This window comes from Halichoerus grypus, chromosome 15 (assembly GCF_964656455.1).
Source record: "Halichoerus grypus chromosome 15, mHalGry1.hap1.1, whole genome shotgun sequence".
NCBI lineage: Eukaryota > Metazoa > Chordata > Mammalia > Carnivora > Phocidae > Halichoerus > Halichoerus grypus.
In genome coordinates this window covers 30,079,729-30,308,337 of record NC_135726.1, presented here as the reverse complement: position 1 = coordinate 30,308,337, position 228,609 = coordinate 30,079,729, and the positions used below count along the sequence as shown (strand labels likewise).

Below are 228,609 nucleotides of genomic sequence, written 5' to 3'. Positions count from 1 at the left end.
GTTATGCAGACTGTTGTACAAACATTACCCTATTATTGACCATCCCTCCTCACCTTTTCTTTTCCTTCTGATGCCATGGGGTCCTTCGTCCTGTGCCTCTCCCCACCTTTCACTGGGGGTGCTGCGGCCATAAATCTGGAGAGATCACTACCAAGCCTCGTTGGTCACTCACATACGCACACAACAACAAAATTATAGCCACGACAGGTCCGACCTTCTGGTTAACAGATGTTAACTGGCCCAATTCTCAGGCCCAGAAAAGGAAGCTTTTGCATTTAATTGGTCTAAAGAAACCCATTCTGCAACCCAAAGCCACACGTCAGTTATCCTTTCACTGAAACACTAAGCTCTCATAATCTAGAAACATCACCAAATGCTTTCCCACTGTGTGCTTCAGGTACCAGGTGTTACAGCTGCTTTCAGGGGGAGACATAGGGTAGCCTGTGATTACTCCATCTTACCCAAAACTGAAACTCACGTCACTTACTGTTCAACAAATTATCACTCTGCCTTTGTGAGTATGTGGTGCTCAGGTTCTAGAAATGGGGGCGGGGGGGAAGCATGATCACTGTCCACCCTGAAGATTTTGAGACACAGGGAAAGTATTATAATAATGAAATTTTTTCATCGGTGTCATAGGAGAACCATCCCCTCCCCGATGGTGTCAGCAAATATTTATTTACAAACATTTACTTACGATTTATTTACAGGTATTATGGATAACATGTTGAGGTGTTGCTTAGAGAAGGGAGAGATTGTTGATGATCAGGATGATTGGGGGATGCTTCCTGGAGTAGACAGTTGAAAGTTGAAAGTATTAAGGGGAGGCAAGAGGGATGAAAAAGTGCCCAAGGAGGAGAGAGCTTTCAAAGACAGTTATTAAAGAGAAGAGGTCATATGGGTGGTGGGGATATGAGGTTTTATTGGCCATTTCTTGGATAGTTTATGCTACAGTAACAAATAAGCCCTAATACCTTGGTGGGTTACCACCACAAAAGGCTGGTCCTCACCCACAGTTCTGTCTACCACCAACCAGCTGCAGCTCTGCTCCACACTTTCATCCTGGGACAGAAGCTGTCTTGTGGCAGAGGAAGAAGATAGAGTAGAACCATGCCATGACCTTCCAAGTTCCTGCTCGCATAGCTTCCACTCACTTCACTGGTCAAAGCCAGTCAGATGGCCAAGCCTCCTGCCAATGGGGCTGAAGGGATGATCCTCCTGTAGGAAACAGCCTGTATTTTGCAATAATGCAGTCAGTGACACAGGAAGAGTTTGTTGTTGGTGTTGTTGGTGTTTTTTAGGGACTTAGCAAAAGTATCAGACAACCAGTAAAATTGTTTAGCAGAGCAGTGAGTGAGTGTTGGAGAGGTTGGTGAGATAAGATGCTGGGAAGTTGTGGGGGGAGGAGACGGCCAGAGCAGAGAAGCGAGTGGAGTTTCGGAGGCCAGACAGCTGAGTTAGATTTGATGTGGGTGGCTACGTGGAGGATGACATGAAAAACATGGCGGGGTGCTCTGATCTCCAATTTGTGTAAACTCATCTATAGCAGATTCATTAACATTTTGAGTCTATATCCTGTGCCAGTTGAGGTGTGATGTAGACATTTGCATAGGTATATATATATATATATATATATATATTTTTAATTTTAATCCTCATGACAGCTCCCTGAGATAGATCGTATTCTCCTTCTTTTTTAGTTGAAGAAGTGGGCTCACAGAGGTTAAATGACTCGCTTAAGGACACAAAAGTGGTGCACAGGAGCTGAGATGCAAATTGAGGTCTCTTCTTTCCGCTGCATCACTGCAGGGCAAAGAAATAAAAGTGTCATCTTGCTTTAGTACTCACTTGTTATTCCTTATGTCTCCCTAATACCCAACTGTCTGAAAGCGAGGTTAATATGCTACTTTTTCTCCTCAAGCAGAAGTTGTCATGAACATGATGTTTCTATAAGCATCCTTGCATAGTACAACTTTGTAAGTGAGTAAAGAAGAAACGAGTCTTTACTTGAGGTATTTATTATAAAATCCTGTGGCAGAGACACACTAAGTGTTCATGTGCTGTCCCCTGCCCCAACCACGTATTCCTCAATGTGTCTTGCCATTAGGTGACCAGGTCTGGCCAATGGACTCTGAACACACATGTGTCTCTTCCAGGCTGAGACAACTAAGAGCTGGTATGCATCCTCCGTATTCTCCACGCACCTCTCTTGCTGTACTGTGGTGTCCTTCATGGCCGGGAAGCCCAGATACCCTAGGTAGAAGATGGAGGAGGACCATCCGAGCCTCAGAATTTACACGAACAAAGACGTATCTCTGTGGTATAGAGCCGTGAGATGTCAATGTCTACTAGTTACTGCCGGCCAGCCCACCCTGATCGATACAGATCCCTCTGACTTTAAATGACACACGGAAAGGCAGCATATCTGTCTTGCTCATTCTCTGATTGCTGTTGCTGAGTACAGAGCCTGCCACAAGGCATATGTCCAGAAGACATTGGTGGAAGGAAAATGAATGAATCCAAAATGGAGTCTGGTCTCTGTATGCTGTTTAGTTAAGCCACCTACGAATAGTTTTTGGCACTCAGCAGTTTATCAATCTTCCTGAAATATCTTGGCATCATATCGGTTTAAGACTTTACTATATGTTTTTCAATTTCAAATTCCTCCCCCTAACATTCATGGTTCTTATAATCTGACCAGGATTCCTGTGATTTTTACCACCTTATATCTCTCTCTAATGTAAGCCATGTGACATGTGGCCTCTGGTTGTTGGAGTGATATTAAAGAAAATATCTGTATTTCAGCTACACATTTGTCAAAATTTTCCGTGATAATCTTGTACATACAATGGCTGTCTAGGGAATCTTGGTAACAGGAACCAGGAAGACACTGTTGGTTACCTTCTCCAAATTCATTCTCCCTTCTTTTTGTGTAACCCTATCTCTGATGTATATGGTCCCGCCATTCTCCATGTGGCCATATTCACTGAGGGTGGATGCTATTGTGACAGCCCCATTTTCACTGGCTATGATGCATTTTTGGTCCAGGGGGCATGGACAAGGGTGCAGGAGGGTTTCTAAGGAGAGTTTCCTTGCTCTTAAAAACACTCAAAAAGACATAATAATTTCTTCTTCCAGACAATATCATGTCTGGCCATGTTGCACCCATCATGTCAACATGAAGGGATCTAGCCTGAGGTCAGAGCTGACATACTGAGAAGAGAATGGTGAGGCAGAAACATGCAGAGGACATAAATCCTTGACAACGTCATGAGTCTCTGAATTAACCAACCCTAGAGCTCTTTTCCTCCTGATTTCTAGTTATGTGAAACAATACATGTGCTTATCCTTGAATCCAATTAAGCCCAAGTCTTCTGTTTATACAATTAAAAGCACTGAAACCCACTTGAACTTGCTGTATTCGTTTGCCAGGGCTGCCATGCAACAAATATACCACAGACAGGATGCTTAAACACCAGAAATGTATTTTCGCACAGTTCTGCAAGGTAGAAGCCCCAGATCAGGGTGCTAGCAAGTATGGTTTCTCCCAAGACCACCTTCTTGCTGCCTCTTCTCATGGTTGCCCCTCTGGCCTCATGCATCTTGGCTTTCTCTCTCTGTCCTAATCTTTTTGTAAGGACACCCGTACGATTGGGATAGGGGCCACTCCAATAGCCTCATTTTAACTTCAACATCTCCAAATACAGTCACATCCTGAGATCCTGAGGTTAGGGTTTCGACATATGACTTTTGGAGGGAACAAAATTAAAACAGTTGCTCAAGCCAAAAAGGGAGTTAATTTTAAAACTACAGAAAAACTCACAGAATCAAAGTGCAGGTTATGAAGTTAGACACCTCATGGGAACTGGGAAGCCAACAGAGAGCTACTCTCTTCATCTTTTTCCCTCTTTCTGGTTTCATATTTCTGTTTCTCTCAGCATGTTTGCTTTGGTTCTTTCTTTCTCCCTACAGATCAGCCCCGACTCTGCTGCGAGTACACGGCCCATCATGATGCCCCACGATGTTGGCCTCAGCCCCTAAGTCACATGACCCTCCTGTTTAGCTCCCTACAGCTAACAGACTCAGGCTTCATGTTTTATTTCTCTTTTCGTTTTCTCCAAGTTTTCTTTAGATATCACTGACATATAACATTGTGTAAGTTGTATGAGGTACACAATAGCATGATTTGATCTATGTCTATATTGCAAAATGATGACCACAATAAGTTTAGTTGCCATACATCACCTCACATAGTTACAATTTATCTCTTGTGATGAGAACTCTTAAGATCTAATCCCTTATCAAGTCTTTACTAAGCTCTTGAGAGAGAAAATCTGATTGGCCCACTTAGTTCACCCTTGGTCCAACCTAATGCAGCCAGCTACCTAGGGGCTAGCTCTTAGGGTCTATGACTAAGTCAGTTCACCAAGGAGAAGATTTGAATGGGAATGAAATATTTGGCAGCGCTAGTGGAATGAAGAAAATATGGATAAGTTTCTACTACAGTCAGATGGATTTGAAGTAGATTGAACAATCATACACAAAGGGTGTTGATTTATTATTGACAACCCACAGAGAAGCCTTTAGTAACGTCTCACTTTATTCTGCCCTTGATTCTGATTTTTTAAAAGTTTTCCAACATTTTAATAAATAACTTAGATTAGGACATCGAAGACATGCCAACTGAATTTTCAATTGACAAAATGATGGAAACATTCCTTAATATAGTTGGAGACAAAATTCAGACTCAAAATGATCATGAAAGACTAGAAACTCAGGTAGAATGAATAGGATGAAAGTTAGCTCAGATTAGTATTAATTTCCAAATTTGGAGTTCAGTGTTCACCTGCAAAACAATGGTATGGAGTTTTCAAACTGAGCCCTTTTATAAATTGTAGCAGTCTATAAACCTGTGTCTTCTCTTCCCAAGAAGAAAATCCTTTTTAATTAGTTGTATGCTAAAGTTAGTTTGGTTAAGTAAATGTTTTCCTAATTGGAGGGTTCCTATAATTTTGGTTTCCCTTTTATTTGCAGATCAAGTAGATAACAAGACCCAGTAAGTAATTTCAGGTTCCCACAGGTAACTCATCAACCTGGAAAATCCTTGAACTAAGAAACCCCTTCATAATGTAGCTTAACAAGGGGAAACTACTGTAAAATACAGTGTGAGTTTAACTATGATCTCTCTCTCTCTATAGCTGGATATTCTGTAAGCTCAGCTTTCCCAAATTAGGGAACAAAAATAAAGACAAGCTCACTTTCCAGCTGCTGTATCTATTATGCCATTTCTATTTCTTTAATTTTTTGAAATGACCTTATTACTTTCCTCTTATATATGAATATATCCTTATTGAAAACTGAAGTCCAAACATTATAAAAATATGTTGTGTAGAAAATTAAATATTGGGCACCTGGGTGGCTCAGTTGGTTAAGCATCTGCCTTTGGCTCAGGTCATGATCCCAGGGTCCTGGGATCAAGCCCTGCATCGGGCTCCCTGCTCAGCGGAGAGCCTGCTTCTCCCTCTCCCTCTGCCTTTCCCCCTGCTTCTGCTCTCTCTTTCTTTTTGTCAAATAAATAAATAAAATCTTTAAAAAAGAAAAGAAAATGAAATATTGCATGATATGTAACCCATGTAAATAGTTAGGTGACTACTCTTTTCTCAGGTTATATTTCTATGCATATTCTAATAATTTATCAATATTTCATTTTAATGAATATAGGATCACACCCATATTCTTCTTAACTCTCTTTTCTCATGTAACTATATATCCTAGAGCCTATGATGGTAGACTTATTTGCCATATGCCATTTCATCAGCCAAAGACAACTAGAAAAACCAAAGTATTTGATTAGGTTTGAGGCATCAGAGAGCTACTAAGGCCACAAGGACTTGAGGGGCTAAGATTCTTGAGAAAAGGCAAGTACAAAACCGTGAGCTCAGTATTCATCCTGCTTTCCCCCTCAAGGCCTTTATCTGGTTCACAAGCAGTAGCTGAGGACAGAGAAGCTGAGCAATGCTTCTGGCAGTCTTACCAGACTAAGGGGGAAAATGGGAATTCAGAACCCAGTAAAGAGGCCATGATACGCATGCCAGGATTTCCGTTGGCATCCATGAAGGCCGTACTCTAGAAGTGGCTGTGAACCAGAAATAAACCAACCCTCACAAAGGGTGAAGTCCAGTTTTGAATAAACTCAATCTCTGATAGGATTAGGTGATTTGCCTCTACCCTGATTGCCAGAAATAAAAGCAAGTCTTCTTTGTAAGAGAATAAAGTTACCCAGAGCCTCAAATGATCTTAATTGTCTTATATATGTACAACACAGGTTTGAACTGTGTGGGTCCACTTATCTGTGGATTTTTTTTCAATAAATACAGTACAATGTAAATGTATTTTCTCTTCCTTAGGATTTTCTTAATAACATTTTCTTTTCTCTAGCTTATTTTATTATAAGAATACAATATAGAATACATATAACATAAAAATACGTGTTAATTGCCTTTATGTTATCATTAAGGCCCCTGGCCAGTAGTAGGCTGTTAGCACTTACGTTTTGGGGGAGTCAAATGTTATACATGGTGTTTTAACTGCATGGGGTTGGTGCTCCTAACTGCTACTTTGCTCAAAGGTCAACTTATGATACCTGGCACCTAATTCTAAACTAGCAGTCACTTTAGGAAACAAAACTACATGATTGAAAAAATCGTTGAAAGAGGCACATTTAAAGGGTGTCCAGGTATTGAGCTTATTAGACTTGGATTTTAAAATATCCATGATTAATACATTAAAAAATAGTCTTGCAATATGGGGAATTTCAGCAGAAAACCAAAAACTATAAAAAATGAAATGGAAATTCTATCACTGAAAAATCATTGATATTAATAAATCATTAATTTTGACAGTAGCTCAAATCAAATCATTTTGACAGTAGATTAGCCACAGAGAACGGGGAGCTATTTAGAAGAAAACAGCTGAGCTAAAGTGGGGGCCTGGCTGGTTCAGTCAGTGGAGTGTGACACTCTTGATCTTGGGGTTGTGGGTTCGAAACCCACATTGGGTGTAGAATTTACTTAAAAATAAAAATCTTAAAAGAAAAAGAAAAGAAAATACGTGAGCTAAAGCAAAGAGAGAAGGGAAAAAGGATGAATGCAGTTCAGCCTAGTGGTCATATGGATATGGTTTTTCTAGAAAGATATGTAACTGGACTCTCAAAAGAAAAGGAGAGGGGCGCCTGGGTGGCTCAGTCGTTAAGCGTCTGCCTTTGGCTCAGGTCATGATCCCAGGGTCCTGGGATCGAGCCCCACATCGGGCTCCCTGCTCAGCGGGAAGCCTGCTCCTCCCTCTCCCGCTCCCCCTGCTTGTGTTCCCTCTCTCGCTGTGTCTCTCTCTGTCAAATAAATAAATAAAATCTTTAAAAAAAAAAAAAAAAGAAGAAGAGGAGAAAGCAAATGGGGCAGAAAAATACATGAAAAAACAATGGCTGAAAAATTTCCAAAACAAATTAAAGGCTTCAATCCACAGATCCAAGAAGGACTTTGAATCTCAAACAAGATAAATATAAAGGAATAACACTGGTGTGCCTGGGTGGCTCAGTCGGTTAAACATCAGACTCTTGGTTTTGGCTTAGGTCATGATCTCAGGATTGTGAGATTGAGCCCCGCATCAGGCTCCACGCTGAGCACAGAGTCTGCCTGAGATTCTCTCTCCCTCTCCCTCTGCCCCACCCCCTTTGGCCCAACCCCTGCTCATGCTCTCTCTCAACAAAATAAATAAATAAAATCTTAAAAAAAAAAAAAGAAATAATACTTAACACATTATAGTAAAACAAAAAAATCCTGAAAGGAAACATTCTTCCTTTAAAGACATAACAATTAGAATTGCAAATGACTTTTAAATGAAATGATGGAACTCATTATACAATGGAATAATATATTCAAAGTGGAGAAAGAAAATAACCACCAACCTAAAATTTTAAAAAGAAACTCTAAAAACAATGGTACAACATTGCAAAGACATCTACTCTCCCCAAATTTCTGTGCAGAACAAATGCAATACCAATCAAAACTTCAGCAGAATTTTTTTTTTGAAGAAACTCACAAGTTGATTCAAAATATTTATTAAAATGAGGACATCCAAGAATAGCAAGACCATCTTGAAAAAGAACAAGTTGAACAAGCTATACCATCCGGAATAAGCCTTATTATAAAGCTATAGTAATGAATATAGTGTGGTATTAATGCAAGAATAGATTAAAGGAGACCCACACACCTTTGGACATGAATTTTATGAAAAAGATTACACTGTAGAGCAGTGCAAAAGAATGGTCTTTCAGAAAATGGTTCTGAACCCTTAAAATTCATATGAAAAGGGCGTCTGGGTGGCTGAATCAGTTAAGTGTTCGACTTTTGATTCTGACTCAGGTCATGATCTCAGGGATGTGAGATCAAGCCCTGCTGGGTAAGGAGCCTGCTTAAGATTCTCTCTCTCCCTCACGCTCTGCCCCTCCCCACTGAAAAAAAATCATATGAAGAAAAAAAAGAATCTTCGATTATTCCTCATCCTATCCAAAGTGGATTGTAGATGTGCATTTAAAGGTAAAATAATAGAGTTTTCAGAATATAATTTGGCAAATGTCTTAATGCTTTGGGGATAGTCTTTCTTAACATGACATTATAAACACTATAAAAGAAAAGATTGGTACTCTGGACTGCATGAAAATAAAGAAATTGATCTGCATTAGAAGACATCCTTAAGAGAGTTGAAAAGCAAATCACAGAGTGATGAATGAATTTGAAATACTAAAACTAAGAGTCATATCCAGATTATATGTAAATTCCTACAAATGGATAAGAAAAATAATAGGAAAGTGGGAAAAGATTTAAACAGGTACTTCACAAAGAGGGTATCCAAATGGCCAATAAACACATGGAGAAATGTTGAACCTTATTAGTCACTGGGGAAATGCACAGTGAAGCTACAAGTACTTATCATTGCGTATTCAACAGAATAGCAGAAATGAGAAAGACTGTTAATACCCAGTGAGGTGAGGCTAAGGAGCAACTGCAATTCTCATACTGCTGGTAGAATTATCAACTGGTAAAAGCCACTTTAAAAACTCACTGATAGTGCATATAGAATTGGACATGCACATATCCTATGATCCAGGAAGACCACTCAGAGGTATATTCCCAACATAAATGAGTACATACATACACCAAAAATTACATCCAAGAATGTCCATAGTAGCATTATTTGTAATTGCCAACGTTTGGAAACAAAAGAATAGACAAAGTATTGTATATTCATAAAATGAAATACTATACAAAAAGGAAAATATAAACTACTTCTACCTGCAACATCACAGATGAGTTTCACAAACATAACATGAAATGGAAAAATCCAGACCCAAAGAAGTGTATACTGTATGATTCCATTTATATTAAGTTCAAAAAACAGAGAAAACTAATTCATGATGCTAGACATGAAGATAGTTGTTCCCTTTGGGGACAAAGCAAGGGCAGTGACCAGTAGGAAAAACAAGTGGGGCATCTGGGTTGATGGTAGTGTTCTATTTCTTCACCCAGCTGGTGGTTGGGTATTTGACTTTGTGTTAGTCATCAAGCTTTATGCTCATATTTGTGCATTTTTCTGCGAGTATGCTATACTTCAATAATTTTTTATTTTTATTTATTTCTTTAAGATTTTCTAAGTAATTTCTACACCCAACATGGGGCTCAAACTCATAACCCTGAGATCAAGAGATGCATGCTCTACTGACTGAGCCAGCCAGGTGCCCCTTTTATTGTTTTATTTATTTATTTATTTATTTATTTATTTATTTATTTATTTATTTTTAAGTAAGATCTGTACCAAACATGGGGTTTGAACTAATGACCCTGAGATCGGAGAGTTGCATGCTCTACCAACTGAGCCAGCAAGGCACCCCTTTCAATAATTTCTTAAATTCACTCTAAAGCTAGAGGAGTTACCAGAAAAAAATTTGTCCTGGTGCTCTTCCCAGTTCACAGACTTCCACTTCTAATACTTTATCCCATCAAGTTTTAAAGGCGATTCTGATGGGTGCTTCTCCAACCATATACACACATATCAGTGAGAAGCACCGAATTTTAAGAGAAATTCCAGGTTCATAGCCATGACATTCAGGCTCCTCCTTCTGTGATCCTTCTTTGTGCTCTGGTACTTGTAGATTCCCTAATACTACATCACGTAGAATTTATTTATGCTTTTCCCTTTGCCTGGAATATTCATTATCCACACCCTAACCTCTATCCCTCCAATCTAGCTCAGTGATTCTCAAGATACAGTGAGCACAAAAGTTATCTTGGGAGCAACTTAAAATGGTCGGGCCATTTTCATCAGAGAATCTGATTAGATAAGCCCAGTTTCTATATAGTGACAGGCTACCAATGCACAGACAAAGTTGAAAGCCATGGACTTAGGTAAGTGCACTGGCTTCCAAATTTGTCTAAGAATCACTTGGGGCACTTTTTTTTTTTTTTTTTTTAAGATTTCTGGGTCCTTCTCCTGGAGATTCTGGTCTAGCTGGTCTGAAATGGAGCCCAGGAATCCGGATTTTAACAAGTCCTATAGAGTATTCTCATGAACAGGCAATTTTGAATAATAAAAAGTGGGCCTATCCTTTAGGATTTGGCTCAAAGATTACTGCCCCAGGAATGCTTTCCATATTGAATTACCGTCTTAGTATTCTCATAGCATCTTGGGATTCACCTATCATGATAGATATTAAATTTTATCATATATATATTGATATCATGATTACATAGCCATTCTTCCCCATTATTCAAAAGATATTTAGTACATGACTTTATTGCACAAGAGCTTTGTCAGTAATAGTCATGCAACGAATATTTAGTGGTATGAACTGATAAATTAATCCAAAGTGGTGGGTTTGCAATTAAACCCTAAATAATTTATGTGCAATTAAATTTAAACCTGAATAATTTTTGTGCAATTTAATTGAGATTTCTGAAGACCCTACCTTAACCCAAGGAAACCAGGGTGACTTAATATAGCACAAAGACACTAAAAAGTCCTTTCCCTTTCTGTCCTCTTTTAGTCTTTCTGATCATGTCATGGAGGGTCTCAGCTCCATGCTAACATGTCTTTCACACTATCTTACGAGACTGGATTTCCCTTTTTAATGATAAAAGACCTCAAACTTGGACCACTGGCAGACTGTATATTGGTATCTCTTCTCCACGGGTCTCAAGGAAGATGCTACAAGCTCCTAAGGAGGTTTGATGAAGACCATGGACCCTGTATCAAAATAACATTTGTAAATGTACACAATAAAATGCCCAGTTTCACAAAGGAAACAATATGTTGAAATAGAGTTTCATTCGCCATCCCCTTGGCACAAGGCTTATGATCATTGTATTCATATTTACGGTTACTCTCTAATTATAGGAAGTGATATTGGTTTCTATTTATAGTCATGACATACAATGTATAGTTTAAATGTATTTAAATTACAGAGGAGAGATGAATGAGAGAAATATACTAAGTAAATAAGCATAGGAGGTAAGACAAAATCCATGAGAATGATTATGGCATGATTGAGTCAAGAATGCTGACATACCCAAAGAGGTGACATTAGTGGTGGGAATTTCAGGCTGGTGATTTCATCAGACCAGGCTTGGAGCACACCCTACCTATCAGTCAGTCGACATCTACTTACTGAGCAGGCCCACCAAATCCAAGACACTCCTCCAGCTACGGAGATCAGGCAATGAACAAGACAAATAATCTACTCTCAAGGTGTTTCCATTCCAGTGGAAGGATACATACAGCAAGCAGAAAACTACATCTAATAGTAAGATTAACTTTGGATGCTGGTATTGGCCCTGGAGAGTCACTGGAGAGGGGGTGACTTGAGGTACAAGTGGGAATCATGAGGGAGGGAGTCTTGCTTGGCCCCAGGCCTGGTCAGTAAACAACAGGCCTCCACTCCAGCAGTGCCTGGAAAAATGCAGAGGGGCAGGCCGGGATTTCTGGATCATTATGGTGAGGAAAGGAGTAAATGTGTGTTCTCTCTCCGTCCCTCCTCTTGACACCTGGGTAAATGGCTGTTTGCACAGGCACATCACCAAGCCGCTCCCTCAAAGGTAAACAGCTGCTTCCTGCCTTCCCTGCTAGCACAGATTGGGGCCCCGAAACGTTGTGTACCCAGAGGAGAGAGGAGGTGGTCCTCCATTCATGTTTTCATTAATTCATTCAAGCAAGATTTATTGAGAGCCTCTTAAGTACCAGGCACTTTGGTAGATACTGGGAATACAGTAAGGAAAAAAGAACTTCTCCTCTGACCTCTGTCCACTCCCCTTAGAATCCAGCGTTGCCCAAGCTTAGAAGTGCTTCAGAATCCCAAGGCCACCCCACTCATGCTGCAGATGGGAACGTCCAAATCTGGAGAGGGAAAGTGATTTGCCAAAGATGCTAAGCCAGGTCATTGTAGATCTCAAGCTAGTCAGCTCTGAAAACTCCTTTGTCAACTACTTTCAGTTGTGTGCTGCCTCTGAGGTTGTCCATCTCATACAGTATTTGGAATGGACTCTCTTGGTGTGTTCTCCATTACCAAACTCACGGCTTGGAGAGAAACCAGAGGTTCCTTCTAGAAGCACATTGAAATGTGATCCAATTCTAGGTTCTTAAATCACCACCTGGGGTGCCTGGGTGGCTCAATCTGTTAAGCATCTGCCTTCAGCTCAGGTCATGATCTCAGGGTCCTGGGATCGAGCCCCTAGCGTAGGGCTCCCTGCTCAGTGGGGAGTCTGCTTCTCCCTCTCCCTCTGCCCCTGCTCATGCTCTCTCTCTCACTCAGATAAATAAATAAAATCTCTCTTTTATTTATTTATTTTTTAATTTATTTGACAGAGAGAGACTGCAAGAGAGGGAACACAAGCAGGGGGAATGGGAGAGGGAGAAGCAGGCTTCCTGTGGAGCAGGGAGCCCGATGCGGGGCTCTATCCCAGGACCCTGGGATCATGACCTGAGCTGAAGGCAGATGCTTAACGACTGAGCCACCCAGGCACCCTAAATAAAATCTTTAAAAAAAAAAAAAATCACCACATGAACTACTTGGACTAGCTGAATCGGTCTTAACGTTTATTTACCTCATTTTCCAGGGGATGCTCCCCAATTCCAGTTTCCATGTTGCAAGTAGTACAGCCTATAGTCAGGACAAGCATACATTACATTTAACCATACCTTCCATTTTCATAACTCACTGTATTTTCAGTGGTTTCATTCGTTTGTCAAATCAGCGTTTACTGAGTCCCCACTGTGTGCCAGGCCCTGGGGAAGGGGCTGAGATTTAACGGTCAGCCAAAGACAAACATATCTCCGAACTAATCCCTACTTTCATAGTTGAGTCTGAGAGGCAAGCAAGCATCAAATAATTGTATTTATAAATCTAAATTTATCTCCGTAATAGATGCTTTTGCCAGTTCAGGTCCTCCAAGAAGCAGATGCTAGGACAGGACTAATATGCAGACTTATTTGTGAGTGAGAATAGGGAGGGGGCTGGAGAAGACTGGGAGAGCCATCAGATGGTGAAGCAGGTCTGGGGAAGTGAGAGATGGGTAGTCTTGCACCACAGGGTAGTTCCAAGGGAGTCTCGGCTAGGCCAAAGTTATCCATCAGAAGAGTCTCACGTTCTGAAGAATAGACCTGCCTTAGAGTTCCGGCTATGCTCCGTCATGGGCTGGGAGCGGCCTGTGGGAAGTGTGGCCCCAGCAGAGGGGTGGTGGTTGATTCAAGGAAAAGCAGCTGGGGCTGTCAGTCAATTAGACTCCCCTCCGTAAGAGATCTAAGAAGTACATTCTTGTGACCACCACAATTCTACAAAAGAGCGAACTCTGGTCATAATGGTAGATAAATTAGACATACTTGATCTCATCTAGGAGAACAGAGACTCCCTGAGAAATAGTCTGTATTGAGTCAATGAGGTGAGAGTCCAGTGTTCCAGGAGAAGACAGCAAGTACAAAGGCCCTGTGGCAGATGGCAGCATGGGCTAAGAAAAGGCCAACATAGCTGAGTAGAGAGTGAAATGTCCAGCTGAAGAAGTGGCTATTAGTGGGCGGCCACACAAGACCTGTAGGCAAAGGATGCTATTTTAAACACAGGGAAGAGGGTGGAGTGCTCTGCGTGTCCCTGGATTTCCAGGTGGTTTAACTCCAGCAAGACAAGTGGGGGTGGAGGGATGGAGAGGCTCGAGCCTCAATGTCACACACTTTTGTAAGGATTAGAATAGAGGTTACAGACTGGTGGCCCTCATAACAAATATAACCTAAAGACATGTTTCATTTGGCCCAGACACTAGGTTTAAATTTTTTGAATTTCTTGGTCACATTTAAAAGTTGACCAATTCTACACAAAAATCAGGATTACCAGCATCTCTTTAAAAAGTGAATCTAGCAACACCAGGCCCTTTCCTGCCTGCAGACAATTATCTGGTAAAGAGTAGAAGCCGAGGCCTTTTGATACAGAGCCTATTGCATGGTAGTTGATCAAATAATATTTACTGATTAAGTGTAAATGAATGAAAAGTCAGAGACCTGTAGGTCAGCATGGGCTGCGAGAAAGAAACCCCTCTTAGCCTGAAAGACAATGTGATTTAAGACTAAATCCAGGGTACACTGGTAAATATTTAACAACCAACTCTTCGGAGAGGAAAAAAAAAGTCCTGAATTGGACTGTTTCTGAATTTTTGTGCTGCAAATATTCCCAGCACGGCTGATTTCAAGCCACCAACATGCTGTTACTGAGTGTGGAATTGAAGATGCACACAAGCAGGTCTCACGTGATGGTTCAAGCCAGCTCTAGCACACCATGTATGTTAGGCTGGAATTATTACATCCCTGAAATGATGACCTTCTGGAATAGTTCCTGGAACATAGCAGGTACTCAATACCTGTTCATTAAGCCAGGAAGGGTGAAGCCTACAGATGGGAACTCAGTGGAGAACAGGAAAGGATAAGGAGGGGAATAAAGAATTGGGTGCTGGGTCACCTGGGTGGCTGTCAGTTAAGCATCCAACTCTTGATTTCAGCTCAGGTCATGATCTCAGGGGGGTGAGATGGCGCCCCGTGTGGGGCTCCGTGCTGAGTGTGGAGGCTGCTTAAGATTCTCTCTCTCTGCTTCTCCCTCTGCCCCTCCCTCACCTCTCATGCTCACTCTCTCTCAAAAAAAAAAAAAAAAAAAAAAGGTATTGGGTGCTGATTCTGGGACTATGAGCAGGGGAATGCTGTAATTCTTTTGACTATTAACCTCTCAGATTTTTAGATCTTTCATTGGTCAAATGAAGGGGAAGGAAGTTTTGGATGATCTCTCTAAATCCTCTTATAATTCCATGATGTAAATTAGTGATCTGCAATCATTATTAAAAATTACAATCACCTTTTCTTTTTTATTTTTATTTTTTTTCACCTTTTCTTTTTTAAAAAGACTATTTGTCAGGGAGAAAAAGAGAGAAAGCACAAGCAGGGGTGGGGCGGTAAGCAGAGGGAGAAGCAGGCTCCCCACTGAGCAAGAAGCCCAATGTAGGACTCGATCCCAGGACCCCGGGATCATGACCTGAGCTGAAGGTAGATGCTTAACCAACTGAACCACCCAAGCGTCCCCTATAATCACCTTTTCACACAAAATGTCACACATCCCATAAAAGGGATGTACATCTGTTGGGATCTTTGATCCCCTAACTAGTTAGTTTCCCCTGAAGTCCCTGGTCATATCAAATTGGTGACCCCCCAGTGAACCACAATTCCCTATGTCCACACCCTTGTGAAGTCCCTTATCCTTGAATCTTAGCTGAGTCCATAACCTGGTCCAGCCAACAGAATGCAGCAGAGGTGAGGACAGGCCAGTTTCTGGCCTCAGCTCTAAGAAGGCTGGAAACTTCCAGAGCTGCCCAAGTCCAGATCCCCTCCTGGAGAGGACACACAGAGAGGGCATGAGAGCTCATGAGGAAAGAGAGAGACCCTAAGATGGCATGGAATGACAGCAAGAGACCCAGCCATCCCAGGGTGCCTGCCAAGCCCAGCCCCAAAACCACCTGCTAGCTGAATGTATCCATAGGGACAACCACAGGCAAGACCAGGAGTATTGCCCAGGGGAGCCCAGTTCAGATTGTAGCATTGTGAGCAAATGAAACAGTTGCTTCAATGTTTTAGATTATGTTAGGGTCTAGGTGATGTTAAAAAAGCAAAATTACCAGGGCGCCTGGGTGGCTCAGTCTGTTAAGTGGCCAGCTCTTGATTTCAGTTCAGGTCATCATCTTAGGGTATGGCATCAAGCCCCAGGTCAGGCTCTACACTCAGCATGGAGTCTGCTTAAGATTCTCTCCCTCTCCCTCTGCCCCTGCCCCTGCTCACACACTCTCTCTCTAAGAAAAATAAAATCTTTAAAGAAAAAAAAAAAGCAAGATTACCTAACAGCCATTGAAACTGATGCATAACATCGGAAGTTGATGCATACAATGAAGAATTAGCCCCACTATTAACGAAATAGGGCAAGTCTAGGTTTACTGACATGAAATGACCACCAAGATTTACTCTCACATGAGAAAGCAACTTTCAGAAGAGTCTATAGAGTATAGTACAGGATTCCCCCTATACTATAGGAAAATAAGCATGTGTACCTGTGTGAGAGCATGTGTGCATGAACACGTACGTGTGGGTGACTGTTAATGCATAAAATGTTTCTGGAAAGATGCATAAGAAACTAGTAACAGAGTGGTGGACTTAGGACGGGGGAGAAACACTTTCACTATCCATCCTTCTGCACATATTTTTTTTTACCATATTCCCATTTATTACTGATTCAAATCATTGAAATAACATTTTGACAAAAATGAAACACAAAAGTGAGGTCTATTAACATAGTGTTGAAGATAACAAGCTGCAATACACACTATTCTGTTAACGTTGATGATATAAGTCTTTGATTGAATTTTACTTAGAAATAGTATATAAGAACATAGGAAAAAAATTAAAAACCTACCTTTCCAATGCATACCCTTGTCACTCATTCCATCAGAACAGGAGACGTTGATGGGGAACGGGTTCTTATCACAAGAGAGCCCAGGTCAGATTGCCTTGGGTTGGGTCCCCTAGTGCCTCGGGTTGGGTCTCCCAAGAAGCAGATCCAGAGTCAAGGATTTCAGTGAAAATCATTTATTTAGGAGGTAATTCCAAGAAGCACCAAAACAGCAGTGAGGAAGTGAGACAAGAAAGGAAAGGAAATCAATAATACATGGGTCCATGGTTAGCACGGTGGGCAGTTGGGGCTCGGACCCACTGGGGAACTCTTGGGAGACAGGGTAGAACTTGCTTCAGAGTTGTCCCACCCAAAGTGGGAGGAATCAGAGGGATTTACCATCTGCTCTCTGGGGGCATCAGTTCTCCAGCGCATCCAGCCTTCCCTACATGTAGGCTGAGATGCAGGAGAAAGTGCTGGTGGTAGGAAGTTGTCGGCAAATAGAGGAAGTGAGTGCCAAGGGGATACATGCAGGGTGCTGTGAACTTCCGCTCCCTAGAAAGCAAAGCTTGGGGCCAAAGTTTATGTGCTTTATGAGGCAGTGAAGGCGAGAAGCTATACAGGGAAGTGTATTACTTCCAGGCAAGCTGATTGCTTCGTCTTACCGGATGTCTTCTTGGAGACCATGGGAAACTGCCTTGTCTCCACCCCGTCTCTCTGCAAGGAGGAAGGAGGGTGCCTAGTGGGTGTCATGGTGGTCTTGAACCTCAGTGAAAGCAGGAAAGTCCTGGGGCAGGAGATGAGACATGCATAATGTGGGACTGGGGAGAGGAAGTGCCTGATAATCCTGAATCTGGAGGGGCTGCCGCAGGGAGCCCTTTCATGTAGAACTCAGTAGAAGCTGTAGGAAGCTGGCCTCATAATTCTGGAATCAGTCCACGTCCTTGTTGGGGCTGTCCCACTACTGGCAAGGCCAGGCTGGATTTGGGGTGGTACACAATGCCTGTGGTCCAGGAGCCAGTGAGAAAAACTGAGTCAAGTCCAAGGGGAGTGTCCTGGTAAGACGCATCATCTTAGAGTACATCGTACCAAATGGCGCTACTAGAACATAGAAAAGAAAGAGCTAATTACTAAGATCCGCTATCAGTTTTCCAAGAGCAGATCATGTGGTTCCAACCAATTTCCATTTTTGATCAAGGTAATTCACTGACAAGTATTGATCTAAGCAAGGCTTCTGGCCACGTCACTCATTAAATATTCTTGTGGACAACATGTCAAAACACAGATAGGATGACTACACAGTTACAAAGGGATTTGTTACAGATTTCAACCCACCCTACTCATCTGCAATCTGCAAGTCTCTAGAGATATGCCATAAGGTTCTTATCTTTACCCCTGTTGTCTTTAATATTCTTTCTTGTGATGACATGGCAGGATGGCCTAAATAAGGAAGGAACAGTTGATAGGTTTGATGACAGAATAAGGATTCAAATTGTATTGACAGGCCAGGCTGTTAGGTCAAAAACAGCCATATACCAATTTAAGCCATATACCAATCTATTTAACGTAAAAAAAAAAAAAGTCAACTGTGTAAGTATAGGTTCAGGGAGCCGGTTTGACAGTGATTGAGTCAGAAAAGATCAGAGGGTTAATTAACCCAAAGCTCCATACGATCCAACAACGGAACTGTTTTTTTATTTAAAGCAATTTTAGGCACAGTAATAAAGTATTACTTTCAGTTGAAGGGCGGTGATGGTCCTAATAGGTTCTGCGAGGGGCCTATTACATCTGGAGTACCGCGTGCTCAGTTCTGGGTGAAATTATATTCAGGGGGGATTTGGAATGCGTGTCACACAAGGAATGGTTATCAGCACTGGGATATATGAGAACAAAATGATAATATTTTCAGGGAATAATAGTGGCCTCCATCTATTTGAAGAGCATTCTGGTGTAAAAGGGAGTATATCTCGCTATATGTCTTAGCTATTGCCACATTAATGCTTATGACCACATCTATTTACCTCTTGTGTACCTACAGGTGAGCTGGAGTTTGATCTGATGTAGGCTCCTCTGTGCTTGGATCCAGGTCATGATTTGGGCCAGTTTTGTTCCCTGTGTTTCTTTTTCTTTGGGAATCAGTAGGTGCCCCTCGGAACATTTTTCTCACAGCGATTGCAGAGTACAAGAGGGCATTCCCAAATGGACACACACATTGAGAGCCTCTGTTGGCATGACATCCACCAACATCCCAATTGCTCAAATCAAGCCATCTCAAAGTCAAGGGTCAGGAAAATACACTTTATTCACTCTGAGACCATGGGAAGGGACTGAATGTATTAACACTACAGATTAGTAGAACCAATAATTCAACTCAGATCACCCTAGACTAGTAGAGCAAAACAAGGGTCAGTGGGCTATAGTTATAAAAAGATTGATTCTGGTATGATGTAATAAAAAAACGGAATGATCATGGAAACTGTCTAATAATAGATGCCGACTAGTGAAATCTTTGTCCCAGAAGAGGTTAGACAGAGTCCGATGGCTCATTTCCCAGGAGTGGCATAGATGGAATTCCTGTATCACTTAGAAAGTGAGACCCTGAGCCAGTAGCTATCGGTCCACCTCTAACCACCTACAATTTCACGATCCTGTTCTGCCCCACACCATTTTCCCGACTCTGACACCCTAAGGCTATTTTTCTCTGTGCTGTCACCTGGGGAGCTTAATTATATATGGCATATTTGTTTTCCTGAGAGTTTCACATGAGTAATCCTTGACATCCCAACTGCTTTAGAAGCATTTCAATGGTCAGGCTGGGTCTTATGCTTCTCTTTCATCATCTATGGTTACTAGCTCAGTGTTGGGCACCAAGTCCTTAGCATGGCGTTAAACCGCCACCCAACACTCAGTCCGGCCCCACGCCATCATTCTGGCCTCATCTCTTACTTTTCACACCTTGCGATGCGGTCAAGTTACTTGCGCCTCCCATACACAGTCTGTGCTTCTCAGGGCTTTGCTCCACACAATACCATTTTCTCTTAGCCTCATAAGCTCAGAGCCTACTCATCTGCCCAGGCCAAACCAAATGCTACCTTCTCCCAAATGTTTTCACTGATAATCCACCCAGAAAGAAGTCTCTTCCTCTTCTGAATAGTTCAAACACTTATAATGATGCTTAAGGTTTTCATGGGATAGAAGAGTGGTTCTGAACCCTTATTAGGGTGATTTGGGAGTATTTAAAATACCCATAACCAGGTTCCATGCCCAGATAGTCTCATATTATTGATCTGGTAATGGAAACTCCAAGTAGCAGAGGTTTAGGCAATAAAAACATTTAGTTTACTTGACATAGCAAGGTATATGGAAGTAAGTGGTTCCAGGATTGGCACAGCAGTTTAATGATGCCACCAAGAACTTAGGCTCATTCTGTCTCCCTTTGAGAATCTGCCATTCTCAATGTATCAGCAATGTCTCCCCTCATGGCTGCAAGACAGCTACTGTGACTCACATCTTTACACCAGCATACCAAGCAGGAACAAAGCAGGCATGGCAGAAGTGTTCTTCTCACATATTTCTCTTGCCAGAGAAAGAGAGCCTAGAAGTTTCCTGTGGACATTTGCTTACATCTCATGGCTAAAACTGGGACACACACCCATCTGCGGCCTATCACTGGCAAAGGAGAATGGGTTGTCCAGATTGTTTTAGGCTAAGCATGAGCCATTATTGGAGCTAGACTGTCCTGAGCAAAACCTAGGCTCTGAGCTGGGAAACAAGTAAGGAGGAATGGTGAATAAGAAGATCAGCTTGCTCACTAAATTCTATCCCTGAAACTAATCATATAATATATGTGAGCTAAATTGAATTTAAACAAAAAATTAAAAAAAAAAAAAAAAAAAGAATAGCTTGTGTATATAGATGCCCCTATGGGACAGTAAGCTTGCTGAAGGCAGAAACATGACCACACACACAGAATCTTTATGACTCTTCAGAGATGCTCTATAGTCACTTGCCAAATAATGGAAACCTCTCTCTCCAAACCATTGTCTTTAAAGCTATTTTTATCCATTCATAATACATACAGTTCCCATGCCCCACTTATTTTGACTTCTGAAGATGTTCATTTCCCCAGGATCCCCAAATAAAAGTCAAGTTTTTACTGTGGCCTGCAGAGCCCTCAGAGGTGTAGAAACCATCTAAACATGTGCTAACAAGTGAGGTTCCTAGAAAAATGTATTATCTATGAAGGAAACATGGATTAAGCAGAGATTAAGCAAGGATTTTGTCTTTCCTTTTATCAACTACCATGAAGCAGAACGGGGAAGGAGTAGGTCAGACAAGCCAGGGATCAAGTACAAGATCCACCATTTACTGCCTGTGTGACCTTGGGTAAATTATTTAACCTCTCTGAGTCTTGATTTCCTCACATGTAAAACATGACCTTCTCCCAGGGGTGCTCCATAGACCAATACTGATAATACCTGTAAGAACAACCACCATTCTGTGGGGGCCCATTCCATGGTGGGCCCTAGTCTAGGTATTTCCTACACATTATTATTTCTTACTTTCCCCCAAACACAATGAAGTTGGGGCTTGAATTGTTCCTGAGGCTCAGAGAAGTTGAGGGACTTGCCCAAAGTCCCACAGCTAAGGATCGAAGGTTGAGGTGTTTGACTTCAAAGCCAGTTCTGGAGCGTATCAATTGCTCAATATCTCTTGGTTTCCTTTCTCCTTTTGTCCAACTATTTGATTCTATTCTGAAGTCACCAGAATGCTTGTAGGCACTTCTTGCCCTAATCCCATAAAATTCAGCATTCTTCTTCTCTCTTTTTTCTGTTTGGGTCCCAGGTAAATGTTTAGTTTAGTTTTTTTTTTTTTTTAATTTATTTATTTGAGAGAGAGGGAGGGAGGCACACGCATGTGTGCGAGCACAGCGAGGGGCAGAGGGAGAGAGAGAATCTCAAGTAGACTCCTCACTGAGCTCGGAGCCTGACACGGCTCAATTCCAGGACCCTGAGATCATGACCTGAGTCGAAATCAAGACTCACATGCTTAACCAACCAAGCCACTCAGGCACCCCAATGTCTAGTATTTTTTAAGTGCCCCTACATTAAATTTCCTTGTTAATAAATACCACTTTTGGACTGTCCTGCTTTCACATAGGTTCAGAGGAAGCAGGAGAGAGGCAGGGAGACAGACCAACGAACTCCAATATCCTTTTTAGCGTTTATTCCGTCTTTATTTCAAGATGCCATGTCCCTCCCTGAATCCCCACGTCTCAGTCTCTCCTTTCCTGGAGATTATCAGCCTGCTTTCTCTTCCCTTTTCAAATATCCATGGATCTTTGTGCCCCCGGTCACTTGGGCTGTATTACACTGGGCCTCGCTAATGGCACAGTATCCTTTTTCATAATAGGGTATCCAAAATGGCACAGTAGACCTTTGTATGTGGCCAGAATCACCGCATTGATTGTAGATACCATGCACCATTCTATGGGATACCCTCATTTTCTCTTTTCGGGAAGGACTGGTGTCCGCTTTCGTCCTGCCTCTTATGAACCAGGGGCTTCTTTTCTCCAAGTCTTGAGGCTGCTATTTCCCAATCTCTGCCAGTTCCCATTTCTGCCTGATATCTGTTGACCAGGATGCCCCCACCCAGGATGGGGGCGTGGGTGGATGGATGGTTGGTGTTCTCGCCCAAGTCCGTTCTGCATATATTCCTCAAAACCTGTTGGTCTCCTGTCCACCTTCTTTCCTCCGTAAGTAGAGTCCAGTGGACACATCACTCTCTTTCTTCTGGGCTTACATAGTCTCACCTGCTTCTCATACAGGACCCATTCTCATTGCTAAGGCTGACAGAGTCACATCATAGCTTGCATCGGTAGTGACCACAGAACATGCTCTAGAAATTGAAAAAGAATACTATAATAAAAACTGTGATGTAACCTTCTTCTTGAAATATGAGCGTAGCAAAGAAATTTGAGAGGAGAGAGCCTGAAAATAGGTTAATTGCAGTTTGATTGCATATAATAAGAGCTATCAATGATTGAGCCCATAATAATGCCAGGCACTCTCCCAAACATGTTCTATACATTAGAACATTTAATCTATATAACAAGACTCAGAGGAATGTATCATCATCCCAGATTTACAGAGAAAATTAAGGCAAAAACCAGTTAAGTAATTTGCCTAATACCAGGCAGCTAGTAAGTATCAAAGGAGGGATTTGAACCCAGACTTTGGCTGATTTCCAAGTCCACGAGCTTAGCTACTGTTTCTAGGCTTCGCTTGCTTTTTGCTCCATGCACCACCTCTCTGATGTTTCCGTATTTGCTCTCTGGTTAATGTTTACTCCCTCCTCCCTAGTACACCATGTCAAGGGTGTGGCATGGGCTTTTTGCTTCCTGAATGTTCGTTACTCAGTTTAAACTGGCTTTACTCCCTTCCAAAGGAACATTAGAAGTGATAGCCTAAGACGAGTGGGGAATGGAGAGCCAACTGCAGGGCACTATTGGCTACTGTGTAGGATTTTTATTATATCGTTGAAGCTTTTTTGATGGCAAAATGGCCCAAATGTGATCTATCCTTCAGACAACCCCAGAGGACCTATAGGAAACCCCCAAACACCCAGGATGGGTCACTGGGTATAAATGGATTAGGGCCCTGACTCAGAGTGGTGGAGTGAGGGCAGTATTTTGGACCTTTTTTTTCCTATCATGAAATCAGTGCGGTAGAGGGAATGTGGGTTTTGGAGTCAGACCCAGGCTTGTGGGGATGACCTGGGGCAGCATTCTAGACATTTTTGGCCCACCTCAGATTCCTCAGCGGGGAAACAGATACCGATACGCCTTCCTAGGAATATTTTGTGCATTTAGGAGATTTTTGTCTATAAAGCACTCAGCCGATACCTAGCACATTGTAGATGTTCCCAAAACCGAAGCAACATCTCTTCTGAGAGACTTAGCTTGGCTCGGTCTGAGATCCCAAGTGGTCTGTGGTTCCCTCTGAGCCTCGATCCTAAGCCAGTGAGTGAAACTGGACTTGTTCGCTTCTTCGCTGATTCAGTATCCTAACTTGGGAGGTAGAAGTCCTCATCCCGCTCTACCTTTTATACATTCTGGTAAGAATCACTGGGAAATCATGCAGTGTTTTGAATACCTAAAGAGCTGTTAGAAAATTCTTTTGTTTTCAGACTGAAAAGAAAAGAAGGGAGGGAGGGAAGAAAACGAATTTGCAAAGTGGGTAAGATTGGTGTTTGGTACTTTTTGGTTTTTCCTTTCCCTGTCCCTTTATTCTCCCCCCACCAAAAAAGAGGGGGGAGTGTATGAGAGTCTCCCCCAACCCCCTTCCAGAGAGAGAAAGGGAGAGAGAGAAGGAGACCCGTCCCTCCCGTGATCCCTCCATCACGCCAGAGAGAACTGTTTGCTTTGCTCTTATGTCCCCTTGGCTGCAGTTTTCTCATCTGTTGAAATGTGTTTATTTAGTGGCAGCTATCCTGCACACCTGCCAAGTTGTTAGAGTTGTGCAGAAAACGGCTAGTATTCAAAATGAGATGGGAGACTTCCTGGTAGAGGGGAAGGAGCACGGGAGTAAGCAAACCAGGAGTTTGATTCAGCCCTCGACAATAGCAGCATTGTGAGCTGGGCAAGTCACCTCACCTCCCCGCACCTCAGGTTCCTCATCTTGGAACAAGCGAAGCAGAAGCAGGCACCCACGCCTCGTGGGGTCAGAGAATCCATGGGCTTCCACGTGCGAAGGCACCTGGAAAATTGTGTGCTCAGGACACGGGCCATTTCTGCCATGGTCTAAGGTCAGTGTCAGGTTATGCTGGCCTTTTGTTTTGCCTTTCTTTTTTTTTTGTCTTTCTCACACAGTGAAAGCAAGACACGTAAATCCCCTATCCATATGCATTTTTAGGAACCTCAGAGGTGCCTGTGGGTTGTATCTTTTCCCAGCCTCTAACAAACCCAGAAGAGGGTGGGTGTAAGACCAAGTGAGTGTGAGGGGCACCTGGGTGGCTCAGTCGGTTAAGTGTCTGCCTTCGGCTCAGGTCATGATCCCGGGGTCCTGGGATCGAGCCCCACGTCAGGCTCCCTGCTCGGTGGGGAGTCTGCTTCTCCTTCTCCCTCTGCCTGCCACTCCCCCAGCTTGTGCTCTCTCTCTCTGTCAAATAAATAAATAAAATCTTAAAAGAAAAAAAAAAGGCCATGTGAGTGTGAGCTCTGGGTGACAAATGCACACTCCACCTAGAAGAGGCAAAGGAACTCAGTGCTGATAGGAATGTAAGTCCAGTGTAGCCAGATTTGGTTTTTCAAGGAAGGCCAATGATCTTGACTTGTTTTTAAATGTAAAATCTACCATCTTGAAAGTACTGGCTCAAAAATAATTATAAACAATTGTAAATAATTGTCTTTTCAAAAGGGCTGAACCCCTAAACGAGTGCACTTGCCCTGTGTTTACAGTTTGGGGGCTGAAATCTAGAGAGAAGGAGGCTGCTTGGCTGGTCAGCAACCGAAGCGCAGGGCTGGGGCTGCCTGCTTTGGATGCAGCATCTTGCATTCTTTGCTAGCGACAAGCAGATCTCCTGAGTTCCTGGGCACTGTTTATTCTACCACACTGGGCTTCCTTTTCTAGAAAGGAAATAAGAGAAGCAAGAGACAAAGGAAGAAGAAAAGGGGAGAAGGAGCTAGGGAAGGAAAGAGAAGAGAGAAGGAAGATCCTTGATTAGCACCACCTAGTGAGTGCCCAGCATGCCTTTTGGAGGAACACAAGCAAGCACCCCTTCTTCCCACTTGTTCCAGCACCCCACCCCCCATGCACTGTGGGCAGGGTGTGGCTATTGTCCCCGTGCACAGAGCAGAATGCGTGTCACCCCCACAGTCCAACTTGGGGGACATCGTGGTGCTGTGTCGTTAATCTCAGGTACTGGGGGAAAAGTTTAAAAAAAGTATTGGAGGAGTGGCTTCTGGAAGCTGGGCAGGGTTGGCTCCATTCTAGTAGCCCTGCTGGGATGCCAGGTGAAAGGGAAGTCGATTGTAAAGCCCTTTGGATATTATCAAAGGTTATTAAAAAACAGCAAGCACCTTACCCCACCGTGCTGTCTTCGTGATAGGAAGTGGGGTGCCGGGAGGGTCTGTGATTTCCTTCATGACCCTCATTTCCTGCCTGGCCTTGGACGCATCTGCCTTCTCTGAGGCAAGTCAGGGCGTACAACTTTCTTGGATTTGCTTCATTCCTTGCCCGCTCCCTGCTGCCGTGGCCCCAGTCAGAAAGTGCATTATCTTTAAGTCCTGGCTTGGGTGTCTGGGGTTCACGTGCCTCCATCTCAACCCTGACCCTTCCACCATGCAATTTACCTTCTCCGAACCTCACTTTCTTAGCTCTGACATGGGGATAACAATGCATACGACTCGGCCTCAGTGAGACAATCAGGACCAAATAATGAAGGTAAAGCGCTTACCCCAGGATGAGGCACGTGAGATGTAGTCAACAAATGACAGCGATAGTTGGGAGAGCGGTGGTCTCCAGAGCTTCCAGAGTCTAAGCAGAAAGTTGTGAGAGGCGGTCCGGCCCAGCACCCCAAAGGGTAGGCTCTGGTGCCAGCCTGTCTGAGTTTGAATATCCTGACTCTACCACACCGGCAAGCTACTTGACGCCCAGTGCCCCCGTATCCTCATCCGTGAGGTGTGGATCATAGTACCTACCTTGTGGGTTAGTTGTGAAGATTGGTAGAGCTGGCCTCGTGGTGCGCTTTGCATTACATCCACCCTGAGTGCTGAATGGATACTAACTACTATTGTCCACGTGGGCTCCATGGAACACAGATGCGTGAGCTCAGCCTGTCACTAGAGGCAAAGTAGTCCCCCCCTTATATGTGGGGGGATACATTCCAAGACCCCCAAGGGATGCCTGAAACCGAGGATAGTACCAAACCATATATATTCTATGTTTTTTCCTCTACGTCCATGGCTATGACGAACTGTAATTTATAAATCAGGTATAGTAAGAGATCAACAACAACTCATAATAAGGTAGAGTAATTGTAACACCCTCCTGTAATAAAAGTGATGTGATGTGGTTCCTTTCTCCCTTTCAAAATATCTTATGCTATGGAACTCACCCTTCTTCATCTTGGGATGATATGACATGGTAAGATGCTTCTGTGATGAGAAGAGGTGAGGCGAATGACGTAGGCGTCCTGACGTCACGCAGCATTAGGCTACTATTGACCTTCTGCATGTACGTCACATGGAGCGTCACCTGCTTCTGAACCGCGGCTGACCGCAGGTACCTGAAGCCTCAGAAAGCGAGTGCGGGTAAGTGGGGGGTACTGGTGTACAGTCTAGGAAGAGACAGGATACACGTGAGATACTGCACAGAGGGGTGTAGCAGAGGGCTGCCAGGGCCCACCGCATTCTCTCAGGCTTTTCACCTTGTGGCTCATGAGCCTTACAACGGCCCACCTTCCAATTGCTGTCCTCTGCACCTCACCTGAGACCCTTCTCTGGCATCCAGAGCCTGTTCCGCCCATGTGTTCAGCAGGGAACACCTCTCAGAGAATTAATGCCTCCCCCCGCCACCAGCCAAGGAATAACCCTCAACCAGTGATTGATGAGAGCATCTGTATGAATAGCCACCCTGCTCCGTCCACCTCAGTGGGATCACTCTGCGGCGCACATGCTGCTCCTGGAGTTTCCCAACAGGCTTGAGCCCTGCTTGCCCACGGGCTTGATGATACATCATTCATTGATTCTCTTTCTGCCTTGTCCCAATCCCTCATTCCCCTCCTGGGGTTCACTGGGATCATCTCCAAAGAAGTTGCTTGCTCTTCAATCTGATTCCTAGGAGCCAAATTAGGATAGCTACAAACCGAGGAGCCAGTAGTGCTCTGAATATCCCAAAGTGCTCTGATGTCTGATAGGCTGCAGGTGCCAGGAATCCATGGCCGAAACCTGGAGACAGTTCCTTCGCCCTGGTTTCCCACTGTGGCAAACCGCTGTAGGCTTGAAGACCTGATACCTGTACTCCACGAATCCACCTGCCGGTCCTTGTTTGGGAGCAGGCTTCCTTAGCAATGTCCCTGGAGGTTGGGAGCCCTGGGTGGGCTGATGCAAGAAGCTGGGATGGTGTCTCTAGTTTGGGACCACATCCCAGCTGCGGGCATCTCCACGTAAATTTAGCATCTGAACAAGAGGAGGTGCACTCCACGCAGGCAAATTGGAGTTTTCCCTTCTTTTGCTTCTTCTTATTTTTAACAGGGGGAAAATGTAAAAACACTTCAGTCTTTGGCTCCTTTTCTGTAAAAGGATAAAAAAAATTTTTTTAAATAGTAATAATTAGGGGCGGCTGGGTGGCTCAGTTGGTTAAGCATCTGCCTTCAGCTCAGGTCGTGATGCCAGCGTCCTGGGATCAAGCCCCGCATCGGGCTCCCTGCTCCATGGGGAGCCCGCGTCTCCCTCTGTCTGCTGCTCCCCCTGCTTGTGCTCGCTCTCTCGCTGACAAATAAATAAAATCTTTAAAAAAATTGGTAATAATTAGAACAGTAAAGCCAGCTGAGGGAAGTACATCTCGTTCAAATGAGATTATAAGATGCCCTCCCAGACCCGATAAGGAGCTGGTGAGGTGGAAAGGAGAATTTAGAAGTGCTGCTTCTGAACTGGGTAAATTGGCGTGTGAATAAGTCAAGTTCTAGTGCAATTTTCTATGCAAAATAAAAACAAAGAAAGAGAAGGGCGGGGGAACCCACACAAGACACTCAGAGTCAGCGCTGACACTCAAACGTTCACTGGCGAAAATGAATGTATTACAGAGACAAATGTGCCTTCTCCAAAAAGTTGCCCCACACCAGAGGAACACGCTCTTGGTTGTGGCACTTGCCCTCCACATAAAAGCCCAGAGTGTGGGTGGGTGCCCAGGCCCTAGAAAGAGCAAGGAGATTAAAAAGCAGGCTTTCTTTCAAAGAAATTTGATTTTTGTAACAAATCAGGGCCTGGACAGTTTGGAGGAGCACAAAGAACACCCAGAATCCCCTCCTGAGGCTCTTCCAAATCCAACACGGTCATTTCCAACCACTCACAGGTGTTTTTCCTCCCAAAACAAACACAGAAACAAATATTTACAGAGTTATGAAAATTCAACAGAAGTCACCTGGACTCAGGGCTTTCCCACCTGTGCTCAAGATCTCTGGCCTGGGATTATTAACCAAACCAGAATGTCACACCTAGTTTCCACTGTGGGACAGGAAACCCTCAGGCCAGAGAGAATTTGTTCCCAGAAGGTATTCATGAGAATAAATTCTGCATCTTTTCAAGAAAATGTCTGCTGCTCCAAGGGAAGAATAGCTTTCAAAGGAAAATGTCAGTGGCCTTTTCCCCCCACATCTGCCGAAATTTGCAGCCCTGCCCTCAAAGAGCGCATGACCTTTGATGTGATGTGAATCAATCTATTACGTTCATCAACGGCCCAGAGTGCAGGGCTGGCTGTCCCGCTGCCGACCACCTTGAATCATTTCTCATTTGATTGTTTCCGGGAAAGGCCCTTGTTGGCTTTGCCCGAATGTCCCAGACGTGAACGGGTCTCAAAATTAGGAAATGCAGCTGGGGAGTGGTGGCCGTCCACACTCGCTATGTCATCCTTTGGTCTTCTTGGGTGGATCTAAAGGACCAGGCAAGCAAAGACAGTGGATGTGTTATGGGAGGAGGGAAGAAAGGAAAAGAAAGGAAGGGAAGGAGGAATGGAAAAAGTACGGGAACTGGAAGGATGAGAAGGAGCGCAGAAGGAGCAGGAAGGAAGAAAATGGAGAGGAGGAAGGAGGGAGAGAAACAGGAAGGGGGAAAAAGAGAATGAGAGAGACAGAGAGACAGAGAGACTGAGAGACAGACTCAGATCTGCTGCTGACAGACCCTCAATGGTTTCTACCAAGGAGCCAGATAGCCGCTCAGTGAAAAGCTGAGATTAAGCTCACAACATAATTTCCATTATGTTAATGTTGCTTTAAAATATATTGCACAGAGTGCTGCAACAATCAAATTATCAATTATAATGTCTACTCAGAGTAGAAAAGTGTTGCAAACAGAGGGCTGATTACTGCTTCAGTACATCCAATCTGCATACTCATTGTTCAGTACAGGGAAAACAAATTATCTTGTGTTGGCCCCAGTTCAAATTTAATTAAATGAGTGCAAAGCAATTATAATAAAGTACAATAGTGTAGTAATGAAAGGAAAATAACTCATTAACCTATTAATCTTTATTTATGTTCCTCTCAAATAACTATGTAATTTCTTTATCACCGCATCCCATAAGAAGAAGTAGGGTCTCACTGCTTGTGGCCTGGTTTAACAGGTTTTATTTGGTTAAGATGCCTTCACACCAACCATTCATACCAACCTGCCTTAGCTTTGGGGCCACCCCCCACCCTCCCATCAAGCTCCCTGCCCACGCAAAACGGACATGGTCTAGATTTAGTGCTTCTATTCTGGTTGAGAGAGAGCCTGGTACTTGAAGTCTGAAGAGATACCAATAACACAGACTTCACAGTGCCTTCCAGTTGACAATGTTTTCCACATGTATGATCTCATTTAAGTCTTGCGACAACAATGTGGGGTGGTATGATTATTGTCGCTGCTTTATAGATGAGGAAATGGACTTTTCGAATAGATAAGCATTTTGTCCAAGCTTTGAAATTCACCAGAAGTAGATCCAGGATTCTTACTGAAGTCCGTGGCCCCTATATCCTCATTTTTCCCTCCCGTGAAATCTCACTACTCAAAGTATGGTCCAAAGACCAGCAGCTTCGTCATCACCTGAAAGCTCGTCAGAAGTACAGACTCTTGGACCCCACCCTAGACATGAAGAATCAGAATCTGCCTTTTACAAGATCCCTTGGTGATTCTGATGCAGGTAGAAGTTGAAGAAACACCGTCACTGCTGGATACCACCGAGCCTTTCCTAGAGAGACTCAGACAAGTCTCCCCAGGGAGATGCTTTTCTGGAGCTCTCATAGCAACTACTTGAGATGACCTTGAGAGATCAGGGTTCACTCTGGCTTCCACTGGCCTATACCTGAAGATATGGCTGGAGGTAGAGGAGATAGGTGGGACTCTGTAGCCCCACACCTGACCCCCAAACCCTCACCCCTGCCTTTTAGGAATGTTTAGAAGTATGAAGAGGAAAGAGAAAGGAGAAACTGAGGAACTAAGGCAGGAAATAGACATTTGCTAATTTTATTTGTTCCTAAAGATTTTCCATGTGTCATTTCATTTAATCTTCAAAATGTACATTTTGTTTAGATAAGATGACTGAGAACAGGTTTAAGTGATGTGCCCAAAGTCACCTACGTGGCTGGTAAGTGACAGAGAGGAAATTGTGCTTGACTTCAAAGTTTACACTTTCACTGTACTATATTTCCTCAAAAAAAAAAAAAAGAGAGAGAGAGAAAGAGAGAGGCAGATGTAGGAAGGGAAGGAGGAAAGAAGGGAGGAAGGAGGGAAGGAGGGAGGGAGGGAAGGAGGGAGAAGGAGGGACTGGGAGGGGAGGAAGGGGAAGGGAAGAGAACAACATGAGGTAAAAGGGTGGTGTGGTAGTCATCAGTGCTGTTCACAAATATCTCCAAATATCTCTCTGATTTATCAGGAGGATTCTATTTCTTACACCTCAAGAGTAGATAGAGGCCACAGGGATAGTTTTGGCTAACGAATTGCCAGCACAAGTTTCATGTTTCATTTTCAGGTCAGACATTTCATTGCCAATGGACACCTTGTAGAGCTCCCTCTCTCTTCCCTGCCATGGCAACTGGCAATATTCACAAGAGTGGCTACACCCCAGAGTGAGTGAGTGTGCTCGCTGGAGACCCCTGCCAATCTGTGATGGACTCTGTGATGTGAGAAAAAAATAAGTCTTTGGTTTTTGAGCCACTGAAGTCTGAGGTTGTTTGTTACTGCAGCATGACTGAGCCTATCCTGACTGTTACAAGTACTGATCTGGAAGAAAGGGGAGGGAGGGAAATATTTAACACTACAGGGCACTCTCCTCAGTGTACACCACTGCATTTTTTTCACTCAAGACTCACAGGCTTCCTATGACAGAGGTAAGACATGGGCATCATTTCCTACATGGTTATTAATTAACATTTATTTTACAAATAATTTATGAAAGACATAGTAGTTTAAATACCCTGCCCAAGGTAAGCAAGTCGGTAAGTGGCAGCGTTAGGTTTGGAGCACAGGTCACCTGCTGGCTAATCTTTTTTGACACAGGTCATTTCCTTCAAGAAGGAACTAGAGCCCTGTTACCTGACCTGTCCCCCAACTCACGTGCTGTACTCTACTCATACTTCCCTCCCTCCACCACTCAGTAGGAGTCCAAATTACTGGGCAAAAATCAGTCCAAAGGAAAACAGGTCACGCAGTTGCCAGCAGATGACTGCCCTGGGTCTATGCTGGGGGTAGAAAAACCTCACAAGGTGTAGAATGATACCCTCATTGCAGTCAACTACAAGCAACTCCACAGTCCAGTTCTGCTTTGCCTTTCTTATGATCGTTTTGGGTTGTCTGCAGGATAGAAGGGCAAACGTCAGTGATAAAGGGATCGTCCTTTGTAATGTGACCTCAGAAATATTTAGTGCTACTTTAGGTACAGTAAAATCTCTCTTAAATAACCTCTATTGAATCAATTTACCAAAGTAACCAAAGCTTTGCCTTCTACCTATAAAACACACTTCTCATGCCCCCAGTGGGTAGAAAGCTCATGGCAAATGGGTTACTTTCCAGTATGTCCCTGGTCCTGCTCTCCCATCTATTGAGTGCTGTGCCTGCTAGAAGTCCATTCCCAAACTTGGTTAGTTTCTAGTTGTGCTTAGGATTGTGATGTATATTAATGCCTTGTGAGCAGCAAAGGAAAGAGACGTTTCTGTGAAAACTAGATTGTAAGCTTTGGAAACGTTTGATAAAGAAAAGCCACTAAAAAGAGTGTTGGCACATTTATTAAAAATTGAGGAAAATTGTGAAACTGCCCTATATGGAAACTGCCCTCAGAATATTCTCTAAGTCTCTTAAGGTTTCACATTCCATTTTAAAGAACATGAAATTGAAACTCCTAGATAATGCATTGTGAATGAGTTTTATGCAAGAGAGATAATCTAGAATTCTCAGCAATCTGATATAGATATGCAAAAAAAAAAAGCAAAAGAGGTCAAGTCCTACATCAAATGCTTGGGAAAATAATATATATGTTTTGACTTTACAAAGAAGTCAAATATTTAAAGTATGTGTTTTTTTAATCATTCCAAATTTCAACTTTACCTATTTGTCCCAATTGCTTCTGATAAGAGAACTTTCACATTGTTACTCTTCATGTTTGCCATTTGCCCATATACCCTTCATTCCATAGACCTACTATGTTAGTTTTAGGTGTAATTATTTCACATATTCTGTCTTTGGCGAACTTCTTCAACACACATTTATTAAGCAACTGCTATATGCCACACTGGACTGGGGATAGGGCTAGATCCGTGAATGGTAGAGCCTACAGTGGGGAAAACAAACTTTACATACACAGTCACAGAACCATCATTTAATAATAATTGAGATGTGTGGATGGAGAAGGGAAGGTTCACCCTGTCTTCATATAACTCAGAACTGGGAGGGGTTTCCTATTTCTGAAGGGTAAAATAAGTGTTGTTTGAATAAATGATCCAGCAACTTTCCTTCCTTGGATTCAATTTTTAACGCAGGGTCTTTTTTTTTTCCTTCCTGTTTTATTGAGGTAGCATTCACAAATCAAAATTGTGTATATCGTGTACATCAAAACAATTGTATATACCAAAATGACTTGATGTGTTGATAATGTAGTTTCTTTGGGCTGAATGATTGCCGTCCTCCTTCCTTGCCCCAGACTGTGATTCTGTAGTAGCTGGGGCCCCTTCAGATTTGGAGCAAGTTCTCTCACTTACCTCTTTTCTTCTCTGTCCTCAGGTTTGCCCCTGAGGATGCTCTGCACCCTTCTTCAACCTACCCTGTTTCCCAGGAGGCTGATCTTTATGGACCCTATCCACTGCCTCCCTGGCCCTGCACCTTCCAAGTGGATGGGGCCATTTGAGTGTTTGGAGGCAGGCTGCAGGGTTCATAACTATCTCCATATCTGCAGAGTTGCCATGTATTGGTTACATCTCTCTCCAGAAAGTCACAGCTCCTGCCAGGCAGCCTTCTCTATAGAGCTATTCTCTGCATCCAAGATCAGCAAACCAGGCTGAGACAAGTTACGTGGCTAGGTGCAAGAGTTAAGGAAGTTGAGACCCTCAGGTCCATGCATTGTCCCTGCCCTGATGTAACATTTTTCTGTAAAGGGCTGGAGGAAATATTTTAGGGGTTATAGGCCATACAGTCTCCGATGCAACTATTCAACTCTGCCTTTGAACTGTGAAAGCAGTTGGCAGATGATAGGTGTGTTTCGATAAAGCTTTATTTTCATAAACAGGTAGCAGGCCAAATTTGGCCCATGGGCCATAGATTGCCAACATCCACTCAAAGTGAGACAATTGCCCACACTGCTAACTCTGGGGTACAACACTGTCCCTTGTGGCTTCCTTTAACCCTGCTCGCATCTTTGCAAACAATCCCTTTACTAAGCTCCCCTCGAATTATCCAAATTGAGTGTACCATCTGTTTCCTGCTAGGACCCTAATTGATGCACTTGGCTTTGCATTTCTCCAACACAGGCTTTAATTGCAAAGCAACAACAACAACAAAAACAAAACCAACAACAAAAATGGAGATTATGACCAATTACTATGTGGCAGGGATGTGGTGCTTTACATGTATTCATTCATCCCAAATATGATAGAATATTTCACGAGGTTACAATACGCTCTTAAAGTTGGTTGGAGCTGAAATAAATAAACCTTTTTTTTTTTTCTTGGGGCCTGGAGTCTCAATCCTGCTGCCCCACTTGTCCTCTTCTAATGGAATGGAGGTCTGTTCTAATTAAACAAGAAAACACATCTTTTCACAAGGGGAGAACGGAGGGCTTTGTACTCTGTGCCTCAAAGAAAGCATGCTTTAATAAGAATCCTTTTATAATCCCTGCTTTTATTTGTTGCTTCCCAAAGCTTTTGCTGGTAATAAAAGGATTGTAAAGTTGACAAATATAAGCAGGGACAAAGAAGTTTGGGGAGATAATGCCTTAGTGAATGGGCAAGTATTTGAAAGTGTATTGATCCCACAACGTGTAGAAGATGATCGCGAAAAGCCAAGGCTGCCATCAGGGTGATGTTTCTATTACAAAGTAAAAACCCCTCCAGGCAGGACCATCTATTCCTCGTATCATATAGAATTATGCCCAGTGCTGAAGGAGAAAAATAGTTCAGGCCAAAATGTAGGATTTGGTATCTGAAGATCTGGGTTCCGATGTGAATGCATTGCGCTTCTAACCTACTGCATGATTCTATACAACCAGCAAATGGAGCCTCAGCAACTGTGTTGTGTTCTATGATGGCACGTTATGGATGTCTATTCTCATCCTACCATCATCACTTTCACCAGAAGCCCCCATTATTCCTTCTGGCAAGAGCCACCAGTTTTGAGGTTCCAACACGCTCTACTCAAAGGCTTTACACTTTCAGTGGGGCTCCATTCCCGGTGCAAAGACGGAACATGTGGCCAGGCCTGGACCAAACAATGTACTGCATCCCTCTGGCCACAGAGACTGGTTTAGTTATATGCACATGAGCCAGTTAGCCAATAACTTTATCTCGCTGAGAACATCAAGAGACAAAGATTATTTCCTACCCCTTGAATATAGGCTGGTCTTGCGACTTGTTCTGGCCAACGCAATGCAGTGGAAGTGATGGTGTACATTATCACTCTCAGAATCCTGCTGCCATTCAGCAAAGCCTGGGCTAGCCTGTTGGAAGGTGAGAAATGATGTGGAGGACAGTCAAGCATCCTAGCCACCTGCCAGAAGCCCATTCACAACTAACAGCAGATGAATGAGGGAGCCCAGTGGAGACCAGAAGAACCATCCAACTGAGCCCACCTTTAATTGCTGACCCACAGGTTTTGAGCTAAATAAGTTGTTTTAAGCTTCTTTATGTTGAGGTGAGCTCTCATTCCTCAACAACTAATATACACAACCCCATCCCTGGATTTTTCACTTATGTGAATCAGTAATTTATCTTTTTGTTTTGGTCAGTTAGGATTGGGTTTTCCATCATTTGAAATGAAAGGAATCCTAATAGAGTAAAAATGTGACTCCATTCCCCAACCAGATACCATTGTTGGGTGTTGGATGTGGATCCAACAGTGAATAAATGATCAATAAATTCTTAATGATTGTGTAATATCTGGTAGGTCTTCAAATCATATTTTGAAGGGCAAAGGATATATTTGTTCTTGATTCTCCGAAGTCATCTGTATGGGGATCCTGTTTAACTTGGCCTAACTCCTCAGCAGGAATTTGGAAGATAAAAGAATCTTTTCCAACCATCACAATAGGTGAAAACAAGTAAGCTTGAGTACCTAAGATATCCTGAGTATCTAAGAAATCACCTAGAGCCGTCTTCCTCAAGGGAATCTGGAAAAATCTGGGGCTCATTCTATCCTCCTATTCTCCTATGGAAACCTGAAATTGGCATCTTTTTCTTTCTAAGATAAAAGACATGTACTTTTTCTAGGCAAGAAGCCCAGATCTACCTGCCCTTCTCCTCTAGGATTCCATCCATTCATTGCTCTAACTTGCTGCATTATTCCTATAACTTATTTTCTTCTTTTTAAAAAAAAGAAAAAAAAAAAAAAACCTAAATCAGGGACTCCAGAAGAGTCATATTCCACTCCAGTAAAAAGATAGAATATACCTGACCTATGGCAGAGTGGAATCCAGCAACCAGTTTTTACCAACTGTTGACAAAACATCTGAGCGTGTGTGTGTGTATGTGTGTGTGTGTGTGTGTGTGTGTAGGGAGAGAGGGGACACCATTATTTTTATTCCTTAATCAGAGTGAGTTTAATTTTAAGTTCTTAAATGGTTGTTTTTTCTCAAATCCACAGATGAAGGTCAGAAGGAAGAAAACCTTGAGGACTGAACAGAGAAATATACTCAGTGGCCAGAGATAACTTCTGTCAGCTCAGAGGTCAGGCAAGGCCATCTCTGGCTGACATTCACCCTTCTCTCTAATCTCTCCCAGGCCTTGACAGCTCCTAATCTTTCCTTTCTTCCTTCTCACTCCTTTTCACTCATAGGCTCATCTCTTTCCCCAAAAGTTTCAAGGGAAAGGGAAAGACCAAGGTAATGAACGCCACTCATGAGAAAAGGAAGACATGGGTTCAACTGGTCCATCTCCTCCAACTAGACAGCTCACGTGGTGTCTGATAATTGCCAATTGTCAGAATGAGGCCAGAGACCATTCAAACCTTCCTTCCTCGTTAGACTGCAAGTCTGCAGAGTAAACACCATATTGGGAAATTGGATGCCAAAGAGAAGACATTCAGAAGGTAAATACATGAGCAGAGTGGAGGGGGGAGGGGCAGGTAAGCTCTGAGGAGACAGAGAAACGGATGTGTATGAGGGAGAACAGCTGAAGCTACTGGACAGCAAAGTGAAAATGCCTAAGAAGCAATAATGCAAAGTAGGGTGATAAAGTGGAAAGTAGCGAGGCACTTCAATTTATTTCCTGTCACTTGCCCCCTTTCTTGTATTATAAAATGCAAACTCCAGAACATGGTCTTATGACTCTGTGATTGACACCCCCTGTCTCTTCAGCCTCTTCCCTAAAAAGTTTCCCCCTATTCCTAGCTGCACTGGCCTTCTTTAATTTCATCCCACATGCCAGACTTGTTCCTGCCACTGAGTCTTGGCGTTGGCTGTTTTGTCTGTCATGGCAGGCTAGTCCCCATCTGTCAAATCTCAGTTCAAATGTCACCTCCTCTGAGAGGTCATCCTTGATCACCTTCTCCAATATAGACCTGCCACTGCCCATCACCTCCTACCTCACTACTCCAGAATGTTCCCCTTCCTTGTATTTCACAGGAGCTAAAATCATCTCATTCATGTTCCTTCTTTCCTTCTCCTAACTTGGGGTTAGCTCCTTGACGTATAACATTAGGTTTTTATTCGAAATCTTTCTTCTTTTTTAATGTAAGCACTTATTGCAATAAACATCCCTCTTACTAGTGCTTTTGCTGCATCCCATAAGGTTGTTTTTTTTTTTTATTGCTGAAGTTGGAGGGGTCTTTGTTACAGTAGCTAGTCCTACCTACCCTAGCTAATACACCAAGGAAGTCTTGCAGATGTTTTGTAAGGACCAACCAGAAGACACACATATCACAGCTTCTCTGAAATTCCTCTTTCCCATAACTCACTTCTCCTGGGCCTCGGAACATGAATTCCAGTTGCTCCATCCACCAAAGGCCAGAACCATTTTCTCTGTTGGGCACAAAGTCTCCATTCATTAAGGTGCTCTCCAAACACATCCATTCCCTTGTGCTTATTTCCTGGCCTGGAAGAGTGTGAGGAACACAGCACTCCCTGGATTTATATGCTCTATTACCTGTATTAGTGAGCATGCTAGGCGGCAGCCATTCATCATCTACCAGCCCACCGGACAAAATGATTCACTCTAGATTTAAAGGTTGAAGTCGACTGTGTATCGTTTTAACTGGAGGGAAAGACACTTCCATAAAGTGGCAAGAGCTTTATGGCAGAAAGTTGTATTAATGACCCCACTTCAGTGCTTATCAGGAGGAGGTCATATAATCCCTTCCCGGAATTACATGCTGGCCAGTTCAGATAAATAACACAGATCTCCACCATTTATAATCCAAAATGTTAACAATTAATTTCCGAAATCAATCCTGAAAGGGGCTGGAAGCCCAAATAGCTGGGCCCAGGCAGGCCTTGCTTGGTGTATTTCTCATGAGTCAAAATTTAAACCTCAAACTTGTAACGAACTGTTGTCAAGACACAGCTGACTTAGGCAATCAAGATAACATTATTCAGCAATAACGTGGGTGAAACATACTCTAAGTGTGAATTAATAAGTCGGCTGACACCAGGCCCCAGATGTTTCCCACTCTGGCAATATGCCCAAAGTGATGATAAGCAGATTTACATACTTAACTAATATGTTTATTTAAAGGAAATTTCCAAATCCAAAATAACATCCAGATTTCTTATTTGGCTGCAGATCAAAAGACATCCTATCAATAAAGACAGAATCCAGGATAAACCTTTTCAACATCTGCTTAAAACCAAACAACAGATTTGAGGGTTTTGGTAAAACTTAATTGCAGACAAATTTTACTGCCTCTTACATAAATATATATTTTTCTTGTCCCTGGGGTGGTTCTGACCTCATCAATTCTCATGTTCACAATACACGACATTGTTCTTTTAACAGCACCAATAGCTCTGCCTTTATGGGGCCTTACAGTCTCAGGTTTTTCTTCCAGCCTGAAGGATGAACAGACCTTCCCCTTCATCAGGAAAGTGGAGAGAAAGTCAGGGGCAGGAGCAAGAGTTTCAAATGTGGTAGAAAAGAAATATCTGTTTCTCTCCCAACCAGTTAGTGCTTTGTTTTTCCATAATTACTAAAAAGCATTTATTTGGTCTCACTCTCCCTTCATTTTAGAGTGATGCTCCTTTGAGTACCGATGTTTCTCTTTTTGTTGTGGTGGTGGCTGTTGATTCCCCAAGGGAAAGCAGTAACTGGATGAAAGTGTTAATAGATCTCTATGCTTGCAAAGGAGATGACGATGGGATGGGTGTCGGCCATACTAGCTCATATCCCTTCGGTGTGAATGAGTTCACTTTCCTTACGTGTTAACTGCCTGAAGTTGGACCAGGGTTGTTGCGCATTTTTCCTACCCATTGGCCAGGGTTGTAATTGAACTAAGGATGTGCTTCAGAAACTCCCTTTGCCTGGGGATCTGTTTAGTGTCAGAGCCGATATTAGCCGCTTGACCCCGGGGCAGGGAGATTTGGAGAGTCAGAAGTCATCCATCTTTGTTCCCGCTCTGTCCTTTGAACTTAGTCATGTTAAATTTTTGAGTCCAATCTCTTCATAGCCAAGATCAGAAGGATAGGTTGGTGGAAGCATTCAAAGAAATACCAGCTAAAACAGCAGTGAGATACAATTTTCCTCCTCTCAACTGGCAAACATATTTCTAAATACTTCATTTAATTATAGTTCAGATTTTTTCCAATAATAAGTGATACCATAGATAATTATCAAAAGCCTTAAAATCTGTCTAACCTTTGACCCAAAAATTCTACCTCTAGAATGCATCTTAAGAAAATAATTATATGGGTGCCCGGGTGGCTCAGTTGGTTGAGCAGCTGACTCTCGGCTTCAGCTCAGGTCATGATCTCAGGGTCGTGGGATTGAGCTCTGAGTTGGGCTCCATGCTCAGTGCTGAGTCTGCCTGAAGATTCTGTCTCTCCCTTTCCCTCTGCTCCTCCCCCACGCGTGTGTGCTCTCTCAAATAAATAAGTAAATCTTTTTAAAAAAGAAAATAATTATAGATTTGTGCACAGACTTAACTGTAAGACTCCATAGCTCTGCTTATGATAAGAAAAGAAATATCACAAATGACCTAAATATCAAACAATTAAGACCAGCTAATTAAGTGATGGTCCACAATTTATAAAATTATTCAAAATGAAGTAATAAAATAAAACTTAATGACAATGAATGGTGCTTACATTGTGAGTAAAAAAAAAAAACAGCTTGCAAAAAAGTGTGTGTTGGGGGTGCCTGGGTGGCTCAGATGGTTAAGCCTCTGCCTTCGGCTTAGGTCATGATCCCGGGGTCCTGGGATCGAGCCCCGCATCGGGCTCCCTGCTCCGCGGGAAGCCTGCTTCTCCCCCTCCTTCCTGCTCGAGCTCTCTCTCACTATCTCTGTCTCTCTCAAATAAATAAATAAAATATTTAAAAAAAAAAAGTGTGTGTTGTATTTTGCCGTTAGAAGATATATATGTACAAATATGTAATATGTAAATATCTTAATGACATATAACACAATTATGACGGGTATAATCATAGGTGATTATAGTTGTTTGCTTTTTTTACTTATTTTATAATATAAGTGTTCTACCATGAACAACTATTATTTTTATGATTCAAAATTCTAAAACTATTGTGAAGGTTTTAATTTTAAATCAGTTGTCTAGAGGTATAATTTACATACAATTAAATGTATTCATCTTAAGTATTCATTTCAATGAGTTTTGACAAATGTATGTGCCCTGTGTCACTAACAATTTAAGACACAGAACAATTAAAATATAGAATCACTATATAATTTCTACCCTAAAAAGTTCCTTCATGTCCCTTTGTAGTCAGACTCCTTCTACTTCTGGCTCCAAGGCAACTTTCTGTCACTGTTATGGGCTGAACTGTGTCCCTCCCAAAATTCCTATGTTGAAGGCCCAACCCCCTGTACCTCAGAGAATGTGACCATATTGGGAGATAGGGACTTTTGAGAGGCAATTAAGGTAAGATGAGGTCATACAAATGGTCCCTATCCCAATATAACTGTTGTTTTAAGAAGAGGAGATTAGAACACCGACATGCGCAGAAGGAAGACAGAAGGTGGCCATCTACAAGCCAAGGAGAGACGCCTCCAAAGATACCAAACCTGCTGATACCTGGATCTCAGACCTCTAAGCCTCCAGAATGGTGAGAAAATAAATTTCTGTTGTTTAAGCCACCCAGTCTGTGGTAGTTGTATGACCGCCTTAGCAATCCAATACCGACATTTTTTTTTAAAGAGTTTTGTATAATGGAATCATACAGTATGTATGTTTGGCTTCTTTTGCATGGATTCATCCTTGATGTTTTCAAGATTCATCCTTGTTGTGGGTATCTTTAGATTACTCAATTATTTACTCTAATCTGTTGGTGATTCTTTTTTATTGCTGAGTGGTATTTCATTGTTTGGCTATACCACATTTTGTTTATTCATCCATCAGATAATGGGCACTTAGGTTGTTTCCAGCTTTGCACTATTATGAATAAGCTACTATAAAATTCTTGTACAAGTTTTTTTTTTTTTCAAGACATGTTTTCTTGTGCCTTGGGTAAATATCCATGAATGGAATTATGGGATCATGAGAGATGTGAATGTTTGTAAGAAACTTCCAAACTGGTTTCCAAAGTGGTTATACCATTTTACAACCCTGCCAGCAATGGATGGAAATTCTAGTTGCTCCACATCTATTCCAACACTTGGTTTTCCAGTCTTTTAAATTTTAGCCATTCTAATGGATATGTAGTAGTGTGTCATTGTGGTTTAAATTTACATTTCCCTAATGGCTAAGAATGGAAGCATCTTTTAATGTGCTTATTGGTCATTTGCATATTTTATTTCGTGATCTGTCTTTTCAAGTCTATTGTTCACTTTTTATTGGATAATTTGTCTTTTATTATTGAGTTGTAGAAGTTCTTTATATATTCTAGATACAAGTCTCTGTCAGTTACATGAAATGCAACATTTTCTCTCAGCCCGAGGCTTTTCTTTACGTTCTCTTCATACTGTCTTTCAAAGAGCAGAAGTTTTACACTTACTTTGCTCTTGAGAAAAAGAAATGACCGGTGGTGTTTTTGAGAATTCAAGATCATCAAGATAATTTCCATTTCAGCCAGCCTCCAGTTTTCTGACTCAATTTCTATCTGTCTTGTCACGTGGACTTTTCCTCATTAAGTCAACTAACTGGTGCCTACTGGTGGACCTACTGGTGCCTACTGGTGGAAGCTGTGAGCAGAAAAGGCAAACAAGGTGTCAGGAAGCCATAGCAAAAGTAGAAAAAAAGCCTAACCTTCCCTGGCACGTCCTCTGACCTCTAGGAAGGGAAGCGCCATATCTGCTGAAGTACCTTCTAGTACTTTCTAGCTTCAACCTGACAGCAAGCAGTTTCTTTCATTCACAACTAACAAAAGTCCTTTTCAGGTATGATTTGGTGAGTGCTATCGTGCTTCTTTGCCACAAGCAAAACAGAAAAATAGAGATCCTTCAAAATTCTATTAGAAAACAGACCTTTCAGGAAATGCAGAATTAGGCTTTCTGAGCTACAAGGCTAAACCTTTCCTTCACTCCCCTAGAACTGATAGCTTTCATCTGCTCATCTGCAGATGAACCTTATGTACACATATGTCATCACACCTCAAAGTTTTTACCGTGTGTATTTCTTTACATGTCCATCTCTTAGAATCGCACCAGAAGCCCCTTGAGGACATGGTCATGCTTTGTCCTTCTTTGTATGTATAGAGCCTAAAATAGAACTGGCACAGCATAAGAGTTCAACAGATACTACCTGAATTGTTGAATGAATGAATGAATGAATGAATTATTCAAACCCCAAACTCTGAGATGCCTCTCCTAGTTCCATACTCCACCTGATGAAATCTTTCACTCTGGGATCATATCTCAGCTCCATTTCTTGCCCCTGTGTTACTCAAAGTTCTCAGCCTTTGAGCCTCAGTCTCTTCAACTTATTAAAAGAAAATGATGGCTATGATTATGATAATCACCTCATCAGTTTGTGTGGATTAAATGAGCGAACACAAGGTGTGTAACCAGTGTCTGGCTCATGGTAAGCGCTCCGTAAATGTTAGCTCTGATTACTGATAGGCAGCATTTTATGTGACTCATGTCTTATAAAATTACTCTTCATGTTTGCTATGGGTAGAAGGTGATGGTAGTGGTGATGAGGATTATCAAAACTATGGGACTAAGTGTCTTAGGTGAATTATATTTACTAATCTTCACAAGAACCATGAATCACAGGGATTTTATCTATGTTTTATAGCTGTAACTGAAGTGACTGCATGAGGTCACCGAGCTAGTAAGTGATGAAGCTGGGATTCAGACTCAAGCTCATCAGACTCTAAATTCTTTCAACATGGTCACTCTGTCCCTTTGCTCAAGAAGGTGCTCTTTAGAGGAAAGGATGCCTGTCACCGAGGAGGACAGTGTAAGTCACAGGCATGGAGTTGGCAGATTGTTCAGTCTGGAGAAATGGGGCTCAGCCAACTTTGAGGACCACCAGTTCTATCCTTCCCTCCTTTAGATACTATGTCAGGATTAACTTCTGTCATATGTTACACACAACACAAATAACAGTGGCTTAAATGTGATAGAATTTTTTTCTCTTGTGTAAGGAAAGAGCAGAGATGTTTAGTCCAATGCTGGTCTGGTGGGTTCCAATTTGCTCTCCCCCAAAAAGAAGTCAGGAGAAATGCTGTCCTTACTTACAGGGCCTGAAACTCCCTGACCCCATTAAGAGACATCCAGCCCCAACAAGTAGGTCATCCCAGGAACCCTCTTTGTCTGGGTACTTGGGACTCTCCTCCTCCACCCAGTACCAACCTTTTGCTGGCCTGGAGAAAGTGCTCTGTACCCTCAGGTAGCTCCATTAGAGACCAGTTGAGAGCCCCAGCAGCACCAGATACAACAAGCAGATCAAAAGAATGCCACAAAGGCTCTGAAAATTAAATTGCTATTGGACATGTTCATCCTGGGATATTTCAGCTCCACCACTTGCCAAGACCTGTGTGCGGAACCTAAAGAGCCTGCTAAAATAAAGGATATAAATAAGACCCAGCGTCTCCTAACAATAACAGCTAAAAGTCCAGGATACAATAGGAAACCATCATACCAAGAACCAAGAAAATCATGATGTGAATAAGAAAAGACAACCAACACCAGCACTAAGCTGGATCAGGTGCTGGAATGATTTGACCAGGATTTGAAAGCAGCTATTAAAATGCTTCAACAATCAACTACAAGTTTTCTTGAGACAAATTTATTAAAAAAAAACAAAACAGAAAATCTCAGCAAAGCAAAAGAAGTTAAAAAAAAAAAAGAACTGAGTGGAAATTATAGACTGAAAAATACAATAATAGAAATAGAAAGGGCTTATCTCCCAGCTGGGTCAGCACCTTCAAAGAACCCCAGAAGAACCACTCAATGATTTCCAAATTTAAATTCACTATATATTTTTTAGCTACAAGGGAGGCTGGGAAATGTAGTCCTTATGCTGGGCCACCAGGGATGGATTGGAGTTTTGTTTATTGGGTAAAAAATAAGAATAAGTATTGAATTATTAACTACCCATGTCTATCACTGAAACAAATGGCTCATATATGAGAATGAGACCAAGGCTCTGGGAGTTAGTATTGGAATATGGACTTATTATGAATAAGACTAGAGAAATTGTGTGGCTCTTAAGGAGGAGGATGAATTTTTGGTTCGGTCTGGCATGATCCACAGTTACCATGATTCCTAAGAGCTGGCATAAAGACAACTTGATGTGACCTAATGCCACTAACACCTCAACAGGCTCACCTTCTTAGGAAAGGCCACTTAATTACCTGATTAATTTGCTCATCTTAATTAACTTGTCCCTATTGTTGATAACCTTGTATTGATTGCTCTGCTGGTAGTAATTAGAAAAGTGGTAGAGAAGTAAATGGAGAAGCCACAAGGAGGAAAAATAGAGCATACACTCCTGTCTCTCAGGAATCTACGCTCTAGACTTTGAGCTCAACACTTCTGTTTCTCCTTCTGGGTAAATATATTAGAAATGCAAGTCATTTTCTCTGGTAATCATTTCTACCTACTCCACTTCTTAGAGGATCTGCCTTGTCTTTTCCTCAAAGACTCTGCTCACGTACCCCCCACCCCCGCCTTCCTCAACTACAGCTGAGTGGTCAATGGATGAACCCGTAACCTAAGCTGGACCAATAACATTCTATTTTTTTTCAGATTTTTTGAATTGGAGCATAAAGAAATAGTATCAGTTACTGAAACTGTAACATTCCTTAGATTTGGAGGGTGGCCAGGGCAGCACTTTGTGGCAGCCATCTTGGACTTTGTACTCTATCATCAACCCAGAGAGAGCTGGTCAGTCAAGCTCACCTAACCCCTAATGGCTTTACAATTCCTGGTCCCAGTCTCTTGTCCCTTAGCCATACTTCTTACTCTGGGATTTATGTGATACCTTTGATTCTTTTACAAAAGTTATTTTGTACATAAGTTCACTCAATTTGGTTGCCATTTCTTTCAAACCAGTAAGCTCCTAATATAGTAAAACACTCTCATTATTGACCTCTCTCCATTTTAGCCTGAACACCTCTGGTGAAAATGCATATGTAAGGGACCTATGAAAAATCAGTAAAATGGGCATTGCTATCAAAAATGTATAAACTGAGAACAGATTGTTAGTTGGCAGAGACCAGAGGTGGGGAGTGGAAGAAATGAATGAAGGTGGTCAAAATGTACAAACTTCCAGTTATAAGGTAAATAAGTTCTGGGCATGTAACATACAGTGTGGTGACTATAGTTAATGATATTGTGTTGTATATTTGAACATCCCTGAGAGAGTAAATCTGAAAAGTTTGAATCATAAGAAAAATAATTGTAACTATGTGAGGTGATGGATGTTAACTAAACTTACTGTGGTGATCATTTTGCAGTGTATATATATATATATATATATCAAATCATTATGTTATATACCTTAAACTAATACAGTACTATATGTTAATTATATCTCAATAAAACCAGGGGAAAATGTATAAAGTGATAAACTGTTCTGGTTTCCATCAGGCCCAGTGCTCTGCCTAACCCTTTCCTACCCATTAACTCAGGCTCTGACTGCCATTAACATGTCACCATATCCCCACTGACTTCAGTCCTTTGGGACCCTCTAATTCCCATATCCCACCCAGATTCCCAGAACTCTATTGCCTCCCAGAAGTAATCATAGTCAACACTTAGTGCCAGTTATTTTGGCTTGGGGCCATGGCCTTGCAAAGCTGGTATTGAAGTAATGCTCTCCTACCTAATTTGATTGAATTGAGTGTTCCAGTAAGACTGGTGATGCTTTCCTTGCGACAGGGTCCATCCTAATGAGCAAATGCTGCCTCTCTTTCATAGAAGGCTGCAAATGTGGGCTTGTAAAGAAAATCTTTACAATCACTTCTTGGTGGCTCAGAGATCACCCAACATAATTACACATGGGACTATGCTGGGAAATACTAAAATAAACCTAACTTAGAAAGCACATACGCCTTTCATTTACTATTGTGGTGTCAAACTTTGACTATTTCCTCAAACTTTAACTATTTATTGTTTTCCCCAAACTTTGACTATTTATTGAGAATATAATAGAAGTGAAAGAGCCAACACAAATTTAAAGCTGCCTAATCACCAAGACAGAGTCATGACCATCTGGAGTCTCATATTCCCAACATGGTTGTCTATAATCTTCATAAGCACTGCCTGAGTTTGTCCAAGTCACATAAACAAGAACAACTCCAAATTTTGTTGAGAAGAATGAGAGCATCGTTACAAAGAACAACCAGGGTGGAGGAAATTCATATGCTACTTACAACTCTTTGATATCTACCCAGTGCCAAGGGTTTTTACCAGTCCTGATACAGCAGAAATCTAGAAGCTCAATTCTAGAAGACTGAAGACCCTCATCATAGCCTTGAACTTTCACATAAGAAAGAAACTAACTCCTCCTTTGTTACAACAACACCTTTTTGGGTCTCTGTTACTAGGATCTAACCTAATCCTCATGAATACACAAGCTTCTGTGTTGACAAGTACTTGTCTACAACATCATTTATTTATTTATTTAAAGATTTTATTTATTTATTTGACAGAGAGAGACACAGCGAGAGAGGGAACACAAGCAGGGGGGAGTGGGAGAGGGAGAAGCAGGCTTCCCGCCGAGCAGGGAGCCCGATGCGGGACTCGATCCCAGGACCCTGAGATCATGACCTGAGCCAAAGGCAGACGCTTAACGACTGAGCCACCCAGGCACCCCTACAACATCATTTAAATGGCAGCATGGTATTCCAGGATAGGGAAAGACCACAGTTTACTCATCCAGCCTGTTATTGTAGGATGTTTAAGCTATTTCTGACATTTTTCTAGGTTAAACAAGGCATGGTGATCACCCAAGTAATGAAATATCCAGGCACACCCTCAGATACTTCCTTAGGATAAACTGCTAAACTAGTTTGGCTGGGCCCAGCTATACTATTGCATATATTTAAAATTTTTTGAAACTTACTTCCAACATTCTTCTCCAAAGAGGTAGTACCAAATCATGCTTCCACAAAACTTGCAGGAAGTGGTTTATTGATATTCTCAACACATTGATGATGACTACCTTTTTTTAATCTTTGACAATTTGATTTATGCTGGACTTTTGCAACCTGTCCGTGGTAGTGTGTTATCTCTTAGTGATAAGTATCCTCTCCCCATCACCACCACAAACACTACCAGTTTCTCTGCACTAGGGTTAGCAGCCCCACTTATACTCCTATCACCCTCACTTTATTGTGGGGAAGAGAAAAGTTGCAACCATTCATTAATGAAGCTATTCATTCATCTACTATTATTGAGTACCTACTTTGTACCAGCTTTGTGATAGCTGTTGATGGTATAGGGATGGACAAGACTGACAAGATCCCTATCTTCATGGAACAGATTATCCCTGCCACCATTCACAGAGCTGATGGTCTGGGCTCAGGGTCTGCCTCCATCCCAGTACATTGTGGAAGCAGATCTTCTTCTCTCTCCCATGGGCACTCACTCATCAGCCATGGAGATCTTCAAAGACATTTTCTCTTTAATCTGGCTGATCATAATGGGAGATGGTTACCATGGCAACACTATTATGGGCTACTAATGAGTAATTTGGGTGTTAGACATGTCAGAATTGTCCAAATATGCAAGAAAGGAGACTCAGTCTTTACCTCATAGAAGATGAAGTTTCCCTGAGTGCAGTCCCTCAATTGTAGATGGTCTTTTCTCTCTCACAACCAAATGACTTCAACCATATGGACAAGGGTCCACCCTTCAACTCCTACCACCTAACGAGTCTAAGGAGGTCAGAGCTCTGGAATGTTCTAGGAATCACAGAATCTCTAAGGTAGATGAGATAATAGAGGAAATGGAATATAACCCATCTCCTGTCTAGGAATCTCTCCAATGTCCATCTTTCACACACCCTGACTCTATAGTAGTCATCCTCCATTTCTGTGGTTTTCTGGAGCAGATACATAGTGGGACATGACTCAGAGGCCATGATCCAGATGCGGCCAGAATCAGACCCAGGTTTGGGGACTGAAAAGTAATGCCCATATGTTCTGATTTGAAGTAGTGACCTGACAAAGTCTTCAAACAAACTGAGATCTCTGGATTCGTGACCAGATCCCCAGTCAGGTCACGTGGGTTTGTATCTTGCAGATGTTATAGGAAAAAATAATGTATAATTCAAGAGCATTCCAAGTCCAAGAGGATAGTGTGTGTGTGTGACTGTGTACATTTATATGCATGAGTATGTGTTTATGGAGGGGGAGTTTCTTTGGAAACCATCTGGCAAATACAGGTGAATGGCCCTTAGCATATATATGCATGTAAGTCTCCTTCATTTTGCTGCTTTCCATAGAAGGAAAGGAAAAGTGATTGAGCTCTGCAGTTTTCATTGTGAAATTGTTTCCTGATGGAATATAAGCTCTCCAGGAGCAAGGATATTGTCTATCTTGCTCGATACTACCTCCACATAGCCTAGAATGGTGCCTGGCATATAGTAAGTATTCAAAAATTAATGTAAACATACTCATCACATTTCATTCACACAACTACTCTGTGAGGAGACCTCTATTACTCATTTCTTCATTCGACGGCTTTCTTTGAGTGTCTACTATGTGCCTGATATTATGCCAGCCACACACCATAGTTAATCATCTTCCTCCTCCCTGCCAGGTGCCTTTTGGGGCCCAACTGTAACATGGGAAATGAGAATGTGCCCTTGTTAGCAGGTTTTACAGATGCTTGGCATTTTATCTTTCCCTACAAACCCATTTTGGAACAAGGGAGTGGAATAAAGACATTTGATTTATTACTGACAATGTGGATAAATTCAGTCTTCCCCCAACACACACACACACACACACACACACACTCTCACACTCACACAAATGAGATTCAGTGGAAGGGATTTACTTCCAATTACTCTACATTTATGTCTCCCTCTGCTCCCAGGGCAGGCAGGCAGGATCCCACCCAACTCATGCCCACATCTCAATTTTACCACCTCTTCCCTTCCTCACAGAGTCTCAGCTTAGACTGGGCCTCGCCATCCAGAGGACAGGCCTTTCTCATCCCAAGCTGGGGTCTCCAAAGGGGGTTGTACCTCCAGCCAGGAACCAGGTGAGAAAGTCAGAAGTATGCTGGAGGCTCAGTATTCTCAAGGGGAGGTGAGAAGAAGGGGTCCTGAGAGGGTGAAGTCTCTTGCAGCCAGCTCTCTGGTGGTTGGCACCCAGGTTTAATAGAGCTGGCTTTGGGGCCTGGGATCAGGCTCATTGCCATCTCAACAGATGGGCACATGGGTAGATAGCCAACAGATAATGTATGAGCAACAAATGTGTTTGTTGAGGGCCGTTTTTCCAGGCAGAAGCATCAAAACGGGCTCATCCTGAGACTCCACACCTGTGCTCCTCTTCTGTCTAAAAACCTGCTGGAGGCTGAGGTCCCAAACATGGAGGAGGGGCCTGTACGATTGCTAACTCCTGCAGGAGGGAGGAAAGCGTGGCTCCAGGGAGCACAAGGAGAAGGACTCCCCCAGGGGGGCAAAAGAGATGCCAACACCTATTTTCAATGAAGGCAGCTGGAGGGAGTGAGGTCAGACACAAAGAAGATCCCCGTGGGTTTGTCTATATTTCTCCCTCTTACAGCTGAGAAGTTGTGAAAAACCCATTTTATGACACTCACGTAGCCATGGTGAGCTTTGACAAGAAAATGGGGAGTGTGCAAAACATTGACAACTGCCCTGGAATCTTCTCCCTAGGAAATGAGAAATTCTGTCTTCATGAGGTATAAATTATGAATATCATGACTAATGTCCAGAGGTAAGAAATGCACAGCCCATGTGCAGACACTGCTTTTATCCTGTGTTCCTGGAAGACCCCACTAACTGATAACAATGTATTCAGTATTTTCTCATGAATCCAAGGCAGGGCCTCAGATCTTTCTAAAAAATTTAATATCTAATACATTCACAGGGTGCAAAATGTTAAAGTATATACTTGAGAAATCTCCCTCCCACCCCTGACCCCCAGCCACCCAGTTCCCTTCTCCAGACGGGACCAAGGGTGCCGGGACAACATTCTAGCTTTGCGAGGACACGACACAGGAAATGACTTTCCCCGTTCAGAATCTAGCCTTTCAGTTTCAGAGAAGTGGCCCACCAACATTTTTCCAGCTCCAGTCTCGGTCACCCAATGGTCAGCTGGGACAGAGCAGAGGTAGTTCTGTGGCAATGATATAGGTCCCTAATACCAATTTTCAATTAGATGGGTACCTCTGTCCCCACAGTGCTCCAGATGCTCCTGAGTAATGACTGGGCTTCTCAGGGTCTGATGGCCACTGAGCAGGGTCAGCGCCACTCAACAAGCCTTTGCCAACTAGACTTTCTCATGCACTTCTCGAGGCCTGCTCTTGGGCATGAGGGTCAGATGCCAAGCTGGAAAATTTCATTGTGCTATGAATGTTGACAAAGCCTTGAGAAAACAAAAAGCAGAAGTTACAGTGCTTGCCTTGAGCATGGTTCCAAGTCTATGAAGGTCCCACATGTACAGAGTGGAGGGAGAGAGCAGGGTGCCAGGAACTGTGGGTAGGGGATAATGTATCTGTAACAGGAAATGTTCCGGTCATTTCTGAAGCCTATGATGGCATCACTGAAGTTCAGGACCCCTGCATAAGGTCATGTGGCCCTATTGTATTTCACAGCTTATGTTTGGATAGTGTTTCCCACCCCCAGCACAATTTCACAAGGATTCTCCCATTTCCTTTTGCCTCAGCACAATGCTTTAAGGCAGGTAGGTGAGGGAAGTTAAATGTCTTTAGGTTTTGGTGGGTTAAATGACTTGCCCAAAGTCACATGGATAATTAGTGTCATAGCTGGGATCTGAACAAGTTCTCCTAATGCCATGTCCAGACCTCTTGCTACTCACTCAATTGACTAGTGCCTAACCCAAGTTAATTACAGAGTTTGCTAATTACAGATTTTATTGTAAATAGGATCAAATTGAAATGAATTCAGGCTGAACATCCTGGAAGATTCCAGAAAAGTATGAACAAATGTTTGCATGCCCTTGAGAGGATCATCTAACCTCTTAGCTCCTGACTCACCCATTGGAGGCCCCCCAGCCACCTTGTCCCCCATTTGGATTCCAAAACCTCTTCATGTAAATGAGCTATTGAGCCAGTGGGAGAAAAAGTCTGGGCTCCTTGGGGGGTGTATTTTGGAGCACTTGACTGTTTTCTTAAAGCTTGGGGAAGAGTAAGCTGTAATCAATAGTGAAATCTGCCTGAATCTCGGAGGCTCGATGAAGGTGCTTTTGAAACACATCACAGAGCTTGATTTTCTGTTATTTAGTGCCAAAAGTTATTACCTCAGCAGCAGTGCAATGTCTAATTTATACCAAATTGTTAGCTGAAATCTATTAAAGTTTATTAGCACCGCCTCAGAATACAGTAACATCTCACTGGTTCTGCTCGTGTTTAAATTGACCAGCTGGTTTAACTCTATTAGCTTTGAGGCTGAGATAAACTTGAGTCTGCAGAAGCTATCCACGGCACTGGGGGAGAATGAATACAGATGAAGCTTGGGATATTTGGGGTGTTAGCTGCTACCAAATTGCTACAGGCTTCATCACTCTCGATGCAGCCGTGACCCCATTAGTCCATTACCAATGGAATGGAGAGCTGTCCTCAGAATTCAGAAGGTAGTTGTCAGTGTGATGGAGCTTCCAACAGAGAGGGAGGTTGACAGCCCAACACATTGACTTGGAGGAACCCAGATTGTCTGAAAGGAGAAACTGATTTTTCCAGACATTTCCCCATTGCCTGCAAATTCATGACTTCTAGAGGGCACTTCCAGCTGGATGGAGGGACGACAAAAGATCTAACACTGCCAATAGAGAGATGTTCTGACCTTGGGTCCACCTGTCCTCAGGGTCAGGACCTCGAAGAAACCAGACCACACACATATGGAAGCATTTAAGTAGCGGCTGAATGACCCTCTACAATGGTACACAGTGTTTGGTTGCTTTGGACTGCCTGGAGCAGTGCGAATCCTGGCCTTAAAAGTCACCCAGATCTGGTTTGAGGACTGACCTCATTGCTCACTATCTGCACGATCTTAAAAAAGTGACCTAAACATTCCCGGCCCCAGTTTCCTCTTCATAAAATGGCTTTTTGGTGAAGGTCCCAGTGTTGTACGTAAGTGTCCAGCACAGACTTGGTAACACCATAAATATGTAATCAACATTAATTTCTTTCTCTTTACTACTGCTTAGTAGTTTATAGCCATTCAGTTGTAAAATGTATAATTCGGTTAATTATATTTTCATTTTGCTCTATACTTCATCTTGGCTCCCTTATATTCATTATCTTTTTCAAGTCTGGAAGGGACCCAAAATAGTAGGTAGAGCAGGAATTTATAACCCTCTTTGTCACAATAGGAAGTCCTTGATTTAGAGAGGTGAAGAGACCTGCCCAATGTCACACTGTTAATGTACAATGAGGTAGGAAGTTGAGGTTCCTAAGTCCTGCTCCGGCATCCTTTGCACCTTCCCACATGGTCATTATGTGCCAGAGTTCTGTCAGGGAGAGATTCTGCAGAAAAGCCACCAGCACTCCAAACCCCATGCCTACGTCAGGGTCAGAGGCAGCAGAAACGAAATTCTCAATCCCTCAAAAGCACCTAGAACAGAGATCAGCACATAGTAGGTGCTCGTTATGTGTTCCCTAAAGGAATGAGCTGATGAACCAAACTATTCACTCCATCAGGATCTCCAAAATGAACCTGAGGAGAGGGTATACAAGAAGCTATGTTAAAGAAGAGGCAAAGTGGGGAGGTAGTAGAAAGACCTAGGGTTTCCCAAGTAGGTGCCCATGATCGTTCAATAAGCACACCTAAAGTATGCTCTTCTGAATCACAGGCACTCCCCCCATCAGGAGTGGGGGGAGAGAAAGCACCTGGGGTTCTGGGCTGTTAGTGCCCGAGAGGCGAAGCTCTCCACAGAGTATAGTCAGTCCTGACTCCACACATTCTCTACCCAGCTCTTGACACCAAGCCTGCAGCACTTGACCCTCTTTAAGACCCCTTGAACTTGTTCAAGACGCTCTGTGTCCCTGGTACCCTAGCACATGGTCTGACTGCAAAACCGGCTTTTCTGTGGTAAGCAAATGATGTCGAAGAAAGCAGATATGATTAGCTCCACTTCACAGCTAAAAAAAAAAAAAAAAAATGAAGCCCAGAAAAATGACCCCAATGGAAGGCTTTCATTCCTTCAGAAACATTCATTAAATAATTTAATATATACTGTATGCGAGCACTGTCCTAGGTATGGGGGATGCCAGGATCACAAGGCGCACACGGCATCTCTGCCCTCCCAGTGGAGGAAGACAGACCCAAAGAGGAAAGTACACCCACATCGCACAACTGAATTGTGGTGTGAGGAAGTTTAACCAAAGATGGAGACAGAGAACGTTTGTGGGAATTTAATCCAGGCAGTATGATCCAAAAAGATCCACCTGAAATAGCGGGGAGTTAAACTAGGGTCTAAAGGATAATAAGAAACCAGAGAGAGAAAGGGTGACTGGTGGAAGCAGCAAGAATGTTCCACATAGAGAAAAACCCACCTAAAAGCCTGATCTAAAGAGTCGAGGCAGTTTGAAGAACTACAATGAAGTTCTGGGGCTGGGTCATGGGGCATGAGAGGGAGTGAGATGTGGACGGCATTTGAGAGAGAGCAGGATCACATACAGCTTGATAGGTCATGGGTTTTATTTTAAATAAAAGTAGAACCCTGATGGAAGGGCATTAAACAAGGAAATGACATGATTCATTTATAATTTAAGGAGACCACCCTCTGTTGGGTGAAGAGTGGGTGGGAGAGGGACCAAGGATGGAAGCAGGTTGGCAAGTTGGGGTGGTCATTCCTGCTGTGGCAGGAGGTGGTGGTGGCTTTTCTTGGGTTGGTAGAGATGGAGAGATCTGAGAGGAGACTTGGCCAGAATCTAAGCTAGTGAGGGCTACAACTAGAACTAGAGCCCAGGTGTCCTGACTGTCCATTTGGGCTTTTAAAACTGAACACACTCTGATGGTGCATGGGGCATGGGGCAAAGGAAGATGACTGGCAGGGGAGATGGAAAGGTCATTAGGAGAATACATCTAGAACACTGTGTTCAAACCAGAGTCCACAGCCCCTGAGGGTTCCTACATGTTATTCTCTCTAAATGAAATTTTTATTGTCACCTGCAATTCCAAGGACAAGCAAAAAGAAATCAATAGAAGCACATGGTGGGTCATTTGGATGACCACCTTCTAATCAAGTTCAACCACACCAGTTCAGAAAGGACTTTTGCATTTTTTATTAACCACCATGCATGCTCCAAGGACTACTACCTTTGTTCTCTGCAGAAAACAATAGAGAAGGATCCAGTGTATCAATTCACATGAGATGATAAATTCATGCCAAGTGATGAGAAAGAGAGGGAGGGAGTAGTGATGGTCTTTGAGGTCTCCTACCCCAGGAAAACATGCACCAAAGCCCAAAGTATGAAAGGATGACCAAGAGGGGATTCATTTCGGCGAAAGACCACAATCCATCATATTTAATAGTTTTAATTTGAATTTTATTGGATCTGCAGTGATGCTTGTGTTTAATTTCTAATTTGTTTCGGTTTTGTAATTGGCTTAAACCATAAGCACAACATTTTATATCTGATTTTACGTTTATGTATATTAACATTTTAATAAAAATAATTTTTGTCTCATTGGGGTCCATGATGCTTATTTTCCTCTCAAAAGAGTCTACGTCTTACTCAAGTTTGGGAGATCCTTGTCTCAACCAAAGGGAAATCAAGCAAAGGGCGACCCTATTTAGGCTACATGAATTTCCTTTCAAGGTGGGGTGAGGGAGAAGGAGCACCAGGAAGAGGAATTATCTGCCCTTTCTGGTACGTCTCCCAAAAGGGGCAACTCCTAGTCTCCCGAAAATTAGGTTTAAAAGAATGGGTTTAAATGGTGTGAACTTGTTACTGTTATTTCCTTATTACAGCAGTGGGGGGCGGGGGGAGCCGGTTCTCCCTCTTCAGATAAAAAGCAAGTTATTATCCTCACAATCCCTTAAGAAGAAGTCAAGGACCACATTCTATAAAAATTGTGTATATGTAAAGCTAGACCTTGCATTCAATAGAGAGAGCTGTGCATGTTACGGAGAGGCAGGCAGGAGCTGGGACTGCCAGCTCTCATTCTCCCTCTCAGCCTCATGTGAAGTGGGTGATCTCATCGGCCCCTCTTTACATTTGTCTTTTCCTCCTCTTTGTTGCCTCCTCTCTAGTTGAGTTCTCCCGAGATGAGCATGCCTATGATATGGGCAGGCTATGCACGTTGTGTTAGGACTCTAAGAATATGGTAGAGGGCAACATTAGGCGTTGATGAAGGAGAAAAGGTCAGTAACAGGTGTCGTTTTCTGTGTGGCACCCAAAGCATTCAAGGTGACAGTGAGGATCCTGGGGCTCTGGGCGGGATGACTTTTCAAAGAGACACGTATCATCTTTACCCAAGACTTATGCCAATAGAAAATACGACTCCTTAGCTGTCTGCTTAGGCATACGGAAACCCAAGCACCTGAAAAATCGGAGGCTGCTCATCAGAGGAACCCAACCAGGAAAGTGAGGCTGGAAAGAGAGAGCAGAAGAGAGGCAATGTCTTGACGGTGTGTCTTGTTACCCAGCTTCAGGATGGACTCTACTACGCAATTCCAGAGAGAATAAAAGCCAGGTGTGTAGCCCGGGGTTTCGGGTGGGGGGATGGCTCCTCAAACAGATTTCCTTTGCTTTGCTTCATGCATCACCACTGACCTCTATCTTTGCCCATTTGCAAGGCACACAGAGCACCTCCCTGCCCCGTTGCTTTTTAGGTAAGCATTCAACTGCGCTGCACATGGAGAAGAGCCAAAGCGTTTGAGAATTCAGCAGCAGTGACAAACCTGAGTGTTTCCATGCGATGCAAATTGCTTTGGCTTCCACGCTGCTCCTGTCGCTTCAAGTGCTGATGGTAAATAGCCTTCCTTGGGATTACTATCAAGTATTCATTTTAACAACATTAATTTACAACGTGTTATCCCACTTTACATTGTGCTACATGACTTATTCACAGAGCCGGCCCTTTGGTGACTGATATTTATTCATTTGATTCACCGCGCTTGCTTGAGATTTTTAGGTTATTGGGAGCTGGACTGGAAAAAAAGATTGTGTACTGGGTTGTTTGGGCAGGACTCGTTCACGGCTAAAGGCGGCAATGCCTCCTGGAAAATCTGTCTTTCTGGTTGGGTGGTGGAGAGGGAGAAGGCTGCTAGAAAGGGCTGAGTCAAGTCAATTTCCCTGCCTAAGGACTTCCTGAGGCCCGAACACTGAGGAAGCAGCAGCAACAATGCGAATACTATTTATGGTCCTCTGCATTGTTCAAGTCCCTTTCTATCTATTATTCTCCTGATAACCCTGTAGGGTAACTATAACAGACTTCAAGAGTATGGTACCTGGGGACTGACCGCTGGGGTTGAAACTAGGCTTTACCACTTACTAGCCAAGTGACCGTTCTGTGCCTCAACTTCCTCATCCTTAAAATGGGCACAGCCACCAGTAACTACACCAGGTTGTTGGCAAGTAGTCATTACACAAAAACACTTAGAACAGAGTTGGCACATCGATGAGAGTAGTTGATCTGTGGTCCTGTTCTTCCCTCCATCACCTGGCTGGACTGCCTTTCTGGGTGTTGGAGCTCAGGTGTGGCCACATGACTTGCTTTGGCCAATGAAGTGAAAGAGGAAGAATATGCACCACTGCTGAATGGAAGCATGGGGCTGCTAGTGGAAGATGCTGTAATGCCTTTCCCCCTACTGCAGGGACCATGGATGCCTGCACCACGATGGAGCCCCAAGAGCCAAAGTGCTAGAGAAAGGAGATGCAGAGTGGAGGTCCCAGCTGACTAATGATGTAGCATGAGCAAGAAAGAACCCTTTGTGATTATAAGCATTATTTTATTTAACTGAGATGTAACCCAACTTACCTGGCTGACAGAGAAAGTGGTCTATCGATGTTAAGCATCATTATTTTTCTTTTACAGAAGAAGAATCTAAAGCTCAGAGTCATCATCCCAACATCATCATACAACTATGGGATGGAAGCCTAATGAAGCCCTAGGTCTTAAAGTGAATCCTAAGAGGAAGACAATAGAAATAGACTGAGTCCAATTTTCCCAGCACCATTTATTGAAGAGACTGTCTTTTTTCCATTGCATGTTTTTTCCTGCTTTGTCAAAGATTATTTGACCATAGAGTTGAGGGTCCATATCTGGGTTCTCTATTCTGTTCCATTGGTCTGTATGTCTGTTTTTGTGCCAGTACCATGCTGTCTTGGTGATCACAGCTTTGTAATAAAGCTTGAAATCGGGCAACGTGATGCCCCCAGCTTTGTTTTTCTTTTTCAACATCTCCTTGGCGATTTGGGGTCTTTTCTGATTCCATACAAATTTTAGGATTGTTTGTTCCAGCACTTTGAAAAATGTCATTGGAATTTTGATCGGGATGGCATTGAAGGTATAGATTGCTCTGGGTAGCATAGACATTTTAACAATGTTTATTCTCCCGATCCATGAGCATGGAATATTTTTCCATCTTTTTGTGTCTTCTTCAATTTCTTTCATGAGTGTTTTGTAGTTCCTAGAGTATAGATCCTTTACCTCTTTGGTTAGGTTTATTCCGAGGTATCTTATGGTTTTTGGTGCTATTGTAAATGGAATCGTTTCTCTAATTTCTCTTTCTACAGTTGCGCTGTTAGTATATAAGAAAGCAACTGATTTCTGTGCATTGATTTTGTATCCTGCCACATTACTGAATTGCTGGATGAGTTCTAGTAATTTGGGGGTGGAGTCTTTTGGGTTTTCCACATAAAGTATCATGTCGTCTGCGAAAAGAGAGAGTTTGACTTCTTCTTTGCCAATTTGAATACCTTTTATTTCTTTTTGTTGTCTGATTGCTGTTGCTAGGACTTCTATTACTATGTTGAACAACAGTGGTGAGAGTGGGCACCCTTGACGTGTTCCTGATCTTAAGGGAAAGGCTCTCAGCTTTTCCCCATTGAGGATAATATTCGCTGTGGGTTTTTCATAGATGGATTTTATGAGCTTGAGGAATGTTCCCTCTATCCCTATACTCTGGAGAGTTTTAATCAGGAAAGGATGTTGTATTTAGTCAAATGCTTTTTCTGCATCAATTGAGAGGACCATATGGTTCTTCTCCCTCCTCTTATTAATGAAACTCGACCATTCTCTAACACCATTCACAAAGATAAACTCAAAGTGGATGAAAGACCTCAATGTGAGACAGGAATCCATCAAAATCCTAGAGGAGAACATAGGCAGTAACCTCTTTGACATCGGCCACAGCAACTTCTTTCAAGATACATCTCCAAAAGCTAGTGAAACAAAAGCAAAAATGAACTTTTGGGACTTCATCAAGATAAAAAGCTTCTGCACAGCAAAGGAAACAGTAAATAAAACAAAGAGGCAACCCACAGAATGGGAGAAGATATTTGCAAATGACACTACAGATAAAGGGCTGGTATCCAAGATCTATAAAGAACTTCTCAAACTCAACACCCAAAAAACAAATAATCAAGTCAAAAAGTGGGCAGAAGATATGAAAAGACACTTCTCTGAAGAAGACATACAAATGGCTAACAGACACATGAAAAAATGTTCAGCATCATTAGCCATCAGGGAAATCCAAATCAAAACCACACTGAGATACCACCTTACACCAGTTAGAACGGCAAAAATGGACAGGGAAAGAAACAACAAATGTTGGAGAGGTTGTGGAGAAAGGGGGACCCTCTTACACTGTTGGTGGGAATGCAAGTTGGTACAGCCACTTTGGAAAACAGTGTGGAGGTTCCTCAAAAATTTAAAAATAGAGCTACCCTATGACCCAGCAATTGCACTACTGGGTATTTACCCCAAAGACACAGATGTAGTGAAAAGAAGGGCCATATGCACCCCAATGTTCATAGCAGCAATGTCCACAATAGCCAAACTGTGGAAAGAGCTGAGATGCCCTTCAATAGATGAATGGATAAAGAAGATGGGGTCCATATATACAATGGAATATTACTCAGCCATCAGAAAGGATGAATACCCAACTTTTACATCAACATGGATGGGACTGGAGGAGATTATGCTAAGTGAAATAAGTCAAGCAGAGAAAGTCAATTATCATATGGTTTCACTTATTTGTGGAACATAAGGAATAACATGGAGGACATTAGGAGAAGGAAGGGAAAAATGGGCAGGGGGAATTGGAGGGAGAGATGAACCATGAGAGACTATGGACTCTGAGAAACAAACAGGGTTTTAGAGGGGAGGGGGGAGGGGGGTTGGTTAGCCCGATGATGGGTATTAAGGAGGGCACATACTGCATGGAGCACTGGGTGTTATACGAAAACAATGGATCGTGGATCACCACATCAAAAACTAATGATGTACTGTATGGTGACTAACATAACATAATAAAATTAAAAAAAAAAAAAAAGAAATAGACTGAGTCAAGGCATACCAGCTACACAAGTGCCAAGAACAGACTTCACAACTTCCTGGCTGTGCCTCAGTTTGTTCATCAGTAAAATGGGAAAAATAAAATAGTACCTAGCACAGGGGGTTGAGGGAGGATTAAATGAGGTAATACATGTGCAGTGCTCATAGGAGTATCCAGAATATACTAGATGAAAGTAATGTTGGCTATTATTATTACTATTATTAATATTATTAAGGACTAATTATTTTGTAATCTTAATATCACCTGGTCTCATCAGTCTGTGAATATAAGAACTTGTATTTATACAGATATGTAAGTAAATAATAAAGCTAAACCCAACGCTCGTAATTGCCGTCATGCTTGCTGTGTCCTTATCCTGGAATTTAAGTCTGCTATCCACTTGCACCTGGCCAGTTCCTCCTACTATTAAATATCTTCTCTACCTGGAAGACTGCCCTGCTGACTCTCACCCCGGACTGTTATGTGCCCCCACAGAACCTGATACAACACTTTCATTGGATGCATCTGCTTCTTTTTACTATTGTCCACTGTCTTCCCTGCTGGACTGGAAGCTCGTTGAAGGAATCTGTTACATTCACCACACTAGGAGCTCAATATTAATTCATGAGAAGAAATAAACAATAAACAAGTGGATAAATGATATGAGCAGCCATTCACAAAAGAAATGCATTCAGCCAGCAAACATGGGAAATGGTGCTCAGCCTTGCCATGTATTAAAGTGCATAAAAGCAACAGTGAGATATTATTTTCACCTTAAAGATGGGGAAAGAAAACCCAACACTGATAACATTAAGTGCAGGAGAGGCTAGGGAAAATAGAGCAGATTCAAACTCTATCAAAACATTGGTACAATATTTTGGATGATAAATTAACAGTATCTATTACAAAGCTGAAAGTGAGCTAATAATTCTGTTTCTAGGCTTCCATTCCACAGAAGTGTTAGCATGAGTATGTAAAGATATATATTCAAGGATGTTCATTGCACTATTTTTTTGTAACAACAAATAAAATTGAAACAACCTAGAATGCCTGTCCCTGGGTCATTGGTTAAGTGAAATGTGATACTTCTATGCAATGGAATATTACATCATAAGGCCAATTTTTATTGCATGACTCATTAAAGTAGGAACGTGGTCATGTTCACCATTATGACCCCAAGTCTAAGGCAGCACCTAGCACACAGCAGGTGATCAGTAAATATTTGCTGAATAAATGATGCCAATGCTGAATATTTGTAGAATTACAAATATGCCTCAATGAATATTTTCATAATATAGAATTAAGAGAAAAAGATTTCACCATATGGAATAACACCCAATTTTTTGGTTTTTAACTGTATGTACAAAATGATCATAACTGTATATGTGAATAGGTAGATGGATAGGTAGGTAGGTAGATAGATGATAGATAAATGGATAGATAGATAATAGATAGACAGACAGACAGATAGACAGACAGACAGACAGATGGAGGGATCTGTACAGGAATAGCTTTGTCCCAAATTCTTAACAATGCTCTTCTTTGGGAGGTAAGTCTGACAATGGTCGAGTCTGGGGACTTGTTGGGGGGGTGGGAGTTCTTTCCCCCTCACTTTGAATAATTATTTCGTTCCTGATATTATAGGTGATTTTACTTTTTTTTTTGCTACTTTTTTGAATGTGTCATTTAAAAACCTTTTTTCGTATAATAAATGATATTTGCTTGACTGAACAATCCTAAGAGGAAAATTAAGAACTGAGACCTTGCCAAATTCTCACCCACATATTTGCATAGTCCTCAAAGAAAGTCTTCCCCTCAACCCTACCCAACAAAATAAAGAAGTAGGCAGGCACATCAATGGATGCTAATTGATAGAAAGAGGGAGGTTGCCTATACTAGTATTTTTGGGTTGAGGTCAGCTAGGCAAATTACCTATCCCATCAGACTGGATGATGTGGGGGGGAAGAAAGAGGAAGATGCTCCTCTAAAAGTCACCAATTTGTGGAAACTCTGTCAATGGCTCATGTAAATTATGATGTCCCAGGAACCGCTGCAAATTAAGCAGACCTTAATTTGAACCCCAGTTCTAACACAAACTGCACACAGTTTGGGAAAGTTATTTCAATTTTCTGAACTCAGTTCTGTTATTTGGAAAAGGAGAGTAATACATGAATCAGGGTAATTAGCATTTGCTACTGTCATAAGCAAACCCATTTTCAATAGCTGGATACAATCCTAATTTATTTCTCACTCACATAAGATTCAACATTGATGTTCCCAGTTGGGTGGCTGTCCCAGAAATCTCTCAGTCCAGCAGAGTATCTTAAACAGGATCCCACAGAAAGCAGACACCGAGCAAAAGGCTGATGTGCAAGCTCTTTATGGGCACCATAATAGCAGGCAGCAGGGGTGAGAACAAACAGCGTGAAGCAGGTTAGAAGGAGGGGTCAGTACAAGGAAGCCTTGCTAAGCCAGCGACTCGGTAGGGCCACTGAGGGCAATAGGGTGTGTGATCCCACAGACTCTGACAAAGGACATGAAATGCACCTTATGAGTATGTATCTGATAGAAAATTGGTGAGGCATTTGTCTATTGGCTCCCATCCCCATGGATCAAAGGTTTGCCCCAAGGACCTGAAAAGATATTTTTCCAAAGAAGATATACAGCGGGACAACAGGTATGTGAAAAGATGGTCAACGTCACTGGTCACGTTGGAAGTACAAATTAAAACCGCAGTGAGATCATCATCTCACACCTGTTAGAATGGGCATCATCAAAAAGACAAGAAAGCTAACAAATGCTGGTGTGGCTGTGGAGGAAAGGGAACCCTGGGGCACTGTTGGTGGGAATGTGAATTGGTGCAGCCACTGTGAAAAACAGTATGGAGGTTCCTCAAAAAATTAAAAATAAAACTATCATACGATTCAGCAATTCCACTTTTGGGAACCTATCCAAAGGAAAGAAAAACACTAACTCGAAAAGATATCGGCACCTCCATGTTCAGAGTAGCATTGCTTACAACAGCCAGGACATAGAAACAACCTAAGTACAACCTAAGCGCCCATTGATGGATGGATGAATGAATAAAGGAGTTGTGAGAGGGGTGCCTGGGTGGCTCAGTCGTTAAGTGTCTGCCTCCGGCTCAGGTCATGATCCCAGGGTCCTGGGATCGAGCCCCACATCGGGCTCCCTGCTCAGCGGCAGGCCTGCTTCTCCCTCTCCCACTCCCCCTGCTTGTGTACCCTCTCTTGCTGTGTCTCTCTCTGTCAAATAAATAAAATCTTAAAAAAAACCCAAAAAAAACAATAAAGGAGTTGTGAGATACAGGGGTGCCTGGGTGGCTCAGTCAGTTTTATCAGACTCTTGATTTCGGCTCAGGTCATGATATCAGGGTCATGGGATGAAGCCCCATGTCTGGCTCCAAGCTCGGGGCGGAGTCTGCTGAAGATTCTCTCTCTCCTTCTCCCTCTGCCCCTCCCTCCACTTGTGCTATAAATAAGTAAATAAATAAATAAATAAATAAATAAATAAATAAATAAATGAAATCTTAGAAAAAAAGAGTTGTGAGATACACACACACTGGAATATTATTCAGCCTTAAAAATTGAGAAAATCCTACCATTTGTGACAACATGGATGGAACTCGTAGGCATTATACTAAGTGAAATAAGTCAGCTAGAGAAAGACAAATATTGTAGGGTCTCATTTATACATAGAATTTTTTTTAAAAAGCTCCTAGATAAAGAGATCAGACACAGTTACCAGAGGCAGAGGTTGGGGGGGAGGGAGCATTGCAAGAAGGAGGTCAAAGGCACGTATTTCCAATTATAAGATAGATAAGTACTGGGGATGTAATGTACAAGGTGATGGCTATAGGGCTATAGCTTATACTGCTGTGTGATATATGGGAAAGTTGTTAAGGAAGTAGATCCTAAGTGCCCTCATCACAAGCATATTTTTTTCTCTTTTCTTACTATTGTATCTATATGAGAAGATGGGTATTGGCTGCACCTATTGTGATAATCATTTCAGTCTATATGTAAATCAAATTATCATGCTGTACACCTTAAATTTATACAGTGATGTATGGCAATTATTTCTCAATAAAACTGGCAAAAACAAAAGAAACAAACAAAACTTGTCCCAATGAGGCTTTGCACCCCCACACCTCTGAGTTATCCTGTGTCAACCATCCACAAAGAAGCTATGGTATACATAAGAGTTGTAGGCTTGAACCTTTGGGGTGCTGGTCACCACAGCAGTGGCTGGAATAATGTACAGGTGAGACCCTAGAGAATCTGAAGATGTACATCTGAGATGTCTCCTATAGGGAGACATAAGGATTCAGAGGTATGGGCTTCTTCTATATTACAGCTTGAGCATCTTCACACATGGCTAACCATACCATGGAAGAGGATGATAGACAAAAAGATGGAGCCAAGTCCAGAGGTGGTTTATGTCATTTCTGCCTGTGTTCCACTGACCAGATCTGGTTACATGCCCCACCCCACCTCTATCAAAGAGAAGATACGAAATGTAGCCTTTCTGTGAGCTTAAGAGGAATAAAGGAAATAGTTTGGTGAATGTGGAATAGTGTTGCTTCCATTGGCTACCCTGGAAACTTCTCATAGCAGTTGAGTGCTTGGCTGATCATATATGTTCAAGGGACTCGTTGTTCCTGGCACATAGTAGGCAGTTGACAAATGATATCTCTCTTAGCGTTCTGCAAAATGAAAACTCTTAAGTGGCTACAAACGATATTCTTTGGTGAGAGAGCTATAAGATTACCTTGGCTAGCAGAGATTTCACTAAGGAGTGTGATACTTGGTCCTAACTATGTTCAAATAATGGACTCATGGTTACATTCCCGATCCTCCAGGGCTCATGAAATGGAAGCATGACTTAGAGGGTTGCACACCCTCTTGAGACCAGCCCTCTTGTTATTGAGTCAGTCCATTGCTCTTGACCTCTGCATGTGTTCACTGTATCCCATGCTCACTGGGTGTCTCTCTCACCAATTGGGCAATTAATCACTGATCAGAAAATACAACTTTACCCAAGGGATCAGGAAAAGAATATCCACCTTTCTACTCTTTTCCTGGAATTATCTTATCTTGTAGTTTAAACAAGGTAAGGTATCCTTTGCCTCCCTTGGCTTAGAGCTGGAGAAACAGGCAAGAGCTTGGTGTCCTGACTTCCTTTCCTGACCCTTCTGGGCATCCATTCAAAAAATACTGAGCAGGGGCTCTAGGTGGCTCAGTTGGTTAAGCGTCAACTCTTGGTTTCAGCTCAGGTCATGATCTCAGGGTAGTGGGATTGAGCCCGGTGTTAGGCTCCACGCAGAGTGCAGAGTCTGCTTGAGATTCTCTCCCTCCTTCTCTTTCTGCCCTTCCTCCTGCTCTCTCTAAATAAATGAAATCTTAACAACAACAACAAAATCCTGAGCAGCTACAATGTGCTCAGCTCTCTGCTAAGTGCTGGAGACATAGTAGAAACAGGTTAGAAGGTCTTAGTTTTGGCTTAGTGAGAAAGATACTAAATAATACACAGATTAAACCATATTATTAATTGGGGAAGTACTCTTAAGGAACAATGTTGTCTTCCCATGCCTATTCTCCCTTCTTGCTCATCACCAGAGCTCTCTACTTTCTGGCTGGGCATAAAGCCTTTAAGAGACAAGATTGGTTTTCCCAAATTCCCTCGCAGCTAGGTGTGGCCATCTGACTAAATCCTGGCCTATGGAATGTGGGCCAAAGATGTGGGTTGTTCTACTTTCTCTTCCTCCTTTCGGCTGACTGGAAGTCAGATGTGATGGCAGGAACTGCAGCAATATTTTTGGATTCTAAAACCGAGCCATGTTGAAGAAGGAGCCTGGTCCTTCATGATTTTGGAGCTGCCTACCAGCCTTTGATGCTTACACAGACTTTTGCATGAGAAAGAAATAACTACTGTTATTTGGGGATCTCTTTGTGGGAGAAGCAGGACCTATCTTTTGCTAAGATCACCTCATCTGAGAGATGAAAAGAAGCCACATGCATGAAGAGTGCAGGGGAAGGGTGTTGCAGAAAGAGGGAACCTCATAGGCAAGAACTGTGAAGTGAACCCAAAAGAAAATCAAATGGTGCTTAAGGGCAAAACAGCAAGAAGAGGGTGATGTGATGTGAAGTGAAGTAGGCAGGGGACGTCAGAGCATGCGTGGCTTTGTCACAAAATAGGTGCTCATCCTTGGGTCATTGAACCTCTCAGGTCCTCAGTCTCTGTCTCTGTTAAGTGGGACTAGCAGAAACATTTCTTGTTCTCACAGGATTCCTGCAAATACCAAATGATACGTTAAAAGAGCAAAACCAGCACGGGACCTTGGTGCAGAGCAAGGGTATTCCAATCAGGGTCAACCATATTCAAAGCCCGCCTCTGCCACTAATTGAACAACTAGGAGTTAGTTACTAAACTAACTGTATGTGCCTCAGTTTCCCCATCTCTAAAATGGAAGTACTATTAGTATTTACTTCATAGGGTGGTTGAGAGAATTAAATGAGTTAATGTTTCTCAATCACTTAGACTAGGACCTGCCACATACCAATGGCTATATACATGTTTCTTAAAGAAATAAAGGAAAGAAAAGCGTTTTATGACTTCAAAGAATTACACTATCTACATATAACCAGCTCCTGCCTTCGACTGAAACTCTCCAGGGTCACTGACTTTGCCTGTTACTCCTCTCCAACTCCCTAGCACCTATAGAAGTGCCTCCTTTTAAAAGAAATCTCATCAACGGTGACTTTGAAAAAAAGCAAGTCATGCCAAGTGCCTAGGTACAATGACTTCTCTGAATCTCCCTTCCCTCTCCACTGACAGCAATAAGGGTAGCCAGGGGCCCTACTCTGGAAGTCCACTGTAAGAATGAGATGATTTGCAAAAACAAGGGTCCACAAACTTCTCCTGTAAAGGGCCAGATCATAAATATTTTCTGCTCAGTGGGTCTTACAATGTCTGCTGCCACTGCTTAACCCAGCCATTGTCCCCCCAAAGCAGCCACAGATAAGGCGTAAATGCATTGACATGGTCAGGAGCCAATAAAACTCTCCTTATGGACATTGCAGTCTGATTTTCATATAATTTGCATGAGTCATGAAATAGTTTTTGATTATTCTTTTAACCATTAAAATAATGTCAAAACCATTCTGAGCTCACAGGCTGCACAAAAAGAAGTGCTGGATTGGAAATCGTCCGCGGACTCTAGTTTGCTGACCCCTGTCCATAAATATTTGGCACAATGTCTGGCACATAGTAAGTGCTCGGTAGCTGTTGTGAATGTGTTTCTCTCTGAGAGAGCATCAGGCAGTGGATTCCTAGTTCACAAACACCTCAAAACCAGGCCTGGTCTGGGGCTTCACTTTTTCTTCCTGTCCCTCAAGCCTCTGGACTTGACCTAGGTGGGGGCTGGGCTTTGGAGTGGGGGTAGGGGAGGAGGGTTGCCTGAAGTCAATGCCTTGGTTCAACAGCTTCCTAAGTAAGCATCCTGACTGCTTGGACCAAAACCTGCTAGCTTGAAAGGGGCTTTATAAATGAAGAGCCTGTAAAGCAATTCAGAATCTGATTTTGCTGCAAAAGCATGATTTTAACAGATCTGTAGCTGTTCCCAACCTTTTAACACTGTCTCCTGTGAGTCAAGAGATTTTGATCTTGTAACTAAATTGACTCTGCTGCAGGTTGGCCATCCTCCTGGGTAAATTCTCTGACATGCACAGCTTCAGCCCAACCCCCTCTCAAAAGAAGAAAAAAAGGAAGCAAAAGCAAAAAAAAAAACCCCACAACTCTCTTCTGTACCCAGTTATCCCCTATCTCATTTCCTCCAAATTGAAATATTTAAAAAAAAAAATGATAATGAATGTCAGAATCAACTCCCTTTGGCCCTAAACCTAGTGTTCTTTTTTTGGCAGGAGACATTTCTGTTTAATACCAATGCTAATATTTAGAAAAGTGGCAGCAGATTTAAAACAGTTATTTGCATCATTCCAGAGATCTATCGTGTTCCAGGGCCAGACGATCAGTGCGTGGCCATAAGGCCATTCATTTTTGCATTTTTTATTTTATTTTATTTTATTTTATTTTATTTTATTTTTTGAGACAGATAGTTGCAGAATCTAACAAGACATGGTTTCAAAATAAAGAGCTCAAAGAGTAGCTTGGCTGTAGCCAAAGCAAGGGCTCTGGAAGTGCAGGCTTTTCTGGATGGAGCAACATTGCATTCTATAGCGTGAGGCAAGAGGCTGCTGGGCTGTGTTCAGGTGCCAGAATCCCTCCGGGCATGTGCCTGCCCACAAAAGCAGCACTCACGTGTGATGAACACAGCCCTGGGGCTGGTTTTGTTGTGCTGGAAATGTATCTCATCTCCTAAAGTCGAGAACAGAATGTGACCAAGGAATGAATGTGCTCCTCCAGTAACAGGGGAAAGAGAGGTAGGAGGAGGGAAAGAGGAACAGAGGGGAGAAAAGGGAGGAGAGAGGACAAACACAGAAAGAAAAGAGACCAAAGAAGAAAAGGAACCGTGAGTAAGGGCGCGAGGGGCTGGGAGCAAGAGTGAGAAGGTGGGGACCAATATGCAGCGAGGCGCCAAGTCTTGCATCTTTGTGCCTTAAGCATGGGGCATACAGAGAGCAGCCTCCAATAAAATTTGGAAAGAAGAGCTGTCACCAGCAGACTTAGAAAAATATGTGTGTTTTCTTACAAATCCAAAAATCCTAGAGCTCACAGAGAGGGTGTGTGTGTGTGCATGTGCGCGAGCATGCGTTATGCCTGCATAAGAAAGAGAGAATTTTTCTTTTCCTTTGCTTCACCCCCTCATCTCTGTTTTCTCTTACAGAATAAAAGGTTATTCCCCCTGGAGTTCTGGCTGAGAAACTCAGAGTTCCAGAACTTTACAAAGCTCCTCTATTGTCCTGAGAGGAACACTTTTCTGGGATATGAATTGGACAGAGGCTTTGGGCTGGCAAGCAGGGAAAAGGATGGGATGGCAGAGCTCTGGAAGGACATTTTATCCCAATAACTTGTGGCCGTTGATGAGAATCCCTAAGTGTGATATCAAAGCTCAGCCTGTCCTTCCAATTCTTCGCCATCTAGGAACGGGAAATGGAATCAAAGCTAAAAAGCATGCAGGAGATTAAACTGAATTTATTAATCAGAACTTTCTGGTAACCAGTACTTTGGCCCATCTAATAAATAATGGTTTATCATTGTTCTCAGTGAAGATCCCCATGGTACCCAAGATGTTTTGTTGTTGCTGAAAGAGTGCCTTCCAAGTCATAAAAACAAACAAACAAAAAAAACAGAAGTTTTTTTGAGAAGATTTTTGTATAATAATATACAACATTTGTTGAAGGCTTATCTCATTGAATCACCATATTGTACCCCTTACAGGTAAGTCTTATGATTACTCCCATTTTATAAGTGTGGAAACTGAGACAAAGAGAGTAAGAGAACTCGCCTAGAGTTATAGCTAAGAATTGCAAGAACTAAGATTTGAACCCAGGCAGGTCTATATGATAGCAGATTTCTTGTGCTTAATCTCCAAGCTATACTACTTTCTTGTGCAAAAATATATGTTGGCAGGGGAATCAAGATGAAGATAAATAAAATGGAGCCATTCTAAGGGAGCTTAGAGTCATGTCTAAGGATGTTATTCATCCATGTGAATAATTCATGGATGAAGAAAACAGAAGGATTGGAGGTGGTGTTATGCATCCAATCTTGGGGTGCCATTTTGTCTTGAGTTAGGCCAATTCATCATCCCATTCTAGTGGGCTGTATGTGTGTGTGGTAAGTCTCAAGGAAAGCTTCTTAGAGGGGGTTATTTGCAAGCCAGTTTTAACAGGTGAATAGGAGTTTGTGAAATGAACAGGTGATGGGAAAGAGGCTGCAGAAAGAAGGAACAGGATGTTCAGAAGCATGGAGTCATGAACACCATGCATTGTTTCAGAAATCATAAGGAGCTCTAAATGTCTGGAACATAAACTGCAAGATCAGGAGTGGTGATCATTGAGACAGGAGAAATAGCAAGAGTCAGGTCTAAAGGGTTGTGTTTAATACCAAAGAGTTTGAACTTCCTAGGGCCTTCGTGAACCAGCCTTGTTTGGAAACTTCATATACACATCTGTAGTGCAGAATGATATGCCTGGTAAAGAACAAAGTTATTGAGACCCAGCAAAATAAACTTGTAATCATTGTAGGAACATCCAGAAACACAACCTTGACATGGTCAAAGCTTGAGGTCACAAAGAAGATTAGGTTCATGTCACTGTTTTCTGAAGGGTGTCATTTAAAATCAGCAATGCTCTTTTTTCTTCTTATTTCTTCCTATACATGAGCTTTCCCTAAACTGACCATTTGTGATTCCCCTGCTGCACAGACACTTAGGAAGGCATAGATACTATATTTTTTTCAAAGGTAGGGGATGGGGAAGTGATCTGCTCAGTTGCAAGCATTCTGCTTCTTTTAAGAGTCTTCTTTCTACCACAGAGATGGGACATTGACAGCTGTGTTTCTACTCTTTGACCAATCCTATAGGCAAAGGTGATTGGTGTAATATTGAGGTTTATAAAAAGAAATACATATTTGGTCTTTTCCTGTTACTGGCAGAGCTCCTTAAACTCTTGGAATTTCCTGTGATAGGAGCAATAAATGTGTCTCTTGTTATGTTAATGGGGTGACTTTTGGAAAGCACCAAGGGTTGGGGGCCCATTGCCAGGAGAAGCAACCTAGTGATCAGAGGGTTAGAATTTTCAGTCCCATCCCCAACCTCGGGGAGGGGAGAGAGCTGGAGATTGAGTTCAATCACCCATGGTCAGTGATTTAATCAATCATACCAATGTAATGAAACCTCCATAAAAACCCAAAAGGATGAGGTTCTGAGAGCTTCTGGGTTACTGAACTCATGGAAATTCAGGGAGATTTGTGTGCCTGGAGAGGGCATAGAAGCTCCAGGCCCATTCCCCATACCTTGCCCTATGCATCTCTTCCACTTGGCTGTTCCCGAGTTATATTCCTTCATAATAAACTGATAATCTAGTAAGTAAAATGTTTCTTTGAGTTCTGTGAGGTACTCTAGCAAATTAATTGAACCTAAAAAGGGAGTCATGGAAACCTCTGATTTGTAGCTGGTTGGTCAAAAGCACAGGTGACTACTTTGGACTTGCAATCAGCATCTGAAGTAGGAGAGCGATCTTGTAGAACTGAGCCCCCAACCCTTGGAATCTGATGCTACCACGAGGTAGATAGTGTCAGAATTGAGTTGAATTGTAGGACACCTAGCTGGAGAATTCCTTGGATGTGTGGGGAAACCCCTTCCTCCTGCTTTGGAATTGGATGTTAGAAACTTAATTGGACCAAAGAGAAGCACGTGGCTTAAATTACTTTAGACAGATTCTCTACCAGGCCTGTGAAATAGGAATTCAAAGAGAACCAGTTTGTGTGAATGATGGAATATGAAGGACACATTAAAAACTTGGACATCTGGGTGGCCATTTTTTTCTATGGACTGAGAAGCATAGGAACAGGTATATAAAGAGAATTGAGAAGAGGCTCAGAAAGAAGCAGAAATGAGAGAGAAGGAGTACTGCCTGGATCCCCAGCAACTTTACCAGGTTCTAGGATAGCAATTTTGTTCTACAGCCCAACTATATTCCTCCCATGGGTTCCATGAGACATTCATAGTTTTTGGTAAATCCCCCCTCTTTTTTTTTGCTTGAACTCTCTTGAACTGGCTTATGTTACTTAAAACTCCAAATAGTTTTGACAGACCTAAATCCCCACCTGCTAGTGGCCACCAAGAATCATAAAGGAGGAGATAAAAAAAATCTCTTGGTGGCTAGTGGCCACCAAGAATCATAAAGGAGGAGATTAAAAAAATATCAAGTGGTCATATTGCCTAACCAGTATCTACAGAGTGTAAACATACTGAATTTCTGGGACCTTTTCTAAAACGTGGCATGTCAAGGACTCCACAAAGACCTCTTTGATCCATCTGGTGCCAAAGCCATGGCTGAAGTGTATTTGTAACCATGCCTGAAGATACTGGTTTGATCACCATGGATAGCCCTTGTTAGATTGTCTTCCTCTCTTTTACTTCCTCCACCCATGTAGATGTCTTCCTCCCTTCTCTTTCAGTGAACACTTGCACACGCATTACAGTACTTCCCACAGTCAGTCTGGTGCCATCATTCCTTCTATACAGCTCAGTCTTCCCCAGCAGATAGTAGATCACTGACCATGTCTTCTCTCCATTTTGCCCACAGTTTTCCTCACAAAATCTTGAACCTTCAAGCTTCTTAATTAATGCCTTTAAAATGTTTTTAAAGGGAAATTTTCACCAATGAATGACGTCCATGTCTATATATGATTTTCTCAAGCCTTTCTTGAAACCATTTTGAAGGGGAATGGAGTGATTTCTGTAGGTGGGACCTCAGTTTGGAGCCTGCAGCTTTCCCCAACGCCAAGTCGATGTTTAGAGATGTGTCCATGCATTGGAACAAGGGAAAAGAAACAGGGTTGTTTCATCCAGGGTGCAGAGCCCAGGATCTCTAATGGGGGCTGTTAAACTTGCGGCTGTCTCTCCCCTTTGGAGCAGACCACACTTTGTTTCTTTTCCATCACAATGATATAGAGATTCTAGAACTCCCAGAAGGAGAAGCTGACTGAAAGGATTCACTTTCTCCTTACTGTCTTAATAGACAAACAACACATATTTCTCTCTTTTTTAAGTTTATTTATTTATTTATTGAGAATGAGAACGGGGGGAGGGGGAGAGGGAGAGAGAGAATCTCAAGCAGACTTCCCACTGAGCATGGGGCTCAACACAGGACTCGATCCCAGGACCCTGAGATCATGACTTGAGCCGAAATCAAGAGTTGGACACTTAACCAACTGAGCCATCCAGGCGCCCCAACACACATTTCTTTCAAGCCTCAGCCTGAAGGTAGAATCTTCAAGTATCTGAGTGGCTCTGGTCTTCAGAGCCAGAACCAACACCCCCACCCCTGCCACCACTGAGCCACTAGTGCAACAAAGGAAAAGAGGATACTCCTTCTCGTCCGCAGTGAAATCCATTGCCATCTTCAGAATTCAAGGGAAAGGATATTGGTGGAGAAATACCAAGAAATAAGCCAACCAAATTCTTAATCAAATGGGCTCTAAGATTTTAGATGTTTCTCATTTTCTCTTAGTATAGGCATATAACTACCTTACAGGAAATTATTCAGAGACCTCTGACCTATCAAATGATGGTCCTAATTTATTAGTATTCTCTGTTCTTGAAAGAAGGGGAAAAAAAATCATCTCATGGTTTGTGCTAAACTTTCAGATTTCTGCCAGCAACGTTCCAGAGAGTCCTCTACGACAAAACTCTCAACCCAGCTTCTAGAAAATTGTAGAGGATAATCGAAGCCCAGCTTTTTGCATCCTTGTGAAAAGCACAGACAGGGTTCTCAACTCTTTTTCATCCTGGTTAGGATTGGCTCTGTGCTTTGTAGTAGACCTTCCAGAAGCTAGAACCTGTAAGGACACCCTGGGGGCAAGAAGAACCGATAAACATTCTATTTGATGAAGGTTTGTTGGTTTCCTACTGTGTGTTCAACACTTTTCTGGCCACTGTGGGAAAATGGAAGCAACTGTAAGGCAAGAAGCTCAATACTATTGAGACTGTATGTCCGTTGCAGGATTTTCAGTTTACGAAGTGCTTTCGCTTACTTCTCTTAATATTAGCAACATTTTTTTGGAGGTGGCAATTTGATAGATAAGGTACATGAGACTCCAAATCGTTAAGGCACTTGTCCCAAATTTACATGATAAATATATGATGGTGCAATAAAACTAGAACCCTTGGTTTTCTTATCCTTGGTGCGCTAGTCTTTCCATTTTCCCGTGTGTCTGCTGAACACACAAGGGGAAATTAGATGAAGCAAGGCAAGGCCATGCGTGATTGAGTGTTAATGGCTCAATAAATTGCCCAAGAGGATACAGAGGGAAAATATGGCATGAGCCAAAGGGTCATGGAAAGCTTCACGAAGGACAAGTGTCTTGGGTTGGACCATGAAGAACAAAGACAACATTGCCATGAAAGGGATGGAAACAGTGAGTAGAAGAAAGTTTTTCGGGGAGGCTGGGAGTTCTCCAGAGTTTGAGACTTAGAAAAAAATTAAAATGGAAAATGCCAAAACCCATTAAAAAAAAAAAAAGTCTGAGAAATCCAAGCAGAGGCAGTAAAAAACTTCATTCTTTAGTCTCCACCAGACCAGGAGGATAGACGAGAGCCAGAAGAAAGGCTCAAAATTCAGTAAAGTGAATGAGAAGCAAATGAGAAGTAGAAGGAAAAGGCTTGCTCTGCATTAAGGACAGCCAGGATCCTGCAAGCATTCTCCAGAGCTTCAGTCTCTGAGAGGAGAGACCTTCAGAATGCAGAGCTTGGCAACTTCCTCCAGAACTCCATCCTCCAAGACACGCATGATGCAGAGTTGCCCCCAGCTCTACCTTGAGTTCCATGCAGCCTTTACTGTATGGTGATACCAAAAGGATGGGAGGTGATGGCTGAGAAATTAGGTGATCTTTGGCACCAGAGACAGAAGTCTGGCATGGCTCTTGATCTCCTCCCCAGAATTTCCATACTGGCCTCTTCCCTATGTTTAATTCTGTCAGCAACAACTCCAAAATCTCTGGGCCAAGGTGAACTTGGAGAGCCCAGTGCCTCTCATTGGGTTGGTGGAAGAGTCATTCGGCAGGTCTCTTCTCTGTTCCGTCTCTTCTAGAACTGATGACCATGGAACCAAGGGAGCTGTTGAGTTGACCCTGAAAAAGCAGCTGGACCACCTAATTCTGAGCTGCCCAGCTGGAAGAACCCATTTCTGCAGTCTGAGTGGCAAAGAAAAGTCAAGGTCAGTGAAGCAGGCTATCATAGGGCATGCTTTTCCGGGCCTCCCGCGCCTGGCCCACTTCTCCACCATCCACCTGCTTCAGCCACCTCAGGCCCGGTCCTAGCTGCCAGATACTAACTGAGGCTGTTCCTCAAATTGCCAGGAGATTGCTATCCAAACTGTCACCCTCCGATCAGAAAAGAAGGAGTTATGGAAAGTAACTGACAGCACCTGAGCGATCTCTCATTTGGATTAAATCAAGATCTTTAAATATTTATAAAGTTCTGGTATCTAAAATAGTCAGCCTTTGCCTTGTACACAGGCTGTTGAAATATGGGCCTAGTGCATTCTAAACTGAATACTTGTCTGAGCAGTCATATATTTTGTTTGTGTGTGAGAGTGAAACAGTGTGTGTGATTGTATGTGTGTGTATGTTAAAAAACCTATTGCATTATGTTAAATATCCCAAGGGCTCCGTATAGAACATGACTGGAATGAATATAGGACAAGAATAACTTTTTTTCTATCTCATTAGATGGTCTGAGTTTTGAAATCTGCTCTAAAAAGTGTGGTAAAGTGTTCAGTGTTGTAGATTAATGCACTGAATACATTTCTACAGTTCTTGATGTGTTTCATAAAAGGTCCATTTCAAAAGTGTGCTGTATTATAGGTGAACACTCGCAGTAAATAATCTTGTTACAGAAACCTAAGCAATTTTTACGAGGCGTATTTCTGGCTGACTGAACAATTTATTCTCCAGATGTCACATTGTATTTTTCCAATATAAAATGAAACAGTTTTTTTTTTTTTCTTTTAAGGCTGACTGTGCTGCTTTGTCTGAGTCTAGAACAAAGGAGCTCTCCTTAAGGAGGCTGATGTGGTGTTAAAGCCCATCACTTTAAAATTAACACCACACCTGGGAAGAGCAGGCCGCACCATGGCTGGCTTTCCTTTTCAGGAATGATACTTGACAATCAGGCAGGACACTCCCCTGGGCCATCCAGTCAGAGAAAACTCTGGTTTCTTGAAAAGCCAGGGAGAGCGAGAGAAAGGGGTGAGGACAGTGAACAGGAGGGGCGGGAGAGGAGGGGACAATGGGGTCTGGAAAGGAAAAGGAGAGAAGAAAGAAGGAGGGAAGGAGGGCAGAGAAATAGGGGAGGTAGAATGATAAGATGAGATGGAAAAGCAGGTGCAAAGGAGGAGAGAAGACATACTATAGCGAAGGAGAAGACAGGCAGCTAGGACAGATGGCTGGAGGAGATGGGAAATACACAAAGTCTGCTACCACCGAGGGCAGGATTTGCTGAGATTTTTGCAGAACCCTAAGCCCATGAAATACTCTATGAAAAACTAAAAGAGTTCCATGATCAAACAATTTTGGAAAACAATGAATTCTATATACATCCTCTTTCCTTGGAGACTCACAATGCACCTTAGCATATTAAAAGCTTTGAGAAGTCTTGCCACAAAGAAACCTGTTTAAAACTTCATTTAACACATTGTTTCCAAACTTATTTGAAGTCAGAATCTCCCTCTCTCTCTCTTTTTTATTCCCACAAAGCATCTGTGATCAGGTGGTTTGGACACATTGTACTAAAAGTTTCTGACACGTCGATCCTATGTTGTGCCTAGAAGGCTGTGTGGTCTCACACCCTCCATGCCCTTAACATCAACAGGTGCCTGGGTGGTTCAGTCAGTTAAGCATCTGCCTTCAGCTCAGGTCATGATCCCGGAGTCCCTGGATTGAGCCCCACGTTGGGCTCCCTGCTCGGTGGGACATCTGCTTCTCTCTCTCCCTCTGCCCCTCCCCCTCTGTCCGTGCTCTGTCTCTTGCTTTCTCTCTCAAATAAATAAAATCTTAAACAAAAACAAAAACAAAAAAACCACATCAACAGTGTGTGTAAACTGGAACATTCCTTAGAGAGCTCTATAACTATATGACACTCACCCAGAATTGGCCCCGGGAAAGTTATTTCTTAAGTTATTTATTAAGATGGTATCTAATGCTAGCCAAATATATTAGTCAGCTTTGGCTAGGTACGGTCACAGTAACAAACAATCCCCAACATTTCAGTGGCTTACAAAAGTTTATTTCTCACTGGCTCCATATGCCGCTGCAGCAAAGCTGATGCTCTACACTTCTGTTTCTCATATCTTCACAACCCAAGATCCAGGTCTCATGGCGGAAGGAAAAGAGCACCATGAATGATCCATGCAATGCTTTTTATTTATTTTTTTAAAATATTTATTTGTCGGAGAGAGAGAGCACACAAGCAGGGGGAGTGGCAGGCAGAGGGAGAAGCAGGCTCCCTGGCTCCATCCCAGGACCCTGGGATCATGACTCAAGCTGAAGGCAGACACTTAACTGACTGAGCCACCCAGGTGTCCCCATGCAATGCCTTTTAAGGCTTCTGCCCAGAGTATTATACATCACATTCCATTGGCCAAAGCAAGTCACATGGCTAAGCCTGATGTCAAGGGGGCAGGCAGTACACTTCTCCCACAGGGACGCACCGCCAGTCACAGGACGATGTGTAAGGAAAGTAAAAACCTCTTCCAGGGAGGAACACTAAAGCAAGCTACTACACTGAAGTTAGAGGGAAAAGCTATGGCCTGTTGGCATGTCTTTTGGGGGCTCCTTATTATAGGTTCAACCACCTCATAGTCCCAGAACATGAAAAAAAATTAGACAAAGGCAGGAAATGGAGCTGGTGCCAAGGTAGTTGTGTTAGGATATTAATGAATGGGGGCGGGGTCCCACCTTAAGAAAATTCAATGTTTGAAAAGTAGGATGTATATTAGGGTTGAAGTATTCATAAAGGACAAGAAATCTCGGCTTAACCAAAGAATTCCCAGCAAAGGTCCATGGAACAGAGTTGTATTTAGTTCAGAGTGTTAGATTTAACCACATGAAATTGCCATTTTTAAGGATATTTTTAAAGTTACCTATTAGCAGTTTCATTGACCTAATGCAAACATTCCATTTGTGTGCATACTGTCAGAAACCATCATCCATGGTGCCAGAAAGCTTTCATCTGAGTGCCAGTCACGACTAACTGGGAGTGTTGAGAAGGATTCTGAAGCAACATCTAGTCTCAGCAAAAAAAAAGCACCATGATCAACAAGTGCTACCTGCCATGGGATCAGGGCCCTTGGGCTGTGCATTCACCATCCCTGGTCTCCTGCAGTGAAGGATGGGGTACATCCCTCTCTTCACGCCATCAACACACCAGCAGCAGCCCCTACATCTAGGAGGGGTGCCATCCACCTCCCCCAATTCAAAGGATTTCTGCTACAGTGCAAACTGTATCATATTCAAGGAGGCATCATGGACCAACTCAAAATTCCCCCCTCTCCTGGGGGGGAAAAAAAAACACCTTTATGTCTGGGAATTAGAGACAACCTTAAAAAATATTATATGATAGGGCAGAAAGAAGTACCCAGGTGACAGCCATCTTCCCGGAGTCTCCCGCTTGAGCTGTCTTCCAGAGCAAACAGGTTTGCTCCTGCAAATGGAGCAGGGCCTTTGCACTGGCTGTTCCCTCTGCCTAGAGTATCTTCCCCCCGATAGCCACATCTCCTTCTCCCTTACTTTCTTCAGGACTCTGTTCAAATGTTGCCTCTGCAGAGAGGCCTTCCCTGGCCATGCCATACGCAATAGCTACCTCTGTCACTCTCAGATCCGTCCCCCTGCTTGTTTTTTTCTTCAGAGAACTTGCAACCATCTGCCATGATGAATGATAAGAGTGTATGGTAGACACTCAATAAATGATTCTTGAGCGAGTCAATGAATGAATGAAGGAAGAAAATCAGACCAGTAATGTCGTGGGCCAGCACAACTGGGACACCTTAGAGAAACAGCCTTCCTCATATAGATTTATTGCTGAAAATTGAAAAAAAGAAGTTAAGAGAATTCTGACAAACATAGCCTCATCTCCAAGGGAATAGAGTTTAGAAGCGAAGAGAGGAGGGAAGAGAGTTGGGAGGGCATCCTCAGGGGATCTAGCTCACAAGTGAAAAAGAGTATTAACAAAATAAAGAACAGGAGGAACAGAAGCAAAAATCCAAGAAAATGACAGTAGAAAACTTGTTTGGGCAGAGGACTGGAAACTGAAAGAATTTTCTAACACCAGGTGAATTAGTGAAAATGAGTTGTTTTTTGTTTTTGTTTTTTTTGAGATGTATTTATTTGAGAGAGAGCATGTGAGCAGGAGAAGGGGCAGGGGGAGGAGCAGAGGAAGAAGGAGAGGGAGGCAGAGAAGCAGACTCCCCGTTGAGCAGGGAGCCCATCTGAGCAGAAACCAAGCTTCAGAGGCTTAACTGGCTGAACCACCCAGGCGCCCTGAAAATGAGTCTTTTAAAAAACTAGTTAATTTGAGGACTTACTCGAGGAGGTGTGCTAATCACTGGGTTCAGTGTCTTGCACTACATCGTCCCATTTAATCCCCACAACCACGGGGGGGTGGTATCACACCCATTTCACAGATGAATGAATGGAGGCCTAGGAGATCAGGTGAGCAGTCCAAGGTCACACGGACAGCAACTAGACAGGAATCAAGCCTCCACACTCCGGCTATCCTGCACCTATGCCTCTCAGAGAACTTGAAGCACTTGGTAGAGACTGCGGTGAGCACACCACAAGCCCCAGGCACTTAATGAGTGCCTACAATGTTAGCACCCTATAAAATATGCCCCCTCCCCTCAGAGAGCGCTGAGGGCTTTGCATTGATTTTCTAAAGATGGGGACATCTTTCACTGAGCCATCCTCTCTCTCTCTCTTCTTCTCTTAGTCCCTCCCCTGCTCATTGCCATCCTGATAGGCAAGGTCAGGAGGGTAGAATCTGCTCCTGGAGCAAAGCCCAGTGCAGTGGTTAAGCTCCGCCTCCAGAGCCAGGCAGCCTGGGTTTGAATTCTGATTCTGCCACTCATGTGCTGTGTGACTTTTTGCAGGTTAAGTAAACTCTCTGTGCCTCCAATTTCCTTATCTGAAAAAAAAAAATTAATAGCCTCCTCTAGGGTTTGTAGGAGGATTAATTAAGTTGAGACGCACAGAATTCTTAGCATATAGGTACAGAGGAAGCAGTGAGATCGCATTAGCTCTCCCGCCCTGATTGAGCTCTGGCCACAGTGTCTTGCACCCTCCCCTTCACCTCCCAGACCTCTGCCACTGCCGGCATGCGGATGCTGCTCTGTGGATGAGATTCTACCCCCTATTTAACTGGTTTCCAGCCAACTCTGCTTGCCATCCTCTGTAGTGGACCACAGCAAATGCTGTGCAGCCTGGCTCTCTCTCCTTGGGCCTTCTGCACAGTCTCTCCCCCTTCACACCATTTAGTCAATGCCATTAATCAAAATCCTATAGCAGAAAACGCATGCATAAGTCCGACACATTTATTGCTATGGCAACAATTCAGGCACTTGTCCCAGTGTCAAGCTATATCAGTGGAGATAAATTCTATTGTTTTCACAGTGACAGTTTTCTCTGTGTTGGACTTAATCCATGGAAAAATATAGCCTTTCTCCTTATTTAAGAGAGTGAGAGAGAGCTCGAAAGAAAGAGAAAGTGACCTCTGGGTTTCTCACCCCATGCATTCAGAACTGAAACTAAATTTTTTCCTTTCTTTTAAATGAAGGAAGACATTCAGCGATTTGCAGTAGAGTCCTACTGATCAATCCATCAGTGGAATCCCAATAACCAAGAGTCTCCTCTTTGGAAACTGGACTTCTGGGAGGGCCCAAAAGCATCCAGAAAATTTGCAAAATCCTGCTCTGCAGGGTCTTCACTGTCTTAGCCAGCACCAGGGTCTTGCTCTTTGGATGCACTGGGTGAATTCAGCCTGATGCTTCTGCAAACAGTGCTGGTAAACAGAAACGGGTTTGCTCATAATGAACATTTCCTCCTGGTGGATAGCATCTCTCACCCAGAGAAATGGCCTCTTCTGTGCTAGAGATGGATTAAGTGGCAGGGTTTGAGGAGGTGTAGGGGAGGGTGCAAGACACTGTGGCCAAGATGTGCCTCTTAACACATCCTCTCTCCCACCTTCCCCAGCATCTTCATCTGGAGCCTCCTGGCACAGGGGCATTAAAACCTGGCTTCTCTATTATGAGCATTTAGGGGTAGCCTGCACTTTGGGAGGAAGTCAAAACCCCTCTGGCTCCTCTTCTATGCTGTGTCACTTTCCCATCCCTCCTGCTAGCATCGATTGATCCCCAAAGGTCAAATTCAATGAGTCTAGAGGCCTTTTTGAGCATTGGTGTGTGCCCAGCACTCTGCTAGGTGTTGAGTGAAATGTACAAGAAGAAACACTGACCTCACATTGCTGATAGTTTAGCTGGAAACACTAACCAACCTTCCTTCCTTCCTTCCTTCCTTCCTTCCTTCCTTCCTCCCTCCCTCCCTTCCTTCCTTCTTTCCTTCCTTCCTTCCTTCCCTCCTTCCCTCCCTCCCTCCCTCTCTTCCTTCCTTCCTTTCTCCCTTCCTTCCTTCCTTCCCTCCTTCCTTCCTTCCTCCCTTCCTTCCCTCCCTCTCTCCCTCCCTTCCCTCCTTCCCTCCCTCCCTTCCTCCCTTCCTTCCTTCCTTCCCTCCTTCCCTCTCTCCCTCCCTTCCTTCCTTCCTTTCTCCCTTCCTTCCTTCCTTCCTTCCTTCCTTCCCTCCCTCCCTTCCTCCCTTCCTTCTTTCCTTCTCTGCTCTCAACTATTAAAGTGACAAATGCCAGGGGCTTTCTACACAATACCTGTGTATTAGCTTCCTCTTGCTGCTGTAGCAAATTACCGCACAGCACACTTAGTGACTTAAAACAATGCAAGTTTATTCTCTTAGAGTTCTGGAGCTCAGAAATCTGAAATGGGTCTCACTGGGCTAAAAGCAAGGTGTCAACAACACTTCATTCCTTCTGGATGCACTAGGGGAGATGCACAAGGGAATTCCTTGTCTTTTCCAGTTTCTAGTGGCCACCTTTATTCCTGGCTTTTGGCCTCTTGCCCCATCCCCAAAGTCAGTGATGTGTGGCTGAGTCCTCCTTGGAGCACCAGCTCTCTGGTTCACTCCTGCCTCCCTTTTCCATTATTAAAGACCCTGGTGATTACATTGGGCCCACTCAGATAATCCAGGATCATCTCCTTATTTTAAGATCAGCTGATCAGCATCCTTAACTCCACCTGCTGCTTTGATCCCCCTTCATTGCATTATGTAAGATATTCACAGGTTCTAGGGATTAGGATGTGGACATCTTTGGGTGTGGATGCATCATTCTGCCTACCACAATCTGTAAATGTTGAGACTTCCTTGTAGGGTAGGTGTTATTATCTTCAACTTACATGTGAGAAAACTCTGGGTCAGAGAATTAAAGGGACTTCCCCAGAGCCACACAACTAAAGTAATGGTGTCACTAGAGATAGAACACGGGATTCCAAAGACTCCTCCATTCCTTCCGACCTGGACCACAGTACTTCTTTGATTTGTTCACTCAGTAAATAGCAATTGTTGGCCGCCTACTATGTGCATCTCTGCAAGATGCCATTTTGGGGGCAGGGTTAAAACACAAGAAGGGAAGGAAAACAAGGCAATGCCCCTAATAGAAAGATGGGATTGTGAAGAATTAAGTTTGGAGTTGTACTGTCCCTGAGAAGAGGAGACTCAGTAATTCAGGAAGGCTTCCAGGAGGTGGTGGGGCCAGGCTGCATCAAAAGGAGGTACAGGACACTTGTTCCATTCCTTCCAGACTCTTGTGTGTATATGTACCCAACTCTTGTGCTCGGAGTCTTGGGAAGCCCATCCCAGGGCAGGAAGTCTCAATTCTTTCCAAACCTGGCATTCCAAGTTTCTGTTCCAATTTTCATGGAGACCTCAGCAAATTTCCACCAAGGTCATTCCCCTTGAGTTTAGAGTAGAATTTGAGGCTGTGTTCCCTCAATCCTGGGTGCCTGCAGCCATGGTGATAGAGGCAGCTTTATTAGTTAAGCTGAAGACCTGCATTTCCCAGACGGAGGCCTCCTTTACTTTTTCATTTCTACCTTCCCCCTCTCTATCCCACCCTTCCTCCCTCCTCCCTTTCCTTTCTTTTCCTCCCCTCCTTCCTTTTCCTTTTCTCTCTTGTCTTATTTTTTCAAAAGGGAGATTGGAAGAGGGCGCACAAGATGGTATTCTATGTCCTTAGGACTCTCCTGGGAGCCTCCTCCATATGGATGAAGCCTGGGGTTCTCAGCTGGGCATTCCCATTGTGATGGTGACCTCAGGTCTGGTGAGGCCGATGGCCTTTTCGTCCTGACAGTGCAGGAGCAGGAGGCAAGACTACACTGCCCCCTTACTACTGTCCTCGCTGCTGGTTCTGGAATTGCTGGAGGGTAAAGGGCCTGCACTCCTGGGCCCTTGTCCCAGAAATGAACACCACATCACAAAGAGGAACTCCACCTCTGGCTCAATGTGTCAGTGCCAGAAGAGGGTGATGGGTTACAGGAAGGGGCCTTGGTGTCTCTGCAGTGGCATTTCCCAAACCTTGGGAAACCTCCCTCTGTGAATTATGGACGAAATGTGACATTTCCACATTGCGTTTTCAGCACAGTGAGGAAGGCCAAAAGAAGGCCTAGAGAACCTTCGAGAAGAAACCCAGGAGATAGAGGTCTAGAATGAGAGATGGAAGGAAGAGAAAGAAAGAAGAAATGGCAGGCAGTGAAGGTGGGCAAGGACAACTGATCCACAAAGAAAGGAGGGAAGGGTCTGCAGAAATGACAGAATTTCCAGATAGGAAGTGCCTAGAAGAAGCAAGCTGGCAGGAAGGAAGACTTGAAGATGCTCTTCCAGAATTATTTACAGAAGGCTGAGTTGCCATCAATTACCATCTCCAACAATGCCCAGCAGTAGAGATTATGGGGGCATCCTGGCATCCCTTGGTGCCAACACTGGGTGCTCTAAATTGGAAAGAAACCCAAAAGTGATTCGCAGAAGGTTTGAACTGGGGCCACACCAAAACCAGACCAGCTTCAGAGAAACTGCTACAGTTGGGGGCTAATGGGATGGGACTCCCGTGTAGCTCTGAGGGTCTATTTATCTTTTAGCACTCTTGTTTATTTCAGGGCCTGCGTTATAGAGAGCAGAAAGGAAAAACCTCACTCATCATTACACCGAATAAAACACAGTTGCCAAAATCTGCTTGCAGAGTAGGAGGTCTCTATACCCTGGGAGGAAGGGGGCCACAGAGCCTAAGAGGGTCTCTGGGAAAGGCTAGGAAGGGAAAAAGAGAAGTTTGAAATAGACAGATTTTTGCTGCCCCCACAGTACCAAGCAACAGCCCTACAAGGGGCGCCTGGGTGGCACAGTAGGTTAAGCATCCGACTCTTAGTTTCGGCTCAGGTCATGATCTCATGGGTTGTGGGATGGAGCCCCATAATGGGCTCAGCACTCCCTGCTGAGGAGGGAGTCTGCTTGGAGATTCCCTCTGCCCTGCCCGCCACACTTGCATGCTCTCTCTCTCAAATAAATAAATAAATCTTTAAAAAATAATATAAAATGGTGAATTATAAAAAAGGCTTTGCTGTAGGGTGGTTTCCCAGGCTTCAGTTAATTGTGTTCCACCTTTATGGTTTGGGCCAAATCCTTGCACTATGTACAGTGAGCATAGTGAGTTTCTACATACAATGAGTTTCTTCACTATCTTTGATCACCTCCCTGTTTTATTGGCTTATTTACTTTTAACTGACCTTTATTAAGGGGTTAATTTAAATAAAGTTCATTTTATTTAAAAGGGAAATGTGTGTCACCAGTGTAACTGAAAAATGAGTATTACTGACCATAGAGAGAAGCTAAACAAAAAATAAATACACTGGACACAAAAAGAATGTGATTCCATGATAGGTACTTATAGTTCTTCTCGAGGTTCTGTGGCTAAGATCTCAAGGTCTCTGTTGAGAAGGAACTTACTGAGTTGTGTAGAGTTATTTAAGACAAAGCTGCTCCAAATGGAAATTTTCTCCAAGGAGTAATTAAAAAGATGGAAAGCAAACATACAAAAACAACTTTCTCACCACAGGATTCAATGTTGTATCTGTGTGGAACACCTAAAGTAATATCTCAAATGCAAGTGGTAGGTGTCCAGTGTTGGGGGAGATGCTGCTGAAAGATGTTGTCTTAGCACAGGTCCTTGGAGAACAGCTGAGGCAAAGCTCACATGCTAGGGTTTTATTAGAGTGTACAATACCAGGGCACCTGGGTGGCTCAGTCCATTAAGCATCCAACTCTTGGTTTCTGCTCAGGTCATGATCTCACGGGGGTGAGATCAAGTTCTGCGTCGGGCTCCATGCTCAGCACAGAGTCTGTGTGGGACCATCTCCCTCTGCTCCTCCCCCCACTCATGGGCTCTCTCTCTCTCAAATAAATAAATAAAATAAATCTTTAGAGTGTACAATACCAAGGCACCAAGAGTGAGGGAAAAGAAATGTGGGGCAAGGATGGAGGAAAAGCAAATACAAGTGGCAGCATTGCTGAGTTGGCCACGGACTCACAAGAAACACAATCAATATCTTGGTCATGTCTCTAGGACATCCCTGGAAAAACTGTGGAATGACTATAATTGGGAACTGACTTTTGGAAGAAGGAAGAGTGAAGAATTAATTTGCAGACTCCTGGCTATCATTTTTCTCTCACTGGATGGAGTTTGCTTCACAAAGTGTTCAGTCATCAACACTCCTGATGAACCGGCTTTAGTTTTACTTGTCTGAGAGAGCTGGCAGGACCTAGTGTACTTCAGATGCCCGGAGGCAGCCAAGAACAAAGAAAGCAGCTTAGACTAGCACAAAGGTTAGAGACACCTCTGGCCAGGCTGGTTGGTGCGGGTCTTTTGTATGAGGCCAGTCCATGAAGACTGGGAAAGGTGGCAGTTTTGTCTAATGCACAGATATCAACATAGAGAGTCAAGGAAAGCGAAGAAACAGGGAAATGTGTTCCAAGCAAAAGAACAAGATAAATCCTCGGAAATGAACCCTAATGAAGTGAAGTTTATCTGATGGAGTATTCAAAATAGGCATCATAAAGATGAGCACCAAGGTCAGGAGGCCACTTTGCATGAGCAAAGTGAAAACTTCAATAGGTAGAAAATACAGAAAGTACCAAAAAGAAATCAGAGAGCTGAAAAATACAATAAATAACCTGAAATATTCACTAGAGGGATTCCACAATAAATGTGAAGATCTGTGCCCACGGCTCTTCCAACCCTAAGCCCAGTGCACAAGGCGCTCTAGCTCACTGTCAACACAGGATGAATGACCTTCTCTACCTCACCATGAAATGATATAGCATTAATCAGAATTACATCTGCAGCTTATTACTTTGCTTAATAGTGTATTTAATGTGGATTTAATGCTAAAGACCCATGATATAGAAGCAAGAAATTAAGGTAGCAAACCTGTATTTACTCTGTTCCTAGCCTACCATTCTAACCAATATACTGTATTGGTTTAAATTATATTATATTGTATTATATTCACACACACACTTTTTAAATTGTCAAAATGTTCCTGGTCATAATCCAGTCACTTTCACTTTCAATGACATTGAAAAATCACTTTTAGGCAACTTGGCATTATTTTGATAAAAAAAAAAAAATCATATGATTATCTCAATAGAGGCAGAAAAAGTATTTGGCAAAATTCAACATCCCTTCATGATAAATACTCTCAACAAATTAGGTATAGAAGGAATGTACTTCCACAGAATAAAAAATATATAGGACAATCACACAGCTAACCTCATAATCAATGATGAAAAAAGCTGAAATCCTTCCTCTAAGATCAGGAGCAAGACAAGGATGTCCACTCTCAGCACTCCTGTTCAAGATAATGCTGGGAGTCCTAGTCAGAGCAATTAGACAAGAAAAAGAAATAAAAGGCATACAAATCAGAATGAAAAAGTAAAATTGTCTCTGCAGATGACATAATCCTATATATACAAAAACCCTAAAAATTCCACACCAAACTGTTAAACAAATTCAGTAAAGTTGCAGGATATAAAATCAGCATACAAAAATCAGTTGTCGTTCTATATGCTAACAATGAACTATCCAAAAAAGAAATTAAGAAAACAATATAATTTACAATAGCACAAAAAAGAATAAAATGTTTAGGTCAAATAAAAATTTGACCAAGAAGGCAAAAGACCTGTACACTGAAATCTATAAAACATTAATGCATGATTTGAAAAAGGCACAAATAAATGGAAAGATATTTCATATTTATGGATTGTAAGAATTAATATTGTTAAAAATGTTCATAATGCCCGAAGTAATCTGCAGATTCAATGCAATTTCTATAAAAATTCCAATGACATTTTTCACAGAGAAAAAAATCATCTTAAAATTCATATAGAACCATAAAAGGCCGCAAGGAGCCATAGAAATCTTAAGGAAGATGAACAAAGCTGGAGGCATCAACCTCCTGATTTCAAATTATATTACAAATCTATAATAATCAAAACAGTATGGTACTGGCATAGAAACAGATGTAGAGACCAATGGAGAGACTAGAGAGCCCAGAAATATACCCATGTGTATACAGTCAACTAATCTTTGACAAGGGCACCAAGAATACAAAATAGGGAAGGGATAGTCTATTCAATAAACAGTGTTGGGAAAACTGGATATAACATGCAAAAGAATGAAATTGGACCCTTACACTATACACAAAACTCAATTCAGAATGGATTAAAGACTTACATGGAAGACCTGAAACCATAAAACTCTTAGGAGAAAGCACTGGGAGAAAGCTCCTTAATATTGGTCTTGACAATGTTTTTTTGAATATGACACCAAAAGCACAGGCAACAAAAACAAAAATAAACAAGTGGAATTGTATCAAACTAAAAAAATTTCTGCACAGTGAAGAAACAATCAACAAAATGAAAAGGCAACCTACAGAAAGGGAGAAAATATTTGCAAACCATACATCTGATAAGGGGTTAATAACCATTAATATATAAGGAATTCACACAACTCAATAGCAAAAAAAATGCCAAATAACCAGATTTAAAAAGAGGTAAAGGACTTGAATACACATTTCTCCAAAGGGGACATACAAATGATCAACGTGTAAATTAAAAAGTGCTCCACATCACTAATTATCAGGGAAATGCAAATTAAAACCACAGTGAGGCATCACCTCACACCCATTAGGATGGCTACTCTAAAAAAAAAGATAGAAAGTGTTGGTGAGGATATGAAGAAAAGGGAACCAAAGGCACACTGTTGGTGGGTACATAAATCGGCACCGCCATTTTGGAAAATAGTATGAAAATCCCTCAAAAGTTTAAAAAGAGACCTACCATTTGATCTAGCAATCCCACCCCTGGGTATTTATCCAAAGGAATTGAAACCAAGTTCTCAAAGAGATACCTGCACTCTCCTGTTCACTGCAGCATTATTCACAATAACCAAGAGTTGGAAAGAATCTAAATGTCTATGACAACAGATGAATGGATAAAAGAAATGTGGTATATACCTACAATGAAACGTTATTCAGCCTGTCATTTGCAACAACACACATGGAACTGGAAGACATTATGCTAAGTGAAGTAAGCCAGACACAGAAAGAGAATACTGTATCATCTCACCTATATGTGGAATCTAAAAATGTTGGACTCAGAAGCAGAGAGTAGAATGGTCATTACCAGGGATGGGAGAAGAACAGAACAGAGAGGTGACAAAGGACACAAGGTTTCAGTTTATAAGTCTGGAGCTCTACTACATAGCATAGTGCCTATAGTTAAGAATACTGTGCTATATACTTGGAAGTTGCTAAGAGGGTAGATCTTATGTTGTGTTCTTACCACAAATAATGATATTATTAATAATAAGAAGAATAAGAATAATTAAGGCGGGAGGAAACCTTGGGCGATGATGGATATGTTTACGATGTTGATGCTAGGGATATTTTCATGGGTGTATATATGTGCCCAAACTCCCTGAGTTGTATACATTACATATGTACAGCTCTTTAAATGTCAATCATACCTCAATAAAGTAACTTAAAATAGGAAAAAAAACAATTAGGAACAACCAAAGTGAACTATTACATAAGGAAGAAATAAATGTTTATTGTGTTAAACCAATAAATAGAATTAGGGCTATTATCTATGGTAGCCCCTGACATGACCCAAATTAATATCAATTTTGAGCAGCTAGATGATTTCTTTTTGGAAAATTGCTTCTCCCTTGTGTGTCCCCTGGATGGCATGGCAAGTCAGGTGCCATTTTCCATTGTGGAAGCAAAAGGGTCTACCTTTCCTCCCCGCCCCCACGCTCAGTACAGCCAGGGAGCAAAGACAAGACTTAAGCTCAGCTAATCAGATGCTTTGTCCTGGGATAGAGTGAAATAAAGGAAGGTATTTTCATGGTTGGAGGTGGTGGCGGAATTCTGGCCACTCCCGTCCCCTACAAGAGACTTCCTATAAGTCCTATTTTCTTGCCGTCCAGAGTTGCCCTGGTTCCTGTCCCTGCTTGTTCAAACTCAAGGCTCTCAACAATTCTGGGAGCTCCTGATATCCTTCCAATAAATTTTCTCTTCTTGACTTAGTTGGAGTCAGTTTCTGTTGCCTACAATCAAGGAACGCTAACTGATACTATCCCCTCAAAAGAACAAGCATTGAAAATAAAATTTAAAGGAGCCCCAGTTCTGATAAGTACTTTGAAGGTTGGTTCAGGTAAGCAATATCAAAAGCAAATATAGATCTCTTAAAATGTAAATATGCTTTACCTAGATGTCCCTGAGTTTTGCAGGAGTATTGTGGGGGGTCGGGGGGAGGGAGGAAAGAATTAACAGTGTGGTTTTCTTTAAACTGCAATAAACATAAAAACACTATAGTCGAGACAGAGGGACTGTGATTGATTTATTACATTATGGTTCCTTAAAAGTGTTCCATTGTCTTTTTAAAAAACCATCCAGTCATTAAAACAATCTTTATGGATACAGTTTCCAACATTGTTATAAGGGATTCTTGACAGGTCTTCATTTTTAATGGCACTGTTATAAACAGGACCCATAATGATTCTGTTTGGGAGGATGGTTTGGAAGCCAGTGACTAACAGAGCCCAGGCTTCCGTGGTGGCCCCGTGCATGGACCGAGTCTGAAGTTAATTTGTATAGAGGAATTGAGGAATTTTGGTTTTGCAGTGTGATGCTGACAATCCTTCTTAAAGGGGGCTAGAATACCAAACAGGGCTCTGAAATGTGTTTTCCCTTTTAAATCTGAAAGACAAGGAAAAACAACTGAAGTGTCAGATTGTCCTTAAACATCCAACAGGAAGAAATCGTACTTATATGCAATTCAAATTGGAAGGGAAAGATTGTGCCTCAGGCCAACTGAAGGCAAAATGCTGGTTTTCTAATTTGTAGTAAATGGAGATGAGCTCTCAGCTGGGTTGGCCAGGGTCCCCAAGAGACCTGGCAGTAGGAAAAAGATCTGCGGGTGTGATGAGGGCTGCATGTCGGCCAGTGCTGCTCCTTTCTGTCCACTGCCCACCGGAGAGACCAGTGTAAGAAATCCAGGCTCCCTCCTCCACCGGGGTATGAAAAATACCCATCGCGTTCTAGAAATAAATGTATAATGCAAATGCTTACACCTCAATTCGATTCCACATTTACTGAGCGCTTACTTGGTCCCTAGTCCCCTGCCAGACATTGTTGGGATGTAGAGGTGAATAAGGCTTAATATTTCCTGATGAGTCGGGACCACAGGGAAATAGGAACAAGGCAGGTAATAGAAGTGCTAGAAGGGGTAGAGGCATCTATTGTTTGTACCTGCCCAGCATCCCCTGTTGTTGGGAAAAGTACCTTAGTTTTCTTTAGGCAAAATGGCCCTTCTGTTCGGATGAGGCTGACCCCAGCCCTACTCCACTGGCCTCCGGGGAAGGGCACATGGGCATTCCACTCTCCTGTCCCTCGTGGTCAATGCTGGCATGGACACTTGACCCAAGCCAGGCCAATGAAACTCAACTCTGGGACTTTGGTGGCTGGAAGTCTCGAGAAAAAGGTGCTGAGTGTTCCCTGGTGTTACTGAGCCAACAGGAGATGCAAGCCTAGAGCTGCTGGTAAGCACGTTGCTGCTCCATGGAAAGTGACCACATGAGAACAAAGACAGCAGGGCGCGGAGTTCAGAGATGGACAGAGACAGTTCTACCTGATGACCCACGTGAACACCTGCAGGCATCTTGGCCTGAAGCCTTCTCACTCCGGACATTTAAAAAGGGAACCACCTGCAACTGAAAAGGGTCCTGGCTCTTCCTAGTTTAGGTAGCATCCTGTGGAATGGAGTAAGTCAGACCTCCAGGAATCGGGTGTGGCCATAGGGTAGGTGGCATATGAACTGGTTGAAGGGCCATCTATCAGACGCCATGTGCTTTTCATGTCCTTGAGTCTCTTCTGGGCCAAGTGGTCACTGGGGTTCCTGAGAAGTGCTTTACCTTGGTTTGTGTCCCGTGACCCTATGTGCTGGTCACCTGCCCCATTTGCTCTCAGATCACTTAGCTGCCTTGGCTTGCCCTTTTCATCTCCCATAATTTGACTCCTGCAAATTGTGGCATCTGAACTTCCTTAACAATAGGCTTCTGGTGAGAGTCTTCCAGGAAGCCCCAATGGGGAGACTGAGCCGAGTTAGAGAAGGGGAGAAGCTAAAGCATTTATGCTTTATATAAAGTATTTATACTCCTCTCTCCCTTGGACTTTGTCTTTGGCAGTAGCTCAAGTTCCAGCTCCCACCGGATGTCCCACCATGGCTCCAGCCCCTGCCAGGTGGCCCTGGCTCCTGGGTATTAGGAACACCTCATCCTCTCTTTGTCCCTCCAGCTCTATGAGTGGAAGCAACTTCCCACCATTGCTAACTCTGGATGGCTTCCCTGTCCCTTGAGTTTTGGGTGTTAAAGACCACCAAACGGAGATAATCAAAAAGACTGAAAGGGGATTTCTTGGTGATGGAAGTTGGTGGTGATGTTTGAAAAGGCTGTAACCTTGTGCCACATAAAATCACTTCTCCTGCTGCCTAAATATCAGTTTGTGTACCTGGAGGTACACATCTTAGCTTTGAGGGAGCAGTTTGGGTCAGGACAGGGTTGCTTGCAGAGAACAGAAGCCCAATTAAACTAGCTGAAATTAAGAAGACTTTCTTTTCAGAAAGCAGAGCCAACCCCGTTACCACCCCTCTCTCCAGAAGAGCTTCTCTGCTCTGCCTCCAAGCAGCCATCCCAACTGCCCAGAACTCTTATCCTTCATGCCCATATGGCCTGCTAGGTCCAGTGAAATCTACTAGAGACCCAGTAATTCAGTCCTGAACTTGGGGAAAGAAAATCTTATTGGCGCAGCTTGGTGAGGCATCCAGCTCTGACTCAGTCAGCCGTATAGCTCCGGAGGGGTGTGACCTCTATGGGTAAGCACCGTGAAAATACTGAGCCCCAGCCTTGGAGGGAGTCTCTAGTGGCCTGGAAGCCACTGTGGAAATTAGGAAGTCAGCTCTGTCCAGGGTACTTTGCAAAGCCACTAGCAATACGGAGAGAGCCTGAGGCACTGTAGTTGCTGTGGGTCTCAGAATTATGATGACTAAAGCTTCAGGTCCCCACCTAAGGTCACTCAAGTCCTGTAATCAGTTGTTGATGGAGTTAGGGTTTTGCATATGGTTGCTCACTTCTGGGTAAACATACCAAGAGGAATGCAAATGCTCTCTTTTGCAACTACTGAAAGCTTATTTTTAAATGAAATTTTTTTGTTTATTTCCCTCTACATCAGGTTGTTCTTATATTCTCACTTTCTTAAATTCCCAGGAGCAAAAAGTAATCATGACTTACACTGTGTCCTGTTTTGAATTGTCAGACTGTTCAGTTCTAGGCTCAGCTGGGGATGCTTGGGGGGAAGTAATTAGAGTGATTTTAGCTAACCTTCCTGCTCTCTGTTATTAATGATAGCAAAGATGTTTTAACAGCTAAAATGACAACCCCTTTCTCCTAACCCCTAAATTCCTGTTTATGTTTGCGTAAAAGTTACACCACTTTGTCCTTTTCAAAGTGGTTGGCAACATATCATTATATCTTTATCCTTCCCCAGCGATTAGTTGGGAAATTGATCCCCAGCCTGCAACCATTCAAGAACCTGGATCAGAGACCCTTAATGGGTTTCATTTTACATACTAACTCCCATCAGTGGTGGGGGCCACCCAGAGAGTTGTGTTGAGAAAGATTCCTCAACAGTCAGGTTGAGGAAGAGTCCTAGGATCGATTGGTGATGTCTGTCACCGGCTGAGAAACAGAGCATGACTTCACTCTTGCTTGTTTGCCATCTTAGACTGAGGCTCGTCAACATAGGTCCAGATACAACTCCTTGGAGTATATGAACCACACTGAATGTAGACGATCCCATTAGGGGGATGCCTGGATGGCTCAGTCGGTTAAGCGTCTGCCTTCAGATCAGGACTATGATCCCAGAGTCCTGGGATCCAGTCCCTCATCAGGCTCCTTGCTTAGCAGGGAGCCTGCTTCTCCCTCTGCCTTCTGCTCCCCCTGCTTGTGCTCTATCTCTGACAAATAAATAAATAAAATCTTGAAAAAAACAAAGATCCCATTAGGTCCTCACAGCACCTCAATGAAGTTAAGAGGGCTGAAATTATTATTGTGACCCTTTGATGGGGTGGGGGGAGACTGGGACACTGAGGCTCCCTTAAAAGAAAAGCCAGGGAAGCAGAATTCGTGTGCACTTGACTTCTGAGAAAGAAGTCCACAGGGGTATGGGACAAGGCCCAACACTGAGCATCCCATAATATTTTGTCATTCTTCTCTGTTCTATGGTGATCTCCTGAATTAAGTAATCATTTAAATAATGAATCAGACAATAACAATTATGGAAGGTATACCAGTTGCCTTCCTCCTCTTCCACACATGGTCTCTCCTGCACCCTGCCTCATGCCCCTGCTTGCAATTAGCTGGGAAACATTCTCTGGGCCACCTCCTCATGTAAGTTGGAGGCATGGACCACAGCCTCATTCCCTTTCACTCTACAGTAACCTGCCTGGGGCTGTGCATGCAGTGGTGTTTAGTAAGTGCCTACTGAAAGTCAGAACCATCACCTCTGGGGCTATTTGAAGGGCAATGATAACATAGGACAGTCCCTGGAGGCCCCATATTAATTCCCAGGATCTTCTTACCAATGGGGAGAGCAGGGAATGAACTTCTTCCCATTTATCCCAGCATTTGTTTACTGCTTTCTGAGCCATCCCTCCCAGAGACGTTGATGATTGAAGATCATCACAGGGAGAGGAGGACTTAAATGCGTGTTCTCATCCCAGTTTGCGTCACACAAATCTTATGAAAACTGTGGATTCTCTCCTTTCAAGATTTGTTTCTGCTGTGGATGACAGGTACCCGGTAGAATTAATGTACCCAAAAAAGGCTATTTATTGACACAAATATCCAAATTTAGAAGCGGCATGAGTGAACTGACCCAAGGAATAACCAGATCATTGAGTGCTGTCAGCATGCTTTTGTACTCTCTCTCTCTGGCTGTCACCCTCACTCCTGCTTCTGAATGATACCTTTATTCCCTCCTATTGCTGATGGACTTTTACCACATGATGGAGACCATGGCTGATTCCTCTTACCATCACTCAGAGAGTGAAGTGAGCTCTTTCTCTCCAGATCAGTTGGGAAACTCCCAGGGAAGGACTCTGATGGGTCCAGCTGGAGTTAGGTGCCCACCTCTTGAGTGTGACCAGGATGGTGATGACTGGCTTAACCATGCCCCAGCCTCTTTGCTGGCTCTGTCATCAAAAGTGGGGTGTGACCTCTCTAAGAATTGCTGTCAGCCAGGCAGCCACCCTCAAATCTACCCATAACAGATCCTTTCCTCCAAAAATGCACATGCTCACATATATGTAATTTTTCACCCAAAATTTCAGGGAGTTGATAGGCCCTTCAAGTGAACCCTCCAGGCCCCTAAGTTAGTCCTGTTTACACACATGCACACAATTTGAATTGTTAGTGGAAAAATTCCAAATCTGACAATCAGATAAGGCAGAAGCCCCCCCAGGTAGCCCCTCTAGTCCCATCTGGCTCCATTCCTCTAATCTGCTTCCTTTTCAGCCTGCCCTGGATTTTCAGGCCACTTCCTTTTCTCCTTGCCATCACTCTCTACTCCAACCCCTGCTAGGACAATGGGAAGCCATTTCTGTGCAGGGGGTCCTGGAAAGAACTACGTGGTATCAATCAACTTGGAGTATCACCCGGGAGTTAAAACAATGGCACCAAATTGCAAATTATAGAGGTAGAGAGACAGAGTTTTGTTCTCAGAAAAGAGGGTGTGGGTTCTTTAAAAATAAAAAAAAGTAGAGGAATGTTTCTCAACATTTCATAAATAGTCATTTGAAAACTGCCCTAAAGCAAATTGGAAGTCAACACAATGCCCAGACGTTCACTTGTTAGACCAGGAAGAATATGCACACATGCTGCATTCTTTACACACACATATTTACACACACTCTACATAAAGAATGACCTTCTCCCACTCCGCCCTTCCCCTGCCCGCAATGGTAACATTTACTGGAGATTTTATTACAAAAGCCACAAAATGAAATTCTAATCAATAATAGTTTGCAGGATGGTGGGGGGAAAGAAAGGGACTGAATACATTCATAGGTAAAAGATGTTATTATCTCAGTTCAGTGACTATGAAAGAGAAATAGATGAAAAAATCTGGGTTTTATATTAAAAACCGGCACAGCTGTAGAGTTACATAATAAAGTATTGCCTGTATCCATGGAAATGGAGAGTAATTGATGTACCACAAGTTATTTTTATAAACCCAAACAAAAAAATTCAATCAGAAATGTCTTTCCCCGTTTTGGGGGCATTGTATATTTTGTATCTGTACATAATGCACACATTTAGAGTGTGAATGCACTCATTATTGATCAGCCGTGTTGAATAGGACATGCTGCTTTCCCTGAATATTCAAGATTAGAATCCTGCGGCCCAGCTCTCCTTCTTGAAAGACTTCCTCTGCATAAATTGTGCAGGGCTTTAAAATTCAGGCAGTTCCAACTCAGATGAATAAAGGAGCCCCTCTCCTGGTTTTGGAAGTGTCAGAGGGGCCAAGTTTTGAAGATGGAAATTCTACATAAGGTAACTATTTGACTTGACCCACAATACTGACTGTCCCCTCTCCCACTCCCCCAACACACACACAGTGCTAAGCACAGAGTAGGTCCTCCAAGAAAACCAGGACGCACAGCACAGTGCAATTTTCCCTATTTGCTTGCTAAAGCACCTGTAAAATACAGATTCCAGGGTTCCACCCCAAACCCCTGTACTGGATTCTCCAGGGCAGAGATCTAGAAATCTACAAAATCTATGTACCTACCCAAGGAAATTCTGGTCATTAGGCCAACTGGAGAAACACAGATGCAGGGCTAGCTTCATAGGCACATGAATCTGTGCAGCCCAACTGGGCCCCGCGCTCAGGAGGTTTTTATTCTTTGCTTAATGCTCTGCTGTCTTCCCCTGGAAATTCTTAATAAGTTTTTAACAAGAGGTCCCAGATTTTCATTTTGCACTGGGTGCTACAAATTATGTGGCTGGTTCAAAGCATCAATTTAGCAAATAGACTTGGATAAAAATTCCAACTCTGCCACTTAACTGGTTAGGAGATCTTTAGCAAGTTATTTAAACGCTGTGAAGTGCGCCTGCGTGGTTCACTCAGTTAAGTGTCTGCCTTCGGCTCAGGTTATGATCCCAGCGTTCTGGGATCGAGTCCCATATCAGGCTCCCTGCTCAAACGGGAGTCTGCTTCTCCCTCTGTCTGCCACTTCCCCGGCTTGTGCTCTCTCTCTGTCAAATAAGTAAATAAAATCTTAAAAAACAACAATGCTGTGAGCTTCTGTATACTCATCTATAAGATGGAAATGATAATGATACTGATCTGATGGGCTCTAAAATGACACAATGTTTGTTTAGTTGCTCACTGCTGGAAGAGAAGAAAAGCTTCGCTCAAATGGACACCACTAACATTAGTTGAACTTTGAATTGTTGAGTTGAGTTGAGTTGAGTGAAATAAGGACCTGAAAGAGAGGGGACAGTGCAGCTGCTTGCTGGAGGAGGGTACTAATTAAGCCCCAGCCTTCCTGATTTTGAATCAATGTCCAAACTGCCTTACATAAAGCAACCCTGCTGTGGATCAAGCTTTGCTGCTACCTCAACAGGGATGAACTCTAACTGTATCCGCTTCGTATGAGGATCTGCTCAATATCTGGTTAAGAAAAATAGCTCCACCAGAATGAAACTACTCCACCATCACTTCTAGATCCACTGACTACAGCTGAGGCTGGAGCTGGGGTAGAACAGGGTGATGTGACAGTGATAGTGAGTGGGGTGCTGCAGTCCTGTGAAAGGTTTTCCATCATCTGTCTCAGATCTGTCCACTTCTTTTCCTCTCCATAGCCACCCCCTCTTCTATGCTACCATCATCTCTCCCCAGGGTTATGACATTTGACTGGCTTTCTGCTACCATTTTGTAAAATTTTAAAAACAGTATTATGTACATGTGATTCACATACCGTGAAATCCACCACTGGAAGTTTTAATTCAATGGTTTTTAGTATATTCACGATGCTGAGCAACCATCACCCTATCTATTCCAGAACATTTTCATCACTCCAAAAAGAAACACTATACCCATCAGCAGTCACTCCCCATTCTAACCTCCCACTGACCCCTGGCAACTACTAATCTACTTTGTGTCTGTATGGATTTATCTATACTGGACATTTCATACAAAGGGAATCACACAATGTATGGTCTTTTGTGTTTGGTTTCTTTCACTTGCATAAGGTTTTCAAGGGTCATTCATGCTGTAGAATGTAGAATGAAGAAGTACTTCATTCTTGTTTTATTGCAAATAATATTTCATTGTATGAATATATCACATTTCGTTTATCCATTCATCAGTTGACGAAAATTTGTGTTATTTCTACTTTGAGGCTATTTTGTGTTTGTTTGTTTGTTTTTTAAAGATTTTATTTATTTGAGAGCGAGAGAGAGAGAGCCAGGGGAGGAGGGGCAAAGGGAGAGGGAGAGAGAGAATCTCAAGCAGACTCCGAGCTGAGCATGGACCCCGATGTGGGACTTGATCTCATGACCCTGAGATCATTACCTGAGCCAAAACAAAGAGTCAGACACTTAACTGACTGAGCCACCCAGGCGCCCCATCTGCTTTGGGGCTATTTTGAATAAGGCTGCTGTGGGTACTTATGTTCAGATTTTGTATGGACATGTATTTTCATTTCTTTTGGTTAGATACTTAGGAATAGAATTACTGGGTCATATGATAACTCTTTTTTTTTTTTTTTAACTTTTGAAGAACTGCCAAACTGTTTTTGCATTGCAGCTGTACAATTTTATAATTCCTCCAGCAAGGTATGAAGGTTCTAATTTCTCTACATCCTTATCAACACTTGTTATTATCTGACTTTTAAATTTTAGCCATCCTAAGTGTGTGTGAAGTGGTATCTCATGGTTTTGATTTACACTTCCCTAATGACTAATGATGTTGAACATCTTTTCATGGATTTAATGGCCGTTTCTATATCTTCTTTGGGAAAATATACATTCAAAATCTTTGCCCATTTGTTGAAATTGGACAAAGACTATTCTTTGCTTGAAGAACTATTTGCTAAAGAATTTTCTTTCCCCATTGAATGATTGTGGCACCCCCATCAAAAATCAGTTGGCCATAATATAAGGAATTATTTTTGGACTTTCAGTTTTATTCTATTGATCTGTGTTCATCCATATTGTAGTGCTATCTTGATTATTGTAGCTTTATAGTAAGTTTTGAAATCAGGAAGTGTGAGTTCTCTGACTTTCTTCTTTTTCAAAATTGTTCTGGCTATCCTGGGTCTCTTACATTTCCATATAAATTTTAGGATCAGCATGTCAATTTCTGCAAAAAAAAAAAAAAAAGCAGCTGGAATACTGATAGGGATTACATTGAATCTGTAGATCTCTTTGGAGAGTATTGCCATCTTAACCATATTAAGTCTTTCAATCCATGAACATGGTATATCTTTCCATTTATTTAGATCTTTCAATAATGTTTTATGATTTCCAATGTAAAACTCTTATATTTCTTTTGTTTAATTTATTCTTAAGTATTTCATTCTTTTGGTGCTGTTGCACATTGAATTGTTTACTTTATTTCATTTTTACATCCTTCTTTGCTAGTGTAAAGAAAAAGAGCTGATTTGTGTATCTTGATCCTGTATCCTGAAACTTTCCTGAACTTGCTTATTAATTCTAATAGTTTTCTTGTGGATTCTTTAGGGTTTTTATATACAAGATCATGTTATCTGCAAATAAAGATAGTTTACTCATTTCTTTCCAGTATGGATGCTTTTTATTTATTTTTCTTGCCTAATTATCTGGCTAGAGTCAGTACAATGTTGAATAGAAGTGGTAAAACAGACATCTTTGTCTTGTTTCTGATCTTAGGTCAAAAGCATTCAATCTTACACCAAGTATGATGTTAGATGTGGGTTTTTAGTGGATGCCCTTATCAGATTGAGGAAAGTCTGTTCTATTTCTAGTTTGTTGAATGTTTTTCTAATGAAATGGCTACGGCCATTTTTGTCCAAACTCTGTCCATTCTCCAGAGGACACTCAGAAGAATCTTTGAACTATAAGCCTTGTCATGTTACTCCTCTATTTAAAAATGCTCAGAAACTCCCAAGAGTCATTAGGATAAAGTCTAAATTCCTATAAGATACTGCATGATTTGGGGCCTCTATCGTCTTATCCTCTCTCTCTTTCCTTCCTTGTGCTCTGGCCACATCCACCTTCTCATTTCACTTCCTTTGTGCCTGCTCTTCTCTCTGCCTTTTCTGCTTGGTAAATTCCTATTCATCTCTCTATTTCAGTTAGTTATTTGTGAAGGCTTCCCAGGCCCTCAGCAGCCCCGGTCAGATATCACAGCACCATGTTCTCAGATCTCCTTTTCCTTTATAGCCCTTACCACAATTTGACACTGTGTATTCATGTGATTATTTGACTGATGTCAGTCTTCTCACAGAACATATGCTGCATGAGGGCCAGGACTGTGTCTGTCTTATTAACTACTTTATTCCCCATTGCTGTAGTAGCACCTGGTACAAGGAAAGAATGCTTTCAGGAAATATTTAATGAACAAGCTCAAGCAAACCAGCCAATCTAAATGGAGGTAAAATGGGGGTGGTAATCTCCAGACACAGCTCTTAGCTATGAAGACCCTTAATGCTTCATTCCTTTTCTTTTTTTTCTTTTTCCTCCATGGCCTAGTCAAGAATGCTTCAGAAGAAAAGACCTGTTTTATATGCTAAAGTGGCAGGAAAAAGTCTCTTTGGAGATGATTTTTAAGCTGAGTCGATGCTATAAATCCTTCCCATTCTCCATGAAGCCTTCCTGATTACTGCCAGTCACAGATAATCTCTTCCTTCTTTTCATAATATTTCGGGTTCTTTATCCATATCCCTTTTAAGAGCATTCATGATTTTCCTTGTCTTATCGTTACACATATGTTAGTCCTGTTTCCCCTACCATTTGAAACTAAAAAACCATAGATGGTTTAATCATGGTATCCTCCCATCTCCTAACTTAGTCCTTAGCAATGTGTTAAGTGTACGAAAGAATGACAATCACCATGAAGTGCATAATTTAAAGACTGAAGAAAAAAATACAGTTTTGTTCAAACCAGTTTTATTCTCCAGTATATGTTTTTGTGTTCTTTTAACATTAAAAATGTTATTGCATTTTAATTCTTCATAAAAATCAGAGCTTTGGTGAGTCTATTAACCCAAACTTCTAACTACCCTCATGTGGCCATGGCAAATCTTATACTCTAGTCAGATGGGTCTATATGCCATCCTCATCTGCCAACATCACATTTAACATTTCCATCTTGCTTGCTTAAGTCATTTGCATCCACCCAGAATGCCTGCCTGCCTGCCTGTCTCAGCACACCCATGCCCACAGTTATTGGAAGTGGAAATATAAAAATCTCCACAACCACAGTTTGATTCCAGAATTATCCCATTGCCCAGACTTCTCTCCTAGAATATCTAGGTCCAGCTTCCTGCCATCCCCACCAGACTTCCTCTTGCATTGGCTTTCCTTGATGCATACCTTCCTTGACATTATATCTTGTCTCATGTTTTTGTTCTAGCTCTATCTAAGTGGCTGACTCTTGGACTGACCTATCGCTTCCTACGACTATTAGCCCCACACATCACAGTAACGAGACAGAATGCCCATGCCCAGATTCTCTTACATATTATCCTCTCCTCCTTTCAGAAGAGGAATATCAGACAGTGTGAAATAGCTTTTAGTCATGTTGAGTGCCCTCTATCCCTGGCAAAATGCCTGGTGCACTGCAGGGTCCCAAAATGGATATCAGAGTATTAATTCTAATGTGTTAAGTGTCAGAGTATTAATTTAAAGAGGGAAGGCAGTGTGAAAAGAGTGTAATACCCAATAAAGTTGGAAATGTGTCCTTTTGTAGACATAATCTATATGACAAGGGTCTATTTATGGTTGGAAAATTAAAGTAATGTTCTATCCTGGTCTCTTCATACATATTGTAAAATAACTTTATTGATGAAAGATGGAGTCTAGAGTGAGTTCCAGGCAACAAAGGAAAAAATTCCAACTCAATTGGTCCTAAGGCATTAGTTTAGGGTTTTTGTTATTTCCCCAAAATAGAGGTTCCCAAATTCTTGATAAGCAAACATTTCCTGCGTACTGGATTATATGCAGAAAACCAGAACTCACTCAAACAACAACAACGACGAGGACAAGAAACAGCCCTAATTTGTTGTGTTTGTCTATTTCCATGGAGTATTTCCACCATGGCCAATTTCAAGCTACCAGGGATGTTACACTGCCTTGCAAATTTCCTGCAGCTTGGCTAAACCTACAAGTTAGCTCCAGCACCCCGAGAGGCAAGTCATTATACCTGGTGCTATGAGGTACAAAGCCCTCTCCTGGCCTCAGTGAGCCTATAACCTAGTGGAGATACAGACCTACTCACTTTGATCAATTGCTTTGTTTTTTTCCAAAAGCAATCTGCATCAGCCATGATATTTATTGTTATTTGGAGCCCATCAAGGTAAATACAATGAGTTTCCCAAAGGTTTCATTACCAAAGATTGATAGGCTGCCAATTTGTAATAATGCAGCTATAATATCATCTACTCTAAATGTTCTACCTAATTACATTTTCAAGAGCCACCCTCTAACAGAGTTCTTGGGTAATTTTTTTTTTTCAGCATTAAGCCATTCATGGCTAGACACAACTAGTCTTTCAAGATATTTAAAGATCATTAGCAGGAAAAAAAAGTCCCCACTGGGACTGGATTCTCTGGGGAGTCTAGAAGCCTGGGACACTTGCTCTTATGCAGCTTTCATACAGATGATGATCAGCAGACGCTTATCAACTTTTGTTCCCTCACATTTCCACAACTTCTGACTCCCTCTGAGAACTTCCCCAGCACCCTTTAGTATCTGCTGGGAAAGTAGACAAGTCCATGGGACTTTGTTACTAGGTCTATGTGCCTGGATTCAAGTCCTTTCTCCTACCCTTTCTCCACCTCTGGCATCCCACTCGCTATGTAACTTGGGGCAATTTCCTCAGCCTTCTGAAGGAGTTTTCCCATCTCTAAAATGGGTACAGAGTTATACTTAATAAATGTTGTTTACAGGTATCCATTTAATGCGTTCATGAAGGTTTATGTAATCTCCCCAGCTAGAGGGAATCTGTCCCATTTCTTGTCTGCCAATGGACTCAATTAGCTGTGTCCCTCCTTGTTCTCACTATATTGGAACCTACTTGAGGTAGCCTCCATCCATCATATTCATATTCATTCATCATTGTCACCTTCAAATGCCTGACAACGTCTAGCAGAGTACCTTGCATGCTGGAACCTCCTTAAGGACAGATAGCATGGCAGTCTTGCTCACCACTTCTGTGCTTCAGTATAATGCTAATAAAAGCTCCACATGCAAGAGGAAGAATGGGCACATAAGTAATAGCTTAATATACATGTTTTGTAAGAGATGATGCATAAATCAATGGTACAACTACAAGTTCTTGAAAGTTCTTGTTCACTATTGTTTGACTAGAGTTCATTATGAACATGCTCAGTAAATGATTAGTGAGTGAATTATTCAATGAACCAATCGATCCAGTGACGTAGTGTCTCCTATTGCACTGCAGAAGGCAACTTGCAGCCTAAAAATACAACTGAGTAGTTTGAGTAATATTTTGCTATTAGAACCAATGGAAAAAATATCACAAACACAGATGAGCTTTCCCTAAATCAGTGATTCCCAACCAGGGCGATTTTGCCCCCCGCCCCCTAGAGGACATCTGGCAATGTCTGGAGATGTTTTGGGGTGTCACAATGGGGGACTACTACTGACATCCATAGTTCAGGGAGGCTGCTAAATGCCCTATGGGATGCACAGGACAGTCCCCACAACAGAGAATTATCCTCCCTCAAACATCAACAGAGCAGCAGTTGAGAAACCCTGCTCTAAATGATCAGCTAGGGGGAGATTTCTTTTTTTGATAGCAACATATTAAAATGTGGGTCAAGATTATTGAGATGGTCTATACGATCCAGCAATTGCACTACTGAGTATTTACCCCAAAGATACAAATGTAGGGATCCGAAGGGGTACGTGCACCCCGATGTTTATAGCAGCAATGTCCACAATAGCCAAACTGTGGAAAGAGCCAAAATGTCCACCGACAGATGAATGGATAAAGAAGATGTGGTATATATGTACAATGGAATATTATGCAGCCATCAAAAGGAATGAGATCTTGCCATTTGCAACGACGTGGATGGAACTGGAGGGTATTATGCTGAGCGAAATAAGTCAAACAGAGAAAGACATGTATCATATGACCTCACTGATATGAGGAATTCTTAATCTCAGGAAACAAACTGAGGGTTGCTGGAGTGGGGGGTGGGGTGGGAGGGATGGGGTGACTGGGTGATAGACACTGGGGAGGGTATGTGCTCTGGTAAGCACTGTGTATTGTGCAAGACTGTTGAATCTCAGATCTGCACCTCTGAAACAAATAATGCAATATATGTTAAGAAAAAAAAAAAAAGAAGAAGATAGCAGGAGGGGAAGAATGAAGCGGGGGAAATTGGAAGGGGAGACGAACCATGAGAGACGATGGACTCTGAAAAACAAACTGAGGGTTCTAGAGGGGAGGGGGGTGGGAGGATGGGTTAGCCTGGTGATGGGTATTAAAGAGGGCACGTTCCGCATGGAGCACTGGTGTTATGCACAAACAATGAATCATGGAACACTACATCTAAAACTAGTGATGTAATGTATGGTGATTAACATAACAATAAAAAATGTAAAAAAAAAAAAAGATTATTGAGATGGTCTATATAATGCCCACCACCTTCACAGAATCACAGAAAGTCAGGATTGAAAGGAACACAAGAGATCATTAAGTACAAACTCCTCACTTTACATTGGTGACCCTGCAAGTCCAGAAAGGGAAGTGAATGCTTGAGGCTGCACAGTTGGTAAGTGGCCAAGGCAAGCCAAGAAGCCAAGTCCCCAGTGCCCAGGCTTTTCACGCTCCCTTTTCAATATGTCTGCAATTGAGCTTCCTTTCAACTCCCACCAGCAAGTTCAGCTCCAGCCCAAACCTGGCCACCCATCTTACCCCTGGATTAGAGCACTGTTTTTACCCAACTTCCATCATTCCCATCCTACATGGATGACTTTTGCCAGATCCATGAACCACCAGTACTATTATTTATAAAATGTATTTAAACGGACATTGACCTTTTCCTTAAATAAAGGTTTAATAAGGAAATCTTTTATCGGTACTATAAGTAAAGGCTTGTCGGATTTGCCATGATGAAAAGGGACCTAAAAATTGGCACCATGCAAACAAAAATGTTCAGTGTTCTCTTGATACTGTTGAATCTTTAAGGCTCCAAGCCTGAGCCTCTTTGTTAAAAAGGGAGATTCGCAAGTGTAGGAGGTGTTAAGGACATATTGGCACCAAACTAAGACTTTCTCCTTAATGTAATAAGAGGTATTAAAAAAGAATTGAAAGGGGAATGCATTGTTCACTGTGTGCTTCAGTATTATTTATTACATACCCATGCACCACTGGAAATCATCTTGTATTCCCTCAGTGGCATATTTATTTTTGGAAAGACTGGATTAGAGGAATAAAAGCGACCCCAATCACTTCTGCCCTCTTTGATATGAGTTCCTTCTTTAGCTTCCCGGACTGAAGGAATGCAGGCATCCTGAGTTCTTCTGTGTTCCCATGCCAAATGCAATTAAGTAGGGAAATGAAAGAGAAATTGAATGAGGAAGTGATCACTGCTTTGCAAGCTCAGACAGATACATTGAAGTGGTCGAATGGTATAATAGAATTCTAAGATGATCCCCAGTGACCCGCACCTTTGTATCATCCCCTCCCCTTTGAGTGTGGGTTCAACCTGTGAATATGATTATACCACACTTGTGATTGTTACATTACATTGCAAAAGGGAGATTACCCTGGGTGGGCCTGACCTAATCATGCGAATGCATTAAAACCAGTTTTCTTCAGCTGGTGGCAGGCAAGGAGGTCTGAGAGATGGACCCCAGCTGGCTTGGAAGAAAGCAAACATCCATGTTGTGCAGTGCCGGGGGGGGGGGGGTACTTGGCAAGGAACTAAGGGCAGACTTGAAACTGAAAGCAGTTCCCAGCTGACAGCTAGCAGGAAAACGGGAGCTTAGTTCTATTACCTGCAAGGAAATGAATTCAGCCAACAACCAATTGACATACAAGAGGACCCTGAGCCCAGACTTTTAGACCTAGAAACTGTGAGATAATCCCTTTCAGTTGTTTGAGTTCCTAAGTTTGTGGAACTTTGTTACATAGCAAGAGAAAACTACTATAAAGGAATACAGAGATGAGAATGTTAGATTGGCTGGCATCAGGAAACTTATATTCTTGTCCTGGAGATAAGATACACATGGAGGCAAACTGAAATATTAATCAGGGTATACAAGCTTATATCTGAGAAAGGTACAAACAATGTGAAGAAAGAAATGTGGCTGAGAAAAATCAGCGAAGGCTTAGTGGAGGGGGTGACATTCGCACTGGCCTTAAAGTTCAAAGAGAATTTCGGCAAACAGAGAGGTGGACCCAGTGCAAGTACCTACTGGATTGACCAGGTTCCTGCTCAGTCTTGCACACAGAGCTGTGTAAAGTCACTTAGAATAAAGCCTCCGCTCCTCAATGTCCTCATTGGAGAAAGAAGGGTAATAATCACAGTGTCTACCTACAGTTGACAAAATCCCACAGCCAGAAAATGGCAGAGTCTTCTTTCCTTGCATTGCTACCTCCACAGCTGCATCCACTTATGTGGACTTGAAGCTTCTGACATTGAACACCTTCCCTCAGGCTGCCTCCAACATTGTAGGGCCCAGGGCAGAACTACAGATAGAAGCCCACGTACCATATGTCTGGATATTTACAAGTTAGAAATCAAGCTAAAGGCTGTTAAATAAAATAATTCTCTCCTTCTACTTTGGCAAACACACTTTCATAATGACAAAATAGAAGAAAAAAACAAAGGTTTTAAAAAGATGGGTTCATGCTGCCTTGCCTCCATTTGGGACACCTCTAAAGGGCCACCCGAGCTTCAGAGTTGTGACCTGTATAAAGGACCAGCTTCTCCCTTTGCCCAATCCTACCTTCCCACTTCCTGACTGAAACGTCTCCTGAGAACATTTTCCTGGGAGCCTTCTGCATGACAGTCCGTTTCCAGGGGACCTGGTCCAAGATGGCTGCACTCTCACACCTGATCGTTTGGGGATGTAGGATCTTTCACCGTAGGAGAAAAATCTTTTTTTTTAAGATTTATTTATTTATTTTAAAAAGAGAGAGAGTCTGTATGTTTGTACATGAATGGGGGGAGAGCAGAAGGAGAGGGAGAGAGAATCTCAAGCCAATTCCCCACTGAGCGTGGAGCCCAGTGCAGGGCTCAGTCTCATGACCCATGAGATTACGACCTGAGCCAAAGTCAAGAGTGGGATGCTCAGCCGACTGAACCACTCAGATGCCCCTGTAAGAGAAATTCCAGTCTGTACCTTTAGCTCCTGGACCCATCTCCCGAGGGCACGTTGGTCCACACCTGATGGTTCAAAGCCAGGAGCCACGGTTATGGAAGGAAACGTTGTTGCTGTTACCTCTTTATTAAAGCGAAGCAGTTCGTCCTCCTTTGGCAGTGTGCCCCGTGAGCGCTCCCCCTTGGGAGGACCAGCTCTGTGTGCCGATCACATTCGGCATTTGAAAAAACATTTAATTATGTGCAAAGAGAGAGTCCATGTGTCACTCGTGGGCCAGGTTTGTTTGGGACTTTATTATCATACATATCACTGTAGCCTATTATTTCCGGACAGATTGGACAGGTTTCAAGGTTAATAAAAATGTTCTGGCAAATTGTTATTTTGAAAGTGATTGAAGGAAATGTCCCACTCGGAGCATATGTTTGACCTTTTGGGGGAGGAAAAGGAAGAAAATGCTCATGGAAGCCTCGTGCAGGTTGATTCTTTTGACAGCTCTAAATTGTTTGGTGCGTGTTGAGGGGCTCAAAGCGCCACAGAGACTGGTATTTCCTTCCCAAGTATCTTCCCTCCACTTGGACGTGTCACTTTAGGTAATAATGATAATAATCAGAAAGTAATAAGCTGCATTTTTTCTGTCAGGGCCAGCGGGATGCGCTCCGTGGGTCTTATCCCATTCAGTGTTCACAATCATGGCAAGTCAGGACCCTTTCCACCTCTTCTGTGCCAAAGAGGGAAATGAAATAACTTGTCCAAGGTCACGGCAGAGGTGGTTGAACATGGATGGAAACCAGGGTCTGTCCATCTCCAAACAACCCAGCCTGCGCACTATTTCGTGGCTGGCGGCCACCTGTCAGAGCCTGTGTCTCTGTGCCTGAGGGATGGCTCTCCAGTTTTATCGAGGTATCACGGACAAATAAAAGTTGTATGCACTTGAGGTATACAACGTAATGATTAGATATTCATGTACATTGTGAAATGATTACCACAATTGAGCTAATTAACACATCCATCACCTCACATAGTTAACTGTATGTATGTGTGTGCGTGTGTGTGTGTACGTGTGTGTGTACGTGTGTGTGTATGTTGAGAACACTTAGGATCTATTCCCTTAGCAACTTTCAAGTTTTCAATACAGTATTCTTAACTGTAGCCATCATGCCACACATGAGATCCTCAGAACTTACTCATCTTATAACTGAACGTTTGTACCCTTTGGCCAACATCTCCCCATTTCCCTCTCGCCCAAGATCCTGGGGAACCACCATTTTACTTTTGGCTTCTATGAGTTCGACATGTTTAGATTCTACATATAAGTGAGATCATGCAGTATTTGTCTTTCTGTGTCTGGAGTATCACTTAGCATCAGATCCTCCAGGTCCATCCAGATTCGCAGAAGTCTGCACTCCCTGAGCAGAGCAGAAGTGCTAGGGAACTAGACCCCCAGAAGAAGCCATCAAATGACAATTCTTGAGTGCTGGAGTATAAATGTCCCAGCTCCCTCGTCGGTTGCAGGGAGGGGATAATTCTGAGGTCATGTGTTCCTTCTGGGGCTAAGCTCCAGCTATACACTGTGGTAGCTGATCTAACAACGCACCTTTTATTGGCTGTGCTCCCTTTCCTGTACCACTTCTCTACTATCCCACTGGTGTCCTTGGCACCTCCCAAATAAACTACTTGCACTTAAATCTTTGACTCTTTTTTTTTAAAGATTTATTTATTTATTTGAGAGGGAGAGAATCTCAAGCCAATTCCCCGCTGAGCATGGAGCCCAATGCAGGGCTCAATCCCACGACCCATGAGATCATGACTTGAGCTGAAACCAAGAGTCAGATGCTCAACTGACTTAGCCACCCAAGTGCCCCTCTTTGATTCTTTCGGGGTCACTCTGGAGTAATCTAAACCAAGACAGGGAATCCATAAAAATACCCCGGGGATTGGAACATCTGTGTTCTGTAGAAACCGAGGAAGGACAAGTATTGGGCTGACCCCTGCTGCTCCCCAGATGATAACATTGACTTTTGAAGATTCTACTCCCAGTTACTTTGGTCCTAACACTAGTGACCCAAGGTTAACACTCAACCACCCTCATGTTGGCAGGAAAATGCTATTCCAGGTAAAATCTTCCCCAAGGAAATGTATAATGAGAAGTTATGAATCTAAGACTTCCAGAGACGCTAAAGACACAACTCCAGGTAGTGTGCTGGGTGGTCCATGGTGCTCATGTCCACAGACTCTGTTTTGTGCTCTGTGCTCCTTAGGTTTGTATTCCGGCTCCACTACTTATAGACTGTGTGACTTTGGGCAAACATCTTAATCTTTCAGTGACTTAATATCCTCAGTAGTAAAAGCATGACAATAGTACTATCTACCTCATGAAGTTCTTGTGAATATAATTCAATTCCTAGGAAGAGTTTAGGCAATGCCTAGAACATAGTAAGTGCTAGATAAGTATTACCTATTATTGTTATTAGCACATTGAGAGTGAAATTAGCATCCAACAAATGTAAGCTGCTATTTTTCCAAGTTTCCCTAACTCTCCTCTTATAGGACTCACGTTTCCACACATAAAACCACAATGCAAATCAGCAATTTCAAGTCATCAAGATGGACGGGTTTGCTGATGGGTCTGTGTCCCTCCCTGCCATGCACTTGTACACACTTGTCCACATGGGACATTATAATGGTATTCTAGATCTACTGCAAAAATAAGCTAAGGAGGTCACATTTCTAAAATAACTTTTATTTTTCAGATGAAGACCTTGTACTGTCTCACAAGCCAGTCCCATCACAACTGGGTTTCTCCTCCCCTATCCAAATTTGATCACACCTGCTTTCCACTTATGGGTTGCTATGCACCCCAGTACCCCACTAACACAGCACTCTGTCCAGCTCTACCTCTGTGCAGTTGCTTTTGCCATTTCTCATTTGAAGGCCTACCTTTCCTGGAAACTCTTTTTGAGGGTCCCTTAGAGTTTCCCTTTCTACAAAAGTACATTTACTCCACTTGACCCACCTCCTCCATGATTACTTAGCTCCTCGTTATCCTCTTCCTTCCTGGCTCATCATCCATACACATTGGGCAATTCATTATATTTTGTCTTGCGAAAAGGAAAATGTTCTAGGTTTGTCATCAAAAGGCCTAGGCACAAATCTCTTGTAGCTTAGCCAAGATACAAAGCTCTCTGAGTCTTGGTTTCTGTATCTATTCCCATCATCCCTTCGTCATTCCATCGACAGATATTTTTGACCAGCTGTTATATGCCAGCTATTGTGCCAAGCCTTGGAGACGTGATGTAAGTGAGACCACATGGTCCCCACCTCCATGGAGCATGGAGTGAAGCAGGGGAGACAGTCCCTAAACAAATAATAACATTATTCAGTAGCTACATAATCAACTATAATTGTGCTAAATACCAGAGTAGGTGCTATGGATAGCATGTCCACATCCCCTTTCCACCTGCAGATCACCTGTAACTTTGATAGACAGGTGACACCTCCTCCTCTGGCACTGATGTCTCCATGCCTGAGAGCTTCCTCTGGGGCAGATGACAACTCTGGGAACAACTTGCAATTGTTGCAGCCAACAAGAAAAGGGAGTCCGTGAATAAGTACCCCAGCTTCCTTGCCTATTGATAAGGCAATGCTGAGGTATGTTCTAGAGCAGGGTCAAGTCAGTTTTTTCTCAAAGAGCTAGATAGTTAATATTTTAGGCTTTGCAGGCCACATGGGCTCTGTCACAACAACTCTACAGCAGACAGTACATGACAAAGGAGCACGGCCATGTTCCAATACAACTTTACAAAAATATGCAGGTGGCCCCCGAGCCATAGCTGGCCAAATCCCCATTCTAGACTCTCAGAGAGTCCCCCAGGGGAATTGGGTCCAGTTACCCATAGCTGTAACTTACCCACTAACACATTATTCGTCTTGCCTGCCTTCCCTGCCTCCCCGCACCTCTCCCTTACCATGTGTGCTGAGGTCACCTCCCAAATCCTGGTCTTGGTTCTGCTTTGGAAGAAACCCAGATTGAGACCAAGGGCTATGAAGGAAAAGTGTAAGAAGTTATGAGGCCACATAACAGAAAACTCATCCAGTCTGATGGGGTCAGAGAGAATATTCCAGGCAGAAGGAACAGCGTGTACAAAGCCCTGAGTGGGAAGGAATCATGGCTGCTTTGAAGACCTCAAAAAAACCCATTGTTGGAGCTTTGGAGGAGGTGGGAATAACAGAACCAGAGAGAACAGTGACCAGAGAGAGAGAGAGGTGGGGCTGGACCCTACAGGACCGTCTAAGCCTTGCGGAGACCTCAGGCCTGGACCCTGGGGCAGTGGGGAGCCACCAAAGGGGTTAGGCAGCCCAGCAGCATGATGAGTTACACACACACAGGCCGGGCTCAGAGGGCCCATGAGAAACTCCAACCCCTGTTCCCCTGGCCCAAGTGAGTGACCTTCTTCCCCTGCACCACTCACCCCCTTTCACTCAGAATTCTAGGCAGAAAATCAAAAACATCACCCTTGAACAGGACTCATAAACAGTTAAGTACCTTCTATCAACAGGGAATAGAGGGGAAAATACCCAATAAAAATACATAATAAAACAACAACAGAGCAAACAGAGCTGCCGTGCTCAGGCCCTGCCAGGTTATTACTTAGACTAGGAGGAGGATTTTGCGGTAATATTATTTGATTTCTCTGGCTCCCTGCCAATTATCTCAAAATACCCTTTATTCCTTCCTACTTTGTATCTGCACCTTGAAGAACTGATGCTCTAAATCTTCAACGGGGACTCCTGGAAAAATAGCCCCCTCTCACCCCCAATCTCATTATGCGGGTAAGAAAGAAGGAGATGTCACTGGGAGTTTTCTGAGTCTTTGTATTTCTTCCAGAAACCCCCTTCTTCCAGGGGTGTTTCTGAACCTAACAGTCTCCTTAAGAGATAACCCTCTATTGCTGATGGCAGAAAAGACTGTCTACTATCCTCCTCTATAAGATTCCACACCGGTATTTGGAACTGGAGGGTGAAATAAGTACACAGAGACCTAAGGAAGTGCCTAGAAGCCTCTTGACATGTCAGCCAGGTTGGCAGGGGACTATTTCCCAGGAGAGATTCAAGGGGCAGCCACTCGGTCCCTATGGATAGACTCAGTGTGTAATAGCAGCCAGGCCTTCCAGCAGAAGATTTCAGGGCAAATTTCTGCACTTCTCCGAGACTAAACTCACTCAGCCCCGAGCCATATCCATGCTTTATAAGCATGTGCGAGGCATCTCCCCAATCTCTCAGCCTCTCCTACCATGTTGCCCCAGCACGTGAACAGGTATGTGTTTGTGCACATGTTCATTGGGCTCCTTCTGGGTCGTTCTGAGGAAATCATACGGCTCTTACAAATAACATCAGGGTTGACATATTCGTAGACCCAAAGGAAAAGTCAGTTCAAATATCTCCACCAGAGGTAGTGCTTGCGTTCTGACGTTGGATAGACCTTTCCATTTTTTATTTCTTTCACTATTCTTTTGACAGTGGTGAACTGAATACATTCCCAGGCCAAATAGTTAGGGAACCATAAATTCCCAAAAGGTAGGAGCGCCTTTTTGGCGATGTATTAGATTTCTCTTGGTTTCAACTGACAGAAAATCCAGCTCAGACCTGCTTAAGCAAAATGGAAATGAGGTAAGCCCAACGGAAAAAAACAGGGGTAAAGCTGGCTACAGGTGCCTCTTGGTTCCTTCTTTTCTTTTTTTTTAATGAAAAATATATTTTTTATTTTCTTTCTTGTTAATCATCAGACATGACCAATGTCAGTCATTATACATGAATTTTCAAATCACTAAAGGATTTAAAGAAATAATTGTTCTATATACAGGAAGAAGTTACCAAAATTTATCACTGACTCCCTGTGACTTTAAAACATTTTTGATCCTTGATAGTAAATGCATTTCATTGCAACCCAGTTATTCTTGCCCATTCTCTCTCTCTCTCTCTTTTTTTTTTATGCTGATAATGACCCAGTGAATTTATTTTTACAACTCACTAATGGGTTACGACTCAAGGTTTGGAAAGTATAATGTTAGGATATTCTGCTCCCATTTTCTACTGAACTGCCTGAGCAGCTAGGAGAAGGGACCTGAGTGGTGGGGACTCAGTTTCTCTCTCTTTCAACTGAGACTTGCCTATGTTGGCTTCATCTTCTGGTTCTAGATAAGACCAAAATGGTGAGAGTTGCTCCAGACTCTATGTCCTTTCTGCTTTAATGCTAGGAAACCATGGCTCTCCCAGCATTCCCAGCAAAAACCTCATTGTGTTTCATTGGCTTTGATTAGACCAAGCACTATTCCTCAACCAATTACTGTGGCCAGAAGAATCCTATTTGTGGACTGGCCTAACGATGTGCTGCATCTATGACCAGCTGTGGAACTCTATTCAAGCACATGAGCTGAGAGTTGGGGAGAATCAGGGTATGCTTATAGAGGAAGGGTAGTAGGGAACAGGACTGCAAAAATAACAGATGTCCTCTACAGGGCTAGTCCTAACCACCTAAGGTGAAGCTAGCAATTAACTTGTGATTGGTAAGTGTGGGTCACTGCCCCAAGTGTGCCCCCCCACTCTGACTTACTGATGCTTGGGATAATTTTAACAGAGGTCTGAAATTTCCCTTTCACAATAGAAGATAAAGCTTAAGGTACAAATGCCTCTAAGAAAGAGGAGTCAATTCAGACTAAAGTGTAAAGGGCTGATGCAAAAATCTTCTTTTGAATGGGGTGGAAGGGAAAAGGTATCATAGGAGGACTCATGCCATGGAGTGGAAGAGAGGCATAGATAAGAGAGGTGCAAAGAAGAAGAAAAATATCTATCTCCATCATAATTTAGCCTAAGGTTATCCCTACTCTAGTGTACTGGATAAACCATCATATCTTAAGTCCAAAAGGAGCTTCCACATTGTGCAAATAAAGCTCTTCTTGCTACTAGGAGTAGAAGGAGGAAATGAAAGATATATTCTCAGAAGAATTACAATTTGCTTGGGACACAGAATATATGATACAAAATCAGGATCACCATTTATGGTGGTGAGGTTGCATTGTGAATGGCATCCCCTGGAATTGTGCCTGGGACAGCCAGGAAAGCCATATACCCTGATACTGTAAGATAGTTGAAAGTAAGTCATCAGCAAATCTAAATCAACTCAGGGAAGCATTCCCCAAACTGTGTTCTGTGGAATACTAATTCTTCAGAACTTTAATAGGTATTGGTTAACCAAAAGTAATGGAATTAAGGAGTTTGAGAAAGGCTAAGTTCAAAAGGACCTTTGCTGGACCTCTCAGAGCTGTTAGTATGCTAACATGGGTAGTAAATCTCCAAGAGGGAATAGAATGCAACCCTATCCAAATATATTTGATGATAGAATACTGTGCACAATTTTGTGCAGTGCAAAAATGAGTAGCAAGCATTTTCCCTTTTTCAAGGATTAGTTACATTCATTCAAAAAATCATTATTGAGCACCTACTCTGTGCCAGGAATCATACCAAGTGCTGGAGATACACCAGTTAAGAAAGACATGGTCAAGTTTCATGCCTCTGATGCCTACAGTCAAATGAAAGGAAAGACATTAAACAGATAATCACACAAATAATATATAATGTCCTATATGATGTCCCTATAAACTGATTTAAATATGCATTGGTTTGAGCTGACACATATATATGTATTACTATGCATATACATATTACTATGCATATATGTATTACTATGCATATGTATGTATCCTTATGTATATGCACATCTGTATACACATACATACATATATACACACATATATATGTATATATATATATACACACATATAAACGTGGTTTTTTTTTTTTTAAAGATTTTATTTATTTATTTGAGAGAGAGAGAATGAGAGAGAGAGAGCACATGAGAGGGGGGAGGGTCAGAGGGAGGAGCAGACTCCCTGCAGAGCAGGGAGCCCGATGCGGGACTCGATCCCGGGACTCCAGGATCATGACCTGAGCCGAAGGCAGTCGCTTAACCAACTGAGCCACCCAGGCGCCCTAAACGTGGTTATTTTTTAAAGAAACTAAATCCAGTACATCTGATTCATTAGAAAATTCCAAAACTGGCACAGATGACAAAGATGATCTGATCTAACTACCCTCTTCATTTTAGATGCACTCATTTATCCAACAAATATTTATTGAGTACCTACTATGTGCTAAGCACGATTTAGACACAAGGATACAGTCCCTGCCCTCAGGGAGCTTATAGTCTAGTTGGAGAGACAGACATTGATCAAGTAATCATATAAATTAATCTGCATGAAATTCATCTTTTCAACAACAACTTATTGAAGTAAAGACCAAGGTTATCAGGACATAAACCAAAAAGATTCTAGTCCAGCCCTCCAAACACTTAGGGCAACCTAGATGTCCAGATAACAATTTCCATATAAAAAGAATGAGAACTGAAATGGATATTCATGCAAAGTAAAATGGGAGCACACTGAAAGAGGATACAGCTGGGTGGCTATTAAGGGAAGACTTGGTAGAGGAGGAAGCCTATGAATTGTGCCTTAAGAGATGACAAAACAAAGCCCCAAAGAAGTGAAGTAACTATGAAGCCACATGACTTAATCGTGGCAGATGCAGAAGAAAAACACCAGGACTCCAGAGTTTACAAAAACTACCGGAGGGCCAGCAGCCAGAGCGGTTTTCTGGGGTTCTTGAGGAGAGCTTTGGACCCATATAGAGTGAAAAGCATTAAGAGAATGAGTGTGAACCAGGCCCGCCTCCCATGGCACCCGTCTAAATCTGTGTGTATCCAGTAAGCCCTGCACAGAGCTGAGCAGCTCTAAAGCTCATTGGTCTTAGCCAAAGAACAATCTGGCTTCTGAGGTGTGTTTGCTAGCAATTCAGATTACACCTTCCACTTGAAGAGAGAAGCTGGGACAGATGCCAAACCCACTGCAAGCCACTCTGGTCCTTAAAATGGCACTTACAGGGGCTGTAGAAAATGTAAACTGGATCAATCACTCAAGATAGAAGAGCAATCATAACCGCAAAATTCTCATTCGGCTCGATTCTACTGACAGTAACAAAGGGACGAATCTTTGTCAACTCTGCCACCAACCAACTAAAAGTATTAAGTGTAATAAAGATATAGATAGAAGTAGATATAAAGGTATAGATATACAGATATGATATATATACATATTTATCCAAATCATAAATATACAGCTTAATAAATTATCACAAACTAAATGCACCTGTGTAACCAGCACCCACATTAAGGGGCACCTGGGTTGCTTATTAAGCATCTGACTCTTGGTTCTGGCTCAGGTCATGGTCTCAGGGTCATGGAATCGAGCCCCATGTGGGGCTCTGCGCTCAGCATGGAGTCTGAGATTTTTTCCCCTCCCTCTGCTCCTCCCCCTGCTCGTGCTCTCTCTCTCTCTCAAATAACTAACTAAATAAATAAATAAGTAAATAAATCTTAAAAAAAAAGCAGCAACCTACATTAAAAAAAATAGACTATTACCAACATCACAGAAGCCCTTATGCTTCTTTCTAGTCACTCACCCAAGGGTGGACTATCTTTACAACAACAGCATAGATGAGTTTTGCCTGTTTTGTACTTTTGGAAATGGATCATGCAGTTTTCACTTTTGTGTGGTGCCTTCTTTTAACCGTCGTGCATGTGAGCTTCATTCATACTGTTGCATATGGTTGTATAGTATTCATACCCAATGCACAGTATTCCATTGCATGGCCATACCACCATTTATGTGTCTATGCTGCCGCTGATGGGCATTTGAATAGTTTCCACTTTACGGCTATTACAAATTATGCTCTTATGCATATGTTAGTACATATCTTTGGTGATGACGTGTATGAGTTTCTCTTGAATCCACACCCAGGTGTAGAATCGCCATGTTGTGGGATATAAGCTAGTTTGGCTTTAGTACATATTGCTGAAGACTTTTGCAAAGTGGGCACATCAATCTGCACTCTCACTCACAGTGTTCCAGTTTCTCCATGTCTTTACCAGCTCTTGGTATTTTTTGTCTTTTCCATTTTCACTATTCTGGCCGGTGTGTAAGTGGCATTGCATTGTAGTTCTAATCCTCATATACTAGATGCTTTAGTGAAATGTACTACTCTCTCATATGCTTGTTGGTAATTTGACACCCTCTTTTGTGAATTATCTGTTCAAGTGTTTTGCTCATTTTTCTATTAGGTTATCTCTTTCTCTTCCATATTGATTGTAGGAGTTTTTGGTATGTTTTTGGAAAAGGGTCTTTTGTGGCTATACAAGATGTTTTGCCCTCTCACGTTATTGTGTCTTTTGAGGGGTGGAAGTTCTCAGTCTTAATGTACTCCAATTTATCAATTGCTTTTCCTTTATGACTAGTGATTTTTGTGTCCTATTTAAAAAATCTTTGCCTGCTCCAAGGTCATAGATATTTTCTCCAGTTTTCTTCTAAAATTGTTATTGTGTAGCCTCTCAGACCTCACCACCATGTATGTGGAATTAATTATTTTGTATGGTGTGAGGTAAAGGTCAAAATACATTTTTTTCCCACATGGATATCCAATTTGCACGTGACAAGTGTTAATACTAAGGTAAGACCAACAGATTTTTTTAAGAAGCCAGCATGGAATGTAGAAAGAAAACCTAGTTAATCTAATGGTATACCATTAGGGCAAAAGGAGAGGAGTCTTCATATTTATATGATTGTACTGAAGGCTTTGTATAAAGGTTCTCTAAGATGAGACTGAGTCTGTTTTTCAATCTAATGACCTGCCATCTTCCTCACAAGGCCTAAGATCCAGGGACCGATGTGGCTGCTCAATCACACCACGTTTCCTTATGCTGCCACACTTTTGCACATGCTATTCTCTGCATGGGATGCTTTCCCTAGCTCTTGTTCACTTCCTCCTACTGCTTCAAGACTGTCTCCACTGCTCCCTTGTCTGTGAAGAGGTCCCTGATTCCGTTCCCACAACAGTTAGTTTCTCCCATTACATATTTTGCCTGCTTCTGTGATAGCAATTATCTTACCCTATTTTAATTAATTCTTTGCCTCATTTCCATTATACCATGAAATCTTTGAAGATAGAGGCTGTGGTTTATCTTAGTATCTCCACCATTCAGCACAGTGATTGGCCCTTATAACTTAGTTTTAGATTTGATTAATGTTAAATAAATCATACTAATAGGAATGTATTTGATAGAGACATGACAGATAGAAATGGGACCATGACTTGTCTTAAAAAGTAGAAAAACATGGGAAACATAATGTCTATAGTAACATCACCCTTTTTGAATAGGAGAGGAAACCAAGAGGGGCAGGAGAGAAATAGCAGAAGCAAAGGAGAAGGAGAAAAAAGGAAAGAGTAGCTAGCACTATCATAAATTGCTATAAAACTGAATAAAATATATAAGACAACTGTTTTCAAACATTAGGCAAAATGAAGCAGAGGAATGTGAGAAAGAAGAGATATATATGAAGTGAGCCCTGTGTTTCTAGTATGGGGAGTTTCCTGACTGTGACACAGGAAGGTGAAGCCCAAGCAAAACAGGATGCTCCTGCTAAGCTAAGGAGATAGAGTCTAGACTTTAAGACCAATAAAGCAGCTGGAACTTGCAGGACGGGGCTCTGAAGAGGAAGCTGCTTTACAGAGAAATCATCTCCAGAAGTTTGTATAGAGAAGCTCCACGTGTACTTGTTTAAAAGCTGGACTGAACAGGCTAAGATTCCACAAGACCTAGCAGAAAACAATAACTGTGCCATTGAGATGTACTCAGGTGGAATGGACATACTCAAGATCACACGTAAGTTAATTGCCAGGAAAAAACCTCAACATTCTTTAAAGGAAGACATCATAATTCAGATTCCTTGAAATATATTATCTACCATGTTCAGCATACAATAAAAGATTATTAGACATGTGAAGAAACAGGAAAATGTGACCCATGATCAAGACAAAACCCATCAATAGGAATAGGCACTGAGATGACACAGATGTTGGAATAATAGTCAAGGACTTTAAGGCAGTTATAAATAAACTCAAAGACTTAAATGAATATGGTCTTACTGAGTAAATAGTAAATCTCAAGGGAAAACAGCAGCTATAAAAAGAACTAAATGGAACTTCTATAACTGAAAAATACAATATCTGAAATGGAAAATTCACTGGATGAGCTGGACAATAGAAAGGGAATAAAAATAGTCACTGACCTTTAAAACAAGGCAATCACAATTATCCCATAAGAAGATCACATTTTTAAAATTGAAAAAATTAGAGAGCCTCACTGACTTGAGTGACAGTAATGGGACACGTGTGATTGCAGTAGCAGAAAGATGGGAGAGATTGAAAAGATGTTGTGTGTATATATATATATATATATATATATATATATATACAATGGAATATTATTCAGCCATAAAAAAGAATGAAATCTTGCCACTTGCAGCAACATGGATGGAGCTATGAAAAAGTTTTGTTTTTTTTTTTAAACAATGGTGTCAACAAATGGTGTTGGGAAAACTGAACAGTCACATGCAAAAGAATGAAATTGGACTACTTATGCCATCCACAAAAATAAATTCAAAATGGATTAGAGACCTAAACGTGAGACCTGAAGCCATAAAAATCCTGGAAGAGCATACAGGCAGTAACTTGTCAGCCATAGCAACTTTTTTTCTAGATAGGTCTCCTGAGGCAAGGGAAGCAGAAGCAAAAATAAACTATTAGGACTGCCTCAACATAAAAAGCTTCTGCACAGCAAAGGAAATAATCAACAAAACTAAATGATAACCTATGGAATGGGAGAAGATTTTTGCAAATGACATATCCAATGAAGGGTTAGTATCCAAAATATATAAAGAACATCCCAAAACCAAATAATCCAATTAAAAATGGGCAGAAGACATAAACAGACATTTCTCCAAAGAAGACATCCAGATGGTCAACAGACACATGAAAACATGCTCAACATCACTTATCATCAGAAAAATGCAAATCAAAACCACAATGAGATATCACCTTACACCTCTCAGAATGCCTAAATCAAAAACACAAGAAACAACAAGTGTTGGTGAGGCTGTGGAGAAAAAGGAGCACTCGTGCACTGTTGGTGGGAATGCAAACTGGTGTAGCCACTGTGGAAAACAGTATGGAGTTTCCTCAAAAAGTTAAAAATATAACTGCCCTATGATGTAGCAATCACACTACTGAGCATTTATTTAAAGAATACAAGAACACTATTTCAAAGGGATACATGCACCCCTACCTTTATAGCAGCATTATTTATAATAGCCAAGACATGGAAGCAGTCCAAGTGTCCATAGATAGATGAATGGATAAAGAAGATCTGGTGTATATATATACAATGGAATATTATTCAGCCATAAAAAAAGTGAAATCTTGCCACTTGCAACATGGATGGAGCCAAAGAATATAATGCTGAGTGAAATAAGTCAGTCAGAGAAAGACAAATACCATATGATTTCATTCATATGTGGAAATTGAGAAACAAAATGAATGAGCAAAGGGAAAAAGAGAGGGAGAGAGAGAAATCAAGAAACAGACTCTTAACTACAGAGAACAAACTGATGGTTACCAGAGGGGTGGTAGGAGAGGAAATGGGGTAAATAGGGGATTAAGGAGGGCACCTGTAGTGATGAGCACCAGGTGATGTATAGAACTGTTGAATTACTATATTGTACACCTGAAACCAATATAACACTATATGTCAACTATCTGGAATTAAAATAAAAACTAAAAAAATAAAGGTGTAAAATTTCCCAAATTTAGTGAAAACCAGATCTAAGAAGCTTGACAAAACTTACACAGGATAAATTCAGGGAAACTGCAACTAGGCACATCATTCTTTTTTTTTTTTTTTTTTTTTTTTTTAAAGATTTTATTTATTTGACAGAGAGAAAGACAGCCAGAGAGGGAACACAAGCAGGGGGAGTGGGAGAGGGAGAAGCAGGCTTCCCGCAGAGCAGGGAGCCCGACGCGGGGCTCGATCCCAGGACCCTGGGACCATGACCTGAGCCGAAGGCAGACGCTTAACGACTGAGCCACCCAGGCGCCCCTAGGCACATCATTCTTAAGCTCCTGAAAATGAAAAATAAAAACTGAAACTCCCAAGCAGCTGGAGAAAACCAACACATTACATGGAAAGAAATAATGATATCAACATTAGCCAACTTCTTATAAAAAAGAAAAATAAGAGATAATAAGATAATATCGTTTCAGTTATGAAAGAAAATGCTGTCAAATCAGAATTTTATATCCAGCAAAATACATTTTTTAAAAATTGGAAAAAATAAAGGCATTGTTGGATAAGCAAAAATTGAGGCGGTTTGTCAGCAACCATTTGTATTACAATAACTAAAGGAAATTCTTCAGGCTAATGGACTTGATCCACATAGAAACTCAGATCTATTCGAAGAAATGAAGAGCATCACAAATGTTTAATATGAGGGTAAATATAAAAGATTAGATTTCTTTTTCTTTCTCTTAATTTTCTTAGAAATTAAAAGAGGGAGGGGGGACGGAACAGAGAAGGGTATGAAGTAAAAACCATATACAACCAGGGAAGTTAGAAGCAAATCTCAGCTCTGCCACTTATAAACCATATGATCGTGGATCAGTTGTTTAACGTCTCTGAGCTACTTCCTTCATCCATTACTGGGTTAACTCTTACCTCTGTATAGTTGTTAAGAAATTGGGGAGAATGTCCACAGAATGCCTAGCACAGTGGCCAGGGAATAGTGGGTAGTCAGTGAGAGGAAATGTTGCCATTGTGAATGTTAGGTATTACCTAAGACTCCAAACTTGACGTTCGGTACATTGATCAAGTTTCTTAATCTACTATGTTTTCTTAAAACCAAGACAACCATGGTCTTATACTGTGAGACTGTTGCAGGAATTAAGTGTAATAACATATTTAAGACATTTAGCAAAATGATTGACATACAAAAATGATCAATAAATATTTGTTATTAAAAAAATGGAAGTTCAGAACTGTCTTGCCCTAACCAAAGATATCTAAAGTTTTAAACTTTTCTCTTTCATTTTCATTTATATTTCTCTCTCTTCCTAAAGTAAAAAATCACAAATGTGCATTGTATGCATGTTGGTTTGGTCAACTTAGGTCTACATATTCAAAGATACTAAATTTTAGAACCATCAATTACTGCAGAGCCCAGGGCTACAAACATCATTTAAAAATCTCCAGAAAATGTGTGCCTCAGATGCAAATGGATTTTAAAGTATGCACAAACTTCTGTCAATGAATGCAAGCAGTGCATTCTACACTATTTCCCAAACTTGTCTTTTACTTACCACCTTCATGAATATTGCCATTATGTACTCAGTATCTTTAAATGATTCAATATTTTTCTACTTAAATTAATTTCAAAAGGCAATTTGGGCTACTAGTAAATATGGAATACTAGTATCCCTAACCCAAAATAGAAACTATATGTTAAAAATAGAATTAAAACAAAACAATGTTGTTACAATCTAGTTACAAACTATTGCTTTCCAGGGGCTCTGAACCTGCGCTTTATCTTTGTTGAGGGTGAGAAAGAGAAAGCTTGGGAGAGAAATTGATTAGCAAATGTTACAGAGGTGTTAAAAACATACTAACTCCTGAGACTTCTTTGTTGAAATCGCAAGGAATTAAACAATTTAAAAGAGAATAACTTTCTCAGTGGGCAATTCAGTTTTATTAGTGATCTGTTTCTAGACTTTTATGCTCTCATGTATAAAAAAAGAGAGAGATAATAATAGCACCTACTTCACAGGTTTGCAATAAATGATAGGGAAACAATATATGGAAGTCTCTTAGCACAGTGCCAGACACACAATTGACACCGAAGAAATATCCATGATAACTTAAAATAGTACATATACACTCATTACCCACATACTTCTTGTCCATAGGAAAAACACTGATGGGCTTCTTGTTTGTCATCTTTTCCATTTGCATATTGAAATGGCGGGGGGGGGGGGGAGGGACTCTGGAAGGGGAAGTCACCACGGTCTAGAATTTTAACTAGTTAATAGCCTTTTTTTAATCTTTAAATTTCTGAACAAAATATAGAAAGAAGATATGTTACTAAAGGACATTAAAACTAGCATTACCTGCCACATGGGTTTCTACATCCATTATTCTATGCTATTACTCTACTTTTCCAGCCTCTTCCTCATTCTGTCTGTCCATTTGTCTGAGTCTCTCTCTCTCTCTCTCTCTCTCTCACACACACACACACACAGCCCATCATCACAACGAGCACTTAAGCACTTAATTAATATCTGTATATTGTGGAAGTCTTCTTGAAGACGGAAGCCCTAGGTCTATCTCATTTTCAAAAGACCTTGTAAAAGGGTAAGTGTGACGATGTGACACTGGTTATTTCTCCAGTTTAATAATAAAAACTTTGATTCTGTTGAAAATAATTTCTAGGCACAAATTAAAGTTTTTTAGTAAAATTTGAATCCAGGAAAACTTCAAATAAACCATAAACTTCTAGAAATAATGATGTATTTACTCCTTGTAGAAGAATCTAAAACTCACTACACTTAACTACGATAGCTTTTTCTTCCACTGACAAGAGCTGTTAATTAATTGCACCTTTTGCTATCAAAAACAATAAAGAACAAACAACATAAAAGGAGAACGTTGTCAAATCGTCACCATACATCAGGCATAATGTTGTTTTTTCTTTTACTTTCATCAGATCTTTTCAATCCATCAGATATGTTAATATTTATGGAGTGTTTATAGAAGAAATCTGTTAGAATTAATAAATAATAGAGCTAATGTCTTTTTAAAAAGTAAATCAAGAATCCCATCATAAAGTTACTAATAATTTACTGTAGCAGTATAAAACCAGAAAAGCTGTAAGCAGACAGGATTATATTCCATTACTCAGAATATCTAACACCAAAATGTTGTTGTTTTTTAAATGAAATAAAATGTTTTGACAACTCCAACTTGTAGGACTTCTTTTCATCAACCTGTGTGGACCCGTAAGTGATAATACAGACATAGCAATTCATGCTAAGGGATTTTCTTTTCCCCTGATTTGGGCCTGAGACATTATATTTGCTAATACATTATTCAGGATTATAGTTTCTATATTCCAAACTGAGACTTATTTCCTTATTTTGTGCTATTTTATCAGTTTTTAGTATTAAGATTATGCAAACTTCTATTTCTATAACTAACACATCGATAAAATATTCCCTGACTTTATCTTAGTGATACACATACTTGTATTGCTCAAAAATTCCTGGAAGAGGGAGGGGAAATATAATGCCTTAAAAAATTCTTTTCACCATCAAAAGGGAGTAAAAACATTAAAAATTGTTGATGCAAACATTTTTTTTTCTGTAGTAGAGCAGTGATTTAAAAAAAATATATTTCAGTACATACCAGTAGACCTAAGCTCTGGTTAACTTTTATTTTTTCTCTTCTGTAATTCAAATATAATCTCTTTGTCTAGATTATTCAAGTCTTGTTTGGTCAATAACCATGTTCCTGGGAATAAAAGTGTTAGCTTTCTGTTCAAAATGCAACATTTTCAAATCTCTATCTTTAAAGCTGAATTGGACCAATTGCAGAGCTGATGTGAATTGAATACACTGAAAAAGATCACAATTTGATCCAAAATATTCACTTAGTAAATACATGCTACCTACAAGTTGCTGAGATAAGAATGGTAATTTCAATGCTAGCCAGTGCTTATGTTGCTTTCATTTTATTTTTGTTTTGGATTTTAGCCTTTAATAAGCAATTTACCAAATTACTTTACAAATGTATTGGATAAGTTTTATTGACTTGAGCAAAATATATGTTTTGCAGGGTTTTGTTCTTTCAAATTTTTACTAGCATTAAGTATTTGAAATGAATTTCCTATAGACAGCATCTGTTGGATGGTGTTTTTTAATCTACTCTTCCAATCTCTGCTTTTTAATCAGTATACTTAGATCATTTATATTTAAGGCAGTTATTGATATGTCCGGACTTAAGTAAGTTCCAAATATGTTCGTGAATGTCATTTCAAGATATTAATGTGAGATGAAGGTTAGGAGAAATGGCCTTCTGACCAATCAGATAACAATTTCAAGTTGAGTGATAAATCACATTGTACCTCTCACCAATAGAATAGCCTTCACCCAGCCTTTGGCTAATATTGTGAGATGCTTTAGGAAAATGCTAAACAAATCCATTAGTTCATTTATTATAGAGAGGTTTTTTAGTATATCTTCCACTATATTCAGGGTCCTCTCCAAAAATAGCAAATCAAAATTTTATTTTTAGTCCTCACAAAAAAAGCTTTATTTCTCCCGAGGAGTAAGAATAGATTTTTATATGGACACATTGATTTTGGAAATAGTAATATTTCACTTTTTGCTTTGGTTTCCAGGAAGCACAACACCTATTTTTTCACCTTAAAATTATAGCATTATAATTGATTTACCACCCCTACCCTTTTGGTTATTGTGATTTTATATTTAACTTTATATGCCATAAACACCAGAAGATACAGTTTATGCTGCTTTAAGCAATCAATAATCTTTTACATGTACTCATATATGCATCTTTTCAAGAGCTCTTTGTTCCTTCTTGAAGTTCTTTCTTTTCAACTGGAAATAGTTCCTTTAGCCTGAGGAACTTATTTATCCTGACACCTGTTGAACATTTCTAGGTCTTGCTGCTATGAAAATTTGTGATCTCTCCTGGATACATGTTTCTTCTCTTTTGGATAAATACCTGAGAGTGGAATTGCTAGGTCTTTTGGTAAGTGTATATTTAACTATACAGGAATGTATCAAAATGTTTTCCAGATTTGCACCATTTTACATCCCTACCAGCAATGTATGACAGGTGTGTGAGTGTGTCTGTTTCTACTGGCTATTTTTTCTCTTGATTATGGATTGCAGTCTCTTGCTCTTTCTCCTGTGTCACATTTTTATTGCATGCTAGACACTTGTGTTAAAGAATTTAGAGACTGTAAATTGATATTCACTTTCCAATGTCAGAGAAATTGGTTGAGAGTCTCCTTACCTTGATTCAATCAGGAATTATGATGAGTGGTGGCTGGGTTATAACTAAGCTACTTTTAGGCTACCTCTGATTTCAATTGTCTTGGGGGTAGGAGACTATTGTCACTGCTGGCCCCTGTCTTTAGCAGAATTATTACTTCCAAGCACAGAGAGTAGGTGATTTCACTTTCCTTTTCCAGCCCAGTCCTTGGGTTCTTTTGCTGTGCAAATACTCAACAAAAGTCCTGTGGAAGAAAACTGTTGGATGGGAAAAACTAATTCCTTGACCCAACTCACTTTTGATAACCATATTATGTTAATATGGCTTATTCATTTTAATTTCCCCCAGTTTTTACACTCTAGTCTACCTATATTTCAAGGCCCTGAATTTTTTTCTATTTTATTTTATTTCTTATATCCTTTTAAATTGCTTCAAATGGCTGCCAACCAAGACAGACAGGGCCTAAATATATAAATAAACAAAGTTAACCTAAGTTTACCACATTAATTATATCACATCACCATATTTTTAAAAGTGCTCTTTAAGGTCTTCAATCTGCTCTAAAAAAACCACAATAGAAGATCTTTTTTTTTTTCAGTCAAACTTGGTTTTTCAATATCCTCACTGTGGTCTCAAGGGTGCTACAAGAACCAACATACAATTTATTAGCAGAATCTACAATGGATGGGCAATTGTTGGCTACTGAATTGAATTCATTTTTCTAACCAGTCTCTTTAATGAGAAAAATGAAGGAAATAAAATGGGACATTTAAAAACTAATAGAAATCTTGAATATAATAACTACTGACAAAGGCAATTAAGGAACACTTTTAAAATTTTTAATAGAAATAAATGAGAGTGTTCAAATGACAGGCACCCAAAGGAAAGAAGGAAATTTGTTAAATTTAACTATTGCATTACTCCTAATTATTTTCCCTAAATCAAAGAAAACATTTTACAACTTTTTAAAAAGTACTATAAATAGTGATCCCTGCATTTATCAACAAATAAATATGAATTAACATTGCTTCCTGTGTGTTCCTAACTAAATCCATTTACCATCAGACCATGCCATATTGCATTCAGAATCACATGACCATGTTTTGTTACATGGAGAAATGGGGAAAAGTCAGATTTGAAAGTTCTGGTTTTTTTATTTTTTATTTTTTTATTTTTTTTAGATTTTATTTATTTGAGAGAGAGAGACAGAGATAGTGAGAGAGAGAGCACAAGTGGGGAGGAGAGGGAGAAGCAGGCTCCCCACAGAGCAGGGAGCCTGATGCAGGACTTGATCCCAGGACCCTGGGATCATGACCTGAGCCGAAGGCAGACGCTTAACCGACTGAGCCACCCAGGCACCCATTTCTGTTTTTTTTTTTTAAAAAAAGACTATTTTAGAGAGAGGGAGAGAATAAGAGAGGGAGAGCAGGGGGAGGGGCAAAGGGAGAGGGAGTCTTAAGCAGACTCCGAGCTAAGCGTGGAGCCTGACGCAGGGCTCCACGTAGGGCTTAACTTGGGGCTCAATGCAGGGTTTGACACAGAGCTCAATCTCACAACCCTGAGATCACCATCCAAGCCAATACCAAGAGTCCTATGCTTAACCAACTGTGCCATCCAAGCACCCCTGAAAGTTCTTTTCAATTGATTAAGGGGGTTTTTTAAAAGGAGAAGGAACCCTAATTGAAACTGTACATCTCTTGGACACCTCTTTCCAACCACCATTTTGTGCTTCTATACAGTACATAGAAACATAGATTACGTAGAGACCTACACAGCCTAATGATACTTAGAAAATTTTCAAAGATCACATACTAAGAGGGGAAAACACTACTCTAAAATGCCATCAGATTCATTTAAAGACAAAAGAGAGTTTGCCACGTATTTCCGGCAATACGCAAGTGTTTTCTATACTGGCCAAGTAAAAATTTCCCCAGATTGCCATTTCAGAGTAGGGGAAAGGAGAGTTGTAGGGGGAGGGAGAGTATATAGGGTAGTGATCTTGAAAAACGTCTTCATGAGGGTCTTCATGTTCAGTGACCTTTTTACCTACTTGAGGGTCAAACACAGTAACAGTAATCTCTTCCCTTTAGCCAATAATTTAATCAGTCATCTGCTTATATTAGTAGGGAGTTCAGTACCTCTTCTAAAGTCTTCTATTTAGTTGTCCATGAAAACCAGGGGCTTATATGGATAAGCATCAATAACCTTGCCACATGGAAACAGTGTCACTCTTGAATACCAGTCCTGCACAGTCACATACCTATCTTGCAGCCAGATTGTGCAGGACACACATGTGAGCAGAACACCAAGACCTAGGTGGTCTTGCCTCATGGTGAGTCTGTGCTGGCTTAGGGATCTTGTGTTAGATTATCCCAGTCTAGCTGGCAGGTTCTAATAATGTTGCACCTCAAAGGGAGTTGTGTCTATGAGGTTTTCTAGAGTATGACTATTTTCCAGGAAGCTCAATGGCCCCTGTGCCAAACCCCTGCCTCCTTCCCTACTATGAGTTCTTTGGGACAGGCAGTTTCCACCAGGCCAGAAGATATCCTGCTCTAGATCCTGTCTTGTTTGCTTACCTTATGCTTCCATAAATACAGTAAGTCTTCCAGAAGAGACTCCTCACCCGCCCTAGACAGGGTAGTGACTGAAAGTTACACTTGTAAAAAGAATCCCAAGCACTCATTCATACTAGGGATGGCTGCTCTTAGAAAAAAAATGAGAAGAAATTTGCCTTCAGTGTTCCCATTCCTCCCAGAGCAATATCCCCATGCCAACAAGGCTTTGTTTCTGCAAGGTTCTGTCTTGTTCCTCTTCCCTTCACTGTCTACATAGTCCTGCTCAGTTCCATGTGGTCTCCTGCCATCTGTGTCTGGTAACTCCCAAATCTGACTCTCCAGCCTAGGTCACTCTCCTCAGCCTCAGATGTGCACACCTAACCCTTCTAGATACTTCCATGGAGATATCTCACAGATATCTAAAACTCACCATGAATGAACACCTCCTTATCAATCCATGCACCATGGTTCTCCCATTGCTGGAGTACAAACATGGCTGGAAGCCATTGTTGCTTCCTACTGTCCCTCACTCCACGTCAACTCTATTTCCTAATTATCTCTCAGGCCACCTCCTCATGGTCAGATCCCTGCCATTACACTTCCCTAGGTCACCAATTATCCTTTGTTTGGATGACTCCAACAGCCTCTTAAGCCCATTTACCAAATTACCTGCTCTTCTCTCTTTAACTGATCTGCCTTGCAGGCAAATGACTCTTCCCAGAAGAAATCTGACCTCCCACCCTGCAGCAATCCCTGTGATACCTAAAGCTTGTTCTGAATTCCCTAAGGATAATATCAAAAATTTGTAACATGTCTTCCACAAAGCACATTTTGGTGCAGCCTCTACCACTGTGGCCTTCTCCTCTTATCCTTCATCTTCCTCTCCTTCTCTCACCTTCCCTCCCCACCTTCATCCTTCTCCCTCCACCATCCCATCTTTCCAGCCAATTTATAATCCTCTTGCTTTTGCCTCCAGGTCTTTGCACACATTGTGCCTCCTGTCAAAGCACTCTTCCTCTCCTGCCTAACAACCTCTTACATATCATTCGAAGCTCATCATCAATGTCACTGTCTGGGGAAGCTTTCTTTACCCTCTGAGGTTAGGTTAGGTGCCCCTCCTAGAGGCAGGTACTTCCCCTGATCAAGGTGCTTGCTATCTTTTATTAATTAAGTCAACAAATATTTATTAGGGACCTACTACAGACCAGGCACTAGAGAGATATAAGACTCATTGTGGAGATTCTTTTTTAATTAATTTATTAATTAATTAATTTATTTTTCATTGCAGAGATTTTGGAAACAATAATAAAACTGACTAAAACTTTATTTTGTTTCCACTGTCACCATGCACCGGCAATTCTGTGTCATAATAAATATTGCTGTCTGAAAATCTTTTTTTTTTTTTGGTAACAGCTTTATTGAGATATAATTCACATACCGTACAATTTACTCACTTAAAGTGCACAATTCAATTGTTTTTATTATATTCATGGAGTTGTGCAACTATTACTACAATAAATTTTAGAACATTTTCATCATTCCCCAAAGAAACCCTGTACTCTTTGGCTATGGCTCTTCCAGTCCCCCCAACCCAAGGCAACTACTAATCTCGCTTTCTCTCCCCATAGATTTGACAATTCTGGACATTTCATGTAAGCAGAAACATAGAATATATGGCCTTTTGTGTCTGGCTTTTTTTCTTAGCAAAGTGTTTCCAAGGTTCATCCATATTGTAGCATGAATGAAGACTTCATTCCTTTTATAAATAAAAAGTTTATATATTGAAGGTATATAAGATCATGATTTGATATGAAGATTTGATACATAGTGGATTGATTACTGAGTCGAGCAAATTAACATATCATCTCCTCACATAGTTACCACTTTCTTGTATAGTGAGAGCACCTGAAACCTACTCTCTTAGTAGATTTCCAGTATTTAGTACATATTATTAACTATAGTCATCAAGGCTACATTAGTTTTATAGATTTATTTATCCTACATAACTGTAACTTTGTAGCCTTTGACAAATATATTTCTCCATTTCCCTCCTATCTCCCTCACTAGCCCCTGGTAACCACCATTCTACTCTGTGCTTCTGTGAGTTCAACTTCTTAAAAATTCCACATATAAATGAGATCTACAGTTCTTGACTTTTTATGCCTGGCTTATTTCACTTAGCATAATGTCCCCCAGATCCATCCATGTTGTCAGAAATGGTAGATTTCCCTTCTTTTTAAAAGCTGAATAATATTCCATTGCATGTATATACCACCTTCTTTTTATCCATTCACCCACTGATGGACATTTATGTTGTTTCAGCCTCTTGGTCATCATGAATAATGTTACACTAGAACATGGGACTGAAGATATCTCTTCACTATCCTGTTTTTATTTCCTTTGGACATATACCCAGAAGTGGGATTATTAGATCATATGGTAATTCTATTTTTAATTTTTAGGGAACCTCTATACTGTCTTTCATAGTGGCTGCATTAATTTACATTCCCACCAACACTGTACCTAAGTCCGTTTTCTATATTCTCACCAATACTTACTATCTTTTGTCTTTTTGATAATAGCCATTTTAACAGGTAGGAAGTGATATATCACTGTGGTTTTGATTTGCATTTCCAGATGATGAGTGATGTCGAGCACCTTTTTATATACCTGCTGGCCATTCATTGTGTCTTGAGAAATGTCTGTTCAGGTCCTTTGCCTATTTTTAACTGGGTTCTTTGTTTTCTTGCTATTGAGTTGCTTGAGTTCCTTACATTTTTTGGATATTAACGCCTTATCAGATGTACGATTTACAGCTATTTTCTCCCACTTCATAGGTTGCCTCTTTATTCTGTTGATTGTTGCCTTTGCTGTGTGCAAGCTCTTTAATTTGATATAATCCCATTTGACAATTTTTGCTTTTGTTGCCTGTGCTTTTGGGGTCATATCAAAAAAACCATTGCCCAGACCAATGTCAAGAAGATTTTTTCCTTCTGTTCTCTTCTAGCAGTTTTACAGTTTCAAGTCTTACATTTAAATCTTTAATATATTTTGGATCATCTTTGTATAGGTAGTGAGAAAAGGGTCCAATCTCATTCTTTTGTATGTGGATAATCGGTTTTCCCAATGCCATTTCTTGAAGTCGTCCTTTCTCCCTTATGTGTCCTCTGCTAAATGTGTGGATTTATTTCTGGGCTTTCTGTTCCATTGGTCTATATGTCTACTTCTAAGCCACTACCATGCTCTTTTTATTACTATAGCTTTGAGGTATATTTTGAAATCAGGTAGCATGATGCCTCTAGTTTTATTCTTTATGCTCAACATTGCTTTGGCTATTTGGGGTCTCTTGCAATTCCACATGAATTTTAAAACTATTTTTCCTATGTCTGTGAAGAATGCCTTTGTATTTTTTTCTTTTCTTTTCTTTTCTTTCTTTCTTTCTTTCTTTTTTTTTTTTTAAAGAGAGACAGAGAGCTGGGGACAGGAAGGGCAGAGGGCAGAGGGAGAGGAAAAGCAAGAATCCCAAGGGTCATAGGATCGAGCCCCTGGGTCTGGCTCCATGTTCAGTAACTTACCTAAGAACAGGTCTCATGGGAGCCAGACCCAGGGGCTCGATCCTATGACCCTGAGATCATGACGTGAGCTGAAATCAAGAGTCCAATGAACAACTGACTGAGCCACCCAGGCGCCTGCCCTTGTATTTTTGATAGGGATTGCACTGAATCTCTAGATGGCTCTGGATAGTATAGACATTTTAACAATATTAATTCCTTCAATCCACGAACATAGGATATAGTTCAATTTATTTGTGTGTTCTCTAGAGGGCTTTGTTCCTCAATGTTTCACGGTAAAAAAAAAATCTTTTCTTAATCTAAATTCTAAATAATTGTTGCATTATCAGTTAACAATATATATGTAAGCTTCAAATTAGCACATTTTTATGGCTATGGTCTCATAAATATTACATTCTAAACACGAGGTAATTCAGACCAACTCCTGCTTATGCGGTGGACCCCCACTGCATCGGAACTCAGCTACAGGGTATGTCTCAAGAGAATAATTCCGTGAAGTTTCCGAATTGCTCTAGCTTGCTTCCAACGTAGTGTGTGTCTCTAACCCCTAGAGTGTGACACATTCCCACATTTACATGGTAGATTCAAACTAAACAATGATATAATGAGGGATATAAAAATGAGGAATTTGAGTGACTTCTGTTGTTCCTTGTGACAAATATAAGTTTTCATTTGTGTGTAACGTGGTGAAACAGTACAAACAGCTAGGTGTAATTCTTTTGTTTGGTAAAAGCAAAGTTTAATTCACACATGAAATATCTCACCGAATTGCAATAATATCTTTGAAATTGAAATTTATTCTTTTAAAATTCCTATTCTTTATTTTAAAGCTAAAGGACAAATACAAGAATAATGATTGTAGCAATTTCATTAATTATTATGAAATTATTACTGAAAATAATTTCACTGTATAGAAAAGAGGAATATATAAAAACGATCTGCTTCATATTTTTAAAGATATTAGGTGTGCCACTAAATACGAGACTTATGCTTACAATAAATTGGAAAGTATTGGCTGCTTGCTGTGTACCTGACACTAGGTGCTTTGCATTCGTTAAATCTTTTACTTCACGTAATAACTTCACAAGGTAAAAACTTTATTATTGCTGTAATTCCCATTTGTAAATAAAGAAACTGAGTCATGTGGGGCATCTGGGTGGCTCAGTCAGTTAAGCGTCTGCCTTCAGCTCAGGTCATGATCTCGGGGTCCTGGGACTGAGCCCTGCATGGGGCTCCCTGCTCAGTGGGGAGTCTGCTTCTCTCCCTTTCCCTCTGCCCCTCCTCCCCCCGCTTGTGCTCACAGGCTCTCTCTTTCTCAATCAAATAAATAAATAAAATCTTAAAAAAAAAAGAAACTGAGTCATGAAGATGCTGTATAAGAGGTAAAGGTGGGATGAGGACCTAGGTGGTCTCACTCCATAAGCCGTGCTATGAACCACAACACAGCACTGCCTCTCATTACCTCCCCCATAAATAATCATCACAAGCTACCCTTTAGTGAGCTCTAGTTATGTGCCAAGGGCTTTATATAGGTTATCTCCTTTAATCCTTTCTTTCTTTTTTTTTTTTCTTTTTTTTTTTTTTTAGAGAGAGCGTGCAAGTGGAGCGCAGGTGGGCAGAGGGAGAGAGAGAATCCCAAGCAGGCTCCAAGCCCAGCGTGGAGCCCAACGTGGGGCTCAAGCTCATGACCCTGAGATCATGACCTGAGCCAAAATCAAGAGTCAGCCGCTTAACAGACTGAGCCACCCAGGAGCCCGTAATCCTTTAATCTTTATAAAAACCCATGCAGTAGTTATTATTTTCACATTAGAGATTTAGGAAACTGAGATTCAGAGTTCAGTAACTTACCTAAGATCTAAGAGGTACACCTGGCAGAAAGGGCGTTCTGATTCTGCCCTGCCTGGCTCCAGAACCCCTCCTCTTCCCATTGTTCCTTCCACTTGTTGTACCAAAGAAAGGACCACGGGCTTCCCAAGTGCTAGAAAGGGCTTCCAGATCAACAACTTCAATCTCCATGAGAGGGGCAATGTTTGCCTATTAAGCGTGACCCAATTTATTGCTCCTTTCCCCATAGCCATAAGAGAAGGAAAAAGGAGGAGACACATCTTATGAGTAAAAGTGCCCTACAGGATTGGGGGTTTGACACTCTCAGTCAACCTAAGAAAGGAGCCCAGGTCAGAGAAGCCCAGGAGTTAGTGCAGCAGGGGGAAACAGAAGCACACATATTGAGCTTCAAAGTGCAACAGCTAGAGAGAAGAGTAAGCATTTTCTTGATTCATCAGAGAAAAAGCTCTGTCCCAGCAAGATAACGCAATGCCCAACCACATTAAGACAAAGGAGCGGTGCCAAAGGAGAGGAACATGAACTGTAGCTCTGTGGTTTAGGCATGGCTGGAACACGCCACCACGAACAGGTCTCCATATCTCTCCTTCCATCTATTGGCTTTAGTCTTGGGCAGAGCCTCCTACAGCTACCGCAAGAATGGCCTCCTGAAATTCCTGCCTGCCATCCTGCCAGCTGCATAACCCCAGCAAAAAGAGGGGTTGTACTTTCCTGGTAATGACAGCAAAATTCCCAAGCCTGCCATTTCCTGTCCCAGCTTTGGTCACATGCCCATCCTGAAACAATTGGAGAAAGGGACATGAAAACTCTCATATGTCAAGTCTGAATTATGTACCTCCCCCTAGTTCTGCGGTTCAGAGTCAACCCCCTGAACCACATGAATTAAGTGGGAAAAGACATGCTATTATTTCCAGAAGAAAAGATAATGAAAGTGTGCCGACAAAAATACGAAACCAAGAACACACGTTCACCTTGACAGTCATCTTAACTGCCAAACCTGACGATTCTCAGTCCTTTTCTGACTTGTCCTTCCAGTTATATGTCACCCTGTTGACCATCTTACACTTGACCTCTTGCTCACAGCTTGATCTTGGGATCATACCAACCATTAGAAATCAAGGTACGTGTCTGCCCAGTGCCTACCACTGCATCAGTCACCCTTCCAGTCCACATCGATTTTACCACTCCAAAGCCCTCATCCCCTCCTCCATATCATGTGATGGAAGTCATTCCTGTGGCGACACATTTCCCATGAGCCTTATGACTGAATTAGCCATAGCTGTAATGCTACTCCTCTTCTCTTACAAAAGTATATAGAAATTCAAACCACAAAGCGCATCATCATTAAAGGGGTAGTATTAATTCTTTTCTCGCTTACTTTTTCAAGGTATTTGAAAATTTCATTTCGTACTTATGGGTCATTTTTGAAGACGTCTTCCAAAACAATTGTGACAAATAGGGATGTCTAGGGAATCAAGTCACATCCAGGCAACTTTAGCCATTTTGTCATCCCACCCACAGTCTTTATCTGTAGCATTCATTTGATCATGGATTCATATTCTGTCTTGCATTTTTGTGTGTTTGTCTTATGTAACTGTTCCAAGGGTTATAAATACAAATTCCTACTTGAAGCAAGGCAAGTGTAGCCAGTGTGGGCTGTGATGAACTGGAGACTATTATTTCTCAATAAAAGGATGTAGCCCCTACTCAGGTCCAGCTGGTTGTTGCCATGAGGGAACATGGGACCTGTGTTTCTGAGTCATCTGATATTTTTCAAGAGAAGCCTGCACTCTCAGTTTTCAAATGAAACATCTCAATCTCTACATTCTGACAACATCAAAATTTAGCTTTCCTGTTATGTATTTACTTATTAACGTAAAACACTATCTACCAAACCAATTCCATCTAACATCTTGCAATGTTGGGTCTCTGTGCCTTGCCCCTCACGAAGAGGGTACCCTTCTGGAAAGGTAGAAGGATTAAGTATTTTTCTGCAAAGCTTACAGCACTTTTCACAGGATGGAGTTCATGGCAAGCAGTCAATAAAAAATAGAAATAAAGTAAGCTTGCTGACAAATGTGAGACACACAGAAATGCTACAACAGCAATTGTACAGAGCATTGCATCAATTTGGATTTGTTTTTTTGTTGTTGGTGGTGGTGGTGGTGTTTTTAAAGATTTTATTTATTTATTTGAGAGAGAGAGAGAGAGAGAGAGCACAAGCAGGGGGAGGGGCAGAGAGAGAGTTGCAGGCTCCCCGCAAAGCAGGGAACCCGATGAGGGACCCGATCCCAGGATCCTGGTATCATGACCTGAGCCGAAGGCAGCCGCTCAACTGACTGAGCCACCCAGGCGCCCCTGGATTCATCTTCAAGGATGTCAAGTGGCCTCACCAAAACTTTCTCTCAAACAAAGTTGGTAATTCTGGAGAAGCCTCTCCAAGCCTGATGAGTTAATTCAAACCAGAGTCACTCTAACAGTGCCCACAGTGCAGGGTCCTGCTGTCTGGAGGATGTAGCAGGACTGTAGGCTCTGATTCAAAACACTCACCCTCCAAAAGCTGCTCATGGTACCCACCCCATTTTTCTCCCAGCCTTCTCTCATTTTCTACAGAGCCCCTAATCTGTACACAGTACATACCAATGAGATTTACATATGATTTTAGCAAATCTCTAAAGCTATTCTGCTACTGAGTTTTATGTGTCAAAAGCACGTTTTAAGGAGCTAAGATTCCCCAGCCACGCACAGATAAGGAAGCCCAGCATGGCCTTGGTTTCTGAGTCTATATCTGGAAAGGGCTCGGTGATGATTTGTTTAGGTGGCAAAGGTTTTAAATGTCCATTGATCAAGCAGTATTTGAGAATCGCTTAAAAGGAGATGGTACATAAAATTAATATTTAATTGATTAATTTCCTTTATGCATCAGTGACTGGCAGGCCGAGAGATGGACATAAACGGAAACCTAACACCAAACTTACACCAGTTAGCTGCTCCATGTCCACCTCCAGCCTGAGGATTAAAGTCAGCACAACTCCTGAAAGTGTTTGAGGGTGGCTGGGAGAGTGGCAACAAGATCTTTAGTTGAGAGAAAGTCATCTACTTCCTCTTCCATATTCCAATCCACTGCTCATTGATCCTCTTAAGAAGAGGGTCAGTGGGGATGCTTCTGCTTCTGCTTCTGCACCCGGCATGTGGGATGCGGAGCTCTGCAGGCTCCGTCCACTGGGGAGGGGGGTGGGGCTGAGGGCAACTCCAACAGTACCCAGTGGGAAAATGTTATTAAGAAGTCCATGGATGAGGAAGAAGAAAAGAAAGTCAGATGTCCCAAGGAGCGGGTGAAGGGGGTTATTCTTAGGAAATGACAGGAGCAGGGGCATGATCATGTCTCCTGACTTATTCTTTTCTTGCTTATTGCTTATATTCTCCTCTGCACTTTATTTGCTGTATCATTTGATTATTGACACAACATGAGAATGACTATATATATTTTTTTTTATGGATGAGAAGTTATCTCAGAGGGGTGATAAATGATGACAATGGAGTTGCTGAGTTGAAAGGGTCTTTGGATGTCTTTAATCTTTTCCCATTTTACACACATGGAATCTGAAGCCCAGAGAGAATAAGTTACCTGCCAAAATCCAGTGGGTAAGTATTAACAGAGACCAGATTAGAACCCAGACTTTCAAAGCTTGCCTTATTTGCCCTGGTGCCAACATTACTCAGGACCGTGCTCTAGAAGTTAGTCTTTCTGTCATCTCAGTGATAAAGGCTTAGAGGTAACAGGGACAGACAGGATCCAAGGAAGGTTCATCAGGAGGTCTTACAAATCAAAAGTAAATTATGAAAGAAAAGGCAATGTAAATCAATACAACGCCTTAAATATGAACTTTTAAGAACTCCCTGCTTGCTCAATTTCATCCCTCTAATGCTGACAAAATTTTGCTAAGTATTGATACCCAACAGACCAAGATTAATGAACAGACCAGGATTACTTATAACTGACCTATTCATTCTTCCTATGCAGATGGTTCTACTAAGTATGTGAAAACAATTTGTTCTCTTAAATAGGTTATATATTCCCTACCCTCTATCTTGTTTACACTATTAATTTGCTTAGCAAACCCTTTTTTCCATATCTAGTACAAAGGTAAACTTCAGCTCAGCCAGAGGGTCTGAATTATTCATACATTCTAAATTAGCAGGGTCCAGATTAATGAGGTTTTACTCTACTTTTTATCCTCAACTACCTTCCCTTGGGGCATAGAGTCATTGCTATCCTCTCTTTCCTTCCCTATTATCATAAGCTATATCCCCCAAGTGATACTCCTTTAAAGGGGCACCTGGTTACAGTCTCTCTAGAGCGTCTCCAAAGGCACAATACAAGAAAGACAAGAACAAGTCATGTGTTGCAAATTTCCTATTGCCCCATTCTTGGTGCAAATTCTTTGTAATAAGTAGCTATCAGAAGCTAGCAACTAGCTTAACGCCCCTTTCTCCCACATAGAATATTTTTAAAAGGACTTGGGCACCATGAGGCCATTAGCCCGGGGGGGGGGACAGAAGCAGAGAAAGCCTTGTGGGACTTCTCCAATGGACCCCCTGGTGATCATGTACTTATTTAGCGAGAATTAGAACTTCAGCTCCACCAGATAGTACAAGAGGACTGGCTGGTTGATGATCATACCCTGCTCTTTGGTATTAGACAGGTATACACATTTTAAACATTCATCTCCATGCACAATTCATGAACAACAAACACCCTCCTCCCCCCCAAAAAAATTCCTGCAGGAAAGGAGCTCTCTCACTCTCTCACTCTCTCTGTCTCTCCCGCTCTGCCAATGTCATCTTTATGATGTGAAAATAACTATTTTGAGATTGGTGCAATCTGTGAAAACTAAAAGCAAAGAAATTATGTGCGTTTATCGAAGGTAAGTAGGGAAGCACCGGGAACATAAGAACACGGACACTGTTGAGGATTAGCCAAAAGCCAGTCGCAGTATGCACGCTCATTTCCTCTTTTACTGTTTAATTCCCCCATGATGCCATCTGATCAGTTCGCGAATGTCCCCTGTGTCTTTGCCTTAACAGTCGAGCCTGGTAGGCCATTCCACACATTTGTGATTCTCTGCATGAAAAAAATGCTTCCTGACATCTGTTCTGAATTTGTTTCTCTTTAATTTCCATTTATGCTTCCCTTATCCTAACATCTGTGTCATTCTGAAAACAGTAACTCAGACTGACGTTATCTGTGCCATTTACAATTTTATATTCCCCAGCTAGAAGTTCCTCTTAACCATGTAGTGGATGTGGAATTCTGGTTGATGTTCAATCCAGCGAGTGGGGCTCAGCTGTGATTTCAGATGGCTCAGGAGATGTGTCAGCTCCCAATCCTTTCTCGATAGCTGTTTTGAAAGAGAAGCCAGGGGGGTCAGACCTGGATAAACACAGTCTTTCAGCTGGAAACCTTTCTGCCGAGGCCTCTCCCCCAGCCCTTCAATGCAGAGGTGGACTTTACTCTTAGTTTCCTAAGGCTTACCTGCCCTCTCTTCTAAGCCACTTTCCAGCATGACCCAGAGCCTAGGGTGTTGCGTACACCCAGGAAACGTTTGTTGGATGAATGCATGAACCAAAGAAGGTAGGTAGGTGGGAAGGAAGAACAGGAAGGAGGTCGGTTGTTTCTTAGAAAACAAAAGAGGGCAAGATCTAAAACTCAAAGCCAATTCTAAAACAATCGTATCCTTCTGAAATACATCTGCTTCTTAGAGCTGTTATTTGGATGGTCAAAATGTACCCCCTACCCTGCAGTTCCCACTGTTCAGGTAAATCTCTCTCCAGTGGGCTTGACAAGTCCATTCTGTGCCCAAGTCATTTACATAAATTCTAATCATGGCTGCAGAAGTCTGTTTTCTGGACACCGCCACCATATTCTGGCTCACAATTCCCACATAGGGTTTCCCTGATGTCATCTCTCTCTAAGCTTAAAGCATACACACAAAACATGTCCTGAGATCCAAGTGCTCCCCTAAAGAGTTAAACATTCTCTAGTTTTCAAAAAATAATACAGTCATTCAAGAAATTTTTAGTTGTTGCACAACTCCCATGTACCAGGTGCTGCACTACATGCTCAGAATACAATGAGGAAAAACAGACATGGTCTCCACCCTGATGGAACTTCAAGCTCAATGGGAGAGGCAAAAAAAAAAAAAAAAAAAAAAGCACAGATAAGCAAGCAAATCAAATTAACCTCCAACTGTACTTGTGTCTGATGTTATGGAGGAGAGGGAGCCATGAGAGAGAATGAGGGAACAGCTGTTTTTAGATTGAGTGATGGAGGAGCATCATGAAATGTAATATCACAATACACATGGAGCAAAAGTAGCCAAAGTCATCATGAGCAATGAGTTGGTCAAATGTAGAAGTTTGTAGGAGCCACGTGTCCGTGGAGGAGGGACAGGAGCCAAGAGAGGTTGGCGTCTTCTAACATGGCAGGAGAAATGAATACACCTGGAGCTGTGTTAATGGGAGTGGAGAAGCAAAGTCTTCACTTGTTTTCAAATATGGAACAACTGGCAAAATACTGCCATTTGAGCTCAAGGAAAGAAGAGCTCGGTGAAAGCTGGACATGTCAGGGAAGGCTTTGAGAAAGAGAAGAGACTTAGGTCGGGCCAGATGGTCAGAAGGTGAAAAACATCCTGCCTCTCTTCTGGTCCAGGACACCACCATCTCTCACTTCAATGACAGCTCCAGTCTGCACTGTTTCCCCTGATGAAGCTAGAAGGACATTCATCACATAGTCAGTCTGACTCTGTCACCTCATGCTCAAACCCTTCCATGGCCCCCACTGTCTATAAGGTGAAAGCTGAACTTTTTCATGCAGTTCACAGGGACCCTCATCATCTGGCCCCTGCACACCTACCTGGTCACATCTCTTGGAAACTTCCACAACCCCCACTGCCCCCTCAATTTACATTCTACTTGCACCTTCAACCCCATGAGTATGTGATGCCCCATTTGTTCCTTCCACCTGGCTCTCTCCTTAGTCCTCCACTCGATGACCTGCTGCTCACCCTTCAGAGGCAAGTGATGAAATTGCCACTCTGGGAGGCCTTCTCTGAGCCTCCCCCACATCTGAGCTGGGGGGCCTTTGCTGTGTGCTCTCACAGCCACAGTCCATAGTGGGATAGCATGACCCTATCCCACTCTATTATAACTGCTTGTTTAACTGGCTCCCCTGCCACATCATAAGTTCTGTGAAGGCAGGGCCCGTATCAGGCTTGCTCTCTGCTGGTTCTCAAGAACTAGCACAGTTCTTTCCAGAACCAAATAATGAGTGAGCACTGATGAAACTTTTGAAACCACATTGCTGAACTGAAAGGATCTTTGGCCAACGATGGATCTAGATCTTCCCCGGAAAGAAGATGATGTTGACATCCCATTGACCGATTCCAAGCTTCCTCATTGAAATCATCCCCATTCAGAGATGAATCAATCTCCCCAACATAAATCTGGCTCAAACTAGAGAGCCCTAACACTAGGGAGCCCAGAGTTCTGCCTATTAGCATCCAAGAAGAAATTACAGGGAGGCAGGGGGATAGAGGAAGAGGGAAGAGGTGTTTCAGCACTTCCCCAAATGACACCAGCCTTGACATCAGAAAGTCCAAGAAAAGCACAGCTGCCTTTCTCCCCCTCCCCCCAAGTTATGATGAACTCCTTGCGTCAGGATTCCATTTCCCCCTTTTGGAATTATTTATGTGTCACTGGGCTTAAATAAAGAATCCACTCTTTGGGAGGAAAACATTTCATGTTCCCCCCCAATTTTTTTAAATATTCGATATACTGATCCTGTTTCTACTAAGCTCCAGTCTGTGAGTAATTGGTAAGTTTTCTTTCCTGGTTATATCATACTAAAGCTTATTCAGATGTGATAACGTTTTTGCTGCTGTATCTTGGCAACATGATTTATTCTGCAAATGCTCAGTGTTACCGTCTCACAAAGCTGTACCATCTGGGTTGAATTAATAGGCTACCCAGAGAAATAAATGAGAATGGTCTCCCATAATTAACATGTAGGTAAAGTATATTTAACAGATTATTATAATTAATATGTCAGTTACTGATTTCATGCTAAATAGAATTGTGAACACAAGATATTAAGATTAGTTACCCTCTCTGTGTGTGCCTCAAAAAAAAAAATGCAATGGGGAAAGAAACAAGGGCATGGAGTTCAGTATCAATAACATTGACCTTAACATTAAGAGCATCAGATACCAAAACTCTAAGCAAACAGTGACAATGTCGGGCATTATAAGTGGAGCAGCAAATTACTGGTTTCATAAATTCAGAGTTTGTACCAGAGATGTCCAGAATATCCCAGATGTGACCTGCAAAAGCACAAGAATGTGCTTAATTTATACACAGCTGAAGGCGGCTATCTGAAGGAAGGGGGGTTGGGGGGTGGGGGAGGGAAGACAAAGAAAGAAACCAGATTTGCTCCTAATGCCAGTCTGTATTCCCTGCTGCTCAGCACTGTATGCAAAATGCCAGTTTGCGAGAGAAAACCCACAAAGGCAATGGGAACTCAGGGAATAGAGGCATCTGCGCTGTATCCTTACAGGGAGTTGATAGAGTTCGAGTCAACCAGCGTGGATGGCAATGGACAGACGGGTGGCCGGGAACAAGGCAGCGGGGGCTGTGGAGGAGAGCGAGGATGACTCATTCTCCTTTAACGTGTCTTTCATGACAAATTCCTCTGTCAAGATTATTAAGTTCCATTTCTTTCAAAGCTTCTGGGAAAAGGAGAGATTCATCTTGGCAGAGATTCTCATGGGGATGCTGAACTGAACTGTTAACTCACCCAGCCACGAAAGCTACTCTTCCTACAGGTTCAGCCGGTTTTCCCTGTAATGGATGTGCATGTGCTGCACACCACAGTGAGGCAACAATAAATTGGTTTCGGTGTGTGTGTACACGTATGTGTGTGCAACTGAAGCAAGAATGTGAATTTATTTCCTCCCATCTGGTTTTTCCTCATCATCGAAAGGAGGTGTTTTTTCCAGACACCGCTGTCCCTTACTCCTCACCAGTACCCAGTGATCAGAAACTCATTGGGAATTGCCTTACTTTCTCACCGACCTTAAGGTTCTAGGCTTGGATTAAAATTATAATTCTGATTTCAACTGGCATGTTCCAAGTTGTGCCTTCACTGGCTTCCAAGGAGAGACCACATTTTTAGGGAAGCTTCTGCAGGGGGTGTGGACCACGGCTCCCAACTTCCCCCAGCAGGGAACAGTGCAGAGCGCCCCACTCACAGAGCGTCTGCTTCCAGAGCTCCCTAATTGATGAACAAATGGATTCATGAATCCTCCAAGCTGAGCCTTCCTTAGGGAATCCCTGAGGATGGAGTTCAGCACGTTTCCAAAATAACCAGGCCATCAGAGAAATGACAGATAGAGCTAAACAAAATACACCTCCCAAGAATGTATCTGTGTAGGCTTTAGGAGCAGAATGAAAAGAAGTTTTCCCGATGCCCTTTTCCTCAACAGGGCAAAGGAAGGAGCAAACATTGTCGTAACTGGAGGGGGACAGGGAGGAAAAGGACGGAAAAAGGGAACCATCAGGTTAGTTCAAGGAAAAACAGGTTAGGAAAATGCAAATCCAAATCACAATGAGATATCACCTCATGCCCGTTAAATAAGGCTGTTATCAGAAAAACAAGATAACAAATGCATGGAGAAAAGGAAGCTCTCGTGCACTGTTGGGGGGATTATAAACTGGCACTGTCACTCTGGAAAACAGTATGGAGGATCCTCAGAAAGTTACAAATAGAACTACCCTACGATCCAGCAATTCCATTTCTGAGAATATACCCAAAGGAAATGAAAACACTAACTCAAAAAAAGATATCTGCACCCCATGTTCATAGCAGCGTTATTTACGAGAGCCAAAACATGGAAACAACCTAAGTGTCCATCGACAATGAGTGGATAAAGAAGTTGTGCTATATATCTATAATAAAATATTATTCAGCCATAAAAAAAACCAAAGAAACCCTACAATTTGTGACAACATGGGTGGACCTCGAAGGCATTATGCTAAGTGAAATAAGTCAGACAGAGAAAGACAAATACTGTATGATCTCAATTATATGTGAAGTCTTAAGCAAACAAAAACCTCATAGAAAAAGAGATCAAACTTGTAGTGACTAGAGGCTGAGAGGTAATTGGAGGAAGGTGGTCAAAAGGTAGAAAATTCCATAAGATAAACTACTAGGGATATAGTGTTCAACATCATGACTATAGCTAACACTGCTGAATCATACGTAGGAATTTGTTCAAAGCACAAACCCTAAGAGTTCTCATCACAAGAAGAAAACATTTTCTTTATTCTTTTTTCTTTCTTTTCTTCGCATTGTATCTATATGAGAAGATGGGTGCCAGCTGAACCCATTGTAATCATTTCACAATATACGTAAATCAAACCATGATGATGTATGCCTTAAACTTACATAGCGATGTATGACAATTATTTCTCAAGACAACTGGGGAAAAAACAGGGATGTGTTTGAATGATCCAGGAAAGGTTCAGAGCATGCAAGAATAGGAAGTGCTCTTGATCTCAGGAGAGAATTCTAACATAAAAGGAGAGACTCTTAACTATAGGGAACAAACTGAGGGTCGCTGGAGGGGAGGTGGGTGGGTAACTGGGTGACAGGCATTAAGGAGGGTACGTGATGGAATGAGCACTTGGTGTTGTACACAACTGATGAATCACAAAACTCTACCTCTGAAACTAACAATACTGCATACGTTAATTAAATTGAACTGAAAAAAAAAATTTTTTTTTAAAGGAACTCCCCTCTCCAGCTCTCTCTCTCTAGGACTTCATTGTGCCCTTCTTTGCTTTTCTCTTTGTCCTTGCTTCCTTCTCTCTTCCTCTGCAGGGTCACCTTTGTTCCATTTGCACATGGGCTGTGACATGTTTCCACCTTTTAAATTCTTCCCAAATAACCCTCCCCCCCCCCCCCCCGGCCAAGAAAGGCTGACTTGGGTTCAATGTTATAATTGCAACTCCCCAGGAGAGAATCTGATTGGCTGAGCTCAAGTCAGGGTTCAATCCTGGTCCATCAGAGGTGCTGGTGCCCAGAGTAAAGTGGCCCAAGTGAGTCCCTCAGCAGGGGTGGGGGAAACAAAGATGAATGTGAGGGAGGAAGTGGGGATGAAGGCAAAGTGATTAACACCGTTTGATTTAATTTTTTATCTTATCAATACCCTGTTGACTTACCATTGCCGTGTGGAACGTCATTTGCTTTTTTCGAGGGGAGTTTGTCTTCACTCCACCTCAGGTTGATTTGTTCTGACTTCCAAAACACCTTCTCAAACTCACCTTTCATTCTCCGTGTTTCTAAGACGGAAATCCAAAAATGGCAAGAAGAGAGTACACCGCTCTATTGTTAGAGTTGCCTTGAGTAGGGAGCCATCTGCGTTTTTGGTGACTTATCGTATACCTGACTCCTGTCAGGGTGCTTGGCTCATAGTAGATACTGAAAAAGAATTTGTTAAAGAAATGAACCAATTAATGAGGTTTTGTCAAAGGCTGTAAGCCTCCAGCATCCATGTCTTGAGTAGCCATTCTTAGGGATCTCCCTTTCACTCTTAGCAAATCGTCGTGGCACAATGTTTCAGATTTTGGCCATGGACATCACTGAGGGTACCATCAGTCATGGCCTGGCTGGGCAGCCACTCCCAAGCTCCAGCTGAGTCTGCAGGTGGGCAGCATGTGTTCAGAAGTGAGGTGTGCACAGCGTGGGAAGCTGGCTCCTAATCTACCACAATTCACATAAGCCCCAGGCAGCTCAGGAAAAGACAGGACTCAGATGAGCTCTTGAACGTAAAGGAGGCCCCAGGGGGAGTATGACAACCAGAGCAACCAAGAGGGCACACCGTCCCCATGCCCGAATGATCCTAAACACAGGAAAAAGAGCTAAACCTACCCTGCTCTAAGATATTTCACTGGAATCTCTTTAATAATGCCCAAAATGGTCTCTCATGCATTTACTTTAAATTACAGAAGCAGGTTTGACCCTGCCATTCTACTTCTAAGGATCTGTTGTATAGAAATATCCAGTCATGTGAGCAAAGCTATATTGACAAGGGTATTCACTGCAGCAGAGTTTAAGATAATAATTTTATTTAATGGGGGTGGGGGATGGGTGAAGTGGGTGAAAGGGATTTAGGGGTACAAACTTCCAGTTATAAAATAAATAAGTCACGAAAAGTACAGCATAGGGAATATAGTCAATAATATTGTAAAAAAAAAAAAAAAAGGAAGCAACTGAAATGTCCATTAGTCAAGGAAGGATGAAGGAAATATATATGTCTGTATCTGTGGATTAAGTGTAGCGCATCTGCAACACTCCGGTAGATCTATACGTACCTCTGACATGGAAAGGTACCAAGATAAATGATTCTATTTTTGTTTAAAAATAAACTCTACACATGTGTTGTGGGAAGACTGTAAGTCCACAGAAAAGAGCTGAGAAAATACACACCCAACTTGAAAACTGGTCACCTCTGGGGAGTGAGATGGTGCAAGCAGGACCACTGACTGCTGTTCATTTCTGGGTTGAGGTTTTAAAGCATGTTTTGGTTTTGTGATTTTCCAAAATATTCTTAAATAAGGAAAGTGGAAAAAAATATATATAAACGTGCCAACCACACTCCCCATATAAAGAACCAGTCTCAGACACTAAGTAACTTCTAAGTCATTTGTCGAATGTGGGATTGGAATCAATGTCCTCCCATATCACCTCCATGAAGCAATGCATTTAAACTGTGTCATGATGCATTTAAGTTAAATGTAAAGATTCAAACCATTATAGACTGGTATGCATTGTGACCCATTAGTAGAGTAATTTATAAAGTCAGTGAGGTGATTTAAAATGTGGCCTCTTGTGTCTTCTAGCCTGAGGTTTGGATTTTGCTCACTTAAAGCTTTGTGACCTTGAGCAAGGTACCTAACTTTTTCTTGTATTTCTGATTACTCACTTGTAAAATTAGGATAGTAATAGCATCTACCCCATAGGTCATTGTAGAAATATAAATACTACATGTCAAGTACAGTGCTTGAGGCAAGTCCTCAAATATCTTAGCCAGTAAATATGTACCATTCACAAGAGATCTTATAAAATGGAAAAGATAAATCATCTGCCTAGGTTCTTGAGGTGTGATCCAGAATCCCCGGGGGCGTATAACTGGATTTCTGTGAATCTGTGAGCCACCCAAAATTACATGGAAAATTTTGTGGGAAAGAGCATCTTACTAGGGAGAAGGTGTATAATCTTATCACATCCTTAAAGGTATCCCTGGCTGAAGTCTACTTCTTCCAAACAATCTCCCACCAACACAGCCCGGTCCCCAGTAGCAGTCCTCTGTACCAGCCTACATCCGTGCACCTCCTCAGGACCACCCTTTGTCCCTGCTGGGGGGTCTTACGGCCCCCTCTTTCACTAGAGCTGAGTCTGCCCTGGGCTGTCAAACCAGCCAATTTCACTACATGAGAATAATCTAGTCTAACAACAGGTTGATAAATCCATAAATACATTTTATCAGTGAATTGACCAGTTTGGCTTAATTAATCAGTTGGACTACTGAATTAATCAGAACTATTTCAGTTTCAAGTGACGGAAATCCAACTCACACTTAATAAAAAGAATAGAACTTGTTCACCCAGACAAGTCCAGGAGTGCATCTGATTTGAAGCAAGAATGTATCCAGGTGCTCACACAATATCATCGGGAATCGTTCTCCATCTCTTATCTCTGCTTTATTCCGGGTTGGCTTCAGTCTCGGGTGCTCAGGTGGCAACGATGAAGTCCAGCAGCCCGGAGCCAGTAACCCCAGGAAAAAAGAGAGCTCCTCTTTCTCAACAGTTCGCGCCATGCTTCCAGATCTACACCTATCGGCCCACTTGGTCATTGGCCCACCCCTGAACACCAATTGCGGGGGCCAAGGAGATGGACAGCTCTGATTGGTTAGCCCTGGTCCCGTCTCCGGAGCTCAGATTGGTTACCCCCGGTCCCGCCTCTGGAGCTGGGCGATGGAATCACCCACACAGAACCGCATGGGTTAAGAGTTGGGGAAGGAGGGTTTCCAGAGAAAATTGGTGTGTTGTTACCAAAAGAAAGAGAGATGGATTTTAGATTGGACAACTGTTTGTTAACCCGTTATCAGCCATCTCAAAGACACAGCTTCTGTGTTGGTGTATCCGAGTCTTTTCTGAGGGAGACAGCCTAGCCCAGTCCTGATTGAGCCGCACCACGCCACAGGAGCGGGCGAAAGACTTCCCAGCCCACGGATGGCTGCTGTCTTCTCCAACAGATAAGCCCCGCAGACCCGGCTTCTGCTACTTACCTCCACTCAGTATCTCTCCACTGAGGTTTTCAAAGCTCCTATTAGCCTGTCAGAAGGAAAGGATTAACATGTATTTTGATTTCTGTTGAAAACACGTTGTTTCAGAAATAAAGTTGACATGGCAGGCATCTTGGTTGATTTAATCTCTGACACAGAAGCTTATTTATAGCATCACAGCCTTCTAAATGTTTAAAAACTCAAGCATTATAAGCCTGCTGTGCTTTTCCTGTGAAGTATGGAACAGCACTGAATGAATAATGCCACCTGAGCCAGCCGCGCAGGCGCGCTCCGGAATCAAACACAGCTTTCATCGACTCCTGCTGTGTGCGAACTCCCTTCTGCTGACGCGGGGTCCGTCCTGGGGGATGTTCCCCGGGCCCCCAGCCCGCCATCCAGGAATGGAAGTCCTGAAGGGAATGGGCTGGTCCCTGGACCTCCCTTTTCCAACCTGCTTCCCCGCGTCTCTTCCAAATCCTCTCCGGGATGGCTGGACACGTCTCTGAATTGGATGAGCTTCTCTGTGCTGCATCTCCCTCCAAGAAAACCCTTTCTCCTGGCCGTCCGGTTCCACCAAGTCCAATGTATCAAGAATATTTTTTGAGAAATGGTATTAAAGCAACTGAAGCCACTCTCCTCATTTTCCAGGTCAAAGGGAGTGTCACCCAGTACATTTTCCCCCCACAACTAAATCTCACTAAAAATAGATATTGGTGGTGGACCTGGATTAATTTAGGCATTTAACCCTGCCTTCCTGTCACAGGAAAAATTGATTATACTCAAGTTAAAAGGTAGGTTGTTTGGTGTGTATTTAAAAGAGCCAGGCAGTGGCATTCTTCTGGGCAGAGGATCCCCAATAGCTATGACAAGTATAAACATTTAATATTAGTTTACAGGCAAGCATCAAAAGCCTCAATGCTATGACCTGTGAAGGGTGTATTTTGGTGATCAAGGATCAGAGGAGTTTTTGTTTTGTTTTGTTTGTTTTGGTTTTAGGATCTCAGTTGTCAGAGGTTATGGTTTTGACGTTTAGACAAAAAAACAGGTTGCATAGATTTTAGATCAAGCTCACTCCCCCTCTTTCTGGAATCTGGATATAAAAATAGGTATTGCATACCAGGACATAGAATACAAAACAGCTAGAAAATCTCCATTCTTAATCACAGGTTGATTACATAAAGTTCTCATCAGGGGAAGAAAGTTCTTACAGCCAGGCCAAGAACCTCTTGGAAGAAGCACAAGACAGCCCTGGTGAATTACTGACACTGAGTATTACTACAGTGGCCACACTTCTGAGCCAAAAATCAGGGCAAGTGCACTGAAAAGCATAAACGTTCTTATGCGGGTAAATATTGAAAGGAGGATCATCACAGAAAATGCACCCCTATGCTAAGAGGACACAGAATAGCATCTCGGCCTTAGGTTTAGATTACAAATGCATCAATTATGTGACCATGCGCGGGTCCCTCTCCCCCCAACAAACCTCCATTTCTACATCTGTAATGTGGATTCCGTAATGGCAGTAATCACCCCTTACCTTCTTCCTAAGGTTATCATGAAATACTGAATGGTAAATAAGGTTTCTCTGTGTCATGGAAACCCTTAAGATTTAAGAAAATAAGGGACACCTGGGTGGCTCGGTCAGCCAAGTGGCCAACTCTTGATTTCGGCCCAGGTCATGATCTCAGGGTCCCGGGATTCAGCCCTGTGGCGGGTTCGGCGCTCAGCGGGGAGTCTGCTGGAGGATTCTCTCCCTCTCCCTCTGCCCCTACCCTCCGCTTGTACTCGATCTCATTCTCTCTCTCCCTCTCTCAAATAAACAAATCTGGGGCGGAGCAAGATGGCGGAGGAGTAGGAGACCTGGATTTCGTCTCCTCTCAGGAATTCAGCTGGATAGGGATCAAACCATTCTGAACACCTACAAACTCAACAGGAGATCGAAGAAAAGAATAGCAACAACTCTCTGAACAGAAAAGCGACCACTTACTGGAAGGTAGGACGTGCGGAGAAGTGAATCCGAGGCGATATTCGGGAGGATAGACGGCGGGGGAGGGGCCTCCGTCGGCCGCTTCTGGCAAGTGATAGAGCCGCGGAGCACAAAATCGGAACTTTTAGAAGTCTGCTCCGCTGAGAGACGTCACTCTGGTGGCGAAGTGGGGGGTGGAACCCTCGCGGGACAGTGTGGTCTCAGGACCCTCGGGGTCACAGAAAGACCGGGGGTCCCTGAGTGCGGCAGAGCTCCCAAGTATCGGAGCAGGGAAGCCGGCTGCAGAGACGGAGCCCAGGCGCGGGCTCTCAGCTCGGGGTTGCTATAAACCGTGATCCGCGGCACAGTTGGGCCACAGCTCCTCCAGCAGGGACCCGACAAGCGGCAGATCCGGGGAGACTCCCCTTCTTCCCCGGGAGGAGCTGCGCAGGAGCGCACCGCAGGGATCTGCTGGGTTTGGAGACTCCACCCGGGGTCGGGTGCCAGAGATAGAAACGCGCGGTCACAGGCCGGGTGAGCACGGAGTGCGGCCGGAGACCAGGGAGACGGGAGTGACTGACTGCTTTTCTCTGGGGGCTCGCTGAGGAGCGGGCCCTGAGTTCTCGGCTCCTCCGGGGCGGAGATTGGGAGGCCGCCATTTTCACTCTCCACCTCCAAAGCTGTACGGAAAGCTTGCAGGGAACAAAAGCTCCGGAGAGCAAACCCGAGCAGATTACTTAGCCCGGACCCGGGCAAGGGCGGGGCAATTTTGCCTCCGGCAAAGACATTTGGGAACCACGGCAACAGGCCCCTCCCCCAGAAGATCAGCGAGAACAGCCAGCCAAGACCAAGTTTACCGATCAATGAGAACAGCAGAACTCCAGCGCTAGGGGAATTTGCACATAGAATTCATGGCTTTTTTACCATGATTCTTTAGTCTTTCAAAGTTAATTATTTTTTTTAACTGTCTTTTTTTCTTTTTTCTTTTTTTGAATTTTTCTTTTTCCCTTTTTCAACCAACATCTTATCAATCCCTTTTTTAAAAAAACATTTTTATTTTTCATTTTTAGAGTCATATTCTATCCCTTCATAGTAGTTACCCGTATTTTTGGCATATATATATAAGTTGTTCTCTCTTTAAAATTTTGAGATAGTTTCTTCTAACAGATCAAAATATACTCTAAATCTCTAGTGTATGGTTTTTTTCTACTCCCCTGCCTGATCACATTCTCTCCCTTTTTTCTTTTCTTTTTTTTTTTAAATCCTCTTCTTTCTTTTTTCAAACAACTTATCAATTCCTTTTATAAAATTTTTTATAATTTCCATCTTTACAGTCATATTCCATCCCTTCATCATATCAACCCTTATTTTTGTACATATATAAGTTTTTCTTTCTTTAAAATTTTGGGAGGCACTTTCTTTTAACAGACCAAAATACACCCAAAATCTAGTGTGTGGCACTGATCTATAAACCAGCCTGATCATATTTGATCACATTCTGTTTTTGTTTTGTTCTGTTTTGTTTTGTTCTGTTTTTATTTGTTTTTATCTTTATCTTTTTCTTTTCTCTTTTTTTCTTTCTTTTTCTTTTTTCTCTCTTTCCCTTTCTTTTCCCACTGCTTCAGGTCTTTTCTGATTTGTTTAGAGTATATTTTCTGGGGACGTTGTTACCCTGCTAGCATTTTGTTCTCTCATTAATCTATTCTCCTCTGCACAAAATGACAAGACGGAAAAAATCACCTCAACAAAAAGAACAAGAGGTAGTACTGACTGCCAGGGACCTACTCAATACGGACATTAGTACGATGTCGGATCTAGAGTTTAGAATCATCACTTTAAAGATACTAGCTGGGCTTGAAAAAAGCATGGAAGTTATTAGAGAAACCCTTTCTGGAGAAGTAAAAGAACTAAAATCTAACCAAGTAGAAATCAAAAAGGCTACTAATGAGGTGCAATCAAATATGGGGGCGCTAACTGCTAGGATAAATGAGGCAGAAGAAAGAATCAGTGAGATAGAAGACCAAATGATGGAAAATAAAGAAGCTGAGAAAAAGAGAGATAAACAACTACTGGATCACGAGGGCAGAATTCAAGAGATAAACGATACCATAAGACGAAACAACATTAGAATAATTGGGATCCCAGAAGAAGAAGAAAGAGAGAGGGGGGCAGAAGGTATAATGGAGCAAATTATAGCAGAGAACTTCCCTAATTTGGGGAAGGAAACAGGCATCAAAATCCAGGAAGCACAGAGAACCCCTCTCAAAATCAATAAAAATACGTCAACACCCCGACATCTAATAGTAAAACTTACGAGTCTCAGAGACAAAGAGAAAATCCTGAAAGCAGCTCGGGAGAAGAGATTTGTAACCTACAATGGTAGAAACATTAGATTGGCAACAGACTTATCCACAGAGACCTGGCAGGCCAGAAAGGACTGGCAGGACATATTCAGAGCACTAAATGAGAAAAATATGCAGCCAAGAATACGATATCCAGCTAGGCTGTCATTGAAAATTGAAGGAGAGATAAAAAGCTTCCAGGACAAACAAAAACTAAAGGAATTTGCAAACACGAAACCAGCCCTACAAGAAATATTGAAAGGGGTCCTCTAAGCAAAGAGAGAGCCTAAAAGCAACATAGACCAGAAAGGAACACAAACAATATACAGTAACAGTCACTTTACAGGCAATACAATGGCACTAAATTCCTATCTTTCAATAGTTACCCTGAATGTGAATGGGCTACATGCCCCAATCAAAAGACACAGGCTATCAGATTGGATTAAAAAACAAGACCCATCGATATGCTGTCTGCAAGAGACTCATTTTAGACCCAAAGACACCCCCAGATTTAAAGTGAGGGGGTGGAAAACCATTTACCATGCTAATGGACAGCAAAAGAAAGCTGGGGTGGCAATCCTTCTATCAGACAAATTAGATTTTAAACCAAAGACTGTAATAAGAGATGAGGAAGGACACTATATCCTACTTAAAGGGTCTATCCAACAAGAAGATCTAACAATTGTAAATATCTATGCCCCTAACATGAGAGCAGCCAATTATATAAGGCAATTGATAACAAAAGCAAAGAAACACATTGACAACAATACAATAATAGTGGGGGCCTTTAACACCCCCCTCACTGAAATGGACAGATCGTCTAAGCAAAAGATCAACAAGGAAATAAAGACTTTAAGTGACACACTGGACCAAATGGACTTCACAGACATATTCAGAACATTCCATCCCAAAGCAAAGGAATACACATTCCTCTCTAGTGCCCATGGAACCTTCTCCAGAATAGATCACATCCTAGGTCATAAATCAGGTCTCAACCGGTACCAAAAGATTGGGATCATTCCCTGCATATTTTCAGACCACAATGCTTTGAAACTAGAACTCAATCACAAGAGGAAAGTCAGAAAGAACTCAAATACATGGAGGCTAAAGAGCATCCTACTGAAGAATGAATGGGTCAACCAGGAAATTAAAGAAGAATTAAAAAAATTCATGGAAACCAATGAAAATGAAAACACAACTATTCAAAATCTTTGGGATACAGCAAAGGCAGTCCTAAGAGGAAAGTATATAGCAATACAAGCCTTTCTCAAGAAACAAGAAAGGTCTCAAGTACACAACGTAACCCTACACCTAAAGGAGCTGGAGAAAGAACAGCAAATCAAGCCTAAACCCAGCAGGAGAAGAGAAATAATAAAGATCAGAGCAGAAATCAATGAAATAGAAACCAAAAGAACAGTAGAACAGATCAACGAAACTAGGAGCTGGTTCTTTGAAAGAATTAACAAGATTGATAAGCCCCTGGCCAGACTTATCAAAAAGAAAAGAGAAATGACCCAAATCAACAAAATCATGAATGAAAGAGGAGAAATCACAACCAACACCAAAGAAATACAAACAATTATAAGAACATATTATGAGCAACTCTATGCCAGCAAATGAGATAACCTGGAAGAAATGGATGCATTCCTAGAGATGTATCAACTACCAAAACTGAACCAGGAAGAAATAGAAAACCTGAACAGACCTATAACCACTAAGGAAATAGAAGCAGTCATCAAAAATCTCCCAAAACAAAAAGCCCAGGGCCAGATGGCTTCCCAGGGGAATTCTACCAAACATTTCAAGAAGAATTAATACCTATCCTTCTGAAACTGTTCAAAAAAATAGAAATGGAAGGAAAACTTCCAAACTCATTTTATGAGGCCAGCATTACCTTGATCCCAAAACCAGACAAAGACCCCATCAAAAAGGAGAATTACAGACCAATATCCCTGATGAACATGGATGCAAAAATTCTCACCAAAATACCAGCCAATAGGACACAACAGTACATTAAAAGGATTATTCACCACGACCAAGTGGGATTTATCCCTGGGCTGCAAGGTTAGTTCAACATCCGCAAATCAATCAACGTGATACAAGACATTAACAAAAGAAAGAACAAGAATCATATGATCCTCTCAATAGATGCAGAAAAAGCATTTGACAAAGTACAGCATCCTTTCTTGATCAAAACTCTTCAGAGTGTAGGGATAGAGGGTACATACCTCAATATCATAAAAGCCATCTATGAAAAACCTACAGCGAATATCATTCTCAATGGGGAAAAACTGAGAGTTTTCCCCCTAAGGTCAGGAACGCGGCAGGGATGTCCACTATCACCACTGCTATTCAACATAGTATTGGAAGTCCTAGCCACAGCAATCAGACAACAAAAAGAAATCAAAGGCATCCAAATCAGCAAAGAAGAAGTCAAACTCTCACTCTTTGCAGATGATATGATACTTTATGTGGAAAATCCCAAAGACTCCACCCCAAAACTGCTAGAACTCATACAGGAATTCAGTAAAGTGGCAGGATATAAAATCAATGCACAGAAATCAGTGGCATTCCTATACACCAACAACAAGTCAGAAGAAAGAGAAATTAAGGAGTCAATCCCATTTACAATTGCACCCAAAACCGTAAGATACCTAGGAATAAATCTAACGAAAGAGGCAAAGGATCTGTACTCAGAAAACTATAAAATACTCATGAAAGAAATTGAGGAAGACACAAAGAAATGGAAAAACGTTCCATGCTCATGGATTGGAAGAACAAATATTGTGAAGATGTCAATGCTACCTAGAGCAATCTACACATTCAATGCAATCCCCATCAAAATACCATCCACTTTTTTCAAAGAAATGGAACAAATAATCCTAAAATTTGTATGGAACCAGAAAAGACCCCGAATAGCCAGAGGAATGTTGAAAAAGAAAAGCAAAGCTGGCGGCATCACAATTCCGGACTTCCAGCTCTACTACAAAGCTGTCATCATCAAGACAGTATGGTACTGGCACAAAAACAGGCACATAGATCAATGGAACAGAATAGAGAGCCCAGAAATGGACCCTCAACTATATGGTCAACTAATCTTTGACAAAGCAGGAAAGAATGTCCAATGGAAAAAAGACAGTCTCTTCAACAAATGGTGTTGGGAAAATTGGACAGCCACATGCAGAAGAATGAAACTGGACCATTTCCTTACACCACACACAAAAATAGACTCCAAATGGTTGAAAGACCTCAATGTGAGACAGGAGTCCATCAAAATCCTAAAGGAGAACACAGGCAGCAACCTCTTTGACCTCAGCCGCAGCAACTTCTTCCTAGAAACATCGCCAAAGGCAAGGGAAGCAAGGGCAAAAATGAACTATTGGGACTTCATCAAGATAAAAAGCTTTTGCAAAGCAAAGGAAACAGTCAACAAAACCAAAAGACAACTGACAGAATGGGAGAAGATATTTGCAAATGACATATCAGATAAAGGGCTAGTATCCAAAATCTATAAAGAACTCATCAAACTCAACACCAAAAGAACAAAGAATCCAATCAAGAAATGGGCAGAAGACATGAACAGACATTTTTCCAAAGAAGACATCCAAATGGCCAACAGACACATGAAAAAGTGTTCAATATCGCTCGGCATCAGGGAAATCCAAATCAAAACCTCAATGAGATACCACCTCACACCAGTCAGAATGGCTCAAATTAACAAGTCAGGAAATGACAGATGTTGGCGGGGATGCGGAGAAAGGGGAACCCTCCTACACTGTTGGTGGGAATGCAAGCTGGTGCAGCCACTCTGGAAAACAGTATGGAGGTTCCTCAAAAAGTTGAAAATAGAGCTACCATATGATCCAGCAATTGCACTACTGGGTATTTACCCCAAAGATACAAAAGTAGGGATCCGAAAGGGTACATGCACCCCGATGTTTATAGCAGCAATGTCCACAATAGCCAAACTGTGGAAAGAGCCAAGATGTCCATCGACAGATGAATGGATAAAGAAGAGGTGGTATATATATACAATGGAATATTATGCAGCCATCAAAAGGAATGAGATCTTGCCATTTGCAACGACGTGGATGGAACTGGAGGGTATTGTGCTGAGCGAAATAAGTCAAACAGAGAAAGACATGTATCATATGACCTCACTGATATGAGGAATTCTTAATCTCAGGAAACAAACTGAGGGTTGCTGGAGTGGGGGGTGGGGTGGGAGGGATGGGGTGACTGGGTGATGGACACTGGGGAGGGTATGTGCTCTGGTAAGCGCTGTGAACTGTGCAAGACTGTTGAATCTCAGATCTGTACCTCTGAAACAAATAATGCAGTAGATGTTAAGAAAGAAAAAAAGAAGAAGAAGAATGTAGCAGGAGGGGAAGAATGAAGGGGGGAAATCAGAGGGGGAGAAGAACCATGAGAGACGATGGACTCTGAAAAACAAACTGAGGGTTCTAGAGGGGAGGGGGTTGGGAGGATGGGTTAGCCTGGTGATGGGTATTGAGGAGGGCACCTTCTGCATGGAGCACTGGGTGTTATGCACAAACAATGAATCATGGAACACTATATCTAAAACTAATGATGTAATGTATGGGGATTAACATAACAATTAAAAAATTAAATAAATAAATAAATAAATAAATCTTAAAAAAAATTTAAGACAGTAACATAGGTGTCAAATCGCCCCTGTGGAACATGCTTAAGAAATTGTAAAACTGATTTTTTTTTAACTCTTGGCTCATTGACAATCTTGAAGAAAGGCAAGAAGTATGATTGAGAAGGCCAGTACTGAGGTTCTAGAAAAATCTCTGGTGTACACTGATGGGTGTTCAGCATCAAAAGCCATGGTACCAGCAATTTCCACTGGGAAAAGCAGCCGATAGAAAGACAAGCAATGGGTAGCTTTGGAGGGTGTCGCCAGCATGGCTGCCCTTGGGTCATCTGTGGAGATGGACACTATGGTTCCAGTAAGGCACAGCAGAGAAGGAAATGGCTGGTATATAGGGGTGCAAGCTCTTGGATCTCACAGGATTCCTCCTAGATAGCTGTTTAAGAGGAATATGATGCGGCTGGATATCCCACAAGGCAGATCCAATCAGAGCTAAAGCAATGTGGTTGTTTGGAATCTGACTTTTTCCTCCATGCTTGCGTGGCCTAAGCATGAAGATTCCAATGGATGTGCAAACACTTGACCTATAGAAAATGCTCTATGATGAAAGGGAGCAGCTCACTGAGGTAATCAGCTGGCAACATCTGTGAAGGCAGTGCCGGTGACCGGCAACAGGACCCAAAGCCTGGAAGGGGAAGAACAGAGATAGAGCCCCTTGAAGGAATTGATATCAGCTGGGCACGGCAAGTCTCTTTCAGGGGTGATATGATGGCCAGAGATGGAACCTGGAGAAAAACGTGGCTATTAAGGCAGGCAGTTGCCAGAGTTTTCCATGAGAGGAATGAAAAGAATGGAGAAGCCCATAAGACTTCAGCTTATTAAGATTTTAGCTTCTTTCACAGACCCTCTCAATGCAAATATAAGTGGAAAGGAATTTCCCCAAAGGGAAGAAAAAGCTACATCCAGACTCCTCCAAAGCAAGAGAGAACTTGGGCAGAAAAAGCAAGTCAACCAAGAACGGAAGAAGGCAAGAAGAGGGGGGTGAAGACAATTAAGATCCTGATCCCTGAGGGCAGGGGAATGATAATCCCAAGGACTCGGGCTTTTCCATGCAGACTTTTCCATGCAGAAGCCCACAGACCTTCATGGTGACCGTGTTGTTGAGGAACTGAGAAAGTGTCTTCCCAGCCACCCAATATTGGAAGCTCTAGATCCAAAAGGAAGTTCAGCCAGGGGTTTAAAAGAACATGCACACGCATGAACGCTCCCACCCCTTCCTCGGTGCAGGTGGAGGGTCAGGCCCAGGAGCTATTGATGCTGTGCTTTACAGAAGAGAGCCCCACCATTGGTTCTTTGAAACCCTTGGCTCGTGATGCTTGTTAAACAGAATATCAGGGCTGGAGAGGCCTGGACAAATTGCCAGGCTGCTATTACCTGAACTTCAGTGTTTGGGGTATATCTTTCTACATTTTTGCCAGCTTTTACTAACATTTTTAAAAACTTAAGTAAATGTATTTGTATAGGGATACTCCTATCACTACCATAAATAGAAAGCTAGGTTCATTTACCAAAAGAAGGCAGCTAACAACAGGTGAGAGGCTTAGCGCTGCTGTCCACCCTCAAAAACGGGCGTGGTACACCTTCCTGTCGGCAGCATTGGGAGGCTCAGCAAACAAAGAGTCTCCAGCAGCATCTGGTATATTGCCAATGCCCAATAAATGTTAATTGCCATCCTAAGATATTCATTCTATATTTAATTAATTTTATTGGGCTGCCTTGCAGTGTCAGGTACGACCCCAGACTTAGGCAATTTCATTCACGGTCAAGTTCAAAGGATGGCGGCATGGTCGGTGACATTTTGATCATATTTTGATAGCCAAGACTCTTTGCATTTGCCTGGCAAATGGAAGGCAAGAAGATACAGTGCTAGGTAAGAAGATAATTCATAGAAAATGCCTCCACGGAGGGATCCACCTAGCTTCCACAGAACCCACACTCATGAGAGGCTCCCACCTGTGAGAGGTTGGAAAAGGAGGACAGGAGGGCAGAGGAGAAGCAAAGCTGCTCAGGCTCCCCAGATCTCTGTGACTGAGGCCACTGGAGGATAACACAGGACAGTAGTGGTGAAAGCTTTCAGAGCATGAGCTTGAAGTCAGACCGATCCATGTTCAAATCCTGTCTCTGCCAGGTACTCGCTGTATGACACTTTGGATGACAAAGTATCTCTCAGAGTTTCAGCTTTTCCACACTTAGAGTACGGTCAGTGGAGGACCTTCCTTGCAGACTTGCTGTGATAATTAAATAAAGTGATCATGAGAATCATGTAGCACAGTGACTGGAACATAAAGCACCAATAGATACTCGGTGTGGATTACTGTTACTTATTAACATGCGAATGCCACGTTCTTTCCTCAAGCTCAGGTGGATGGAGGTAGCGTCAGCCATTGAAGGGGTGTGGTAAGTCTGTTTTCCACTCCAGACACTTCAACTCCTCCTTCTCCTCCTGCCTCCCTCCCTACCGTCCTCCTGAATTCACTGATGGACTCTGGCTTTCACGCAGAGATCACTCTGCTGGTTATTTTTAGACCTGGAACATTCCATAATCTCTGGAAGAGGACATGGAGTTTTGGTCATTGAGTCAGTCCTGGACCAGGAGTCAAAGATCCTAACAGAGTCTTGGCTCTTCTGTGTACTGGCTGCCTGTGCTTAAGTAAATGCCTTCTCTCTCTGGCCCTCCGTTTTCCTCCTCTGTAAAATGGAGGTAATGACCATCCCAGTGGAGATACCAGTAACTCTCTCCCAGGTTGTGGTGGAGATTGAGCTAGTTAACATTTTTTGAGCACTTCTTATATGCCTGATGCTCTTCCAAGAGCTTTACAAGTTTAAAGGCATTTACCAATGAGAAAACTGAGGCACTGAGAGGTTACATGACTTGCCCAAGATCACCCAGTGAGGATTCAGCTCCCAACCACCTGGATCCAGTGCACTTTAACTTCTGCTGCCTCCCGTGATGCCCGCCGAGCGCTTAGCACCGTGCTCAGAACATAATCAGCACTCCGTAAACATTAGCTGTTATTACCACTTTACAAGACTTCTGTGAAGATAAATGAAAGATGTACCTTAAAATACTTCAGAAATTGTACCTACAATACAAACAGAAGTCAGAAACAAGGCAGACGACTGAAAAAAAAAAAAACCCAGGACTGGGTTTTCCTGCATTTTGTTTTACTACCCCGTTGATTTCACCAACTTCAAAACCGGAAACAAAAACGTGCTTGGTATTTTCTTTCCTCACTAATACATCAGTGGAGACATTTTTAAAAGCACACATCTCAGAGTTGGAAGGAACCTTTTCCTATTTGTGACTTCTACTAATAAAAATAAGTTTGCCTGCCACTTATTCTAAAAAATGCAAATGGTATTATTAGACCAAGGAAGCCTGAAATTACAGTTCCACAGCTCCATCTCCTAAATCGGGGTCAGGTGACCAAATCCAGCTACCATCTGTTTTTGTAAATAAAGTTTTATTGAAACATAGTCATGCGTATTCATTTCCATATTGTCTATAGTGGAGGTAAACAGTTCTGACAGAGACTGTATGGCCTGCAAAGCCTAAAATATATACTCTTTAACCCTTTACCAAAAAAGCTTGCTGGCCCCTGATCTAAATCATGCATTTGAAGTAGAGTTCTTCAATAGTCAGAAGATTTGTTCACTCTATAATGAAAGATGTGATGCCATGGAAAAATTACAAATTTGTGAGTCAGATAAAGCAACAGAAAAGACACATGACCCCTCTGAAGTGCTCGCCCTATGCCTGGCAGTAGCTACATGTCTAATGACCATGACCTCACTCAATCTTCACAACAAGCCTGTACAGTAGGATCATTCCCATTTCACAGATGCAGAAACTGAGGCTCAGAGAGGTCAAGTAACTGGATTAAGGTCACACAGCTGGAAAACGGGATAGCCAGAACTTATGCCCAGATCCGAAGCTCTTGCTACTAACCCTTCACCTGCTGCCTCCGGGTTTCAGAGCCAGCTTTGTCCCTTCCCAGCCAAGCAGGGAGAGTAATTCGAGTCCTCATTCTGGCTCAGGTAACTTCAGGAACAAATGAGTACTAATGGATGTCATTGCCAACTCCAAAGCATCCCCTATTCTCATCTGCCCTTCCCTTTTTCCCACTTTTCTTTTCGTTCCAAAGAAAAAGGGCAAGCCTGCCCCAACCCCCCCAACACACAGAACCCTTGGTGTTGTATGCTGAGCAGGGGTGGATTAAAGCAATGGAACAGTTAGGAAATCAATATGTAGATGGGTGAAGTTTTTTTGTTTTTTGTTTTTTTCCCCAAGTTTTCACTTCAAAGTCACTTTGGCCAATTGTCAAAATGTCAAGTGTGGGTTTTCTCTCCTTTTTTCTCTCGGTCCCCTTCTCAGCTTCCTTGCATTTCATGGTGTGAGCTGTTTTTGTTGGCCCCGGCTCCTAAGGAGGGAGAAATCCACTGGTTTCATTAGCTCTTTGAAAAACGAGGTGGGACGAAGTTGGCGAGGTGACAAGGTCAGCAGGAGTCATTTATCATTTTCGATGAGGCATAATAAACTCCTTGAAGCTGGACTCTAATTTAATTGTCTTCTACTTAATTGAGGAGAAGGAAGCCAGTACCAAGGTACTGACTGAAGGTGTTTTTTATTGAAATATAGACAGTTCTTATTTGTATCCTGTAGGCGACAGAAAAACCAGCTTCTGGTTAGGCTGTCTCTCTCGCATTCAACACGATCTTTATTTCGTGTCTAGTGGAGTCTAGATTTTCCTCCTCAAACTGATTCATCCCCTTTCAGTAAAAAATAAAGGAGTCAACCTTGATCCTTCAAAGCCTGTATCCTCATCAGAGAGCCCATCAGCAAATGACATCAGCTTCACCAAAGCTGACCATGTCTCACCATCCCCGGTGAGAACTTCCCCGATTCATGCCACCAGCAATGCTCACCTGAGTACCTACCAAGCTTTCTCGATATTTTTCTTGTTTCCACTTTTACCCTCCAACGTTCTCGGTTCACCCAGCAGCCTGAGTGTGGAAAATCTAAATCAGATGATACCACTTGAATTAGTTATCTATTGCTGCGGAACAAATTACTCCAAAATTTAGCAGCTTAAGATAAAAAATAAACATTAATTATCTCACACAGTTTCTGAGGATCAGGAATTTGAGAACAGCTTAGCTAAGCCGTTCTGATTCAGAGTTTCACTTGAGGCTGCAGTTGGTATGGTGGGCTGGGCTGCTGTTATCCGAAGGCCGGACCGAAGCCGGAGGACCCACTTCCAAGGGCTGGGGTCTAGGGGCCTCAGTTTCTCACCACGCGGACCTCTCCTAAAGCTGCTTGAATATCCTCACGGTGTGGCACCTGGCTTCCTCCAGAGTGAGTGAACCCAGCGAGAGGAAGGCAACAGCTTCAATGTCTTTTATAGTCTCGCCTTAGAAGTTACATCTGCCATTTCCACATAGCCTGTTAGTTACCTGCCAGTCTTATTCAGTGTGGAAGGGAATAAATACCAGGGAGCAAGGATCACTGGGGGTCACCCTAGACACTGGCTATCAGATGACTTCCTTGCTTAAAACCATCCAATAGCTTCCTACTGGAATTAGAATAAAATCCTAACTTGTTATTATGGTTTACCAAGCCCTGTGCAACCTAGTCTCCACTTACCTCCCCCTTACCCACTGGGCTCCAGCTACTGTGGACTTCTTTCTGACTTCAAACATATTCCTGCCTCAGGGCCTTTTCACTTGCAATTCCCTCTGCCTGGGAGGTTCTTCTTCCAGATTTTCACATGACCAGTTCCCTGTCATTCAGGTCTAGAAGCAAATGTCACCTCCTGAGAAGCCTGTCCCACCTACCCTGGGACTCTAACTAGAGTTGCCTTCCCTGTCATCCCCCCCACCCCCGCCATTGAGGATTCAAGAAGGAAACCTACTACATGTCAAATTTGGTTTAAAGCGTATCCTGGCTTGATCATTTAACTGGAATGTACTCTTCCAAGTAGAGCTCAGATGATTGGGTGTCTTCCCCATCCCCCATGTCTCTCTGAGCCTCTCACCAGACTCTCCAATGAGTTGATAGCCCCTCAAAATTGAACAACCCCTGGGAGCCAAGTGGATAGCCATAAGCAGATTCCTTCCCCCAGTCCACATGAATCAAATCCTTTCGAACTCTTTGTGTGTGTATGTGTGTACACCTGCGCTGTTACAGCACACACTGGTACATCAGGGGCGATGTAAAGCACTTCATAACTTCACAAACTGCATCTCACATAATTCTCACAACAGACACGTTCAAGTCTTACCTCCACTTCACAAATGAAGAAACTGAGGCTCGCCTGACACTTTACATCAATTAAATGGCAGGATCCAGAATTCAAATCCTGCTTTAACTACAAAGTCTATCGTCTTGACGTTCCATTATATTACCTCTCGTAAGGTTTACAAAGGCACTGTACATAGTCATGGGAATCCACTGCATTTCTCTAAACAATTTTATATTAATACCACCCCCAACTCACAATAGCGTTGACTTATGATTTTTTTTTTTACTTTATGATTTTTCAATTTTATGCCAGTATGCAAGTGATAGGCATTCAGTGGAAACTGTACTTTGAATTTTGATATTTTGGTATTTTGCTGGTACCTCCCTCTGCTGAGATGCTGGGCAGCTGCAGCGAGCCTCCGCTCTCAGTCAGCCCCGGGATCACAAGGGTCAACCTCTGATATACTTGCAACCAGTCTGTACCCAGACAACCATTCTTTCACTTTCGGTACAGTAGTCAGTACATTATATGAGATATTCAACACATCACTATAAAATAGGCTCTGGGTGAGATGATTTTGCCCAACTATAGACTAATGTAAGTCTGAGCATGTCTAAGGTTGACTAGGCTGAGCTACGATGTTTGGTTGGTAAGGTGTATTACGTGCATTTTTGATTTCTGATGTTTTCCACCTCTGACTCTGATGTAATCCCATCATTGTTGAGGAAGACCTGTATATGAGGTTTTTTTTTTCTTACCTTAACAAACAATATTTATCAAACATCTGCTCTGCAGCCAGCACTCTGCTAGTTACTGTGGGGATCCTGAAAAGCCTGACAACTCCAGCCCTCAAGAGGCTTGCAGTTATACGTTGGCTTCAGCCATTTCCCTAATATTTGGAAGAGTGACAACATTACTGCAATAGGTTAGAGCAAGGTGGGGAGGGGCATTTAAGGTCAGAAGGCAAATAGAGTTTGAATCAAGCCTTGAAGAATAAGAAGGATACAAATAGCAGAAAGGAGGAGGGCAGGTATTGTGGGCAGAAGGATGTGCTCTTGTGAAGGGAAGAGAAGAAAAGGCAGAAAATGGTGAGATGGCCAGGTTGCGAGAACCTGAGGCTGCTTGCCTGAATGTAAATGGTGTAAAAACAAAATCTAACACACAAAGAGAAGGAAGTGTGAGCATAATTAACTGACTAACTGGGCAGGTGTCAATAAATATCTGTTGAGTGAAGAAGGAATGAGACATGATAAGAACTAGTCCTTTCCCAAGAAAATGTCATTGGATAATTAGCCTTACATCCTATTTGCCTGCTCTTAAGTAACCCAAATATAAACTTGAGGAAACCGAAGAGCCACATGTTTTCAATCAATTATGTATGTGGGGTCAGATAAACAGGGTACCCAGCTTTTTTCAAATTTTTCTGTCCTAGCACAGTCCAGGAGAACAGACTCCTCCTGCATGCTCAGGACTATGAACAGAGTCCAACAGAGCTGGTTTCTAACCCTGGCTCAGCCACTTCCTGGTTGAATGATATGACCAAGGTAAATAGCTTTTCTAAGCTCATCTGTAAAATACAGATAAAAGTACCATATTTACCAGGCTATTTTGGGGATTCGTTTAGATAACATCCATATTTTATATGTACTCCGATATTAGCTTTCTCTCCCTAAGCCTGACCTTTTATTCTATAAGGCCAGCGGTTTAGATTGAGGTAGGAGGGGAGGGGGGACACGGGCACAGCAGGTGGGGGTGACTTCACAAACAGGCATTGTGGTGGACATCAATTATTTTGCCTGCCCAGAAAAGCAACACCCTTCCTTTCCTGGTTCTACTCCATGCCCCTATCCTAATCATGCAACAGATCCCACCTTCCTGGCCACAGTTCTTGTGTGAGGACCTTATCCTAAACCAAATTGGGCCAACCACAAGGCCCAACCTCTTAGCTATAACAGTTGGGCCAGAGATGAGTACCTGATACAAACCAGGCCAATCAGAACTCTTTCCTGGAATTCTTGAACCTGGGACCGGGAAGAGTGGCTGTGTTTTAATTTCCGTCCTCTGGTATCCCCTATCCTAAAGAGGAAGTAGTTCTGCAGGAATAGAGAGTCTCAATATTCACATCTAGAGTAGAGATAAGATGGAGTAGAGACCACCTGAGAAACACTTTGGTTCCAAGGTCCCCCTGAACCAGGTATCCAGCCATCCCTACCTTCCTAGATTTGTGAGTCAAGAAACTTCCCCTTTCTGCCTAAACAAATCTGAGCTGGGTTTCTGCCACTCACAACCCAAAAAACCCTACACCAGAGCAAAGAAGGAACTTCACTGGGACAAGAGGCTTATTTTATAGAACCGTGAGGTCAGAACTGAATTAAGAGGGGGTGTTAATGCCACACAACAAGGACTCACCAAGGCTTTTGAGCATGGAAGCAACTTGGTGAAAGCAATCACTGAGGGTGAGTAAAGGGGAAATGAGACATCCATGATGAATAACAGCAGGTAGAGGCTAGAGGCAGGGAGACCAGCTGGGAGGCTGTTGGAAGTATGGCAGAGAGTAGGTTACATTGTATCAACCTTCAGCAAGCAGTGGAGAGTCACCAGCTTTACCTTGTTGGCACACAAGCACTGAAAACTGCCTCCACATTTGGAATTTTACTTGACAATGGCCTCATTAGGGAAAAGCTCTATCGACAGTCACATCAATAACTAGATGTGTAATTAACTTAGATTCCCACCCCTCCCCCAGGGGGTGGCAGTGGGGCGGGCTGAGAATACAAGGGCTCCCTATCATAGTCAAAGCTTTTATGGATGTATCTTCCTCCAGCGGGTACCACACTGACAGCATGGCTAAATGTGGCTTAATTTGACAATCCCAACAATCCATTGTTAACGACATGCCATTGTTGTAATTTGCATTTGGTAAATGCAATTTTTTGGCTGTTTGCTCTCCCCTAGCTTTCTCTTCTGGGTTCCTGGCCACCGTGTTCCTTGGGGTGGGGGGGGGTGGGGGCAACATCACAAATACCATCTCTGCTATTGGGACACAACAGTTAAATAATGTGAAATTGCACTGATGCCAGTGAAATAAAAGTGAGTTTTACAAAACCGAGTTCCTTCCCTGAACATAATAACAGTAAATTTCTAGGGTCCTATAGTGTAATATCCATTAGATTTATTATGTTGCAATTCCCAGTCCCACTAGTTCTGCCTGAGGGTGAGTATATTACATTTCATCACAGTTTCATTTTCTCCTACAGATGAGAAATGGGAATGCGATTGCAGTTATGTAGCATGCATGTGTTAAATCTGATCTCTAATAAAATCAAACACATCACAACTCAAAGCACTTTAGCACAGTGTCGGCAAAATGAAACACCATCTGTCATCATGTAGAGATTGCCTTATTATAACACAAAATCAAACTACTCAGTGTGAACATTGTTACTTAATAAATGGGTAAATGAAAACTGATAATTATGATCTTATTTATTTTAAATGATTACTTAAAGCCACCAAAAGTGCAACATAATTTGTCAATTAGACACTCTGGACCCCGTAACAGCAGATAGAGCAAACACCCCTCCGTAAAAATGGTAAACAGACTTGATGAGAAACAAAAGAGAGGGACTGAAAGAACTTTCAAGAACGGCCAGAATGGGAGAAGATATTTGCAAATGACACTACAGATAAAGGGCTGGTATCCAAGATCTATAAAGAACTTCTCAAACTCAACACCCAAAAAACAAATAATCAAGTCAAAAAGTGGGCAGAAGATATGAAAAGACACTTCTCTGAAGAAGACATACAAATGGCTAACAGACACATGAAAAAATGTTCAGCATCGTTAGCACCAGGGAAATTCAAATCAAAACCACATTGAGATACCACCTTATACCAGTTAGAATGGCAAAAATGGACAGGGAAAGAAACAACAAATGTTGGAGAGGTTGTGGAGAAAGGGGGACCCTCTTACACTGTTGGTGGGAATGCAAGTTGGTACAGCCACTTTGGAAAACAGTGTGGAGGTTCCTCAAAAATTTAAAAATAGAGCTACCCTATGACCCAGCAATTGCACTACTGGGTATTTACCCCAAAGACACAGATGTAGTGAAAAGAAGGGCCATATGCACCCCAATGTTCATAGCAGCAATGTCCACAATAGCCAAACTGTGGAAAGAGCCGAGATGCGCTTCAACAGATGAATGGATAAAGAAGATGTGGTCCATATATACAATGGAATATTACTCAGCCATCAGAAAGGATGAATACCCAACTTTTACATCAACATGGATGGGACTGGAGGAGATTATGCTAAGTGAAATAAGTCAAGCAGAGAAAGTCAATTATCATATGGTTTCACTTATTTGTGGAACATAAGGAATAACATGGAGGACATTAGGAGAAGGAAGGGAAAAATGGGCAGGGGGAATTGGAGGGAGAGATGAACCATGAGGGACTATGGACTCTGAGAAACAAATAGGGTTTTAGAGGGGAGGGGGGAGGGGGGATTGGTTAGTTAGCCCAGTGATGGGTATTAAGGAGGGCACATACTGCATGGAGCACTGGGTGTTATACAAAAACAATGGATCGTGGATCACCACATCAAAAACTAATGATGTACTGTATGGTGACTAACATAACATAATAAAATTTAAAAAAAAGAACGGCCAGAAGTGGAGACAAGCAAGGGAGTTCAAGGCTTGAGAAACTGTGGCCAGTCCCTATCGGGTGATTACAGTTGCTACATCAGGATCGCCCAGGATTTTCACTTGGAAAAAAAAAAAACACTTTCCAAGGTGCTGGAACACATGGTGTCAGACTGGTGGCCCTGCCTTGGTTCCCATGAAGCACATGTAAAGTCATGATGTCGATTCCAGCCGCTGGGGACAGTCGGCTTTAACTTGGTTTTCATCTTTCATTTGAATAGAACACTATGAGTCTGGGGTAGCCATTTCTGAAAACAGATACTAAGGTAGGTAGGAAATACACAATTTGGGAGAGAGGAGTGTAAAAGTTGAAGGAAATTAAGGGTACTGGCTATTGTGAATCTGCCATAATATGAAGGAGGGCTTTGCTCTTCTCTGGAAAAGAGAAAATGGGAACATCTAAATGACTCGTGATTGTAGATACACGGTGATGTCTCTGCCTAATGCTTTTACCTATAATCCTGATTATCTGCCCTGATGAAATTGTAACCATTCCTGGGATCTTGTGAGATGTGACAAGAGTCTGCAAGCCCAAGAAGATACAGAAACCCTTGCTGTCCCCGTGCTAAGCAGTTTGATGTAGGTGTACTACGCAGGGATTAACAGTTCTGGACTCTTCCTTTGGCATGACATGCAGGTTTTTCAAAGAATCTTGCAAATACTACAAATTCTCTTAGTGCCCAAGAAATTGATGGAAGAGTTTACAGATATCCCTAGGTTTCCCAGACTTGCCCACCCCCTCCCCCACTCCCCAAGACCTGGAAATGATATCTTACATGTCAGGGAAATAAATTGAGTCTGAAAAAAAAAATAGAGTCTACTGCCGTTTTACCACGCCTCCCCCCTGTGCCCCCACTCTCCCCTCCCAGCATTTTAAAGGGTGGTTTCATGGAGAGTTTGTCTTACTCTCCATCCCAAATGATTTAGTTTTCTAATTTCAAGAAAATGTTATTACAAGGTGGTTTTATCTCTAATATTCAATTAGGTAAATATATTTGGAGCTCTTGCTATATTTAAATCAAGGGGGTGATTTAAATAAATAAGCAGTTTGCATTCACATGTAATTTGCAACCCAGATAGAGAAAACTTGTAATAATGATTAGAATTTGTAGTAAGTGAAGGTAAAGTTCCATTCAAAGAAAAAAACAATCTTTGTAGCAGTTTAAAGGTAGGAAGTATGGCATCTGGGATGGACTTTGAAGGACTCAAGAGGTAAAGAGGATGAGGCAGAAGGAAAGGTATGCTAGGCAGATGGTAGCCAGATGGCCTTGTGGTATAAAAAAGTATTTGTTCTTTGTTTCAGGTTCCTGGCATAGAGTTCCAGACTTGAGCTGACATAGTCACCAGAAAGACCAATTACATGAATAGAGAGGGTCAGAACTTTAAGCCAATGTAGAACTTTGGACATCCAAGGAGTAGAGGGAGCTGGAGACTGAGTTCAATCACATGGCCAATGATTTAATTAATTATGACTACATAACAAAACCCCAATAAACACTCGGACCATGGAAGTTCAGTGGAGCTTCCTGGTTGGTGAATGCACGGATGTGCTGGAAAGGTGACATATCCTTGATTCCACAGGGTGAGGGCATGGAAGTTCTGCAATCCCTCTCATACCCCATCCTGTGTGTATCTTTCATAATAAAACTGTAATTGGAAGGATTGCTTTTTCCAAGTTCTGTGAGTCATCTTAGTGAATTACTGAACCTACGGAGATGATAGAAAACTCCAAGTTTAAGCCAGTCAGTCAAAAGGGTGGGTGGCCTGGGACCTCACTTGCAGTTAGCATCTGAAGTGAAATCAGTCATACAGAGGATTTTGCCCTTAATTTATGGAAAATATTCCCAATGGGCCTGACCTGTTCAGGTGATCCCTTACAAGCAGTGAGGCTCTAAGTGGCAAGAGAGTTGGAAGCATCAGAGGGATTCAACAGGAGGGACATTCTCCATTGCTGGCTTTGAGGATGAAGCAGGTCATGTGGCAAGGAATATGGCAGCCTCTAGAAGAACAGCCCCAGTTGACACCCAGCAAAGAAATGGGGACCTCAGTCGTACAACTTCAAGAAACTGAATTCTGTCACAACCATGTGGCCTTGGAAGAGGACCTTGAGCTCAGGATGAGAGCCTGGCTGACACCTTGATTGCAGGCTTGTGAAACTCTGAGCTGAGAAACAAACTATGCCATACCCAGACTCTGACTACAGAAGTGTGAGCTAATAAGTAGGTTTTGCTTTAACTAAGTTTGTGGTACTATGTCACACAGCAATAGAAAACTAATAAAAGAGGGCCTTGTGATGAAAATGTCATGAACCTCGTTGTCATTCCGTACAGCCATATTGTTTTGTCTTCTCAGCTTCTCTGATTACCTGGGAGTGACTCCATTACCACCTGCCCACCCAATCCTCATGGCCATCATGAGAGCAGCCATTTTGGAAATGTGGCTTGCCCCTTGGACACAGCTGATTGGTCCAGGAGTGAGACCTACATTGGCCAGTTATAGAACGCTTCACTGGAACTTTCAGACTTGAGACCCAGTGGGAGAAACTCCTGTGGTGAGAGAACAGAATGAAGTCAACACAGAGAGAAGCAAGAATAAAAAATGTTGTGGTCATATTTGAGGCCCCAATTCCAGTTGATTCTTAGGTCCAGATACAACCCATCTTTAGATTCTGAGATACTCAAGTGTCTTTTACAATAAAGTCCTTTTTGTTTAAACCAAATCAAGTTGGGTTCTGACTATCATAATGAAAACAGTATTACCTAATGCAACGGTATTAGTAAAAATTCATCATTTTCTGATTCCTACTAGGCCAAGTCTAAATTCTGCTTGTTCTAAGACAATGTCTTTCCTCCCAGAGTATTTTCATGAATACCTCACAGATAGTGTGTCAGACTCTAAATCTAAAACAAGACCTCTATTTTCGTCTTTTGGATGTTATTTCCACAGGATGCCAAAATCGTTGATTTATTTGATCAATTCAGGAAACCTGTTAATTACATTTAAATTTGTTAAAACATAATTTCGCCAAAGTTGGTGCATTGAACTGGCCTTGCAGATAAGCTACAAACATGTTGAAACAAAGATTTGCCTGAGTTACCACACAGCCAAGCCTTCACAGGATGAAAAATGAAGGGATTTCAGAGTTTCTAAGGGCTGTACTTCCCTTATATTTCCCTCATTAGCCCAAAACACTGAACACAGTCACTTTTCCCATACTCCCTCCAGTAAGTAGGGGTGCTAGCCAGCATGTCCCTTTTTTCATCTGTGATCATGTCTATGAAAGCCCAGGAGAAGTTCAAGACAATTGTAGAGAGTCAGAGAAAACACTGGGTGTTGGAGGAAACTTGGCATTTCAGACCTCCTTCCCATTTTCACATGAAAATCAAATAGAAGTGCAACAATCATGTAAGGAGGAGCAGAGTCCTTTCCCTGTCGCAACAGATCAAAAAACAAAACTCAACTTGTCTTCAGAAAAAGGAGCTTGAGTAGCTGGAAATCTGAGAGGTTCATCAGCATTAAGCGGTGGCCTCCCTGACCCAGGACTCCGGCAATGGCTTCTGGATGTGGGGTTCCTCCCTCTCTCCCCTCTTCGGTGCAGCTTTATTCTTACTCAGTAGCCCATTCACATGCTGACTCCAGACTAGTCCAGATATTGTCCTCAGAGCTTTGAATCTGGCAGAAAGAGAGATTCTCTTTTTCTCTGACTGTTCAACAAAAGCACACAACCCAAATACCAGTGGACTGATTTGGGTCAGGTGTCCATCCCAAGTCACTGTATAGGATTTAAGAAAGCATCACTCCATCCACCTGAAATTCTGCCTCAGGTCACTCTTGCTGGTCTTCCAGCTCTGACCCCACTTCATATCCCAGGATCCTGTTCTTTTTACCTAGGCCTCCTTGCCTTGGCCACCTGCCCTGGGGGCCTCTATTCACTCAAAACATGCAATGATCCTGCCTTGCTTTTGCTAATTTTGTCCCAGAGACTGGCTTGGACCCCCAGTCCTTTGTTGGGCCGTGTGTGGATGGACTTTCATGACGTCAACATGGATGTCAGCATATTACATATTCCTGAACTCTCTGCTATCATGTTCCACTTGCCTATTCTTCCATCTCTTGTTATTTCCTGTTGAACCCTCAAAGTCTATCCCTAATCCAGACTACCACCTGTCCTCTAAGGTGGTAAGGTCTGGTTGCTGGGCATAACATTCTTCAATTATTCCCAGCTATATTTGATTAAAAAAAAAAAAAAAGCCTGTCTGTAGGGGGTATTTTTATATTTGCCACCAGCAGCAAACTCCCTTTTCTACAATACCCCGATTTTCCTCTTGGGAAACTACCCCGTGTCAATCCTTTGGCTTGTTTGCCCTCAGATCTGCTCCTCACCTTTCCCTTGATCTATTCCGTATTTCAGGAGAGCTGACCCCTACAAGCTGCATTTCCCAGGCCCCAGTGTCTGCTGGTTTCCAAGTGGATTAAGCTAATGAGAGGCAGTGACAGGAGGCTGGAGTAGGGGAGAAAGAAGGAGGGCAGGGTATTTCTCTCTCTCTCTCTCTCCCTTCCTCTCTGCCTTGGGTGACGTCACCAGCAGTGAGGGGGTGGAGGGTGGGGAGGGGTGTTCTCCGTGGCTTCAGTTCCTGTGGCTCCTGCTTCCCCCAGGTGGACCTAATCCCAGAGTTCTGGGAACGCTGCTTCTTCCTCCCTCCGTCCCTCTAGTCAAGCTGCAGTGGCAACATCCTGCTGCTGTTAATCTCAGGAACGCTTCGCCATCCCCGCTTGGCTACGCCACTCTGCTATTACATGTGTAACCAATCTCCTGCATTAAATTACCTCTGCTTTAAATATTGAGAGTGGTTTCAGGTTTGCTAGTTGGGCCCTGGCTGATCCCACCCTTTCCCCCATTCTCAGTCCGTTTGCTTCCAGTTAAGTTGACTCCACCCCCAGCTGCAAAGGTGGACATGTGACTTAGACCTGGCCAATCAGGACATCTCATCCTCATGGCCATGGTGATTGGTTCAGGAATTTGCATATAACACAATCACAGCCAGTAATAAACACCGTCAGGAATGGTGCTGGGACTGCCGGGAAAGAGACAGATGCTCCTTTTTCTCACGGACCAGCATGCAAGCCCAGATGCACTATCAGGCATCTTGCCGCGGTATGGAGAGAGCCCTGTCGGAGAAAGAGGACAACATGGGTGATACCAGTGCTGAGAGACAGAGGGAGGAAAACTGTGCCTTGATAATATCTGGAGTCCGATATCTTTTTTTTTTTTTAAAGATTTTATTTATTTATTTGAGAGAGGGAGAATGAGAGACAGAGCACATGAGAGGGGGGAGGGTCAGAGGGAGAAGCAGACTCCCTGCAGAGCAGGGAGCCCGATGCGGGACTCCATCCCGGGACTCCAGGATCATGACCTGAGCCGAAGGCAGTCGCTTAACCAACTGAGCCACCCAGGCGCCCTGGAGTCCGATATCTTGAGCCCCTGGAGTATGAAGACAAAAGAAACTGCCTTATGGGGGAGGGGCTAGAGAAGGCTGTATCAATATCAATTTAGCTATATCTATTTTTCTTCCTACTTACCTATGGTATTTTTTTTTTAAGTAGCTGAAAAGACCAGTCAAGGCTAGATCCAGGGGTTCAAATGATATTCTCAGAGCAAAGTCTTTTTCTTGGCTCCCCACCATCACCTTTTCCTGGCTCTAATTGGCTTGGCTTAATTATGTGCCCAATTCTAACCCACTGTGACTAAGGTTATATGAAACTTCATTGCCCTGTCCTGGCCCTGCTTCTACCCCCAGGAGCATGGGAGAGGAAGGGGTCAGCCCTACCCAAACCACATGGAAAGAATTTGGGGAAAAGTTCCCCGAAAGGGTTTCCAGAGAAGGCAACTTCCACACGAGCAGGAGGCAATAGCGGTCTCTGACCCAAGTCCAGAGCTTTCCTTTTTGTAGACAAGAAAACTGAAGACCAGATGAAACGATGTGCCCCAGGCCACACAGCCCCAAACCTCTTTCTTAGGTCAGTGTCATGGCAGCTGAAGACCTCCTTAGCCTCCTTCCACGACAGTTCCCTTGAAATACCCTCCATGATCTTCAAGCAACACCCAGAACATTCCCAAACTTCCCCAGTTCGTGGTGTCCTTGGAATCTCAGTAGTTTATCCCATTGTCTTGAGGCCAAAAGAAATATGTAACAGTTCCATTTATTTAGTAGTTAGACCCAATCAACCAAATAAATATTTATATTCTAATGACTTAGTAACCACTTGAAAAAATAGAACTACAAATAATTTTTATTTCATTCTTTCATACCTACAGCTACTTCTTAATGGAAGCCAGGTTCCCGTGGGATACTGCACAATTTCTCAAACTTTGGAAGCAGATACCACTGTCCTCATTTCCTATTCCACACTAATGTTCACCACCTTCTTGTTTTTGATCATAGTGACTGTCAAACACACACACACACACACAAAGCTTCACAAAGATATGACATCACAGAAAGAAATGCCCCCAGGGTAGCGCTCAGCAAACTTCAACAGCAGAAGGGAGCCATGGAGAATGAGAGTGCTGCTAGCAATTGGCCAAATTTGGGGAAATCCCATGCCATCTGAGCAGAGGAGACATCCTCCACAAGACTCTAGCTGAGCAGAGGAAAACAGCAATGCCACCCCCAATTCTAAGGGACCAGGATAACTACCTTTGGCTTCTTCTTCAAGACAGTGGGACCGGACGTCACTGCCCTCAAAGACCATGTGCAACATGATTTATTGCATCTGAGATGTTTGTTTGTCCTTGATTTAGTTTCCCATTTCATTTTGCATCTCTGGCCTATAATCTCATTACAAACAGAGCACTTGTATTATAAAGGCCTTCAGAAACTGAAGCAAACCTGTTTAAAAATTATATTTTCCCCCCAAATGAAAACGGATGCCGTTTATTTTCGCCCTCTATGTCCACTGACCTAGAAGCATAGAGACCCGTGCTGTGAACACGCCTCTCCCATCCCCTTGCTGTGTGATGCTGGCACAGATGTGCACCCAGATCTCATTTTTTATTTGTTAAATAATAAAGCGGGGGGGGGGGCGCCTGGGTGGCTCAGTTGGTTAAGCGACTGCCTTCGGCTCAGGTCATGATCCTGGAGTCCCTGGATCGAGTCCCGCATCGGGCTCCCTGCTCGGCAGGGAGCCTGCTTCTCCCTCTGACCCTCCCCCCCTCTCATGTGCTCTCTCTCTCTCATTCTCTCTGTCTCAAATAAATAAATAAAATCTTTAAAAAAAAAAATAAAAATAAAGCGGGGGGTAAGACTTTGAGATTTTACCAACCAGCAACATTTTTTTTTTAAAGGTTTTACTTATTAATTTGACAGAGAGAGACACAGCGAGAGAGGGAACACAAGCAGGGGGAGTGGGAGAGGGAGAAGCAGGCTTCCCGCAGAGCAGGGAGCCCGATGCGGGGCTCGATCCCAGGACCCTGGGATCATGACCTGAGCTGAAGGCAGACGCTTAACGACTGAGCCACCCAGGCGCCCCACAACATTTTTAATGCTTGGGAGTTTGACCCGATGGCTATGGTTTAATTTCGCCAAAGACAAACCAAGAGCAACTGCCATCTACCATCGCCATTATTTTATAACATAAAAGTCATTCTCTACCAAAAAAGGAGAGAGCAAATATCCCCAAATAATCTCCATCTTAATTAAAAAATTTTTTTTAAATTTATTTGAGAGAGACAGAGAGAACACAAGTGGGGGCAGGGAGAGAGGGACAAGTGGACTCCTCCGGGGAGCCTGACCTGGGGCTTGATCCCAGGACCCTGAGATCATGACCTGAGCCGAAGGCAGATGTTTAACCGACTGAGCCACCAAGGCACCCCAATAATCTCCATTTTAAAAGACTGTTTCCTCTGTTTTATTAGAACTCCTTTTTGTTCTTTTTCCATTTTGCTTCAGACTGGTGAAAACATCATCACAGATCAGCACAAGTTATAAAGGAGCATTCACACACCTGCAGGATCTCTAGCTGCCCCCTGACTTTGCAGACATTCACTGCAATGACCTACCTTTCTGAGCCTCACTATCCCCATCTGTCAAATGGGCACAGTGAGACCTGCTCTATTTACTTCCCAGCATTGTTAGGAGTCTGAAATGAAAAAGTCGATGTAATTGTGCTTTAAAAAGAAAAAAAAAAAAAAATGAAGATATCATCCCCAGCACCATCTTTTGGAAACCTGTATGTTCCACCCAGAATTAAGGCTGAAATTACAGATCTCCAACTTTCCCTCTAACTCTCCAGCCTTGGCTGGTTTAATTTAGACCCTAAACATTAGTTTAACAAAGTGCTTTCATGTTTATTATATTGGATTAGCAAATTATAAACTATCATATGAGGCTTTCAAGAACACCCAGACAAATGGCCTGCACACAGAGAACAGTCATATAGTCACCATATGGGTTTCATTTATTAAAGCTTTGGACCTCGAGCTTGGGGAGAGCCAACCTCTTTACAGAGGGACTCCTGAGGATTGGTTGCTAGGAAGCTACAAAAGCTAGTGTTTTTAATGAGATTTAAAGTATCATAAATTATATATTATTTTCTGCACTTAGGACATTCATAGCTCTTTGGTTTATTTTGTATTTCATTTTGCATTGGTGACATATAATCCCTTTACATAGAAAATGCCTTGCATAAGAATTCCCTCAGAAGTCAGAGCAAAATTACATTTCAAAATTATTTTTTTCCTCCCTAAAATAAAAGTTCACATTTCTTTGTCTCCTTCTGCATGTCCAAGGCAGGCAATTGCTAAGAATTTATTTTCTCCAGTTTAAAAAAAAAAAAAAATTAATCCCAGCCTTTACCAATAATAATTACTCAAGTGAATACTGTGAGTTGAGTCTGGAGCTGCTGTTAATAAGAATTCTCATAATTCCATTTTCTGATGAGAGTTAATGTGTGTTCTGCGGGTTTAATTCCACAGATAATTACGAAGGCAGTATTTAAAAAGCCTGTTTAGTCGGTACTCTTCCTCAACTGCTTCAGTTTTCAACATTAAATAAAGAGGCAGCCATTCCACAAAAGAAATTAAAAACTATTTGGTTTAACTGCCCATCTTTAAGGAGGCGAGGCATTATGCAAATACGGCACCCAGAATTGGCTCGCCCGGCTCCGTCTCATCTGCATAATAAAAGACAGCCCCCAGCCAGTCGCGAAGAGCCAGGGGCGTATTTCTACTGACAGTGGCCACCGATAAGACAAATTAAGACAGTGGTTTTCGATTAAGAAATTGTTTTGATCAGGGATGCTTTGTGAAATGAGGTTTTAAGATCTTTGGAAAACAATGCTCCCTGAGAAGCTCCTGTTTTCTCTTTCACTTCCCCTTTGTAACTTTTCTCCTCCTCCATCATCAGCTCCTCTCACTGGAGGCTCTAAATAGTGATCTTGAGACTTTCTCTAGGCTGCTTTCAGGAACATCTCTGTGATTTAATTGAACAGGCTCTATTTTTCACTTGTTACAAAAATCAAGGACTCTAACAAGGTGCAATTAATCAATTCCAGGGAATGTTTTAGGACCTTTATAAGCTGAGACCAGGGGAGATCTGTGAAGCCACAAACAGTGTAGGCGGACATCAGCAAGGGGACCCAGGACTGTGCGGCCCAGGCCTTCTGGAAGCATTGAAGGTCATCTTTGTCTTGTCTGCACACTAGCCGACTTGCACACTGCTCCTGATAGCCTTCCCAGAGAGCAGGCGGTTTGACAGAGCGAGCTCTCTCAGCTTCAGGTTTCTGATCTCCCCCTTTGATTGCTTGATGTCTGGATTCAGTTTACCCCTCACTTGGCTCATAGCTGACCAAGCAGAAGCCTGGGCTTCACTTAGCATCCAGGTCCCACTGTCCTTCTGCTCTGCTCTATACCGGAATGCCTTTTCCAGCCCGTTGCCTGCTGTTCCAGGGTGCTGCATTCAAGTGCGACTGTTCATAGACTTGTCAACTTAGAACTATGTCCTTTAGCTGTAATTTCAAGAAAGCCGTGAGAGAGTGGAAGGATGACATGGAAGGCTGGAACGAGTGGAAAAATGGAAAAAACTAAGAACTTGTTGGCAGATTCAAAAGGCCACTGGAAATAGAAAAAAAAAGTCTGAAAAGATATACATACACCAGAATGATTATAGCGGCTATACATGAGTGAATTTTGATGATTGATTTATATTTTTCTTTTTTCTTTTTTTTTTTTGTTGCTTGCCTTTTCTATATTTTCTACAATGATCATTCATTACAATTACAAATATTTTGAAGTTTTTTTGGTTATTTTGTTTGTTTTTTTAGCATGTACTGATTTCCATTGTGAATATGGCTGAGTGGAGCCATCCAGGTCAGCCAGGCTGCATGCCTTAGACAAATGTCACTCTCCTGGATTTCAGACAACTACTTTGTCAATGAAGAAGTTGATTCTGAGGTCTCTTCCAGGGCTCATATGTTAAGTCATCTAATAAATATGTTTCATCCTAAGGATAAAGTAAGAATAAGGAAGCATAAGGATAAGGAATCAAAATAAATCCTATTCCTACAACTCAGCAATACTAAACCTGGAGATCTTCCAAAATGTTCTTGTGTAAGAATTGTTTGGAAAGAAACATTCCACTAAGGGGAAAAATGGTTGGGAACCTCTGATCTATTTTCATGCCTTAGATAAGAAATCAGTGGCTCAAGGACAAGCTGGAAGGACACAGAGCTAGGATTAGAACTTTGGTGCCTTAGATCTGTCTAGAGCCTCTTCTTACCAAATGATGTGCTGTCTTTAATTTGTGATGTTTCCCTATTTGACCCTTGAATAGGGTGGCCATTCATTGCAATTTGCCTGGAATCATCTGGGTTCATGGCTGTGGTCCCAGTGTAATTATTAATAGCATCTCTTTTGCTCTCAAAAAATGTCTTAAATTATAACTTTTATGGTCATGTCACACCCCTTAGCCTGATCTTTGCCCCTCGCTCAGCCTGGTACTTCACCTGTGACAGAGCTTGACCTGGGCTTCCTCTCTGCCATCTGTCTTCGTCAGAGAGAAGACTGACCCTAATAGCTCAGAGTCCATATTCATTCATGGGTCAACTTACGGTCTGAATGACAAAAGCGATCCCAGGAGACAGAAGCTGGTGTCAGGCCTCCCACCTCAGGAAACAAACTCCAACAAATCATAAAACACTGTGCAAAGAAAGGGCAGCCCTGCTTAAAAGGAGCCCACCAGGCCTTCATGTGGGACAGCCTCCCTCTACCTGAAAGGAAGGTATTGTATACCAAATGGCACAGATCCCCATAGGCAGTCTTCCCAACCAGCCTCTTTTATTCATTTATCTGACAATCATGATGTCAGTTTCCATGTTAGTTCTTGAGGAGACATAGAGATTCCCAAGGCATGGTCTGTGTTCCCAAAAAGTTCACAGTCTAGTTGGAGGATAGAGGGTGGGGATGCAAGTTTTACGGATCACCTGCATTCGTAATACGTAATCGCATACGTAATACGTAATCATGTATTACGTAATATGTAATATCGCGTGTTACGACGCACTTTATCCTTTTTCATCTCCTCCAGACAACGTGCCATACATTAGGCATTCAAAAAGATTTGTTGAATGCATGCATTTGCATGATTTAATGCATTAATTAATATCGTCTTGTTCTCTAGTTGTATTGTGTGTCTATTTCTCATCTCCCAAGAGAGAGAAGCAGATTATGACAGCATGGTAGACTCGGAGAGACAGTAACCTGTCGCAGGTGAGAGCAGAGTTCCCGGGCTTGAATCTTGGCTCTGTCTTCTGTTAGTTGCACAGTTTGGGGCAATTCAATTTACCTTGCTGTGCCCCTGTTTCCTATTCTAAAAATGAGGATAATGATAGTAGCTGAGGGGATTGAGCTAATGCATAGTGACAGTGCCTAAGGACAGTGTTGTGCTGGTAGGTGTTTAACAATCGGTTCTCTGTTGGTGGGGGGGAGCCCCGATTTCTACCATTTGCTGACTTCAGTGGTATAAATGCTCTCACCACCAGTATGAAGTCACTGAAGGCAGGGACGGGAAAAAAAATGTGTCTCATCGGTTCTGAAAGCGAGGACTCCCTCGACTTACGTCTAATGAGATAGCATATGTGTAAACTTTATACACCTAAGTTTGCTCTACTAATCCTTCTTCTGAGTTTGGTCCCCATTGTGTTTAATGGTTAGTAAAGACATGGAAGCAACATTCTGAATAATTATACAGACAAGCCAACTACGCTCCCCAGGTCTGGCTGAGCACCGAGGAATGAGGGAGGTCCCCTTCTCAGCACAGTCTACTGTGCACAAAGTTTCTTTAGAATGGTGCTGTGATAATAACAGACACCATTTTAAAGGACTCACTGTATTCTAAGAACTGTATCGGGTGCTTTAAATACATCACTCCATTTTATCCTTGCAACTTTGTGAGATTGGAAGTGTAACCCCCAATTTACAGATAAGGAAACTGAGGCTCAGAGGGATAAATAGATTGCTCTTATTCCACCATGACTTCTTCCAGCACTACTAAGTGATAATGCTAGGATTCCACCCCGGTCTGTGTGATGCCAAAGCTCACACCCTCCACCACTCCGCTCAACTGCCACGACTCCTTTGAAGTTCTAATATAATTTTGATTTGTCTATTGGTGCAAATAGGCAACACATCAGAGTGGCTAAGGGGAGAGACTCTAGAGCCAGGTCGAGTTCAAATACTACTCTGCTCCTTGTCAGCCGTGTGACCTCAGGCAACTTACTTAACTTCTCCGTGCCTCAGTTTCTTCATCTATTAAATGGGGATAATTATGGTATCTACTTTAAAGGGTTGTTAGGAGGATTGAATGAGCTACTATGTATGAAATATCTATAACAATGTGTGGCACACAGTCAGTTCTATGGATGTGCTTATTAAATGAAAATAAATAAAGTTCTTTTAGATGAGGTGAGAGATTCCCGGTATTTCAAGACAGAAATGGTGTGAAATCGACTCTTAGATACAGTAGCCAAGCTGCTTAGGGAAGATCTAGGCCAATGAAACCAAACAACACTGGGACTAAATATGGACAAACACTAGCTCTATCACTGCCCTTGAGCATGCGCTCTCTGCGCACTGATTTTCCACTTAAACAGCCTGTGTGGAAACCACAAGCATCACAGGTAAAGCACAGCTTCCATTTTTCTAAGCAGATTCTTCAAAGGTGGCTATGAGTGCCCCTCAGAGGACACATGATGGAAAGAAAACAGAGGTTTTTATATGGTGATAAACTCAGGACTCCAGCAGCCTTCCCTCAATGTTGGGGAACACCACTCCACTCAGCTAACTCTGAACATGGCTCTCCTTCATGACCCTCCAAATAATAAACACCCCTGTTGAAAGGCAGAAGCTTTTGAAAAATCTAATAAGGATACAGACCCAGGTGAGAGTGCTGTATCTGCCAAATGAATGGCTCACCTAAGGTACCTGGAGGTTTTTCATGGAGTCCTTCTTTCCTTTCCAAAAGCATTTAGTTCAAGGCAGTGGCAACATTACAAGGCTGGGTGACCCAAACATGCCCCCAAAGGACACTTAGTTTTGACAGCACCCTTCAAACCCTTACCCACATGTATACCCATTTAGCCCCTCACCCCCAGCACTGTACTTAACACGTTCTCCAAAATATTATGTTTTTAGGGATTACCTCTTCTATATAGAAATTTATAATGGGATCTACCAATTTATAAGATCGGGGATTAGAGGAACATGGTAAGTGATACCACCCAGATGCAACCAGCAAAACTGGGGGATTCCATAGGATAAGTGACCTGATTTCTTCAATGAAGAAAGAAGGTGGTTGGGTGGGGGAATTGTTACAGATTAAAAGAGACTTCAAAGCCATATCAACCAAATGCAATGCGAGGCCTCGGTTTTGGATCCTACTCTGAGCAAAACAATTACAGAAAGTCATTTTGACACTATTTGAACACTGACTAAATATTTGATAATGTTAAGGAATTCGTGTTAACATTTTTCGGTGTGTTAAAGATATTTATGTTTTTAAACAGTTCTTGTGTCTTAGAAATACATACTGGAGTATTTATGGATGAAATAATGGGATATCTGGTATTTGCTCTGAAACACTCCAGGCAGGGTGAGGTGTGTAGGGTGGGAAGATCAGTACTGATAAAGCCAAACTGGCTCTATATTTATAGTTGTTGGATGAGGGTATATGATGGTTTATTATACTAGTCTCTCTACCTTCGATATGTTTGAAGATTTCCATGATAAAAAGTCTTTCCAGCTTTCTGAATCAGAAACATAGGAATCCTTTCAGATTCCTCCCCCACCTTCTTGCCTCTTCTCTGCCCCATTCTGCCACAGGGCTGGGGTGCTCTACATACTATAGACTGCCCCTCCTTTTCACCCAGTGACAACTGCCTTTGTCAAACCCTCTCCTTTCCTGCATTGGTGCAACTTCCTCCTAACTGTCCCCGGTCTCAAAGTCCCGAAGCCATCATCCTCCCTCCTACCAGAGTCATCTTGCTAAAATGCAGACCAGTCAAGGCACTCCCCTGCTTACAACCCTTTAATGGCTCACCTTCACCTACTAGGTAGGGTCCAACCACAATCCCCAAGGCTATTCATGATTGCTGCCCTGCCTACCATCCCAGCCTCTACGTCTCATCTTGCTTTCAAATACGGCAGGTTCCAGTGATACCAGGGTTACTTGTCATTCATTTGACAGAATTTACTGGGCCCCTATTATAAGATGAGCACTGTGCTAAGCATGGGGAAGACAGTGGCAAACACAACAGAATCCCTGCCTCATGGAGCTTCCATTCCAGTAGGGAAGACAAACACTATATCAACAAATAAGAGATGGTGATAAACAAGCAGATATACTCACCTATCATGCCTTGAATTTGCTATGCTCTTAATCTTCTACGTCTTTGCATGTGCAGTTGCTTTGCTTTGTAATGCCTTCCCACAACCAGCTCCCTTCCATCTGCTAAATGCCCACCCATTTATTCACCCTCTAAGATTCAGCCAGAGCATTGCTCCCTCTGGGAAACCTTCCCTACCTCCCTCAGGCTAGGCTTTTTACCATTATATCACCAATATCTTGCAAGTTGTCTAGGCCAAAGTAGGTGTTTTGTAAATGCTTATAGAAAAAAAAAATGAAAGAATGGATTGATAGTTGGATTTCTGCCTTCCTTAAACTGGTTTTCTTGGGGTTTTGAGTCCTGAGTGTTAAGAGGTTATATCTGAGCATGATTCTATATCTTGAAGCACTTGAGATTTGGTTCACTTTGTTAACCAAAGTCACTGAAAATGGATATTTGCCTAAAGCAAATTTTCCCTATGTGTTTCCAGTGAATTGTGTTATGTGCGAAAGAAGGTTCTACCGTGAAATACATTGAGTTAAACAAAAGTTAGACTGGGTTGTTGTTTTTTTTAACTCCAGGATTTCTCAGAACCTTTAGTATGCTAATTTGCATTGTGACTCTCCAAAATGAGACTTTATGCAGTTTTCCAAAACATAATTGACCAACAGACCCTTTTGTTGTAAGGGCATCTCAACAGACTAATGTCCTGAAGAGCATCTTTCAGGAAACACTGATCTGCCTGATGCCCTGTCCACAAGTTTGCCTTTACTTGCTCATGTGACTTATGTCTTCTTCTTCTTCTTCTTTTTTTTTTTTTTAATTAATCTCTGCGCCTAGCATGGGGCTCAAACTCACAACCCCGAGATGGCCCTACTGACCAAGCCAGCCAGGTGCCCCATGACTTATCTTAAAATAAGGTAATGCACGGTGCCATACCTCAGTGGCTATGCAAGAGCAGGAAAGTGCTGACCCTCTCTGTTCCCTAGCCTCCTTGTCTGTTAAACTACGATATTAACGCATGTTGTGACTGACTCAAAACAATGAAGAGTACCTTACACGGATAGGACATAGAGATTTCATTGTTGTCGTGTGTCGTTATTACTATTTACCAGCTTTCCACCTTTCTGACTTTATTTCTCAATCTATACAGTAAAGGTAGCAATGCCTTAGTAATTGAGACAATGGCATATCAATCAAGGCTTGTTAAAACAAACCTACAAAAAGGAAGACCTCTAAGGACAAAAATCAGTCGCTTCTAAAGCTGCTTCTAGATATGTGAGAAATGAAATAAGAGTAGACAATATGCCATTTGGGAGAAGGGAGTTTCTTTTAACACAGTGGTTTACATTGTTTTCAAAAACACAAAGCATGCAATAAAATACATGTGAATGTGCGATTTTACACACATACACGAATCGCCATCTTCTGCTATCGTGCGAGAAAATAAAATTGACAAGGGTTTTCTTTCCAGCCAAGTTTCCGTAGCTTAAATGATGACTAATCTCAGAGATTAAATCCGATCACTGGATTATTGATATTAATTCTTTCTTTGGCTTGACAGCTGTAGGATGGAAATGTCATAGGAAACACACTGAAATTGACTGAGCCCAATTAAGCAGGCAGGACCTGAGCAGACACATAAAAAATACATCAGTCGTAGCTCACAATTTTATTTTTAAGTCAGAACATTTTTGTGACCAAGAAAGTAAATTTAGAACATTATATTACTAACAGTATTATTTTACCTGATGATTTATGTGATTATTTCAGCTTTATTCCATTGTTTTAGACCTGATTTGTCAACAAATAGTAAAAAATTTCTTAAGCTCTTTTAAAGCACAGCTTGACCAAGAAATGTTCAGGCGTGGAGGAGGCTTTACCATCTTCAGGATTTTAAACCTGCTTTTAGTTAAAGCTTTTAGTTAAACAAGGACAAATCGAATCTGGCAATTTGCAAATAGGCTCATTTCTACACCCGTTCATTAATGTGCTGATTAGAATCATAATGTAGAGTTGGGGGCATCTTAAAGTCAACTCATTTATGGAAATGCTCATAAATTTAGCACATCATTGTTCAAATAGAAACACTCCATGATTATAGAATGTAGAAAAGAGTCGATTTTAAGCAATCGAGGATGAAAGAGCATTACAAAGTTATCTAGACTGAAATGATAAAGCCTAAAATCAGAACTGAAAGATATTCAGTATCAGTAAATGGTAGAGCTGACAGATTCCAATAAGACTGGTCCCTATCCGAGTGCAGAAAGCAACAGGAAAGAAGGACATGCAGGATTATGACAAGAAGAAGGAAGTCATGAAGCAGAAGTAAGGTTGGCCATGAGCTGATTATTGTTGAAACGAAGTGATCGACACATGGGATTTAGGACTTTTATATTTGTGTGAAACTTTTCATGATAAAAATGTAAAAAATATATATCTGACTTCTAGCAAGAAATAGACAAATTTTAAGTGCACAAAAAGAAAATCGAAGGCAAATCAAGAACTATGAAAGGAATATATTGAGTATAAAGAGGGAAGGAAGACAGAGAACTTTCCAGAGAATGGAATAAAGATGGTATCAGGAGTATTTGGGGGAAAACCAAATTCACCACTACCACCATCACCACCAGCACAACCACAACAAAATGGTAATTATGTGAGGTGAAAGGATATGTTAGCGAACCTTACTGTGGTAAACATTTTGCAATATATACATGTACCAAATCATCACATTGTACACCTTCAACTTACACCGTGTTATGTGTCAATTAAATCTCAATAAAGCTGAGAGGGGAGAAAAGAAAAGAAAACCAGGAGCAGAATAATTGCAGCTGTGTTTTGCTAGATAATACATTTTTTAACTTCAGGAAAAACAATCATTATTGAAGAATACCGTATATCTGAAAGAGTTCTAAGAAAAACGTACAGACAGAAGAGTACATCACTGGGACAAACATTATAGAAAGTACTTAAAAATTTTCATGAGAAGAATTGAAATAAGAAAAATAAATTAAAATGCTAAGTATTGAGATAAAAGAGAGGGAATATAAATTTCCACATGTGAAGCGAGGGACTTGGGGAGGCAAAAGGGATACTTCAGAAGGTTCCAAGAATGTCTTTCCTCTCTAGGACAGTATGCATGCCACCCCTGGGCCAGCCACCTTCCTCCTGTGCAACCCGTGTCTCTGGTACATCCCTCAGCATGCTTCTAAGTGGTCCTAGGATAGGGGAAGAGAGGGATGACGTGCACTTCCGAGTTCTACCTCACAGGGGGGAAGGGGACAGGTGTGCAGCTGTGTTGTTGGAAGCCTTAGAGATCTTTTGCCATCGATCTTTTTTTCTGAGGTTTCAGCATATTCCTTGTGCCTGGCAGAATGCCTGGCATCTAGGCATTATTTTCCAATAAATATTTGTTGGATGAATAAAGGAATGAATGGGTGGATGTATGAGAATGAATGAATGAACCGTAGTACCCTGCGTCACACTGCCTCCACTAGACATCCGGGTCTCATGAGCTGTCAGCCGACATCAGTTCCAACTCATCATGGAATGAACGCATCAGGTAACTGGTGGCTTCAGAGTCCCCCTAATGCCTCCCAGTCCTTTGACCTTCGTGTCCAATCAGTCCCCAGTGTGATGCCACTTCCTAAATAGCTCTCCCATATACTCCTTGTTCCAATGTCTAATTGGATCCTTATCATCTCTCACCTTGTCTGTCAATGGTTTCCTACCTAGTCCTCTCTTCAACCTTTCCTTGCTCCAATGTGGTCCTCCATAACTACAGGTCCATCATGCGTCTTCCATTATTTAAAATGTCCACTGCTCCCCATAACTGATAGGATAAAATCAGAGGTCCTCAGCATAGCAAAGGCTTTCCACAGTCTGAGCCTGGCTTCATTTCCCTGGACTCCCTCCACCCACCCACCAGTTCCCTCTTCCCTCTGCTTCCATTCGACAGAGCTCTATTTGTGAGGAGTCATGCTGGTCTTATGCATGCTTTTTTTTTTTTTTTAAGCAAACTCAACTCACAATATGGGGCTCAAACTCACAACCCCAGGATCAAGAGTCACGTGCTCTACTGACTGAGCAAGCCAGGTGCCCCTTATGCATGCTCTTCTTATCCCAGAAATGCTTTTCCCTCTTTTTCTCCAGCTAGGACACTACAGAAACTTCCTGGCCCATTTCAAATGTCACTTCTGAAACACTCTCCAATCATTCTTTTCTCCATTCCCTTTGGCATTCAGGTCATGGGCTCTTATAACACCTACCTGATTACCCTATAATTATTGGTTGACTTATCTTATTTTACCCACTAAACAATGAGCTCCTAGATGGCAAAGATCAATGCTCATTCTGGTCACAATCTGCCATGCCCAGCAGACACCTGACATAGAGTAGGTGTTCAATACATTTTTGTCATATTAACATAATTTACATTTGGGAATGAGGTAAAGGACAGAGAAGGGAGTGGCCCAAGAGAGAGTCAAAAGAATGCTATGAAAAATCCCTAAGTTTCTTGAAAAGAACATAAGGGAAGGTACTGAGCACATTAAGTCTCTAAATTAGCAAATACTGAGAATCTAACAAGCCTTCAGGCCAATTATTACTCTACCATTAGGAAAAATGAGAGCTGTTATCTGAGTTCTCCCTCTGTGCAATATCATTCCACTCCAAAATAATTTTTTCCCTCATCTAGCCAAAAGGAAAAAGTGGATCCAAAAGAAAGATCACACCATGGATTTGAGACCTTAGTCAAATAGGGAAAAGAAGGAAGAAAGGAAATAAAGAAGTGAAGGAGGGAAGAAGGAAGACAAGGAAGATCTAAAAAGGTAAATGCAATGATTTAGTTCCATCATTAGTTTTATTTACCAAGTTTTGGGGACCCAGTATTTTTTGCAGCCTGCTAATAATAAACATCGGCCTGGAATATAGACACCAAATTGCAGTGATGTGATCTTTCTTCCTGTTTCCTTCTTGGCTGAAATGTCCTCAATTGCCCCCCCCCCCCCCATTAATCGCACACTGGCTCTCCTAACATGTAGAATACCTTCTAAATTATGCGTTGGTGTGAGCGATAATGTAGTGTGTGAGATGAATGAAATACTCAGCTCCTCAAAGCTCCCCAAATTCTTTCTTTCAAAAATGATCCACTATTTTCTTAGCTTGAATAGTCTTTTCATACCAACCTCAGTGACTACCAAAACAGTTTAATGTTATTAGAATATCATCAAGTTTCATTATGTTTAATAAGAGATGGTGACAAGAGATAATTTTAAATACATTTTCACCAAAATTAAAATCACAAGTTGTAAAATTAATCCTAGAAGTGTCAGTTATAATGTGATGTAATTTCAATCTCTTTAAACTTATTCTCGTTAACTGCGCTGGTATAGAGCTCTAGCAATAAAATTATAAATATGGCAAAGAAGCTAGTAGATCTCAAATACCCATCTTCATTCTCAATAACGAAAATTGTGGTTTGCCTCATCAATTTATTTGCCACTTTAAATGGATTATGTAAAGGAAATTGATTGGCATGATCAAATATCTCATTGTCTATTCATCATTCAGTGTATATTCATTAAGTATTTATATGTAGAACATTACTGGTAGGCCCAGCATGAACTAAGAAAGGCAAAAAAGACTGCATGCTCACTTTCCCCCATTCTCTGTGATTCACTCAGAGAATAGCTTAGAACAGTATAAAATTAAATGTGATTTGTATTTATTTATTTATATCCTCTGTCGTGTCAAAAACAATATTTGAGTTTTCTTTAAAAAAAAATACCTGAAATATAAGAGTATGAAACCAACAGAAGGATAAACTAGGATGAAAGGAAAATGAAGGAGAGCCAATAGTTAGATGAGCATCCCATTGAAAGAGGTGGATCGTAGGGGCGCCTGCATGGCTCAGTAGGTTAAGCATCTGCCTTTGGCTCAGGTCATGATCCCAGGGTCCTGGGATTGAGCCCCGCATTGGGCTCCCTGTTCAGTGGGGAGCCTGCTTCTTCCCTCTACCTCTGCCTGCCACTCTGCCTACTCGTGATCTCTCTCTCTCTCTGTCAAATAAATAAAAAAAAAAAAGAAAGAAAGAGGTGGACTGTAAATGAGGCCGAGCACTCTCTGAGGGCCACTGCAGAGAACAAACACACACATACACACACACACAGACATGCACACACGCACCAATTTCTTAGAGAAAGCCAAGCTTTTCCAGAACTAAAACTCAAGCCGTGCTTTCATGGAACATACAAGGAGATGCTGTAATGTTTCCTTAACACCATCATCTCTGTATCTAATGACATGTGAGTTTCACATAACTTAGCTGATAGCAAAATGGTAACAAGAGGCCAAAGCAAAAGGGCTAAGTTTGGTGCCTCCTAATCCTCATCTCTCCCCATTATCCAGTTAGGGTCGCCAAGGATTCCAGTCAGAATGATGGCCCACATGAGAAGACATCATGTTGTATGTACAACATATCAAAAAAACACAAATAAAGAGAGGCCTTTTGAGCAGAATTCTAAAGGAGGAAGAGGAGGGAGAATTGGCTTAGACAAGAGGGAGCAAACTCATGGGGCACAGATCAGATCTGACCTTCAACTGTATTTTAATAGTTTAAACAAGTTGCTAATATTTAAAAATTCAGATTTCCCATTTCTCTGAAAAATACTGGAAGAGTGTCAGCACAGAGCCCACATCCCTGTATTATAAAAATTGACTCAGACTGAGCAGCAGCCTCCTCTTTAGACACAGTGAGCTCTCTCTAGGTTGTCCAAAACTCCACCCAGTCTGCCTCATTCATATAGTTTACCTTCCTTAACCCCATGGACATTCAAGGAATAAGTGAAGGAAAGGTATCTGGGTTTAAAAAAAAAAAAAAAGAGTAACAGCACATGCAAAGGTATGAGACAGCATGGTACCCTGTGAAAACTGGAATGAAAAGTGTAGGTAGAATGGGGAGGAAGCTAGGGAGGCCAGCAAGAGCCAGATCCCATTCAAGACAGTATTTATTAATTTGTCACACCTGTTCTTTTGCTCATGTGGTCCATTGACTCCACTTGCTGGAGTCAATGAAGCTCTTAGGGTCTAATGTTGCTCTGATTGTAGTTTTTTTTTTTTTAAGATTTTATTTATTTATTTCAGAGAATGAGAGAGAGCAGGTACGTGCATATGAGCAGGGGGAGGGGCAGAGGGAGAGGGAGAAGCAGACTCCCCACTGAGCAGAGAGCCTGATGCAGCTCGATCCCAGGACCCCAGGATTAGTACCTGAGCTGAAGGTAGACACTTAACGACTGAGCCATTCAGGCACCCCTCTCCTTTAATGGAGAGGCTCGATTAGGTACTTAACACACTCTTCTGTGAGGAATTCCCTAGGAATATTAGCACTCAAAAACTTACTCTCAATCTCATCTCTGCAACAGGGTGAGCTCCCCACTTTAATGTGACAATCATAAACAATCCTCAGGAATCAGTGTCCTCTGTACATTTCTTCTGTATCTGGAAACCCATACTATGACAAATCTTCCCCACTCCTCTCTGCACAGTGAAAAGACTGCCTCCTACATGAAGCCGCCTGCCTTTTATCTACATGGAGGTGAGTTCTCCCTCCTTTGAATTCCTTATGGCCCTCAGTGCTTGCTTTCTTTATATCAGCAAGCTATGGCCCAGAGATCAAATATAGCCCATCCATTTTGTAAGGGCCATGAGCTAAGAATGATTTTTACATTTTTCAACTTAGTTGGAAAAAAAATCAAAATCAAATAATACTTCATGGCATGTGAAAATGATATAAAACTCAAATTTCAGCATCCATAAACAAAGATTTATTGGAACACAGCCATGCCCATTCACTTACCTATGACCTGTGATTGCTTTTACCCTACAGCAATAGTTAAAGAGTTTCAATGAAGAACATATGGCCCACAAAGCCTAAGACATGCACTATCTGGTCCTTTACAGAAAAAGTTTGCCAACTCCTGAACTAGGCTGTAAGCTTCCTAAGGTCCATTCATTTATTCAACAAATATTTCCTGAGGGCTTCTCGGACAGGCGTTATGTTGGCTTCTGGGGAAACATGGCGGGTAAAGTCATACAATGGCAGATTCTGAATTCCTGTAAAGCTACAGTAAGTACTGGGTGAGAAAGAAGACCGTTTTCTTTGAGTTCAAGGATTTACAAAACTCTCATGACCTATGGCTTCTTCCCACTGAACAAAGGCATCTGGCCCTATTGTTATCAACCCAAAAAGAAGAGAAAAGCTGGATCCTGAAAAGTGACCAGCTTGTTATAGAAATGTAGCCAATCAGCAAAATCTAAAGGCTCTGAAATATGTTGAGTCAAACTTTTTTTCTTCAGAGAAAATACGAAAAAAGAAAATGAAGTCCTCAGAAACAGAATATTATTTAGCAAGCGATGGAAAGTGTTCTCACTGCACTAATGAGTCATTAAGTGAGGCGTTTGGGAACTGGGAAGGCGCTATAATTAGGTTATCTGTATTTTTAACACAAGAAAAATAATCCAAAGCGGCATTAACCAATGCAGCTGTATTGGAAGGGGGACAGCTCTCTGCAAGTCTCCAAACAGAGGGGAATCATTTTTAACAACTCAGAGCTCAGCTGAGCAGTTAATTTAACAAAATGCTTAAGAACAGACCCCCAGCCATTGGTAGCCATCCTTAACTGTATCCTAGCTAGAAAGCAACACCCCATTCCAAAACACCAGGCCTGTACAGATATCAGTTTAGATGGAGTGGAAACAGCAAATCTGATCATAACAAAAGGGGAACAGAAATGATGTGAGTGACGGGTTAGGGATTTCACATAATTAAATTGTCAAAGGCCACAAAAGGAATGTGAAAATCAGGGGATATCACCATCATGGGGGAAGAGAGAGGGGATTTAGTTATAAATACATTTCTGAGGAAGATGAAGGAAAGATAGATGTCCAGATTGCTCATTTTTGGCCTAATGAATAAATCATCTTGCCCCCCCCAACCCCCAATGCACCTGCTGCTTTGAAAAGTCCTTCCACACCAACCCAACAGTAAATGCCTCACAATGGCTCCAACGAGGCTGGAGTCCCGCCAATGAAAATTACCACTCTTCAACCAAGATAAACATCATATTACTTCATTACCCTTTTAAAACATATGCAAATTAAACCCATTATTCTTTTTTCACCCAGAAATGAAGTTCGTTTGGCTGGAATTCAGCGATTCCTTTTGTTGCAGTTGACCATGAATGGATGAACTTCATGTAGATGGTGCCCACTCCCCATCTTTGAATCAAACATTAATACCATTTGACAGTAATAAATAACACTTATCACAATAGGGATGGAATAATGATTTTCCCACTCAGCTGGCTCATCAGAGCCTATCAGCTGACAACTGCATAAATGAGATTAGCATAACAGCTGCCTATGACAAATGTATCTAAATCCTTCTAATGCCAGCCAGTGCTTTGATCTCCCTATCAAGTCAATGCCAAAACCCAAATCCATTTCTGCAAAATACATCTTGTTTATTATAGATACATATGTATGTCCCAGCACAGTCTGCAATCCCAAGACATCCTTAATTAAAAGAATTTGGAATATTGATTGAAAATTGTCACCTCTGGCTTTATACTTCCTTCTATGAGTTTGTCGAATATTTTAAGAAATGTATTTTCAAAATGGAGTTTATGCTTTGCCTTCTCATACTTCTTGAGTCACTCAACGGAATGTAATGAGGTACCATTCTGATGTTTTCTAATGAAAATAATTACCATGGTTTCATTTTGATTATTGCCTTTCAGAGGTATCAGGTTCATAAAAATTTAAATCAACTCCAAGTAACATAAGCCACGGTCCTTTACTTCCTATTATACAATCACAGTGAAACACAGACTTGTTCTTTGTTAGGGAATGCAAATGGGGAATGAGATCAAACCTGAACCATAATGTCTTCATTTATCCTCCTCAACAATCCACACTGCTGATGAGGGTAATATGAGGAGCAGTAAATACACATTTTTTGTGTCCAGGTCCCTGTAAGACTCAATTTGTTTCTCTTTCTGAACTTGAAGTGGAAGCAAGACAGAAAATCCAGTGTCCAGGGAATAACACATTAGATATTAGGGAGATTAGAATGTAAGGAGTTAGAGATTTCCTTAAGAAAAATGAGTCAGTTTGGAAAGCAGGCAAACCCATGCATCAAATGTGGGTCTCGTTATTCCATCTTGGAGGTGCTCAAGGCAATGGGTAGTAATATGTAGTTTACTTCCTGCTCCTCTCTGTGGAGCATTTTAGTCATACCCCATATCATAACCCTCCTCCAAACAATTATATTTGTCAGTCAGTCAGCAGCTATTCATTCATTCAAACTAGAAATATTTATCAGGGGTCTGCCACATACTATTATAGGAATATCACGGAAGCCAGGTAAACAAGGTCCTTGTGCTCACGGGACTTCTATCCTAGGGAACAGGTATCAAAAGCTGTTGAAAAGACAAAAAAAGCTATTGAAAAATAACTGTGTAGCAATAAAGAGGACCAGGACACTTTTCAGATCACACAATAAAGAATACATGAATCGATTTCAACGTTTGCATAAATATGGGCAGTCGCCAAAAAGAACAGACATCGGTGTTTTAGGCAAATACAATTGATAAAGACTACATTTTAATTCTGACTTTTGAGTAATTTCTGGAGTGAGGTTGAGATTCCTCTACAGTTAACTGATCAGCGCAATATGGAGAGCTCAATAGGAAACAACACGGGTACTAATGGATTTATTGGACAAACATGTATTGACCAGCCACTATGTGTGCTAAGGATACCAACACATGCAAGACTAAGTCTCTGCTCTCTGTGGCATACCATTTTCATGGTTGGAATTATGAGCCCAATCACGATGTTAGAAAAGCAGATAGATGCCTACCAGGCTGGGAGGAAGCAGGCAAGGCCTCCATGAAGAAGTGGTCCTAAACTCAGACTAAAGGATTTGGGTTGTTACAATGCTCAGAGGAGGATCGGTGTGATAAAAGTTGACATCAGACAATAACAACAAAAGGCAGACAAGTCAGAGCAAGAGTTTTAGCAAGATCCAATCAAGAAGGCCTTGGCCATTAACACCAGATACCAACTAGTTGTCATAAAGTTATTTGTAGTTGGCTGAACACATGTTCTTCATGAACTCTTAGTAAACCATCTTTGTTTCGCTGTATAAAGTGGGTACAACAATGAGTGAGCTACTCCCCCAAGTATTATGGGGGCACAACTTCATATCCTGCCCAGAGAAGGTAGGTAAGAAAAGTAATCCATTTAGCTGGAAGGTGTTGAAATGGGATCTAGTCCTTTGTTTTGCTGCACAAAAGCTAGACATCTGAGAGATACTCATTAGTCAGTTGGAATTTATATCCATGGTTCCGTTGGAAAGAACCCTGAAAATCCATATGTACTACATGCAATATCTGTTGTTGGAATAAATATTATGTATCAAACAACCAAATTCTGCTGTTTTTTTTTTAATTTTATTATGTTATGTTAGTCACCATACATCATTGGTTTTTGATGTGGTGATTTTCAAATATATGTAGAAGGTGCTATGACTAATAAGATAGGAGAGATTTTTAAAGCATCACTGAATTAGTCATAGCTCTATTATTGTGTATTTTCTCCATCCCCAGACACAAAAGTACTACTTTCATAAAATTAACATTAAAAATAGGGGTTGTCATATTGTAAGAAATTACAAACTTTTGGTCTACATGATGAAAATGCCATATGGAAAAATGATCAGTTCTGTGTTATTGGTCTTAACTAGCTAATGATTAAGAACAACCAAGCCATTGATCCACCTGACTTCAGTGAATTCCTTCCTTAATGTGACCCCAGAGACTCCTATTTGATTCGTATCAACATGCCATATATCCAAACTTGAAAATAAAATAATGGAATCAATAGAGCCAGTGTTATTAAGAAGCTCATACGTTTCCATTTCAGCCTTGATTGAAAACTCTGACTGTATTTTTGCTTTGTTTATCTGCATTCCAAGCACTTGCTATGTGCCTGGCACTTGGAACCTGCCATGGAAGATACAGTAACTTTTAAATCATGTTCCCTGACTTCAAGGAACTCACAGTATAATTGGGAGAAAAGATTTATACTTAAGTTCCAAGACAAGACAGGAAGAGTTGAGTACCACAAGAAATATGGGCATGCAGAATGGGAAAATTGTCCCAAATACTGGTATCATGGAAGTGTGCTGGAGAACACAGGTGAGTCTGGGAGACTGGGCTGCACAAGTCTCCCAGAACACTAAGTGGTCTAGATTAGCTAAAACTTCCGGGGACTAAAGGGCCAATGGGGACCCAAATTTTAAGGCCAGTTGGTGGAGGTCAGTGGGCTTTGGGGAGCCTTAATCTACTTTTATTTTTAATAAAATGACTCAGTAGGACTTTTTATTAAAAAAATCCACATAGCAAGAAGTCTGGAGGTGGGCAGTCAAGGACTAGTACCCCTATCCCATGATGCTGTCAATTTCTTCCTATCTTTTTATCCCAACATCTTTTTTTTTTTAATTGTGTAAAAAAAAAAACACACATAACATAAGCCATTTTAAGTGTACAGTTCAGGAATGTTAACTATACTCACATGGTTGTGCAACCAATCTCTAGAACTTTCTCATCTTGCAAATACCAAACCTCATATTATACCCGATGGAGGGTGACTCCCTCCTTTTCTGGTAACCACACTTCTACTTTCTGCTTCCAGGTTTTGACTACTTTAGACACCTCATATAAGTGAGTCATGCAGTATTTGTCTTTTTGTGACTGGCTTATTTCCCCTAGCATTGTGTCTTCAAGATTCATCCATGTGGGAGCAGTTGTCAGGATTTCCTTCCTTTTTAAGGTGGAAGAATATTCCATTGTCACATATACTCATTTTCTTTGTTAATGGACATTTGGGTGCCTTCCCCTCCCTTAGCTATTGTGAATAAAGCTGCTATTAACATGGGTGTCCCATCATTCAGTTTTGAAGTGGGGAAAGTGATAACCACATAGATACATAGCCATGGAGATTGAGAATTTTTACTTTGCTCAAGTTTCATTGCCTGTTAAATAAGTGAACAGAAGTCAATAAAATGTACAACTGGCTCTTGCCCAGATTCATTTGACTGTAAATACCCCGGAGAATAGCCTGTCCAACCAACCTTCCTCCTGCTACCTTCCCACACCCAGTGGACAGAACTTTACTGACCATGCCTACTAATCAGTGCCTACTGATCTCAAGGTCCAGGCTGGCTGGATTCGCATGACTTTACCACTCCTTTCTTCAAGGGTGAAACTCAGAGCTTATCTGTTTGTTTGTTTGCTTTGTTTTCTCCAACCAATACTGGCATTGTCCATTATTTAATTTTGAACTACAAGAAAACATGATTTGTAACTGAGATCCCTGATTATAGACACTTGAGATATTTGGCAAATATAAATGTTGAATGAACAGGACTGTCCCAACTTCCTAGAAAAAGAAACTTCTGCCATGAACTTCAAAGGGGAAAAAAAACAACAACAACATTTTAAATCATCAGCCTATGCTTTTGGGGGCGGTTAGTAAAAATAAACTCAGAATTAAGCTTGCAATATCCACAATTTCCTCCATTGCTTTCTTCAGGACTTAGCTCAAATAGTACGTGCTCAAAGATGCTTTCCTGACCAAACCCTTTAAAATTGCCCCTCTCCGACCTCCTGGCACTCCTCTTTCCCCTCCCTGATTTATTTGCTTCATAGTCCTTATCACTTTCTAATCTCCCTATTCTATTTACTTATTTATTTTCTTCTGTCTCGCCATTCTAGAATGTTCCACAAGGTCGAGAATCGTGTCTGCTTTGTTCTCTCAGTGAATCTCTGTTTTCTTTTCTGTATCCCTAGTGCCTGGCACTTAGTCAGCAGTCGGTAGATAGTTGTCAAGTGAATGAATGAAGAAATACATGGGTTGTAATCTGAAGATAATTGGAGTAATCATCTTTCCTACCATAAGTCCTTTTCTCACAGAACTACCCTGATCCACAGGCTTGAGCCCTGGCGGCCATGTTTGGAAGACACGAATAGTCCCCCATGGTATGGCCACCACTGTGTAGACCAAGAGAAGACTTGACCCTAACTGGGTCTCCCAGACTTATCCGATGGCCTCTCCCAGAATTTACAAGGGGAACTGAAGGATGCTAATCTGAGGCTGTACATGTGGCCACAGTTGGAGCAGCCCAAAGCAAGGCTGCAGGGTAGACCCATGAAGAGAGAAGAAGCAAGGAGCACCCAGCCTCTGCAAGGGAGTGAGGGCGTTGCAGAGAGCCAGGCAGAGATGAGAGACCACAGGACCCCGGAGGGAAACCAAAAGAATCAGCCTTGATTCTGGATGGTTTTCTCAATTCTAATCCCAGCCCCTTGTGTATTTTGTCCCATAACCCTGCATACTTCTAGTAAATTCCCTTTCTTGTTTAAACCAGCTGGGGGTGGGCTTTTATGTCTTAGCGCTAAAACAGCCCTCTCGGGGAGAGTGACAGAAAACATTTCAGTGCAGATGATAAATGTGTTTGCATTCGGTGGGGTCTGTGGTCAAATAAATGCCCTCACCCCTTTTGCACTTTGTCGCTTCGTTTGGAATCACTTGGAGCAGGGTTCACTCCACTGTGTGAATTCGGGGCTTTTTGTGCAGCTTTTTCATATGATAATGTCGAGTATATTTTCAGCCCAGCCCTCAATCAAATGGGCATCATCCTAAGGAGATATAATTATTGCAGCTATTTTGCTGGCTCTTAAGTGAGGACAAAGCAAACAGCGTGCTAAGAAATTGTATTCCGGATGACATTCAGGACAATGCAGGGAAGAGGGTCAGCCAGCACAGAGGCACTGAACAACCCATCTGTAACATTTTACCCCCAGAGGGAAACCCCCCCACCCCTGTTACACACACTGAAGGTTCACGAGGACTGTTGTGTATTTTTTTTTCTTGCGTGGACAGGTTGTGATCGCTTTAACAGGTTAGTGCTAGCATAGCCAACAAATCCTAATAAAATAAGAAAAAAGAGTTTCAGTTACCAGTGAATTATATTCAATGATAGCCATTTAAATCCACTAAAAGCAAACTTAGGTAAAACAATTGCTTTGGGGTTTGTTTTATTTTGTTTGGGTTTTTTGTTTGTTTTTTTTTTTAATTCAAGGTTAATCACTCAAATTCACACTGGAAATTTAGATCTTCCAGTGAAGATTCAGTATTTCGGTAACCTTGACCCTTTTTTTTTTTTTTTTGTAGTTTAAAATCGCACAAACGTTACAGCATGGTAAAAATGATTAACCACGGTAATGTGTTCTCTCTTAATGCCACGATCAGCAAGTGAAACGTAATTAGAGAACAGTTGGTTTGCAGTCCAATTATTTATCCATCTCTGTTTGATAAGAGAGCAATGGGACTTGGTCTATCCTAAAACTGGCCAAGCTGCATTACACATGTTCTGTCATAAAATAATTGTGTTTCAAACTATAGTAAACGTGTATGAAAACCGGGGCATAAGAGAAAATAGTTTCAAGAAATACAAGAGATGTGTGCCAGTGTAAAGCCTTCTAATTCTTCTCTTCCTCTTTCTCCTTCTTCTTCTTCTTCTTCTTCTCCTTCCCCTCCACCTCCTCCTCCTTCTCCTTCTTCTCCTTCTCGTCCACCTCCTTCTTCTGTTTTCATTTCAAACACGTCCAAAGGTTCACTCACATAATTGGGTTTGTGGGTAAACACAACCAACTGGTTCTCATTGAAAAGACGATTTTCCCTCTCTTCAGCTAATAATATTTCCCTTTTGTTCCATCTCATTACTTTCAGCTTTTCCCCACTGGTCTAAGTAAGCTAAGTAATTTCTCTCCCTCTTCACTGTCTGCACCTTTACAAATATTTGCAAATGGTTATCATGCCCTATCCTGCTACTTATCGCAAAGCAAAAACCTTCAGTGTCTTTGATAGTTAATAACTGGGCCAGTGTCTTAACTATTTTTCTCCCCTGTAATTTCAACTGTCTCACATGTAATGATAATTATCTCATGCAGTCCTCCGCAGCATGATGTTGAATTCAAAATTCAATTCATGTTGCTTTTTCTTAGCAAATGCTGTCTTGGATGACACTACTCTAAGAGGTTATCAGAGACAAAGAGCCACCACTGAGTCCTAAACAGGAGATCTGGGTCTCTGCCACTGTTTGGCTTTGGGCAAGTCACTACTTCTATGGATCTCACTTTCTTTTCCTATACAGTAAGGGTTCAAATAGCTTGTCTGTGAGGTGTCTTCTAAATCCCTGACTTGAGGGCTAACCTACATTTCAGAGTCTCCTTTTTAAAACCTAAATCTGATCAAGTCACTCCCTTAAGAGCGTTCAGTTGCTTCCTATCGCACTTAGAATAAATTCAAACTTCTTTACAAAGCATGCAAAGCATGGCATGGTCCAGCCTCTGCTACATCTCCAACCTCAGCTTCTACCACCCTGTCAGTTGATCTTCAACTGGGTTCCTCCAAATGAGACACTGAAATAAGGATATGAGCCCAAGTAGCTTATTTGGAAGGGGAAGGATGAGGAAATGGGGACGGAAGGCAGTCAAGGGAAGGAAGCCAATACAAGGTATGTTATCAAGCAACTTACCACAATGGACTGAGGGTCAATCCCCCTGAGAGCTTCTGAGAGATGGGGAGAGCACAGAATATGCCTCCTGGTGATCCTCCCAAGGGGCAGGAGGCTGGGAACTACATCTACCAGGTCCCATTTGCCAGAGGTTGAGAACAGGTCCTGGGACATCAACTCCCTGGACCCTCTAGCCCACCCAGTGTGTTGACCCAACATGCCTGGGAAAGCCAGGAGGACTGGGGAAATGGGTAGTATGCTGACAAATCTGATACTCTACTGTTCCCTAAACTCCAGCCTTGTGGGCCTTCTTCTAGTTCCTCAGACTTGTTGCCCTGTCTCCTCATTCAGGGCCTCTATGTAGACCACCCCATCTGACTCAGACACTTTGCAAGGTTCCCTCCTTCTCGGTGTGAGCGGAACTTTCTGAGGCACCCCTGAGATCAGTCACCCCTGATCACCCTAATGAAGCTCCCCTCCCTTCTTTATTGTGTTAACACTCCATATTCTTTTCCTTCATAGCATCCTTCATATTGTGTAATGATGTTATTATTTTAGTTAATTTTACGACTGTATACTCCACTGGAATATACATTGTCCTCAGGTAGGGACCATATCTAGTTTATTCATCAACATAGAGCCAACATCTAGCTCAGTACCTGATAAATGGCTGGTACCCACTAAATTGTTCTCACGCAAGTAAATTTTTGAAAGACTATCCATTTATGCTCAACAACCGAAAATGTTTTGGTGAGCTAGAGAGAAATATTTTGATGCATGATTCTCTGGTACTTAGCAAAGCCCTGATTTCGAGGACCTCCTGAAGGAGACCATACCATAAAGTCCCACAGGCACTTTAACTTTAGTAACTTATATACGCACAGTAATAGATAGGAACAGGGATTCCACATACTAAAGCAGCCAGAACACAAGATTTCAGTCTCAGCCTCCTAGGCTCATATGCTTCAGGCAATAATTGTGACTTCCTGAGCCTCTGGTGTATTTGCTCTCTGTTTTGGAGTTTTTAATTTTTTTTAATTAAAAAAATAATAATGAGGAAATTGAATTATCTCGTAAGTCTCCCCTTAAGCCTCAATATTCTCTCTGTCTGTTAATGAGAAACATAAATATGGCCTTTGCATATTATAGATGTTCAACAAATATTTGTTTTTTATTTTTTATTTTTTTAAAAGATTTTATTTATTTATTTGACAGAGAGAGAGAGACAGCCAGAGAGGGAATACAAGCAGGGGGAGTGGGAGAAGGAGAAGCAGGCTTCCCGCAGAGCAGGGAGCCCAATGCGGGGCTCGATCCCAGGACCCTGGGACCATGACCTGAACCGAAGGCAGATGCTTAATGACTGAGCCACCCAGGCGCCCCAACAAATATTTGTTTTTTAAATGCTTGGAATATGGATAGCTGAACCACAGGTGCACTGATGTGAAATTCTCCTAACTGAATGGGTTTCCTTACTTGCAAAAAGTGGCAATTTTATATAAGAGTTAGGGATGGCAAATACTTGCTGTATCATTATTACTTAATGCTGTGCTCCTGACAGACATCACTAATCGATTGCCACGCTCTTTACCAATGATCCAAAATGTGGCCTGCGAAACCCCAGAAACCTGACAGATATGACCTTAACCAAGAGATCAAGGTTAACACTGCCAGTGATAAGTCACGTTGAAAGCAGGATAACATGATATGACGGGATGAGAAGGCACTCCCTCTCTGTGGTGATCTTCCCCCAAACCCATAACCCCAGTCTAATCATGGCAAAACCATTAAGACAAATCCAAATTGAGGGACACTCTACAAAATATTGACCAGTACTCCTTCAAACTGTCAAGGTCAGAGTGTCAAGGTCAGATAAGCAAGGAAAGAGTGAGAAACTGTCTCAGACCAGAGGAGACAAGGCAACATGTGGGGTCTTGAATGGAATCCTGGATCAGAAAAAAAAAAGTCATTCGTGCAAAAAACAAAACCAAAACAAATAAAATGTGAGTTAAGTCTGGAGTTCAGTTAAGAGCAATGTGCCAGTGTTAATTTCTTAGTTTTGACAAATATACAATGGTGATATAAGATACAAACAGTAGGTAAAAACAGCAGGCTTATGGGAACTCTCTGTATTGTCTTGGTGACTTTTCTGTAAATCTAAAATTATTCCAAAGTAAAAAGCTTATTTTTTAAAAAGTCAGTGAGCCAGGTCCCCTCACTACCAATATGTTTACCCTCTTTCTGAGCTTCAATTTTCTCATCAGAGTATCTTTAATCTTTTCAGATATGTTAATGCAGATACAGAAGATTGGAATTAAAAACTAACCATGAAATAGTTGCAGTTTGAACACCTTGCTTGAGGCGTATAGTAGGAGATAAATGATCCCACCAAAACCAGTGTTGCTTTTTTTCCACTTCCAGGCAAGTTGAATTGCTATGCAGATGTAGACTTTCCTAAGTTAATGCATTTTTACATTTTTCATTAATGTTCCAAAGCATCTTTCACTTATACCCAAATTTAATTGCCAAGTCTGAGATCTGGGCACAGCGAGAATTTGTTGTACGCTTTTTTTTTAAAAAAAGATTTTATTTATTTATTTGAGAGAGAGAACGCATGTGTGAGCACAACTGGGGGTGTGTGCAGGGGCAGAGGGAGAGGGAGACGCAGACTCCCTGCTGAGCAGGGAGCCCGAGGATATGGGGCTCGATCCCAGGACCCTGAGATCACGACCTAAGCCGAAGGCAGACGTTTAACGGACTGAACCACCCAGGTGCCCCTTATTGAAGGCTTTTATGCTAAGGAACCACTGCCCCTAATGCTAACAATCAACTAAATTGCTACAAATCTTCTCATAATACCCTCCAGGTGACATGAGGACTGCTGCTGGTCTTTGTTTGATTCATACAGCTTTTCCCTTGAAGATACATACCAAGTGCAGGATTCATGCTTTCTATGTACTTATAGATCCCATAATTCATTGTCTAGGTGAAATGGGCTGCTTTTGAAAACTTGGAGACTACAGCCTTCACTTTTCAAATTGTGTAGCTAGCAGATTCCATTTACAGTATATTGCAACAAGTCCCTGGGAGTTTCCACTGAAAGCTATAAATCAGAATCAGTTAAGAAAAATGTTCAAGAGAATTTCCCATTTCTGCAGATAGACAAGGTTGAGAAATATCAGAGGTAGAGTTATATGGTGTGAAATGACACTTTCTAAAGGGCTCTCTTGAGCAATTTATTAAGAATTTGTCAAAGACATGCCAAGTGCTCATCAGTGAATTAGGCATGTATTATAATGCTTATTGTAGCATTTAAAGATCATGATACTTATCACTTAGATTGTACTTAACACGCTCAAAACATTTTCAGTTCTAATTAAATATTCTCCCACGTGTATCTGTGTAGAGAAATAACCATTTGTAGGAGGAAGAAATACCCAGACTCACAAATAAAAAATCCATCAGAGAAGGCTTGGGAACTTGAGTACAGTATTAAATATGTAGGCAAATGTATAACATCTTGAGTTTCAGCCAGAAGTCTAAGTTAGTTCCCCAAACAACCATTTGGAGTTCAGTCTTCTCATCAAAATGAGTCTTCATGCTTTTCTCTCTTTTTTTCCTCAAGTTTTAGCTGCCCTAGACAGAGCTTTTTGAGGTTTATGCTAATTATATGGAGCCAAACAGGGAAACCAAGTGATTCCATTTTCCCAAATGTAGGGTTTGTCTTTTCAGAAACCAAGCTCCAAGAATATGGGTTAAACATATTCCAGCTTCATGACCTCTTTTTCCTCATTTTTTTTTTTTCAAATTTTATAAAGGACATTACTATTTCCCAATGGGATCTACATTTCAGTAGAGGGAACACCCAAAAAGAGAGTCTGTCTTCACAGGTAATAATTTTGCTATTGAAAATATGGGGCAAGAATTTTTGCTGAGTGAAGCCTGAGATTCAAAATTCAAATTTGGCTACTCAATGAAAAGCTTTAATTTTAGTGTTCGAACCATGAGCCCCAGCGGTAGGCAAGATGGCAGCATTTATCCAAAAGAAAAATGCATATTCTTTGGTCCAGGGATGGGATTTCTAGGAATCTACCCCAAGGCCATTCCATATATGAAGTGTATGTACAAATGTGTTTATTGAACACACCATGTGTTCATAATAGGACAAAGTTGGAACTCTCTAGAATGCCCCTTGATCGTGAAATGTAGTTTATTCATCTACTCCAATACAATCCTGGAGAGGTGTAAGTTAGAACTGGTGTCACATCAACTGGCTATGTTCGTATCCTTCTCCTCCATGGAGATCCAGCTACCAAAACTTCAACCAGAAGGGGAAAGAAATAAGAGAGTTTTTCGAAAGCTAAATTACTTAGGGTGCAATAGAGTGTTTTCATTACGCATATGAGCAACAGGGCCAGATGATCTGAGTTCAAATCCCAGTTCTGCCCTTTATGTGACCTTAGTCTAGTTATAGATAACCATGATCTTTGTTTTCAATACCTATAAAATGTGGACAATATTAACAGTATCCTCTCTGCAGAGGTCTTCTGAAAAGTAAATGAGAAAACACATGTATCACAGCACAATGCCCATCACACAGGAAGTACTCACTAAATGACACCCACAGTGATAATATTCAGTTAGAAGGGATCTTGGAGCCCTGCTACTCAAAGGGTAGTTGGCCAAGCAGTAGCAGTAGCACCTGGGAGCTCATTGGGATGCGGAATCTCAGGCCCCCCTCCAGATATACTCAACCAGAATCTGCATTTTTAACACATCCCCAGATGATTCATATGTACCTTATAGTCTGAAACTAGTAATTCTGGAACAGAGCCTAAGATTCTGCATTTTTCCAACAAGCTGCTTGAGGAGCACATTAGGTTTGAGAAGCACTGCCTTAAAGATTGCCCAGTTCTAACCCCCTCATTTTATAGGTGAAGGAACTGAGTTCTGTTAACTGATTTGTTCAAGTCACACACCAGTCAACAGTAAATCTGGGACTCGGACCTCCTCCTCACCCTGAACCTTACAACTCTGAACAAAGGTTTCGAACTGCAAATGATCAGACCAGCCCAGTTCTCCTGGAGCACACTGTATGGTTTGAAATAGGCTCACGATCCAATTCTGAGAATCTGTATGCATGTCAAGGAAAGTGAGACCCTAAATGGTTGTTATAATGAATGCAACGTTATAATTCACGCAGAGTCACTGTTGTACCTAGCAAATTCATAATTAGAGGTAATTTTGCACCTGCTGTCACAAGAAGATGGCATTTCCTTTAATTTAGCTTGATGCCTTGATTACACTGTGGGAGCGGCAGGAGACAAGGCAATCTCTCACTCGACTCCTGGAGAAACCACACAGCCTTTGGTTTGTGGTTATGATTAATAAAGCCATTTAGCATCCTTGGAATCATCAGCTGCTGTTTCTTGTCGTACTGATGCAGAATCTTCCATGAGGCAGGAGCGCTTGTCACCATCCAACCTGTTGCAGAAACCGCAAGAGGCTACTTTTAGGGTGAACCATCCCACGGGTCCCAATCAAACCAACTTGGAAACATAATCATTGAAGTGGCTATGAACTGCAGGCCACTGCATCATAAGACGCATACCTAAGAAACATAATGTTATCTTCCTATAACTGAATTTTTCTAGTTCAAGACCTTGTGTCAGGAGGTTGGGGAGTCCCCCCCTTTTTTTGTGGGCTGCTTTAGATTTGGGGAATGTATCTAGAGCCAACTTGTTAAGGATGCAATAGTTCATTGTAACGGTCAACTTGACTGGGCTAAGGGATTCCCAGCTAGCTGGTAAAAGATTATTTCTGGGTGTGTCCATGAGGAAGTTTCTGGAAGAGATTAGTATTTGAATTGATGAACTGAATAAAGCAGATGGCCCATCATCCAATCGCTGAGGGCCCAGATAGAACAAAAAGGCTGAGCAAGGGCAAATTTGTTCTGTCTGCTGGAGCTGAGACATTCATCTTCTCAAGCCCTTGGATCCACATAAGGGCTTTCAGACTTAGATCAGGATTTACACCATCAGCCCTCACCCCCCATCCTCATGCCTTTGGACTCAGACTGAATTACACCACCAGTTTTCTTGGTCTCCAGCTTGCAGATGGCAGATTATAGGACTTCCCAGCTTCCATAACTGGGTGAGCCCATTCCTATAATAAGCCTCCATGTATATGTATATAGATACCCTATTGTTTCTCTGGAAAACACTGGCCAATAGAAGAGGAGAGCAGCATCTAGACATGCTGACATCCACTGAGAGGTCCCGGTCTGGTACTGATCATTAGTCCCCTGTGGTTGCTGCAATGTCGTGTTGCAAGATTTGCCCTGACTCTTGGTCACTCTCGGACCCCCAGGCTTTGTTCTGATGCTCTGTTCCAGCTGGAAGATGAGGGGCTAGGTGAAGCTCGCCCTCTAGAGCCACCACAAAGCCACCACATCTGCTCTCCTGTCATGCTGGGAGAGTATGGGGAACTATGGAGTCTTGCCAGCTCAAGATTCAAATCCAGCTTTAGCTAAGGCCAAGTCATGCCTTAACTACTACATTACTGAGCCCCTCATTTTTCCCTGCAGTGTTGATCACAGCAGGAGGAATACCAAGGTCCTGGCTATCTATACAATACATGAAGCCCATTGGGCATTCTAGGGAGGAAAGAGGACCGTCAGGTTTGGGAGCCAGGGAAATACACCAGTATGATCTGGCACAAGTCCCTTACTTAACCTGTCTGACCACCCCTCTTCTGTCCTGACATTCTTTTCCGTGGTTGGCGGATAGTCCACCGTGGGCAGGCACCATCCTTCATTGTTCTAATCCCTTGCTGATGAAAAATTAGGTCATTGGCACTTGTTTCCCATTTTGCACAAAGCTGTAGTGGACATTCTTTATCAGATATCTGCTCAGTCTGGGGTCTGAGCACCGGGTTTGGAACTGAGCATGAGGTGTCACAACTAAAAAGCTGGAACCATCTGGAACTGGACATCCTTCCACATTCATACAACCCATTCCCATTCCCTCTCGGCTGTCTCTTTTCAATGACTATCCCACAGTGGTTACAAGAGCACACTTCAGAGCTGGAAGACTCAGGTCCACGTCACAATTCTTTCACTTTCTTGACCTCTCATAGTCTCAGTGCCCTCACTTATAAAATAAAAATAATACCTTCTTTACCAGATAGTGCAAAACCTAAATGAGATATGATAAGTAAAATACATATGAAGTGTTTAGCACTGTGTTTCACTATTGGCAAACACTCAAAAAAAAATGGTTTGTTTATTATTATCATTATTATTTTGACTTGGATGGGGGGGAAAGAAGATGAACAGGAAACCATTTAGGAAGAAGATGAACAGGAAACCATTTAGGAAGAATCAATCCTTCATGGACACACTCATCAGGGGGTGCTGTGCACCTGCTCAAAAGTAGCCACCAAGTAAGATCAATAGCCGCTGAAGAAGGGTGGATGAACCTTCACTTTCCTGGCCCGATCCTCAATTCATGCCAACATCTCCTCACCTCCAGGATAAAGGGAGTCCATCTGTGATGATTTGAGAAGACTCTGCAATGCCCCAAAAAGGCAAATAACTACTCAGGTATGTTAAATTCATGATAATTTGCTAGTGTAGACACATAAATTCAGTGTGAATGCTCAGTGAAATGCAATGAACTGTACGCTATTTGAGTAAATAGGAGATTTTGCTCTACATGAAAAAAATTCATGATGACTTGAAGCCAAACTACATTCCAAAGGAGTATATATTGTTTTGGGTTTGGGGTTTGCTTTTTAAGTTCAGATAGTAATGTGGGATGCAAAATTAGAGGAAACATAATTACAGGGCAGAATTATTTGGGGTAGGTTTTTATTAGTTTCTGCTTTTTTAAAGATTTTCTTATTTTTATTCTATTTGCCTCTCATGAGATTCAAACTACAATTGAGACTGGTATTAAAAGACAGTCATTACCCCAAGCCCAGAGGATGGAAGACTCAGCGTGTTGCATATAAGCCACTTGATTTCAAGTGGTGTTAAGAGGGTTTTTAATTACTCAGCTTTGGACTCAGGTATCACCCTCCCCGACAAAACAGCAAGAGAAGAATCGCTTCCTCAGTGGATTAGATAACTTTCCCCACCACCAGCCCCATGACCAGGAGCCGTTGTGCCACACAGGAGAAGCTATTTTAAACCAGCTCATTAGAGGGGGCACGAAGAGGTGCTATTTAGAGTTCCTCAAGGCCAATGGGGAGAAAGATAAGGGGAAAGTAGACAACTCATCAGTAGCCAACATCTCAATATTTCCCCCACCAAAAGTCTGCCTCTTTCAAGGACACTACTCAAACTCTATAGAATACCTCAGAACGGGGGCTTTGGAGTTGATTACAAAGACCTGAGTGCCAATCCCTGCATGAGCACCTGCAAGTTTAGACAAGTTGCTCAGGGATTTTAGACTCACTTTCCTCACCTGTGAATATTAATAATTATTAATATTATTTTCCCCAGAGGATTTTAGTGAGCATTTAAAAATTTTTTAAGTATATAAAGGTCTTGGCACAGTGCTTGGTCTCCAGTAGAGGTTCATAGATAGCAACTATACTTAGTGTTGTGATGATGGTCCTTCTCATCCTCGATCTACCAAACCAACGTCATACAGCAACTTCATTCTTGTTATATCCCAAATCATCCTTCAATGGAGCATGTCTTCCTCCAACTCAACTTCACCATTGGCATCTATGAGAAGGACCCCACATCCACACAATCCCTGATCACCCTGCCTTTCAGTTCTACCATCTCTTTCCCCACTCAAATCCCCAGTGCAGACGTCCTTTCTAACTTGCCCATCCTTCAAGTACCTATACCTGGAACACAAAAGGCAGGAGCAAGTTCAAAGGATGGAAAGTCAAACAGGTGATACATCCCAGAAATCCCAAAAGAGGCAAGTTCAAGGTAGGCCCAAGGGTTTGGGCTTAGTTTCATAGGATGGGAAGGGGTCATAGTGACCAAAGAGGAAGGGGTGGCTTCATGGGCATGCTACGTCTACAGTCACACAGGACCCCACACTTAGAAGGATCCCACACTTGGTTTAATGTTGCATTGTAGCCATCTTGATGTTCTTGATCTTATTAACAAGGGACCCCACACTTTTATTTTGCACTGGATCTAACAAATCATATAGCTGGTTCTGCAAAAAGGAAAGAAAGTGCAAAGATGAAGGCTGAGCTGGCTTGCTGTACTGGTTCTACTCTATTCTAAAAATATGACCTTGCATGAACTCACCTTTTATTCTACACATATTTTATTGATTGCCTCCTATCATAGTGTTCTCATTTATAAAATGGGCATGATGATGATATCTATGTCAGGGGTTGTTTTAAGAAACAAAAGTGTGCCTTAAGGCACTTAGCATTATGGTGGCACATAGTAAGTGCCCAATAAATACCAATTATTATATTAACAAGAAAATAAGTCTAGAGATTGGGGTAGGAAGGAAAAATAGAGCTTCCAGCAGACTCTGCATTTTACATCAGTGTATATACAAAACAAAATAAAGAGGGATATAATGGATACAAATAAAGGGAATGAATGACTCCTTTCTTCCTAAGGGTCACAGGTGTTTTGGGTGAGAGCTGGAGGAATCACTTAACTCACATCATGTTAGAAAGTGGGTAAAACTGTGAGCAAGGTACCAAAAGGTTAAGGATGATTGGGCAAGGAGGGAGAGAAAGGTTAACCTTTGGAGTAGCTAAGAACTCTTGAGATTTGAGGAGAAAAGAATGGCTTGGACTTTGAAAGCAGAAAAGGTACAGAGGGCAGCTCTGTGGAGGGAATAGTTTGCACAAAGCCCCAGAGATGGCAGGATGAAAATGGCACTCAGGAAACGGCAAGTGAGCTACATATAATGGATATACATCTCCCACAAGATTTTGGCATTCTAGAAAAATAGTGTTTTCTTTCTTTTCTTGCTAGAAAAATGGTGTTTTATTTCCTTTTTTTAAAGATTTATTTATTTATTTGAGAGAGAGAGAGAGTGCTCAAGTGTGCGGGAGGAGCAGAGGGAGAGAGAGAGAAACTCAAGCAGACTCTGTGCTCAGCACAGAACAGGATGTTGGGCTGGATCTCACAACCCTGAGATCACCACCTGAGCTGAAACCAAGGGACGTTTAACCCACTGCACCACCCAGGCACCCCTTTCTTTATCTTCTTTGAATCAACTGAAATGTAACTCCAAGAACCCAACACAGCAGGCCAATAGGAAAGCCAATCTCAGTCATTACTGGGACTCTCTCTTCAGCCACCCCAGAGTGTTCCAAAGCCTGGAAGATTTCCACAACACTTCTGGCCATGGTCCTTGATCTACACTGGTTTCTGCTGAAATACCCCACCCTGTCAGTCTCACCAAGGTTTGGGGGTGAGTTCCATGAGACGCATGACCCACAGAGTATGGGGAAGCCCATAACTCCAAGAAAAGTGGAGTTCATCTATTCATGCTTCAAGTGGCCACTGATGTTCAGTCAACCCTTATTTCAACTTAATATAGACATTGAGAGGGCTCATGATATTCCTGAAGCTGACTAGGTGCCCAGGAGGCCATTCTGTCCCAGTTTCACTACGTACCAGCTGTGGTACTTTGGGTAAGTTACTTCATATCTCTGAGCCTCAGCTTTCTCATCTGAAAAATGAGAATATGAATTATATGACCTTCTTAGGGTTGCTGTTAAGATTACATGAGATAATACATGCAAAGAACAAATTGTCTGGAGTATGTAAGCAGAAGCGTCTATCATCATGACCATCTCCATCCTGCACCCAGGATAAATACACACTGTATAATAAAATTCTCTTAAAAGAGATGACGCCCTCTTAACTATGATAAAAATTTCTGAACTTAAATGACCTAGATTCAGATCTCAGTTCAGCCACCAGCTAGCTCCATGATCTTGGGCAACATACTCATTTATCTTCTCTGGGCCTTGGTTTCCTTATCTGTAAATTGAGGTTCATATCAGTACCTACCTAGAAGTTCTGGTCACCAATTCCAATATGGAGAGGAAAATCCCCCCACTCCCAACCACCATCACCAAGCAATTCTCAGACACCATGTGGGTGTCCTACAATTCAACTCCATTCTGACACTATCTACCTGGAGATGGCATCAGATTCTGTAGGTCAAGGGCTCAGCCCTACAACACCACACTCCACTATAGACATCAGTCCCAAGGCCAGGTTGGCTTCTGACAGATTGGCTATAAATCAGAGGTTCCCACAATCCCCTCCTTGGGTTCCATTAATTTGCTAGAGCCACTAACAGAACTCAGGAAACTCATTTACTCACTGGATTACCGATTTATTATAAAGGATATTAAAGGATATGAATCAATAGTCAGATGAAGAGATACAAACAAAGAGGCTTCTGTGATTGTGGAGTTTGGGGCCCAGCCCCGTGGCACAAGGAAACATTTTGTTTCTTCAACCTGGAAGTTCTCCGAACCTCGTGCTTTGGGGTTTTTATGGAGGTTTCATTGCATAGGCATGATTGATTAAATCATTGGCTACTGGTGATGGAACTCAATGTTCAGCCCCTCTTCCTTCCCCAGAATGGGGGTGGAGGGAGGTGCTGAAAATTCTAACCCTCTGATCTCGTAATTGGCTCCACAGGCTACCAGCCCCCATCCTTAGGTGTGGTCTAAAAGTCAACTCATTAACATAACAAAAGACACCTTCACCTCAGTCACTCAGGAAATTCCAAGGGTTTTAGGAGTTCTGTACCTGAAACAGAACAAAGACCAAATATATATATCTTATTATAAATCACAATATTGCCCTACCTCATACGACTGTTGGGAGAATTGAATGAATTCTTTCATGTAAAGCACTTAGAACAGCATTCAGTAAGGGCTGGCTATTTTTGTTTTGTTTTATTGTTCCAAACATGTGTGCATTCATTCAATTCTCAGAACCACTCCTGTGAGGAGAGTAGAACATGATTTACTGGTGAGTTTTAAAAAACTATCCTCCTATCAGAATTCATCTTTCTTCTTCCAAATTTTCATCAAGTAGAAAGTCAAAGTCCCCCTCGAAGTTCACCCATCCAACTCCACAGTTGGTGTGTGTCCTTCTAGATGTTTAATAAATGTAAATACATACAAATGGAATCTTCTTTTTTAAATTTAACAATAGATTGTAGACATCTGTTGCATCAATACTATTGGATCTACCTTGTCCTTTTCAATGGCTCATTATATTCAATGGCATCCATGTACCATACTCTATTGAACCAGTTCTCTGCCCATGGAAATGTAGATAGTTCCCAATTACCTGGGATCCTGCATTCATCATCATTTTAAATACATTTACACAAATGTATCTGATTATTTAGGCCAAATTTCTAAATATGGAATATCCAGATCAAGGAGTATGAATATTTAAAATTTGGATACCTATTGCCTGAATGCCCACCCCTAAAAATGATTTTTATTGTATTTTATCTATATTATTTTCCCTTTCTTCTAGCTCTGACCACATTTTACCTTGGGTTATATTTCACTTCCATCTATATTATTTTGCTAGGATAACAGTAACAAAGTACTATAGACTAGGTTGATCAAATAACAGAAGTTTATTTTCTCATGGTTCTGGAGGCTAGAAGTCTAAGATCAAGGTATCCAGTAGGTTAGTCCCTTCTGAGGCCTGTCTTCTTGGCTTAGAGATAGCTATTTTCTCTCTGTGTCTTCGTCTAGTCTTTCTTCTGTCTATGTCCTCATTTCCTCTTCTTACAAAACTCCAGTCATACTGGATTAGGACTCACCCTAATTTCCTCATTTTAGCTTAATTACCTCTTCAAAGATACTTTCTCAAAAAAGAGTCACATTCTGAGATATTGGGGGTTAGGACTTCAACATATAAATTGGGGGATGGGGGGCACAAATCAGCCCATAACATTATCTGTCATCTAATGCTTCCTCTTTGAATTTTTGGAACATCTAGTGAAGAAGAAGAAGAAGAAGAAGAAGAAAGAGGAAGAAGAAGAAGAAGAAGAAGAAAAGAAGAAGAAGGAGGAGAAGGAGAAGGAGAAGGAGAAGGAGGAGAAGGAGAAGGAGAAGGAGAAAGAGAAGGAGAAGAGGAGGAGGAGGAAGAAGAAGGAGGGGGAGGAGGAGGGAGGAGGAGGAAGACTGAGGACTAGGAGAAGAGAAGGAAGGAAAGGGAGGGAGGGGGGAGGAGGAGAAGTATTCAGTGATTTCCTGTTAATTAAATGCGTGTGTTTGCCCAGCACCATAGTTGTTGCCCATGGTCCACAGTTCTGCCCATAGAACAAGGTAGGCACTAGTCCAGACCTCTCAAGTGGAATGCCAACTTTGCCAGTCAATTGCTCTGTGACGTCAAGCCAGTTGTCTAACCTCTCTGAGCCTGTTTTATCATCTATAGTAATAATAACATTCACTCACTCCAAAACTAAAGAGTTCAAATGAAAGATCCATGTGAATGTGCTTCCTAGAGAGCTAAGCATGGGATAAAGACTAGTGGCAGTTGACACCCTGCCTCTTCTTGCCTCTGCTTCTCCCACTACCATGTCCATGCATCCCCACCTGCCTTTGCCTCTGCAGAGTTTACTTATCCCAAGAAGAGGCTTGCGTCCTGCGCAAACAGTCTCCAAAGGCAATTAGGGCTCACCCTCCCTCCCCAGGGTTTGTGAAACTCTATGCATTCCATGCTTCTAGGAACATTAACCATGATTTGGTGACACAGTCCCAAAGGGGACCAATTGGCTTTGGGATAGCGGATGATGACTTCATTGGTAAGGCCATTAATCATAATTATGAAAGAATGAAATGGCTGTCAATTTGCCCATGCCTAATAACACCTAGTTAATAAGAGGGTCTTTTTCTTTCTCACAGTGGAAATGGATGGCAGAGGATACTGTTTCTGGGAGAACATTACATGTCTTGGATGGCTGAAATGCTGTGGCCAGTGGAAGTCACTCAACTTTTGGCTGGATGCCTCAGCAGCACTCTCTGAGCCGTGCAATAACCTCTCTGAAATGCACTGCTGCTCCTGTCTTATTGCTTAATTAATCCACTTCTAATTGATATGGCTATGCATTACCGTGGCTGCTTCCCCGCTGTGAGAGCCCATAAAAACAGATTTGGCTTTTTAAACAGGACTCTTGAAACAATGTCAAGAACATGAACTTCTCAATGACATCATACTTGGTCAAGAAATGTAAGTCCCATGACTTTGGCCAAATAGAATCCTGACATCTAATAAAAATGTCCAGGTCCACTGAAAGCAGTATTATATTTCAAAGGATTTATATTACAAGGAGGTGGGGTAGAGGGGAGGGGGAGGAGGACAAGAACTAATTGGAGAGTGGGGGTTGATATTGCCTCTCCTGGTGGATGCCCCTCTTATTCCTTCCCCCTAATCCTATCACAATAACACCAAAGCTTCTATCAGGGACCTGAGTAGTAGGCTATGTGAACCACTGGCCTGAATGCTAGGTCATTTGTATCAGTCAATTCTAGATGTTTGTGAGAAAAAGTTCCAAAAATACACTGAGAATCCAAATCCCAGCTCCATCTCTCCCTCGCTGGATGCCCTTGGACAAGTTACCTAACCTCCCTGGTACCCAATTCTCTCAGACATTAAAAAAAAAAAAAATCACATTAACATCATGTTAGGCTAGGGTTGGGAACAAAGTCTTTCCAAATTACATATAATCAAAATCATCTTTAGAAAATCCTTTAAACCACTGTTGTCTCCATAAATCTATCCACAGCAATCCTCAGGCGCATTTAACTTTGAATTCGAAAAGGAAAGCCTAGATGATGGGCCGGCAAATTATGGCCCTGGGCCAAACCCAGCCCATCACCTGTTCTTATAAGTTTTATTGGAGGAATGCCTGGGTGGCTCAGTCGGTTGAGCATCCGACTGGCTTGGCTCAGGTCATGGTCTCAGGGTCCTGGGATCGAGCCCCACATCAGGTTCTTGCTCAGTGGGGAGTCTGCTTGAGATTCTCTCGCTCTCTCTCTCCCTCTGCCCCTCCCCTACTTTCACACGCACATGCATGCACCCTCTCTCTCTCAAAAATACATAAGTACTTAAAAAAATAAAGTTTATTGGAACACAGACACATTCATTCATTTACATATTGTCTGTGGTTGCTTTCCCGCCAAACCAGCAGAGCTGACTGGTTGACACATAGGTCATAAGGCCCACAAAGTCTAAAATACTTACCATCTAGCCTTTCACAGAAGTTTGTTGAGTCCTGGTCTAGGCACAGATGTGTGTCCATCCCACCCACTCTGTCTTTAAGATAACTAACCAAATCCATCTCAGTGCATGGAGAGAGGTGGAGAAATCTAACGCATACCACTTGCCTGCAGTGTAGTCTCCATTGGGCTGTGATAGTAAACCTCCACCGTGCTCAGTTTGGGTTAATGGCATTGATCACTGACTTTAAAGGAGTCTTGGTGTAGGAGTTAGATTCTAGACGTCAGCTCTAACCGCACTTGGGATTTGATTTCTCTGAACACAGTGCCCCCCCTTTCCCAAACAAAGTAAAAGAGCGGGTAAGGGATGTCAGCACAGAAGCAAGGCCTTTGGGGAGAGTTGGGGGCGGGGGGAAACAGTCTGCGTTCCCCTGGGAGTTGGCAGGGTGAGAGACTGAAGAATTCTCTGTGAATCGGGACTTCTTGTCTACTGGCTCCACAGGAGCCTTTGACAGGCTGGCTCTGTCGTCAGTAGAATGCAGGCAGTTCCCAATTTTATCCCCACCACTCTGCCTGTCTTCTGGACCGAGAGCCTTCCTCAGAGCCCAAGCTGATTCTAGCGCCTTCGTTCCCTCGCGCGGCAGCAAGACACTTCACAGGCGATATTAATCATGCTGATTAGGCATGACCTCCCCTTTTGTAAACTCATGTTGATGGCCTCAAACCAATCAGTACCTGTCGCAATGTTTATGGTCCCTAAATGAGGGTGGAAGACAGTGTGAGGAGAGAGTGTTTTGTGTGGGAATTATGAGTCCCTCCAGGCCAGGCGTGCTGGTGGCAGCTAATGCTTCAGACCGAAAGTAGTTTCCAGGAATTTCCTCATTGACGTAGCTTCTTCTTTTTGGCTCCCCACCACACAGCTTTTTTGAGGTATGATTGACAGATAAAAACAATATATATTTAAGTTGAACAACATGATTTTTTAAAAGTAGGCTCATGTCCAGTAGCATGGAGCCCAACGGATAGCTTGAACTCACAACCCTGAGATCAAGACCTGAGCTGAGACCAAGAGTCGGATGCTTAACTGACTGAGCCACCCAGGTGCCCCAACATGATTTTTTTTTAAAGCGTACAATGTGATGGTTTAACATACTTATGCATAGTGAAACGATTAATACAATCAGTTTATTAACACATCCATCCCCTCATAGTTATCTTTTTGGTTGCGTGTGTGGTGAGAACACTTAAGATCTACTCTCTTAGCAAATTTCCAGTATATAATACAGTATTATTAACTATCATCACCACGCTGTATATTAGATCCCCAGAATTGATTCATCTCACAGCTCTTTTATGGTCTTCATTTGTAAGACTGCCCCTTGTCGGTGAAAGGAAAATCACATTCTATTTATGTAGCTCCTTTTCCTGCATGCATTGTCTCCCCAAAAAGGTGCTAGAGACTAGTGGCAACCAACCTGCCATCTCGATTCAAACTGCCAGGAAATGAATCCTGCGTGCCTCTTAGTAGCCAGCGACCTTGTAGGAGTGGGAACTGCTTTATACCTTGGTTAAATCATCTGCAAATGGGAAACAGTAGTCAAGGCCAGCTTCATTCATAGACAGGGACATCTGCAGTTGCACAGAACCCAGCGCTTAGCAGGGCTCCCATCTGGTTTAGCACTCCGTTGTCCCCATCTTGAAATTCTCAGTAATTTTCGAACAAAGAGTCTCACATTTTCCTTTTGCACTGTGCCCTACAAATGTTGTAGTTGTCTTGAAGAGGGTGCTGACCTTGTAGGGATAACTGGGATAGATGAATGCATGGGAAGTTCTCAGTTCAGTACCTGGCATGCTGTATGACCTGTTTTCCAATGAGCTCCGTTTGCTTCCCAAATAAAACCAGATAAGGAGCTGCTGTCAGGTTCTCTGGTCATTAGAAATGCCTGGTGGAAGTGTGAGTTAAGGAACAACTAATCCAACGGGTATCTACTGAACAGATGCTCAAGCGCTTATCTGCTGATTGTCAAGGCTAGCCGGCAGCAAAACAGAGGAGACTGTGCTGTTTGTCAGCCAAGTCTTTCTTTTCTATCTCAGATTTGCCCTGAGGACTCATGATTCACCTCCACTTCTCAGGGCTCCACCCTCTCACAATGCACCAGCTAAATTTGACCGCCTTGATCCACTTCCCGTGGGACCTGGCCCAGGTAACACAGTTAGAACATTAATGTCCCTGATGAGCACTGTAACTTCACAACCTTCATTACCGCCTTGGCATACAAAGCTTTCTCAGTTTCTGCCCGAGATTAATCACTTCCCTGGATGATTGACAATGGGAACATTCATTTCCTTCAGAGAAAAACACTCTTTCCACCCACTGGATGTCATCTTGTCACCCAGGTCTCAAAAGACAGCCACAAAAGAGCCAGCCATTGGTACATTTCACAAGGTCTGGGCTGTCCGGTCTTATTCATGACTAATTTGTTCTGCTATGTAGACCCTTCCAGAGACTATAGATGACTATTGTTAAAATGAGATGAGCTCGAGGAGAGAAGACATGAGAATGAGTTCTGGACCAGATAGAAGCTTGGGAGAAAGATAGAAGGACCCAGTACCAGCCAAATTACTTTTCTTTTAGTATTCAAACTATAGTGAATCCAAGTCGCCATAAGCTCAGGTTATCTGAAGTCCAGCCTTTCCCTAGGGGTTTCTCCTCAGATATTACGAGGGATCCTCAGGGTTACTTAACCAACCTGTGAATCAGCCCCCATCCACTGCCACCTTCCAGCAGAGAGTTACTCTCAAGTGTCACCCTGAAAGCATGACAGCCTCATTTTCTGCTCTTGGTTGCCCAGGAGCACTTCCCCCTACCATGGCTATAGTATCTCTACAGCTAGAACCCAAACAGCTCAAGAAATCCAAAGAAATGCCCTGGAAATTGCTTACCATCACCAATGCCCTGCTTGTACCCCAACCATTGATAGAGAGCAGGCTCTACTGATTGGCTCAGGCTTCCATGGTTTGTCAAGTATGAGAAACGGTGGTCACACTCAAGGAAGTCCTTTGGCAAAACTGCCCCAAACTGCAAAACAGCTTTGTGTGAATTAAGAGATGAGCTAGATGTTAGACCAAGGTGGGGACATTTTTACAGTATTGCCAGACATTTTGCAAATGAAGGCGATTGCTCCAAAAATGTCAGTGTGAGTAAGCAGTGGCTTGGGCCTTTTACTGGGTCAAGGCAAACTCAGGCTTTAGACCTTTTCATCTGCAAATTCAACAGCACACTAGGACAGGACCCACCTGGATTAGGCAGAAATGCGTGCTTCCACTACTACAGTGGCTATAGGGCCGATAAGATCAACTGAAATTTGCAAACCCACATTGCCTGTCTTCCCTGAGATCTTATTGGGGGGGGGGGGTCACTTACAATAGATAGAGCAGCCAGGGAGTAAAAGTTCCCCAGCCCCCAACATCTATCCCAGGCAAATGAGACGTAGATAAAACAGGAGACTCTTAAAGAGTAATTCTGAACGCCTTGAATTCTTAAAAAAAAAAAAAACCTCCAAACAAGATTCTCCTAGGAGAGGATAGAAAAATACAACTGAAATGAAGCTTTTTGGAAATGAAAAAGAAATGGCACATTTGACAAGGGTCAGCTGGCCAGGCTCCTGTGATGACAGCATCCTGGGAGTATTAATATGTACCAAGAGCTGTAAATGGTTGCAAAAATGTACATGGATTCCTTGACATAATGTACTAGCTCACACCATCTGCCACTTTCAGCCGTCATGGGCTGCATGCTTGAAATCCTTTTTAATCACTTTCACTTAACAAGAAGTTGAGCTCAAAGCTAATTGTTGAAAATCTGCCACTAGAGTGGTTCCTTGGGGTTGTTGCTCTGGTGACCTTTCAGGACATCTAAGATGGGCAGAAGCCTACCAAAGAATGCCAAGAATTTTGAAACTTCATGTGCTAGTCCACACTGGCTTCCAAATTGAGCTTTTTTTATGCTAATGTGGCCATACATAGCAGGCAGACCAGTGGAATCCCCACATACAGACATGCAGTTTCCACAAAGTCAGTTGAATGTGCTCAGGGAGAAATAAAACAAGTTTTTAATAGAATATGGTCCCTACACATAAGCCAACTATTCTTTCTCAAGAAACTCAAGATCTAGTCAACTCAAGAAACCATGAGTCCAACACTTCAAGGTGAATATGGACATTCTGGACTTATCCAGATCTGATGCTGTATGCCCCAAACCAGATTTGCTATATGTCCTGGTGAGTTTAAAATATGTTTCAATGAAATTTTTGATTATACACACTTCTTGCCTTATATAAACGTATAGAGCCTAACCCAAGTCTTAAGAGTTAAGCCTTCTTTTGACATTCTCTTCAAGTCCACAGAAAGCCAACCTCTCTTTGGAGACTAGTGGAAGTATGTGTAAGGAAAGTGAGAATAACCATAGCTGGTGGGTGCTGTGATCTGTGAGGTAGACTCTCCAATTTACAGTCGGTTTGTTTTGTTTTCTCAGGGAATTGTCCTCTTGGCAACATTTTGCCAAAAAGTCAACTTTAAGGCCCAAATAAGCAGACTTTCTAGGAGGGAAATAAAGACCTTCCCCATCCTTCAAAAAAACACAGGAGAGAACAAATCCAAGATCAGAGCTATATAAATCCTGTGTATCCTGGAAAGATACAAGCTGGAAACACACACTGGCATTGGAATAGGGGCAGTTATGTAGTGAGGCTTTTACAGATAAGCTACAGGCATTTGTCCCTCCTGCACTGAAACGGTCTTTGGAGTCTCATTGGCCAAATGGACTGATCTTAACACCAATTCCTTTACTCTCTCTTGGCTCCTAGATTTGTTCACCATAGAATGAATTTGTTTTCCACTATGCCTCAAATGCATCTCATGACAGTTAATTTTATGCCTCAACTCACCTGGGCCATAGGGTGCCCAGATATTTGGTCAAACATTTTTTTTGAGTGTGTCTGTAAGGGTGTTTTAGGGTGAGATTAACATTTGAATTGGTAGACAGAATAAAGCAGATTGCCTTCCCTAATGCAGATGGGCCCCACCCAATCAGTTGAAGGCCTGAAGAGAAAAGGCTGAATCTGAGAGCTTGAGCTGGGGCATAGGTCTTTTCCTACCTTCAGACTTGAACTGACATATTGGCTCTTCTTGGATCTCAAGCCTGCTGGCTTTTAGACCAGAATTTACACCATTAGCATTCCTGGTTCTCAGGCTTTTGGACTCAAACTGGAACTACATCTTTGGATCTCCTGGGTCTCCAGCTTGCTGGCTGTAGATTTTTGAGACTTCTTAGCCTCCATAATCATGTGAGCCAATTTCTTATAATAAATCTCTTTACACACACACACACACACACACACACACATATCCCATTAATCAGTTTCTTTGGAAAATCCCAACTAAGACATACTTCTGTAGCCAGAACAATGCTTGCAGTTTGTGCATCAAACTGGGTCTCAAGCTGACTACATAACATCAGAATAGGCTAGAATATGCTCTAGTAACAAGCAATTCCAAAAACTCAGAGACTTAGAGCCATAGTGGTCATTCACAATACACACCCATCCTAGGTCAATTGAGGTCATGTCATTTGTCACTGTAGTCATTCAGGGTTGTAGGCAGATGGAGCAGCCACTCCCACTTCCCCCAAATCTTGCTGGCCACTGTGCCAGGGCCAAAGGAAGCTCTGGACAGTCTTGCACCACAAATGAGACATTCCAGCCTCGAAAAGACAAACATTACTTTCACTTACACCTCATTGGCCTGGGCTGGTACACAGCTCCATCCAACCATTAGAGGAACAGAAAGTGTAATCCTACCATGTGCCTGCAAGACAGTTAGCTGGAAATATTTAGGAAGGACTGCTCTATTCATCTAAGACATGACTCTCATTTCTGCTGTCTTCTCTAGGTGTCTTAAAAATCACAAAGCAGTCTATTTGACCAGATCCTATGAACAGCAAACAAACAAACATACAAAAACCACCTTGGACTGGGTTTTCATTGAAATAATCAGGTCAACAAGCAAATAAGCAAACAAATGTAAAACCCTCAGGGTGATGGCCCAAAATGTTTCTTGGATGCACTAGTTTTGGTGTTCCGTTGTAGAAAAGCATTAGTGTCCAAAAGGAAGTGTTGCTCCTTTCAGGTGTCTTTCTGTTCTCCATCCCACCTTGTGGACAATCACCTTTCCAGAATTCTTATCTTACAGTCTCTATTCTTGACCTGAATTCTCTTACATTCCCCCCAAATTTCTCTATCTTCCTTCCATTCCAAGAATTGATATTTTATTCAGGTGGGACATACCATTTATCTCAAGAGCATTACTACATAAATCATAGAGCAAGGCAATGGGGAGGGTAGCCTTAAAAATCAGTGAGAATAATTCCTTAAGGTTATGAAACCATTTCATGGAGCATTTGAGTGCACCTGGGTCATACAAGAAAATCACCACTGACTCATTCCTTCAGAAGGTGCAAAGAAAAAATAGGGGTTCCTATAGCATAAAGCACATGCTTACTATTGACTTTTCCCCTATGGATAGCATTTTCCCAGAGAGTCATATTCTTATTTATTCATAAAGACGAGGGCAGAAATCAAAAGATAAATAGTATTTCTGGCCTTAACCACCCACCTCTTGATAAGTACAAATTGCATTTGAATTTCTCTTTCAGCTCTTTGATATTTGACATATATTTAAAGTAAATATCAGTCATATAGAACACCTGCATAATCTTGGAGAGGGTTATAGTCATGCAAATAATACCGCTAGATTAGGGACTGGGGGATAAAAGCAGTGTTAACTCTAGGTCTTAATTTGAAAGGCTAAATCTGTCACCTGTCACTCTAACTACACTAGTCCTCTGTCCTCCACAGGTTTCCTGATTACACATACATGTGTGGTGGCTTTCAATGGAAGGGACAAAGCATTTTAGAGAAGCCACAAAAGTGTTCTTGTCAATTACAGCGGCTATTAATACTAATTGTGCTTTAGAATTCTCACCAACAACAGCATTAGAGACCCCAATTAATATACCACAGTTCATAAAGACACGATGGAACCTGAGGTGTTACTGACACCAGCCTAATAACTAGTCCGGTTGTGGTGTGAACTGGCTCAGAGTTAGAATTTTAAGTACCACACAGAAAAGAAATTAGCATTCTTCAGGCTCCTGTTGTAATGTGGGTGTATGGAGCTGGCTGACACAGCAAAACTGTGGTTGGAGGTACATAAAGCCCCTGAAAGGGGAGTTTTGCTTTCCAAACCTTTTGAAAAACAGAAGGACCTTACCAGTATTGTCAGTCTGGGTGAACTTGTGCAGTTGGGTTGAACAGAGCAGCGTGCTTCACCTGGGAATGTTCATCTCTACGGTCAAACACCAAACAGAAGGAGAGTTACAAGGACTTCCAAAGGCCAGCTTCTACTCATCTAGAAGATAAGACTTCAAGAGTACAGACTTCTAGAAAAGAGGAAGGGAAATCTCTCTCCTTTTGTTTACGGAATTAAGAACTTGCCTTGGGGTGGGGGTGGGGGTTGTACCTGTAAATAGGTGCTTATTGTTCATACTTGTGAAACACACACACATACACACACACACCTGTTCTTAGCCACTCTCTACAGAGTAATGGCCCAACTTTACAGAATTTTGTCTCCATTCCATTGGTAGAGTTCCTCTTTTCACACATCTCAGAGGGCCAAGAGGCTGTTCCAGATGGTAAAATAAATTCCCTTCATTTAACTTGAATTGATATCAAGATTTTTGTGCAATAGATTTGGAAGCAGAGGTGACTGAGTTAGGGGATTTTGTTTATTATTTTCAGATCCCTGCTCTTCTTTGGCTTAAACCCTCTGCATCCCACCATGCACATCTCCCTGCACAGACATTACAATTAGGTACTTGTCACAGATATCCACGAATGCATGCGATCACACTCTCAACAGGTAAGGTATCACTGATTTCTTCTCTTGCGCAGCGATAAATCAGAGTCAGGAGGTCGAGCCTAACACAGTTACTGCCCTCAGTAGCACGGACCAGTCATTTTACTGCTCTGTGCCACTGTTTCCTCAACTACCGAAAGAGGGTACTCATTACTGCCCCCACTTCCTCCTGAGTATGTGATAGGGAAGAAAGGATAGGGATGTCTTTGGAAGAGGGGAAAGGTATTATACAAAAATTGGATGTTATTAATCAACTAAAGAAGAGGTTTAAAACAAACAGTGGTGGGCGCACCTTGGGTGGCTCAGTCAGTTGAGTGTCCAACTCTTAGTTTGGGCTCAGGTCATGGTCTCAGGGTCATGAGATCAAGCACCGCACCGGGCTCTGCGCTCAGTGGGGAGTCGGCCTGAGATTCTCTCTCTCCCTCTATCCCTCTCCCCACCCCCATTCTCTCTCTCTCCCTCTCCCTAAAATAAAAAAATAAATCTTTAAAAAAAAAAAACAGTGGAGGAGGGAAGAGGAGAGAAAAAGACAGGGAAAGAAAGTATAAGCATATTCATCAACAGAACCACCCACCTTCAGGGAAGCTCTTGGAAAATGTTGCCTATTCCATGGGATGTTGGTAGGTGTTATGTGATAAAAACATTCCAGCAAGGGGTGCCTGGGTGGCTCAGTCGTTAAGCGTCTACCTTTGGCTCAGGTCATGATCCCAGGGTCCTGGGATAGAGTCCTGCATCGGGCTCCCTGCTCAGCAGGAAGCCTGCTTCTCCCTCTCCCACTCCCTCTGCTTGTGTTCCCTCTCTTGCTGTGTCTCTCTCTGTCAAATAAATAAATAAAATCTTTAAAAAAAAAAAAATTCCAGCAACCCCATCCTGAGGCCCCTGATCTGGGTCTTAAGTGGCAGAGGCCTACTCTGGCCCTCTCTAAGCTATGCCCTTTTGGACAAGGAGGCCACAGGTCCGAGGGGACATGTCTACTCAGAACCCACACTGCTCCTTCTAGCCCACATTCTGCATACCCAGATAGCTCCCACACTCGTGGAGAAGCAACTTGGATGTGGATGCACAACTGGAGTGTTCACAGACATGTTTCAAGGGCTCCCTGTAGCGTGGGACACAACCAGTGGTGGGTACGGAAGACAGAAGAGACCATGAGCTGGGGGCCAAGCTCTCCCCATACAGAAGTCCAAGGTGTTCAAGAATTCTGAATTCAAACCTGGATTTCCAGGTAATTAGTAAGGTATATTTGTCAAGATAGTAGGATATAGTATATATTACATAACATTTTGTTAGCTTAATTTATAACTTAGACTATTTAGATGTTGGTATATAGGTTTCCCTTAACACTCTTTCAAGGCCCTGAAAATATTAGGATTAGGCCCAGATTCCAGGGTCAGTTAAGTTTGGGAAACACTGGGATAAATAGTTAAACAGACTTTTTTTTTAGTGCAGGATATCTCAGAGCCTTAAATATGCATCATGCATTATGCATATCCTAGAAGGGATTATACCATATTTCCTTCATTCCAAAATGCACTTTTTTCCCCACATTTTAGCATTTCTGAAATCAAAATGCATCTTACAGTTGTAGTCAGCCAGAAAACAGCTGTGCCCGAACATATGCATTAAAATTTCCTTTGTGGCTGTCAGCGGCTTGGAAGAAAATCCCAGAAACAATAGTAGAGCATGTTTTTAAGAAATGTTGCAGCATCCAAACTCTGGTGACAGAGAAGAAGATACTTTGTAAAAAAAAAAACCCACAAACTTCAATGACTTAGAGTCAAACAAATGATCAGAGGGTCCAGTTCAACATGAGGGGAGCCTAAGCAACTTAATTTTGTTTAAATTTTCTTCTTTAATACCCAAGAGTGATTATGATAAAATATATATATCTACATAAATATTATAGAACTCTTTCAATAAGTAGAAAATAAAAATTCCAGGTGCTAGGAAAGAGTTATTTCATGGTTTAGTTGGCGGCAGTTTGTCTCTCTTGGTTGAGCATAAAGTAATGGTATGTCCTTATTTAATGGCATTTTAGATTCTATGAAATACAATAATAGGCAAAGTTTCCCAAATACCTTTGAATGGGGAGGGCCCTTTTTTCCTAAATTATTATATGAGATTCATGTTTTCTGAAGCATGCTTTGAAAAGGCTGCCTTAACACAAGGAATACTGAAATATAGGGGTTGAAAGGGGCTTCAGAAGACCCAAATCCCTCATTTTCAAGACAGGAAAAGTGAAGTACTTGCCCAAGATTACACAGCTTACAACTGGCAGGTATAGATAAGAACCAGCTATCCTGAGTCCTGATAGAAAATTTTGATCCTTAGATGAATTGACTCCTTCTGGTTTTTATCAAACTGGTTGTTTCTGTCCCAACCACAATTAGTGAATCAATAGTCTGTTCTTTTGTGTCTTGGCACAATCAAAATTCATTTCTGATTTGCCTGTCAATAATCAATTAAAAAAAAAAAAACTAAAAAGATTGACAAAGAAAGAACATTCATCTAGAGGTCCATACACCAACAGATTCAAGAAGCTCAATGAACCACAAGTTGAGCGCATTTAAAGAGAACTGCACCAAAATCCCATCATCAAATTGCTGAAAGCCAACTATTAGAAAAAAAAAAAAATCCCAAAAGCAGCCAGAGAAAAGGAATATAGATAGGTTAAAAATAAAAGAATAGGAAAAAGACTTCATGTAAATGCTAATTAAGTGGGAGGTGAAATGACTTTGCTAATATTAGACAAAGTAGACTTCAGAACAGGGAAATTACCCAGAATCTTCTAATGACATTTCTGACATTACAGTATCATAGTATCTAATGTCTAATGACAAAAGGTAAATCATCGAGAAGATCTAACAGTCCTAAACAGATATGCCCGATAACAGAGCTTCAAAATATCTGAAGCAAAAGCCAACAGACTAAAAAGAGAAATAGACAAATCCACAGTTACCATTGGAGATGTCAACAATCCCCTCTCAGTAATTGATAGAGTAAGTAGGGAGAAAATCTGCGAGAGTACATCCAGATGCACAGCAATGCATGTACACAACTCTTTGGAGAAGCACAATTTGAATCTGGGCTTTGCCACTGAAAAGTAATGACATAGACTCCTGAGGTGCTATTTGGTCTAGGGTCCTGTCAAGGGAAATAGTTGTCACATGCTTCTCAGCTTATGACGAGATTGAAACAATTCATGTGTCATTGATCATGGGCTCTCCACTTCTGCCCCAAAGCACTGAGAAGCTAAGAGGAACCTGTGTGGGGAGCTTCTCCTTGAATGACTATAATATGAATTGCCTCTTTCTTGGGGACGACAACCCTATTAGGACACAGAGGGCATAAAACATTCATACTCCCTTTTCTGTGTCATTTATCTCTAGAGGATGCTAAATACATGCCAGATAAATCCCCATGTGGTAGATGGATACAGTCATGGTCCCCAGTGAATTGTGCCTCCTTCTATCTATGCCCATGTGTAGGTCATCCCACTGGGACTGTTGTCTTGGTCATGTGACTTCCTTTGGCCAATAGGACGGTCAGCAAAGATGTCCTGGGCAGAGGCTCAAAAGGCACTTGTGAATTAGGATTTTTCTCTCTCTCTCTTTCACTGTTTTTAGAACCCAGCCTCTATATAAAGAAGCCTAGGCTAGCCTCCTAGAGACATGTGAGCCCATTGACAGCAAAGCACCAATCACCAGAAACGTGAGTTAGGCCATCATAGACACCCAGCTCCAGACAAGCAACCAGAAGTGACCCCAGATGAGCTGGGCTAAAACCCAGCCCAGATTGCTGACCCACAGAATTGTGTGCAATAAAATGTTGTTTTAAGTTTTGGGGTGGTTTACTAGCCAACAATCAATAACTTGTTATACCCAAAGCACTGGCCAGCTCTGTACCAAGAAAAGCAGGAGTAGTAACCATTCCTCCGGCTACTCGAAGGAGAGACAGAAAATGTCTCATTATATTGCCTGGGACTTTGGGCTTAACCTCTCCTGACGCAGTCCCTCTCTCAGCCCAGCAAATCAATGTGAATAAAACACATGTGCTGGAAATCCCCTGATGCCCTTCTAGGCAGAACTTTTTGGTTAGGAAAAGAAAAAGAAACTTAATTTGAAGCTTTAATAACCTCCCAATTAGGTTGTTTCTGCTAGCATTAATATTTAATCATGACATTACTGTGACTATTTTAGAATTGAACTGAAATTAAGTATAAATGTTTGATCATAAATAATTTCATTATTAAGGATAATCTGTTATATATGTTTCTGTGCCTATCTTTTATTAAGTTTACTTTTCATGTTGACATTTTTAAGGGCATAATTGTATGTTTTTGTTCTTAGTAATATTGTTACCATATATTAATTATGGCATCATGCCAGGAACACTAGTAATGAACTAAGTTGGATTTTCTACTTTAAGAGCCAGCTATAGGCCCTCTCTCCTACACAACTAACAAATAGATGGTCAGCTTTGAGCTCTACATCGATTCCCTGAATTATTCTTTCTCTCTTTATTTGTGCATAAGCACCATTGCTCTTCAGTTATGGGAAAAATCAGTGAAAATGAGAGTGGGAGGGATGGTTATCTTTGTCCCTTTTTCAGGGGTTTCTTGGAGGCCACATACAGCACCAAAGGAAGGGTGTGTGTGGTAGGCAGAATAATAGTCTCCCAAGGATGTCCACATCCTAATCTCCAGAACCCATGAATATGTCACCATACATGGCAAAAGAAACTTTGCAGATATGATTAAGGACCTAAATTTGGAGAGATAATCCTGGATTATCTGGG

General features: G+C 42.0%; 1 long non-coding RNA gene across 1 annotated transcript; it reads right to left on the bottom strand.

Moving 5' to 3' along the window:
- Positions 1-17,476: 17,476 nt before the first annotated feature.
- Positions 17,477-151,345, bottom strand: LOC144380208 (uncharacterized). Its single transcript, XR_013444126.1, has 4 exons — positions 151,163-151,345; positions 149,179-149,224; positions 146,153-146,309; positions 17,477-18,115 (listed from the first exon to the last, which is right to left on the bottom strand). It is a non-coding gene; the product is annotated as an uncharacterized LOC144380208 (long non-coding RNA).
- Between the last annotated feature and the right edge of the window lie 77,264 nt (positions 151,346-228,609).